We start from the raw sequence: 241,005 nt of genomic DNA, 5'->3' as shown, positions 1-241,005 counted from the left end.
CACAAGCCATCAGGCTTCTGAACTGCTGACATTCTGCCTCCCCATAACTACTGGACTCTTCGCAGTGTCACTTTAAGCAAAGCCACTTTAAATCCTCACTGCACAATTTCAAATATTGCAATGCATTTTATTATTGTAAATACTTGTACCTTTATTGCACACTTTTATTATATTTACTATTTGTATTTTTTTTTTTTTTCTATGTAAAGTTGGGAGGAACACGGGTCAAAAAAATTTCATTACAGTAATGATGCTTCATTGTTATTTGTATATGACAATAAACTTGAAACTTGAAACCCTTCAATGCTTTATCAAAAATTTATTGAAAATATATTGTTAAAAACAAGGATCCTTGAGAAAGGTCCTAATGAGGACCGAAACGTCGGTTTTTAACAATATATTTTCAATAAATTTTTGATAAAGCATTGAAGGGTGTGCTGGCCACAGATGATTATTTTCTATATATATATATAATTTTGGCTATGCACCCCGCAGAATATTGAGCCTTGGAGTGCGGACACCATTTGGATTGATTGAGAGAGAGAGAGAGAGAGAGAGAGAGAGAGATTTACCCACACCTATCATATACAGTGCTTTGGACTATCTGTGTACTTTATATATGTAATAATGCCCATACCATTCTAATACAGAGTCATAATCAGCAAATATATTGTATATTTATATACCCTGCTCACTTTCTTGTCAAACTTTTGTAGAATAAGATCACATAAAATGGGCATTTACCTGTTGGCATTGAGGCAAACCTGGGGACTATCTGCAAATGGGGGAGAATAAGAAACTGGAATTTTACAGTGCTGGGTCTCCATCTAGTGGGCACCACAGGATACACCTCAAGCTATCCCACTAGGAAATAAAACACTGGCATGCAGGCAGACAGCTCAGTACTGGGGCAAGAAGCCTCTGATCCCCTACATACTATATATTCAATTTGTGGAATCAGCAGTGCATAATTGGAAGGCATGTATTCAAATGCAAACAATGTTAGTTGGACACTATTTTGTATAACTCAAGGCAAACTCAGCCCAAATATATTCACTCAAATGCATTGCAAAAACCCTAGGTTCTACCTTTGGATTCATGTTCATTGTATTTGTGAGTAGTGATTAGCAAATTTTTTCACCAGGCATGGATTTGCAGGGAAAATCACCATCTGTGATTTTTTTTTTTGTGAAACTGTGGCGATGGTCATCGACAAAAAGTCGCATATGTAAAAATGTTGCACGGTAGGAGTGAGAATAAATGCCCATAGACTTTAATGCATTTGGAGTGAGAAAACATTTGATAAAACTGTCCATTGGCTTTAAAGGAGTTGTTCACCTTTGAGTTAACTTTTAGAATGATGTAGAGAGTAAAATTCTGAGACAATTTGCATTGGGTCTTCATTTTTTATTATTAGTAGTTTCTTTTAATTATTTCAGTTCTTATTCTTGGTTGCTAGGATCCAAATTACCTTAGCAACCAGGAGAGGACTTGAATAGAAAAAAAAGTACTTCAAAAGAAACACTTTTAAACACAATTAAACTGTAGCCTAACAGAGCAATCGTTTTTTGGTTGAGGGGGTCCGTGACCCCCATTTAAAAGCTGCGAAAACTTAGAAGAAAAAGGCAAATAATTCAAAAACTATAAAAGAGAAATAATTAAGACTTATTGATAAGTTGCTTAGAATTGTCCTTTCTATAGCATACTAAAAGTTGAAGAACCCCTGTAATGCATTTGGAATGAAAAAAAACTTGAGAAAAACGCCCATTGACTTTAATGTATTTGGAATGAGGAAAAAATTTGCGTCTGTAAAAAGAAGTAATTTGCGGGAAAAAAAAATAAACAAAAAAACTAATGTTTAGCTTTGACACGAATATTTCAGCAGTTTTGTGAATTTTTCAGTGAAGCCAAACTGTACAGATTCAAATATCGCTATTTCTGAGACCATCTCTGTGGTTTACTGGCTAAGGCATTCTCAGCAGGAAAGGATTGTTGGCGTAAATAGGATTGTTGCCTCTACTAGTAAAAGCAATATGGTGGCCCTTGTATGCAGCAACTCTGATAGGCACTGTTCTGTAACACAGTATGCTATAGCTCCATATATTCATGTGCAATAAAAAAAAAAACATATACCACACGTAAAACCTGTAACTATATTTAATCTGATATCTGTAATAAATGTACTTTGTCCAACCGTGCAATGCTCAATGAATCACAGTCAATACTGATCTGGATCTTGGTTTTTCTTTTTTTAATAGCTGAAGCTTTATTTACATGCACGGCCACACAAGGATTCGCGATGAATGTAATTCGGCCTGACAAAAGATCGCTGGTGCATTTCCTACCATAAATTAACGGCATGAAACTCTTCCAGAAAGAAGTCATACAGATCAATAGGAGATGGATGTAAGTTTTATTTTCAACACCAGTGGACTACATCCAGAGAGATGATCAAACACCATATTGTTTGCCAAGCTCAGAATTGTACTCGGGTGATTATAGCTAACTTTTAGAATCCTACCTTCTCTACTCACAAGATAGAAACTCATGTAGTCGTAGGATATGCTGCTGTCTTGTGCCACTGGGGTATTCTCTGGAAGCATTGTAAGGATCCTTGCAATAAATGTTACAATGAAATATACCCTTCACAAAGCCAGTACAAATATTGTTTAGAAAATTTTCATCTAGCAAAGTCCTCTGGAGAATTAAAAAAAAACCTGGTATGATCTATAAGTACAGCTATGGGACCTGTTATCCAGAATGCTCAGGACCTGGGGTTTTCTGGATAAGGGATCTGTCTGTAATTTGGATCTTCATAACTTAAGTCTGCTAAAAATCATTTAAATATTGAATAACCCCAATAGGCTTGTTTTGCCTCCAATAAGGATTCATTATATATTAGTTGGAATCAAGTACAAGGTACTGTTTTATAATTACAGAGAGGAAGGAATCATTTTTAAAACTTAGAATTATTTGCTTATAATGCAGTTTATGGGAGATGGCCTTTCCGTAATTCGGAACTTTCTGGATAATAGGATTAGATGGTTGGTGCGTCCTTAAAGAGATGCTGACACCAGAAATTAAACCTTTTTTTACATCTATCATAACATTGTCTTTGCATGACCTTCATTTTTGCCATAAAAGTATTTGCCCAATGCTTTTATATTACCTGTCTGATCCCCCATGTTCCTCTATGAGGGGGTGGCCATATTTGTCGAGCAGGAGGCCGTTAGCATTAGAAGCTATAACTGACAAGTTGAGAAGGGACAGTCAGGTTAGAAAAACAGTCAGGATTAGGAACTTCAAGTAACAATTATTTACAAAAGCAAATCTCTCAGTGAAAATCAATCAACATGACCTATAGGCAACTTTTTATGTACATTTATATTTTGAAGAGTCGTTTTTTTAGCGTCAGTATCATTTAAGGCAAAGACTAGCTATTTTGAGTCAAGAGCAGGACAGGATCAGAACTGGAACAGGAACAGGAGCAACAGCAAGGAGACCAAGTACTAGGGACAAGGTATTACTGCTGAAAAAGTTGGTCCTACAAAATATATATTATAAATGTAGGTATTGAATATTTATGTAACCAGCGTTTATCAGCTTTTTTTTTTTTATGTTTGTTTTCAACATTTCAATAATTTTGAGTACAAAACTGAGATGAAAAGGTCATTGTAAGAGTTGTTATTCAGTAAAATGAGAGAATATTTATTCAAATACATTTTTATAAACCTTCCTATATTATATCCAGCTTACTATAACTCAGACAAATTGTACCTTATATTGTAAAGTATTCTCCTCTTTCCTCTCACATCCATCGAAAGTACCCTGATATTAGCTCTTGCTTCCTCCACCTTCACCTTCCTCCTCTTCAATGTGTTCTTCATGTTGGTCATTTCACAAATATTCTCTTTTTATTCCTGATCCTTTTCAAGCCAGTTATTTTTTTTTTTTTTTGCTACTTTTTATATTTCTGCTCTTATTTTAATTCACTCCCTGGTGAAAACCGCCCCAAAAGATCTCACAGCAACAGTCAGTACTGGGGTTACCGAGCTCAGGTAGCTCTCTGTCAGGAGGAAGGGAACAGGGAAGGCCTTCACTGTGTAAAGCAAACACCTCACCCATTAAGGTGATGAACCAGGGCAGGCTTTTAATAAAGCAGCTCACACAGGGGATGGCAAAGTCCAAGCCAAGTACAGATGACCCTACTTTGGTGTCTTTTTAAGTTGAACATAAATAAAACAAGCGCTTTTCTGAGGATTTTTTCTCACAGCATTCCCTTAAGAAGCCTCCAGTACCCCCTGTCCCATGGAAAGGCACTAGCATGTCATGACTGTTTCCTGTTTGTCTCCTTTTCTTATCCAATAATCCCCCTTCTCTGTCATGTCCACATACAGTGTACAAGCATCTCCCGGCTGTTTCACTACAGCCTGTAGGTTCCCTACTGACCTACACCTGAATGTTCAGTCCCTATGTGGCGCACTATCGCTCAGGGTTCTAGCCCAATCACTACCTCCTCTTTGGGGACAAATTTTGCCCTTGCTACCCCACAGCTACCTGACCACCCCTAAAGTGGCCCTGGCTCTACACTTCTACTTCCTCCTGGTCTTAGTTAAGTACAGCCCTCCTTACGGTCTGTCTCTGCTGCTTGTCTTCCCATCATTTCATAGGCCAAAGAGGAAGTCCCCAACTCAGATACTTCCTATTACAGGTATCGGACCCCTTATCCGGAAACCCGTTATCCAGAAAGCTCTGAATTATGGAAAGCCCATCTCCCATAGACTCCATTTTAATCAAATAATTCAGAATTTTAAAACTGATTTCCTTTTTATCTGTAGTAATAAAACAGTACCTTGTATTTGATCCCAACTGCATCCCAATATATAAAGAATCCTTATTGGATGCAAAACAATCCTGTTGGGTTTAATTAATGTTTTATTGATTTTTTAGTAGACTTAAGGTATGGAGATCCAAATCCGGAATACCCTTGGTCCCAAGCATTCTGGATAACAGGTCCTATACCTGTATAATCTTCTCTAGGGGAATTCTGTAGAAGCCAAACTTAAGGGCTGGTGCCACCTGTTGGCTGAACTGAATACATTGCCAATCTATTTCACCTCCTTACAAGTCACATGCTCCCCTACAAGTCTTTTAGTTACTTCCTCCACATCTTTACAATCGCCTACTATAGATCATTAACCAAAACCCATTTCACAATCTTTAAAGTCCCCTTAAATCTTGTTTGTTCAGGGAAGTGAATCATTTAGGCCTATACATGCAAATGCCCTAATGCTGAATGAGGGGTCAAAATACCCTGTATGGCTATGCACTGCCCCAATGACACCTAAAGAATTCCTCATCCTGTAAAGTCTTCATTATTCTTTAGTAAAAAGTGAATATGCCAAAAGCATAGTGTGTGTGTTTTTTTTTTTTATTAAGTACTGAAATCTAGTTTCCCCATATGTGCACGGAAAACACTCTCTAAATTAGAGAAAACTATCCATCCTTGTGACAGCAAATGAGGTATGTACATTTGTTAGCTGCAGCCTTCCTAAGGATCAGCAATAATTCATATTATATTAATGTAATGGATTTAGTTTTAAAAGCTTTGTCTGCAGTTATTGCCAGAAATAATACACAGTCTGTGAACTTCTCAATAAGTTATTGGCAACTCCAACATTTGGAAATTATGTTATGAGGTTCTCATTGCCAAACATCTCTCTCTCTCTCTTTCTCACATCTCAGCAAGTTTGATGAAAGTCCATTTGAAAACAGGCACCTTAATATTGTTCAGTGGAAAGTCTTTACTGATGAAAAGCAGGCACGCACAAATATATCATTATCTATACAAACTCTCGCTTTATTCTCTGTATAGTGATTTTTAAAATATACACATATATACACACTACAAGAAAGGGCCCGCAGGATCTTCTCAGATAATGGTTGCTATGCAGAAGTCGTCAGCAAAAAAGGTAGTAACCTACAAGATATACTGTGCCCCTGACTAGGGGAACACAGTGGTTTTTAAGTAAGCCTAGAATGGGCACCTTTCCTTGTTTCAGCTGGAAATGCTGTGCTCCATTATTAAAGGGGAGACATTTAACCACCCCATACAAAGGACTACCATACGGCTTAAAGACTATGCCACTTGTGATACGTGTAATGGTGGGCATACATTGTCAGATCCTAAAACAGGTTAAGATATGGATTAAGGAACAGTGGGGTAATATTTTGTGAGCCAGTTTAAGTGTCTGGTAATAGAAGTTATCAATTCACCTCCAATCTAAAACAAAGGCTAGATCAGAGCGAAGTGTATTGGATCAAAAAACTTGATACAGTCACCCCAAAAGGCCTGAATGAATATGGGAGTATAAAGAGCTTTCTATAAAGAAATGCTCTTTAGGTTAATAACATAGTTTCATTACTTTTGCAGATTCTGAATACATTGCCCTAGCCTATTCTTGAATTACAGAACGCAACTAAAGGTAATGTATGGGCAAGTTTGTTGTACTTTCTTATTTCTGGTGCTTCTTTGTTTAGTAATATATTATCAACTATTTATGTTGGATTGAGCTGGTAGGAGAATATGATTAGGCAGTACCAGGGTGGTGCTCTCTCCTGCAATCTTCTTTTATTACATTACATGGACTAGAATATGGAAGCTGTTTATTCACTATTTTGGACTTAATATTGGACTTTGCTCACATGTGAAGCTTAATTAATTACATTTACTCTTATGCAAATTGTGGAATATGGTTGTACCTGGTTGGGCCTGATTTAATTATGCTACCTCCTGTGTTACACATTAATAGATGTGTTTGTACTTTACCTTGTAGGCAATCACAGCCCTGCATTCACACAACCAAAAACATGCTTCAGTTCCCCTTTATAGCCTTGTAAAGGAGACAGACGGAAGTGGAACAGATACGAGAGACTATTGGGTTTTGAGGGGCAATTTAATTAAATCAGTCCAAAACACAACTTTTCCCAGCTTGTTTATATAGAGGAGTATAATGCACTGGCATATTACATACACAATACATAAAAGAAGTACAGATCATTGTTTACATTTATGCTGGGTATTTGTACACACTTCTCAATTCATATTTCACTGTATAATGTAGCTTAAATCCAACCGACTCAGTTCTACTGGAGCCCAAATTATCTTCCTTTTAAACCTGGCGCTCATAAGGTGCTTTTGCTACCAAAGCTACCAGTACCTAGCTGTTATACAACCAGGGGACTAGATATTTCAGACTTATGCCTCCTCTAATAAAGTTAGCCATGCATATAACATAATAAAAGCGGAAGATAATATGTTTGCAGCACAGAGTACTGCTTACATAGAGAAAAGTAGACAACAAAAGGTGGTTATGATATAAAAAGGTGGCAGTAGAGAAGGGTAGATGTGAAAAACTGTGATGATTTCCTGATGCAAAGACAACTGACTAAAACAGTATATTTTAGATGAGCAAACTTTGGCAATAAATGGCTATTTCTGTTGCATATTATGTGGTACAGTCTTTCACAGGGTTAAACACAGAAGGCAAATTGAATGTCTTTAAAATGCTACTTAATATACTGTATATATTTCTCAAAGAAATAAGGAAAGACAAACACAGCAAAATCTTGGTATGGTTTATGAGAAAAGTTAGCATTGAGATTGGAATGTAAAAATATACATTTCAAAAATTCAAGTTAGCTAGGTCAGCTTAAACTTTAATTAGGTATTAGGCCAACTAAGCATGCATAAAAGCTATTCGGCAAAAATTGAAGATGAAAAGGACATTTCTGTAAAGACAAAAACAAATCCTAAATTAATTCTTAAGATGTAATTAACTCTGTATGCTAAGAAATTAAGGAGGAGTTTTGGGGTGCCTTGGTATCAGACAAAGGTAAATTGGTTGATGGGAGCCAGGAGAAAGCAGAGGTTTTAAACCAATTAAAAAAGGCTTCATTGCTAATAGCCAAGTCTATAAAAAATTTTTAGGCTACTGGTTGATTCAAGAGGAAGTTCAAAAGAGACTTGACCATGTAAAAATTAAACAACTGTCCAAGACCCGATAGTATTCACTGCAGGCTGCTAAAGGAACTTGGATCTCTGGTTGCAAAATCACCTTACTTATTCTTCCAGTAATGTGGTGCCATTGTTTAAAAAGGAATTCCTAGTCTCAGCCTGATAACTATAGGCCTGTTAGACATCTGTTGGAAAAAATGAACATTTTCTAGCAGGTCTAGTTGGTTCATTGTAGTCACTGAAGTATCTCAGGGGTCTGTCCTTTGCTGTTTTCATTTGTTTGTAAATGATTTTAAGGGTTGGTATCGTACACACTATTTCTATTTTGGCCACTCACACTAAATTGAGCATAGCTGTTGGTTCCATACATGATGTGTTTACACTGAACACTGATTAATACAAGGTTATGCACCTGGAAAAATATACATGCGTGTTAAATAAGAATTATAGTTTTTTTGGGGCCTCCATAAATGAGAATGCTTTTATGCTTATGGTTTGACTGCAACAATAGACACTGTCAGTCACTGTCAAGCATAATTTTGCCTTATTCTAGGTCTCTGGCATTATCACACCAGCGTACAGTTTTGAGCCCCTTCCTTAGGAAGAACATTAATCAGATAAAAGAAGTGCAGGCTAAACTGGTGATGGAACAAAGTACATGATAGACTATGAAAGTTGGATTTGCCTTCCATATAGAAAAAATGCTTGGACAAGAGGGTAGCCCTTTAGACTTAAGGAACAGAAATATCACCTAAAGCAATTCCCTGCTGGGAAATCAATTTTATTACTTCTTGAAAAGTTAGACATTTTACCTCTTTAGACATTTCTCAGAAAAATGTGTAGAAAAGAAGAACCAGCAAACCGGTCATAGAAGCACTTAGATATGGGGATACACTTTTGATGTTACAGTTTGTAAAAATGGACAGTAAGTAATTTCAATGCAATATGTATTTGGGTGGTGCCTTGGTAGAAGACTCGCTTCTTGTCTCTTCCTACCCGCATTTTGGTGCAAAATTGGGTACCCCTATAAAGAACATTTCCCATACAACTATAGTAAGCAGCCACCTTATGCAGTAAAGATAAGAAGTAATAAGAATTATAATATTCATAAGGCATTACATATTAGCACAAAAGCCTTTGCTAAAAAGAACAGATTGAGTTATGATATTATTGCATTAAAAATTATCTTGATCTAAATGAGATGAGAGTAATGTTTATATGAGAGTTATCGCACAAGGAGTGAATACTCTTTAATGTACATTGGAGATCCCTCCATGTCTTCACTCTTAGTCAATCCAGGCACTGCTATTCCTTGACTATCCTCATTTCGCAGAACTGTAAGTAGTAGCATATTCTGATCATTATTGGCTGGCTGTTGCATGTTAATATCAGGAGACCTAGACAGTGGAGATCTGTTTATCTTTTTAATACCTTGACTAAAGTTCACCTTTTATAATTGCGACCATGATTTGTAAACCATAATTATCTCTACTTTCAGCTCTGTATTTGTGGTTCCTGTCCTTACATTCTTCTTTTGTGTTCAGTAATCAAGCTGATAACTATTCTCATTAGTGAAATACAGTAAACCTTTCATTTTAAATTTACAGGGAGAATTACCTCTGTGTTACTTCATGCTGGGAACTTTTAGATGTGCAAATAAGAGAATGACTTGCAAAAGAAGAAAAGACCACTGGAAATGTATTCAGTGCTTTATTTTAAAGCTGCAATTAATACTTCTTGTGCAGAGAAGGGAAATGTCTATGGTGAATTATTCAGTTGCCACGTGGGCTCATTGAATACAAATTAGTAAAGAAAAGAATGCAGTGGCAGACCTTTTTTATAGCATCATTCCATCTCTAAAGGTATTATTCCTGTTCATAGACAATTTTCCTAAAAAAATACTTTTTTCCTTGGCTATATGCATGTCAGCAAAGAAGACCAGTTCTTCTGTTCTATTAGTCTAGGTAAGATAATCAGCCTTGGTTAAAGTAACAGTAACGCCAAAAAATGAAAGTGTATAAAAGTAACTAAAATATAATGTGCTGCTGCCCTGCACTGGTAAAAGTTGTGTGTTTACTTCAGAAAGTCTACTATAATTTATATAAATAAGCTGCTATGTAGCCATGGAGGCAGCCATTCAAAGGAGAAAAGGCACAGGCACATAGCAGATAACAGATAAAACACTATTGTATTCTACAGAGCTTATCTGTTATCTGCTATGTAACCTGTGCCTTTTCTCCTTTTTTCCAGCTTGAATGGCTGCCCCCATGGCTACACAGCAGCTTATTATATAAATTATAGTAGTGTTACTGTAGCAAACACACCAGTTTTACCAGTGCAGGGCAACAGTGCATTATATTTTTATTACTTTAAAGCTCTTTCATTTTTTGGTGTTACTGTTCCTTTAAAGCTTTAAAGCCTTATCACTGCTTGGATTATTGTTCCTTTAGGATCATCATTATGAAGGCAGTCTTTGGACTGAATCATGTTTTCCTGGCAACTACTTATTGGTCTTCTTCTGTTTTGGTTCTGTGGTTTCTTGGCTCTATATCCAAGGCAAACAAAATTAATGACACCTGGCACCTTTGCCTTAAACCCTTTGCTATGCTGACAGCTCTGCATTCACTAGTATTCAGTGCTAGAAGAGTAGTATAGGGCGTTACCCCAAGTTATATACCAGTCACCTAGTCCAGATGTGTCTATGGATAGGCCCACTCAGCTGTGTTAAAGGACAATGAAAGGTTAATATAAATTAAAAGCAAGTCTAAAGGCATTCTTTTTAAGTACTTACTGCATATCTAAATTCCCAGATCCCTGCTTGCTTCTCTGAGATATGGCGCTGGCAGCCTACAGCAGTGTGAAGCCTACAGTGACATCACTGAAATCTCTCTCCCCTTCCTGTAGGTGCCAGCGGCAGCCTTCCTATTCTCTGAGCATGTGTGTAACTTGATCCTGTCTCCTGTTCTAAGCTACACATGCCCACCAGCCAATCAGAAGCGGATCTGGCAGAGGGGAGGGGGGAGGGAGGGAATGAAACACATGTGCAGTATGAAGCAAGGAGGGAAAGGAAGGGAGAATACCTTTTTAGAGATGGCTGCCTGTTCTAGAAAATGTGAGTAAGTGTGACTGAGTAAATATTTGATTAGGTGAGCCAAAAGTGTGGTGTTTTTACTAAACAATAGGAGGAGTATTGGGCAGTATGCTTTTTAAATTTTGACTTGCATTCTCCTTTAAAGAAAGTTTTTCTCACTGACTAAAGGTTCCCATACTCGGGCCGATTATAGCTTCCGATATTGGCAGCTTATCGGCCCGTGTAGGGGCAGAATCGAGGGGCCTGGCTGACTGATATCTGGCCTGAAATTGGCCAGATATTGATCGGCCAGGTTAAAAAATCCAGTCGGATCGGGGAGCGCATCGGCTCGTTGATGCGGTCCCCAAACCGACTGCCCCATTTCCGCGTGTTGTGGAATTTGGGCCAAACGATCGAATTCGCCTACATGTCTCCCCGATATCGCCCACCCGTAGGTGGGGATATCGGGTGAAGATCTGTGTATGGCCAGCTTAAGAATAATGCCACTGTCTATCCAGTGACACAGTGTATGGTTCATATGTTAGTAAAATGGTGTCTAATGTAAATATCCATGGCCTTGTTGGGCATAAACCCAGTCTGATCTGGATGTATAAATTGCTCAATCACATCTATTTGTGAGAATGTCGGAAAATGTTTTTGGGCTTTGCTTCTATGGTTGCTCTAGCAATGTATTCACACATCTATAACCTTGTTATCGGCCCTGAACAAATGGTGTAACTCTAATGTGGTGTCAACCAATAACGTCCTAAAACCACTGTTTACAGGGGAGGATCTTTTGCCTGGCTTCTAAGGCAAGAGAAGCATATAAACTGATATGGAGCATGGCAATGGTACCAATGCTAAAATGTTGTGAATCCTCTTGGCAGTGTTAATTAAAATACAAATGTCAGTGATTCACTGTCTGAGAAATATTTTAAATATGGACTTTTACACTGTACTATGTTGTTATTAGAAATGGGTGCTTATCCAACAGGATATCAGGATAATAACCAATTTTATCTCAGGATGGTCTCTAGTAACTGCCCCCTCCCAAGGTGCAATACAGTACATGCCATTAACTGAAGTTGAATTAGTCCAGTTTGTCAAATAACTTGCAAGATGAAAACTGTCTGTTTGCAACGCTGCTGCTTGGCTATTTCATTTGAGTGACTCAGGATCAAAACCTAGCTTCTTACTGAGTGGAATGCCCAGTGGACTCAGTTATCTAGTGCGGTTAGAATAATGAAAGCAAAAGTATGATTAGAGACTAAGGTTGATATCAGCAAAGACCACCCATTGCTTTTCATACACAGTTGCTCAGTTACACCAGAACAGTACCCAATAGAATACATTCTGTAATTATCCTTGATTAGATTGTTGCAATATGGACTCTAATAGCAGATGTCTGATTGGTTGCTGTATGCTTTCATACTGAGAACACTGTGGGCTTTTCCACAAAGAGCATGGCTCATCTGCATTGATGCACGCAAAATGTACACAATTTATTGAACAAGTCTTATTTGCAATGGCCAAAGTCGGAAGAAAATATCTTTCCCCTATATGTAATAAAAGACACTAAGTTTGCCCAGGAGCAGTAACTTATAGCAACCAAAGATGTTTGCTTTTAAAAGTGTGACAATTAAATTCTACCTGCTGATTGGTAGCTATGGGTTACTGTATCTGGGCAAACTTAGTGCCTTTTATGACATTACACCATATGATTACTAGCTCTTCAGCCACAAAATGTAACTCCCAGAATCCTCTGACACCCCTCTTCATGTCTAAAGAGTGTTTTTATCACTATCAGTACTAAAAATATGTTCCAAATATCACAGTTGTTAATGACTATATAATGCAATATTTCCATTGGTATGTATCTGCTGTTCTTTTATAGGAATCATTTCTTATCATTCATATTTCTAAGATTGCCTTTTAAAAGTCCTTTCTAAAGAAAAAAACATCTCCCAAAGTGCAAAGCAATTAAATTTAAGCACAATAAATTTCAATATGCCAACCTGGTTTTAGGAGAAATTCCAGGGCTAGAATTTTCAAAATAACACTTCCAAACAAATGATTGGTTACTATTTTATAGCCTAGCCATTTGCACAAACCACTCATAATGTGTAGCGTGAAGTACAAAATGGATTTCTGCAGAGACATTTTTTATACACCGCAAATGATTAGAATAATAAAAATGGAATCATTTTTCAAATAACTTTATTTGAAACTTCTAGTTTTGAAACTATATTTTTTTTAAACCATTAAGACATTGGAGTAGGGGTTATTTGTATGGCCTCTTTAGAGTCTTCAAAATGGCTTACTTTAGGGCTAATGGAGTATTTCATGTTTTGACCCCTGTCAGTTCCTATAAGGGAATACTGCTTCATATAAAATATTCATCAAGAATGGCAAGACTACCGATGTGGCAGCATGTCATCCCAGCATGGGAAGTGGTAATAAAGGGGGAAGGGCACATTGCTATCTTTGGTTCTCCCAAAACATCACAGTGGTTAGAGCACCATTTTTGCCAAAATGCCCAGGTAACAAGGCTTTAAAACTTATGGCACAAGTAGTGTGTATCTATATCTATAACCTTTCTGAAATAGAGCCTTACAATGGTTTTTGGGGGGCACAGATGCATTATCTGTGTTTCTGAGCAGATGTCCAATAAGAGTCATTTTTTAAACCTGTGTCATTTGGCTGTCCTCGTCCCTATTGCTGACAAGGATTCCACGGGCACACCCAGACCCCTAAAACAAATACTAGTTGATAGTTGCGTAGCCTATTGTGTGCCATTTTTTGCTTGTCTAAAGGTCACCAAACGAGTGGATCTTCTCCCAATATAGGCACAATCGGACTGAGGACCACATCAACTAGCCAATGCCATCCCCGTTCTGATGGAAAATCAAACCTGCCCAATCGAGATCTGCCCAATTTTAGGCCAGATATCAGTCAGATAGGCCTGTTGGGGATGGCCATACACAGCAAGATGAGCTGCCGAATCGGTCTGAAGGACCCAAATCGGCAGCTGAAATCTTCCTGTGTAAGGCCACCTTAACACACCATTGTCATCAGACCATTGGGCTTCTAAACTTCCATTTAGCTAACACAATAGGAGGGTAATAAGAGGAAGGAAGTTAACAGGCAGCAAAAGCTAATGTTGCCAGTTGATCTTGTAATATCATAGATGGTTATGTGGTAAAATCCTGATGGACCCCAATCCTGTTGGACCCTGCTGTCTACCCCCAAGCCAGACACGTTTAGGAAGATTCAAAATAAATTAAAGATGACGTGCATTCCACTGTGAAACACACGGGCAACTTCAGTTTTTCCCAGGAGGTGTGCGGTGCAGAGTGGTGAGGCAGAAAGGGGGCGAAGGGGGCAAAGGTGGCAGATGGGTATGGTGGTGGCTTGGTGGAGGGCCCTTGCCTCGGGTACCCCTTGGACCCCGGGTACCCCAGTCTGACACTGTGTGCAACTATAGGACTAAATGCTTATAGTTTAGGTGACCAGGTTGGGGCCTTAATATGTAAGTGCAGTGCCCCAAGCCAATCACATTGTGCATGTTAGAGTGAGCAGATCTGCATTAGTTGCCCATAAGCTTCTAGTAATTAAAATGGTTGTTCACCTTTGAGTTAACCTTTAGTATGACGTAAAGCGTAATATTCTGAGACAATCTGCAATTGGTCTTTGTTTCTTATTATTTGCAGCTTTTTAATTATTTCAGTTTTTGTTCAGCAGCTCTCTAGCTTGGAGCTTCAGCAGATGTTTTGTTGCTAGGATCCAAATTACCTTAGCAACCAGCATGTGGTTTGAATGAAAGACTGATATATGAATTGGAGTGGACCTTTATGTAAAGCTAATATAAAGTAACAATAACAATTAAACTGTAGCCTCACAGAGCAATAATTATTTCGCTGCGGGGGTCAGTGACCCCTGTTTGAAAGCTGCAAGGAGTTAGAAAAAGGCAAATAATTAAAACAGTGTCTAATCAGGCGAACTAAGTCAATCTAAAGTAATAGCAAGCACTTTATGCCTTTGTAGTTGTAAAGAATAAACTGTTAATACATTTTTTCTGGCATTTCAACATATTATCTCTGATCGATTACCAGCCCTTCTAATTTCATCACAATTGTCTGCAAGCGTGTGACTTCTATCTGAGTAATGTGATTAAGTGATTTTCTTCTGAATTATTAATTTACACAGTTTTACGCATTTAAAAAAAAGAAAGAAAAATCCACCCGAATCAATATTATATAATACTCCAGCAGTGACTGTAATTGTTCTTGAAATATTTGTCAGTCAGTGGCAATGTGGATTAGAAAAATGCTATTTATCTGCATGCAGTATCATAATTAAATTGCTTTGGAAATTACTGCCATGGCAGCTTGGAGCTATTAAAATTACGGAAGGATGGGCAGAAAGTGGGCACATTCGTTCCTTCTTATCAGAAACTCTCTCAAGTACTCTTTGAAGTCTGCTGTGTATAATACACCAAGACGAAAACTTTTTTTAAACAGAAAGCAAAAAAAGGGAACTTTTATTGTACAGTTTCATTCAGTTGAAAAGGAGTTATATGTAGTGCCATATAATGAATAGAACCTGGGGTGTTTGGGGAGATAATAACTAAAAATATAAACTAACAACTTTAGTCAATACATTTTGCCCACAGCAGCCTTGCTTCAGTATGAGACATAAGGGCTCACTTGCAATTGCTTGGCTCAGTACTAGGTGCAAAAGTGTGCTTATTATATTAAGGTTACCAGATTTCCAAAGTGAAATCGGGGACAGGACCACTTTTTTTGGGGGGCCCTTCCCTATTGCTATACACTCGCTTAACATCACAGCCCCATATTTTAATTTTAATCTTAATATATTTCTCTAGAAAAGGGAGGAGGAAAGGTAGTCAGGTGACAGAAGATCACTCCTTCCTTCCTCCTGTCCTGGAATAGCAACGATTGGCTGGGGGGCAGCTCTGTTGCTATGGGGACAGCTGGAGACTGCAGGGATCAATTTTTCACGGGAACGGGAACTCGAAAACAAGGTCAGTCCCCCTGAAATGGGGAGTTACTGTATGTTAAAGAAAATAGAATGAGGGGTAGGATAACCACCACAAAACCATATACAGGTATGTGACCTATTATCCAAAATGCTCGGGACCTGGGGTTTTCCAGATAAGGGATCTTTCTGTAATTTGGATCTCCATAACTTAAGTCTGCTAAAAATCATTTAAGAATTGAATACACCCAATAGGCTTGTTTTGCCTCCAATAGGGATTAATTATATAAGTACAAGCTACTGTTTTATTATTACGGAGAAAAAGGAAATACTTTTTAAAAATTATAATTATTTGCTTATAATAGAGTCTATGGGAGATGGCCTTTTCATAATTCGGAACTTTCTGGATAACAGGTTTCCGGATAAGGCATAAATAAGGGATAAATCCCTATTCTTGCACCATTCTACCCAACAAAGCTGCTGCAATGTAGTTTTGTACAATGCGTTATTGAGCCTTGGTGCATTCATTCATTTTCAGCTTGCGTGGAAATTTCTGCTATAAATTGATTTGTATTAGGTGTTTGGGGATTTTCCTAGCTTCTAAGAATTGATATTATGCAAAAAAAATATTATATGCAAAAATCAGGTGGATTAGTGTAATCCATTTGTATGGTATCTTTTATAATCCTCAGTAAGGCCAAGGCCGGTGTAATCAAACAGTTATCCTTTCTAGTTTCTAATAGATTCTGTTCAATGTTTGTTTCCAAAAGTGAAATATATAAAGACATTCTTGCCAGACATGGAAGGCATTTCCTTCAACATTTGCCAGAGATATTAAGTTAAATCTAATACAGTGTATTTGGAGACAAATGCCACTCATATAGTATTTTTGTGCTGTTTCAGTGTGGTTTAAGCACTTACAAAGTCTCAAGAAGCTGTTATTTTGTTACCTTCCCATTGTTATGGTGATAAGCTGTTGGTTTCCCATGACAGAGTGCCTTTTAGATGGATGAATGAAAAATAATAATGATGGGCAATTAAAGGTGATGGCCCATGGGGCTCTTGGATCTCTTGGCCCTTTCAGCTACTGTGGGTGGGTTAATCTCCTCCAAATGCCTTTGCAATATGCCTGTGTGTATCCAAAGGAGATCATTTCCAGTCAAAATATGCTTGGTTGCATAAAGTCCAGGTGTACTAACAAACAGAGCTCCCTGCCAGTCCACATAGGGGCTACCAAGTAACCAATAACAGCCCCAAGAATTGTTTTTATGCTTCTGTTGCTCTCCAACTCTTTTTACATTTGAGCGTGGGTAAAAAAAGGTTGGGGATCCCTGCTCTAATAGATTCCAGTATTGTAACCCCCTGGGACAAATTTAAAGGGATGGACCATTACTACTATAGAGATGCTAAACCTTTAGACAAGTTCAGTAAGTTCAGCATATAACATATGGCATGTCTAATAAGGAGGCAGATTCTTTTATATTATATTTTACACTTTTAAAATATCTTATACTGTATATGACCTTCACTCCCAGATCAAGCTTTCCCCATGTGCTGCCTTTAACTGTGTGCAGGTTTTTTCATTATAGGCTGCTTGAATTGCAGAGAAACTTGTTCCATGGTTGAGTCCCAAGAGTGAGAGATCTCCAGGGGAACATTTAGTGGAATGAGAATACATCAGTGGCACTGAGAAAGAGACTGTTTCCCGGCACTTTCCTTGTACTTATAATTCAGAATTAGAGCTGATGTTCCTCTTTCAGTTGGATACAGACTTCTAAGCTTTAGTCTTCTCTTTATGTTTCTGATTTGGGCTGGTGCAGGCTTTAGCAAGCATCACAGAACACTGATTACTTCTTACAGCTCAGACATTAAGTGCAGATATTGCTTTAGGGATTTCTCTCGTTAATGGAATAATTATATCTTTTTATGTCCACATGCTTATGCCTCGGGACAAAAGAAGAACAATCCGAGAAAACAGAACCATCTTGTATTAAAAGTTATTTAAACATCCGCAATATGCTACTTGTTCTGATGCAGAGGTTTGGCTTTTATTTACATTTTCAATGATAATTCTAGGGGCATTTTACCTCTGAATTAAGTTTGAGAATGACGTTGACCATGGAATTTTTAAAGCATTTTTAGCAAGTTTTTAAATGTCAGACTGTAGGACTATAATTGAAAAAAAGGAATTTCAAATAATGGCACAAATATAGCCTCCAAATGTTTCTACTTTCTGGTTGGCAAGTGTCTATGGGCAATTGATTACAAGAGGCATTCAACTTCAACTCAGACTAATGTAGCATGAAGCCATTTTGTCTGAGCTCACTCTAGAAAATTAGCCATCTGTAGGGACATATTGTCACCTAACCTGAATATTAATGTTATGGTTACTGCTGAAGAATTAGCAGAAAATATGTGTATACTTTAGAAAGTATACACCATGAGCTGGGGATGCCCCATGAATTGGTTAAGGATTTGACTAAATCCTAGCACTTTTAGCAAGTGATCAGCTAAACTGAATCCAAACCATGTGACTTCAATCTCTGGAGAACTGAAGGCAATCATTTTTTTGTTTACAATTGGAAAAAAAATTCTTTAATTTGAACATGTAAGTTACATTTGGTTGGGTAATCTTTGGTGGAGGATTTGGTGCTTGGCAATCCCCCAAATTATGGATTCAGAAATCCCTTGTTGAAACCATACCCTCACCTGGTGACTTAATGCACTCAATAGACTCCAACGCATATGCTCAGTTTGGGGAAGAAAGTTTAGAAACAGAGAATTTGTAACAACTGCTTAAAGTTTGGTCAAGAACATCTTGCACCCAAGGCAATGGTGGCAAGCAGTGAAGATCCCATAAAATAACTGCACCATCACCTGCTGTTTGGCAGAGTAATAGACACAACCAATTTACACATGAAGGAAGAGGAGAGACAATGGACTGTTAAATAAAGGTCATAGAATTTAGACATTAAAACTGAACTAAAGTACTATAATAGTTTTCTGCAGTTTTTTCAAAATGGTTGAGCCCTAGTCAGGTGCCTCTTGCTACCTGAAATAGATATAGCTGTGTTACCCAAAAAGTGCAAAACAGTGGAACTCACTAACTGAAATGTTGGGTTTGGGTGCCTTGCTCCAAACCTACAGCTAGAGGGAGCAGATTAACCATATTGCGGAAAATTTGGACAGGCACTCTAAAAATACAAACATACATACATGGCAGTTACAATAAAATAAAGTAAAAACATATGTTTATTAAGTATTGCATGTCCATAAAAACCCCAACACATTTCGTGCTACAAGGCACTTAAGGTGGCCATACGCGGGCCAATTTTAGCTGCTGATATCAGTCCTTTAGCTCGATTATGGGCACAAACAATTGGCCTCCCTGACTGACATCTGGCCTGAAATCTGGCAGACCTCGATCAGGCAGGTTTGATTTTTCCATCGGATCAGGGAACCACATCAGCTCGTTGATGCGCCCCCCAAACTGATGGCGCCTATACCGGCTGTTTTAATTCAACCATATTAGCCCGATATTGACCACCCATAGGTGGGCATTTTGGGAGAAGATCCTCTTGCTTGGCAACCTCGCCAAGAAAGCGGATCTAACCATGTGTGGCCAGCTTAAGTCATAGGCTACCTACCACTAACTCTGTGCCCTGCTATATTTTTTTAGCGAGCGAGTGCCTCCTGTCTCCACACAGTATGGAACAACACTATCATATGGAGGAGTGAAAATAAAAACAGTTTCACCATTCAGCTAAAGATTTCAAAAGCAGTGAAATTTATCTGTGTTTAGTGACAAAGGAAAGTACAGAAACATTCCCCATGTATATAGAAGAGGATTTTAAATATTGTCTCTATTGGGAACAAGCTGAATGCAGGAAAATTGTATCTTTGCCAGCAGAACTCCGAAATGATCAAATAGCAGGTAATTGGGAAGCTGAAAGGCAGTGCATTCTCTTACTGAAAACCACTTGTAGAATGAAGTCAATCTGTATGTCTGCTCTGTTTTAGGGATGTAGCGAACATCGCCAAAAATGTTCGCGGACCCGTTCGCGGACTTTCGGCAAAACTCGCGAATATTCGCGAACTTTGCGAACCCCATAGACTTCAATGGGAAGGCGAACTTTAAAACCTAGAAAAGCCATTTCTGGCCAGAAAACTGATTTTAAAGTTGTTTAATGGGTGCCACGACCTGGACAGTGGCATGCAGGAGGGGGATCAAGCAAAAATTTCTCTGAAAAATACTTTGTAAAAAAACCGCCAAAAAAAAAAAAAAAAAACGCCAAAAAATAACGAAAGAAAAAAAAAAAAAAAAAACGCCAAAAAAAACCCGCCAAAGAATAACGAAAGAAAAAAAAAAAAACCGCCAAAAAATAACGCCAAAAAAAAGCCAAAAAAAACCGCGGCGACGAACAGTTCGCTACATCTCTACTCTGTTTATTGCAAAAAAAAATAGAAAAACATTAGTGACAAGTGAATCCGTCCCACTTTGCTTCACCATTTTGTAAAATGCATATGGTAATGGGTGTTTTTTTCCCCACAACTTTTTTCATACCGAACACCTTTTTTTTACCACACAACATTAAAATCTCTGGGCTTTTTTCACAGCGAAACCTTACGAAAAATTGCGCTCATCACTAAAAAGATATATAAACCTGAAAGAGGATTTACATTTCATAAAAAAAGTTTGGAGTTAAAAAAGTTTAGAATATGAAAGTAAAGGAATTAACAGCTGTTACTTAACCTTTACCTGTATAGTGGGGTTTTGGAAAAGTATACTCACAGGGGAGAAGTAAAATGTAAATAAACAAAAGCATGAAAAGTAGAAGACATGATGGGGAAGTATACCCCCACAAGTGCAGTGGTTTGTGCTAAACATACATTTAAAAAAAATGTCTTTTCCTACTTCCTGTGCAAAACAGGGCAAATATGACAATAGAAGAGACTCCTGCTAACAAAATGGTTACAACAAAGGATAAAGGTAGGTGGTTTATACTTGTTATCAAATTAACATAAAATAGCTCCAGGCTCCCTGTTTGCCTTGCTGAGCACAATAACAACAAAAAACAGATTTTGTTGTGATTAAAACAATAGGTACAAAGTAAATTTGGCACAGGCCCTATTCACTGCATACATTTTGAACAAGGGGATATACTGCTCCTGAGAACTAAACTCACATTTTTTTTAAACCATTCAGGCCTCTGTATGGCCTATCTTCCCTAACTAGAGTCCTAAAAAGTGCTTCCAAAGGCAGAACAGTGCAACGGGGTTGATGGATGCCATGTTTAAAGAAAGTCGCATTCGCCCAGATGGTGAGCTAAGCAAAAGCATGAAACAGGAATCCAACCTGGTCTTTGGCAGTAGTATGTTTGTACATGTTAGTTTTGCTCTAACCAAACATATACCTTTGTTATAGTTCCCATTTGTATTTCTGGAACATTACCTTCTAAGTAGTGATGGGCGAAAAGTTTCGCCAGGCATGGATTCGCGGCGAATTTCCGCGTTTCGCCATTGGCGGATTGTTTCGCGAAACGGATGAAAAACTAGGGGTAGGCAGAAGAGGCAGCTGCCTAGGGCGCAACGATTGGGGGCGCCAGGCAGGAGCCTCTCCTTTCTACCTCTCTAGTCTGCGCTCCGTTGTGCTTCGTATAGCATCCCCCTCCGCACGCGAAAACTGCACACGCGCGCCAAAACACACGGGGGGGGGGTGCATGATACGAAGTGATGCGCAGGTGAAGGGGTGAGGTGGCCGACCTGGTTGCCTAGGGTGCCCAGTCGGCTCGGCCCGCCCCTGATTTTAAATTGCATTTGGTAAAATGTAACGAAGGAACAGCCAACACTTTTTGTCTTCTGTAAGACTTAATTGTATTATTATGGCTAACTTTAACTTATCATCTCTCTTAACCTATTATGTGCAATCCAAGCTGATCTTGGTCGTGAATGGAATTTTCCCAAATCAAAGCAAACCCCTCTATTTGTCCTCAAACCATGTACAAAGAGATGCCATAAAGCTATGCCAGAATGTGTTCTTCCAGGTAGAATTCAGGAGGAACATTTAAGCATGCAGTGGTCCTTTAATAACACGATGCATTTCTTTGTCCCAGTCACATTGTCATTAAGACTAAAAAATAAGAAATACTCACATAAGAATGCAGTCTTTTCTTTACAGTTTTATTTACAAAATGTATTAAAACTTTGTACATGCCTCATTAAAATGAGGCTCAGTAATCTGTCCGCACATGCAGTTATTTTCTTTACAGCCATAAGTTTGCTTGGCAATTTTACTGCTCACCAATCTGCAGTAAAAATAAAAGGAAACCTAGGAAATTAAAATAAAATAGAATCATTTTTAAAGTAAGGGGGGAAAAAAAAAACCAAAGGGAAAAAACAAATACTTTACTGCTGACCTTTGGCAGTAATGGCAGAAACTTGTAAGCAATTAACATTTTTTTTTTTTAACATGCATTTTATTTTGTTAAAAAAATACCGAACATGATTGCTTCGGCTTGAGACACACTCTTAAAAAGTCATTTCATTCAATAATGTTTAACCCTTTTCTCGACAGACGCTGCCTAAAGTGAACTTTGTGTTGGCCTCTCTGTCATAGAAGGGGTTAAATAACATTTAGGTAAAACCTTTTTTTAGTGTTTTGTTTTTTTAAATATTCTGCACAGCTTTTGTTTCCCATATTGGGAGAATTAATAGCATTTAAACATTATAAAGAAAAAAAAGAAATCACAGTTCCGTTATAAGAAATTTGCCCATTTTTTGTAGCCAGCTTCCACTCCTAGGCTCCACAGGTAACTGCTTTCTAATGTGCTGCTGGCCTGAAGAAGATGGCATCTAAAGGCCGGTCCATGTTTTTATCAATAAAGTACATTACATATCCATGTTATCATGTAACAATAGCTATGGGTAACTATGTTTTCTGAGGCTCGCTAAATGTATCTCTCTATGAAGTTGGTATATGATATCCTACTTTTGAATTTATTCGGTTTTCATGATGATGACATTTTGAGGACTAAGTATTAAAGGTTACTGTACAACTCTTTTGTTTCATCATTGGCAAGTTGGACAGCTGATGCGACCAGTCCTTTAAAGCGAGTTAGCAAGGTTTATGTGTACACTCATTCTAGGATACGCGTATATGGATAAAGGCCAAGTAGTGAAGAAACAATATAGAAAGGTCTAAAAAGTAGAGGTATCAAAGCTCCAGAAGGCTGACCCTGGAAATGTGAACAAACCATGATTTTATAAATGAAAATAAGAATGTCATAAGGCAAGTATTTCAAGTGTTTGAAATGCCTAATGGCTGCACAGGAATTCATAGAGATGAACAACGGAAAACAACACTTACTGAAACACGGTTTAAAGGTAACTAAAGTAGCCAAACATGAAAAAGCACGTTCTCGTATTCAAACAAATAAAGCCATGTCACGTTATCTGGAACCAATATTTATATTGCTAATTTCTGTTCATTTTCAAGAAATAGTCAGATTGTTTATTTATATATATTATATATATGGTAAAAACTATACTTTCTGTTTGGGATATATAGGTTTAATTAATTAAAACCAGTTAAGAATGATAATGGGGAACCATTATCATTCTTAACTGGTTTTAATTAATATGATTACATTTCTATCCATCCCCTTAGATGCTAAGCTGGGAAAATATGTCTGAAAACTTATTAATAACTTCTGACATTTAACAGTTGCCTCTAGGTTTTTCATTTTTCTATTACATAATAGCTACAAGCTGGGTTATATATATATATATATATATATATATATATATAGAGCATCCTCATACCTAATGTATTTTCTATAATCAATATAATTATAGAAAGAATCTTAATTTTTAAACTGATTAACATATAATGTACGTAGGGTTGCCAACTTGCTGATATTTAAAAAAATATTTTTGATGCCGATGTTATAGAAATATAGAAGAAAAATAAAAATATAGGTGTTTTTTGTCCTGAAAAGGTGGCAGCTTTAACTGTATGCCTTCTGTGAAGCCAAATGCAATATCCACTAAGGATATCTTTGAGGAAAGCACATGTCCATCGATATCATTGAGGAAATACATGTCTATCACAATCTTATTCCTGTCCAAGTATCTTTTCTGTGGCCCCGGGCTGGGTGTGCATGCTCAGTAGAATGAAAAGTTAGCTTTTTCCTTCAAATTTTGGCTTTTCTCTCTACACTGAGAGAGAAGATGATCTCAGGAAAGAGAAGAAGACAGCGATATGCACCCCTAGTGTAGTGCACCAAGTCAGAGCAATTTTCAGCAGACAGGAGAACCAGCCCAGGGTCTCACTGATGGGTAATGACAAACTGGCACCCCAGAGTGATTATCTTTTTCCTTTTTTCTTTATGCAAAACATATGCCATGCTAAGAGAATGATATCATTAATGCGTTACGTAAAAATATTATTTTACTTATATTGTATGAAAACCTAGCACATGGCATAGTGATAATGGAGAGCATGTGGGCCCACCTCCATAGGAGACACAGTTCATTTACCAATAATCTAATTCGGGAAAATCTGGGAAATGCTTTTATTCTTTTTATGCAGTTTTAAAACAATATTTAGAGTTGCTACTTTATTAGAAAGACATTACACAGGTAGTGTCATATAGAAGGGGCATATTATGAGTGAACACAAACTTTTTGTACTAAAGACATATATGCAAACTTGTCTTTATTACATTTTAAAGTGTCCTTTATAAACCATTTTACCCTTGCAAGTTATGTGTTCAATGTGTTCAGACCCCCAATATTATATCAGTAAAATTCTAGTTATCTGGTAGACCTTTGCACGGAAAATGAAAATGATAGGTCACCTATTAAGCTTTCCAATCAGTATTCCTATACAAAAAATTAACATATATTAATTATGCCCTTAAATAATTGGTTCCAGTTAACAAATGGAAAAGAAAACTGAGATTTCCAAGGTATCATTGCATTTATACTTGAATCTAAAGCCTAAGAGTTCTATGACTTTATTATGGCCTCCTCTGCTAATAACCAGAGTACTTAAAGTTATTATATTATCTCCAATTTATCAGTAAGAAATAAATGTGCAGTGCTAGAGAACAAGCTGGTCCAGTCTGAACGATTACTTTGTATTACTCACAGCTATATAGGTATAAGCTCACTTTAAAGAACTCCTGATCTCCATATGGTTTGTGGCACAGGAGGCACTTTTGGGCATATTGAGAGCCATGTATTTAGTAGCCTCCATTGACTTGAATGGGAATCACCTGCAAACCATAGATGCAGCGAACATCAACTAACAAGCACGGATACAAGCAGTTGCAGGTGAATTTAATGCAAGTCAGTTGGGCGCTTTGGCGCTGTAGTTTTGGCCTGCTCAAAATGCCCAAAGTGCTCCATGCGCCACTACCCTAAAGGTGCTAAGAATAAAACTGCAAAGCTTTTTTCGCAGGCTTCTGCAATTTCAGTTCAATATATATATATAACCTCTATATGTAAACTTGTGAACATTATTATATTTTGCCTCATGCTGCAGGAACAACTTGTACTTTAGAAGAATGATTCAGTTATTTAAGGGTAGAAAAATGCAGACAGCTGTTGTCGCAGGGCTTATTTGTTGCCTTTGGGTGGTCAGTAAGATCAGTACTGCAAGATGGACTGTTATTACACAAGCTGACCACATGGATTCGAAAAACAAATGGAATTTTGAAAAATACAATACTACATTCATGGCATGGATGTTCTTTGAGAAGAATTAATTTCTGTAAAGTACTATTGAAAATGGCTGGTCAATCCCAGGGTAATGTTTTAGTAAAATAATGGTTGTTGTCTGTTCATTAGAATACTGCTTGTAAAAACAGCGCTGCTACCACTTTGCCTTCTATAATGTATTAGATCATTCAGTGTGAACTTAAAAGTGCATTCACTCCAAATGTATGGTAGATATTCTCCTCATTCAAAGGTTCTCTTTATTATAGGCATTTGTAATGTTCCACGCTTAGACTATTAGACTGTTTCTACATTACAGGTGATATTTTCTGTTACACCATCTTTAACTCTAATAATCCTTTCTTCCATGCTTTGATCCATAATATGGAAGTGTAAGTGCTTTGGATAGCAAGCCATTAACATCCTTCTTTAAGGTAATTTTCTGCGAGCAGTCTGAGTGCTTTGAGTTAGACATACAGCAATGCAGCTTCAATGGGAATGAGAATAAGACTGAGAAGTGAGAAATGTGGGATAGAGTGGAAGTACATTACATCAACATGAGAGTGAATGCACCTTTAAAATGCATATAGAGTACATGAGGCCCTGTAGAGTGTTATTTAAATAATGGCTTATAGAGAACTTGTTCTTTACAAGAGTACATTTCGTACACGAGGATCTTGTGGTGTGGCCAGTTTTCGATTTCATTTTCTTTTTAAGCAAAGCATTAGAATTTCAATGATGGTTTGCATTGTTGTGAATCATCAGAATGTTCCATTAAGGCACTGAAGGAAAACAAAAAAAGTTCTTTCCACTAAGAGTTCGTTGCACCATCAGCAGTTTGTGTCACCCTCGACACCAGGGAAAGAGTTTAACTGGCTCAGGCGGTTGGGATCGAGGGATGAGCCTCATTCTGTTCCTTTTTGTTCAGTCTATCGGCTCTTCTTTGCAATAACCTGAAGGAAAATATATTTATACAACGTTACCAGAGAAAGTATAAACTGTGTTGACAGGTAAATGCCCATTTTGGATCCTTTGAGTACTGAAATAAGGGGCATATTTTAAAGGCAATCAAGAAAACAAGCCTGGGAGACACCTGGGAGACACAAGCAATTTTAGAAAATTTTAGGAAATGCTTAAGAAAATCCTAATCAATTAAAAAGTTTGTAAAGAAACATGTTGACATATTTCCCAACACTCAACGAATTTACATTTCTTGTCCTTTTTCTGATTTTAGTAAACTGGTAAATTGCCTAGGGCTCTGGCAGTGATTTAGAAACTCATGGTTAAATAATCACATAAAGTATTCCTGCAAAAGATTTATTCAACATTCACTACAGCGCATTAGTTATTGTAATGACAGTTTTCCCCCCATAAATTGGATATAAAACAAACAAAAGCAATCCTCTCTCTTTTATGTGACCATTTCCATACCCTTAGATTTTAACGCTTTCTGTTCCGTAGACGTTGTAGCCTTCTCTGTATGTAGCATAATTCTGGGTGCTGGCTGCAGGAGGAGGCTTAAAATTTTGTGCATTCTTTGTGAGTTTCATTCTCTTGGACTCTGCTCGTGACTTGTAACAGAATTCTATCAAAGCTACCATCATGGCAAGTCCAAGCCCTCCAACCAGTATATAGAATACCCCTGCGACATTACTTAGACTCAGGGCACTTGTCTTGTCCTAAGGAAAATGAACACATTGGTTAGATTTACTAGGCTGAGCCAAGAATGAAGAAATATAAAAACTAATAGCCTAGGGGACTCTACACTCTAAACTATAAATAAAAAATGCCAAAATATTATGAGTTAAAAGTAACTTATCATATGCTGGAATTTCCTATTTATCAGTTTATTATATCTAAATTAAAAAGGCATGCATTCTGTTATCTGACTATCTCTAAGATTTAACTATACCACTTGCAGTGTTTATCTGTAATAGGAAGAACTATCATTATGCACTGTATAACAATCTGTATGTAGATAATATGTAGGTATATCTATATATTCCACTTGGAATTATGTTTATATTTCATCAAGTTTTCAACATTTGAAATGGATGAATACTGGACAAGCAAAATACCTTCAAAAAAATGTAGCCTTAGCTTAAATGCCATTGCATTTGAACAATATATGATCCTGACATTATATGTGTGATGCTCTGCTTTATTGGTTAATATTCTGCATATAAAGGCTAAGCATATTATGCATCGCCTCATGACATTCAGGCATATTTATTTTGACTGCATTACATTGCTTTGATGTCTAGTACTGGTTTCTAAAATGTCAGCAGTAAAGATTCATAACTAATCATTTTTTCCTCTGAAATAGTCTATAATATATTATACATATGCCTGCCAGGGTGGTCCGCCATGCCAAAGTGCTGTTGGACCCCCCCCCGATAGGGAATTTTACCATATGCCATTTATAAATAATGTTACATTTTAAAGTAGAAAATAGCAGACTAATTAACTAGACAGCAGCAAAACAAGTCAATGCATTATAAATATGAATATCAATATGAAAATTGGATGGAGTGAGCTATCAATATTCTACAAGAGCCTACAAAAATAGAAATCTTCAGTGTGAAAAAATGTTTTCATGCTTCAGATATATATTTCTGTTGTGTATCACAAGTATGTTTGCCCTTGCAAAGCCCCTACAACTCTTAAAAGAGAAAATGGTGTCGGATAAAAGAGTCAGGGACTAAATATATATAGAGAGAGAAATGGAAAGACAAAAGATGAAATTAGCCTAGGCTGTAATTCTCTCTCATGTGTGCAACTTTGTGCAACATGTTGGGGCTTTATGAATCATTTACAATTCAGGTGGCAGTGTGTATAGATTTACAACAAACAAAAATGTTCTTATTAGGTTGCCATTGACCACTCTAAAACACAAAAAGCTTTGGAATATTCCAGAATGAAGTGTGCAGGGTATCTGACATCTGCAGTGTGGCTTCTATTCTCTTGTAGGAACCCTCTAAATTCTATGTGTAGTCTTAATACTCTGAATGTAGATTCTATTTGAAAAAGAAAAATAACTTTGTGTGCATGAACGTGAGTCAAAATGGGACTTCTAATCAATTCAAAAGACCTTCTGCGACTGACCTTACTTCCGGAGTCCTTGGCTCCACATTCACCCTTATCGTACCACCATTTGTTTTTCAGCTTGTCTAAGATGCCTTGTTCACTGAGTTTCAATACTGCAAGGTTTACAGGAGTTCTTCACGTGGGAAATAACATAAATAACATTATATTATGTTATTTTATGTTATTCAAACTTAAAACTATTTTCAAACTATACAAAGCGATAAAGCAGGGATCCTGGACACAAAGATCTTGAACTGCAGGCAACCTGTGGTCATCACCTTAGTTTTAACACTACAAGTGACATTAGATTACCAGGTCCTGCCTATATCGCTTTGAGTAATCGGCACACACTGTTAAAAGAATAACAATAACAATATGAAAAAAATGCTCCGGGACTTAATGTAGCTTTTCTAGAATCAAATTAAGGTCCATAGCCCTGGAATACCTTTTCTACTGAGAAACCTTTTATGAGTTCCTTAGTATATGCGTTTATTTTTAGTACAGGCCTATAATTGCCTGCCACCCTTCTTTCAAAGTCATCAGTTATTGTGAAATCAAGAAGCTTTCTACTGTAGACTGACAAAAATCTACAAAATTGCTTGTCAAGGTGCCTGTCAATGCATTGTCCAGCAACACAGGGAGCAAAAAAAAAAAATCAGAAGTGCCTGCTGGGAAAGGGTAAAATGTGTTAAAATTTACTATTGTATCTAAAAGTGTCATACAAAAAGTTTAAACTCATTCGTGATTCAAACTGAATCAAAAAGATTAATTGTCCCCTACTGATTTTCTTACATGAGAACCCTCTTTTGAGACACAAAGGGTCTTTTTAGCCCGCTAACATACATACACACAAGTGCATTAACCATAGTTTCAAAAACATCTAGTAGAGTAAATGTTCTCACTCCATTTAATTGTCCTCAATTTGGGCTTCCAAGAGTATATCCGGGAGAAATAAACATTCTTCTCAAATCTCTCCTAAAAGCCCTATAGTTTGGGAACCACTGCCATAGAGCATCAAGGATTTATGTACCAACTCCACAGCCCTTTGTGCATGTATATAAATATTTGCAACTAGATGGCTTGCATATTAACCAGAAATAACTCCACTGTAATATTTAATCCTTTAAAATTCATAAAGGTTTACAGTTTAGACATTAAAATGAGGGATGACACCTTATATACAATCAAAATATTTCAAGTTATTGTGACTCTGTGGACACATTTTTTTTATAATAACAATGCTCAAACTCATTGCTTATTGGTGTCTGAAGGTGAATGGTAGCACTCTGTGCCTGTTTGACCCAATCAATTCTTAATTGTTATAGTGGATGTCTCCCCATGTCCATATTAAATGTGTTTTTCTTGCACACTCCACAAGCTATGGACTAAACACAAAGTCAATAAGTGACCCTTTATTGAAAGGAAAATCCTGTGTTAATATCTCCTACACGCTACAGTATAAAATACACTTCCCTAAGACCCAATTCTTTGGATTCTGTCAGCTACCAAAACTCAAGAATGAGGCTTAAGATAACACACGAGGATGAACCTTCACAGACCATTAACTGCCCCTTCTAATAAGGAGAAATCATGCACTTTAGATGGTATCCAATTTATTCTGAGAAACATCTAATATCTTAAAATGGTAATAGTTAAATGTACACATGCACAGGTTTTTGAGTTCCTTAAGCTCCTGATTGAGGGAAACAAAGTCAATTACACCAAATCATAAATAGACCTACTAATGGCTCGATTCAGTGAGTACAACCAGTCATAGGCTCGCTGCTTAGAAATGCACAGGATGCATCTTGTACAACTATCTCAGTAGACTGACAAATATCTACAAAACTTCCTGTCAGGGTCCTGGTCTATACTACGCCATGTATTGTCCAGCAACACAGGGAGCAAAAAAATCAGGTGCCCTGCTGGGAAGGGGTAAACTGTGTTAAAATGTACTATTGTATCTAAATGTCTTGGGTGAAGACAAATCGGATGATTAGTCGCTGCAACTAATTACTGTTGGCTACAAAAATGCCGACTTGTCCCACAGAGCAAACTTCACACACAGTAACAGCGTGTTTGCATATAGAATTGCTAGTCTGTCTGCATCCTTAAAGTGTCATACAAAAACTTAAAACCCATTCTTGATTCAAACTGAATTAAAAAGATTAATTGGCTCCTACTGATTTTCTTACAAGAAAAAAGGGTCTTCTTAACTCACGTACATACATTCTGTGCATTAACCATGGTTTCAATAACAGCTAGTGGGAGTAAAGGACTGTTCCAGTCCAATTATTTTGGAACTTTTTTAATACTATTTGATTGGCCCTCAAGTTGGGCTTCCAAAAGTATTTAAGGAAGAAATAGACATTCTTCCCAAATCTCCCCCAACTGGTTGCCAGCCCCATAGTTTTTAAGTGCAGGATTGGCCACACACATGCACATGTTTTTAAGTGCCTTAACCTCCTGATTGAGAGCAACAAAGACAACTATACCACCTGCCTCACAAGTATTCCCAGTCCCTTCGGCTAAGTCTGTCTGGTGCTCCTAGCGGGGGTTATTAAAAAATAATCTCAAAAATTGGAGAAATACCAACATCTACACACTAACATAGGCTGCTGGTCATGGTGGAGGTCAAATCACCAGCTACATGCATTGAGTCTTTTCCATTCAGAAGCACCCGTGGTCACCCGGATCTTGTAAACCATGGTGATTCATATTTATGATAATAGGAAAATAATAGCAGTGAACATTTTGACCTACTTTACTCAAGTAGTAATGATCAAAGTGCCTCATGTATCATGACCACATTTAAACTAAAAAGACTACAACAAAAAAAAGTAATCCAACTGAATATCAAACATCAAGTCGTATGCATCACATTTGCTTTTTTAGGTTTCCATTCATGTCCATTAGAAAATACTTTTTTTCTCTTTTATGTTTAAACAAACTATAAAATGTACTGCTCCCAAGCACAGTTGCTTATATTGGTGTGAAAATCCCTGTCCCTGTTTGCTGTCTCTGTCTCATTGTCCTTGATATTTTAATCTGAGTGGAATAGGTATTCAGTGCAAAGGACCAAACCAATCATTTAGGCATCGATTTCAAATTTCGAAAGCTACTTTGAACATAATGGACAAATTCATCCATTTCTTAGTTATTTAATGTTTAGATTTTCTGTCAGTTACCAGAATAACAGTCTTGCCGATTACTCTTGACTAAGGTACCCGATTGTGGTGACATTGAGGCTGACCTTGGAGTCACCTCCCCCGCTGCCGCATTCTCCTTTGTCGTACCACCATTTGTTTTTCAATTTGTCCAAGAGTCCTTGCTCATTCAGTTTTAATACTGCCAGGTTAACAGCATTTCTTGAAACGATAAAACATAACTTGTAAGAAAATGTACAAAAGGCTTAGGAATAGAGTTGTGCGAATGTCTTTAAATTGGGGCTTTTTCATACTTCTTTTTGCAGAAGGAATAATAATAATAACTGCAAACATGTAAATATTTTCCGCCATATTATTGCAAAACTGAGAGCTAGCCTTTGCAATAAGAACATCAGCAAGAGAAGGACTGTGTGTCCTGTTCCATTTAAAGTATATACACTTTTAAAATGAATGGTTATTTGCAAGATTTGCTGTTTTAAAATTTGGGGGGAAATAGATACAAAAGTCATACAAAAATCGCACATCTCTACGTATGAAATTATAGCGTATAAGAAAGGAGCACAAGAGGACAAATTGTCTGGCATTTTCAAGATATAGATCTATAACGTAGTTAACAGTAAAGAATATGTTAATTACTATAAGGTGGCCTTTGGGTGGGGGGTTATAACCGACACGTGCGGTATGGGGAAATTACAACATTTTTCAGAAGAAAACTAAACAGAAACACCACATCATGCAATTAACATTCAGCACATATGGCAATTAAACGTGGCTTTTACCATTTAGATTGAAAAAGCCATTGGACTGGAAAATTGAAACAGCAACAAACAGTCAGAGAGGACAACACACACAGAGAAAGATGTAAACGAAAACAAAAAGATGCATTAAGTAAATAAAAAAGAGAATTTACCATATTGTTATGAAAAAAGGGTGTAAATGATGGTACCTCAAACATCCACAAAACGTTCAAATAAAAAATAAGGATAAAGAAAAGCCAACACAATGCATCAGGGAAGGTGGAATACTATAACAACATATATTGTTATATTATTCCACCCACCTTAATGCTGAGCCTTTTGGTGTTGCCACGCCATAGCCTTTGGAATCGAGGTTTCCTCCAACTTTCATGGTATCGCAGGGCTTCCTCTGCTCAATGTATTCATTCATGGTGGATTCCAACAGGAAGGCAAACTTTCCTTTTGATTTCCGAACCCGCGCCACACCGTCGTCGGTGGTTTTGGTAAATACAGATGGCTCTGCTGATTTCATGTATGACCACATTTTTTCGTAGACTGCTATTTTTGATCTCTGCATATAAAATAAAAAAAGACAGCATTAATATGCAGAATTAGATATATATGTATACACACATGTAATAAAAGAATGAATAAAGCCCAGTTTGAAAAATATAAATTCTTCATATACATTCCCATTTCCAAAAAAGTTGGGACACTGTGTAAAATATAAATAAAAAGAGGAAGGGTTGATCTGCAACTCATTAAAACCCTACATTTAATTGCAAAGAGTACAAACATATTAAGGGGCTTAATTTATTGATGTTTTTATTTTTATAGCTACTGAAATTTTTTTGTCCTAAAAATAATAAATATGAATATTAATTAAGAAAAAGTAAAAAAACTGTAAAAAACACAAATATAAAACTTCACCCTCTAAAAGTTTGTGAAGTCCTGTAGAAGTCAAAAAGAACTGTCCTAGGCAAACTTTCTATATTTACTCAGTTTGAAAATGACGTAAAAATTACAAGTTTGAGGTACTTAAATTATTTCTAATTCTGATTTTTTTCTTTTTATTAAGATTTTTTTAAAAACTAAAGTAACATTAGTTGTCTATAAAAAAATACAAAAAATAACACAAATATGAATTTTAATAAATAAAGAGTGATGAGCAAAATTCTCCAACAGGCATGGCTTTCCACTTTTTGGCACTGGCAGATTGTTTTGTGAAACAAAAATTCACCACAGAAAAAATTGCCATTGAATTTGTATATTGAATGCTCGCTTATTTATTAATAAGGAAAACTCGTTGGAGTTTACAAGCTTGAAAAAGTCAAAAAAAAGTTTTAAAAATTTGAGTTTGAAAATGGCTTGACTATGCCTAGGACAACTTCCATTGACTTCTATAGAAACTCACAAACTTTTAGATGGCAAAGTTTCACATTCAGGTTTTTTTTAAACATAATAAATAGCAGAAATTTGAGTTTTTGAACCATAACTCGAATTTTAGTGCTTTTGGGGGAAAAATATCAAACTCGAACTAAAAATCAAAGTTAGAAATGTTATTGTTTTCTGAAAACATATATGATTGTTTTGAAAGTGATGCCAGCAATACATTTCATAAAAGTTGGGGCAAAAGGCATTGGTACAGAGTTGTGTAAATATCTTCAAGTTGATTTTATTGATAGCCACAAACCTAGAGATCAGGATTTCTTAAGCTTAACCTCTTGTATTTCAAGTTTTGGTTTAATTATGCATTGTTTTTATTGCAGTTTTATTAAGGACAATTACCCAGTTAAATCAGTTAAATGCCCTCTATACAGCATTTGTATAGGGTCCCAAGCCACAGTTTAAGAAACTCTGCTTTATATAATGCCATGAAGAATTTAACTTGGCCAAATGGCAACTCCGACGCATATACAGTATAATGTCAACTACAACATAAAAAAAATCTCTGCAAATGCTATATAATAGGTCAGATCTATATAAAGGATAATAATAACAACATGTATTTATATAAATATGTTTTTAGTGCAAATGTTCTTTGAGCACATTCATGTATGACCTTCTATGGAAGGAAAATATATTAAAGATAATCCTAATCAATAAATAGTATACATTTCTTTCTAAAGTCTTGCATGAAATTAACCTTTGTTCTTCAATGTTTTTAAAAAGATGAACACCAATTAAATGCAGTAGAGCTGAACCTAGCAACATGTCACAAGATGCAGATGCAAGAATTGCATTTCATTTCCATACTGCAGAGATGTAACTGCGCAAAATGCAAACTTTGAGCCTTGTGTCAATTGCTGTGTCAGACAATGAGCCCAGTAAAAAGCCCCTGCTTTATTTGGCACCAGCATTCACACACACAGCATGCACACACTCCGTACAGTCAATGTGAGGTCAATTACTTTCATTTTGATTCTGGGTCTAGTAAAATATCTCTGGTCTCCAAACCTGCTCTGTTTGTCATAGTAGAAAGAGAGGTTGCACTTTATCTTTCCCTTTATGGGAATTTGTACACATAAATCAACATTTTCAAAACCCTTTTGAATTTAAGCGTGTTTAATTAGCTACTTATTTCCTTGACATTATGAGTTATTCATATGACATTTATATTTTATGACTAGTTTAAGTTTAAATTTCTTTCCTCCCTCGGCAGGTATGAGCCAGGGTTATAAGATGATTGTGGCACAAGTGAGCAAGGGCTAACCCCTCTATTCAAGTATTCCTAGAATGTTCAAATAAGTACACGATGGTTAATTCTGATAGTGGAGCTGATGCAAAGGAGTCCTGTGTTATTCGTTTGGGACATAGCTGAATCGTCATGGTCCCATTGTGTTATAGCACCACCACCACACTTTGTTGTGTACTGGCAGAATAACCAGTGCTCCAAAAAGAGTCCAGGGAATTCTGCCTTCCCAGGGTAGGGTCCTTGTTTCACTTTTAAGATAAAAGAGAGATTGTAATAAATAGATAATAAACAGATAACAAGTCACAGTTACTGTGCAGGAGTTGTGGAAGTGAAATTCACTATGGATTTAAAAATAATGATAATTTGTGTGATTTTTTATGCTTTGTGCTTGTAAATGAGTCATGTTACGTATATATAGTGTATAATGTACCCCCTATAGTCAGGACTTAGGTGCCATATAAATGCACAAGACCAAAGACTAAGTGCCTTTATACAGGCTGTGTAACAGTGAGGCTGAGAACCACTCTTGCACTCTACTAGGCTGGACTTGTGATGCCAGTTACTGTCCCTCTCATTTACATCATGCACTCATACAAAGGCAGCACAGCTTTGGGAAGCCACTGGTATCAGTAGAGACTCATAGTTGGAAGGTGGCCCTGTAGTTGTGGGTAAAAGAAGGATCCTTGTAGCTTGGGTGTCCATGGGCACACCCCTACCTCTGTCTCCCTTTGTCTCCCTTGTCTCCTTGTCCTCACCAACCCTGATCCTTGATCTCTTCCAATGCTCAGTTATCCTTCCCCACTCTTCTCAGCTCCCTACCCCTTCTTCCCTCCACACAGCACTCTGCCGTTCTACTCACACTCTAGTTTCTGGCCTGTGGCAATGGTTGTGGTTGAGCCTGATACCAAGACAGCACTATTGTTACTGCTACAGGTGAGAGGTATAAGCAGCATATATATATATATGGTCATGGAACTCCTCTGTGACATATAATATCTATGTTTTATGACAGGGGGTATATTAATTACTATATAATTTACAATTTGGTCTACATGGAAATATAATGAATAATGTACCCCTATTGTAAAATATAAGGATATTATGTGCCAAATTGATTAGGACCTTCTTGCTGTGCCGTCTGATGCTTTAATAATAAAAATGACTGTAATACATAATAGAACTTATGTTTTAGTGGAAAAAATATTTTTTGGTCTAATTTAACTGAACAATGATTACTCTAATACTGTAGTATCCTAGGAGCATCAGTGGACTCAGCTTGTCTTATCATAACATTTATTAAGAACCTAATTTTGATATTTGGTACAATGTTAGACACACTAAACTCGTGCCTTCTGTGCAACCAGCAAAGCATTTAGCTCAGGGGGCTCAAACTCAATTTACCTGGGGGCCGCAGGAGGCAAAGTCAGGATGAGGCTGGGCCGCATAAGGGATTTCACAAAAAATTGGCTTTCAAGGGATGATGCAAGGCACGGCGGGCGGGAGCTGCTGATTGCGGAAATGACGTTATGCCATCATAACAGTTATTATGGGAAGATGTTCTGTGTGCACAATTAGCTCCTTAGCAGCTAATTGTGCACACAGAACATCTTCCCATAATAACTGTTATGATGGCATAACGTCATTTCCGCAATCAGCAGCTCCCGCCCGCCGTGCCTTGCATTATCCCTTGAATCGCAATAAAATCGCGATCCATTCATTGCTTTTGAGAAGGCGTTGGTGCGGGCCACAAAATATTGTACCGAGGGCCGCAAATGGCCCGCGGGCCGCGAGTTTGAGACCCCTGATTTAGCTAATTTTCCCTCCTCTGCTTTGCTGCACTCAGAAGTAAAATGTAAAGCTGAAAAGGAAAGTGGTGCATTGGACAGTATGGGAGTTGGAAGTAGCCAGCAGATTGCAGCACTATCTCTGTCCTTCTGCTTGAATAGAAGCACTTTCAGTTCATGCTAGCAGCGGATTTACTTCACTGGCAAACATTTAAAGAATTTCGCATTCCACTCCAGGTCCCCCAATTCCCAAGCTAAACTCGAAAATCATCTACAGACCTATATTCAGTGAGTCTGTAAAGATAATTGAGATGATGTTTGCTCCTAGAAACTGTCTATTGTTACAGAGATAGTGCAACTAAATCCATTACCTTGACTGACAGTTGGGGTCTGGAATAAAGCATTCCAAATAAATGGCCAGATACATAGATGGCTCCATCTGCTGTTTTATAATCAGGGTTACAGTAAACTACACAGGGGAGTTGACATTTGTTTTTCTACACATGTGCAATGCTCATGTAAGTTGCTAGGGAAAATGAAATTATATTAGGTGTATCTATATCCTGTTTATATATTCCTCATTTAAAGAAATGCCAAACAAAAATGGAAATGGAAAAAAAGAAAGGTTTATTACTTGACATTTTGGCCTCAGACAGAAACCTTTATCTACACTGAAAAACAAACAGAGCACTCCCTCCCCCCATATCTACACTCTAGAGGAGTTTTGGCGCCAAAATATGTTGCTAGGCAACCACAGACACACTCCCACATGTAAACAATACCTGCCTACATATAAAGTGACATCTAAAATCACCTGAAAAAATCCAGGTTAAGGTTAGGTAGTGCTGAGAAAGTACAGCTCAGAACATAAAATCAGTGCAACAGCAAAGTAAAAACAGGGGAAAAAAGTAGACTGAACAAGGTATAGAATAAAAAAAGGAACTGTTTACTTGTATTTTTGTATTTGTCCCCTTTGCATATAAATATATATTTATATATATATTTATATGTATTAACATTATTGTCTCCACATACAGTATGCCAAAGCGGTATGTATGCATGTATGTATAATGGATATCGATAAAGGGTCCTTCAGTTGTTGATGAATGATAACTCCCATCAGACAAGGCTGAATGATATCTCCTGTTGAGAAGGATTATGGGATTAAGTTCAGTAATGCCTGGGTGACATTTAGGGTGGTATGTGATAAAAAAATGTAAAAAAGAGATAGGAGTTCACAAAAATAGATATTAAAAAAGTAATATTTTGCAATTTACATTTGTTCCTTAAACAGCTCATTACACTGTAAAGGGTAAATGCCCATAGGAGGGGTTCTTTCTACATGGTAAATAGCTGAATGGGGCAGTGAGATTAAGATCAGATTTATTAAAAACTGAGGTCAGGTTTTACTGCAATTCAAATTCAAGCCTCTAGGTCCAGTGATATTTCAGTACATCTTGCACTCACCTACCTGCCGCAGCTCATCACATCATAGTACAGGTATGGGACCTATTATCCAAAATGCTTGGGACCTTGGGTTTTTCGTAGTTTGGATCTCCATAACTTAAGTCTGCTAAAAATCATTTAAATATCGAATAAACCCAATAGCACTGTTCTGCCTCCAATAAGGATTCATTATCTTAGTTGGGATAAAGTACAAGGTACTGTTTTATTATTATAGGGAAAAAGGAAATCATTTTTAAAAATGAGAATTATTTGCTTATAATGGAGTCTATGGGAGATGGCCTTCCCGTAATTTGGAACTTTCTAGATAATGGGATCCGGATAAGGGATCCGATACCTGTAATAGCAACAGAAACCTCACTTCCCCAATCCATCATTGACTGTTGCGGACCACTCCAACTCACCCATTTCTAAGACCAGGACTGATGGGAGAGGAGAGACTATGTTGCATTTTAGGCATCCTAGGCTGATGCCTACTTTGTATACCCCTAGTTCTGGCCCTGGTTAAAAAATGCCGAGTAGTGCCGCAGGATCAACCTGTGCCATCTCAAACCACTTCAGGTCCTCCTCTCTGAAACTGCAAGTTCGCTAGAAACCAGGCCCTAATCAGCTTCAAATGAACATGATCCGCATGGGTGTTAGCCCCTGTAATGTGGCTTGAGAAGGGGGAGTAAGGCCTTTGGAGGGTAACGAGAGCTACAAGCACACTTTCACTCTCCTTTAACCTTCCATATAATCAATAATATTTAATCAATAACATTTAGATTTTTTTTACATAACTTTAAAAAGAAAATTTTGAGGAACATATTGACCCTTCAATACAGAATCTTGTGGATGGATTAGAAAGACAAAAACCAAAGAAAGTGGAAAATATACAAGGAAGACAGAAGAAAGATTTGCAAAATATATAACAGAATAAGAATGGCAAAGAAGAAAAATAAAAGTGCAGACTCAAGGCAGTAATGCCGCTCAGAAATGTAATTTAGGGGTTTTGCCAGCTTCACATTTCCGCTTATTTTGTCAAGGGGCACAGTACATCTATTTCTAAAGTTGTTAAGCTCAATGGCAGGCATAACCAGGGACTGGAATAGGAGAACAATGGAAAACAAATCAATGAAGCAGTCAGGATTACAAATTACTCTGCAATTCTCAGGATACATCAGAATACCACTGAATATCCCCTGCCCATAAAACACAGGGTGCAACATAGCATTTTGCTGTGCATTACTGTGCTACGCAGATGGAGCCTCACCATCAAACAAACATTTCTAAAGTCTAACAAAGAAAAACTGAATTGGGTTGATGCAGGATGTCCTCAGCTTTTCATAGCTAATCTTTTTGCATTTCCAAGGTAGAGATGTTTAGGAGGTGGTGGGCCTGGCAATACATAAAGGTCGGAGGCCAAATTGGCAGAGGGGGGCAGGGCAGGACTGGAAATCTGCTGATTCTGGCAAAGTGGATCTGAAATAAAATGCCATAGATAGTCATTATTTATCGGGCCTGTTCTGTTGGGGCCTCTGTGTACTCAAATCAGGGATGAACAACTTGCAGCCCTGGTTGTTATGGAACTACAGCTGCCAGATTTCTTTGGACAGCCTTGGGCTTCCTGTATGATCATATGTGGGCATAATGTACTCCCCTATTGTATATAGGGATAAGGATATCAAGAGAGGTATTCCATGACACAAGACTAAAGACAGAATGCTTTTATAAAGGGAATTCTGAGGTGATGTCTAATATCCAGTATATTTTACAACACAGGTTATAATATTTTTTATGATTTATAAGTTATGAGTTATGAGAGTTATGTGACACAAGTGACATCACTAAACTCCAATAATAACAGATTATATGCCAAGCACCATTATAAATGTTCATAATTTGCAAGATATTTATGGCTTTTGCGCATTATAAGGCATTATAACATGCATGCAACTTTAATTTACACTGTTACATAGTTACATAGTTATATAGGGTTGAAAAAAGACCATTGTCCATCAAGTTCAACCCATCCGAGTAAACCCAGCACACAACCTATACTAACCAATCTATACACTCACATACATAAACTATATATATACAACCAGTAATACTAACTGTAGATATTAGTATCACAATAGCCCTGGATATTCTGCTTGTTCAAAAACTCATCCAGGCCCCTCTTAAAGGCATTAACAGAGTCTGCCATTACCACATCACTAGGAAGGGCATTCCATAACCTCACTGCCCTCACCGTGAAAAACCACCTACGCTGCTTCAAATGGAAGCTCCGTTCCTCTAATCTATAGGGGGGGCCTCTGGTGCGCTGATTGTTTTTATGGGAAAAAAGAACATCCCCCAACTGCCTATAATCCCCTCTAATGTACTTGTACAGAGTAATCATGTCCCCTCGCAAGCGCCTCTTTTCCAGAGAAAACAACCCCAACCTCGACAGTCTAACCTCATAGCTTAAATCTTCCATCCCCTTTACCAGTTTAGTTGCAGTCTCTGCACTCTCTCCAGCTCATTAATATCCTTCTTAAGGACTGGAGCCCAAAACTGCACTGCATACTCAAGGTGAGGCCTTACCAGGGACCTATAAAGGGGCAAAATTATGTTCTCATCCCTTGAGTCAATGCCCTTTTTTATACAAGACAGGACTTTATTTGCTGTAGTAGCCACAGAATGACACTGCCTGGAATTGGACAACTTGTGATCTACAAAAACCCCTAGATCCTTCTCCATTAAGGAAACCCCCAACACACTACCATTCAGTAGATAGTTTGCGTTTATATTATTCCTACCAAAGTGCATAACTTTGCACTTATCAACATTGAACCTCATTTTCCAGTTTGCTGCCCAGTTTTCCAATTTTGTCAAATCGCTCTGCAAAGCGGCAGCATCCTGCATGGAACTTATAGTTTTGCACAATTTAGTGTCATCAGCAAAAATAGAAACAGTACTGTCTATGCCCACCTCCAGGTCATTAATAAACAAGTTAAAAAGCAAAGGACCAAGGACTGACCCCTGCGGTACTCCACTAACCACACTGGCCCAATTAGAAAATGTTCCATTTACCACCACTCTTTGTACTCTATCCTTCAGCCAGTTTTCTATCCAATTACAAATATTATGTTCTAGGCCAATATTCCTCAATTTGATCATTAACCTTCTGTGAGGTACTGTATCAAACGCTTTAGCAAAATCTAAGTAGATGACATCAACTGCCATTCCAGCATCAAGGTTCCTGCTCACCTCCTTATAAAAGGCAACTAAATTAGTCTGGCAAGATCTGTTACGCATAAAACCATGCTGGCACAAACTAATAGTATTGTGAACTGCAATGTATTCAACTATCCTATCCCTTATTACCCCTTCCAGAAGCTTTCCTACTACTGATGTCAGACTAACAGGCCTATAGTTTTCAGGCTGAGAACGAGATCCCTTTTTAAATAATGGCACCACATTAGCAATCCGCCAGTCTCTCGGCACCATGCCAAACCTCAACGAATCCTGAAAAATTATGTGAAGAGGCTTGGCAATCACAGCGCTCAGCTCATTTAATACCCTGGGATGAATCCCATCCGGTCCTGGACCTTTGTTTACCTTTACATGTTCAAGTCTCTTTTGAATTTCCTCCTGAGTGACCCATGCGCCAGTAGCTAAATTACTAGCACTGGGTAAATTAAAAGGGAAGCCTTCATTATCTGGCTCCTCAGATGTATAGACAGATGAAAAATAAGAGTTCAAAATTTCTGCTTTTTCCCCGTTCTCATCAACCAACGTACCCCCCCGTGATAATAAAGTTCCCACCCAACTTTATTATCACGGTTGCTACAAAGCAGGAAAAAGTCAAGAAAGTCATGGTACACGATAGCATTAAGGTTAATAGAATGTAAGATTATTGGGGCAGGGACCTTATTCCAACGGTGCATATTTATTCTCACTATTCCTGTTTGTATTTAGGCCTCATGGTGCTATATAAATAAATACAACACAATAGGTTTGCTTATAGTAAGCCTGAGGTAGCGGAATATTATGATATAACATAACGCATTAGTCTGGCATATTTACAAAAAAAAAGAAGAACAAAAAATAATGTGTTAGATGTTGCTTATTCACGGGGAATAATAGAGCTTAAAAATTTGCCATTTGGTATATAAGATTTTACATTATTATGTTTTGCATCAGTGTGACCTGTAAAACTTCTTTTTGTTATTCTAATATGAGAATGAAAGGGTGTTTTAAAAAAAAAAAAAAAAAAATCCAAACACACAAACAACGCATGCAGGTCTGAACATTTACAATCATACTGAACTCAAGTCATTTACCCGAAAAAATTCTTTGGTTGATCCTGAGTCCAACGTGCCATAAGCTATTTCTGTTTGTTTGGCCAAGTCCTCTGCACTCTCAATAGGGGACACCATTCTCTCCACTGTAAGGAAAGCAGCCAAGTTGGCAGTGTAGGAAGAGATTATGATTAAAGTGAAGAACCACCACACTCCTCCGACTATCCTCCCTGACAGGGACCTGAAAGGAAAGGGAATATTATCATTTTATTAATCCCAGACATTCATGCATGTAACAGTAATCATCTCCTATATAAAATATAAAGCTGGAACAATAAATAACATAATCTGTTCTGGAATGAACAACCAGAGCTGACTTTCCAGGGGTGGGCACATAGGGGTAACTGCCCGGGGCTCTATACTTGCCAAAGAAAACTCAGCTATTTCATTCATAAGCCACAGTGTCCATTGTATTGTTTTCTGTTGAACAGCACGCTGTCTCAAATTTACAAACAAAGGGAAACTAAGCAGTCTTTTACTCGCTGCAGCTTTGTAAATATAATTAATATTTGCAAAATGTTGCTCTTTTTTGGCACCTTTGTATAAATGTGCCCTAACTTAGAACTATGCTTCACAATCACTGATACAAGATAATCACGTTCCTTGTGCAGTATCACTTGTTCTGCATTGCAGAGGCCATAAGCAACAGCTCCTTGCAAAATGCTACAAATGCATTCTGCATAACGGGGCAAGAAATTGATTGTGGGTTATGGCTTGTTCTAAAGGTTATTCGGTTTTTAGGGGACTCCCGGAAACCCACTATGGAGCAATAATCTGAACGCATTCAGTTTTCTTAATATTTACTGCAGTCTAGAAATATGTTTAACCCTTTGAAATTTTCGAGTCTTAAGTCCCATATTGCATTTTTAATGTGTTAATGCAAGATGGCTTCACTGCTATTTGTAATAAATAATGGTCCCACTGGTGGGAATAATGTTTCGTTAGTGGGGTTCAAAAAAAGTTTAATAAAAAGGGCAACTATAAATGCACAATAGGTCTGAAACTGTGGGGTTAGTCCCGATAGGTGTACACATGGCAGAAGAAGGTCTTGGTGGTAACTGAATGCCAGTTAGATTCAGAGTAAATCAGAATAAATGCTTACTTATGCTGGATAATCCTGGAACTACAGCATTCTGACAATGTTATTATGTATCTGTTGAGCTGTTGAGCTAAGGGGGTAACTTGGCAAATACTGGCCAATAAGGTGGGGGTTTCAAAATGATTGTTTATCATCCCCTTAACAAATACATAGGAGGAGAATAGTTACTTGTTGGCCCAAAACATTGTTCCTATACATATTTGCATTTGTCAGAGAAAGCTGCCATACTGTATATAGCTGTACTGAAAATGTAGGATACATACTTTAAAAAGCAATATTAAGAAAAAGAGAGAGTCATCTGATGTTTCTTAGGTGTTTTCTAAGCAGAGTGGCCTATCAACATCTATTCTTTTCTCTCAAGAAAATTAATTTTCAAATTACCAGCAGGTGGTGCTGTCGTCTTAAATTCAATATACAACAGAATAACAGGTTAAAAACCGCTAATATCTTGAAAACTAGAAAAATGGCAATGACAAACATACTTTTGGAATAGTGTTCTGGGCAATTATAATTGTTATATTGCATTTTCTAAGTCTACTAAAAAATCAATAAAACATTAATTGATTTATGGATTATTAATCTAATTAAGGATTAATTAAAACTTATTTATATCTTAGCTGGGATCAATTACAAGGTACTGTTTTATTACTACAGAGAAAAAGGAAATCATTTTTAAAATTCTAAATTATTTAATTAAAATGGAGTCTATGGGAGATGGGCTTTCTGTAATTCGGAGCTTTCTGGATAACGGGTTTCCGGATAAGGCATCCTGTACCTGTACAATAGATTAAGTCATTCTGTGCAGGGAGTCTTCCTTTATTCATGTAACTGGGAACTGCCATATTGTCTTCATCTCTTGAACCTATTATTGTTTTATTGTCTGTAATCTGTATTTTCAATGAGTACACCCATATAGTGTACAATGCTGCTGAACATGTTGGCGCTTTAAAGATAGGTAATAAAAATAATAATAGTGATAATCATCACAGCCAGCTACATTTCAGCTGAAGATTGTAAAGAAACAGTGGCCTTTTTGGACAAAGTGACATTAATAGTGGTAGAAGGCTTTTTAATGAGCAGATCCTTTTAAAGGGAGAACCTCACAGAGGTAGGAAAACCCTAGAGAGGTTCTAGGAAATTCATGGCTTTTCGGTGCACTGTGCCTTTGTAACTATATGATGTGTTTACATTGTTGTCAGGTATACAATTCATTACATGTCGAGTTTCTGGCGATGATGTCCCTTTAAGGATGCAAATTTGTGAAATGGAAAACACTGGAGCGATGAACCAAAATTAATTCTTATGCACATTTCAAGGTCAATGATGCTTGTTTTAGCTGCATGAATGAACCGTGCACTTCCTGAAAATAGAGAGGGAATTAACCCCTGCATTGTGCAGGCTGTAGCCGGCAGCCTCGTCAGACTGTATCAAGTAATAAATCGATAATGTCAATATTATTTTCACATGCATTGACTCTGAGGCACAGACGCATGGTTTTAACTGCCGTGAAACCTTTTAACCTTCCAGGGACCTTTGTAAAGCCCCCAAAATGACATTGTAATCTCTAAGTGTCATCAGGGGATCAGTGTTACGACTGTAATAAAGCAATCAATAAGGACAGCAAATTATATGTGCCCTTAGAAGCCAGTGACCCTATAAAGATGGCAAAGGCATTATCCTCCTTGAAAGATAGCCACAAATGTGTAGGGTAAATACACAATAGAAAGATAAAAGCATTTCTGTTCTGCTGTGAAATGATCGTGACATGCATAATGCAGAAAATGTTATAAATACTTGTATTATTATGTGTTAAATCTGCAACTATTAATGTCCTCTAGCCGCAAAGGAAAAAAATGGATATGAGATTCCTAACAAAAATGTATATTTAATGGTGATTTAATGTATTCTCCTACAGTTTTCCCCTACCATTCTGTCATTATTGTGTTTTTGCTATTGTACACTCTATATGTGACTGTCAATTTGGATAAGCCTTACTCTTGGTTTTATTTGTGAAGTGTATTTATATATTTTAAAATACAGGAGAAATACTCCATAAGGAATAATACTTATAGGGTCAGTGTACCACCTTGTTCATGACAAGTGCAATGAATAGGGATTGTGCTGAACATACATTTTGCCTATTGTTTTAATCATGAATCTATGGTATTTTAATTTTTGAGTTAAAAAAAACAAAGGAAAAAAGGGAGATAGAAGCTACTTCATGGTTGCTTGTTGGGAGGGTGTAGCACGGTGGATTTTCTATTGATTTTATAATGATTTACAATATATACATCTGCTTTGACATATGATTCAAATCTTAGCTTTGAGTCAAGTAAAATCAGCAGATTTTTTGGACAGCTATTGTCCAGTGTTCAAGGTACAATGTCTTTGTTCTATGTATATTACTGGGTAAACAGTAAACACAGGTATTGTTACCCAGCAAATATCCTTGGAATAAACAAACAGAGAGCTGATAGACAGTATAATCTATGTACAACTTATTTGAGAAACAGGCCTGCTACAAGGCTATAAATTGTATAGTTAGATCTTTTTGTTCATGACAAAGGTTTGTAGACAATATTGCACAAGTTATCACTTGGTGTTGGGGGTTTTGCTAAGAACTCTGGTATAAAAGGGAGCCTCCACCATGTGTCAGGAGCTTTGCCTAGGACTCCTGAACGAGTGCCGGGACATTTGGATCATCACTTGGTTATCGGGAACCTGAAGGTCTTGCACCAAAGGTTGTGGGGCTCCCCGATTGTGCTGAATTGATGCAGAACTGGCTATGTTTGTAACTATAATCATACAAAGATAAGTAAATCTATTTAATTCTATTATTACTTGTGTGTGTGTGTAAGTTATTGCTCAATAACAGTTTATCAGAAGGTTTAATCATTGATCCTGCATATTTATTAATATTTGTCATTAATTAAGGTTCACCTCCTTTATTACAGAGGGAGATTATTTGATTACCAAGGCACAGATAGTCTCTCTGCTAATAAAACAGTCACAACACAAGGAGAAGGTTTGTATAATGGTAATCTACCTCACAAGGAAACCAACATGGAGTAGCTTCTGTTTCCCTGTTTGACCTGTTCAGCTCAAGAAATAACATAAAACACAGATATTTTCTTTTTTTTCAACTATGAAAGAATATATATTGTGTGTAAGTCAAAAATCCTCATACCATAGAAAGGCCTTTCATTGGTAATTTGAGTGTTCCTAAATAACTTAAATAAAAGGACACTTTATTCTCAAATTCTGACTTAGCACCTTTAGACAAAGGTAAAATAAAATGAAGGTACCATTTCCCCCCACCCTGTTTTACCTGCTGCCCACAGTATAAAGCGCAGAGAGTTGCAGCTGGCAGGAAATTTGTTATACAAAGAGGAGCACTTGCAGGTACAATATGCATCCATAGCCCTTTAATGAATGTCTGTTAAAGGCAGGCGATGGTTTCTTCAACAACTGGGTGCTGGCCTTTACACCCACTATGCATTTGTCACTGTGCAAGGGCTAGGCGAAGCATATGGTCATCTAAGGGCTGCAATTTTACTTACTTGAGTCCCCTAGTAATTGTGACTAGCCCTATGTATACTGAACAGTTATAAATGTTTTTGCATCAAAGCAGGAAAACCTATATCGGAAAGATGTTAGCTAAAGAGTGATTGCTTTATGAGCCAAGCTGCCATTATACCATTTTTCAAGCGGAGGGCATGTTACAGTGTTTAGGTGCGCCTTCATCACCCCAGCACTGTCTGCTCCCAATGATATGAATATACCCCAACATGAAGATAAATAAGGCTCCTTAAGAGGAATAACCAACATGTTCTTCTGAACAGTTGGGAAAGAATGTATAAATGGTGATCATTTTTCTTTAATCTATCATGTACAGCGAATCAAATGGCTGCATGGTTGTTATGAAGCTATACAGTTATAGATTTACTTATGTGTAAGGAACGTAGACAAGACTAGAGAGGGCTCTATTCAAGGGAAATATATATCTTTGAATAAGAGATGACCAGCAGCACTTAACAGCACTATATGTGACTGCAAGCATTTCTTCTAATATTTATTTGCTTTATAGATATTCCATACCTCAGTATAATTAGCTAAATATTAAACTTATTAACAAGTCACCTGAAAGGAAACATTGCTTATTTAAGAGAATCATTTAATTTCTTCTGATTTTTTTCTAGTGATATTCAGTAAAACACAGCGGGGTCTTTTTCTGTTCATGTTGGGTATTTTCATTGCTTCGACAAGAAATTATACAGGTATGGGACCTGTTATTCAGAATGCTCAGGACCTGGGGTTTAAGGGATAAGGGATAATTCCATAATTGGATGTCCATACCTTACGCTTACTAAAAAATTATTTAAGCATTTACAGTATTTAACCCTGTAGGATTGTTTTGCTTCCAATAAGGATTCATTATATCTTTGTTGGAATAAAGTTCAAGGTAGTGTTTTATTATTACTGAGAAACAGGAAATCATCTTTACAAATTTGAAATATTTGATTAAATGGAGTCTATGGGAAATGGCCTTCACAAAAAATGGTTTCATTGTACCCACAAGGCTAAAATGCAAATTTAACTTTATATTTCTGTTTTCTAGACGAATAACCAGCAATATTACTATGTGAATTTACCTATGCCTATAACTTGCAAACCCCTGTGCTTAGTCCCAACTCCTACGTTGGAAACCACCATCAGTGATTCGCTTCAGAAACACCAATCTTCTTTCTTCCCCTACCCTTAATTTTATATATTACCATAAACATTACTGGATGTTAACTCTAAAATGCTGGCCATGCACAGATGCCCCACACTTTGAGATGGCTGATGGCATTTTTGGCAGGAGGTATAGGGTTGAAGGCTAATTATTTTAGGAGATTACAATACACAAAGTGAAACTGTGTATAAAAGTGCATTGTTTCTGACAGTAACAGTTTGGTCGGAGTATATTAGGCCCTTAAATTGTAGTTTCCTTATCTTATTAGTTTACATCCCACTTTATACAGCCAGCTGTATATTCATTCTGCTTTTTTTGCCCATTGTTTAATGAAGAAATACTGTTCTCTGTGACCATTATTGCTATAACTGCAAGACTTCATACAATCCCAGACAGGAGTCTCTAAAGAATTACCCTATCAAATGATTCATAAGCAAAATAATATATGTAAATGTAAGGCCAGTAAAACAATTGACATCTGATCTGTTCAAACATACCAGAGAGCATAGTTTCATTTTTTTAGATGTACTATAGGTAACATGTGCTGACACAGCTACAAACATTCTATTGTAATGGTTTATTGGCATGGCATTTGTCAGTGTTAAGGCATAATTAACAGACCCTGCTTTGTAGGACTAGATCTTGATAAAATAAGCTGGTCTCTTCTAGATGGTCTCTATATTATTAAAGAGCCAAGACAAGGGACACTTGAGTTAAGGGATAAAATCAATATGAACACTTGAATTGTGTTTAGCAAAGGACAAGTGTCGTGCTATCTAATGCTCAAAAAAAAATATTTTTATACAGAATAGGTTTGCTTGATCCCCTACTTCCTACAGTTCTGAGTAATACAAACCTTCTCACCAGGAGGTGGAAAACAATTTTTTAACAAAAATATACAAACACAATATAAAAACTGTACTTTTTAACAATCATCTCAATTCAACGAAAATAGCTGTGGTAATAACCCAAATAAATTATTACTGCCACTACAGGCCACAGCTGAAAAAAAATTGGGTCCCCCACATGAGGATCTAATAAATTCAGCCTAAGACTAATATGTGAAATACATGCAAATTTTATTCTAAGGTAATCATTTATTTCCATTGAATTTATAAATTAAATAAACCCAATATATTCCTCCGCCAAGATTTCTGTGCTATATTATTATTATTACTGGAGATATGGACAACAACAACAAAAAATCTTCAGAGATTGAAGAACTGATGTATGATTAAGGTGCTATTTAAATTGCAATATATAGATGAGTTGACTGGCCAGTCACATTTTGTTATGTATGGGAATAAATTATTGGCTGAGAAGGCCTGGTTGTTAACTTCAAGCATTGAAATAGCAAAATCATTGATAATTTTGCTGACAACCAGCAAGTAAGGAACGTAAAACATAATAAAAGCTTTCCATGTGATGTCCCAAAGCTTATTTGCCGGTCTTTCCAACTGGGCTAACACATGGTCAACAGCAGCTTTAATGCCCTCATACCTTGTTTCAGTAGCAAAGCAGACAAAACAGAGAACAAAGCAAACATTTGGAGAACTAGCCTATAGCTGCTTTTAGAGTTTTTTTTTCTACTACGAATAAAGCTGCATTAAAAAAAACTTGAAAGCTTGCTTATTTATTAAAAAAAAATCTGAATTTAAAAAAATCAATCGAATCAAAAATGTGAATACCCTGAATTTGTGAGTTTACAAACTGGGAAAAAGAATTAAAAAAATCTCAAATTGAATCTTGCCTAGGACAACTCCCATTGTCTTCAGCATGAACTTGGAAGCTTTTAGATGCTGAAGTTTTACATTCGAGTTCTCTTTGTATTTAAAAATAAACAGCAAACATTCAAGTTTGTGAACCCTATTTTGAATATTGGGAGTTTTAGCACAAAAATATTTGAATAGTGGAAAAATCGTATTAGATCGTTAAAAAATTCCCCCCATGGTGTTTGACTTGGCTTAAGGCAAAACTACTGACCCTTCTGCCATTAAATCAAAGTATATTCTTTCAACTTTGTCTAGAGCAAAATGCAAAAACACCATTATTAAAAAGGGTTTCTTTAAACTGATGTATTGATGTAAATATTTGGGTGTATTTTATCCAGAGTCTACTTTATCAGCATATTTATACTTTGCAATGAATAGAAGCTGCCACTCTCCATCAATTGCCTGAAAGTTCATCTAAAACAACTTTAATTACAGGCAAAAAGACTGATTTGTGCCAATTTAACAATGAAATACGCCTGGTCTGATGTCAGTTACAACTGATCAGATGAGAACTTTAATTCTCAAATTTATGTAATTATTTTATAAAAACTTGAATATTAGAATGGGTAGTTGTAATTAAAACCCACAATTAACATATTCCACAAATAGTACTGGTCACCTTTTTTCTGTAGTTACTGGACTTGTAGATTTATCGGTTATATACTATATCTCCCAAATGTGGGGGTTCAGTCTGGCATGGCACAATAATGTTTATGCAATGGACTCCTTTGCAATGTGCTCAAATTGGGATGTGGGTTTGCTGTGCCGGATGGTATAAAATTCACAGATTCACACCAACAGTTGGCTCATGATGTCCCATTTCTGCTGTCCATATTAGCTGTTCCTGACTTGTTCTTGTTTAAACCCCTGTCTGCCTGCCATGTTGCTTAAACTCTGCCAGCCCTGATCTCTCCTTTTTGCTGCTTTAACCATTGCTGTATCTTGTCTTATTGTGCATGTGCCTACCTTCAAGTAACCCTCCCTGTGCCTGCCTTTATGTTTGTTCTGCTGAATAAAAGCTACTTTTGTTATTTACTGTAATTCATGCCTGCCTGCCTACCTGTACCCTTCTTGGTCACTACAATAAACACTAAGGCCACTGGCCCTTGAAGCCCATGATGTGACCACCTGATTGCGACAGGGGGATATTAAATTAAAATTACGAGGTCTTATATAGATTTCAATGATGTGTTTAGGAGAAGTGGGGAAAATCTCAAGTAAGAACTTTCCAATTACAGTAGATGGCATTTCTGAATGCAGATATGTTGTTTGTCACCCATTCCATGACATGGCCACACTCTTAGGGGCTGATTTACTAAGACACGATTTTGAATCCGAATTGGAAAAATTCCGATTGGAAACGAACATTTTGCGACTTTTTCGTATTTTTTGCGACTTTTTCGTAGTTTTTGCGATTTTTTCGGCGTCTTTACGATTTTTGCGTAAAAATGCGAGTTTTTCGTAGCCATTCCGAAAGTTGCACAAAGTCGCGATTTTTTCGTAGCGTTAACAGTTGCGCGCAAAGTCGCGCCTTTTTCGTAGCGTTAAAACTTAAAAGGCGCGACGTTTCGCGCAAGTTTTAACGCTACGAAAAAAATCGCGACTTTGCGCAACTTTCTTAATGGCTACGAAAAACTCGCGTTTTTACGCAAAAATCGTAAAGACGCCGGAAAAATCGCAAAAAATACGAAAAAAAATCGCAAAATTACCGATCATTACGAAAAAAACGCAATCGGACGCATTCGGCCCGTTTGTGGGTTAGTAAATGTGCCCCTTAGCGTGCCATATATTTGTCTCTAGCCTCATACAATCTGAAGCTATGGGAATGCCAGTTCTGATATTGTTACAGAGGCCAGTATAAGGTATTCTAATGTATTAGATTGGGAATTTCTGAAAAAAAGTAGTTGAGGAATTTTCAAACACAACTGTACGGATTTAAAAAAAGAAAATAGATCTTCCTATGGTTGCCTTACAATTGATGGCAGTGCTGCCGGAGACCCAAAGAGGCAACAGAAGCAGCATTCACCCTAAAATGCACCGTCAGAACCAAATGAAAGGAGAATGTTGGTTTAACAGCTGTGAAGAGTGGCTAATGAACACCGTGCAAAATACATGAGGTTATGGCAAACAATGGAGGGATGAACAGAACAAAACAAAACATGAAGGCATGAAGAAAGTAGCATGAGCAGTCACAAGCCTAATGACTGAGGTAATTAAATTGCTGTTGCATGTATTTATTCAAGCAACCAGCTGTTATTTGGAATAGCAGCATTTGTTATATGCACCAAGCAGATGACCGTAAAATGAGATATGCAGCAAAAACACGGTAGACCTCCAAGCATTGCTAAAACAGAAAGACCCTATGCATTTTACAGTCTCAACATGGTGAATATAAGTTTGAGCAGGCATGTATAAATGGTATGGCAGGTCAAACCAATTATACATGGCGAATGGTGGCAGGCAATATGTGTTTGTGATGATGCTTAGCGATAAGTGGATATGCGATGAAGAAAACAAATTTTGGAATCAAGAAAGTAACATATATACACCATGACGTCAGTGTATGACCATAAAATGCAAGAAGGTAATGGAGTGATATGTAACAAACCTTGGAGAGATATCGCATCCTTGCTGCATAAAGGCACCCAGGGAAAACCACAGGCTGTTAAATATCCCAAACTCATTTGGAGGATCAGGAGGGTTCTGAGGGTCACGAGCTTCATCAGTGTCCTCCAAATGCCATTCATAAGGGCTGAATCTGCTAACTAGGAAGAGAACTACACTGACTCCAATGTATGCAAATACTATACACATCCATATTTCATAGGCCAAAGGATCCAGGAAGGAGAACACTCCTGGTTTAGATTTCTGAGGCTTCTTAATCATGATGGAGATTCCAAGGCTCATAAATGGTTTGGAAAAATCAATGACTTCTTCCCGTACCAGAGTAATTGTGAGTGGGGCCACAGCTATATCCGCCCTCTGAAAACAAAGGAAAACATGTGAATAGGCAACTTAGTTGAAGCATGGCAAAACACCACTAGAATCAACAACAATGCAGTTATGATTTTAGACTGAGTAAGACTTGGAAAAATAAAGAGAATTAAAGGGCCAGCAAAATCTTACATCTGAAACAAAAAAAGGGAGTATCATGTTAGTTACCCTTATGGATGCATTTGGAAGAGAAACATAAAAATCACATTCATTATAATTAAAGCCATTCTGTTTGACATTTGAATTAAATTCCATGCCTTTATTGTTGATCATAATGTCTGTTAATCTATCTATCTATCTATCTATCTATCTATCTATCTATCTATAATCATCTATCTATCTATCTATCTATCATCTATCTATCATCATCTATCTCTGTCTATATTTAAATGGCAACCAATCTAACTTGCAGATTTATATTTTTTAAATATAATTAGACTGTGAAGAGATTGCAGTTATATTAATTGCAGGCAAGTTGACAGTGCCTACCATGTAGCTTTCCTAAAATAAGGCATTTTTGAAAGACAGCTGTAGTGGTCAGAAATAGGTAGCTCATGCTCATATGGTATGTCAGGTACTTGATGCAATTGAACTCTGGGCTGTGTCTGCGTTAACCTACTGAGCAACTTGGAGCATATTTGAGTTTGTGCTGGCCATTTTCCTTAACAGGTCTCAATATCTTTCTTTTCCGCAAAATGTTGTTTGCTACATGTGGCCTCAGTTGATCAATTAAGTAACTATTTAAGCTTGCCTCACATCGCATTGGCTTGCTTGATCATTTATCTTCCTAGCCTGATCCTGCCAGTTTTGTTGATTATCTTAGCCTGATCTCTGCTCTGTTGCTGGTTCCTGAGTTCCCTAGTCCTTGTTCTGTTCCCTGCCTGCTTTGTGTTTTGATATCCTGGTATTGACCTTGGCCTGTTCTTCAGATTTCTTCTAGTCCTTAGCCTTGTCCTTGGCCTTTTATTGGGCTCTCCTTGTTTGCTTCTCATTTTGCCTGTATTATGGACTTGCTCATTATTTGCTGCCTGTTTCTGACCTCTGACCTGGTATTGCATCTTTTACCTTGCTCTGTATCTGCTAAGTTGTTCCTTATTATTCTTATTAAATCATTCTTGCTTCATACAACATGTCCTCTGTCTGCTATCAAGCCAACTTCATTTACTACCCAGGTTATACAGCACAGCTCCTACCCATAAGCCACTCACCTGTGGCCCAATCTGACATGGTATGCCCTATGTACATAATAAACTATACCATTGTGCTTCATAAATAGGCATTTCTGTTACTGTAGAGTTCTAGGTCAATATATTCAATATATTCTACAGTGACCGAAGCGCTTACTAATTTCCCATTAGCTGCCACTGCTTATTATATATTGATACTGCCAGCCATCCAAGCAAAAGGACCAAAGCACCTTCCTTCTTAATCTTTGGGTAAGAGTATGAATGGTTTTAGTTACAGAAGCAATAATGATTGGATATTACAAAGTGATTTGTTTTGTTTTGCGAGACACCTTTATAGGACCATGGCTATCCTTTAGGAAAAAAACAGATGAAAGATAAAAATAAAACATTTTTCTTCTAAAACAGAATATTAGTCTCTAAAAATCTGAAATATTGTTAAGTATTAATATATCAGAATACTTTTTTAAATGATGATTTGTTAATCTATTATGCAAATGAACAGACACCCCTCTTCTCCTGCCCCAACAATATTGTTTCGGTATCAGGTGATCTGACATTTCTCACAGCTTGAAGCCATAAATCAAGCATGAAGCCATTTAAATTGCACATGTAGTAGGCATTTTTACTAAAGTGCTGGTTTGTTTCTTTATAGTACAGGATTCATTATTATTTGATGACATTCACACAAGCTAACAATCCATAACTCAAAAAACATCTAGCATTAAGCTTTTAAAGCAAATGGCTTTGGATGATAAACGATGTTGAAAAAGAATGTAAGCAGTTTTTAAACAAGACTCTGGGTCATTATTTTATAAAATATTTCTCACATTGGACTGGGCACCATCAGCTAAACATCAAGCTATAAAGGAAAAGAAAAATGGCCCTGCAAAGAAATAAAATTCTTATTCCCAAACATTAAACTCTTCCTCGCCAGACAGTATTTACCAGAAATATTTCTGCAAATATGTACTTTTTTTGTAATGTGGGCAGTACAAGACATATGTGGCTTGGAAAGGACATGCACTATTCTAAACATAGATCATTTTGAAAATAAAAGGGTTCTTTGTGCAATTAAACGTAATGTACTTTTACCTTTCACTGGTACAAACTATGTGTTTGCTTCAAAGACTTGTGTATAGCTTAAATAAACTTAAACAAGCTGCTTGTGTGGCCATAGGGCAATCGCCCAAGTTAAAACAGGGAAATTGTTTACATTGCTAGTAAAAAACTAAGCTCTGTAGAATACAATGGTTTTTGTTCTTACACAGTAAGAAAACAGGGGTCAAATGCCATTCATGGCTCTCTACAGGCCTAGAGAAGGGAATCCAATGTCATATAAAATATGACATTTTGTTTTTTCTGTAGCTGCTGCCTGTAGCAAAACAACTGTAACTTTAAAACTTTAACTGTAAAAAAAAAAAAAAATATATATATATATATATATATTCACTTAATATTAATGGTCCTTTCATATAATAAAATATCCCTAATACAAATTGTAAGCTACTGACAAAGTACTTGTTCAAGGGGTACTTAACCTAACATAAAAGTTCATCCAGTATGAAAAATCATATCATATTAAATAGGATCTATACATATTTTCTAAACAAGCGGTATATTTACATAGAATGGCAAAGTAAGGAGAGCTCATTACAGAAAAAAAACAAGATTGCACATATGATTTCTATGATTCTATATCAAATAGGGTAGCTAGTAAGGGTGTATGCCTTTATCTTCTTATGTCCTAGGTTCAGAATGACCTACTGGAACTAAAATAGTGGATGGCACAGGGATAAGTGTAAAGGTTAAACAGGGTGACACACAGAGTGAAAGAACATTAATTGTCCTCGATATACCTATACTCCTATTCTCTAAATGAGGGGTTCCCAACCTTTTTTACTTGTGAGCCACAGTCATAGGTAAAAAGACTTGGGGAGCAACATAAGCACCATAAAAGTTCATGGAGGTGCCAAATAAGGGCTAAGATTGGCTATTAGGGGCCTCTATGCAGACTAGCAGCTTACAGGGGGCTTTATTTGGTAGTAAATCTTGTTTTTATTCAACCAAAACTTGCCACCAAGTCAGGAATTCAAAAATAATTACCTGGTTTGGGGGCACTGAGAGCAACATCCAAGGGGTTGGGGAGCAACATGTTGGGATCACTGTTCTAAACTTTTAGCCTAATTAGGCTAACATTCAGGATAAGGTTATATATTTTTTTAATTTCCTAGATTTTCTTAGAAATAAAAACAACAGGACACATTTTTATGGATCTGTATTCTTGTTATAAGGGAGCTAAGACAGAATTCTTGATAGCAAAATGTCTTTCATAAAAAACAAGCATTATTTGCCAAGATATATCCTTATAAAAGGTGGTCATTTGATAATAACCTTACCATTATGAAAGACATATCAACACTTTCTTAAATCGTTTTTACTTTTTCAATCAATAAAAGTCATGTTTTTGTTTAATAGTGCATTAGCACATGCTTTCTCTGTGCTTTATATCAACAGTGTCCCTTGCTTGACCACCGTAACTTCATATGTGCATGATCTGTACTTCAATGAAGGTGTAGTGTGTCATTTACTATTAAAGTGTTCAGTGCTTATGATAATATATATATATAGTACAAAACCACCACTGCTGGCTGTACTAAAACACCTTTTGTGACTACAACAAAAACTAAACTTATGTAGGTAGGTGGTTCAGTCCCCCACTCCCAGGTGATGAACAAATGAATAACACCAATATCATTGGCATTGTTCTGTCCATAGCCTTTAATAAAATATTATCTCATTCACTGTACTAAGAATGCTGTGGGTGGGGGTAGGGGGGACTCCCTCTTTGTTTGCAAGAGGCAGGAGAGTTTTAGGTGAAAGAATATCTGAACTTGCTTATGAATGAGGTTGCTCTAGCCATCAATGTTTATTATGAGTTATGTATAAGGCATAATGTCTATTTAAATAGATTGCTGATTAAATTTCCACTATTACTTATCACTTCTTCAATTTTTCATAGTTAGTTTTAGTCTTTATCTGATGTAAAAGCAAGCTATTGCAGCAAATCTGGTTAACAATGAAGCTACACAAAGAGCAATTTGTCTTTATCCTAGACATCCCCACCCAGTAAATTATGTAAAATTATTGAGTATGCAGAATTGCCGTCTTAAATGAGTCCCCAGGAGACAAATGGGACAGCAGGACAATTCAACTAGGAACGTAATGGGATAACATTACACTCATCCACAATAGTCATGTGGATTTTGTTTAGAAGTAGAAATCAATGCCTTTTTCTTTTGATATGACTGAATATGATGCCAGTTCTTTAAACACACCAGCCGAGTCGATGCATATTGACATTTGCAATGGATCAATCAAGCCCCATGACAAAAAAAATGACCTCTGAAGGGCTGAAAAGCAATTTCCAGCGAAAATTAATTTACTGTTTAACTAAAAGGTTGCGTTCCCTGCAAGTCAATTTCTTGTCAAGCTGTGATAATACCCCTGATCTTGTAATTTAAGAAAAAAAAGCATAAAGAAAAACGGATGATTGTAATGTAATATCTTTCTTCTGGGCCATCTTCTATAGCAGGCCCTTATTATAAGCACGTCTGCTCAGTAGGGCGTACGGAAAAGTCTTTGATAAAGATCTTATTTGAAAAATATAATTCTGTTACGAGCAAGCCCTGATTTAGAGGAACAAGTTGACTATTCAAAGTTTGGAGTCTTATTCTTTATATAATGGCACCCACAAGTAGTGCTGAGGCAGGAAAAGACTTGATTATATCAAACATAGTTCAGAATGCCTAGTAGTTATAGTTGCCCAAGTAAGTATACCGCACTGTAAACAACTGCTCAGCCTTCTGTCGATCCATGACTGGCAGGGGTGGGTGTCACTTAAACTCCTGTGGGGAAATGGAATGAAAATAGAAGTTTGTACCAGGTGTGGTTCCCATAGCAACATATCAGCAGGTGGGATTTAATGGTTACCTAATTGAACAAACATCTGGTTGCTATGAGTAACTTGCCCTGGTACAAGTGTTGCTACTTTATTACATTATCCCTGTGACTCCTTTTTACCACTACAAAGTCTTGTCTAGCAAGTGTACCACTCCAAAATAGCAAGAGCAAACTTTTGAAGTGTTATTATTTATAGCATTTTAAAGATCCTATTGGTGTAAAAAAAACCAAAAGGGGTTTAAAGGACACAAAAATGTAATCAGTGAACAGCCTCTTTGAAATCTTTTAATACCTGCCAAACTGGTTGTCCAGAGGTTAATAGTAAGGCTGCAGCATCCCCTTAATCACTTAGATTTCCTGCTCCTCCTGTAACCCACTCAGCCCCTCCCTCATTGGCTGTTGGCTTGTGGGCATGCTCAGTTGTTCTAAACTCAGATTACTAATTTTTTTCTCCTGAGCTCAGCTTTACCATTACAGTGCTCAAACAAAGCAGAACTTTTATTAAAGACAGCTGTGCCCGTGTGAGCCTGTATTCTTGATGAAATATATGCTGAATAAGGGTCTGTGTGTGTGTATGCTGTTTGCAGATTTAAATGTATCTGATAATGTATCAGAGGAAAAATGGCCACCAGGTGAAAGCTGCTATTTGCTTTAGGAAAATGTGATGGTGCTGGCAAACGGAGGGGATATATACAGTACAAATGATGCCATTTGGGTGGGGGAGATGTGCCCAACTGATGATATACATTGTAGGCAAATGTAGGCTTTACATGTCCTTTAATGTTGTCAATTACATAACAAGATTAAAAATAAGCTGAGTGGTACTTACATGAGCAAAACTCCAACATGGCAAAAGGATCCTCTGCAGTTGTGGCCATCATGCTGGGATGAGGGAAGAGTGATCCTTCCATAGGCTGGAGTACTGATTTTATTAGTAATTAGCCTATTGAAGTATCACGCCACCTTCAGCCCAGCGTGACACGGGAAAACAGCATGGCTCCCTTTGCTCTAATTCATTTTCATGACTAGCAGGTACCACTCAGCTGGTGGTGGCTTTAGGGGATATTTGCCTATACAGATATTTGTGCCGCAACTGTTTAGTAATACTCACACATTCTTGTGGATTTTCATAGGTTTTTTATAGCAGATCTCTACTGTCCGGAGTGCTTGATGTTCCTTTTCTAACATTGGCGTGTCTTCCCTTCAGCTGCGGGTTCGGGGCTTAAAGCACCCGGACCACCATTGGACCTCGGTGAGCATACTGTTTATCTTGAACTTAATGCCGCTTATGTGATTTATTCCTCGTGTTGAGAGCGATAGACTCAGGGTATTACTACACCCGGGTCTCAACTTTTCACATGGTATATAATTAATTTATTTTCGTGCTTCTGTGCACGAGCGGTTGTTCATTGATTTAACTACCTGATTTTGTGATTACTTAATCTTTTTACTAGTATTTGTCCCACGCGGATTTTATCCTTTTTGAGCGTTTTTGGCTGAGTATTTATGAACTATGAGCATACTGCAGATGGTACACTGCAATGATGCAGTTACTGATAATAACAAATCAGTGCTTTATTTTGGTATTTAAACTAATCCAAAAAAAAGCAAAGTTGTCTGTTCTGGATTCCTGCACTAGTGCAATTCAACACCTGTTAGTAAATCAGCCCCAGTGTCTCTTCAAGGGCAACCATAACCATTTACCAAAGGATGCAGTCAGCAATAAAGTCAGCACTAAAGGTAAACATACTTACCCCATATACAAGTTCGCCCACCATTCCATTCCATATTTTCGTTTCTGGATCCCGAGCACCATATTTACCATCTTCTACTATTGAAAGTTTGTATTTTATTCCAACATGCTTCGCAATTTCACTGGCTAAGTCCACACAATATCCTTCATACTTATCATTTCCATCCAACAGCTCGTGATTTTTCTTTTTCATGACATAGGGGTTTTCCTTTCATAAAAGATCAAGGAACAAATAGCTCACATCACTTTACTGACTGTAGAAAAAAGCCCAAAACTATTTTTTGTTTCTTGTGTTCACAATACATGGCATGTGTGAAAGGGCAAGGGTGCATTTTTGTCTGTGAATTAATATTGTATAAACTAAGATTTACTATCCCTCAGCAGTCGTGTTAAGTACTAGAAAAAAATAAGATTTCAAAGCTCATTGTTAAACCAACATTGACTTCCATTTCAATTATTTCTATGCAATGCTCATCAGTTTTAGTAGATAAATGATTTGGAGGGGTGTTAAAGCTCAGTGAGTTCTAACACCTCAGAATGGTGTTCGACTGCTCAAAGCAGTCTTGTTATGTGGCATAGCAATAGAGGAAGCAGACCCTGTGGTCACGGTGGGTGCCTTCATCTTTTTCTATTCTTATTCTATTGCTCTGTGAGTTTACAATGTCATTGTAACTTTTTAATATTTATATTCCTATTCGGTCCTTTGTTTATTGATATTCCAGTCTCTCATTAAAACCACTTCCTGATAAATAAGACCCCAGCAACCAGATAGCTGCTAAAACACCAAACTGGAAAGCTGCTGAGCAAAAAAGCTAAATCACTGAAATAGCACAAATAAGTGCTGCACTGCCTATCGACAATATTAGCTACAACTCGGATTTGCTACCTCACACATGCAACTGTGGTGCTTTTGATGCGCTGGGTGCAACTGCAGCGGGCTCAACTCCATATATGGCCAGATCTATGCTTGAATTGTGGGGAAAACACTGTATCATAGGTAGAAAAACATGGTGATTTGCTTCTGAAAATGCACTTTGCACACTGCACAGTTGTAAAGGACTTTTTAGATTTCCCATTAATTCTTCCTTTCTAGATTTAAAATAAAAAAAACATTAACAATATAACATACCTTTATTGTTATTATTCGCCATTTCATGAATTTTTTTGGCAAAGTGAAATGGGGCAGTTTTCTCATATGTTAGAGACAGCTATTCTTATTCTAAATATATAGCTGGATCCAAAGTCATAAAATAAAAAAGAGGGCTGCTAGTCTGCCAACACACACCACAGTGCTTCAGTGATTGGAAGTGCATGTACAGATTAATTGATAATATATTTTTAGTAAGAATAATTGAAAAAAGATCATTACCAATATTGTCGTAACTATAATTGTCTTGTTCTCAACAGAGGAAGACTCATTTGTAGGCTGCTGATCAGGAGCTGGTACAAAGCGTTCATATTCATTCCAGTGTCCCACCTACAAGACAATCAATGGTTAAAACCCAAGTCCATATAAAGCACATTTGAAATAAGTAAACCCAAATATCCCTATGTTCTGATACAGCAGAATCCTACCAGTGGATATGTGTTTCTACCCTTGCTTGACTCCTTTGCTAGGACATTCTTAGTCTCTATAAAGCAAAGGGCTGTGGTTGCCTTGGGCTGGTACAGAAAACAAAAACATAATGTGCAGCATTTCTTGCCTAACCCTTTATTAAGATTTAATTCAGATTAGAGATTAAAGGCAGATTAACCATAAAGAATTTCACATTGTATAAGCACTGATATATCATCTTGTTTGACATATTTTTAAGGCCACGTTTCTTCTAGGGACTTTATTAATGCCCATTCCAGTCAACAGAACATTCCTACAGCCACAGTCCCTTCCCAGAGGCTATTATCCCACTGCTACTATAGGCACCATCTCTCCCTACTATACCTGCAATCCCACAGCCACAGTCCCATCCCAGGGGCTATTATCCCACTGCTACTATAGGTACCATCTCTCCTTACTATACCTGCTACCCTACAGCCACAGTCCCTTCCCAGAGGCTATTATCCCACTGCTACTATAGGCACCATCTCTCCCTACTATACCTGCTATCCCACAGCCACAGTCCCTTCCCAGAGGCTATTATCCCCCCACTGCTACTATAGGCACCATCTCTCCCTAGTCCCTACTATACCTGCTATCCCACAGCCACAGTCCCTTCCCAGAGGCTATTATCCCACTGCTACTATAGCACCATCTCTCCCTACTATACCTGCTATCCCACAGCCACAGTCCCTTCCCAGAGGCTATTATCCCCGTTGCTACTCTATTTCTCTATGTGCCTGCTTGTAGGAGTAAGCCCAAACGTTACTAAAATAAACTGTATTTGTTCATTGAAAATAGAAAAACCCTTCAAAAATGGCATTAAAGGACACATCAACCATGTGTAAATAAGAAGACAATTTTAATTTATGGCCTTTATTTGCCTTTAAGAAGGACAGGCCAAAATGTTAACATATCCCCATCTGTATGCTGGAAACTGCACAATTATATGTAAATACCTCTTAACAACAGATGGCAATCCGAAATAACTGTCAACTGACTACGTTTTAGGAAACTCCATATCATGATCTTCCAGTGGAAGAGACAAGTTCCTGATACAGCTCAGTAACAGTTCCTAAAGTAATATTGTACAAAAGAGCGGCATACAACTATTTATTACAGGAACATGATTTAATAGTTCTTTTACTTTGCTTCCCAAGCTCCTTAAACACAAGAAAGCTCTTAGTAGGAAAAAATGCCTTGTGCTCCGGAGCTGCACTGAAGCATATTCTACTCTAATAAAAAGGTTTATTCCTTGCTGGCATTTATACCCACCTTTCGAGGTTTAGTGGCAGTCATTTCATACACATCAATTGTGTAGTTAGTTCTTCTCCCATATGTGTCAAACTGAATATTCCCGGTCATTCCTTGCACTTGTACCTTAATGTGACAGTAATATGTACTTTGGTAAATGTTGTAATTATAATTTTCTCAGAGCATTGCTAGAAAAACATAGCAGCAATGGAATTGTATACATCTTAGGCAGACCTACTGTTTGCGGATCATCCAGAGGAGCAATGAAGAAGATAATATCCCCATTGCTGTCATGGGGATGTCAACTTTTTCATATCCATGCAATAAAATAGTCTAGTAGTTAGGATCAGCATTCATACAAAGCAAATCTATACAATATACAATTTAAGCACTATTAAACATATAAGCCTTTCAAAAAAGGTTATGAAATAGGTTCAAAAGGTTCAAAAAAGGTTATAAAATATATACACCCTAATTTACTAAAATGAGTTATGGATGTCTAGTATAAATAAATTTAAAGCAACTGGACTTGTTTAGTAATCATTGAAGACGTTTCACTACTCATCCGAGCAGCTTCTTCAGTTCAACTGACTGGTATGGGAAGTCCTCAGCATATATACTCTTCCACTAATCCAATCACAATGGCACTTTGTAACTCTTCAGAAAGGTGACATCTGAAACTCACAGAGGTGTGAATGCTGTGGAGTTACTTTGAAAGGATTACCAAAGTATCATGCGACTCTTCAAACAGGTGTTACTTTTTGGAGTTGCATGAATGGATGTGTGAAGAGTTCTGAAACTGCCGGGGCACAGATGTTAGAACAGCATTGTATAAGCTGCTCGGATGAGTAGTGAAACGTCTTCAATGATTACTAAACAAGTCCAGTTGCTTTAAATTTATTTATACTAGATATACCATGACCTGGATGAATGAAAATCTTCATAGAGTTAGGGATGGCTTAAATCATCAAAACAGACTTTCCATTGAGTTTTTACTTGCTGTCTGTCATCAGTTCTTTATAACTGATGGTTAGTATGATTACAATGAATGGAATAAGAAGAAATACACATCTTTTGTAAATATGCTATTTATTTAAATCACTTTTAACACCTTTTTTTTCCCACAATACTTGAATTAGGGGTCCCAGAACTCATATGTTTGAAATTTATTAACCACGGAAAAAAACAAAGGGAGGTTTCCCAGAATCACACACTTCCCCCTTGTATTCAGATTTATTTCATTTCTCTATTACATCCAGTTGAACTACAACTCTTTTACTGACTTCCTTGTCTAGTGTGAACGGCCGTCCCTTTTGCTTTCTGAGCCCTTCTCCTTTCTCCAACTATGATGACCTACTGCACATGCCTGATTGAATGTAATTGGAGCAGAGGCAGTGAGCATGCCCAGTAGGCAACTGTTTGAGGTCTTCATAGTTCCCAAGGTTTCCAATTGATAAATACACTTCTAAAAATTACATAGGAATGAATAGAAAATGAGTGAATATTTCAGATTTTAATAAATCTGCCCCTAAGTTTTTATTTGAATCAGAAAAAAAATTACAAACATTCACAGATTCAAATTTTGATAAACAGGCCTCCCTGTATCATTGATTATTGCAGTTGCCAGTTGTGGTTTTAGGACTGTTAATGGGAAGAGTGGAAATAAAAATATACTGCTCCTAACCATAATGCATTCTCAGTGCAATCAGTTCCTAGTTCAAAGCTCTAAACAAAACTTGAATTTTTCACTTCAATTCCTTTTGCTTTCGAACCAAGTAGTTTGAGAATGGAAATATCACACTTCAGAAAGTATGATGTTACTAACATGATAGAGTAGATGCCTTGCTGTTATGTAACATGCATTAAGTGGCTTATCCTTACCATTTTTAAGGCTCTTTCTATGTCTATTCCTTGGCTCCAGGGCACAGCAGGATTTGCAAGGCAGTCTCCAGCACTTCCTCTCCTAGAGACATCGACTCTTTGTCTTCTCAGGTACCTGAAAGCTTCTGCTATAACTAAGACGGCATCATGGGTTAGTGCAGATGTATACTGTAGAAAAAAAACATAACCCATATAAGCATAAGAACATAAGACTTATCCTGTCTGTCAGAGAACATTGCAACTTTCTGTCTCACACTGGTATCAGTCAGTCAAAGCAGGTGAAACCTGTCAGACTCTCAGCAGTGTTTAGAACTCACAAATAAACTCACAAATAAACAATATTAAAAAATGATTATTTATGAAATAGATTTATTTCATTTACACTGTCATTTAGTGGGTTGTTTTATAATGGCAATTGCCTCCTTATAAGTGTTCAGAGTCAAATTATAACTTAATTGGTTGGTTGGGGAGGGATAAAGAAATATCCAGTAGTGCTGTTCTGTTAAGATCTATGGAGGATTGCTCATTCTGAAATTTGACAGTGAAAAACATAAAATATGAGAGATGCATGGGAACTGAAGCAATGGGCCTCACTTAAGTAAAGGTCCCCATACACTATAAGATCCGCTCGCTTGGCGATGTCGCCAAGCGAGCGGATCTTTACCCAATATCCCCACCTACGGGTGGGCGATATCGGGTAGGAAGTTGCTTTAAAAAAAAATAATCCGATCGTTTGGCCCCGATAATAATCCGATCGTTTGGCCCCGATCCGACCGGATTTTCTAACCTGGCCAATCGAGATCTGGCCAATTTCAGGCCAGATATCGGTCGGCCAGGCCGCTCGTTTCTGCCCATACACGGGCCGATTAGCTGCCGAATCGGTCCAAGGGACCGATATCGGCAGCTTCTATCGGCCCGTGTATGGGGGCCTTTAAAGAGATACGGACTGTCTCAGTTAATGTACATAAAAAGTTCCCTATAGGTCATGTTGATTGTTTTTCACTGATAGGGCTGCTTTTGTAAATAATTGTTACTTGAAGTTCTTAAATCAGACTGTTTTGCCAACCTGATTGTCCCTACTCAAACTGTCAGTTATAGCTTCTAATGCTAACCGACTCCTGCTGCACAAATATGGCCGCCCCCTCATAGAGAAACATGGGGGATCAGATAGGTAATATAAAAAGATCAGGAAGTACTTTATTTGAAAAACAATTTAATTTCAGGTGTTGGTATCTCTTTAAAAAAGAGGCTCCATCTATATTGCTAGGCTCTGCACACAGTAATCTGTGACACTGCTGTTTTAAATGGATCTTATTGTATATAAAACATATAATAATACTGGACAGATAATAGTTAATAGCTTTTTGTTAAAAAAAAATTACTAAGAAACACTAATAAATACGTCCTGTAAAATATGTTATTAACTTGGTAAAATATCACTGGAAAAATAAAATCTGACTGCAGTAGATTCTTAATATATTAAGTTCGTTCAGGCTAATAAATATCTTCGATATAATTATATTTGGATAAAACATAAATACATTGTTTATAAACACAATTACAAAAATAATTTTGTAGCTAAAAAAATTGGCTAGAAATATATGTATTTTCACTTGAGAAGTAGACATCCTACAAGGGAATGCTTTAGGCAATCTCACCCTGGCTTCTCATTGAGTCTTGGAGGACTTTGTTGGGTCCTGTGCTTGAACTAACAACTTTCTAAGCCCATTCCACCTTTTTCCCAGGCAAATGTTAATTTTGAAACCTGTCCCTTCAGTATAGCACCACCTCAAGCATACCGCTGGAGGCAGGGTTATTTTTCTCTGGAGCAATGAATATTCCACTGAGCTCCATCTATGCTTACTAGTGTAACTGTAATCCAAGGGGTATTGGAAATATAACTAAGGAATGGCTCGCTGAGTTCAACTCCGCCATGCAAAAAAAACTTTTTTCCTGATTTGAGGTCTATTATTCCCCTATTTTTGTAAGCTGGATAATTCCTTTGGGGTGGTTGTTTTCTCATTATTGCAGGGAAACTATCACGAAAAAAGGAAAAATCAATACAAGCTTCATCTCATTGAAATAAGAAACTTTTCTTTAAAATATAATCAATAAAAAAAAATCTGCACTGTTTCTTAAATAATCAAGTTACTCTTCACTTTCCCACTCAGCAATCTGTCTCTTTCATTCTGTATTCATGCAGGAATCAGAGTCAGAGTTTGATTGACAGTCAGGTCTAATTTATCAATGTGGAAAGGGGGGGGGGGGCTCTCTTTGCCAGAAGATGTATTAGATATCACGCTTCAAAATAGCCAACTCGAAAACATACTGTCTCTCTACATGTAGGATTTGCATAGGTTATATGGGCAAAGGCTGTTCTTAATGGAAACTTGATTCAAAGCTGTATGATATACCTTGACACCAGATATGCAATATTTCGGTACCCTGTGTTCATATAAGCATTTATGCATTATACCTTTAATGGCGTATTTCTTGCTTCAGGGAACTCCCTCTCATCCAGTCGGACCCATCTCTGTAAAAACTGCTGCACAATTGGGTTTTCATTGTTGACAATCTGAAAGCCAGTCACATTGGCCCCGCCATGCATCACTCTTTCCAGTGTAAAGCCTGTAAAGCCCTGGAATTTTAAAAAACATATTAACTAGATTTCCTTCAATTTTCCCTATTTGCATCTACCAAAGAAGCCATTAAATGCACAGGAAGCTTTACAATTCAGTTGATGCTGCAGCCAGATGGGATTGTAGAATGCTAGCCAAGTTGCTATGATTCTGAGAAATGTTACCTCTGATCAATTAAGAGAACTACAAAGCTGTCTGTTTTGGATGTCGATTCTCTAACATCTGCTGCATGGGAATGCCAAACCTTGAACTGGCTATCTGCAGGTCAATGGCGCAATAAGGACAGAGTCCAGATTCGCTTTAGACTGTATTCTACTGTATTAATTCTTATAACATGGCATAGAAAATCAAACTAAATTGGCAGAAGAAAGGTTAGGGAAATACTTTTCTAGTCAAATCTGCTTATGCTGAACATAAAAAGTTTGAGGCCAAACACAGCCTGATGTTCTATAGCTTTGGCTTGGTAATTGTATGCTGTGCTGTAAAGCTTTGTTACAGGATTACAACCTTCAAATGTTAGTTAGTTAGTTAGATACTTTGTTATCAGACTAGGCAATAGCCAGGTAAAGAAACACTATTTGCACATTTAATAAAGCTAACTCTGTAATGAGTTATTTTGAAGGAAGATGCCTATCAGTAAATCAGTACAGGTATAAGACCCGTTATCCAGAATGCTCAGGACCAAGGGTATTTTGGATAAGGGTTTTTTTCTGTAGTTTGGATCTCCACACCTTGTTTACTAAAAAATCAATAAAACATTAATTAAATCCAACAGGATTGTTTTGAATCCAATAAGTATTAATTATATTTTAGTTGGGATCAAATACAAGGAACTGTTTTATTATCAATTTCAAAAAATCTGAATTATTCAATTAAAATGGAGTCTAAGGTAGACGGGCTTTCAGTAATTCGGAGCTTTCTGGATAACGGGTTTCCGGATAATGTATCCCATACCTGTACTATAAATTAAGGACATTATGGCCTGTTTTTTTTGTAATTTAAGGAACATGCTAACAAATGTTTTACAAAAAGGTATCTAATTTTGCCCTTCTGTGACGTCCCTACAGTTGTTAAATCTGGTTATGTGGGGCAAGTGAATATATAGTATTTTAAGGAGAAACCCTTTGCTGGCTACTCTACTCTTATAGCTAAAATAAGAGGTAAAAGCACAGCAGCTATTTTAGGGCTTAACCTATAAGGGACTTTGCTTAGACTATTATTGAAGTATTTGACAGGTAGTAGACGTAGTCATAAGGGATAAGATGATTAACATAATAATTTAAATTCTTAACCCTTTTGATCTTCAGAAACTGTTATTTGAAGTGTGGCTATTGCCACTGGGGAACCCTGTAGCTACTAGCACCATAAATATGGCAATAACTCCAAGGAACCCACAGTGGGTTGTGTCAATATGCACAGTAGACTTCCACCAAAAGAATCACACCTAATGTCATTTTAATGCAGGTGCTAGAACCCGACTATAAAAAAAAATGTTAGCCACAATTGCGCAATCGCATTTGTTTTTTCATATCGGGCCCAATTATGGCAATCACAACTCCTTGTGCAGGCACAATTGTGCTAGAATTCTGGGGGGAACACATGGTGGTCTGCATCTACACTTTGCACACTGCACTGTGTTTGTAAATGACACCAGTTGTCCTTTAAGTGTTGAAACAGACAGGTATGGGATCTGTTATCCAGAATGCTTGGGATCTGGAGCTTTCCGGATTAGGATTTTTCTGTAATTTGGATCACCATACAAATCATTTAAACACTATATAAACCCTTATATAACACTGCATTCATAGGAAGAGAACTCACGATAAAGCAAAAAACTGCTGCCTGGGTACAGTCCACACCAATATGCATAGAGACTTGAACAGATGGGCCGCTCCACACAGGATTTACGAAGAACAAAACAATTTATTTTCAAATTATAACAAAGACTGATGTTTCAGCTGGACTCCCAGCATTTCTCAAAGTTGATAATATGTTATATATATATAACATATTATATAAATACTATTGTATTGTTTCCGCCAATATGGATTCTTGCAGCTTAGTTGGTTTTAAGTACAAGGTACTGTTGTATTATTACAGAAAAAATGAAAATTATTAAAGAAAATGAGAAGTATTTGCTTAAAGTGATACTGACACGAAAAAACTACTTTTTAAAATATGAATCTACATAAAAAGTTCCCTATAGGTCATGTTGATCATTTTTCACTGATAGGGCTGCTTTTGTAAGTAATTGTTACTTGAAGTTCCTAACCCTGACTGTTTTGCCAACCTGACTGTCCCTTCTCAGCTTGTCATTTACAGCTTCTAATGCTAACGGCCTCCTGCTGCACAAATATGGCCGCCCCCTCATAGAGAAACATGGGGGATCAGATAGGAAATGTAAAAGCTTTAGGAAATACGGTTATGGAAAAATGATAAACCTCATGCAAAGACAATGTTAAGAAAGATGTAAAAAAGGTTTAATTTCTGGTGTGAGTATCACTTTAAAATGGGCTCTATAGGAGATAGCCTTCCAGTAATTTGGGTTTCCAGATCCCATACCCTTATTAGTATGGGAATTAGTGCATTTTGGATGGACTAGGACCTACTTACAACCTATACTAAAATGACACTGAAATGAAAAATAAAGAATCAAAGCATTACATAATAGATGTTTCCTTAGGGATTAGTCTACTTTGCTACATATCACATCCTGTTTGCAGAAACTATAAACCTGCAAGTGAGATCTCAAAGAGGTGCAGGAAAGTAAAGGCCATTAGTGACACTAAGCAGGGTTGTTAGAGGAATTCAATATGACAAGAGGACACAATAGCAGGAATTATTTCAAGAATGCATCAGTCACCCAGAAAATAGTTGCTCTGAGTCACAAACCATTTAAAAACAAACAGGGAAAAAAAAAAGAAAATAAATGTTGGTACTGTCTGTCTTTTGTTCTTTTGGCCAAGTGATTACGTGGCTTGACTTAGATACACTGTATTACAGTTACATTTCTGTCTAAAGTAACACACCTTGCACCATAATATTAGCACTCTGTATTAAAGTGATCATTCATACAGACTGTAGTATTTTCTATCTGAGAGTGGTTTCCTATTCCAAAGTGTACACAGTTCTAGTACTTAAAGGAGAAGGAAAGGCAAAAACTAAGTAAGCTTTATCAGAAAGGTCTATGTAAATACAGCCATAAGCGCTTACAGTAACAAAACACAGGATTTCTAGTCTCTTTTTTTGTAAACATGATGTTCCAGTGTCTGATTTCCTCTCTCAGAAACATCCTTAATTCCCGTGGCCAGAGTCTGCACAGTTCTCTCCTCTCTCCTGCTCCCCCGTCCCACAGAATGCTAAGAACTCCCTCCCCCATCCCTTAGGAACGTGTGATCTCAGCATAACAGCTAGACTGCAGGCAGGAAACCACTTAAAATGGTTGCTATCTTAAGCAAATGGAGAAAGCTTCTAAAGCTGTTTAATCAGGTATGTTAATGCTTTCTGCAGAAAAAATATAGTGTTCTAGTTGGCACTAATGTGGCAAATCTATTGTCAGTACAATGTTAAAATAACTTCCCTTCTTTAACTGTACACATTAACCTAACTTTGTATTTAGACTTAAAAATGAACTGATACACAAATATTGCTTTGGCTTTCTGAAAATACTTTCTGGTAACCATTTCTCAAACCACGTGGCAGCAGCCTTGCTTGTCTATCCCCCACTCCCAGGAGATTTCAGCTATTGAGAAACCACTAGGATTGCAGCCAGAAATGGCCGACTGACCAGAAATGTCATTAGCCTAATTTTGTAGACAGGGTTTCCAATTCTGATATGGCTCAGCTAAACCTTCTTAGTACTTTTAATCAAAGTGTATAGGTCTTATATTTTAACAGCCCTTAAGCTTAGCTTCTCCACAGCCGCTCAGAGCACACCGAGCATGTGTATTGTCACACTCAAAGGGTAGGCACATCAAGATCAGAATATTAGAAGCTCCAGTGTACAACCTTGTAGGCATGGATTACCATTGTAAGGCTACTGAACATCTGGAATGGAATAGCAAGTTCAGTGTATAACATACAGCATTTCTAGCCTTATTCCTTTTTAGCATTCTGTTCTTTGAGCCTGGGTAGCTATAGGATGCAGTATATAAGGTGGGGGGCCCAATGATGATATTATGCCTTTCAGTTTATGTTCATGTGCACTACCTCATGTACCTATATAACTCCAAGACTTCTCCTAATCCTTACCACATTTCAGTCAATAATGATGGGCATCGTTACTGTGTATTACTAATCATGCCAGAACACACTGTATTTTGACAGAGCATCCTATTTAGCCATGGGGAGTATTTGATAAGCTTCTCCTACAAACTATAAATGATAGCTGACAGCTATCTGACAGTCTGTACAGGAACAATCCAGCTCCAGGTAATGTAGCACAGCATTAAATGTTTGCCAGGAAAACATGTTGGGCAGGTGTCTAAAATCTGCACATATTTTTTTTAAACAGAAAGTACAGACAAAATATTCAGTTTGTCCAAATGATGTCAGCCTGAGTTCATGGATGAAATAGCAACGGCGTCTCCCTGTTTTATCAGTGGATGTAATTTCTCTTAACAACAAATAGCAGAAGCCAACAGTTTTTTTATGTTTAAAACAAGTGAATAAATACAGTATAAAGCTGGAGAGAAGGGCAGTCACAGTGCCTCTTGTATTTGCCAAATGGTTCTGGGCTAGAAACCCACACAGTAGCCCCTCTGTGCCAATGGGAATGCATTACCCAGAAGCATCTGCACGTGTCTTTTTTTGGTTATAATAATAGAAGGTCTTACCAGATTAGCAAGCATATAATGGTAGCCTCTTGTGTGTTTCCCAAGGATTACAACCTAGAAGAAAAAGAAAAAATGAAGAACAGATAAGGTAATAGGTTATTCTAAGTTTATCAGAAAATGTCAGCTGAGTCCGTGCAGCTGCTTCCAAACAGCTAATGTCAGTTCTCCATTTCTGTAACCTTTTCCAGAAAGTGATAGAGTAAAATACTGGAGCTGCTTTGCAATTCAGCCACTATGCAATCTTTGCAGCAACGTGGAAATAGGTAAAGTGTAACTGTAAGGTTAATTGGGAGCTGTTGCTATTAAATACATGAAAATATAATGGATGTTTAATAAATCAGTGTTACATATAGTCATTTTAACTTTTTTTCTTACTGTCATTTATATATAATATATTTTTGGTTTCCTCAGCCTAACTTGATTTTTCAGGTCGCAACCAATACACTTGTGCTGTGAGTCACTGACAGATTTCCCTTGTTCTAAGTGGTTGATTCCAGCACGAGTCAGCACTACTGACACACAGCACAGTTTGCTATGGAAAAAAAAAATCATTAGGTTGTGGAGGCTCACTAATAAACCATGAATATCTCAAAAACTATAAGAAAAAAAAATATCTAAGCCTATTTGGGAAAAAGAATTACTATATCTTCTACGCTTGAGTATATTTTTTATAATAGTGACAGCTCCCCTTTAATAAATTTCACAGAGCATGTAGTTATAATTACAGCTATTATACATATTTCCAAAAGCAGCCACTGTTCATTAACCAGAGTAACTTTGCGGTTTCAAAGAAAATTAGGTGTGTGAGAGCACTTGCAAACCACCCTTATAGCCTATAATGCAGCCTAAGGGCAGACTGGCTGGATCAGAAACCCAACATGCCCATGAACACAACGTGCAGCTGGTGTGTGGCTCATTTTATCGCAGCTTTAGATATAACTGTTTGGTTTACTTTATGTTGACCTCTAGTATAGAATGACTGGAAATAAACGGGGCTGATTTATCATTTGCGTGTAAAATAAATATGACACTAGTGGGATTTTTTAGCACTAAAAGTTGCTGAAAAAAGTAATGACTTTTTCTAGATTTACTATGCAACAATTGGCTAAATCCAAATCTGACAATTTGCCCTCTAAAACTTGTCACGATCATGTAGAAGTCAATGGCAGATGTCCCTTCCCTTTCCTTGCAGATCTTTCTTCGCTTCAAATTGTTAGAAGTACTCGGATTTTGGATGCTATTTTTTTGTGCGACAATTCGGAAAAGTAGAAGTGCAATAATTAGAAAACGTCACCACAGTTTCATGACTTTTTCCTAGCAGTTATAATGATATCTATCTAGATAGATTATCTATCTATCATCTTTTTCTTTCTTTCTCTTTCTTTCTTTCTTTCTTTCTTTCATCTATCTATTATCTATATATCTATCTATCATCTATCTATCCATCTATCTATCATCTATCTATCTATCCATCATCTATCTATCCATCTATCTATCCATTATCTATCTATCTATCTATCTATCATCTATCTATCTATCTATCTATCATCTATCTATCTATCTATCTATCTATCTATCCATCTATCTATCTATATCTATCTATCTATATCTATCTATCCATTATCTATCTATCTATCTATCTATCTATCTATCTATCTATCTATCTATCTATCTATCTATCATCCATCTATCTATATCTATCTATCTATCTATCTATCCATCTATCATCTATCTATCATCTATCTATCTATATCTATCTATCTATCTATCCATTATCTATCTATCTATCTATCATCTATCTATCTATCTATATCTATCTATCTATCTATCTATATCTATATCTATCTATCTATCTATCTATCTATCTATCATCTATCTATCTATCTATCTATCTATCTATCTATCTATCTATCTATCTATCTATCTATCATCTATCTATCTATCTATATCTATCTATCCATTATCTATCTATCTATCTATCTATCTATCTATCTATCTATCTATCTATCTATCTATCTATCTATCTATCTATCATCTATCTATCTATATATATCTATCCATTATCTATCTATCTATCTATCTATCTATCTATCTATCTATCTATCATCTATCTCTCTCATATATCTTCTGTCATTTTAATGTCCTAAAACAGGGCTTCTTGTCCTCAGACTTATCTATTGCAATTCCTTTTATATAATATGTCAGATTTCCTTTATAACTCTTCATTGCAGGAACACTGTGATCTTTAAATGACCCTAAATGTCTTGAATGATTTGTAATTGTATGTTAATGCCTTTTCCTACACACCCAGAGGTTTCCACACCATAAATATTAATGTGCACGACAATTTTTTCAGCATACCAAGGTGGTGTTGCCTGACATGAGGTCTCAGAACTACACATATGTAAATGTTCTAAATGTCTCTAGGTTGTTACAGGCCATTTGGTTTATTTGCAACATCAGAAACATGCATTGACTGGCATAACCCCATGTGACAATGTTCACACATAATAAAAGAAAAAAATATCTTTAATGTATAGAATCCTAGAAGACAGAATGTCATAGTGTATAAGGCACATACTGTACACCAGTAATCCCCAACCAGTGCTTCGTGAGCAACATTTTGCTCCCAGTCCTCTTGGATGTTGCTTCCTGTGGCTTCAAATTAGGGGCTCATTTTTACATTTTGGCTTGGAGGCAAGTGTTGATGGCATAAAGTCAAGTCAAACAGAGCCTTCTATAGGCTACCAGTCCACATAGGAGCTACCAAATAGCCAATTATAGCTCATATTTGCCGCCCCAGGAACTTTTTTTATGCTTCTGTCGCTCCCCAACACTTGAATTTGAATGTGGCTAGCGGTTTGGGGATCCCTGCTGTACACTATGGGGCTGATTTACTAAGACACGATTTCGAATCCGAATTGGAAAAATTCCGATTGGAAACGAACATTTTGCGACTTTTTCGTATTTTTTGCGATTTTTTCGGCGTCTTTACGATTTTTGCGTAAAAACGCGAGTTTTTCGGCGTCTTTACGATTTTTGCATAAAAAGGTGAGTTTTTCGTAGCCATTACGAAAGTTGCGCAAAGTCGCGATTTTTTCGTAGCGTTAAAACTTGCGCGAAACGTCGCGCCTTTTAAGTTTTAACATTACGAAAAAGGCGCGACTTTGCGCGCAAGTGTTAACGCTATGAAAAAATCGCGACTTTGCGCAACTTTCGTAAAGACGCCGAAAAACTTGCGTTTTTACGCAAAAATCGTAAAGACGCCGAAAAACTCGCGTTTTTACACAAAAATCGTAAAGACGCCGAAAAACTCGCGTTTTTACGCAAAAATCATAAAGACGCCGAAAAAATCGAGTTTTTACACAAAAATCGTAAAGACGCCGATAAAATCGCAAAATTACCGATCATTACGAAAAAAACGCAATCGGACGCATTCGGCCCGTTCGTGGGTTAGTAAATGTGCCCCTAAGGGTAGAATGGGACAATTTGCTATAGGGCTCTAACTTAGATTACACTCATGTAACTGTCTTGCAATTATCATTAACAGCAATGTGGCAGCCAATCACAGAAATGCTTAGTAGGGCAGTACTTTGCTATATAAGCGGGCAAATTTAATAGGGGGTTTATAACTTTTGGTGGACTGCAAGTTCAAGCATATTAAACGGTGCTACCAAAAGTTAAAGCATGCTGGAAGCACAATCAGAAATGTACTCTAAGTAGCTGATTTATTAACGAGCTTCCACGCTTGAGCGTCCAGTTCCTAAAATCACAGCTAGTTTCTGTGTCTGAATACCTTGGCTTGCCACTGATAAAAAAAAATAAAAAGTAGGTCCTGAGCTTTTTATTTTTTGAAAAACTCACTTGGGGAAAAAAATAATCTGTAGCAAGCTCAGGTGTTCAGATGCTCAGGTGTTCAGATGCTCAGGTGTTCAGATGCAGAAGCCATATATGAGTTTAAGAACTCACGTGTGCTTTCAGGAACCAAGTGATTGAACCCAGGGGCTGAAGCATTAATAAACCAGACCCAGACGCGGCGGGGCAATTTCAGGGAATCGCCGAAAAAGACTCGCGAGTCTTTTTCGGCGATTTGCGCGAAATCGCGCCGCCGCGTCTGCCATCCCGCCGGCGACTTACATGTTCGCCGGTGGGATGGCAGGGGTAGGCAACTCGGGGAGATTAGTCGCCCGCGAACAGGGAGTTTTATCGCGGGCGACTAATCTCCCCCGTGTGCCAGAGCCCTAATGCAACATTGCCCAATAAAACTTTTTAACAGTTTTTTTACAATCAGTGACCCAATGAATACAAGAGAATCCTCCAATGAGTATTGCACCTAATCTGGAGGCTCAGTGGATCAGTGTTACAGAAGGTTTATATTGTCTTAATAGGGGTATATACTGATCATTAGATGACATTTTACAAGAGCATCAACACCACATGGATATATACTGTATATTTACATACAGTGCCAGTAGTGATCAGTAGTAGTATTAGTAGTAAAAATATCAAAGGCCGGTATTTTACCCAGTGACCCAGTTTTTGGGCGTATTTGCAAATTCTGACTTTTGTAAATGCTTTTTCATTTCTAAAGCTGCATGAAATGAGCTTTATATATTCTGAGAAATGAAAGTAATAAATATTTGCTAAATATGCAAGTATCCCTTAGCAAATATATTTATTTCTGCCCAACAATGATGCATCTCAATAAGGCATACCCGACGTCTGCAACTAGGTTCTACCTCAGCACGCTCCAGAGTGATGCTTTAAACACTTCTTGCTTTAGCCCTGACTTGGGATAGATATGAATAGAGAAGCTTTACAAACACGACAGCTCCGGCAATGGAAAACTGCATTTACATAAATGGCTGCTTGACTCTGTTAGGAGTATCTTACATACAATGAACAGGGATCCTGTCCTGTACTCGGAAATGTCAGTAAGAGGAAACATCTAGAGAAAGTCATTGCAATTTCTCTAGTTATTATTAACATGGATTTATACTTGTTAACAGAGTTATACTTTATAAAATGTATGAAAGCAATATGAAAATACAAAAAACAGAAAAAACATACAATACTTAAAAAAATATAAATGTAAAATGTAACAATTAGATAGGCGATTAGGATAGATATAAATTAATTATCTATGTGTTAATGTATATATATATATATATATATATATATATATATATATATATATATATATAAATATATACAAAAATCCAGCTCTATCCCATGAATCAATCAAAACTAATTGGGTGCACGTAGGTGAGTGGCTTGTATTATATATTATACACATTACCCCAGCACTCCATTATAAAGCTTCAAGAGAAAATTAAAAACAAATTTTGCACACACTGAAGGAAAAATGTCTGCATTTTAGTAAAAAGAGACACGTTTAGTTACACGGTTTGTACAAAGTATACATAAGCTGACGCACCCCGTCAAGGCAGTGTCCTTGCGTCAGTCCTAACCTAGCGAAAAAAGAGAATATATTTTCTTTGGGGGGAGAAAGACCATACCTGCTTTTCTCTTTATATGGCATGACCTATTCCTGAATGGTTTCTTTGGAATAGGTCATGCCATATAAAGAGAAAAGCAGGTATGGTCTTTATACTGTGTATATATATATATATATATATATATATATATATATATATATATATAAAGCAAGAAAGTGAGCTGCACACACCAGGACTTGGCAATATCTATATATATATATAGAAAGAGTGCCGCACACACAGGGGCTTTGTACAAGTCCCTATGTGTGCGGCACTCTTTCTATTATATTTTTGTTTTTGACCTGCACCAAGGGCGTTATATATGTGTTAATTGGTTAAAATGCTTTTTTATTTTTTGGAAAATGGTGTATTTTTGTTGTAAAATTAATTTTTACTAGAAATTGTGTTCTTTTACATGGATTATCACATGGACTTCTGTGGATATTTTTTTCCAGTAATGATTTCTGTTCCATTTGCCCCTAGGTTCACATCAAAAACTTGTCCGAATGAGAATATAAATAAATTAAAAAATAAAGTACCTGGACAAAATGTGGTATTTATACTTGTAAATATAAAATATAATTCCACTGAGCCAAATGAATGTTTTAAAGTACTCTGCAATATTAACCTGCCCAGACTCCCAGTATATCTAAATTACCACAAAATCCGGTAGGGTAGAGGTGATGGACAAGGCAATGATACCTGCATGCAAGGGAACCATCCACCATTTGATTAAAAATTTAGACCTCGGAGATGCAATGGGTCAGTGGGTGCAGAGGCGCTGATGTACTTAAGATATATTAAGGCTTTGAAATACAACTACATAGGAGGCTACTTGCATAAAATTGCATTTGAAAAGAAATTTGGTTGAAGGGCCAATTCCAGAGGGTTGCAAAAGTCCAATTCCAGAGGGTTGCAAAAGTCCATATCTACAGTAAGGTGGTGGTGCATGATATCTTTTCAATATAAGAAACAACGTATAGTGCAAAAAACAGGTAAAATACTGATAAAAAAAACACCTGAGAAACAAAGTGGCCGCGTCATTCTCAAAAGATAATACATTAGCCCCTCATTGATTTGAAACAGAAATTAATTTTCAAAGACGCTGTTTACCTATTTTATATAAAGCTTTAAATATTCAACAAATATATTCTTGTATTTGTCATGATTTTACATCATACCCAACTGGCATCCCTAACCTTCACTTAGATGCCCTAGGTAAAAAGCTTTTCCCTTCCCCAATACCGTGCAGGAGGAGACACTGTGCAACAACAATTTATTTATGGAAATATGGCTGTTAACATTGGGTTTCCGCTCTCGAGAAAAGAGATGCTTGCAAGGTGATATGGTAAATATGTTAGAGGTCGATACAAAGAAGTCCCTGGGAATTTATTTACTCATTGAAAGAACAAAAAGGATTCCTTTCAGATTAGAGAAGAGGTGATTTCACCTTCAGAGACCTAAGGGCTTCTGCAGTAAGAGAGAAGGAAATATGGAATCCTATGCCAGGAAGCACCTAATGACATTTTCCCTTAATCACTTCAAAAAAATTGCTGCCTCTGCATATCCCATTTATCGGTTAAGCCCCCAGTTGGTTTAAAGCTTTCACATTAGCTGAAAGGATGTATTCATGTACATGTGTATGTGGCATTTCCTTAATTGAAATATCTAATTTTTATAGGCATCAACAGAGAGGAGCTTCTTCATATTCAGTTCTTATTACTGACTTTAAGCCATTGAGTATTTCTAATTCTTTTGATAATATTAAGCATTTGGGCACTTAAAGAATCACATGTTTTTTAGTATTCTGAAAGCATGGCGCCAAACAACCTGAAATAGCCCCCATACACTTTGATGGTAATTGCCTGTCAAGCTCTTGTGTCATGCTGGAAATGTATCACTACCCTTTTCAGACTAATATTGCCTGACAGATACTGACATTATGGTTTGTCAAGTGAGCTCCATTCAAGTATATGGGGCCTGTTTTGAGCAGTTTGGCACTGAAGCTTCAACTTCAACTAAAAATGCACCTATTAAATGGCACAATGTACCTCATTTGCCATCACCCTATAGGGATCTCAACACTGTTGCTCCTCGGGGGTTGTATTCTTAAAGCAGCATTGATCTACATAACTTTTCTCTAGTTCTACATGGCCAGTACCCATGGAATGCAAGAGAATGTCTCAATGAGAATTGCACCTGATCTCTGTAAATCTGACTCCATGTTCTTTGTTCCTGGAGATAGAAGTATTAAAGGCAGAACATCTAAACATCTGTATGTCCTCCCTTCTCATGTTAAGATAACAACAAGATCACTGACTGCATGCTGGTCAGTAGAATTCTGATTGGTAAATATTCTTGCATCATTATCTAAGATTGGGACACCTTTAAAGAGCTTGGAGAAGAGTTGGACAGGTATACTAAGGATATGTATATGTATGTATATTTTTATTTATAAAGCGCTACTTATGTACACAGCGCTGTACAGTAGAATTCATTAATACAAACAGGGGGTTAATAAGATAATAGATAAATACAAAGTATAATAATAAATACAGATAAATACAGCAGCAATAAGTTAAGAGTCAAGGACACAAGAGGAAGGAGGTCCCTGCCCCTTAGAGCTTACAATCTATATGGGAGGGGTAACTAACAGACACAAATAGGCAAATATAAGTGCTGTAGGTCACAGTGGGTGACACTACAATATAAGGATATAGGTACCATTTAAGGAAAGTATAACCTGGGCAATAAGATAACACCAGGGATAAGAGTGGCACAAATAAAATATAATTTTAGAGCCTCCCACCCCTACATGCCTTAAAGGAGGGGACCTATAACAAGAGGAGCAAAAGCTGATGATTGGTTATTAAAGGTTATTAACCAGAGGTTAACGTTGCTCCTTTTAATACATCACCCCATTACATTGCTAATGGCAATTAATCATAATTCCCACTGGGCTCTCTTTACCCTGGACCACCCCAGTAGCCATTGGGTCTATTACGTCTCTTGTTATAGCCCTGAAAATGCATTATTGCAAACTGATATGTAATAAAGTCAAACAGCAGTGTGTTTTGCCTCTGACCCTCACAGGTTCTTGCAAATTTGAATGCACTACAGTGAGTTACAGACATATAAATTATCTTTTAACAGGTTTTGGGCATCAGTCTTCATATCTATACCCTACATTAAAAAAAACACCACTCCAGTCATTGTCTTTAGACCACCAGATCTGCTATTTGGGCAAGAAATTGCTGTCATCCTGTTATTTATGATACCTTCAAATGGATTATCACGTTTTTAACTGGCAAACTCTTGGCAGCAAAGGCTTGCCCATATTAATATTCAAGATTGGTATGCTAATAAATCTATACCATATGATTTAAATGCAATTATACAGTAAGTGCTACTTGAGAGGTAACAGTTTGATTAGATGTTATAGCATTCAGGGAATTCCATAATTTAAAAAATCTACAGTGTGTACATCTTATGTGCCCTGTGTATGGTTTATTCTGCCTTGTCTTATAAGAAAGGTTGGTACATCATATAGGTCAAATATCTATGGATTTATAAAGAAGCTGGTACATTCAATAAGCCTAAAGTTGATGGAGGTATATCATAGTCATTAAAGTCTCTTAGATATGGGTTTATACTTGTGATAAGAAATATATTATTTAACATTTACTTGATCAAACATTGGTTTAAAAATGCATGTGTTTAGGAACATATGTTAGCAGGTAGATATCATTCCTAGACAACTACATGTGGCACATTATAGACACCAGTATTTCTGGGACAGGAACTAGAGCAGTGATTTTCAGCCTTCCGTTTGCCTTTAATCTTCTTCTTATGGTCCCACATTGGGTCATACCCCCCTTAGGTCACAAAAAAGGATATATGAAACCATTAATATAACACATTGCTATAGCTCTAGGACTATCTAAAAGAGCAGATAAGCACCCATTCTATATATCACCTTAACTGGCCTTCTGCCTAGTTCTCCATATCCATGTAAGTTTAGCATCTTATGAGCTTGAGATGAAGTCATTACAAACATGAATTGAGCTTAGCAAGGTCGCTGCTAGTGTTTGAATTCCTAGTTTATCTCTGTTATTGGCTTGTACAATCAATAAGGTTTACTAGTTCTGGCCACCGAAACCTGACCTTCTGTCTGTCTGTGCTCCTCAAGAAGATTTAAGGGATTAAAAAAAGTACATAGTTACTATGTTTTGTATATATATATGTGGAGATCTTTGAGTGCCTGTATGCCCATAGCGATTGCTGACTTTTTCTCCATTCTCCATAGGTTTAGTTAGCCTTTGATGTTTGTATCTTAACTTGCCCATTTGGCACTGGGGAGATATGTAAGTGTGTTTATTTGCTGGAATGACCATAAATATTTCAGTATGTAGTTTAAAAAACCTTTTTTACACAATTCTTTCAAACCATGTAAATATTTCTGAGATGCCATCAGCACGAACGTGTTTAAGAAATAAAGCAGTTCTGGAAAACACAACAGGAAGCATGCCTTTAAGAGCTTTCAGAGCATCGGCAGCAAAGGAGAACATTGTTTAGGTTTGCAAATATCCGCAATTAATTACAATTTAAATGTGTACAGAAGTGGTTACTGCATCATGTTGCAATTGTGCCATGAGGGATTTTACAGGAGGGTAATTATGGAGTGGGAAATGTGTTGAAAGTGTTGTAATTTTCTGGCATAAAAATAAACAAATTCATAATGTTTATTTCAGCTGAACAATGATTAGAGCACAGAGCATTCTAAAAGCCTTTAGTTTAGCCAGGAAGATGGATCACCACAGGTGAAATTACAGCACTAATAGGTTAAATGATTTGTTTTTTGGAACCTATGCTTTATAGTGCAGTAGAATGAACCTGCAGCACTCAATGTTCTCAACAGCAAAACACCCCATAACCCCCCCTGGCTGGTGTAACCTGCATACACCAAAACTCCCTATCCAGGGACTGGGAATCTGCACCACCTCAGATGATAGTGACAGCTCCCATCATCTCGCTGACTGAGTTATAGGGAAGGTGTGGGATTAGAGCTCACAGAAAAACTCACCCACTTTTTATTAATATGGGATTCTTAGAAGCAAGTGTACCATTTGATAAATACACTTCTAAAACTTCCAGAAGAATGAATAGAGAGAGGGTAACTTTGTGGGTGAGCTCTAATCTCACACTTCTGCCCCATAGTGTCAGGTCAGTTGAAGGAAAAGTTCTCTTTGGTGTTTGACAGTAGTTCATTAGGACAATCACATCCTTACCCCGGCAGTTTCACAACAGTTCCCACTTCCAGTCATGTACTTTGAAGGATTAACACCTTCATCAATGAGAATCTTGGTACCATTGTGATTGGATCATACCTTCTCACACCTGTCAGTTTCAGCTAACACCTAACTGAACAAGTTCAATGGAACCATTGTGATTGGATGTCTGTGACTCTACTACCATCAAGAGTTTAAATACCGGGGAATTCCCTACCAGTCATTTGAACTGAAGAAGCCACTCGGATGAGTGGTGAAACGTTTTCAAGAAAAACTCAGAAAAGTCCAGTTGTTTTAGACTTAATTCTACTAGATACTGTAAATCACAAAAAAGTTTTGCTGTTTTTCCATTTTCTGCCAGTTCTGCCTTATCCTTATGTAATATGGATCAGCATCAGCACCTAATGATGTGTACCTCAGTGTTTTTAAACTTTTCTTTTAATAGTAAGGACTCCTTATTAATTTCCCATGCCTCATTAGAGTGGAAGACAGGAACTAGGCTTTCATTTGCCTACAGGGGCCTTACTAAGAAACTATATTTTTATTTAAGGTTTAAAGTTTGCTCCAGTGGGTGGCATTTACTGCTCTTTGACCACCCATGAGAATGTTACCTTTCACAATTTTGTGTGTTTTCATTTGCTATAATGTAATTTCCAGCATGTCTTATCAGGGCAGAGTCCTGTCTTGCTTTCTAGATTCCAGACTGCACTTAAGATATACTTACTTAGTTATGTATTGACTTGAAAAAGTATAAGTATATCTTAAGTGCAGTCTTGACATCCTTATTGTCAGACATTCACTGCCTTCCAGTCACATAACACTTCTAATCTCCCACCTTCCTTTCCTTGTCCCCATTTAATCCGTCTTTGAACCATACTAACCAACAAGAGATATGGCACCCAGTAAGTGGCAAAAGCTTACAGTGTATCATGAGGCATTGCTTAGATACAGTAGCTTGTCTAAAGAGTTTGTTTAATGTCTTAAAGATTGGGGAAAAGGTCAGACAGTAGATAGACTGGAATTCCAGAGCAGGGTTGCAGCTAGGTATTTTTAATGAGTGGAAATGACATGGAAATAAGGCCAATAAGTACAATGATAGATCATGATTTTTTATCATATCAATCAAAATGAGCCTATTGGTTTAGTTGAATCAATAGGTGAATTTGATTAATTCAATCAAAATCCCAGCAATGATCCAATGGACCATTTGATCTTTTAAGTGGTAGTTCAGCTTTAAGTTACCTTGTAGTATGCTGAGAGTGACAAATTCTAAGCAAGTTCCCAATTGGTCTTTATTGTTTTATATATATATATATATATATATATATATATATATATATATATATATATATATATATATATATGGTTTTGTAATTATTTGCCTTCTTTTTCTGAATATTTCCAGCTTTCAAAGGGGGTCAATGACCCCAGCAGCCAAAAATGACTGCCCCGTGATGCTACAATTGTATTGTTATTGTTCATTTTTATTACTTATTTTTCCATTCAAGTCCTTTCCCAATTATATACCAGTCTCTCATTCACACCACACCCTGGTTGCTAAATTAATTTAAACCTTAGCTTCAAAATTACTGCAGATACCAAACTGGAGAGCTGCTGATTAAAAAAGAAAAATCATTTTAAAACTACAATTAAAAAAAATAAGACTATTTGCAATTTAGAATTTTACTCTTTACATCAAATAATAATAGGTAAGTGAAAGGTGAACAACCTTTTTAATGAATCTGGCCCCTAAATGAGAAAGGGACCAAGCTGGCTTTACTCTGTGCAGGAAATAAGACCTATAAGATTATATTATAAATATATACAATAGTAAATAAAATCACTTGTACCTTTAGGTAAAGAAAACATTATTTATCGTGCCAGTAAAATAATAGAATTCTCTACCCCTGTACGCTGTACTGGCAGAAAGATCAAAAAGACTTGAATATATTATATGAAGTGCACATGGATCATGGGGCAATTTAGTAGCTGTTTAAATGTCATAAAAGTATTAGTTTTCCCCAAGGATAGTTGCAAAGATTTGTTGTGTTTTGCAGCTGTAATAAAGTTCCTTGTATGAGTTATGAACAAATGGGATGTCTGTCTTTCTGCTCCATTACTTTGCAGCCTAAATAATAAAAGCATTGGGTTCAACTGCATCTTCAGTAGAAAGGAGCCCCTGAACGGGTGCCACTGAGGCCTTAAAGCTGCAGCTTTCCACTCTCTTCCACTGGGTCTCATTAGAAGGGAGCAGTCAGGGGCATGTAAAAAAAAATCTCAAACGGCAGCTGATTTCAACCATCAACCACTGAACAAGAAGCAGATACATTCAAGGAAAACACAATAATTATGCTTTACTCCCATGTGTATGTACTGAAGTGAATGTCATTTAATATGTGTATCCTATAGAATATATTCCCAAATGGCATGCACACAAAAATGCAATGTGCTCTTGTGAATTGTTGGTGAGATCCCCAGTAAATGTTCTGGGGACAAGTCCATTCCTCGAGTGCTCAATAAAAATTTGCACATTGCATTTTTTATTAGTGAATATGATGTATATTATTGATCCTTTCCTACAAGTGGCAAAGGTACCATATAGAGCACTTCTTCAAGATGTGCAAAAGAAGGTATGCATTGCAATATTTGTACTCCCTCCACTACAATACATAATAGTTACATGCAAATAATATTAGCTAACAGTAGATAACAATGGTATTGAGGCATTGGCATAACTAAAAGTTACTGGGCCCCACAAAAACTTATTTTCCTTGACCCCTACATATTAGGAAGGAGATATTTCTTAATATATATTTAAACTGCTTTTCAGTCAGTGTCCCATATATTTGATGGGTTCCCTTAGCAGTTGCAATGTCTCAAAAATTGCACTGTGGGTTATATTGCATTTTCCATTTTTTGCCATTTCCAGTTCTTCATACTGGAGAACTTTCTTTAGTCTTTAATATTGTTATTACAGGTATCGGACCCCTTATTTGGAAACCCATTGTCCAGAAAGTTCCGAATTACAGAAAGGCCATCTCCCATAGACTTAATTTTAATCAAATAATTCACATTTTTAAAAATGATTTCCTTTTTCTCTGTAATAAGAAAAAAGTACCTTGTACTTGATCCCAACTAAGAGATAATTAATCCTTATTGGAGACATAACAATCCTGTTGGGTTTAATTACTGTTTAAGGGAAACCCTAGGTTCCAAGCATACTGAATAACGGGTCCCATACCTGTATTCATTTTTTTAGTAGTTTATTAGCCTTAAGGCGTGGTGCTCCAATTGAATAAAAACCCTGTATCCAGAAACTCCCAGGTCCCAAGCATTCCAGATAACAGATATTGTAGCTTTAAATGACTATTCTCACTTTTCTGTTGCTGCAAGAATTTTTCCTTTTACTGAATTCTAAACGTTTTGTCACATCATAAATAATTTATAATTTCTACAGAACTCTGCTGGATCTTACTTTCAAAACCCGGAGAGCTGTTTTCTTTCTGTGTAATAAGGAATTAGAGATGCAAGACAAAGGCAAACCCATGTTTGAGTGTTCAGCAGGTATTAGCATTCAGGGAGGCCCAGCTACAAGAACAGAGCTTTACATGCTGAACTCCTCATGCTGCACTGTTTTAGCAAACTTTGCATATTGAGTTATATAAATTGTAATTGTCTCATTAGTGACTAATAGTTCTTTTGAAATGCAGCCCATGTGCCTCCCAACTGCTTGAACTAATACCGGCCTGTTCATAGCAGCCTTCAGTAGGGAGCCTGGAACTCCTGGGTTATTAAAGCGTGGCAGAACCAATTGCCCACATGAATGCTCATCCTATGGGGATAAAAGAATAGCTGGGGCTTTGCAGGAGGGAAGGTGGTAGTAGTATAACAAGTACATCTATCAAATGTTCATATGCTGGAAGCTTATGAGGGACAAAGGAAATTGAATAGTGACATTGCCGTGCATGGAAGGATTACACGGGAAGGATTTAATGCAAACACGGAAATTCATTTTGGATGGTTTATCTGCTCATAGGGTGGCTTAACCCCTACATTATCAGAAGAAGGAATTCTCTACTGTATAGTTGCATTCTTATTCATAAGGTCAAAGTTCTTGGCACCCACTCTATAAAGACATACTCTAATGCCTGAGGTCAAAACACACTTTTTGCTGTGAGGTCAGTATTGCTAGTACATGACTATTATATACGGTGAAAAAAGTATCTCTGAAATGAAGATTATATCTAATGGGTTGTAGTCCAAACAGATGCAAGAAAAGACGAGTTTCTGTTGAGGACTTCTTACTCTTTATCTCTATTTAATTGTTTTATCTCTTGCCCCCTCTCTTTCCTTTATTATCTATCTAACTATCTTTATGTTAATCCAGCCCTTATGTGGAAACTGAAAGCTGCATTAGCCCAGACTCACATGAACAATCCACTAATCCTGAACTTCAAGACAATAGCAATGTCATTGCACATAATAAACCAGTGATCCCCAACCAGTGGCACAGGAGCAACATGTTGCTCCCCAACCCCTTGGATGTTGTGCTCAGTGGCCTCAAAGTAGGTGTTTATTATTGAATTTCTGGTTAGGAGACAAATTTTGGTTGTATAAAAACCCAGTGTAAAGCCAAACAGAGCCTTCTATAGGCTACCAGTCCACATAGGGGCTACCAAATAGCCAATTATAGCTTTTATTCATGCCCCCAGGAACATTTCCATGCTTGTGTTGCTCCCCAACACTTTTTCCATTTGAATGTAGCTCACAGGTATAAAAGGTTGGGGATCCCTGTAATAAACCAATCAACCAGCAAAAACCTGTGCATGTAAGTCTCAGCCAGGAACTGAGCCCAATCAGTAACACGCTTTCCTTTTCCATAAAACCTCCAACTGTTTGGTTTCTTATAATATCTGTTTTCTGTATATTCTCTGGCTCCTCCAGTTACTCCCCTAAATTAATGGGAGGGTGGAACCTGAATTAAACTCTTAACCAAAATGTAATAACAGCTTTAGCTTCTTTCTTTGACTTCACTTTCTGGTTGATAACCTCAGATGACCCCTAAGCTCAGCTTCTCAGCAGCATTCCAGAGCCCACTGGGCATGTGCAATGTCACTGACACACAAAAGATGGGCGAAGAAGATCTAAGATGGCTAACTCCAATGGACAACTTTGAAGGCCTAAATGATTACTGTTATAGGGCTGCTGTACCTTTGTGCAGGTGCTGTAAGTTCAGCATATAAAGTACAGACTTTCTAGCCAGACCTAATTTTAGGCTTTAATTCTCATTGAAGACCCAATAATTAAATTCTATTGCTTACAAACTGTATTTCTATAGAAGAAAATGTAAAAAAAAGTTTTGTAGTGCACACACAATGAATTAAGCATAATAGAATAAAGAGACATGCACGAGGCAAATGAGGGTACAGAGGGACATACTGGGATATAAATCAAGAAGCATCTGTTTCATTCATGAATAATGTTCATCAAATATGAATACATGATTTTCATACAGTTAAAAATACAAAGAATGCAGTCTAACTATGAATAGGTTAAAATAAATTTAATATCAACCGGTGTATAACAGAGGAGACAATACCACTCCCTGGAAATAGACTGTAGCAGTGATTTGGGGCCAGTTAAATACACTTCTTTATACACTGCTTTGAATGGATCTGACAGTTTATGAATAACATGGATCCTGAATTGTAGAGACTAACGCAACTCTTTTCAGTAGAAACAGCCGCTAGCAGCACCTCCCTTCAGCCAGTCACATTCACTCCACTCACTGGTGATATCTATTCAGCTGTATTGGTGGGTGCTTCTTATTTTGACAGGTGTTCATCCAATGGATTTTAAGCAGCTACTATCATATAATTGTCCTTTCTATTCCTGGCACACAGAAAAAGTCTCCTTTTTTGTTTCTTTATGTACTGCTCCAAAAAATGAATTGTTTTGAGAACATTCTAAACCTATAAAAACTGTCCTCTGCACCCCCAACCTGTATATAATAGTTGGCCCCCACAGAATTACAGGTTCACCAATGAAAATCCTGCTTACTAGCATTCTATCAGTCATCTTGCTATTATCCAACATACAGTATATAAGGCTTCCCAGTACAGGTATGGGACCTGTTATCCAGAATGCTCGGGACCTGGGGTTCTCTTGATAAGGGATCTTTCCGTAATTTGGATCTCCATAACTTAAGTCTGCTAAAAATCATTCAAATATTGAATAAACCCAATAGGCTTCTTTTGCCTCCAATAAGGATTACTTATATCTTAGTTGGGATCAAGTACAAGGAACTGTTTTATTATCACATAAAGGAAATCATTTTTAAAAATTAGAATTATTTGCTTATAATGGAGTCTATGGGAGATGGCCTTTCTGTAATTCAGAACTTTCTGGATAATGGGTTTCCGGATAAGGGATCCCAATACCTGTATTATCTAATCAAACATGAGAAGGAATGAGATACTGCTTTTTAGTTGTTTTGTAACAGAAAGACTGTGTTTAATGTTTCCAGTTGCAGGAATAAAGAATATGGAACCAAATCAGGCGGGATTCTTATTGGAGGATTCTCTTGCATTTATTGGTATAAGTATAAATTAGAATTACAACAATAAATTGCACTTTAGGTGGCATTTAGACCAATTGGCTGAGAATGGCATTTTATTGTGCAAGCCACAAATGAGATTTATTTAAAGATGAAAAAGCAATAGAACACCAACACCCTAGAAACCAGTCAGGAGACACCATTTAACTGCAGTTATAATGAAAGCAAACAGGCTTCTGAGAGTTAGAAATGTCTGAGTTACCTTCATAACCTGACCTATTATTCTATTATGAAAAAATCAATTTGCAAGCTGCATTACACGCCAGAATGACTTGACTGCCTTTAAGTGAGGCTGCATATACAAGCAGAACTACTGCATATAACTAAAAATATTCATACATACAAATGCAATGCCAATCCAAAGCTTTTATTCTAACAGCAGTATAATGGGGAAACTGTGAGACAGACATTACTCTAATGGACACAAAGCAGAAGATTCTAGACAAGAGGTGGCAGATTGCAGTTTATTCAAAGGGTTAAAATAAATCCGCATTCAGTCTGTGAGCCACTGGCAAATTCTGAAAGCATAACACCTTGTGTAATATTCCCTGTTCAGCTTATGGGTTCCGCCAAACATCTAAACATGAACACTGGAAGCAAAAGGATAAGCTAAACTGTGGAGTGCTTTAAAGTAAAAATAGCAGAGTACAAAAGATCACTGTTTTTTTTCCTACAGACAGAAGCTAGAGAAAAGCAAACTGGACCACAGAATTAAAGGTCAAGTAAAGGTTGTAACTTTTTTTTTCTGGTATTGCAGATTTGACATAAGCGAACTTACAGTCAAACCTTCAAATGAATGACATGTTTGTAAGGATGCCATTTTCTATAGGGGAACCATGATTCATATATCAAGATTTGCAGTTCAGAGCAATTGAAGCAAATGATACTGAAAAATTTGTATTATTTATTAATCAGGAAAACAAAGTTCTGTTGTTCTGTCTACCCCTTGGATGACTGTAGGGTCATTGGGCTTTTTTGGGTCACTGACAACGGAAAATTGGTGTAAAGCTTAGTTACATGAAAATTACAACGCTGATGTTGCTGGAATACAGATCCTACCATGCTTTATCCCCTGATAATGTGTTGAATCATGTAGTTCAGAACCATAAGAGTAAGGAATTGTGATGCAAGCAAGTGTTGAAATCTTTGTTAGGTAACTTAAAAATACTGAATGTTTCCTCTTCTTATTTACTATTTTACTTTAGTGCCTAGATTGCATAAACCCGAAAATGGGGGGCCAAACAACATTCTTAGAAGGCCTGATCAAATCTTAAAGAGGGCAACATATGACCACAGACACACAGTGTATCAAAGTGGATCACATAGGTCCCAAACTCTGAGGCAGCCTGGTCATTTGGACAAAAGAATTTAATGGTGGGGTCCAGCTTGCATAAAATATGAGGTGGATACTAATTTGTATGCTTGGATATTGGCAGAACTAATGTAGAGCAGTCCAGTTTTTGTATGTTTAATCCTGTTATGATCTATATGGCTTGACCTTGACCAAATGTTAGGGGCCACATAGTATGAGTGGAGTGTTTAAAAACTTCTGTAGCTGATACTCCCACCAAAGTGAAAATACAGAATTTCCTGCTTTTGAAAGAATATAAATAAAGCTTGAACAGAGCTTCCATTTGAAGCAGCGTTGGGGGTTCCTAGAGATGTGGTAATGGCAGATTCTGTTAATGCCTTTAAGAGGGGCTGGAAGAGTTCTTAAACAAGCATAGTATCCGAGGCTATTGTGATACTAAGATTAGTATTGATGTTGGTATATATAGTTTAAGTATGTGAGTGTATAGATAGGTCAGTATGGGTCGATGTTTGGGCATTTGGGTTTCCTTTGAAGGGATGAACTTGGAGTTTGGTCTTTTTTCAACCCAACTTAACTATGTAACTATATGTAAGCCTGCTGCTGCTTTCACCATTTTTATTCCTGTATTACATAAAGGTTTGGGTCTCTATTTGTTATTCTTAGTTTTATATATATGTGTGTGTGTCTCTTACAAATATACAAATAAATTATAAATACAAATATAGTAAAAATAAATGTGCTGACTCTCAGTCTGTTGTGGAGGAAGGCAGTGTGATTAAGCAGAACAGGGCGAGTGCCCTTTTTGAACTTCCCAACTATGCTCACAGGTCTCATGTGATCATTTTATTAGCGCTGCTTTCTTTCTGCTTAGAAATGATTTTTTTTCTGATTAGAGAGAGCCAACAGATAAATCACACAGGGGTTCTTAAGATACTGAGATTTACAGCCATTTGTACTGACAGAAGTAATCAGAGTTGTTTACTTTTCTAGCTAAACAATATTCAATAATTAAACTTCCCTTCAAACCGTGATTTTTATCAATACGGATGAGTCTTGGCAGTCTCTACAAGAGATGTACTATTGTATAAATCTTTGAGGTCAAAATCAATCTAGAACAAAATAACCGTTGGTACAGAAGGAAGGGTTCATTTATTAAGGAGATGCACAAAAAAAAGCACAAGTCCCCATGTTTTGTACCCAAAGTGCAACTTTCTTTTTTAAACATATATAGTGTGGTATGGGGGCAAGTCAGAGAAGAAGCCCTGTAATTAATAAGCATTAATCATGATTGCTTTTAAGTACATGATTCACTTGCAATAATTTGCGTGCAATTCTGCCCATTAATGCCCCTAGTGCTACACCTACGTATAATTGAACCGTGTTGAGTATTTTTATGCTAAACAATCCATAAAATAAGATGGTCTTATTGTGTTATGTATTTATAACTCCCACACAGCAATCTCTATTATTAGGTACCGTACCCTAATATCTTGAGTAAAGATAAAGAGTTCCTCATGAAAGTTCTGCTCTTGCACAGAAACACATTTTTTTATCATGTGATTGGCTAACATTTTTTTTCTTCTGGTCAGCCACAGAATGATGAATACTTGATAGAGGACTTAATGGAGAGATAAAATCCTCATTGAAGCCTCAAGTAGTAACAGCCTATAAAAGACTATGACCACACATAAGAATGGTAATTAGGAAAGCATAGGGACAGGTTCAGGGTTTTGGAGGGGGGGTGTCAACAGCATGACTATCCCAGAATACTAACCAACTACCAGTAGAGAAACAATAGTGGTAATTACTCTACTCAAATATGGATAAGGTCAATGTACTCTAGTTGTGTACACCACTGCACAGTCTCCAGTGTGGGTGTGTGGAGGGGGTCCATCCTCCTATCTATTACTGTTCAAAGTATGACTACAATAACATAATAATGTTATAAATCACCAAACAAAATTACAGGTTCAGATTTGCAAAGTTCTAACTGAGAAATCCAGAAAGATGCCCAGCAGTTTAATCACCAGCCTTGAGAATTCAAACATATTAATCTTCACTGGGATGTTAGCGCTCGGTGCAGCTCAGCAGGAGCACTGGGCACTAACATGCAGCCTAAATAATAAACTCTGATGCAATCATTTGTATATTGTTTTTGCAATTCAGTCCATATATTTTTAAACATAAAACCATATTTTAATGAGCACTAAACATGGTTAAAAAAATAGATTTTTAAAAAATCAGGTTCATAGCATGTTTAAAAGTGAACTAAAATATGAATCTGACAAAATAGTAGCCATTTTACACAAAATCTCTGATAACAAACAAGCAACTTTAAAGGAAAACTATTCTCCCAAGCAAAATAGTTCTCTATAAAAATATATTGCATAAACAAGATAAATAAAACCCTGCTTTCATAAAAATATACTTTTTTATTAGTATGTGCTATTGGGTACTCCTAAATAAAAAACTGCCATTTTAAAAATTAAGGGCCGCCTCCTGGGATCATAGGATTCCCAGTGCACACAAACAAGCCAATGCACACATACATGCTAGGCCCCATCAGCCAATGAATGGACAGAGTTCTGTATTTTGCTTCCACACTACTTCCGGTTACAGTCAGAGCTGCATTATTTCCTGTCACGTGATCTCTAAAGGAGCACACAGACCATCATTTAATGGTGGACCAAGGGAAAAGATGTAAAAGGGCAATATTTACTGATATATATATTCCAGTTTGGCGAGATTCTATAATAGGTCGCTAAACTATCTATTGGTTAAGTATTCATTCTGGGGGATTAGTTTTCCTTTAAAGGCATTCCTGATATATTTATGTGTTCTTATGAGTCAAAATCAGCTTTAGGTATGTGAAAGGTTGTAAAATGTAGAATTAATAAAATAAAAAATAAATAATGAATTATTCATTTGTGTAAAATTGGGGAATAAGACTAAATAAAGCGACACAAACCATGGCTAGAGTTTAATGCCACCAAACGGCACTAACATTCATAGTTTACATGTAATTTAGAAGATCTTGCATTAAACAATTTATATATTTATTTTTGCTTAGCCAGTAACTGCTGATATACAGTGAGGGGCACTTACCTATAAGCCTGGCACTGACATTAAGTACAAGTTTCAATAATATCACATAATAAGAGACAGGAGAAAGTTACATACTGGTAGCATGAGATCAGATAGTGGGTCCAGGACTGGACTGGCTAAAACAGTTAGGACTATCATGGGCCCTCCCCATTATAATCACTCCCCTGCCACACACCCAATAAAAAGCTGGCTCCTTGGTGAATGTTTTTATCGATGATTATATATAAATCATTTTTGCTCATCATTTCTTCCCAGACTACTGAGAGATGAGAGATGAGAGAAATGTAGCTAACATGTCTGTGGTTAGTTGTGTGTATAATGAGGATAAAATTGTTTCCAAGACATAGTTGAAGGCAAAACATTTAGAACTCCAGTACACAGAGTGCAATAAAAACAAAATAAAACTACCTGCTCCAGAATAGTGTTTATTCTCTCAACTTCACAGTCGATCACAAATCTCTTCTCCTGACGCCTATCCATTTCCTCTATGATGCGTTTAAACTCTTGAACATCCTTTATATTCCCCACTGATCTGGCTGTCACTTGCCAGTTGTTCTGTACGGCTGCTTCCATAATGGCCTGAAGAATAGAGAATCCTAGAGAAGAAAAACGACACAATCAGTCACTTTATTGTTAAGAATATGAAAAGAGCACTTTCAATTCAAAAACATTATTGCAAAATGGTTTTCAGGGAGCATCTATCATGCAGGCAGAACGATTGCTTGCTTTCATTGTGTGACCTGCAATCCAAGTTTTACAACAAAAAATAAGTTATGGCAAGAGAGATGATTCTTTATGGATAATCAGATGAAAATGATACAGTGCAGTGTACCTGGTCCTGTATAAACGACAAAGCATAAGGCAGATTCAATACAAAATGTTATGGGAGGCAAGGACAGGACCTTATTATTAGGTGGATAGACAGGCATTTGTGGAGATTTGTCACCAGTTTGCCTGAGACAATGATTGGAACTCATTGCAATTTGTCTTTCATTTTGCACATATTTATATAAAAAAAAAAATCATGAATGGGTTAATAATGACCACATCAATTGGTGGAATAAAATGTGGTAATTGTTGTGGTGTCCATGCATTTTCACTACACTTGAGCAATCACAATTGTGTTTTTGCAGGAAAAAGATTATCTGCTTTCCAAAATTCTGAAGATACACTTCCCACTGACTTTTTATGGCATCTCAAATTTCATTCTGATCACTGTATCATGCATAATCACATAATCTCAGTTGCGATTTATGACTTTCCATGATTTCAATGCTTATGGACAAATCAGCTCCTTGGCAACAAAGTATAAATTCTCTTCAATCAAAATCTATCAGAAGTATATTATTTTGAGGACAATCTCCCCATTTGTTGCACACTTCGTGAATGGGCAAAACCTTTATGTATCCTTGTAAAAAAAATTGTTGATTAGGAAACAAATATTGTGGGCAGGATCAGACAGACAGATCATTAGCACACAAAAGTCTACTTAATAATGATTAGTTCCAGGCTCTGTGACAATTCAGGTGCATAGACAAATAGTAAACAAAACCCTTACCACCTTTGTGCTTTAACTGAAACATAGAGCTGTCAATAGTACTGGTTCCCTACTAGGATTCACGGCTGAAAATAAGATATAACTCCACTGATTTAAGGTGCTTTTTTGGAGACTTTTTTTCTAGGGAACCACCAGCTCTCCAAGGTGCTACTTTCTTTCCACCCTCTTTCCCTGATCTCTGTTTCTGCTTCCTCTCTTGCATGCTAGATGATCTAGATCTGCTAATTATTTCCCAGGAGAATAGAGGCAAGTATGAGATGAACCTAGGCAATGAGCTCTCCCTTCAAACTCTTTTCCAGTTACCAGTTTGCAATATATTATATGGATTTTCTTTCAAGTAGGAACAGGCAACTTCACTGTTTATAGGATTCTTTGCTTGCAAACCACGGTGTGTAAGGGATATGTGCAACCCCTGATAATCAGCTTGAAAAAAGAACGAAAATGTTCTGAAAGCTTGCTATGGTTATCTTAGTTAGCCAATAAAGGTATCACCTTTATACCACTTTCGTTATTTTTTATTTCAAAAGGGTTACCCTGTCAACAGTGAAACCCCTGGCAAACTCCTAGCTTGCTCATTTATCAAGAGTAACGGGGGTGCAAACACTAGAATGCCATGTACTTACTGCTTCCTTGTGCCTGTCCCATTGAGGGACATGAAAGACCCATGGTAAGCACCTAGTTTGGTCCTAGCTTGCTCCTTTTGTAATCCAGGAGTGCTGAGGTATGCAAGGCACCAACATGCCCTGAATTTGTTGCTTGGTTTTGGAAGGTTCCATCTAGAATGTGCAGTGTAGTTTTGGTCTTCAGTCTGCACCAAGGGTACAAAAGTTATGAAGAGAGGCTGGACAGCATTGGGAACAGGCACTTAAGTGAGGATATTATGAATAATCTATATCTTATTCACATTTAATATTTACTGAGGGAACTTGGGACTGTGTAGGTTTCATTGCAACATGAGTTCTGAAATTACTCCCTGAAGTAGCTTTACTGACAGATGATACACATGGTTTCAAAAAAAGGACTGGACAAATGGAAATGAGTGCTCATAGTACAAACTTGGTTCAGAGACTGGTCCAATTGCCCTTTTTGAAAGGAATGTTTCCCCCCTTCCTAGACAAACTGAAACAGCATCAGATCAGCTAAAAGTTAGGCAGAAATTTTAACTAAACTTGTTTGTTTTTTGCAACCTCATTTACCAGCTAACACTGATATATAAATATGCAGATGGAAGTTTCTGACCTACAAGAATGTATTCTCAAGACTGACATGTTTATATATTCAGAATTGCAATGGCAACTATTTACATTTTAACAATTTTCTTCAAAGGAAATACAAAGGAAACAAAGGGCAAGAATAATTAACTGGAAATGGACATGTACCTTCCTTCAAAAATGATTGCAAAAATGGTCTTTTACTTATTAAAAAATGAAAATTATGTTTGGAATAGACTTATTTTTTTTTTTTGGCTATTTCAGAGAAAATGTTAAATAGTACACCCTAATCAAGGGTAAATATAATCAGCCCATGCTATCCGTGCACTCACATTGATTAGAGCTAGAACAATAACCTTCTCAGGATGAGGTCATTTTCTAAGAACAACCTCTCTTGTCTCAATAGGAACTAAGTATGTGTTGGCTTTCAACCAGCACGCTATATGTTACATTAAGATATTACTAGTGTAAAGCATATTTCTAGCCATTAACTCTAAACCGTGTCTCATATATAATCACTCATTTAAAGAATTACATCCATAAATTTGTTTATGTACTTTAGAAACATACTTCTTTTGTATGAAGGGCTGGAACTTCTTGGTGATGTCTGCCATTACAATTTACAGAGCCAACATATTTACCTAAAGCAAATTGGGCAATGTCTCAACCACTAATAAATATACTGAGGAAAAAGCCTATGGAGAACTGTTCCCTGGAGAGCAAGGCATTATTGTCTGAGACCGTTGCAAACACTGAAAACTGGATTTTATTTGTGATGCTTCTGTACCAGTTGAAAGACACAGTTTGTTAAATATGACACAGAGAAAAATAGTTGCTTAGTGAATGACCAATTGCAGTTAGAAGTCAAAGGGGGAATAAAAGGGGGCCTAACTGGAGGGTTTGCACCTTAACAAAGACATAAGTATCTATCATAATTAAGCAATCAAAACAATAGTTTATCTTTTGAACTTCTTGCCATTTGGGAGATTGGAAAGAATTTATTATATTTTTAACCACTTTAAGCTTGATGGATTCTGTTTTGGAGCCATATTGCCACTTATACATCACAACTATTTCTTCCTTCAAATGAGAATAGCATTCATGACTACCTTAGATAGCATCTTAAAATATTTTTGTAATGACAGACTTTTTATATTGTAAGAATGATATTAATGAGCTGGAAAGAGTTCAGAGAAATGTAACTCAACTGATAAAAGGAATGGACCAATTAAACTATGAGGGTTGACTAGGTTGGGGTTGTTTTCTCTGGAGAAAAGGGGCTTGTGAAAGGACATGATTACTGTATGCAAGAGGACATGATTACTATTTACATAACTGCATTAAAGACAGATTGGGGGGGGATCTTCTTTCACATAGAAAAGAATAAAGGGCAAGAGGCCTCCATCTAATGGCAGATTCTATTAATGTCTTCAAAAGTGACTTGGTTGACGTCTTGCACAAGCATAATATCCAAGGATATTGTGATCTTAATGTCTACAGCTAGTTTTGTATGTATGTATGTATTATGTATGTATATATGTATGTATGTATGTATGTACTGTATATATGTATGTGTGTATGTATGTATGTATGTATGTGTGTGTGTGTATGTGAATCTCCTTTTCCCAAATGGTGACTCACCAATCAAATCACCTAAACTGTCTACCCTAGCCTGATTGACCACAGCTATGGTCAATTTTTATGTTATATCTGCTGTCTCATACAGCATTCTGGGAGAGACATACCTTTCCTTTAGAGTTTTCCCAGTCAATGTGCCACAATAGTTGTATGAAGTAAAGGGTGAATCTGTCCCAGAAAAACTCGCAAAACAGTGAAAAAATGCATAACGCATCAAAGTCAATGGGCGTTTGTTTACAGCAACTTTTTTTAAAAAAAAACACTGGGGTCTATGGGCATATTTTTGCAGTGAAACCTGGCAAAATATTTCATGTTGGGCCATCAGAGATGTTGACATTTGTAGTGTATTTTTAATAAAACATATTTTTACTTTAATTTTGTGACCCTTGTGGAATTCTTCAGAGTACCTGGATGTTTTTCTAGCTGAAATATTTTGCTTGTCACTTTATATGTTACTGGTTGTATAGGTGTGTGGATAGATAGATAGATAACACTGGGGATTTTGTAGAGGTGTTAAAATTGATGTGCTTTTATTTTCAACTCAAGTGCATTATGTATCTATCTATCTATCTATCTATCTATCCATATCTCAAATTAAGAGAAGAGTGATATTAGAATTCAGCAGTAACTGTATACACGTCTAAATTTGTATCTAAAGATGTCAAACTTTGTGTGCTCTCTGCACATTAGGGCAGGACTCAGATGCTGAATTGTGCTGGGGAGGCAAACCCTACAACATGGCTGCACAACCATCGACCAACACAGGACATCAGAACTCAATGATTTGATGAACCAGCGGGGAAGCAACACCTGCAGCATTCTATTGCCAATGCACCAGCTAGACAGTTTCACCCATCTGTCCACTGAGCATCTTTGGCCATAGGGAACTCTACAGGGCTTTTCTGAAAAATGTCAGGCTACACATAAGCATCTTGTGCTTATGCGCATCATCTCCCATCTGGCAACGATCAAACGAGAATTGTGCTGTTGGGCATGCTGTTTTCCATCAGTTTCTTGGAACTTTAACTGGTTTCCTGAATGAAAGAGGGAACTACTTTATTCATTGACAAAATGGAATACATATTAACATGTACAGTGGTACTTCAATATGGGATGCTGTATATATAAAGGAGTCCAGGACATGATAGCCAATGATTACCAACTGCTGTTCTACCCCTTGGTTTCATAAAGATATTTATACCCCTGCTTAACATTATTCCTTGTACGTGAAAAACAATTATCTGACTTCTTTGTCCATAAATCTACCTATATACCATAATCATGTTAATTGTAGTTCCCTAATCAAATAATTTATTGGTAGAATGTATACAGTATCAATTAAACCTCTGCCTGAAGTGCATGAATGTATATATGTATACATGACTTTATTTATAAAGCTCTATTAGAATACACAGCAATTCTACAATATAAATACAATTTTGTTATGTAATAAAAGGCAGCAAGTTTGCCCAGGAGCAGTAATCCATACAGTTTACAAACTAAGGTGGCCATACCCTAGTACAGTGCTGTCCAACTTCTGTTGTACTGAGGGCCAGAATTTTTCCGACCTACGTGGTGGAGGGCCGATAATGGAAGCCAGTTTTGACCACTCCCCTTTTTGAAACCGCACCCACTTGAAACCACACCCATGTTATCACATGGCCATACACATATTAATGGTTGTAGTACAGCAAAAACCTGCCATACTCTGCCTGCCCTTCCCTGCCTGTGTGTGCCATACTCTGCCTGCCCTACCCTGCCTGTGTGTGCCATACTCTGCCTTCCCTACCCTGCCTGTGTGCCATACTTTCACTGTGTGTGCCATACTTGGCCTGTGTGTGCCATACTCTGCCTGTGTGTGCCATACTCTGCCTGCCCTGTGCTGCCTGTGTGTGCCATACTCTGCTTGCCCTACCTTGCCTGTGTGTGTATGGCACACACAGGCAGCCTACAGTGACACAATGCTGGCACTGCTCCTACAGTCTGCAAAATAACTATATATTAAAAAACGTTTTAATTGCAGTACCACCTCAGTATATGTTCTTTTTGTAGAGTGCAGGGATATTTGTGGGTTTCTACTGCTCCTGAGGTGTGAACAGGGGAACAGTGGAGGTGATTACAGCCTGAGCCTGAGGTGTGAACACTGCAGGGGGTGAACAATACAGAGATTAAAAGGTGTGAACAACACAGGGGATTACATATTTAAACAATACAGCCTGATTACAGCCTGAATCTGAGGTGAGAACCATGCAGGGGGGGCAGTTAATCACAGCACTGATACAATTTAAAGCTTACACAAGAGTAAGCCATCAAAGCAGCCAGACAGGTGGGGGGCCACACAGAGGGGGGTCGCGGGCCGCATGCGGCCCGCGGGCCGCCAGTTGGACAGCACTGCCCTAGTACAACTGCTCCTTTTGCAGACAAGTACAGTTTGACTAGAGAAACCATATTAGGGTTATCTAATCTATTGGGTCACATGAGGAGAAAATGACATGCATAACAATCAGACCTGACCATCATCAGACCCTCAAACTTATCATCATAAGCATATTTTAGCTTCATATGTGGTATGACATGTATGACCACCCGAAGGATAACATGGATGTGAATATAACAGCAACTAATTGATTTGCTTAGTTTCACTTTAAAAAAATCCCCTGTGTGAAGTCAAAAATATTATTGCCGGAGGCTATACCATAATGCGATGTTTACAATTTGACATCCAGACTTTATTTACCATTCTTTATATATGTTTGTGCACAATTCCCCTGGTGTAGGAGCAGCATAAGTAGCATAATATTATAATAAACATGAAAAAGACAATATGCCCTTAAGTAACAATATAGGAATTACATCCTGAAGCAAAAAAATACAAAAAATAACATAGAATATAAATAAATAGAAGAGAATTGTCTGCTTCTAGTCAGATTTCTTTCTTACTTTGAATAACACATATGTTGGAAATTTATGTTCAGGCCAGACAACTCTATTCCCATCAAGTGGCCTTTTATGACTAATATATTGGCACTAAATGCACAGCAATTCTGAAATGCACTATTGTGCCACTTCAGATCCATCAGGGATATACTCTCAGAACCAACGCTCTAAGAACCTTCAAAACCTACAAAATAATCCACCACAAAGATGTTGATTTTGATCTAATAAAACTAAGCTAAATTCTAAAATGCATAAAGCTACCGATAAATTAGAAGGATGTTAAAGAGTACGAAGAGATGCGAGAGATATATCCCTGCCATGAGTGCTTCAAGAATGAGCACTTAGGGGTGCTGACTCCCTAGTACTCCTTCACCTTCAGCAGGTGTATAATAAATGGCTCCACAGATCTATGGGTAATTTTTTCCCCAGCACCCTCTGCATTTGCACATATGCAGAGCAAAATTAAATTAAATATTTCTGTATCATGCTTGCGCTCACCAAAAATGGAGCAGGGATCCCCAACCTTTTTCACTCATGAGTCACACTCAGATGTAAAACTGTTGGTTGAGCCACATAAGAATGAAAAAAGGTTCTTTGGGGATACCAAATAAGGGCTGTGATTGGCTATTTGCTAGCCCAGGGGTCCCCAACCTTTCTTACTTGTGAGCCACAGTCAGATGTAAAGAGTCTTGGAGAGCAACACAAGCATCATAAAAGTTCATGGAGGTGCCAAATAAGGGCAAAGATTGGCTATTAGGTAGCCTCTATGTACAATATCAGTTTACAGGAGGCTTTATTGGTAGTAAATCTTGTTTTTATTCAACTAAAACTTGGAATTCAAAATATAACCTCCAAGGGGTTGGTGAGCATGTTGCTCATGAGCCACTGGTTGGGGTTCGCTGTGTTAGCCCCATGTGGACTGCTAGCCTTCAGGAGGCTCTGCTTGGAGTAAGACTGCATTTCTATGCTTCCAAAACTTGTCCCCAAGTCAGAAATATAAAAATGGGCACTTACTTTGAGGCCACTGGGAGCAACACCATAGGGGGAGGGGAGCATGAGTCACTGGCTGGGGGGATCACTGGCATAGAGGATGCTGGGATGCCAAAAGAGTATGGTAGTATGGAACTGAGATGAAAAGTATCCCCATCAGGGGAACTTTTGGAAAAAACAGAATGGCAGCACTGTATTCACGAGGGGTGGGCTGGGTGAGCCAAGTAGGCCATATAGGCCTTGTAGGAACCAGACACAAGTGCTCTAAATTTGTGCCTGGGGCTAATAAATGATCCCAGATAATATTATAAAACCACAATCTCTTTTTTATGGATGATTTCAGGGATCATTATGTAAAATATTGTGTAGGGAGAAATACATAGCTTTACACATTTTGGTCTTATAACAAAAGGGGGTAATTTTGCAATTCCAATAGCCCTTTAAAACCTGATTAGCAAACCATTTTGATCAGTAAAAGGAAAATCTATCTATAAAACAGCAGAAAATTGTTGGTTTCAGCAGTGGGACGTGTGCTGCAATACAGTAAATGCCAGTTTTGTTTATGCATCAAACACATTTTAAAGAAACAATTTTTTTTTTGTCAATTTTCCCAAAAATGTAATAAAACATATGAACATAGAAACTGTAAAAACAATGAATCTTTTAAAACGACCTGTGCACGTTAGACCTAATGATCTAAACCATTCCTATCTGCCGTCATATGACTTAAAGACAAGTGACAAGCTGGCCAATCTCAGATATAATTTGCCATTAAAATGATTTGTTGGTGCTGCTTGACGTGATGCCAGAAAAAGAAATAATATACAAAAAGAATATATTTTTGCAGTAGAATAAAAGAAGCAATTGTTTATATGAGTTCTTCCATTCCATACAATTTAAGGATTTATTTCTGTCTAGAAAACTCTTTTGCAATTCATTTTATAATCCTTCTATTTCAGGACCAATTTAATAAAGCCATAAATCTGAAGGAGCTACATTATTGGTTATCTTGCACGAGCCACACATCTTTCATAATCGATGTTCCATGTGTTTGTGATTGCAGCTCCTGGAGAACAGAGTGGGTGGCTATGATGTCAAGGTGAAAAAAAGAATTGCGGAGAAGAAGTTATCATGTGTTCCCTTTGTTCTTCTCCCTTTACTTCACCTGCATTTTCTCTTTTCTGCTGGGACTTCAGTGATATAGCCTCATGGCTTATCATAAGCGTGGAGATAAAAATAAGATGACAACTTAAAAAGAGATACTGCCATATCGCTGAAATGGCTTACAGCAGTTGTAGCTGCTGCTCGAACGGAACTCTTCTAGGTGAGGTCCTTTGAGGTTGTGTGTCTGGGTTTCACTGCCCTGCTTTAGGGGACAGCGGAAGCCCAAGCTTGCAGATTCACACTCAAGCTTCCAAATCAGCAGTCTCCAGGATACGACTATACAGTATACACTAGATCTAATGATCAGTTTATTGTACCTCATTGTCTATACTATTTTTCTAATTAACATATGACATAGTAACATAGTAAGTAAGGTTGAAAAAAGACATACGTCCATCAAGTTCAACCATTATACCTACTGTATATATAACCTGCCTAACTTCTAGTTGATCCAGAGGAAGGCAAAAAAACTCATCTGAAGCCTCTCTAATTTGTCGCAGAGGGGAAAAAATTCCTTCCTGACTCCAGGATGGCAATCAGACCAGTCCCTGGATCAGCTTGTACTAAGAGCTATCTCCCATACCCTGTATTCCCTCACTTGTACTGAGAGCTATCTCCCATAACCCTGTATTCCCTCACTTGTACTGAGAGCTATCTCCCCTACCCCTGTATTCCCTCACTTGTACTGAGAGCTATCCCCCCTACCCCTGTATTCCCTCACTTGTACTGAGAGCTATCTCCCCTACCCCTGTATTCCCTCACTTGTACTGAGAGCTATCTCCCCTACCCCTGTATTCCCTCACTTGTACTGAGAGCTATCTCCCCTACCCCTGTATTCCCTCACTTGTACTGAGAGCTATCTCCCATAACCCTGTATTCCCTCACTTGTACTGAGAGCTATCTCCCATACCCCTGTATTCCCTCACTTGTACTGAGAGCTATCTGCCATAACCCTGTATTCCCTCACTTGTACTAAGAGCTATCTCCCATACCCCTGTATTCCCTCACTTGTACTGAGAGCTATCTCCCATACCCCTGTATTCCCTCACTTGTACTGAGAGCTATCTCCCCTACCCCTGTATTCCCTCACTTGTACTGAGAGCTATCTCCCCTACCCCTGTATTCCCTCACTTGTACTGAGAGCTATCTCCCATACCCCTGTATTCCCTCACTTGTACTGAGAGCTATCTCCCATAATCCTGTATTCCCTCACTTGTACTGAGAGCTATCTCCCATAACCCTGTATTCCCTCACTTGTACTGAGAGCTATCTCCCATAACCCTGTATTCCCTCACTTGTACTGAGAGCTATCTCCTATAACCCTGTATTTCCTCACTTGTACTAAGAGCTATCTCCCATAACCCTGTATTCCCTCACTTTCTAAAAAGCCATCTAACCTAATAACATATTAACTGCTACTTTCTTTGAAATACACAGAAAAGTAGCAGCCAATTCTCATTATCCCTATACCTCATCTAAATCTGATTCTGTATTCTCAGCAACATCGCACATTTAGAAGATCCTTATAAAGTTGTATGGGATGCCCTAAATAAATAATTTCTACACAGCTGTCCTGGGGCCCTAACAACCCATAACACAGTGCAAGGAAACTGGACATGACAGGGTAAAAAGAGGGAGGAACTAAGTTTTACATTCTGGCTCAGGGTCAATCCTCTGGGAGGTGAGTTGGTTTTAATTGCCGCTGTTAAATGTTAATTATTCAAATGTTTATGTTACAGTGATACGTATCTTATATTACACGTTATCTGATGTTAATTGTTCTCTTCCCAACCATGGTGTCATTAGGTATTATTGGGGTAAAGGGTACGGTGGGTCCATGGGATCAGCATAGTAAAGGGAGGGGTTATATCTGTCATGGAAACGTTTTGATCTCTTTTAGAAGGCAAAGCACTAGAAGTATAAATACCTGTGTTTTAAGTAAGTTTCTGCTGGATACCGGATAACAGCAAATTTCTTAAAATGAAGGGGGGGCAGTTTTCATTAAAATTTGAAATTTCGTGGTTTTATGTTTTTTTAAATAACAAACATCATTTATTTAAAAATCCGAAGTGAAAAACAGAAATGAAAAAAAGGTAGATACAGAAAGGAAACCCCTATAGGAGAGAATCTTAATGTTTAAAAAAAAAAACCCACATTATCTCACGTGCCATAAGTGACTCTCCATTTAAAAGCTATTGTTCCCGAGGCCGCTCTAAAGCAGAGTCATTGAGATAATGGCATTTTTCAAATTATGCTTAAGGAAAGTGTCCAGGTTTATTGTCAAACTCTTGGGGCAATGACATGTGGGAATTGCGCTGCGTATAACAGAAGTAAGGCACTTCATGATTGCCAAAAACAGGTCTTTCCTTTTAGCTCTAATTGAAAGTGATATGTGGCAGTCCCTAGTATTCCCATGTCCTTACTCTTAAAGAAATACTGTCATGGGAAAACATGTTTTTTTTTCCAAAACACATCACTTAATAAAGCTTCTCCAGCAGATTTTTTTTATAGTTTGAAATTTCACATGGGGCTAGTCAGATTCTTCATTTCCCATGGTGCTACAGTGACCATTTCTGATAAACTTCAGTCACACTTTACTGCTTAAATGTATTAAGGTAAATGGGCATTTTTTTCTCACTCCTACAGTGTGACTTTTTTTAAGTCGAGTTAATTTTTTTACGTGAGCAATTTTTTCCACGCTCCAAATACATAAAAGTCATTTTCTTGGTGATTTATTTTGTTGCAGTGAATTTTCTCAACAGTTTTGAAAAATATTTTTTTGCCAATGGTGAAATTTGGCGGTTAGGTGTAAAAAAATTTGCTCATCGCTACAGTTTGCCCATTTAACCTCTACACTTTTATTTGTATGTAAGCATCCCTGGTTAAAAAGGTGACCTTGGAGTCTTATTAGTGATGTGTTATGGCTTAATCAGCAACCAAGCTAAAACACAGAGAGTTAAAATCCTTCAAAACCATGGTTTATATAGAATATAAAGTGCACTGTATAGTGCAGAATGGAACAGGTGAGGATGGTAGATGAAGATGAATTTGGGCAGGGCACTGGAGGGTCTGGTTGCAGGTGGCCTAATTTGCACACAAAGGACAAAAGACAAAGGATGTTAGTCTGAAGGGACCCATGGCACCCTACTGGAGGGTGACTTTTTCAGCACATTTTGGGTGCTGAAAAACTAGGCTTATACTCGAGTATATACAGTACATATAAGTGCTCCTAATGGGAGTGTATCCTTATTAATGAGATATAAGATTGATAATGACAATATTCTGAATATTATCTTATTCAGTACTTATCCCAGACATACCCTGCAATTTTTGCATTTAAAGCAATATATTTGCCTTGGATTATTATGATTACAAACACATTTCTTTTAGGGTATTTAGTTATTTACAATTGTCTTAATATTATTGTGACAGGCTGAGATACATGCATTATTTACTGTATTCTGCTAGAAATATTTCTTACTAGGTGACCAGCTGTAACATACTGTATATGTGGAGAGGTACCATAATCTACATTATTAGTTTACTGTTCTATTACTGTCTGATTCAGTTGGCTAGACAGGAACAAGATGGCCCAATGTACCAGTCTTTACCCCTTATTTGAATGTACATATTCTACCATACTAATACATATATTAGTATATAATACATATACGTGTATATGATAGTTACTCCAAATGTATATTGCATTAGAAAAATCAAATGGTTATGTACTGTTTCCGTGTCTTTTTATCATGAGATTCTTGCAGAACCTTGTATTGCTGCAGGTGTGTGCAAAGGTCCTTTAAAAATATAATGTCTTTTTTTATGTTTGTTTCTATAAACCTCTGTTCTCTAGGGGGCTGACACAGCAAGAGCAACATCAAAGTGCTTTTCTACTGAGAGGGAACTGTTGCAGAGGAGCCATCTCCCGAGAATAATGTCAGACGCCATCACAGATCAATGCTTTTCCAAGATTAACTATTTATGCGTGATGATTTCTCTGACAACAGCAGGCTTCCTATGAAAACATCCCATAAAAAACCACAGTAAATAAATAAATATACATATATGTGTGTGTGCAGTGCAGCAGTGAGAGGCTTTACAGAAAATCATTATCAAAGACACTGCCAGGCACACACAGCCGTTACATTCATTACTCCAAGCCAGTGGTGCATCATTAGCTGAATTTCAGTACAGGACATTGCAGCACAGTGCACCTATAGGATTGAATTCCTTACAAGCAACACTCCCTACGCATTTCGCCAAAGTAAGAATCCTCTTTCATCATCTAATTGTTTTCATACTAATGTATGTTTTCTTAGTTATAGTTCTGGATTTAAGAAGAAAACTGGAAATTTTTTAAATAAATACCATCAACACATTATTATTTAAAATCTCGTATACTGTATGTATTTCTACACAGCTTTAATTAGTAATGGGCATAATTGACTCCAGTCCTTTCTCTCACTTTTATACAGACACTTTCATAATAGGAACTACCTGCTACTATCTTTACCTATCTTTTCACTGACTTCACAAAGGCCTTGGTTAGCTCAATCTTCATATTGAGGCCTACTTCCTCTGGCTCTGGACTCCTCCTGGAGTGGGTCCAAAGAGACAGACCCATGCTCTCCCTCCCCTTACATGGACTGGAACACAGGAACTATTGTTCTGAGGGTTAGCTGCAAAAAAGCAGGTAGCCTGCAGTTCGTGGGTAGAATTTTCAGATGCAGGCATAGATGCAGGTATATGGGTAGTAGGTCTTATCTATATTTCTTATCTTATATCATATTACCAATATTATCTAAATTTAACTTCTTTAAACATTTTTAAATACGTTTTCCACCCAACCCAATTCTGTTGATGTCAGTGGGTTGCAGATTGGGCAGATGGGAGTCAGTTTGGTTAGTGGGTCCAAACATGCAAGAATATGAGTTGCGGGCCACGGGTTTCTAACAAGAACTACAATCATTACCCCTATGCAAACACAACCCCCCAGCCCAAGGCATACATTCCTCACAGCAGTGATGGTTAATTGCTTCACATTTCCCAACAAGACCATCATTTACCCACACAAACAAGTGATCCTAATGATCACCAATCTAAAGTATATTAATCACTCCATCCCCCAAATGTATACTATACTACACAATATAACACTGTACCATTGGTGAATCTGGAGCAGAAGCCTCAATTCTTCCTAAATATGCAAATACCAGAGTAGCTTTGCCTTTTCTTTTATAAAACAGAAGTGAATCCAGCACTTTTAAAGGGTGCATTTTCTCTTTAAATCTTCTGCTGCCTATATATATTGGCAAGGAAACGGAAACAAAAATCAGTCGTGTGTCTGAGCAACGTGGGCTCAATTCCTTTCTCATCTTCCTACTAAACAAATTCTCCAATGCAATCTTTGCAAATGACTGCAGTTTCATAGGAATAATGAGTTTGCGTAGGAGAGTTGTCTCTGGACTCATACAAATGAAGTAAAGGTGGTGAGCATTCATTCACACATACAGAACTAACAAAATTATTCTTTCATTTTAGCACTGGGATTTGTATAAAGAGCTAAAAACATAGATGTGTGTGAGCTTTGAAGGCTGCCTTTTTGTCTTGTATGCTTGTGCTCTAATGGCACTCCCCATGCCAAAAAGTGATACAAAAATGAAATGCATTAAACTACATCTAATTTAGAACAGTCCTGTACAACAGATTTTCAGTGGGCCCAATTACACTAAAATTCTTTAAAAAAAAAACAAAAAAACTTGAACTGAGGGAAAAACTATGGAAGGTGTGTCCAATTCTTGAAATTCTTCCACTCATTTAGTAACTGGGGCCCACAGTAGGATTCTTGGATGGTATCCAATAGCTTCTGCTATAAAGAAAAATGTCATAAGGATGGTTGATGTTTGATTTCTTGCTGCCTTAAACAATGATTTATGAGCAGAAGGAAGAAACATGGGAATTGTAGTTCAAAAGCAGCCTCAGGGTTGCCAGTTACTCTTCCGTGGTCTAGAAGGATTTTCAGTAATGAATGTTCCCACTTCACAGGAGCCGGCCAAGAATGAACCGAGCAGTGTCTATTGGTCAGAGGTCAGCCCAGAGATAGATAGAATTATGTCATAATGAGCATTGACTGCAGCGATTCACATTTAATATACTTAGCTTGATGTATCTCTGATGAAAACTAGACCTGACACCGGTGATTTAAGGTAGCTCCTAAGGATAACTGCAATTCAGCAGAAAAGAGTTGTACAATTGAGGTCTGGTAGAGGCTAGCGGCAAAAATAATACATTTGTGTGTGTGAGAATTGAGATAAATTCTTTTTCATTATTTAATTGTTTAAGGCAGTGCTGTCCAACTGGCGGCCCCCTCTGTGTGGCCCCCCACCTGTCTGGCTGCTTTGATGGCTTACTCTTGTGTAAGCTTTAAATGGTATCAGTACTGTGATTAACTGCCCCCCCTGCATGGTTCTCACCTCAGATTCAGGCTGTAATCAGGCTGTATTGTTTAAATATGTAATCCCCTGTGTTGTTCACACCTTTTAATCTCTGCATTGTTCACCCCCTGCAGTGTTCACACCTCAGGCTCAGGCTGTAATCACCCCCATTGTTCCCCTGTTCACACCTCAGGAGCAGTAGAAACCCACAAATAATCCCTGCATACTACAAAAAGAACATATACTGAGGTGGTACTGCAATTAAAAAGTTTTTTAATATATAGTTATTGTGCAGACTGTAGGAGCAGTGCCAGCATTGTGTCACTGTAGGCTGCCTGTGTGTGCCATACACACAGGCAGCATAGGGCAAGCAGAGTATGGCACACACAGGCAGGGTAGGGAAGGCAGAGTATGGCACACACAGGCCAAGTTTGGCACAAACCAGCCAAGAATGGCACACACAGTGAAAGTATGGCACACACAGGCAGGGTAGGGAAGGCAGAGTATGGCACACACGGGCAGGGTAGGGAAGGCAGAGTATGGCACACACAGGCAGGGTAGGGAAGGCAGAGTATGGCACACACAAAGGCAGGGTAGGGCAGGCAGAGTATGGCACACAGGCAGGGTAGGGCAGGCAGAGTATGGCAGGTTTTTGCTGTACTACAACCATTAATATGGGTATGGTCATGTGATAACATGGGTGTGGTTTCAAGTGGGTGCGGTTTCAAAAAGGGGAGTGGTCAAAACTGGCTTCCATTATCGGCCCTCCACCACATAGGTCGGAAAAATTCCGGCCCTCGGTACAACAGAAGTTGGACAGCACTGGTTTAAGGGGTTGATCTTAAAAGAGGAAAAAGGAAAATATAATTTGTTACGATAACGTTTAGGCAGGATGGTCCCAAACTGCAGTCTTTAAAAGGGTTTACCAGCAGTCTTTAAAAGGGTTTACCAGCAAGTAGGCTGGGTTTTGGGGGGCAGATAGTTACATAGTTAAATTGGGTTGAAAAAAGTCCAAAGTTTATCAAGTTCAACTCATTCCAAGCAAACACCAACGCACACACTTAGACCTTGCCCATTCTTCTTTGCAAAACAGCTCCAGCTCAGTCAGATTAGATGGACAGCGTTTGTGAACAGCAGTTTTCAGATCTTGCCACAGATTCTCCATTGGATTTAGATCTGGACTTTGACTGGGCCATTCTAACACATGGATATGTTTTGTTTTAAACCATTCAATTGTTGCCCTGGCTTTATGTTTAGGGTCGTTGTCCTGCTGGAAGGTGAACCTTCGCCCCAGTCTCAAGTCTTTTGCAGACTCCAAGAGGTTTTCTTCCAAGATTGCCCTGTATTTGGCTCCATTCATCTTCCCATCAACTCTGACCAGCTTCCCTGTCCCTGCTGAAGAGAAGCACCCCCAGAGCATGATGCTGCCACCACCATATTTGACAGTGGGGATGGTGTGTTCAGAGTGATGTGCAGTGTTAGTTTTCTGCCACACATAGCATTTTGCATTTTGGCCAAAAAGTTCCATTTTGGTCTCATCTGACCAGAGCACCTTCTTCCACATGTTTGCTGTGTCCCCCACATGGCTTGTGGCAAACTGCAAACGGGACTTCTTATGGTTTTCTGTTAACAATGGCTTTCTTCTTGCCACTCTTCTATAAAGGCCAACTTTGTGTAGTGCACGACTAATAGTTGTCCTATGGACAGATTCCCCCACCTGAGCTGTAGATCTCTGCAGCTCGTCCAGAGTCACCATGGGCCTCATGGCTGCATTTCTGATCAGCGCTCTCCTTGTTCGGCCTGTGAGTTTAGGTGGACGGCCTTGTCTTGGTAGGTTTACAGTTGTGCCATACTCCTTCCATTTCTGAATGATCGCTTGAACAGTGCTCAGTGGGATGTTCAAGGCTTTGGAAATCTTTTTGTAGCCTAAGCCTGCTTTAAATTTCTCAATAACTTTATCCCTGACCTGTCTGGTGTGTTCTTTGGACTTCATGGTGTTGTTGCTCCCAATATTCTCTTAGACAACCTCTCACAGAGCAGCTGTATTTGTACTGACATTAGATTACACACAGGTGCACTCTATTTAGTCATTAGCACTCATCAGGCAATGTCTATGGGCAACTGACTGCACTCAGACCAAAGGGGGCTGAATAATTACGCACACCCAACTTTGCAGTTATTTATTTGTAAAAAATGTTTGGAATCATGTATGATTTTCGTTCCACTTCTCACATGTACACCACTTTGTATTGGTCTTTCACGTGGAATTCCAATAAAACTGATTCATGTTTGTGGCTGTAATGTGACAAAATGTGGAAAAGTTCAAGGGGGCCGAATACTTTTGCAAGCCACTGTATATACTCACTTACCTAAACTATATATACCAACATCAATACTAACTAGTGATGAGCGAATCTGTCCCATTTCGCCATAAAATTTGCAAAACCTCTATGAAAACGAAACGGCAAAATATTCGCGAAACGCATTAGTCGCACAATTTGTTTTGCCGCCCGCATCTTCTTTGACGTGTCAGCGACTTTTCTTGATGCGCAACAAATTTTTCTGCTGCAAATTTTCATGGAAGTTTCGCAAAACAATTCACCAATGGCAAAATGCGTAAATTCCCTGCGAATCCACGCCTGCTGAAAAAATTTGCTCATCACTAATACTAAGGGGCTGATTTACTTACCCACGAACGGGTCGAAATGAGTCCGATTGCGTTTTTTTCGTAATGATCGGTATTTTGCGATTTTTTCGTATTTTTTGCGATTTTTTCGGATTCTTTACGAATTTTTCGTTACCAATACGATTTTTGCGTAAAAAACGCGAGTTTTTCGTAGCCATTACGAAAGTTGCGTAAAATCTGGCGATTTTTCGTAGCGTTAAAACTTGCGCAAAAAGTTGCGCTTTTTTCGTAGCGTTAAAACTTACGCGAAACTTTGCACCTTTTAAGTTTTAACGCTACGAAAAATGCACAACTTTTCGCATAAGTTTTAACGCTACGAAAAAAGCGAAACTTTTTACGCAACTTTCGTAATGGATACGAAAAACTCGCGTTTTTACGCAAAAATCGTATTGGTAACGAAAAATTCGTAAAGAATCCGAAAAAATCGCAAAACGTTCGTTTTCAAGTCGGAACTTTTCCAATTCGGGTCGGATTCGTGGGTTAGTAAATCAGCCCCTAACTGTAGATATTAGTATCACAATAGCCTTGGATATTCTGATTGTTCAAGAACTCATCCAGGCCCCTCTTACAGGCATTAACAGAATCTGCCATCACAACAACAACAGTCGGATTGGGAGTCACCGAGGCTGGTAGGCCTAAAATATCACCATTGTAGCATGTAAATTATTGTGCCCAGTATACTTTGATTTATATAAAGGCAACACTGCACAATGAGCAAAATCTTAGATTAAATCTGATGGATAAGTCAGTGAGGACTCTGCTTACATTATGATCCATTAAACCAATATAGAACTCATGAATAGTAAGATACTTTGCCAGGAGCTCAGTCAACTAAATATATTGATGTAGCTCTATCTGATATAGCTGGATTTACTTGAAGCAGCATTTAGGTTGCTGGACAGCAAAGAATTCCCACATAAGGTTATTGTTGAATGCATTAATAGACTGTATTATGGTGCCATCTATCACTACTTAGCTAATGCGCAGGGCTGTCCTATGGCAAAAATGTCAATTTAGCATTTCCACAGTCTCGGAAACCATCAGCATTTATAAGAAATGGCCTTGGTTGAGCACAAGGTTGCCGATATAAGACACCAGGCCAAACATTTGAGAATTTTATAGATATTAACCCCCATATGTAATAAAAGGCACTCCTTTTCCCAGGAGCAGTATCCCATAGCAACCAATAGGGATTATGTACTGTTTTAGCTTGAAAAAATACAAATACTGAGTTTCCCCTCACGAGTACCTCATCCTCTGTTTAGGAACTGGGATACAAGCAGATCCTCTTCCCTCCTCACCAAATAGTACCTACCTACCAAAGGTGCCAAGGGTAAGATCCAGCTGCTATGGCTGCTCTTGTACCAATCACTTTAAAAGAAGGGTGTTCCCTGCTGTCAGAACTACACTTATGTTTGTCCTCTTTATAATCAGAGTGTGAGATATGTATCTCAACTGAGGCCTGACTTAGGGAGACTTAAGGGTCAGATATCTAAAGTCTCCAGCGTAATGCATATATAAATTGCAGAGTTGTTAAGGGGTTAAAAAAAATCAGCTGTTACAAAAAAAATTCTCTGATGTATTTATTCTGACTTCTATTTCTTCTGATTCGCCAGTCTTTTTAGACTGCTGCAAACTCAGAAAGAATATATGTATCCTGTCTATATTCCCTGATGCACAGAGAGCTACAGAATATGTTTCTGCTTTTATAGATATGTGATAATAGGAATTCTGGGGTTTGTTTGGGTCACAGCACCAGTCAGAGTTCTGTCAGGAAGAATATGAACACCACAAGATTCACTTATTAAATGGATACAGATACATATACTAAAAAAAGAACAAAATAGCAGATTATATCTCTTTTATATACTGTACACATATATGCTTGGTTATAGAAGCACTCTGCACTGATTGCCCAGCCAGGCAACCTTGGCACATCAGGCACAGAGCACAACATGCTCAGTTGTTCAGTCATTTAGGAGGAAATTCAAAAGACACTTGAACATGTCAAGGTGAACAAAGGTCCAGGCCTGGATGGTATTCAGTCCTTAAAGGAACAGTAACATCAAAAAAATTTAAAAAGTGTTTTAAAGTAATTAAAATATAATGTACTGTTGCTCTGCAAAAAAACTGGTGTTTTTGCTACAGAAAAGCTACTATATAAATAAGCTGCTGTGTAGCCATGGGGGCAGCCATTCAAGCTGGAAAAAAGGAGAAAAGGCACAGGTTACATAGCAGATAACTAGTAGATAAGCCCCATATAATGGGGGTTTATCTGTTATCTGCTAAGTAACCTGTGCCTTTTCTCCTTTGAATGGCTGCCCCCATGGCTACACAGCAGCTTACTTATATAAACTATAGTAGTCTTTCTGAGGCAAACACACCAGCTGTAGCAATGCAGGGCGATAGTACAGTATATTGTAATTACTTTTATACACTTTCATTTTTTGGTGTTACTGTTCCTTTCCTTAAGAAGGATATTAATGAGCTGGAGAGAGTGCAGAGACGTGCAACTAAACTGGTAAAGGGGATGGAAGATTTAAGCTATGAGGTTAGACTGTCAGGGTTGGGGTTGTTTTCTCTGGAAAAGAGGCGCTTGCGAGGGGACATGATTACTCTGTACAAGTACATTAGAGGGGATTATAGGCAGATGGGGGATGTTCTTTTTTCCCATAAAAACTATCCGTGCACCAGAGGTCACCCCTTTAGATTAGAGGAACGGAGTTTCCATTTGAAGCAGCGTAGGTGGTTTTTCACGGCGAGGGCAGTGAGGTTGGGGAATGCCCTTCCTAGAGATGTGGTAATGGCAGATTCTGTTAATGCCTTTAAGAGGGGCCTGGATGAGTTCTTGAACAAGCAGAATATCCAAGGCTATTGTGATACTAATATCTACAGTTAGTATTAATATTGGTATATATAGTTTATATTTGTGAGTATATAGATAGGTAAGTATAGGTTGTGTGTGCTGGGTTTACTTGGAAAGGTTGAACTTAATGGGGTGTTTTTTCAGCCCTATGTAACTATGTAACTTATTGTCTTGCGTAAGAGTTAAATACAATGGTTACTTTTTCATGCAAAGCCTATAGGCAATCACTATTGTATCTAGTAAAAAGCAAGTGAGGGCCATGCAGCTGAATGCCCATGTCCTACTCCCATATAAATATGTGCAGTTTCCTACATAGAGCAAATCTTTAACCCTCTGGCAATGAGCACCGCACTCTCTGTAGGCACGATTAATTGACATTATGGTAAATAATATTAAAGTATGGATAAAAAACATGGAAATATGCTTGATGTTTTGCACTCCCTTACTAAATGTGCCATTTAATCTGTTACTTTACTTAATGGTGTTTGAAAACCCTGAAAAGCAGTCTAATATTGTGTCAGAGGGCCCCCACTATTCAGTATACTGTTCTGTGCAGAGATAGAAAAAGACCTCTGAGATACACAGTCCAAGGCAATGGTCTGGGTCCTCCTTCTTCCTTAGCTCAAAAAACACCCCATGCAGGGCACAAAGGCTCCTATAGCCTTATAAAGCTCTGGACCGCAATGGCTTTGCACTGACCCCAGTGTGAATAGGTGTGCCCTTGGCCTTTTGCAGCATATTATTGAATCTGCTAAATTGTTGGACATTTAAATGAATACTGTATCATCAGAAGGAATAGATTTCAGGCAAAATGAAAAAATTCAAGTAATGTAGTTTAGGGGAAAATTCTACTTCACTTGTAAAAAAAAAATCTCCTTAACTTTCATGCCTGTGTAGCGAAATCCAAAACCTGGTACTCACATGGCTATATTGAGGATTATGGATAAACTGTCAGTTTCAGAGCCCATGTTCCACAAGACAAAGGAACATCAATCAACCTTTTATCTGAAAGGCTCATTAATATTTACTGTACTGCTGCTTTATCACTGGGTTATTTAATAGTAAAAGTAGGAGAGAAAAGAAAATTTAACTGGGCAGAGGAAAAAAAAGCTCAGATTTTTAAAGGTCTGGGTGCAGATTTCAGCGTGAGTGGATTTCAGCACGATTGGATTTCAGCGTGAAGCTGATTGCATATACAGTTCCGCACTGAAATTCACACTGGGTGCGGACACATGAATAAGCTTGCTGGAGCATAGGGGTGGATTGGCCACGTGTGGGAGTATCTTAAATCTATACAAATGTGTAGTGATGGGCGAAAAAATTTGCCAGGCATGGATTCAAGTCAAATTTCCACGTTTCGCCACTGGCGGAATTTTTTTGTAAAAATTCGCAGTGGAAAAATATGCCACATGCTGAAAAGTTTTTTTGATGTGCAACATTTTCCCTGTTTCGCAAATTTTTTGCCGTTTCGTCAATCTTTGAAAGATTTTTCGGCGAAACAGACAGATTCACCTACTTCTAGGGGCACATTTACTAATCCACGAATCCAAAAAATTCGGATTGGAAACGAACATTTTGCGACTTTTTCATATTTTTTGCGATTTTTTTCATTGCTGTTACGACTTTTTTGTAGCCGTTACAACTTGCGCGAATTGTCGCGACTTATTTTCGTAGCCGTTACGATTTGCTCGTATATTGTCAAGACTTTTTCGTATTGAGTGCTCGTAAACGGCGGGCAAAACTTTCAGACTTTGCATGATTTTGGAAGCCTCCCATAGGACTCAATGGCACTCTGCAGCTCCAACCTGGCCCAAGGAAAGTCTCCCATAGGGCTCAATGGCACTCTGCAGCTCCAACCTGGCCCAAGGAAAGTCTCCCATAGGGCTCAATGGCACTCTGCAGCTCCAACCTGGCCCAAGGAAAGTCACGATAGTGAAGCTTAAATGAATCCAAAACTTTCGTACTCGGCGCGACGGCTACGAAAAAGTCACGACAATTCGCACAAGTCGTAACGCTACGAAAAAGTCATGACAGTTTACGAAAAAGTCGTAACGGCTACGAAAAAGTCATGACAATTTACGAAAAAAAATCGCAAAATACCGATCATTATGAAAAAAACACATTCGGACGTTCGTGGATTAGTAAATGTGCCCCCTAGTGTCATAAGAAATAACACAATAATATAACAAACTTGGGTATTTTGTCTGCCCTGGATGCAGTAGTGCACCCAGTGTACTTTATAATGTTCAATCTGCCTGCCCAGGTGTTTATAAGGTGGTTCTTACAGAAAACATGACAGTGCACTGGGTGAGAGCTGAGTGATAAGTGCCTGCACTGGCATTTCCATGTAATTAGCAGGCAATCAGTGTTTTGATGCCAGAAAATTGGAAGGCCAGGGTCTCTTTTAAATTCCAGTCCAGTTCTTTATATACTCCTTTTAAATAGTATGTATATATATTTAATATACTGTATATGTTTTGTTTTTTCTAAAACACTTGAAACATCGAGAACCATTCAGGTCAATTCTTATAGCTAAGTCAGTTTCATATTAAAATAACTTTAACTGTGTATTGCCTAAAGCACAAACATAGCTAATATAAATTCAGAGTCTGCTAAAGGCAGAATTAGTGAGCTAAATCTAAGACTTACCCATACAAGCATAGATATCATAGCACTTGAATAACTCAGAAGCTATAGATGGGAAACCAGGAGTGTAACCAAGAATCTATAGAGTATGCACTATAGAGTTTATAACCACAGATGCAGTTGGTTATTTTTTATTTTTTGTTTTATTTTATTTTTATCAGGCAGTCACGTCCCTCCTAGCATTAAGCATCACCAAAATCCCCTATCAGATCATATGCTGGATCTGCAAATTTAATGAGTGCAGTGACCTTTTCTTGATTTTGTGGCCTAATTTAAATGTAATATCATTACTTGAAAGAGTAGCCTTTAGCAAATCTCCCCCAGAGCAGTCATAGCCAACACAGAAGTAAAGGGAAATGAACTGAACATAACAAGGCTCAACAGTTTTCTTTCTGGGAATGCCGGGGTTGGATCAACACCCTTAATAAAAAGGAAAATCTTTGTGTGAAGACACTGGCTATTTGGCATCGGAAACTGAGATTATTCATGTGCCTGTGCATAGTATAACCCTAGTCAGATATATTGCTTATTTACAAGAGAATGAGACATATATATTTATACATATAACTTACTTCATTGGAAACAAATTATTCCTATTGCTTAGCCGCCTTCCCTTCCCTCTCCACATGGTATTGAATGCTTGAGCAACAGAATGTGCACTTTATGCATTATATATAAAATATCTGTAGCAAAGCCAGAGGCAAGAAACAGCTGAGATACGTGTTATGGCAATCAGCTGTCAATCATGTGATAGAAAATGAGGGAAGTCTTGCTAAGAAACAAGTCAATAATTACTACAGACTAGTTGCACCTCATTTTGACATTATTTTTAAATTTGCCCCAACAGAAAACATAGGCAGAAAGAATTAAATGTTCTACATTGCTACACTGCGGTTACTACCTTGAACAACTATTTGTCTTCCTGCTCATTTTGTATGAGGTTAGCAATGCCACAACCTGGTTGTTGGCTATTTCATTTATGTCATACAGGTGGATAAGACCAGAAAATTAATCCAATTACAAAACAAGCAAGGTAAGAGATGGATTCACTTTTAGCTATACTAATACTTATTAACTAATACTTACTAAATGTAAAATAATTCCATTAACTGCAAAGATGTCATCCTCCCAGGGCAGAAATCAGGGATATTCTTTACAATGCTCTATTACACCTCAGCCATGAGCAGTTATGCCCAGATACCCCTTGTACCAGCGAGCTATAGTTTTAAATACACACACCCCCTGATAAATCCTGGAGGCTTATTATATCTGCTTTCTTCAAGGCTTCACATATCCATAGTCAATCAATGGATCCATCCATTTTAAACATGATTTCATTGTGTTTTGCCCTAACAGAAAAAGCCATAGGAATAAATTATTGAAACAGCTAGTAGCATGCATACGGGCAAAAGTGTTCAGCCTTGGAAGAACACCTTATTGTCTGAGAAGCACTGCACTAGAATGTCAAACTCTACATGACGGATAGAAAGTAGCAGACCAGATAGATACTCAGACCAGGTGGATGTGTAGAATTTCCTAAAAGTAGGGTTCACTGGTTTGTCTAACTTCTACATAGGGATGGGGGAAATTTGGAAATAAAACACTTTTGGAAGGGTTCCAAAGATCAAAGTGTGTTCCTTTTATAGCAAACTGAGACAGAGTCCTTTCCTGGACTCTGAAGAAACTGACACTTAAGTGAAGGTTGGCCAGTGGTCAAGCAAGTTGCATTTATTTGGTTGCAGACTAAGGGGCCAATTCACTAAAGGTCGTTAACCCTTAACACATAGTTTTATGCCGCTGGCAGCCTACAGGAAGGACAGAGAGATTTCAGTGATGTCACTGTAGGCTTCACACTGCTGTAGGCTGCCAGCACCATATCTCAGAGAAGCAAGCAGGGATCTGGGAATTTAGATATGCAGTAAGTACTTAAAAAGAATGCCTTTAGACTTACTTTTAATTTATATTAACCTTTCATTGTCCTTTAACGCATGCTAGAAATAACACTCATTTTATTCAAAAGTTTCTCCTTGCCAATAGTGATAAGCAAAATTCCACATTTCACCATTGCCAATTTTTTACGGTGGTGTAAAAAAGGCACAGTCAAATAAAAATAGGCACGGCCACTCAAAAAAGAATTGCAGTTGCGTAAAAAAAAAACCATCGTCGCATCTAAACAAAATTTCCCCAAGTTTTCTGCAGCTTTGAGAATTGTTATGGCAAAGTGAAACAGGACAGATTCGCTTATAACTATCAATAAATCTTTTAATCTATTCAGACAGTTGTGCTTCAAAGAAGTTCCTAAGTAAATCCATCTTTGAAAGGTATATAGCATTGTCTATTCCAAATAGATGAATGTATGCCAGTCTTTTGATATACCTACTTTCTCTTATAGCAGGCACACAAGACTCCTGGAGTCAGTGCAGTAAGAATCTTGCTGTGATATAATGTATTATAGATATAAAAAAATGTACAAAATATCTCCAAATTGTAAATGTGACATATTTCTAATTTACCCTACATATCTCTCTTAAGTGTAAGAACCATGGTTTAAAGTTTGTGGATACTATTGTAGCTAAACCAATATAATTTTTTTTTAAAGTCAAGGATAATTACCATGCTGTTATACTAGTACCCGGAGCAGTAATGGCTAACCTGTGGTGTGTTTTATAAGCAATAAGAAAACCAACATCAGGAAGAAAAATATACACAATAATTATTACTTTCAGTATCTATAATTTGTATATTCCATTAATATGCACTCTTAGCTATTTCCTTGGAAAAAAGGTTGTGAAAAATATTGTATAGTGATCCCTAAAATAAGCACTCAAAGACTTGGCTTGAAGTTTTAATTAAAATCTGAATGTGAACTGGCAGGGGGCACAGAGCTGCCCGTCTTGGGTCCATATCACCTCGCTTCTTGATTTATTTTTCTAATTAATGGAAAAAGGCTATACACTGTAAGGAGAAAATACCCATTATTTTATTCTACTTGGCAGTTTGTTGCTTTAATGGGAATACTTGTGTTCTTCCAAACAACCCCCTTCCTTACTTTCCAAGTCTATTTTCTGTTTTCAATGTGATCATAACAGCCAAAACATCTGTTGACTGTAATACAGTATTGTCTATAGGTTTTACTATTTAGTTTTCTGCAAGTTATATCTATTCTTCTCTGCTCACTGCATGCAAAGGGTCAGGCATGACTGGGCAGACTGGAGCATCTGTTGGCCTGGGTTAGTGTAGTTCTCCTACTAAGTAATTAGAAGATTGGATATTGGTCATTCCATACATGGTGGCTTCAAGTACAGGCTAAATAATCCCAGGGAACATATTCTGATAAATCAGTGCATCTTCAATGCATATCATGTATTCAGTTTTTAGCTGGCCCCAATATATTGGAATAAAGGTGGAATCAGTCCTTAATAGCAGCTATACAATCTGTTAGTGTAAGAAACGAGTGGTGCTTCTGCCCGAGATGGCTCCAGCAGCTGCTTAGAAAATCTTAGAAAATCATTACCGATCACCAATAATTCAGCAGTCAGCCATAGAAAAATAAAACAAGACACAGTCATCATTACTTTTTCACGAATTGTCGCAAATTTTTCGAGCGCTCAATACGAAAAAGTCGCGACAATTCGCGAAAGTCGTAATGGCTATGAAAAAGTCGCGACAATTCACGAAAGTCATAATGGCTATGAAAAAGTCGCAACAATTCCCGAAAGTCATAATGGCTATGAAAAAGTTGCGATAATTCACAAAATTTGCAATGGCTATGAAAAAGCTGCGACAATTCGCACAAGTCGTAACGGTTACGAAAAAGTTGCGACAATTTACGAAAAAGTCGTAACGGCAACGAAAAAATCGCAAAAAATACGAAAAAGTCGCAAAATGTTCGTTTTCCAATCCGAATTTTTCTCATTTGGATTCGGATTCGTGGATTAGTAAATCAGCCCCTAAGAGTGCCATTCAGTTGTTACTTGTCAACATTATGCTGTAATCAAAATACAGGACACACAGACAGACAGAACTCTCGCTAGAGAATCCTGCCACATCAGTTGGGCTACTGACCCTTGACAACTTGATAAGTTTTATTGTGTAATGTTACTTTAACTTCTGTCTGTCTGTGGTTGCTAGACTTTGGCTCCCATTATGCTTTCATTTGTGATAATAACATTGAAAATTCCACTAATGTAGTCCACCAACATTTGAGTTATGGAAGGTTTACATGCCCTTTAAGCATAAAAATTGGACTTTGGGTTTGAGTGGGGAAGGTTGTAGTTTGTGGTCAAGTGAACAAATTCTATTTTGATCCAGAATATGACCTTGTTGGTTAAGCTCTCATCTGAAGTTGTCTCTAAAGGTTTCAGAATGAGTGAGAATGATTCATGAATTCTGTAGAAGTACTCTCCAAAGAAAACATAGGGATGGAATTCAGTGCTTTACAACTTCATGTTCAAGCTGACAGGACATAACATCCTTTACAGGTAATTGTGACATATTGTACATGCTTCAGAAATCATCTCATGACAAGTTGCTTCTTTCTTGAGCAAATGCACAATGGGATTGATGTGGTGCAAGACAAGAGATGAGATGGAATTTCGCAGTTCTCTGGGAAATTGAACTCTTGGTGAATTCATTTGTCAGACACCACAAACCCTGTGGAGTATTCTGGATCATAAGCAGAATTTTCATGCCAAGGTTCCATCCAGAGTATCTTTCAATCCAAGATAGTCCCAAATTCTCCATGAACAAGGTATAATCTGGTTTTCACCATTTTATATTTCTTTTTATTTCCTGGTAGGTCATTATCTTTTCTAAATTTCTTCTAACTTTTTACTTTTCTTCATCTTAAGTCAACAGTCAACGCGATTTGCCTAAAAGTTTTATCCTTTTTTACTGGATCCCAGTGTTAGCAAATGTTTTGACTAGTACATTTAAATGATACTCATTAATATCTGATCTTTATTTACTGACCTATCACAAAGGAAAATGATGTCACTAGCAAGAAGTTTGTCATTACACTTTCATGACCTACAACCACTGGTAGGTTTGGAAACAACTGACATCACTCTTCTTTTGAAGTGGGCTGTTAGCTACCAAATCACCATGTATGCAACATCTGCACACAATACCAATAGTTATGAACAAGCTGACTTGTTGGCTTTATGATTTTAGGTTAGAGATTATTGCAATTTATACTGTAACCACTATAAATTCTAAATGCATATGTGGTCACATACAGTATTCATGCAAAAATAAACCCTGAAATGAAAGCCTGGATATGGTCACATTATGAAGTTGCTTGATTTAGGCAAAAAATGAAAAAAAAAACAAAAAAAAAAACCACTCTGAGACCCTCATGGGAAATTCAAAATTACTATATCTTGGAAATTTCCAGGAAAATTAACTGGACGTTTGTGAATGAAAAACAAAGCAAATCAAATCAGATCGGCAAAATAAATAAAAAAAAAAAGTGAGAACCTTGAGAACATAGACGGACCATGTTCTTCTCTTAAATAAATTAAAATTTTATTAGACTCAAAGCCAAAGAAGAATCTTGCCTTCGGAATAGCAACTTACTATTCGTTATGGCTTTCCCACTATACTTTGTGCACCATTTACAGAATCATTATAAATCATTTAGTGGCAGTACTCGGAAGGCTTAAGGTAGGGGAGATGTGGAGGCACCAACACTTCTCTTATTTATTATTTAATAGTGATGAGCGAATCTGTCCCGTTTCATTTCGCCAAAAAATTAGCGAATCCTTCAAAAGATTCCCGAAAAGGCGAAAAATCCACAAAAAGATGAAAATGTTGTGCGTCAAAAAAAAAAATTGTTGCGTACATCACTAAAGATATGATGCGCGCGACAAATGTTTTTCTTGCGCATTATTTGTTTACACGCACAACAGTTTTTTCTGACACAGGAGACAATTTTTTGTCGCACAGCGAATTTTTAAGCATCCGAAACACAGAAATTTGACGCAAATCCATGCTTGCTGAATTATTTCACCCATCACTATTATTTAATATTTTAAGATTTACTTGCATAAATCTAAGGAAGACTGGGTTCACACAAACAGTATGCAACTGGATTTCTTAACCTATCATCTTTTCCCTTACCCCATCACTCTCCTTCTCTTTCCCTCCAAAAAACAGAGAAAGACACAAGTCTACAGCATAATTATAATAGACATGATTTACAACATACTACATGGAGTGTGCAAAAGTGTGTTTTTTGCACATTTTTGCAAGAATTGTTATAGAAGTGTCATAGAATAGAAGGTCTTTCTGAAACAAAATGCAGAGACATGTGTTCAAACCATGGATACAGTGCTGTGTTCAGTAGCACTGTATTCATGAAGGATGGATAGGGGGAAGCAAAGTCACCCTCCAGTGACCCTTCCCCCCCATACCGTCACTTGTGTATCAGTCATTTTTTCTGGTGTAGACTGTGCCTCAGGTCTCAGTAAATGACCCCCATATTTGCGTTTTAAAACATATCAATACAATTACAATTACACTTTTAAACAAACCTCAAAATATTGTAGTAATTTGCTTGTACAGTCATGCTTATACAGTGCTGATAATATATTTCATTATATATTCTGGAGAGTCTCATATGTTAGAAAAAAGTCACCACTGTTCCTTTACTTCTAATATTCAATGGGCAAAATATTTGTAATGTTATTTTATTTTTAATCCAAATTTTAATAAATATGATTACAAGCATTTTTGTTGTTGATCGAGTTCCAGCTCTGATGCTTTTTTATTCTAATTGTGTTGATTTTCCCATTGTGCAGCTGATTAAAAATGAACATTTCAGCAATTAATAAGCCAACTAAAAACCTGGAGCCCATGGCTCATAATGCCTGGGTTATTCAACAAAAATGATTTCTCACTTCCATTTGCAATGATTAACAAATCATTTATACTTCACTATAAGAAATTAGGCCTTCTTGAGAAATAAAAGAGTAGGCACCTAATTAAATCTTCGGTGCTGTTAGGGGAAGAAATATGTTTTCTTTGCTCTAACAATTGCCTTTTTGAAGTTTTGACGTAAGATATACAGAATAATAAGTATCATTTCATTCTTGAAAAGGTTTATCCTATCTCAAAACCAGTGTTCTGTTCCACTACTAATGGCTCATTGATTTTATTTTACCAAAGCCTGTAAAAGAGGGTCATGGTACGTGCAATGCATAAATTATATGCAGAAGAACAAAAAATCAGTGTCTTAAAGCAAAATAGCCTAAAGCAGAGCACACATGCATGTAATCATGGAGATGTTTATATATTTTATCTTAATGACGGTGCATCATTAACTTCACAATGATAACAATAAAAACAATTCCAAAATAAAATAACTAAAGAGTTGCTATTCCTTAAATCTGTTGTATAGTATAAGAATAAGGCCATAGGTATAGTTGCCTTAGTTTTGTGTATAGGCCATAGGCCAATATTGAAGTTAATGCTATGCCTGAAATGTTTGCCTGTTGGACATGGCAGACTGGCCTCTGATTGTATCAGACCATGCACCCCATTGTGTTATTTTCCCTTCTGGCTTGTTAAACAGGAATTATAAAACTTTATCTTTATATATAACATTGTACAGTATATATTTTCAAAAATGTCTGGTTCTTCTTACTTGCAGTAGTTCCTTAAACCATGAAGGTCCATAAAATCGCACTGATTATCTCTGATCCCATTACATGGATAATCAATCAATAATAAAGCAAAAATCAAAGTTGTGAGTTTAGGAAGATGTTGGCTGCGTACTTCTGAGAACATATACAAAAGGACAAATCCCATATGTTTTAAAAATAATTTGCTCTAATGGATCCCAACCCCAAATTTACATTTATGCTTCAGTGAAGTGCTGATAAATTGCTTATTGATGCCAATGATTAATTGCAATGACTGTGTTACTGTCATGGGGGAAGTGCAGGACAATATTTTGCCTTATAAATTTGGATTTTGTTTTTATCTTTGGAAAACCATTAAGTAAAACTTTCTGGCAGTACCTATACCATAGTACAGGATCAGCCACAACGCTATATCATTTGATTGATTGTTGTTAACAACAAACATATTTAATATATGGAAGCCTGATCTTTTTTGCTATTTGACCAATGGCATTTATGCAGTTTTTTTTGTTCCTGCTCCTGGAACCTGAAATATTAAACACACATTTTCTATTACAGAACAACCTAATAGCAGTATGCCCCCCCCCCCCCCCACAGAATAATTGCTTACAGTGTAGTATTGTGAAGCTAAAGTTTGCCCAGCTATTCCTGTTTGTTAGGTTACAGGAGATGACTAAAGGCCCAGTGCCAAGCTATATTTTGATTGGTGAATGTTTTTCAATTAGAAAACTTGAGAATCCACTGGGACTGTTTTTAAGATGATATATAAGGATCAGGGAAATTGGAACTACAACTCTCACACCTTTCTCAAAAACATTTTTTTTTCTCCCTACAAAATCTGCAACCAGAGGGGGTATAAGTTTCAACTATTTATGAAGAAGAGAGGAAAGACAACCCTTTCTCTGGCTGCTATGTCTTTTAATGCACCCAAAATTGTGAACTACAACTCACTACTAAGTCTTACTTGTGCTTTAAAGTGCTATTTATGTGTGCCTGTGCAGCTTGAAAAATCTGTGATCACAATATTCAATAAAATACTCAAAAAATCTGCTGTGAATATCCTATTTCATTCACTCTTATGACATTTTAAAGCACAGTTAACACTTTGTAGTGAGTTGTAGTTCATAATTTTGGGTGTGTGAACACTGTAGTTAATGAACAATTAGGTGTAAATTGGATATGTATAACATCTTCTGTATCTGCTTTTATCATGGATGTAGCACCCATGCACTTCAACCTCCTCCCCTGCACCAAATATCAATGTAAATATGGGGTGTAAGGGATTATGGAAGGTGGGGTTAAGGGATACAGGTTTATATTAGGCCCCTCTCTCTGCACCCCCTATAGTTTTGCTGCTAGTTTTCATGTTTCTAGTTACAAGCAATAAAATAACATTACCACCATAAATAACTGAATGACAATAACATGCCACTGCAATCATTTTCTTACTTTGTTTTGCTATTTGACCAATAACATTTGTATGCAATTTCAGCACAAGATGTCAAATTTCTGATACAAAGCACAACCCCAGGTTTCAGTAACCATTAACTTGACTGCTGCTTATTCAATAAGCAATTATGGTCATCTTTTCCCTTGCAAAAACACCTACATTGACTGGCTCTGCCTGTTTCACGGAACAATTAATAACTTATGAAAGACTTCATAGAGGCGAACATAACATATATTGGTAATGCCAGCAGGCTTATACATTTTGATGCATTGGTGCATAAACTACAGTGGAGAAAATGTACTTGAAGTCATAAAATCCATTGTACATATTTTTTGTCTTGTGTGCAATAAGAAATGATTTTTTTTTTTTTTACAAAACTTTCACAATCCATTGTTTTGTAACTGGCATATTTACATTATGGGTAGTTGGAGAGGACGACATAAAATCAATGCTTCCTATGAAGGAGACAATCGCCCTCATTGCATTGGGGTCATGTACCAGTGATTGATCTCAGGGAAAAAAGTGAATATTGATTTCATCCTCAATCAATCCATGAAGTGATTTCACCAGAGAGAGATTTCTGTTAGCACACATTCTGCTTAAAATAGGCAGTTTTTCATAAAGCAGAAAAGATAAAATCATAGAAAGCAAAAGGCACAAAGCTTTGTGACTACATGTATATGTGTTCTCTATACTGAGGAAATATTGTTTTGATTTAATTCAGCACCGTCTATTAGAATACATGGGTATCTTTCCATTCATATCAGTGGATGGGTTGGAAGCATCTCTTCAAGACCCACATATAGGCCAGGAAAAATGAACTCTTTACACTCACTGAGGGGCTCATTTATTAACGTCTGAATTTGAATTTTGTTGAGCAAAAACTCCCAAATTTGAATTATGGTTTGTAAAACTGGAATGTTTAATATTAAGTGCAAGTAATTTGAAAAACTTTGATGTAAACCTTTGGCATCTAAAAGCTTGCGAGTTCATGTAAACGTCAATGGGAATTGTCCTAGGCAAAAATGTATGCATTTTGTTTTCAATTTGAGTTTTTCAGATTTTTCAAAAATTTTTGAGAGTTTGTAGACCCATTGGAAAGATGAGAAGAATAGGAATTGATGCATATAAGAATTTTTTCATTTAAGTTTAGTGAAATTTCGAGTTTATTGGAATTGAAACAAACAACTCTGAAATTTACAAATTTGAACATGGACAAATAAGCCTCCCCATGTTTTGGACAACAAGATGAGGTACAGGGGCAATTTTCTATGCTTTCCAATAATGCAATAATGTTATTTGGCCTGTGGCAATTATTGGGTACAGTAGCAAACAAAACACCCTATATGCAAATACTTTATTTATTAATTTTATTAAGGCATTTAGGGGGGTGTTTACTATCAGTGGAGATAAATATCACCACTTATATTGCCCATAGCAACCAATCAGATCTCTGCTTTTGTTTTCTAATTTGTAGGTGACTTCCCAAATCTAATTGCTGATTGGTTGCTATGGGCAACATCACCAGTGATTTTTATCTTCAATGTTAGTAAACAGGTGCCTAATACACAGTTTTCTCTAGCACTCTCAGAAGCTGCTTCTGTGCTTTTCCATAGTAAAATGAGTTGCCGGTGCCTGTAATATTCATATGGGGCATTATATATGAATGATATATTGCCAATAAACTGCATGGTGTTTTGGGGGGACACTTTTAATAGTTGTGCAACTGGTATTTGATTTTTGGGGGCTGTTTTTTTTCCAGCTACAGACAGTAAGTCAATATATTTACATCTACCTCCTTCCAGTCATCGAGGAAGAATTGTGTTTTGTAGGAGGTTCTAGTTCATGTATGCCACTGTCTGTAGCCTGAACAGACGACCTCTCAGTTTTATAAAATATATAATATGGTATAAATAAATTATTTTCACTGTTATAATACATTTATTACTATAGCTATGATTACATTCTTCTATTAATGTTCCTACATTCTCTGTACTTCCTTGTCTCCATGGCATCCTCCCTCACAAATGCATCTTTCAAACAGGTCTGCTAGCTCTTACAGAGCATTACAGCATGAATGTGTGCATAATGTAGCCTTCTAAGCTCTGCCACACATTGATATGTTTATATATAAGCATGTAAAAGGAGAAAACATGCGAGCATTGACCCAAATAGATACCCTTAATAATAGTGCCTTTGTTCTTGCATGTTCTAAGCTTTCATTATGACAACCTGGCAGATTGCAGAAAGAGGTGAAGAAGTCTTTCAAATGCAAATGTCTCTGATTCAAGCTTTATAAATCAACAAACATAAAGTGGTTTCTCAATGTAGAATTGCAAAAAAAGGATTTTTTTTCAACTTTTTAATATTCTCTATAATCCAGTCACACAGGCACAGAGCATTCCTAATAGGAAGTATGCAACATACTGTACATTTTCCCTATAGAGCTGAGTAAAAAAAAACGCAGATTGGGAGTTTGCTCAAAGGTCCTATTTGCAAGCTTTAGCATATGTGTTTCATCCAAGGAACCATGAATTCCACATCACATATTCATGTCAACACAATTATTCATAAGCTAGTTCCATATGGCTAAAAAGACTGCTTATAAAGTTTAATATGCACCAGTGCGAGTTATTACATCAATAAATATACATATTACTTGCTTTGCATTGCCTGGTATCCATATAAAACAAATTGAAAAATATATCATGCCCCAAACTCACCACACCCCAACAAATGTTCCAAATTCCTCAAAATAACTAGAAGACTTCATGTCTTTATTTTTCTCAAAGTATCCTGTATAAGGCAATCTTACTGAAATAATACTGAACTAATTCTGTTGAGCTACTGCAGGGTCACAACCCCCATCATCCACTGCCACAGAGCTAATACTCCACAGCACAACCTAATCTAAGGGGCATATTTAATAACATTGGAGACAAACATCACTGGGGATGTTGGCCATAGCAACCAATCAGAAATTAGAATTGAACTGTCACCTACAAGTTAAGAAAACAAAAGCAAAGATCTGATTAGTTGCTATGGACAACATAAGTGATGGTGTCTCCAAGCCCATGTATCTTGTGGACTTTACAAAGCTGCAACGTTGGGGTGTAGGCCAATATACAACAGAGACAAGAATTTCTGAGCAGTGGCAAAAGTAATATGGGATAAATAAACCATTTCTACCCTACATCTCTGTGGGTTTATGTTTGAATGTTGGATGGTATGTTGACTGCGGCCTTGTGGGCCCTTAAATCACTCTGCATGGCATAACTAAAAATACAAAGCCATTTTGGCTTCTCAAGATGTTAGCATCTTTATATTTTCAAGAAGATGTAACATGCCTATATTGGATACAGACAGGACTAAATGAGTGTTACATCTGTGTAGGCATACGGTGGTTGTGTGACTACAAGAGATGTTTATATTGACGTGTGAAAGTAAATGGCATGTTTCCAGCTACCAGGAAGGACAGCGGCCGTCTGCCAACAGCTGCTGAGCAGCAAACATAAAATGAATGTTACTATGGAACCTCCTGAAGTTTCTGTTAGTAAATCTAATCTGTACAATAGGATATTAGGTGGTTAGTGTTGCTAAGGCATGGTGGATAGGATATAAACTGATTGTTAGCTTTAATGCCAGAACTTGCAACTTGTAACCAATCCAACAACCAGCAAACCAGTACCAGTAATGAACCCTTTTGACTGATGATGACTTAAGTTTTAGCAGCTGATTTATGTTATGTCTTACATTATCTGTTTATTGCACAAAGATACACCACTTCAGTAACCTACAATTTACTTCAGATATCATGATTTTGCACCAAAATGTCATCTCCTCTTTTACCCATCTCTCTCTTTGTTGCTTAAAAAATTGTCCAATATGAAGCTACAAACTATTCAAGCTCTTGGGACAAAATGGGAATGTTTATTCCAAATATACAGCATTTGCTTGGCCCCAGGATTAAGCCAGTTGTAGTGATGAGCAAATCCCATTTCTCGTTTTCGCTTCAACGAAAATTTGTGAAACTGCTGAAAAATTTGCGAAACGCATTGAATCCAATACACAACTTTTTTTATACATTTATGTCAATGGGCATTATTTTGCAGCGACTATTTTGTCTCTGCAACATTTTTGTCTCTGCAACATTTTTTATCTTGGTAAAAAATTCACCAATGGAAAAATGCAGACAAACATGGAACTTTTCCTTATATTTTGCATCTTCCTTCCTTTTAGTAAACAAGCTCTATATTGTTCGCTTCTATCTTAATTAACCTGCTGTCTATGTAAGTGGCACTATATAATTAGGTAGTCAAACTGTACAAACATAATGTACTAAACTAAGCAGCTATTATATACTGTTGCTTTATCATGACTAGTAACAAAACAACATCTGTATATGAATGTTTGAGGAGTAGAATGGATTTCATTTATGTAAATGATTAAATTAATGCAATAATAAACTAGTTTGAATTAGTTGGCTTTGCACTTTATCCCCACTGAGTTGGCTGTACAGCTGGTAATTGGAATGAGATGTAGATGTGTGGATAAACATATCAATATGGCCTGGAGCATCCTGGAAGCAATAACATGGCAATATTTGAGCCAGGGTGCTTGAGCAACAGTAACAAAATTGTCTAATTCTGCACCTTTCATGTGTTTTTTTTTTAATCAAAAATTGGCAAATACAGTGCAAAATGTGACATCAATCAGTCAGTCATTGTACATTCCTCCTACTGTACAATACACCTATCTTAATGGTTAAATTGCACTTTTCATAGTAAATGTTTCCCCCCCCCCCCACCAGAGGTGAAGGTCAATAGAGCCGGTTAAGCCGGTTAAAAGAAACAATGCTATTTTTGCCAGAAAATGCTCCTAGTGGGTGATATGCTGCATGCATGTGGCCATGTTTAGTCAGACTTATGGGTATAATAAGAAAGTATCCCGACTGGTTTGTTATGCACATATATATGCATGCATTCAATCATTCAACCAGTGAGCTGGAATACTCCTCATTATTAATGTACATAGAATCCCAACATGGTCTTCCAAATCGGAAGTTCCTTTCAGGTTATGTTGGCATAGTTAAGGAATGTAGATAAAGACAGAGCACTCCAGGAGCTCTTTTCAATAAAAAATAATCTTTATTCGCGTGTCCATAAAAACATTCTTGTTGAACTACAACTCTAGCCTAACGCGTTTCATGGCGTCTCGCCACTTCTTCAGAAGCTACCCGTGGCGAGACGCCATGAAACGCGTTAGGCTAGAGTTGTAGTTCAACAAGAATGTTTTTATGGACACGCGAATAAAGATTATTTTTTATTGAAAAGAGCTCCTAGAGTGCTCCGTCTTTATCTACATTCCTTAGCTCTGACTCACGCCTGGACCGGGGGCGTATCCAGACGTGACAGCACGGAACTCTTTGATCGTGGAACTGCTCCGGTGAGTGCTTCCCAGATATTACTATGGTGGCATAGTGCCTGCTGGAAGCATATAGTAGCACAAATAGTATTGTTTCCCCAGCCAGAGTGCTCTTTTAGCTGCACCTCAGATGAAGGAAACCATTATAATTTAAAGACCTATATTTCATGCTACTACTCACTACTAAAGGTTTACTCTTCCTGTTTGTATAGGTACACTACTGGATTCTGTATAATGTGGGAAGAGGAGACCAAAAACAAAGACAAGAATAATACTCATTATAATACTCATTAGAGTCACCCAGTTTGTTCTAGGCTGCACACAGGTTACAGCAGTGATCCATTGGACTAGGGCAGGGCTGTAGTTTTCATCAATGGTTTTAGCATTCTGGGATTTAGAATCCAGCAACATCAAGGCTATATACATAAAGCAATTGCATAATAAAACTTTTTCCCCAGCTGTCCATGGCCAGCAGACCAATTGAAATACAAATTCTGTTTGAATTCACCAATTAGAATTGTACCTGATCTGTGTAAATCTGCCTCTGTGTTCTTTGCTCCTGCAATGGGAGCTGGAAGCTCAGTCACAAAACAGTGTAATACCAAAAAGTCAAAACAACACAACATACAGAAGATAAAACAACATGACTTGCTTGGTGCTTGTAAACAATATTCTAAGAATACTTTTTGATTAGTTTTTCCTGCATATATTATTACACTTTTAGTAACATGCATTATAAGACAAGGGGGGGGTGTGGTGGAACAGTTTTTACAACCCCTTTAGGCTAATGCCACACCTAGCGTATGGCACATATTTTTGGCAAGCTGAAAAATGCTTGCCGAGAATACATTCCGTTCCCCTACCTGTGCTGCACCCGGATGAATTGAATGTTACATAGTTACATAGTTACATAGGGTTGAAAAAAGACCATTGTCCATCAAGTTCAACCCATCCGAGTAAACCCAGCACACAACCTATACTAACCAATCTATACACTCACATACATAAACTATATATATACAACCAGTAATACTAACTGTAGATATTAGTATCACAATAGCCTTGGATATTCTGCTTGTTCAAAAACTCATCCAGGCCCCTCTTAAAGGCATTAACAGAGTCTGCCATTACCACATCACTAGGAAGGGCATTCCACAGCCTCACTGCCCTCACCGTGAAAAACCACCTACGCTGCTTCAAATGGAAGCTCTGTTCCTCTAATCTATAGGGGTGACCTCTGGTGCGCTGATTGTTTTTATGGGAAAAAAGAACATCCCCCAACTGCCTATAATCCCCTCTAATGTACTTGTACAGAGTAATCATGTCCCCTCGCAAGCGCCTCTTTTCCAGAGAAAACAACCCCAACCTCGACAGTCTAACCTCATAGCTTAAATCTTCCATCCCCTTTACCAGTTTAGTTGCACGTCTCTGCACTCTCTCCAGCTCATTAATATCCTTCTTAAGGACTGGAGCCCAAAACTGCACTGCATACTCAAGGTGAGGCCTTACCAGGGACCTATAAAGCGGCAAAAATATGTTCTCATCCCTTGAGTCAATGCCCTTTTTTATACAAGACAGCACTTTATTTGCTGTAGTAGCCACAGAATGACACTGCCTGGAATTAGACAACTTGTGATCTACAAAAACCCCTAGATCCTTCTCCATTAAGGATGCCCCCAACACACTACCATTCAGTAGATAGTTTGCGTTTATATTATTCCTACCAAAGTGCATAACTTTGCACTTGTCAACATTGAACCTCATTTTCCAGTTTGCTGCCCAGTTTTCCAATTTTGTCAAATCGCTCTGCAAAGCGGCAGCATCCTGCATGGAACTTATAGTTTTGCACAATTTAGTGTCATCAGCAAAAATAGAAACAGTACTCTCTATGCCCACCTCCAGGTCATTAATAAACAAGTTAAAAAGCAAAGGACCAAGGACTGACCCCTGCGGTACTCCACTAACCACACTGGCCCAATTAGAAAATGTTCCATTTACCACCACTCTTTGTACTCTATCCTTCAGCCAGTTTTCTATCCAATTACAAATATTATGTTCTAGGCCAATATTCCTCAATTTGATCATTAACCTTCTGTGCGGTACTGTATCAAACGCTTTAGCAAAATCTAAGTAGATGACATCAACTGCCATTCCAGCATCAAGGTTCCTGCTCACCTCCTCATAAAAGGCAACTAAATTAGTCTGGCAAGATCTGTTACGCATAAAACCATGCTGGCACAAACTAATAGTATTGTGAACTGCAATGTATTCAACTATCCTATCCCTTATTACCCCTTCCAGAAGCTTTCCTACTACTGATGTCAGACTAACAGGCCTATAGTTTTCAGGCTGAGAACGAGATCCCTTTTTAAATAACGGCACCACATTAGCAATCCGCCAGTCTCTCGGCACCATGCCAAACCTCAACGAATCCTGAAAAATTATGTGAAGAGGCTTGGCAATCACAGCGCTCAGCTCATTTAATACCCTGGGATGAATCCCATCCGGTCCTGGACCTTTGTTTACCTTTACATGTTCAAGTCTCTTTTGAATTTCCTCCTGAGTGACCCATGCGCCAGTAGCTAAATTACTAGCACTGGGTATATTAAAAGGGAAGCCTTCATTATCTGGCTCCTCAGATGTATAGACAGATGAAAAATAAGAGTTCAAAATTTCAGCTTTTTCCCCGTTCTCATCAACCAACGTACCTCCCCGTGATAATAAAGTTCCCACCCCTTCTTGCTTCATTTTTTTACTATTCACATAATTAAAAAATAATTTTGGATTCTTTTTACTCCTAGCTGCAATATCCCTTTCCATCTCTATTTTAGCTTGCCTGATAGCTTTTTTGCATGCTTTATTTGCTTCCTTGTACCTGATGAAAGTTTCCGCTGTCCCAGCTAACTTGAATGCTTTAAAAGCACGTTTTTTATTACCAACCTCGACCTTAACTCTTTTATTCAGCCATAAGGGTTTTGCTTTGCGATGCCTCTCCTTGCTTACAAGGGGAATATACTGTTGTGTATACCTGCAAAGCAATGTTTTAAAGATGTTCCATTTTCCTTCTGTGTCTAACCCCATGAAAAGCCTTTCCCAGTTGACACATTGCAGAGATGCCCTTAAACTGGCAAAGTCTGCACGTCTAAAATTGAGCGTTTTAGTTACTCCCTTATAGAGCTGTCTCTGTAGCATTATCTCAAAGGAGATGTATTTGGGTGCTGGCACATGTAGCTGATATCCACAGAAAAACGCGAGACTTTTCTTGGGTTCTTATGCGTATATCAGCTACATGTGCCAGCACCCAAACATATTCACAGGTAGGGGCATTTTTATGCGTATGGAGTGTATTTGCAGCAATGGTTTTTCGGCTTGCCAAGAATACGCTCCATACGCTCCATGTGGCATTAGCTAGGACAGTGTTCCACAGATAAAAGTGATATATCCAGGCACTCATTTTTGGCCATAGATCTTCTAAATTTACACGTCAGGTTCCTTTTCCTGTTACTACCTAAAGGCAAAAATAAAGTAAAAAATAAAATTTGCGAGTTTGTTCCAGATTTAAATAGAATTTCTTATACTTTTTTCACCCAAACATATCCGATAAATCTGTTTAGCTTTTCCTAGTGATTTGTTCTACACACTTCATATTTCACAGCTTTCCTCTGAAAGGCTTTTGTGTGATTTATGTGTATCTGTATGACTCCAAAACTGGATATTAGATTTTAAGTCAAGTATGACTAATGTTCAATAAAGTGGCCTTTCCACGATCTCTGCCAGTCTTCTGCTTTTCCCAATGCCCTTAACCCCGTAATACCCAATAGAGACTGAAATGCCTGCTGCAATCATCTAATCCCCCAGCCGCCAGATTAAATTAACATGGCTTATCTTTATGTTTTTCATTACAAAAATATATGCTTTACTTGCTTGGTTTTTTAATTTAGTAGTATAGGCAATGATTTTCCACTTGACTTTGCAGAGGCTAGTCAAATCTCTAAGTGATCTATTTAACCATGAGGCATTATTAATAATATAATATAATAATAATAAGGCTTAAAAAAAAACCTTTACCCTCCGAACAATGTAAGTCTCTATAAAAATCTATTACATAAAACAGCTCATATGTAATTCCATTTTTATAAAAATACATTTTTTGCAGTATGTGACATTGGGTAATCCTAAATACAAAATTGCAATTTTAAGTACTAAGGGCCGCCCCCTGGGATCATATGATTCGCACACAAACAAACCAAAGACACAAATATATGTTAGGTCACATCAGCCAGTTATTGGACAGAGCTGTGTTTTTTACACCCACACTGTTAATACAGATTATTTCTGGTCATGTGATCTCTGAGGGAGCACACAGCCCATTACAAAATGGTGGATCAAGGGAAAAGATGTAATAAAAGTAAAAGTAAAAAGTTTAAAGTACAGGTATAGGATCCATTATTTGGAAACCCGTTATCCAGAAAGTTCCAAATTACAGAAGGGCCATCTCCCATAGACTCCATTTTAAACCAATGATTCTAATTTTTAGAAATGATTTCCTTTTTCTCTGTAATAATAAAACAGTACCTTGTACATGATTCAAGCTAAGATATAATGAATCCTTATTGGATGCAAAACAATTCTATTGGGTTCATTTAATGTTCAAAGTATTTTTTAGTAAACATAAAGCATGGAGATCCAAGCTACAGAAAGACCCCTTATCCAGAAGACCCCAGGTCCCGAGCATTCTGGATAACAGATCCCATACCTGTAATGTCCTGCCCTGGTTGCCATGCTCTTTCGCTGCACTTCTGTCTAAATACATTGTTGCTCCTATGAATGAATGTGGAAGGAACACATACTGGGCATTGTTTTGGTCCCATAACCGTGCTCCCTTACTCACTGGGGGACATTTGAGCATTATCTGCCTTGTCTTGACTCCAGCCTGCCCCTTGCCCAGATCCTTGCATTTACTAGAAGACTTTGAGGCTCAGTAAAAGCAACGGTGGCTCTGCGGTGCTGAGTGCTTCATTCATGTGTGATGCTTATACTGCATTATGCTAAACTTTTTAATATGCATGTCAGATTGGGCATAACAGTAAACCAAAAGCTTTATGTATTAGATAACCACGGAAGAACAATTACGCTTCAGAACATTACAAATGTAGTGATGCATTAATAGCTCTGCACATTATTTTAAGGTGTATTACATTTTGTTGAATCTTTATGGCTGTGGTACAGCTCTCCCTTGGCCACGTGCCCAGAATTTTGTGGATGGCATATGGATGCTAGAATTCTTCAATTCTCCAACCCTGTTACTAAATCTTCACATTTTTTGTCTGATATAAATTATCTGGGGGTTTATGAACAGACACAGTTAGAGGCTATTTTTTTTTTAACTCCTACTCATTTAAAACAGGCACTAGTTAAGCTGAAGTAGTGCAGCCATTTACTGTAGTTTGGCTTTACAGGAGTAGTTTCCCTTTAAACGTTTATTATCTTATAGAATAGACTATTTTCAGTAACTTTTCATTTGGTCTTCATTTTTTTTTCTACTCCTCTTTCCAGCTTTTAAATGGGGATCACAGACCCCAGCAACCAAGAAACTATTGCTCTGTGACGCCACATTTTATTGTTGTTGTTTCTTTTTATTATTGTCTTTATTCAGGCCCTCTCCTTTTCATAATCCAGGCTCTCATTTAAGCCATTGTCTGATTGCTAGGTTAAATTGGGCCCTAGCAACCAGAGGGCTGATAAAAATTACAAACTGGAGAGCTGCTGAACAAAAAGTGAAATAAAAAAAAATAAATAACACAAATAATAAAAAATGAAGACCAATTGCAAATTGTCACAGAATAGTACTTTCTACATGAAACTAAAAGTCAACTCAAAGGTGAACAACATCTTTAAGTGAAAAGTCATGTATGCCCAATGCCATGCCCAATGCCATGCCCAATGCCATTCCCATATGTCTAATTGTCATGAGAAGTGAATGCTTTGACTGGTACATTGGCATTTGAATCTGCTGAATTCTATTGGTCAGTAAAGATCCAGGTGTGTGATTTGACTCCATCCGATTTGCTGTGCAGCATGATGTGTGATCAAACATTCTGACCTGGCATCTGACTTTATTTGAAATCAATGAAGGGAGCATCATTGTATTGACCAGGAAAAATGCAAATGCCAAAATCTTTAGTGGTGGGATGATTCCACTTACACAGGGATACAGTTGGCACTGTGTTGATGTAAAGCAGTTGATTGGTGGCAAGTTTTGGTTGAATAAAAACAAGATTTGCTACCAAATAAAGTCCTGTAAGCTGATAGTGTGCATAGAGGCTGCCTAATAGCCAATCTTAGCCCTTATTTGGCACCTCTATGAACTTTTATGATGCTTGTGTTGCTCTCCAAGTCTTTTTACATTTGACTGTGGCTCACGAGTAAGAAAGGTTGGGGACCCCTGATGCAGAGAGTGAACATGTGTAACTTTTATCATTCCAGGAGCTAAAGCACTGTTGCTTTCAAAATCAAGCACCTGTCACTACTTTTTTAAAATGATCAGGCAAACAACAAGGCTACAACTGCAGCTCCCAGAAGATGTCAATGGCAATGAAATATGGATCAGTGAGTTAGCAGGCATACCATTGTGGGTTATCAAACACGCCAGCTGACAGGTGCTCTGGAACAAATGCAGACTTAATGCAAAACAATACAATGAAAGCTTTTTTTAGTACCTAACACAGGATACTGTAAGGGAAATACCTTTAATATAGCAACATCACCCTATGTGACTTTCCCATGTTTCCATAGGATTTTGACACCTATCCCTGCAATATTTTCACATATTACATAAATATATCAACTAGGGATGCAATGAATGAATGAATGTTTGGGATTCAGCCACGATTTAGCCTTTTTTGGCAGGATTCGGCCGAATCCATGTACCTGGCTAAACCAAGTCTGAATTCTTAAAATCACGTGACTTTTTGACACATAAACATGGAAGTTGAAAAATGTTCTCCACACAGAAAGTGGTCAGTTCTCTTCCATCCTTCCACAACCTTATCTGCATATCCAAAATCGGATTTGGTTTGGTATTTGGCTGAATCGTTCATTAAGCCTTTGGGGTTTGGCCAAATACAAATATAGTGGATTTGGTGTATCTCTAATATCGATGCAACTTGTTGCATATTGTCTGCAACTTGATAACTACAATATTGGCAAACAGCAGAATACAATTCATTTTATTTCGATGCCATTGTTTTTATATTGCTGACATCATCTCAACCTGTAAGGAAGCAGCCCCTACTAGCAGCCAGCCAGTTTATATTCTTATTAGGAAATGGCAGACTTTTACTCAAATGGCATGTCAGGACCTGTGTTTAATATGTCTAGCCCATAACTATGTTCCTTACAACCTGAGGTCCATATTAAATCCTGAATGACAATTTCAGAGAAAGAGTTGTCTAGTTGGACTGTTGGCTGTAAGAATGGAGGATGGCTAAGTATTAATCATCTTTCAGATCTGCTTAACCTCATAATGGAAATTATAGAAATCAAGGATAAACCCAGGGCCTAGATTTTTTAAAACTCCAGACAGCTACAATCCACTCGCTCACATACTGATCTATAGCTTTCAAATTAATTTGATGAAACAGTAACAACAAATGAGACATCTGACACTGTTAAATTACTTAAATTGTGATAAATTACTTAAACCCTCTTGTTAACAGTTGCCTTAATCTCACATAAGTGCCCTAAAAAAATCTCTCTTTTTAATATATAGAATTTTAACCCTGTGCCTGCCTGTCTAAAGGTGGCCATACACGGGCCGACTATAGCTGCCGATATCGGTCCCTTGGACCGATTCGGCAGCTAATCGGCCCGTGTATGGGGAGAGCAGAGCGGCCTGGCTGACCGATATCTGGCCTGAAATTGGCCAGATCTCGATCGGCCAGGTTAGAAAATCTGGTCGGATCGGGGACCGCATCGGCTCGTTGATGCGGTCCCCGATCCGACTGCCCCATTGCTGCCCACATAATCCGATCGTTTGGCCCCTTATTATTTTTTCTACCTAAATGGTCCCCGATATCGCCCACCCGTAGGGGATATCGGGGGAAGATCCGCTCGCTTGGCGACATCGCCAAGCGAGCGGATCTGCTCGTGTATGGCCACCTTAAGGCCTCATAATTTTTCCTGTTTATTAGTTGTTAATACCTGTATGCAATTGTATTGTGTATGTATAACTTGATATGTATAGCACTAATAGTATATACAGTGATGTGCATTTTTACATTACAGAAAACTGCATGGATTGGGCACTGGCCTGCACTGTCAAGTCTGTACTAGATATTGTTCTAGTGCTCCAAAAGTGAGGGTCTGAGTTTCTTTACGAAGACTTTGAGAAAGAGTTCCCTACTGTGGAATAAATACTAGAGGTAAGGAGCAGCAAGCTAGAAAGGTGTGAAAAGACAGAGGCTCTGAGAGGAATTGAGGAATAGGCCATCAACATGCAGGGGCATGTAAGCAAATGTAGCGAGAAGCAGAGGACTGAAGGGCTTTGAATGTTAGCCGAAGGAATTTTTATGTTATTCAGAGAGCAGATTTCCTCCCAATAGTGTTTAAAATTGATTGCAGGGAAAAGAGAGGTGGTAATCCAGTGGAACATTTAGAAGTAGGTTTAGTAGTAGGATTCAATAGCTTGAGCAGAATAGGATAAGGGCATGAATTAATTGCATATATTCGCCAATTTCATTGTCAAAAGTAGCAGCTTTTGCCAGTGCCATAAATATAATTTATGAATAATTTGGATAGGGACTGGCCAAATGAAAAAAACATAGGTCTGTCAGCACTCAAAAGAGCAGCAGTAAAGGGCAGATCAGAGGATATGGGGACACAAAAGGAGAAAAAGTAAAAATAAATTGTACTGTAAGTCCCAGTTGTGCAGATGGTGAGGCAAATATAAATCAAAGATTAATGGGGATGGAAGCAGAGCAATGGATATTAGGCTTGGGCATTCTGGGTCTTTGAGAGGGATAGCAAGAAAGATATAGTTGTTTTTTTTTTTACATTGCCTTTCCAAAGATTTTTTTTCCAAGAACTTTTATAGTAGTGGAACCAATTTAAATTTTACAATATATAGATACAAGCAGACTGATGTGTAACCTGAGTTGCTGTGTCTGTTGAGAACTACTCTCAGCACAAGACTGCAGGCTGAGACTACTGGCTTTCCCAATTCTGAATTGAGAGCATGTTCTTTGGCAGGTTTTATTTAGGGCCAGCTCAGTCCAATTTGTTGACTCTAAAATGGATGTATATGGTTATCAAGTCTAAAAAAAATTAGGACAGAGCTGGTGGTTTTCATTTTGCATTACAAGGGTTGATCTACTCTAGTTAATCCATGGCAACAAATAAAAGGTTGGAAGGAAGTGAAAGTTAAGTGAATCTAACCCTGCATGCTGAAAAACATTTTTCCTAGTAGAACTTTAATGATTGCATATGTTTGCGTCATATAATGATTGCTTAGGGATAACACCATCATCCTCCCAACGTATCCTTTTCACCAAACAGATGATTTTTATATTCTGTAGGTACCTCCATTACAAACAAGAGATCATTACAACTGATGGACTCCATTCTACCTTCTAACTTAGTCTAGTCAAGGTGCATTCAGCTCTCTCACGTGGCAACAAAATATGCACTTTCAATAAAAACAAACTGAATTAAATTGCTGTCAATTCACTGGGAAACACTTAATATAACAGCATTCATTATGCTTCCATTCTTTTTCTAAAAAGGGAAGAAAATATACTATATTACTGGTTTGATTGCAGAATGATGTTTATGTAAATTGTATCCTGCAGGAACACTAGAGAAGATGAACATATGAATGCTGGGGTAGAATTACAGTGAACTAGGAAAATCTAAGCTTCTAAGTCTATTTGTGAAGAAGCTAAATTACACCTTTTAAAGAAATAACAAAAAGCCTGAAAAAAAGTTCACTTATATATTCTATAAAGGTGCCTTTGGAGATGAAAAATACTGTAACTAATCAGACTGGGTAAGTAGAAGAATGACTTTGAAGACCGACAGAGTTTGACCCAAGGCTAACAATGGCTATCTGTTTCCATGTATGTGAAATTAGTTTGGAGTCATTATTGGATTGAATTAAGTAACCATGGCAAGGTGGGTGAATGTGCACTTCTGGTGTTGGCATAATAAATAGTCTCATGCAGTTTATTCTAATTTTGCATCAATTTCGGTTTCCAAAAATAACAAAACATATGCAAATTAGGTACAAAGTACATGAATTTTTATTGCCCTAAAAACAGTATTGTAAGTGCTTACGACGTTTCTGGAGTAAGACATAAAAGCAACGACCCAATGTTTAGATACTGCGTAAAGCATCACAAGCACCAAAGCAAAAGCAATCTCTTTTTATAAACATTACCAAATCAGTCATAAAAAGAGCATCTGCTTTTGTGTTATTAGTCTAAGGATGTTAAAAAAAAAAAATGCTAAATGCTATACACCAATACATTAGAATTAGTGATGAGCGAATCTGTCCCGTTTCGCTTCACCATAAAATTCGCGAAACGGCAAGCAAATTCTCGAAACAGCAGAAAATTTCGCGAAACAAATTTGTCACGCAATTTTTTTGGTTGTTTTTTTTATTTATTACGTGACCACGCCCAATTTGACGGGGCTGCACCCTTTTTTACGCGATTGCGCTACAAATTTTTCCACTGCAAATTTTCGCTGAAGTTTCACGAAACAATTGCCAATGGGGAAATGCGGAAATTCACTGCAAATCCATCCCTGCCGAAAAAATTCGCTCATCACTAATTAGAACTCCAGTTGAATATGAACCCCACCTCCCTTTATAGCTGAGAGACCAGGCACCTCACCCAACATCCAGAAGGCTGTACAGGATGTTTAGGAAAGTCTGCGGATAGTAAGTAAGAAGATTTCCCCTCACCATGCAGCTTGGTGGAACAAGAATTCAGGTTTACAGTAGGCGGGCACAGTCATAAGATGATGGGTAAAAAAAGACCCATGAAACCCTCTACTGACCCCTTTTAACATGTGGGGCTCTATGAACTCTATGAACAACAAAAGTTGCAAAAGCCATTTTTTTAATCTTTTATACGTTTACTGTACTCACCTCTTTCTGTATCATAGAGATAAACAAACTTTTGCCAGTCATATTCATTGAGAAGGGTTAGAATGGCTCCTTTAAGCGGTGGCCTCATCTGAATAACAAACTGGACATCTGCATCCGTTGGGAAGCTTGGGGTGATAAAGGATGTATGTAGGGCTCCACAGAAAGATGTCAAAGTGTTCATGGACATTTGGTCGTAGAATCCAAAGATAGCATAGACTCCTCTGGAAAACTGTGAACAAACTATAGACAAAAAAACAGAGAATAAGGATACAGTATTGCAGTCAAATTATAAATGTTTTTTTCGTGTTTCTATAAAATAGTCATTATCAGGGCAATATCAATCTCTGATCTGCAAGTGAAACATGAACCTAAAGCATAATGACAATAGAAACAATCCACTTTATCTCATTATCTTTTGAACTGATAGATTTAACTCCAAAATAGATCCTACTGTCAATGGATTCCATTAATGTGCATCTGTCATATGACTTTAATTTACTACATCTGGCCACAGAAGGGTTCCCTTGCATGGTGAGATCTACTGATTCCGCGCCCAAGTTGTAGGCTAGGATATACTAGTCTGATTGTGTAGCACCTTGCTTAACAGCTGGATAACATTAGGGTTCAACCCAAACATAATGGAGGAGGACAACTTTAACTGCCTGAAACTTTTCAAATAAGCTATTTACACTTATTTGCCTGCAAATCCTTAACCCTCAAATTTTTTGAGGGGTGATGGATGCGGAATGGGGCCTTGGCTGATTTACTTTGTAGTAGAGGGCCTCCATATATATCCCCTCCAACAACCTTACTCTATATCAGGGATCCCCAACCTTTTTTTACCCAAATGTAAAAAAAAATTGGGGAGTAACACAAGGATGAAAAATCTACCATGGGGTGCGAAATCAGGGATGTGATTGGCTATTTGGTAGCCCCTATGTGGACTGGCAGCCCACAGAAGGCTCTGTTTGGTGGTTCACATGGTTTTTATGCAGCACAACTTGCCTCCAAGATAGATATTAAAAAATAAGCACCTGCTTTGAGGTCACAGGGAGCAACATCCTAGTGGTTGGGGAGCAACATGTTGCCCCCGAACCACTGGTTGGGGATCACTGGTCTACATGGTTATTGTCCCAGTTGTTGTGGCCCTGTTATATGTAACAATATTTTCAAGGGCCATGGAAACAATGTTTTTACTAAACAAACACCAACTCACTACAAAACTACTTTGAGTTTGGTTTTCATTTTTCTGTGACAATGGAAGGACAATAAAAGATGAACATGCTTCATAACATCTGAAAATACTTTGAAAAACGGAAAAGGATAACGTGCAGCTTTTGACGTTCGATCAATTGTGCCATGACCGACCTGTTGATAGGGTCTTTAATAAGTTTCCCTCATTTTTTTCCTTGTGCACTAGACACATTTACTTTTCAGATTAAAGGGATTAAGTCGGATTCTTGACATCTTCACCAGAAAAGCAAGGACAAATTGTACGCAGACGCCAAATGCACACGTGCAGTAACTGGTTTCGGCTTGGGAAGTAATTGAACCGCTAAACCTTGTCTCTGTGTTTGGCCCCAAGGTCGTTGAAGGCTACCAAAGCAATTTGAAGCAAACACTTTCTCGTCTATGACTTATCTGATCAGTTCTCTCAAAGCTTTGTCCCAAAAGCAATAAATGTTAAACATTTTGTTCCAGCGATTAAGGAGAGGAAAAGCAAAATGCAATCTTATTAACGCAGTCTAATCATATGGGCAATATGGAGTTGAGAGAACATAATGCAATTTAGGTGGTTAACTAGAGGGCAAGAGATGAAAGAATTTGTTTAATTTCCCAAACAAACAAAAAGTATTATTTGCAGAAAATGTATTAAAGCATTAGTCAACTCCTTGCTATTTGATATAAAAAATATATTAGTGCTATTTTGGTCAGAATTTTTTTAATATGTATTTTTTTACTGATGTAAAATGCTTTGCATTACGCCTCTGCTCCAAAGCCTCAGCTGTAGCTTCCCAGAGCCCAGAAGAAGACATTCTGTATACAATTGTATAACCATACAGTATAAAATATTATATGTATATTTATATAAATATGAAATATTTTCCTGTATTGGTGAACATTGGCAATTTAAAGACATTACACAACTGTGACAGTTGGAAATCGCACTCATGTCTAGTGTTTAGTGTCTATTAATATAGTGAATAATGTACCTCCTATGGTCAAATATAAGGATATTATAAGTCACTGAGGATTTCCACAACCACATGAAAGCACAAGGCCAAAGGCCAAGTGCTTTTATAAAGGTCATAGAACTCTGAGGTGACTTCTAATATCCCAATATTTTACAACAGGGTGCTACATTATTTATTATAATTCACAAGTTTTAGTTAGTCATGTGATAGAAATTATATCACTAAGAACCAATTATAACTGGTGATATCACCAAGCACCGTTTAGAAAAAAAAAAATATATATATACACTTTACAGGATATTCATGGTATTTGTTGGCATTTACATTGTTGGCACAGTACCCAAAGGCCACATTTTGGGCTTCTGAATTGCCACCTCCCAACGTTGAACATTGTGCTGCTGTTTAGCAGTGATATAGCCACAGGGCAGCCAATCACAGCTACAGCACTCTGGGTAATTATACATATTTTCAATATATGATTTGTTGTCTTTGTGAGGTGCAAAGAAACAAAATACTAGCAAGGCAATCAGAAGTTAAAAAAAAATCTTTATTTCATATTACCAACATGTTCCAACCCCCCCAAAATATCAGGGGGTCTTCATCAGGGGAATTGAGAAAAAACAGGCCATAAGCTATAGGAGTGCATAACACAATACTTGGAGGTGTAAAGAAGGCAGAGGTATCACATTTCTAAAGGTATTAAAAAGCATTAGATTGTCTGGCATTGTTTCTTGCTCTAAAAAAATTCTCTTTAATCCTTGTTCTGCCATATGATTTGCATGTGTTTTACCCTGTTATCTGTTCCACTATGACGAATAGCTCAGTTCATTTTCTCATCTTGTAGCACTTACAGCAGGACTAGTACCTCTGTGGGAGATGCTCTCTTATAAACGACTGCTATTTTTTATCAGTGGGTTCCTGCATAATGAAACTTACGGTCTCGTGTAGTTCAGAAGCAAAATGGTTAAACAACTGTATATTAGAACCTGCTGTTTCCCTACGGACAAAATAGAAATGAAAAGGGGATTTCTTTTTATTACAGACCTTGAAGGTTAATAAGAATAGAATAACCAAAATGAAATCCAGTAGAGGCAGTAATACTTAGATGCAGGTTTACATGAAACACTTTCTGTTCTTTAAACCTTTCTTCTTGGCAAAGTTTCCAATTCGTTAGTATAATAAGAATTAGTTTGTACTCCTTTAATATACTGTATATTGTCTGATGGTGCTCACTAAGGGGGTAACTTGAAAACCACCAAATTAACCAGCATTTATAACCTGCATTTTTTGGTGCCCCCAATGAAGACCCACGGTTTTTTAGGGTGGTTGAAAGCAGTTTTTCCATTTTTATAAACAAAATCCCAGAAACAGAGCTGGCACTCTATTAAATACTTACAAGTAAAGTAGATGCTACATCTGTGCTTTTATTGTGCCATGTTGGCAGCTTTTATAACTTTGTAGTTTACTCTGTGTACTCACCATAAAGTCCTGAAGAAGGGCACTGAAAGCTACTGTTCAGGATTTTCCAGGTTTTCCTAGGTTTCTTTTACTAGGGTGAGTATGATCCCCAATACATTTACATTGTGCTCCCACTCAGCATTTGCCCCCTATATATTCTTCTTAATATGTTCTGCCCCAGGCTACCATTTATTCATTTACACTGATTCCTCTTCATTGACCTTCCTGCAATAACATTGTCTCCATTCTATTGTTCTATCTACTTTCTTTTTCCTTACTCCTCTACTCCTCTAACTTCTACCTTATCCAACCTTCTCCTTGTTCACTTACCAATCACTCAGCACACTACAGCAATGATCATGTTCTACTCTTTATCACCAACATAGAACTACATCTCCACAAAAGAGATGCTTATATACAAATAATATCGTGGTAAACACTGAGTCTGGAACTGGAAAATGCTCAGTCTTTGTTTGAGTATCGCATAAGTCCTTCCATCTTAATGCTATTTTGCACCCAACTAGAATATATTGGACACTGTAACATACAGAAATGAGATATTACAGATGTGATTTATGAGTAAATGTTTGGAAATATTTACATGCAGCCCTACGACAATATATACTTTATGCTAGCTACTCGCGGGATTTTTAAACACAGCACTTTGACAACTTTTTGCATATAAATTACATTATTTGTGTAGCTTGCAAGCTTATATTTACATAATTACTTACGGGCAGCTGAATCATCTGCAGTGTTCCTTAAATTAGAGCTAAAAAATGTATTTATTTCTTTTCCTCTAAGGGAGCTACAGTATATTTTTATCTGCTTAAGCTATCTTTACAAATTATTTCCATTGAATTTGTTTTGAATCAGCAAAATTTACGGGCAGATAAATCTGCAAAATTGCAAGGCACGGCTCGCGAATATCAGAGTAGCAGAAAATAAGGTGGAATTGTGAGACTTCTGGGGTTATCTAAATAGCTAAATTTATAAGGGATCTAACAAGATTTGGTAAATTTAATTTGCAGCCTGACATCAACACTATTTCAAGCTTGTGCAATAGTTTTCAGAAATGGGGAAAGAAATCACGGGTTTAACATACATTGTAGGTTTTTATAAATGATCGTAGACAAATTGCCATTGATGGCTTGCATTTACCTTCAAAATGACTCCATATTCTGCGCTGCTAAAACAAAATAGGGAAAGAGGCTATGGAAATAAAATACCTAGCATTGTTTTCAATTTTGTTCATTCCTTTTGACGTTATTTCTAAGTATTTCTTGATTTGTGTGTATGGTTTTTTAGTTGAAGAATGTGCTCACATCCATTATTGTGGAATCAGAACACTGTTGCCACAGAATACAAGCTAAACATTTTTGGGGGGGCACATTTTTGAAAACTTGCTGATCTCTCAAGCTAGCTTGCTGTTCCTACAGCCCTCTTATTGCGTTATCTCCTAAATTGTAGCCAAAAGGAGGCATGGACTAATGACATTGGTTCCATGGTTCCAGGATTTCATGTCCGGCACAGCACAGATATTTGTACTGTACAATTCTCCTAAGAATGGCTAACCTTTTCCAAGGATAACTGTGCCTGTTTATTTCATGGGATTGAGAAACAAACAAAAATGTTCCCATGTTTAAGATATCCCTAAAATGTCCAGAGATTGTGCAGCCATTCTGTATGCATTGCCATTGATATGCTTACATTTATAATGACATATTATATGTAATGCCACAGATATTTCCAAATTTGTTTTGGTATCCTGCATGTAATACCTTATGAAATACCTATGATTAAGTGCACAAAATGCGTTAGGCGCTTTGGTTTTAAATGGAACAATAAAGACTGACTTTTAGCAAACTTCCCTGTCCGGTGGGCTTGGAGTTCCTTTGTCTGTTTATGGTTTTCCCCCCTCAGCTACGGGTTTGGGGCCTCAAGCACCCGAACCACTTCTGGACTCTGGTGAGCTATTTAACTTTAGCTTGATCTCTCTTAAGTGCTTTGGGATTTGAGACTTATTTGCAACAGGCTCGGGGTTTATACACCCGAGTCTCCACTGTTTACTGGGTATGATCTGACATTATTATCCCAGTACAAGCCATTTTTGTTTATTCATCGTTAATTTCTTTATTTAAATTTAGGGTTTTGGGCATGCTCTTTATGCAGGTGTAATACCTCAGATATACCCACAATACTGTATGTTGGTAATGTCTAAAATATGTTATAATGTCTTTATATATGTCACAAATGTATAAACTTTGGAAATTCCACTCATGCCAAGCAGGAAGTTTTAGATTAACAACAGCTAGAGACTCATTCTGGTTTTATCAAATAGCTAGGCATACTGCCCGATGTTCCAAATATTCTAAAAAATAGTGTGGAACCTAATATGTTTGGGGCAGAAAATGTCACTATTTCACTATAAGTGAGGAGTTGTATGATAATAGTGATGATACTTATTGTAACAATATTTAGTGTTCTCCTTGCTAAAATCAGGCACTATTTATTAATTTCTTTAACTGTAACATTGAAATAGACAGTGAGACATGATGAGATTGACCAGGAAAAGTATGTAGGATTGGGCAGGGCACCCAATGGAATACAACAGTCAGCTGATATTAAGAAACAAAAAAAACAAACAAAAAAAAACTCTGTGATGATATCAGACCTGTGTCAAACAAAAGCACTTTAAACATATATTTTACTTCCATTCTCCCAGTATCTACCAACAGTATATGGTTAGTGGTGATAAGATAACCCATTATTTACTATATGTTTAGAAGCACTTACAGCAAATAGTACTGGCTGACATTTAGGGGCTTGACATCCTGTTAGGGCAGCTAATATTGAATGGTATTAAATACACAAACATTTGGGAAGGGAATTATTGATTTTTTTGGGGAAAGACAGATGCACTAACTTCAGATTGAGCAAGAAATGTACTCAGCCAAAGAATACAGTCAATACAATTTCTTGGATGGTGGGGGTGGATTACCACAGAGTCAAATGAAGCGGATAAAAGTTGGTGATTGAAGGCTATTGCAGCCTGTGTTATAGCACACTGAAATATAGTAAGCTGAATATGTTTTTGTGCTGTTTATATGCAAATGCAGTTACAAATGTAAACATTCAATTAGTGTTAAACTATGCATACCCCCCAACCTTCAGAAATCAGGGCAATTTAGCCCACTTTATCTGGAAAGTCCCTGCCAAGTTTCACTCAATTACACACCTATCTGCCTGAAACCTACTAACGTCTTCCCTTTAGGAGTCTGAGATTTGGTATTTTCCAGCCTAAATTTAATGATACAGTGTAGTATTATAATGTTTCTCTGTCATGTCTGGGTATTACTGTAAGGTACTTGACTGACACTGTAAAGATGCATTGTGCATGTGTTACCCACGGTTTAATATACATTCAATATACATATTTATGGAGATCACTAATGTTCAAACTACCTAGGGTATGCAATGTTTCCTGTCTTTGTTATACCCATAAAAGTTGGGACTACGGAAGGTTATTTGGAGAAAAGTCCTACTAGCCAGTTGAGGCTGGTTACAGTGTCTTATAACCTTAAAATAAAAGACAAAATCAATAGCAATGTCAGTACTTTTTATGAATTATTATTATATTATTTTTGAGTATTTATATCTTTCCCTGTTCAAAGTCCATCTTAAGTTTTTTATACTTTAATTATCTTTGTCTTCTCACAGACTTGTTAAACCGGAAGTCTCAATTTGTATAGCACATATTCTTTATGAATAAAAAAGGGAGAGCCTGCAAATCCAGCAGAATTGTACATCTTTTAGCTCTGCATGTTGTAAAATGAACTTTTCCTGTACATAACTAAGGCGCATGGATCAGCTAATGTATACAAGCTCACATTATATCCATAGATAATGGTTTATTAATACTATTTGTGTTCAGCCAGACAACAAACTCCCAATAACTATCTTATGACTTTCACCTTACATCTTCATTTAGAGGATAATGGAAGTACTTGACTTTCTAATAGAGCACTTACTGTCAGTTAAGTGTAGGATTATCACACATGAATATAACTATGGATACGCTATTATATGGCATTACAGTTGCTATAGCATGTGTGTTTTTTTAATGAAGATAAGCATGAGGGTATATTGAGATATCTTTCCACAGTATATTAATAATCTTTAGAGAGTTATGCCATATTTGGAACAAAGTATGGTCTAATTCTATTAACCCATAGCATCTAAGCAGCAGGGGCATTTAGCCAAACAACTGATGCTGCTATAGTTACCAGGCCTGAAGCAAATATTAAGAGAGCAGGTGCAAAGTCTGCTTCAGGTTCAGGTTCATCTAGAGTTGCTAGAACTGGTGCAATCTATGCCCTTTTTGTCTATACGTACTACAAGGGCTTTTTATGGTGATACATAATTTTTAGAGTGGAATTCTACAGTTCCACTGTTCTACAGCATAGGATTTCTGGTTGCTGTTATTCAATGCCACCTAACTGCTCTTGGTGTCACCCAGGGTGCATAGTTTCTCTGTCCCCTCCTTTATTTCTCTTGTAAACCAAAGAAAAAGCCAGGGTAGAAGGGAAATCTGAGCCCAATGATGCCCCTGGCGCCATCTTGTTCCCCAGCATAATGTGACTGTTATTTTTTGTATTGCTGTATATTACAAGCACGGTGTCGAAAGGTGCTCTTAAAAGAGCAGGCACTAGCAGCTAGCTTTACTCCTATTGGTCCCTATCTGTGACTAAATTGTTATCTCCCAGATCAATAAATAAATGACCAAATATGGCACAGATCTGATATGACCAGTTTAACGTATTCTCCAGTACTATTGCACCAAATCACCAACAAATTATGGTTGGGACTTCAGGAACTGGAAATTGCACAGTAATTCCCTGATTAAGAATCACCTATACAAATGAATTCCCATAGCTCAGCACATATAATTATACATTGATATTACATAATGATATATATGAAAAATAAGCCTTTCTTTTTATATTAGCGGTGTATGATATCTAAAAAGTCTACTGGGTTGAGAAAGCCACTAATGTCAGAGCAGTTAATTCTTTCCAGTAGAGACTGATAGGTGTTTAAAGCACTTAAGGAAAGCAAAGTGGATGTTTTAAGTCTCAGTGGGTTGTCTACCATTAATCTACTGATTTCCCTATCACTTCAGTCCCCTGCTTTTTATTTTTGCAGCATATTCTCAATTGCATTTCCAGCAGTCACTGTTCTTGCTGCTGTGAAAAATCTGAAATTACCCTGCTATTTCTAAGATCACTTCTTCTATAGTCTCCTTGTATAGTCAAGACAACAATATTACATGTGGGCAACAGTAAAAGCACACTGCAGCTATTTACAGCTTATTGGGTGATTATCATCATAGAGAGCTGTCCAGCACTTTGACAAATAACCTAAGGGGCCCAAATTAATAGGAAAAACAGCTCTCGCTGCAAGCATGTGAAATATGAACACACACTGTCTTTCTGTCAGCCTGGGTTTACAATCAGCAATCCAAACACAATAAAGAGATTCTAATCTACATAGCCATAGTTTTCTCGTTTTATTTATTGAGATCCATAGATGATGGCAGTTCTGCTTACAACCACATAACCTTGGATAAAATGAAAACTTCAGTCTTCTCAAAAGAGGATTAACCCACATCATTTATTTCTGCCCCACAATCCCAAGTGTGATTGCTTGTGTATTCTTGTACTTGGCCTTTGCCATAGTCTATATGATTGTCTATCTATATAATTACAAAATCCTCTTGTTTACTCTTTAACTCTCTTGCAGCTCCTCTATTTTTCCCTAATTTCCATATCCAATATTATTGGTAAGCCTTTAATGGAGCAGCCAGCACATACCTCCAAGTTATTAAGTCCCCTCATCTAAGGGGATTCCAGCACTTTTATGCATGCTGCGAGAATATTGACAGCTACCCAGAAAGCAACAGGAGTCAGAAGTCAATAATATGAGAAAGCAATTGTATGCCTAAAACTGGAAATCTTAGGCTTAGAAGGTTTACATTCCCCAATATCTGTGCAATTATGTAGTGCCCTTGTATCATCTATCTATCTATCTATCTATCTATCTATCTATCTATCTATCATCTATCTATCTATCTATCTATCTATCTTACTTCAAACAGATTTGCACCAGGCATAAATGCATTCTCATTGCCAAATCAACCCCAGGTTCCAATTTCCTAGGAATTACAGGTTTGTTTACCCAAAATTCTCAATTTTTGGCACTTTGGCTGCACTAAATTGATGGACCAATTCACCGTTTAGGGAAATGGGTTGCTGCGTGCATGTATAGGAAAGGTGGGCAACAACCCAGTTTCTAGATCACTTTTATAATTTGGATCTAGAAAGGTAGGTAAAAAAAAAAATCACATCTGGCAGAAGACACAGCAAGGTTTTTGTACAATGCCAGGATCCTATTAAAGAAACAACAGGACTCATTTTATGTCCATAGACGCAGCAGACAACGTTTTCTTGCAATAAGCTGCACGTAAAACCACTTTCATTAAAGGTACTTGTGTCAAAATGTGCTCCATGCACTCCCATGTAGTTGTGCTTAGCGCCTCTCAGTCCTTCCTGCCTTCTAATCCAAACCATGCGCTGCTGTGTCTATTGATGCAGTGGAACCCTGGGATACTGCCACCTCCTGACCAGGCAGCAGCTCCAAGGTTCCCTTCGTACCCTGCCTTGATAGATGCTGTGCACTTGGAGCTAAAGAATCGGGCACAGATGTCACTCATATGCCCATATTTCTTCCAAAAAATCATTAGTATGCTTCAATGGATACAGGCCTGCTACTTGGCCCCGATAGGTTACAATTTTATAGCATCTAGGTACATCCACATAGGCAATTTCTGGCAGAGAAAATGATGGGAGCTTCTATAAACACAATACCCCAAAAATATGTCAGCGTTCTCTCAAGCTTAAAGCCTTCATTGTCATGACCTAAGAGGATCAAGAAGAATTCATTACTGTTATTGGGCTACCACAGGTTCCAGACATACAGTATAACAGACAGTGAGGGTAATGCTACATTATTCTTGTTATTCAATCTCCTAAATCTCTTGCAAGTGATGCTGCTGTTATATCTGTCCATTTGTGCGAGAATGGTGTCACCTCTGCTGCACAGTTGTGCCCACCTCCAGAAATGACATTCGTGATTCATGAGTCCGTTGTATGTGTGGGCACAACACACAAATGAAATTCTGGAAGCAACATCTGCTCCAGGCAGATGTTAATAATTGCGGGGCTCCCTTGTGCCCATGCACCTGGTGCCTTGCATTTTGAGGAATATTCATCAAAGCACGCTGGTGCAAGGAGTGTGTATCAATGCCAGTACTTTTGTGCAAAATGTTTTAATACATTCAATTTTGCACTTGTGGTTGTGTACATGAGTCTTATCATCTGCAGTCTGATATCAGCAACAACTACAGCAATTCCTTCTCTTTTGAAAAGAATGGGTTGTTTTTATTCAGGCATCCTATGATGGCTTATATTATATTTATATATCTCTAAATTCAAATAAATTGGTTCTGTTTACGGCAGATACAAGAAGCAGAGCAGATAAAAAGTTATCCTCACTTTTCTACTCAATGCTTCCCATACTCTCGGTGCTACCAGCCGAGCTTGGGAATATCTGAAATATGCAATATATATTGGCAAGGTCACTTTGCTGGTTATATATTTGTCTAGTAATGTAAAATATAAAACAAAATTGAGATTAGATGATTTGTTTTATCAAACATGGTGTCTTAGTTGAAGACTGGATTATTTACCGAACAGAAATGGACTCAATATAAAGAGATGTACAGATCGATGAGAATTAAGGTAACAGACAGCAAATGACGGGAAATGTTTGGTGGCCCTGCCCAAATAACTATTCCTCAGTCTTTTTCTGCAGTTAACAGTTAATCAATTAACCTTTACATTTATTGCCTAGGTATTTATTATCTGCTACAGTACAAGAAAAACAAGTAAAATGGATTGTTACTTCCTACAGAAAAGTTTCAGGGAAATTATAAGCCTTTTTATTTATACTAAGGAGGATAAAATATACCAACAGGGGTTGTAAATGAACTCATCCTCAATTGTAATGCAAGTTTGCAAGTGAGAAATTATAAAAATCATCCAACATTTTCCTTTTCAAGATGGCCTGTGACCCTATAGGGTAAGAGCAACCCAACGTAGCACGATCCTGATGAAAGGGATGTGCAGATGTAGGAGATGTGGAGCTGGCCTCATATTCTGAATGCAACCAACCTAATAACAAATACAATAACAAAATATCTGATATGTGATTGCAGAATTAGTACATATAATGTAATTCATGAAAAAGATGATCTGGGACCCTATGAAAAACTATAACAAAATGTATAACAAAAATCCTACCTAGGTCTGACACACAGTAGCTACAGTTGCTAAAATATACTATTAAAATGTATATGAGGTTGAATAACTTCTGTTATACCAAGGGGTTATGCAATAATGGGCAAAGTTTGATGCAGTTCTAATAAGACATGGAAATAAATTTGTAGGTAGCAATTACTGTTCACCTGTTTATAAGTAAACATTTGATTGGTTGCTATATGTTATTAGACCTAGTAGACTGAAGGCTACTTCAGTATTCTATTTGCACAAAAAACAGTTAACAAAAGCAAAGAAGGTCATATCGGTATTGCAATACTATGACAAATAGGAATAGTATACTTATAGCATAGTATACTTCTCTCTGTAGAAAAGCACAATGAACCAAAGCCCCCTTGTTTCCTGGCATTCTGGTTATTTGTGGTCTCAACTGGGATCACCATGGGGCCATAGTTCAGGTAACAATATGTTTCTCCCAGGTTTTCTAGGAGTTTTAACATTGTTATTAGAGTGTGTTCTTACATGGGACTTGGAGCTTTCTGGACCTGCCAAGCTCGCTATTTTGGATTTTGCCCCTTCAGACCACCGGGAGCAAAAAATTCCTATGGATGTAAATAGTTTTGATTTTCCACCGTCCTCTTCCGGAAATCCACAGCAAAGGCATAGACTCTTCATTAGACTGAGACTGCTTTTGTCCATTAGTCAGGTTCTTCATCAGGACATTTGGCCAGTGGACTGGGGGGGTGAATTTTGTTTGTAAGTTGAAACTATTGGCCGGCATGTCGGTTTGAGTTATGTTAATTCTTTCTTGTGAAGTTTTTAATAAAAACCCTTTAGACTAGAGGATTTGAAGCAGTGTAGGTGGTTCTTCACATTAAGGACAGTGAGATTTGGGAATGCCCTGCTGGGTGCCGGCGGATTCTATTAATGCCTTTAAGGGCCGTGACACAGGGGGAGATTAGTTGCGCCGCGACAAATCTCCATTGTCGCGGGTGACTAATCTCTCCGCAATGCCATCCCACCAGCTAGAATGTAAATTGCCGGTGGGATGGCATACGTGGCATACGGGGCCTAAGTAGCCCAAAGTTTATTCTTGAGGCAACTTCACCAAATCATGGCGCCACTTATGCCACTGGTGATTTACATTCTAGCTGGTGGGATGGCATTGCAGGGAGGTTTGTCACGGCGCGACTAATCTCCCCATGTACCCCTTCCCTTAGATCTACAGTTAGTATAGGTGTTGTTATATATCGTTTATATATATGTATGTATATAGATAGGTCAGTATGATTATTTGCACTGGGGTTTGGTTGAAAGGGGTTGAACTTGATGGACATTGGCAGGTTTTTTTTCATCCCAATTTAACTATGTAATTATATGCTGTAAGATATATGGTAAGCCACTCTAAGCAAAGACAGTGACAGAAATATAATAACATAAACTATTATACTTTTATGGTATTACTTAGTTTGACCTACAGTCTGTGAGGGGGTTTGGGATTAAATTATCTAAACAAACAGAAGGATTGAGTAGACTGAAATTAAGGTCATTTGAACAGCTGTTCGCATTTATGCGTAAGGCTTATGGTTGGGTTAACAGCAGTGTGGTTTCTGTTTACTGTAAAGGTATATGTTAGAGAATTATACTTTCTTTATATATACAGTATGCATGTTAGAACATGGTTTTAAGCAGTTATAATTATAAATATTTTTTGGGCCACAATTTCACCAATTTACAGCTTGGGTTTAGTAGTGGCTTCTTTAACTGTTAAGGGTTATTTAACAAGTCTGGAGGACATTCACTACCTCTGAAGAATAGACCTATATCTAGTAAAAATGCTTTCCCACTTCAAACAACAGTCTGTCGCTTCAGTTAAAAGAATAATAATGGGGGTGCTTGGGGGTTAAGCAGATGGATCACAGAGAATCCGCAAGAGTAAACCGGAACTGCCCAAATGAAAAGATTGTCCTGCAATGTCAGCCATTGTAAATCAATGGGCAATGCCACTTCAGAAAGTTGGTCAGATCGAACCATATCTATAAAACAAACCAGAAAGAAGGGTACACTCCCCTAGTGTAATATGAGTAAAGGATCATTATAAATTTTGTCCCTGAAGAAGTTATTTTTGATGATGAAACGCTTTACTGACTGATGATTGAATTAACCATTTCCATTCTGCAAGTGCCATTTTATTTATGGAACAAAATCCCTTTTAAGGGAAGTGCACCCTTTTTTCTGGTTTGCTTGCTTGAGTTAGCCTGTAGGACTAGTTCAGCCTATAAGGCTACAGTTTAGTCCCTAATTTCTAATAGACAGTTCTCCTTTTAGAAACCACCTAAACATACCCAGCATGCATGTAGTCAAGCATCTTGCAAGACTTGTCAAATAGTCAGTGCAATAAAATATACATAGGTTTTATATATATATATATCTTAGGCTCTTTCACATCAACGGCACTTGGTTGAGCCTCTATATCAATGAATATTTTAATTATTCTCTCTGCATAATTGTATAATTTCTCCACTTTTGTATTTACTGCTTCTTTAAGTCAAGCATAAACTATTTTAGTTTTAATCACTTCTGTTACTTCCCTTCGTTCTTATTTTGCTCACCATGTTCCATTTTATTGCTATGTCTCCTCTGTCTCCAGCCCACAACAAAAACTAACAAGATATAGCATTTAGGTGCATTGTGGGAGCAAATATTTGCTGCTCCCTAGACAAACATTACATAATATACAAAAAAAATCATATATATTTTTAATAATGTAATAAGGGAATAGCAGTAATTTCCCAGCTCCTAAAATTATAGCAAGCTTTTTTTCCAATCAATACCCCATACCATGTAAACAAATTAAATCAGATTATCGTTCTTTTACTCCTTGCTGATAGAAAATACATAAAAATAAAATACAGCTTTTAATATCAATGCAGTGGAGTGTACACACTCTCTGTGGATCAATTTGAGAACATCTGCAGTTTCTATGAGGTGCACCAAAGAGCTATCATCTTCCTCTGCTGATGGAGAAAATGAGCCGCATTATCAAGAGGATAATTTTTCGTACGATCTGTCCTTATTCCAACGGACCATCTTACCTCTTGCACAAAATGTACTCATTTTAAGACTAGCGGAAGCAAATTGTATTCTCAGGGAGGCTTTTTTGTATGCAGAATATACAAGAGCTGGGAAAGACATCATTCACTCACCACAGCAGCTATGTCCTACAGATGTCACTATATTGATTTCTATGCCTTCAGACAAACAGTAGTTGAGCGGAAGCGTAATGACCGTAAAAAAACAGACTTAAGAAGCTTAAGTTATTACACTGCAATCTCTTATGCTATTCTTTCGGATCCCATAGAAATCCATAGAATTCAATTTTCCACCATCTGCAAATTTTTTTGCAAAACTATAATTTTGCTGCAAAAAACAGTGCATGAAAATGCAGCAAAAAAAAAAAAAAGGGAAAAAACATTTGCTGACTTTAATGTCGAAAAAAAAAATGTATTGACTTAAAAATCGGCCAGGTGTTGATTGGCAGGTTGGATTTTCTAAGGGACTGCGTTGGTTCATTTATGCAATTCCCGATCTAGCAGCTCCTATATCCATTCTTGTAATTCGACCATTTGGGACTAGGGCCAAACATCTAAATTAGCAAAATATCGCTCACCTTAGGTAGGCATATCGGGAACAGATCCGCTCGTTTAAAGAGACCTCGTCAACCGAGAGGATCTTAACATGTATGCCCACCTTTACTCATGAAAAAGACCCAAAAAGTTTATTGCAGACCTAAACTGCACTGCATATTTTAAAACTGAGGCCTCAAACAATTAAGTGTAAAAGACCAGAAAGTCTTGTTGAAGAAGAGAAAACAGGGATTTAAAATAATACAAATGTCAGCAGTGCTTCTATTAATCAAGGAGCTAACAATTGTTGTTGAGATATTGCCTTTGTTATGAAGGGACAGTGCTGTCAAATTATTGCTTATAATAAGACATTCCCCCTGGGTCTCTATTCACCAGTTTGGAGCAAGTAGAGCACCTTCATAAGGACACTTTAGCTAATAACTTTGGAGGCACCGGAATGTTTATGAAATAAATCTAATTCATTAAAAATAGCAGAGCTGCCTTTGAATGTTGCATTCATAGCACTTCATTAAAAACATGATTTACTCTGATATCAAGAAATGTCTAAGAATGATTCATTTGTGAAGTGGCTCTTAAGGAGCCCTGATGATGGCAAGCCTAATGTGAAATGGGAACAGTGACTTGGCGTATTGTTCAAACTACCTGTCAGACTTAGGCTGATTTTATTCATTATTCCATCAAATAAGTCCTTTTTAAACCCTGTAGCTCTTGAAGCTGAATTGCATTTCAGGCTGTGAAAATTCTAAAAAGTATTACGTTTTTATTGCTGGCAAAACAGCACGATTACGGGACACAATTCAAAAATTGTAAAAAATCTGATAATTTTTACCAGCAGAAAGGGAACATTGCCACAGAAATAACCTCTTTTCTAATCTTATACCAGCTTTTTTTCTTGGGTTTGTATTTGCAAACGTGTCTGCCCTTTCAAATATAACTTGCATTAGTGATTTCATTTGAAGAAAAAATGAATACACGGGTATCAACAGATTGTAAGGAGCAAGATGAATGGACCAACTGGGTGGCTACAGCGCATGAAATCATCTTTGCTTTAACTTGGATATGATGCGCCACTCTGTGCCAGTAAATGCAAAATATCAGGGGCATAAAATATCATTCATACAAACAGTATAAATGACCTAGTTGCACAATTTTTGCTTCTGACACTGATTTGAAATGTAATGTCAGTTTGCCCATAGAAATGCAGGGATTAACACAAGTTTCAGTAAGACACTTGACAGGATTTACATTACCGATTCACCACTGAAGCACCAATTACAACTGATGACATCACTAAGCACCATTTATAAGAATATAACCTGCAGGATAATTATGGCTCTTGTACTATAACAATATAAAGTCATTTTGTTAGAATTCATACAGTGCTACTAACTGTAAGGTTTGATATAATATCCTATATTCTCATATTCATATAATCATATATTCATATATGCATGTATTTTGATACTTTGATACACTTTGATGCTTAGCATATCATACTCCATTTTATAAATGTATCTACATTCTGTAACAGCAAACAGCAAGGTTTGAACATCCCATAATAGTGGTTTTTCCAAATAGTACCCTTGCACAGCTTGCACCTTATGAATATAAGCCTTGAGAAACAACTTAATCTTATCTGTGCACTAACGCCTCTTCTACTCCTTGTGTCCTCCTTAAAATTCCTGTCCCGCATTAGCCATCCTTGAAGGCCATCCTTGAAGATAATGAGGTTCTACTCCATCTTTATTTTATAATGATCCCTTCCATTCTGCACATACACAAGGGGTATAAATTCTATGATCACGTAAGAATAAACTGGACAAGTTTGAACTTCCATTGGAGTTGTATCCTTCTTGTCCCCGTATACGTCTTGGTCCTGCCAGGAGGTCTCCCTTTGGATTACTAAATGTACAGTCGGTGGTCAGGAACCTTACACTAAAAACTAACGGTAAATGTATAAGTATAACCTTGAATGAATGTGAAGTGACAAGTGGCATTTGGGGAAGACTGATGATTTTGGTATCCTTGCAGGACAGAGTTTAAAATAAACCTTTTCATACATTTATATATGAATATTTATATTTATGTCCAGTTTTAGTTTCATGTTTATGATTGGGTCTTTAAAGTTCAGAACATTTGCCTGTGATAGGAATTTGTCTTCTTTAACAGAAATAGACAAGGGTATCAGCTACCTTGTAGGCTATTGGTAGACTTTGCTGTTCTTCAAGTAGTCTATGTGGGCAGTAATCCCTAACTATAATATACCTATTACTACCAAATGGGTGGGTTTAAGTGGAATATGGAGAAGAGAAGGCCTGAAGGAACACCAAGGTCTCAGAACACTTCAACATCAGACTCATACAACTTAGAAACATAGAAAATCTAATATATGTGCCAAGTTAAGAACTGTGTTTTATTGGTTGTATTCCATTGTTGCATAAAGGATTTTAGACTCCGTCTTGAGGAAACTCATGTTTATTTGAGGATTTTGACTTTTCCCAGAGTTTACCCTCCCCTCACCTAGCAATCCTCCGGATAAGTATAAAATATAAAAAAAAATATTATTACAAGTTTCATAGGAAGAAGGTGGGGTGGCTAAATAAAGACATTTTCTACACAGATTCCTTAATAGTTATCCTAGGGCCATTTCAATGTGTAATATTCCAGAACAAGTCAGGATAAATGCAGTATAGGAATAGTAGGGAACCTGCTCGAGACTCTGCATTTTCCAACCAGGGTTGTATTTCTCACCACTGTATCTCTCACATATTAACACAGCCTTTCATGCAAGCAGCTGTCATCCTAAACATACTATTAATGCTGTCCCTTGTGGGCAATTTGTGAGATACAGGAGACAAAGTTCTACATAGGCATTTTTGACAAGCAAGCTAAAGCTCCTAGGAGTAAGTTGCATAACAGAGGTCATTGGGGAAATACAGTGAGATGTGCATACAATAAACCTCATGTTAGAAACTATACAACCTTGTTTCAAGTTTGATGTCATCAGTGACAATATCTATAATTGGCTGTCTACTGTAGGTACAGATAAATGTGGAGCCAATCCTTGCAAACGTTGGAGAGGTAGAGCTGTAGGGGTATTAGGGTTAGTATGGATTTTAAATCCAATGTTATGGGTATATCTTATGGCATCTCCAATACCCAAAGTGTTGTGTAAGCACTGCAGTACTCAATGCATAGGACGCACTGTCAGCACTTTAAAAGACAAAAATAGAAACTGCTATGAAATCGAGACATTAGCTCTCCATAAGGGATACACTGAAACTATGCACAGGGACATTAATGATTTGGGCATGAAAATAATAGAACATATAAAGATACCTCTAAGAAAAGGAATATTTTATACTCTTTAATTTTAAGAGAAGCCTTTTGGATTTTCACCCCACAGACCAATGTCCCTAGTGGTTTAAATATCAGATATGACTTCCTTATAGCACATTCTGAATAATGCATGAAATAATGAACCGTTAGTGTCTTAGTTCAGAAAGGGTGGCTAACTATAGAGCATTGGATCTTTATTTTTATAGTGTTTTTATAAAGTTGTTTTACAATCTTGATTTAAACCCAATATGATGTCCCTTATGTAAGCCTATGATTTGGATTGGATTGGAATACTATGAGCGGGATAACCCAAAACACATATTGATGCCACTGGAAGCTGCATGCTTTTTTATGGATAAACATTATTTTCAAAATGCCCTTTAGATGTAAGTAGCACTGCATGAAAGATGTGAGTTGTACCACTGCTACTTTGACTTTAAATTGATAAACTCTTTGCACGGGACCCAAGAATGACTTCTCCCACTCTACCCCACTTTCAGGTGTAAATCCAGTGCCAGCATTAGCACAAACACAGTAACCATCTTGCTAGATCTCTCTAGCTCCATGCTTATTGATAATTTCATCCAATATTACTGTATTGTCCTAAAAAATAGTTGTCACACATGGAAGTAACTACAGAGGGTGCCTTCTAAATTGCTCCCATGTGTGAATCAGAATTTCATACATAACCCATAATATATTGTTTATTCCTTGTTTAAACTCTACCCAGTGACTTAGTATTGCTATCTGAAGATGCACATATTTATACTGTAGTAGTCATTTTATATAGTAAATGTTGCCTTTTGTATGAATTTGCATGTATCATGAAAGTTATACATGATGTTTCTAGTTCTAATGGAAATGCAATGAATGCTGTAGGTCTGGTTATTAGACTTCAACTGTGAAAGTGGATTCATTTCAAGCTTAATACTAGCTTATCCCTATCTATTGAACACGCAGGAGATTGCTAATAAGATTGATTGGTAGCTTGATTGCAAGCGTTCTGATGGATTACAAGGTCAAAACCACACCAAGCCCTGTTTTGTTGGGCATTACTGGACAATGATAAATGAGGTCTGTGCACTTGTTCTTTCTCATTTTCAACATGACCTTGTTGAATATTTAAAAGGATGCAAAAAAAACCTATGGACTTGTTTAGAAGGTTGTGGGTTTCTGGCTTATTTATCAGCATTGTTGCTAAATATAATCAGACAATAGGGAGATGTATTCCCCATAGCACAAGACAGATCTACAATAATAACCATGTCACATAGGGCTTCTTTTTAGGAACGATACACCCAGCTTATAAATTGCAGTTGCTCCTTGATTTATGTTTTCCACTCACAAAATATAAGTGCACAGAAAACAATATATTTCTATATTTATCAAAGAGAGAAAGCACTAATATGGCATACTTTGGAGTACTAAGGGGTGCTAAAGAGTAAGGGGCAGATTTGTTAAAGGAGAAGGAAAGGCTAATAAAGTGTTAATCTCAAGCTACAGGCATACTTTCAGTTCTCTCCCCATATTTTGCCTGTTCAGATGATCAGAAGTCTCATATGAAAAAAAAACACTGAGCTCTGTAAACAAAACTCCCATAATGCCATGTTCCTGCACCAATACCAAGACCCCTGTACATTTGCAGTTTGTAAGACTATGAGGAAGCTTCCTGCTGATTGGCTCAGATCCACATTCCTAAAGGAGGGGGAGGGAGTTCTTAGCATTCTAATGGGAGGGGGGAGTAGGAGAGGATAGAGCTGCGCAGACTCTGGCACAAGAAAAAAGGAGACAAAAATCCTGTATTTCTTTTGAAAGAGGACTGTGGTGAGCTATATTCTCACAATTTGATTAATCTGCCCCCTAAGGCTCACCACAGAAAAATTCACCCACTCGCTATTCATTCCTGTGGGCCTTTTAGAGGCAGATGTATGAATGGGTGTGCTCTAACGTTCACCGATGATAAGTATGCCTCTAAAAATCTCATAGGAATGAATAGAGAGTGGTGGAACTTTACTATGGTGAGCTCTAATTTCACACTTTGATAAATCTGTCCCTGCGCTTTATTTCTGACGAGATTAAAAGCACCAGCAGATGTAACTGCATCAACATTGCTGTATGCTAGTACTGTCTGACACTATGGGCAACTTCAACATGTAAATGTAAGTGTAGGGAAAGAATGTTTTGTGCTCACACGAAAATAATCCCTTTAAATTGTTACGTCCCAACTGAAAGGCAATTTATGAATTATGAGTTTTGCATGAATACCTCAATATATATTCATATCATTGTGTGTGCATGGCTGGCTTTTGGGATTGAGGTTTTAGAAATGAAGATGGTAACTGTTGTATTGATGGTGAACCAAGGGGCAGATTTATCAAAGTGTGAAATTAGAGCTCTCCACAGTAACATTTCATTGCTCTCTATTCATGTGATATGGGATATTGGAGGACTATTTATCAAAGGATCAACCGTAAAGTTCAACATAAATATGCTTCTAAAAAAACCATAGATAACTGCCCCCAAGAATGTAGATGGCCAAGGGGGGTTGGTAATGTCTATTTATGCACCTGCATTTTTAGTATATGACCTTTTGGGGTTTGTAGCAAAAAGTGTTAAATATCTTCCCTTATTAAGTGAATTATTAGTACATAACATTCATTGTAAAATGAACTTTTATTATTATTATTATTATTATTATATCTACAAGCAGAAATCTGTCGGTAGAATCAACTTAAAATACAGGGAATCTACAATTAGTAGAATTTGAAAATATTATATAAATGTACATGTATCTAGATATATAGGAATCAGTTCTGCTCGTATCTGCACACTGGCAGAAGGTACTGAAACTGAACATATTATATAACATATCATCTGTTTTCTATTGGCCTAATTGCCAAGTTCGTTATTTTCACATGGCAGTCATTAGCCTAGGGCTGGCCATGAGTGCATGAGAAGCACAATGTGGAGGTCATGACATTATTCCCATATAAATATGCATTCATGGGTATGCTAAAGGAAGAGTAACAGATATGACAGATGCCTTTGTGGCAGCCTATCAGCCCATGATAAGGGATGGATTAGTTAGTAATTTTACCAGATGTATAGATATCTTCTATAGGCTCTAAGTATTGCCATGATTTTACATAGGTTAGTGCTGTAATAGCCATAGCATGTTTCACTATACTTTTATGCTGAGGTTTTCTGAATTTCAGTGCATTTTTCGCATAGAGCAAGGGTAGCAGCGCACACACAAGTGAATCCTTCCAAAGTGAATCCTTCCAAAGTGAATCCTTCCAAAGTGAATCCTTCCAAAGTGAATCATTCACAAGTGAACTGAAAAAGGAGTTTAACAAGGAGTTAGGAAATGACACCCTCTCTTTTCTGCTTATTCTACAGGTAATTGCTGCACTATTTCCATCTCCACTGTGGCCCTGAATACTGCATTTTGCTAGTTTATTGGGTAATTGCTGAACTATTTCCATCTCCACTGTGGCTCCGTAGGGAAAACTCACCCACTCTCTTTAAGAAAAAACTCAGCTGTTACCTTCTGGAGCACTAAAACATTATTTTGCCCAGTCCTGCACTTAAGGGCAAATGCCCATACCTGGTGCACTCTTACCTTCCAATTTGTGCCTGTATGTTACCCAACCACTCAGATTGTAAGCTCTACGGGGCAGGGACCTCCTTCCTACTGTGTCTCATACCACATGGCACTTATATACATATATATTTATTTATTGGATTTATTATATCACTTGTCCTCTGTGTAATTTTGTATTCTGTGAGATTGTACAGCGCTGCGTACTCTTGTGGCGCTTTATAAATAAAGTTATACATACATACATATTATGAGAAATCTTAATGTGTGATAACTTGTATTCTCTGCATATTTGTACAAGTGTGGAAGCTTCCATATTCCTTGAACAGAGTTACTGTAAATCAAAATTACCAAGAATGGAAGCCGCAAGTCAGATTAAGCAACTGTGATGATGGAAATTCTGTCTATACCCTCATGGCCATAATGCTTACAACTTGTTATTATTGGGTAAGTAGGCTGTAGCTGTGTATATTGGATATATCAGTTAAGAGTGTTTCATCTACAGGATTTGTCTCCTAGAGAAACATTACTTATTTGTTAAATTGATATGGTGGGTTGGACCAAATAATTTCCCAGAATACATTTGTTATGCTGCCTTCACAACTCATTGGTCTTTATCCATGACATGGGCTGTGCTGATCATTAGTCCTTACTTACTATTAAACCACCATCCCCATACAACTGTTCTCACCCACTACCTTAAAACAACACACCTCTTTTGGGTTAAAAAAGCTGCAGTCAGTTTCATCCATAACATGTTCATGTCACTAGAATAATATATCACTGTACAAATCAGCTGAAGGCTGCACCTGTGCAGACCATTGCTGTTTTGTCACCTATCAAATGCCCCAAGGCTAGCTTTCCCTATTTGCTGAACCACAACCAGCACCCCACTTGTTGTGGGCCCGATTGTTGGTCCTCCCCCATACCAGCCTAGCTACCAAAACAATACCTCCCACAATCCCTAAAGTCCCACATCTGGTAAGGCCTACTGCTAACCCTGACATGGTCCTGTTCCACCACCTGTTATGAGTTAAGTTCCTATGGGCAAGGAATCTGAAGCTTAAGCAGACACTGGCAGACCCTAGAAATCAAGCTGGAGTCCAATTTATGTATGTCTTTTCTTGAATTCCACTAGCAGACATGTACTAGATGCCTTATTGGAGGGTAGGCTGGAAATTAACTAATATTGATAGCTACAACCCATCTTCCCGTACTTGGCGGAAGATGTGACTTACTATCCTATCTCTACGTGTTGTTAAAGCACCAAAAGTCAAAGTCTAAAATAAGGGCACAACTGTAAAGAGACAACAGCTAAGGGGTGATTGAACTGTTTATTTTATTGTACATGTATGTATTCATATATTTAAAAATTGTGTTTTAAACTTTGACAATAATATGAAAGGGATAGACACACGGATTTCCTTTGTGTGGGCAATTGCTTAACATCAGTGTTGTCAAATTTATTATATGTAGTGGGTCAATATATGGCATATAGCATGTTCAAAGGCATATTAAACTTACATGATGATGTGATACAGTGAAGTCTATGGAGCCACTGAGCAGAGTGGGGGCCATAACATTCCTGTAGAGGGCCACATCCAGTTGGACAGCCCTGCTCTACAGCACAATGGCAGAAACCAATCAAACAAACTTTTAGGGGCAACTCCTCAAGTGAAATTTTTAACTGAGGAAGGGGGTTGCAACCAAAATTTGAGCTTTGGACTGTTGTTAAGCAGTCTTGTAAAATTGTATACCAGTATACAGTATAAAGAAGTGGTTTATTTTCTTCTTCATGGTATGAAGAAGATGGTATGAAGGTAATGTTAATGTCTCTTTAAAAGCACTTTTTCTTTATATACTGCACTGAAAAACTTACATGATGTTATACGGTTTATTTTTAAGGTACACATAGAGAGTCCATACAATGTGAATACTTACTACCAGGGCAATATATTTATAGTGCTGTATATACAGTAAGAAATGCTCTGATCAGGCTCATCTTGCTTTGTTCATCTGCATTCGGTTTTTGCTGCCAAGCTGTATTGGTGATTAAAATCAAAAGATCTGAAAAATGTACTGCAAGGAATCTAGCCAGTCGTGGGTTTGTTGCAGAACAGCAATTTTTAACAAGGTCTGATTTATTTATGTGCAGCATTGGGTTTCTGAACAGAGGAAGTTCAGCCATCACCATTACTCTTTTGAGTTGCACGGCTGCATTGTTTCAGATGGGAAACATAAGGAAAAGAAGATTTAAGGACTCTAAAAATACTCTACACCAGTTTCTGCAGGAATCACAGTACTTTATTTTTCCACTTTTGTTTTTTTTACATGTATTCCAACATGGAAAATGTATTGTAGCTCAAAAATACTACTTAAATTGTACTGCTTATTTATCATGGATAGACACTAGCGCTAAGCAAGCTAAGGGGAACATAACTGCACCCTTCGGCACACTATATGCTAAACATTGAAATATTCACCTGGTACAGTGCAGGGCTGCTCTGTGCCCACGGGTGGATTTCTATCCTCGGTGCTCCTAGGTCTGCTGTCCTCTTACCTCGTCCCCCACTGCCAAACATTGTACCCCCCTATATACACTGGGGACTGGAATGGCAGAACGTTTGACAACAGGTAAATATCCTGCCCAGTGGGACTACTAACGATGAAGCCTGGGCAGTATGCCACCCTAGGCCCATGCCTTTGTGGCCTGTCTGTTCTGTTCCCTTGTGCTAGTTGACCCTCTGATCCAATGCATCCCGTGCAAGGCACAGAGTGCAGAACTCTGCAGTGTAAGGGAATCTAGTAATTTTCTATGTCTCTGCCCTCAGCCCACAGGTTCTCCTTCACCAGTGGGATGGTGCCCTTGGAATACTACTTACATAGCAGACAAAACCTGTACCCATGTGTAAATGAGCCCATATATATATATATATAATTTACATTTAACTTCACACTCTCAAACTTCCTACCCAACTTTTTTCATTTTCTGCTCTCTTTTCATCACTCCCTCCTCCCGTTTTCTCTGCCACTTTACTACCGACTCTTTTGTACCCCAAGAATGTTGTCAATGCTTTGCTTAACGTACTGCATGTACCCGAGACCCAGGCTAGATGGGAAGAGCTTTTTGAGTCAATAGATTGATTGATACCTATAAATGTGGAACAGCTAAATCACTATTATGTGGCTTTTATGTCCAATGACAATGAACCTTTATCCTGCAAGGCCTATAATTTCAGAGAAAAGGATATCTGTGTAAGTAATTGTGTACTATGAACCAGTATGAAATATTGTACAAAATGGGTAGCTATTGAAAATTGATAGCCAGAAAAAAGGGAGATAAATAGGCTAGAAGATACATCAAAATGCTTTGTTTAAAAATGATGTTTAAAACCTCTCTAGCATTTCCAGCTAATCTGGGACAATAGGAGCAGCTAATGGGGAAATTTAATATGCTAATGGTCTGCACTCATTTCCAGATAAGTCATTACTTTCTATTATTCCCGCACACAGCAGAGCCAGGAGTTTACTTTGAATATTTTGGCCAACGTTTTAACCCTTCTTTAGTTTGTGTGCTCAGTAACTCTTCCCACTGAAATAGGATTGAGATGGATACATTCAGTTAATAGGATATCAGAAGGAATGGACTGACTTCTTTTATATGGGGACCATCCCCCCAAGAGATGTATTTTTACACACAACACTCTGTGGCCTCTATGATACATTAAAGGGGATGCCAACATACTGCCCCCAGTCTGCCCCTCATGCTCTCTTCTGAGGGCTAACGGAGTAACCCATGGGATAAGATGTAAAGAGCTAAAACAAACAAAAACACTTTGTAACTTTATTTAAAATGTCATAAACACAAAAGTTGAAAAAGAATCCCTTATAGCCCAGATACAGTTCTGCGTATAGCTTTTGCTGTCTATGTGCATAGCATGACCCTGCTGAACAGGCCACCCCCATAAGCTGAATTTATCAGAGGCATCCCTGATTATGAGATCTGGTAACCTTACTCCATGGTAAACTGCACCTGATCTGTGTAAATGACTTTAGAGCACTAAGGGCACACTGGGGCAGTTATATAGAAGGTTTAGATTCCCTTTCCTATCTACGACTGTTACTAGGTTTGCCAACTGTTCTATCAGTGTTACCTTTCCCTTTTACTTGACATGAAGAATCATTTTTGCTCAGTAGACCAGTAAATACTGTATATGTTAGGTGGAGACCCTAGCTATGGCTGAGTTTGGCAAAAGTCACACTTGTGACATTTTGTTTAATTTAAACAATTTAAGTCAGCACTAAAGATATCCATTTTTAAACTGAATCTTAGGTCATAGGGTTCTCATGCCACCTACCACACTAGATAAATGTATGCCTAAATCAGAGCCCCCCACCATCTGGGGTTTCATCATGGACCACATGGTCTTATTCTTCCAGGATAAAGCATGGTACTGGTGTATTTGCATTTACTACCCATCACCTGGGACCACACACACACTATATGCCCGTGAATTGTAGGAGGAAAGCAAGGGAAATGGTAACTAACTAGCTAGCTAACTGCTGGCTGCATGATAAGAGAGTAAGGGTGAAGGCAGATGGGGGTCATTAGTCACCATGATGTTTAAAAATGCGATTGTGGTGAGTAATCGCTGCGGCAAGAAAAATCAGTTTTTCCCGCACTGCATATTTCCTTATGGAATCCACTTCTGATTGCAAATTTTTTTTTACATATAATTACAATTATTAAGTTGATTTCTATGGATGATAATAATTTGCTTTATGCCCCCATAGCAAATCACTGTGCACTCCAGCATACTCTTCCTTTGTTAGTATGGGATGTTATCATTGCAGGTAGCTACAATTCCAATAAAGGCAACTGCACTTGTATGTGAGAGCACTCTGTAAAAGTCATAAATACACAATGACACCACCTACCAGACAAACAGCAGGATGGCTACAAGTTAGAACCCCCCCCCCCTTCATTCATAATGTAGGTCAGTTGCTTTGTCACACACTTAGATATCCAGCAGTCCCAGAAGAGCACTGAAAAAAATGAGGTCAATAGCCTATTAGTTAATTCTATTTATGTCTATGCCATAAATCCATTAAAAAGAATCGAGCTGTCAGTGTTTACATCGAGCTTTTCAAATATAACCCAACTGATAAACTCCAAAGAGCTTAATCAGCTTTATTTCCAGCCATATTTAAAGTGCTTTTTGCTGCATGAAATGGGAAATTATTCTGGAACTGCAAAAGGGGCTCATTTATCAAATGATATCCGATTTATCAGTCAAAAAGCTTTAAAAGGAGAGGATTCTCAAATAAACTATGTAATTTATCTGTCCCCTATCTTTCTGCTAGGAAACATGGTGGGGGGCTGTCTATAGCCAGGATTTAACAAGGCCTCCTGCTGCAAAAACTCTGCTTTTTTATTGTCTGGGAAAGGGTTTAGCATTTAAGTGGGTGCAATGGGTTTAGATATATATATATATATCAAAATAAAACAGCCAGCACCAAGGGTCTTTGTGTTTCAAAAAATCTCTCGTGTATTAAAATTGCATGTACAACCGACGTTTCGGTCCCTTTTGGGACCTTTTTCAAGAAGAGATTTCCACATCTCTTTCTAGCACATCTCTTACAAACCTTACCTTCGGATATGGATACCTTAAAAAAATGTTTTTCATGTACCTCATTATACTGGAGCAAGTTGCTCATTTACAGGAAGATATGTCATCAGAGCCTTCCCGTGGCAAAGAGAGTTTTACAAACAGTTTTTTTCCCAGGGAAATATGAACAAACTGGGATTTAAGTGATTTGGGTTTTTCACCTACACATAACTGACACACACACATATACACTGTATGGCTACATACAATGGCAACCCATTTCTAGGTCCAGACCTACAAGTAAAGAATTAATAAATCCTAAATGCCATTTATCTATATATATATTTAACAGCATCTAAATACACGGGTTCCACAAGGGGCATTGATCAGCACTCGCTATGAACTATTAGTAGAATATACTTTACTATTTAACATAATATTTACAGATTCTATAAGGCTCTGTTATTCATTCATTCCAATCTCACTTTCAGTGAGTGATACCTCCCCCTTCCTTCCCAGTGGCTTAAGGACAGGGCAGAGAGAGGCATTGTTAAAATAAAAGAATATTAACCATATGTCCCATATGATTTTGGAGATTTACAAGTGCCAGCATCCACATAGGAGCTTTACCTGGTCAAACAAAGAGACGGCTGAAGCTTTTACATTGTTTTTTCTCTTGTACTGAGGGTTTCAGCCTCCATGAATTTCCCTTTTCTACCTCAGCTGCTGCAGATATACCAGGAAATTGCTATACACCATTCTATTTATTTATGTTATGTCATTGTTTTAGCCCCTTTTTTTCTTGTTCTTTTGTCAAGAATAATAAATAGGCAACACAGAAGCACACAGAAACAATCCCATGTAAGACAGAGAAAAATATTTGATGAATAGTGCATTGGATTCCTTCAATCACCAGTTCAGCAGAGAGCTAGCACAATTAATCCTTTCTTCACACAGCAATGCAGTTCCCTCTGGCAATTAAATTATCATTTGCTAGTGCTTTTCAGCAGTTCTTCCATGCAGAACGCAACCTATGCCTTCTCTAAACTAGAGAATCTCATTTGAAAATCCTGGAACAAGCCTTCATGCCACTCTGTAGTCTTCTAACATTCATGTGTCAGTTGTTAAAGCCCCCTAATCACTACTGGGGGTACTGGGATACACCAATTATCTCCAAATGGGGAGAGCCTGGGCTTGATTTCCATGTTACCTACTTGTGAGCTTGGCTTGACTGCCTGTCTCTTGGGCATCAAAATTAAGATTATCAGCTTCACAATCACAGACACAGGCTCATTTTCTGTGCTAAATAGCTCTATCCAAGACCAGTCTGATGTAGCTTTTCCCTCTCTGCTGCAGGTAGAATACAGAAATATATCTGATTGGCTGTTATGGGTTAATGCATTGAAGCACATTTGCCCACAATTTGTGTGTGCAATTATCATCTACATTATAACCTACATTAGAAAAGTGCAACAATATTTATCTTCTTCAGCTTCTCCTTATTCTTTGTCTCCTTACAATTTTACTGTACAACTGACATTTGTAGCCTATGTTCCTGTAAAACTGTAATTAGTTTCTTTTTGTTTAAAGGAGAAGGAAAGTCATTTTGGCATTTTACTGCCAATAGATTCACCACATTAGTGCCACCTATAACACTATATTTATTCTGCAGAAAACTTTATCATACCTGAGTAAAGATCCCTAGAAGATTTCTCTATTTGTATAAGATAGCAGCTGCCATTTTAGCTTGGTATTCATAGCTTCCTGCTGATGGCAGCATAGATCCCACATTCTGATGGGAGGGGAGTAGATTCTTATGAATTCTCATGGGGGGGGGAGCAGGAGAAGGGAGAGAGGAGAGAGCTGCCCAGACTCTGGGCCCGGGAATGAAGGATTTTTCTGAGAGAGGAAGTCTGATACTGAAGAACATGTTTACACAAGTAGAGAACTCAGTGCAGCGTTTCTGTGAGTGATTATGGCTGTATTTACATAGACCTTTCTGATAAAGCTTACTTAGTTTTTACCTTTCCTTCTCCTTTAACTTTTTTTTAACTGTCCCATACTTGTACATACTTGCTACACAGGCCCGCAGCACTAGTTTCACAGCTCTCAGTGTCATCATGTATTTAATTATAGAAAGGAATCATTCCACTTTCTGGATCTATCTGCATCAACTGCACAAGGTTTAGAGCCCACACATGCAGAAGACTTATAATTTATAGTGTATAGTACTGAGTACTGATTGGATTCATTAGGCTGAACATAAATTGTATCTGCTACTAGGATCTTATAATAGTCATTTATGTTGTCTGCTTTGGACCCACGTTACCTTTTAAACTCAACATGAGGTCCATCTACCTTTTCCATGCAAAGAATAACAGCCACAAGGGCGAGTTGCCCAGACAGAGGACAATGCACAAACTGATAGTAATAAATGGTTCAAGAAGGACAACATACTATGTTGCTGAGTACAGGAATACTGAACGCAGTTGTCCCCTCATGCCAGTTTGATGACTGTTCTGCACATTTTTCAGATGGAAGGGTAACAGGAGAGATGATAAAATAAACTTTAATCCACATACCAATGTGTATGCTAAACATCCTAATGCCCGATATCATACTATAATATATTCATCATAATAATTCCATGACCAACAACAAACTGCTGCATCTACATTACACAATTATCTAAATTTTCTCCACCCACTCAGTAATGATTTATACCCTCAGTACAGACTAAGCCAACATAAGCCCCAATGGATTGAGCTAATGCACTTAAGGCTTGAGTGTTCCAACAAAAAGCTACTGGGGATATTATTGCTGCATCCATAGATGTTTTACAGTGACCCGCATTTGCTTTTAATAAAGTTATTGAACAGGCAATGCAAGCATCTCATTTAGGAAAACAATAATGTGCCTCAACGAGCAAGCTAAGATGTAGAATATTTGGCAGCTCAGCCAGGGGATGCATTTTTTTTATTAAATATTTCGTCCATGTGTAACTTGAAATTCACTGACTGCAAAACCATCTGTGAGCTGTTTTATGGCTGCAGATTTGTAGTCACTTAAAAATAAAAGTCATAAGAGCATATAAAGAATGTCTGTCTTAGTGGGACTGAAAGAAAACTGCCACAGCAGATGTGGTGGGTGTTGGATAAAGGACAAGAAGGAATTAGTTGATGGACACTTGACTATTGTTCCTGTTTTTAATCAGACCTATTGATTCTGGAGAGAGCGCTGGGAGAACGATGTTATTGGAATCACTGTCTCATTTGTCCAATTGGTGTGTGGGTTCTATTGCCTGAGGACTAGTTCTTATTACTTATTATGTTAAAGAGATAGTATAGAATAGACCAATAGACCAAAATGAGCTAAATAAACAGGGCTTGTTGGAAAAAATGTATCTTATGTTTTTGAATTAGAAATATAATGGGCCAGGTTTAATTCAGTGAGAAAAAACTTGGACAAGATTCAATTCAATTTAATTTAAAAAACATATATCATGGTTTATTACGTGAAAACTGAATTGAAGTCTATCAGAAAAAATGGAACTGAATTAGGACAAAAGTGTTTTCTCCTCAAACTGGACGTCGTCCATAAGTTTTCACAGGATAAACCATGAGACTCTGAATTGTATCTGGCCCTATATGTCTTCATTTTTTGATGCTCAAAAAGCTAATGAATATGGTTTTATTTTTAATAATTAATTATTGTTTAATAAGATATGATGAATTCTATGAGCCCAGCACTTTCTTTAAGAGAACTTGCAGTATCCTTTTTAAAAAGCCTTTTGGCACTAATTTATTGTGTTAAAAAGTTTACAATGTCTTTCTCCATCCCCTTGTTACTAATCAGTGTTGGCCAGATACCTTACAGACTTGTATACTAGACACAAACCAAATGGCAGTGTTGCCATTGCTGAAGAGGTACTACTGGCCGGGGCAAGTAATAGGGGGGCTGGGGAGAGGCAAGGTGTTTTTACTTTTAACACATTGAATTAGACCCACCAAGGTTCTTAAATTTATTAGACATGATACTTAAAAAAAAAACCTGGAATATGGTCTTCATGTTTTTTAGAGGTTCTAGAAGCAGAAAACATCATTACTACTTTTTGTGGTCACTATGAATATGGGCTAAGGAAAATGAATTCCTCTTCTAAGAACCTTACTTCTGGTTTTTGCCATAGTGTATTCACAATTGTGTGTTCATGGAGCTTGCATAGTTTTTTTTCATAACAGTTTTAAAGTGTTGTCATACAGCATGGAAGGCTCAAGAGCAGCCTACAGAAACTGACCATTGAAGATGTATAAATAATGTTGGAATCATTTATCAAACACATTTAGGTCAGCAAATCTAGCCATCATGCTGTGTCACCAACAAGGTCTGAGATTAGTAAAAATGACATTAACCATAAGGATTTTCAAAAGCACATCACAATCCTACATTAGAGTAGAAAAGTTTCCAATTAATGGTGACATTTAAGTGCCACATCACTTACACAAAAATGGATGTCCTCCAAAGGTATCTGTCAGTAATCTTAGTTCTTCACGATGCATTTAAGTTAGTGGCTGCATACCACTGGTCCATTACTGCAGTCTGGTTAGTGAACTGTATTCCTCAATATACCACAATAAAACCTTATTTAAGCTTCATGGCACAAACCATGGATCATACAGCTTTGTAGTCTGTTTCATAAAGCTTTAATAAAGGCGTTGCTACAAGCACCTCCTATAGGCACCTAGAAGAAGAGTTTCAGCTACCTGAAAAGTGTTTGATCATCATAGCAATCTGGCCAAGCCAGGACTTGCAGGAATAATGTGGGATGGGGAAGACAGTGTGTATAAAAGTGGCAGAAATATTCCAAGCATATACTGTACATACCAATCTGATTTTGGGTGGCAAGGCTTCTGGTCTACATGGGGCAAAAAAATAAAATATTCTCTTATGCCATCCATTTTATTTGTAGCTGCTGAGTTACTTACTCATATTTTAGGAGATAAATGAAAATGGAAGTGATGATAAGAGTTGAACTCTGGGCAGTCAAAACCCAAGGGGGATACAAATTTGGAGGCATTCAGTCATGTGTGAGATTAAGAATCATGGTCTTGGCCTCCTCCTCACCAGAAAGATGAAATGATATAGTCAATTCCAACTAGACAGAGCTCTAAGACATCCAGCCTGCCTATTTATATCATAAGGGAATAAGAGAAGTAGGAATAGAAGTGAGTGGCATCTATAAAAAATGCAATATCCCTAATCATTGCTCAGCTAATATGTGCCTTACTGTAACTGGTCACTTCTGTTTACTGTACATTATTTCAGGTGATAGGATTGCTCTTGAGTTCTTTATTGAGTAATCAGATATCCTTATATCAAGCCTCAGATAACCTGAATGTTGATAATGGAGGGATCAGTATATCAGTAAAGAGATCTTCAGGATCATCTTACAAACTCCAAAAGAACATGTGGAATAAAAATTGCTGATTTCCAGTTCACAGGTTCTCTACCAAGCAGATCCTTCCTCAGTTTTCAAACATATGTAAAATGCAGTGGATACTGACTCCTTTTCCTACTACCACAGTTGATTACACCTTTTTAGAGTTTCTGGGTTTCATCCCAGGAATTAGCCAGGGTGCCCCTTAAACTTATAAGAAAGGTCTAGATACATGAACATGTTGTTACATTAGTCTTCCTTCCACAGTTGCAGAAATAAGAAAAACAGCAAAGAATTCCCCATAAATGTAACACATTCAAGTAGGTCTTTGGTTGAGTGGTCACTGGCCTTAAAAAGCTGAAAGAAATTGTGTATTTCAGCATTTGAAGGATTATCTGTTTGTTTAAGGGCCTTTATATCCTAATTTTTATTATATGATATACATATGTTGTCACAGATTCAACCTTTTGCTCTGTAGAAATATACTGTATATATACAGAACCAGAAGGAGCATTCAAATCACAAAAAAACCCACTTGGGTGCTGATAATTTATATTAAATATAAAGAAACAGTATCGCACTTGTGAAAAAATAAAAAAAAAGGTTTATTTATATTCCCAATGTTTCGGTCACATTGCATGACCTTTCTCAAAGTAGAACAAGCAAACAGTGATATATATGTATATATTTCTTTTTTGTACTTCTCCGTGTATCACTTAGAAAAAAAAGAGGCATTTTTAAAGCAATAAGGAAAGTGATAGTTCAGCGGGCTGTTAATGAAGGAAGAAAGGGCACTCCCTGTGCAACGGTTCAGATCCAGTAACTCAAGCTAGCTGAGACTGTCACTTGCAAAGCTGAATGTGATGCTAATAATTCTTTTCCCTTACTGACCTGCCTAACATAATAAGCACAAGATTTTAAAGAATAACTATACAATAGAGCAAGCAGGAATCTATCAGCTGTAGAATTTTCTGGGGAAGCAAGACTGGAAACATGTCAGCTTGGCAGACTGTAACCCACAGGAGCAGCAGTCAGAAGGTGACCCGTGGTTTTAGAATTAGCATTTTCTGCTAGGCGTGCATGCTCTGGGAAGGAACAAAGTAGTCCCCAATCAGCTGGGGCTGTTCTAAAGTTCATGAGGTTTACCAAATTAAAAGATATCCGTTAAGCATCTTAGCTTTATAATATTTATGGCCCCAATGCAAGTAAAATCCATGGGTGAAAGCTGTTGTGTCAGTTATGAAGCTCACAATACTCTATTAATATATATAAACACACTACATGAAAAAGAAACAGATATGGACATTGCCTATCTAGTTTAATAAGGGCTGACATGGGTTATGGGCAGCCACTGGATGGTTGGTCAGTATAAGCCATGAGTGTTTGTATAGTGCACCATTTTGTTTCCGAATATGAAAACACAAACATATTAAAATGTGGAACAAAAAGAACGTGAAAACCTTAAATTTTCCAAGGTTTTTACATTTTCATAAGATTTTTTTGCGATTTTTTTATTGTCTTTAAATAAACTAGTGTTTGAGTAAAAGAAAATGCGTTTGCGGAAAAATTTAAGCACATGTTGTCACATTTTTTTTCCACGCAATTTTTTTTCCACACAATTTTTTTCCACACAATCTCTGTTTTGAAATGAAATAAATCATATTTGTATATGTTTTTCATTTTAGAAAATTAATTTCAAGTCTCTTCCAAGGTAGCTTTTCCCCCTGTATCCATAGTTTCAAAATACTCCAACAAGAGTCTAGTTCAGTAAACCCATGCCCAAACTCCCAAGCAGAGATCCAGTCAGGACCCGCTTACCCTTTAATCTGCCTCTTCACAATCAGCCTAAATTGGCCCGAATACATATGCAAAATCTTCTGATCCACCTCCCACCAAGAGCCAAGGGATTCCAGAAGTGACGGCCTACCCCTATTGGGTACTCACAGGTACCTGACACAAGACTCTAGCTCCAACTATGGCACGGTCGAAAACATAAAGACCAGACTTATTGTTGATTCAGTTCTTTCCTACCGTGATCTTAACGTCCGCCCAGTGAATAAGGAATTAGGCAGGGGTTGTTAAATATACATATGATACAAAACCCAACCCTATAGCTCACTTGTAAAGATGCAGTAACCAGAATCCAAATGAATGAAATATTCTTAATAAATGAATGAAAAGGGATTTCTCAAAGAAACAAAAGCATTCAACTCTATCAGCCCTTTTCTCTTCACACATATAAATGGCTGCTGCTGTAATCTGAAATATGAACATGCAGTGCTATATATTACGAACCCTTCTGGCACAAACTGTGTTAATGCAAATGAGAAACAACTTGTCCGCAGGATACAACGCCAAAATGGTAAAAGAGGAGAATGAAATTGGCCGAGTGAAAAATGCCTCCTCACCTAAAGACAGATCAGACTATAGAATATGCCTCCAGTGGGACTCAGTGCTGCAAATTTAGTAATGAAACGGAAGATGAAATTGGATGTGTTCCTTGAGCAAAGTCACATATGCGGCACTGGGAATGGATTTTTTTATGTTATGGGTTTTCTTAAAACAAGCAAATAATTCACAGCTAGGGTACAAATATAGTGTTATAGAAATCATTCATGGATAGCATAATAGCCTAAATGTCAGGTTTAGTTCTGGTCTGAAAACCATGTTTAGTTCTTTTTCCAGTGATTACCGTGCAGGCTTTCATCTTTGATAAATAATGTACGGCATAAAGCAGTTCTAGGGAATCTGCAGTATATAGCAGGAATTGCATAAGGTTAATTATTTTTTGTGAAATGGAGTCTTTCACACAAACGCTTGTACGGCGTGAATAGCCCTTTATTACAGCACAGAGAGGCAACACGTCGAGCTGGTGTTGCCTTTGAAACGTGAATCAGAACCCCCTTTGCTTACAAAGTTTGTGAATGATGCCACATGTTTACCTATGAATGATTTAAAAAGGTGACTTCAAAAAAGGTATTACCTTAAAAAACATTACAGTACATTGCCACTCACATCTATTGGAGGCACTCCCATCTACTGCAGCTGGATGTCACTCCTAAGTTTCACATATCCAGACAGACTAAAGACAAATATCGCTGGTTTGAGTGAAAAAAAAATAAGAACTTAAAAAAGATGGACCCTTGACTTGAATCCAGCAAAAGGCAAAGGTAGAAGTAGCACTAAGCCATGTCAACAAAAACGACAACGGGATAGCAAATGTTATGAAAACTGCAGGCCTGAACATCCCAATTACCCTTTAACCACTATACAATATACACATTTCTGTTCAGCTAGGGAAATTCTACAGCTGAGTTCCACAGGATGCTGAGGGAGATCGCTCTCACTACAATCATTTAACTCTGTACTCTATCCTATTTTTTTGTATACTAGAAGCCATTACATCCCTGTTTTTACTTACTACTCGCCAAGGTTTACTTTACCAATCAACCAATAAGCTTATCTATATAAAGTGTATGTGGATTCCTAGTTTGTAATGATAATAAGTATTGGTTTATAAAGAAATCATACAACATAGTTCAGGGCTGTCTAACTGGAGGCTCACAGATCAGCTGTGCAGTATCAGACTGAGATGCCAGGGGCCCACCAGAAAACCTTGGACCATGGCCCATTTTCTAAACTATTATTCCTCCTCTCCTCCCTCAACTTCTTTATTATCCAAGTCTCTTTCCTCTATCCATCCATCTTTTTTCCCATACAGAAATAGGGAATGACCATGCAATTGGCCAAATAGTTAGAAGCAAGAGGGCCCACTGACACCTGGGCTCACCGGGAGTTTTCCTAGTATCCTGATGGACCAGTCCGACACTGCCTCTGTGTAACTGTGGACTCTACTGCTATGTACAACATTAGCATTTTAATATTAGATACATATATCCCATACTATTGAGCCCATTACATGACAAAGATTGTTCAGGTATGGGACCTGTCATGCAAAATTCTCAGGACCTAGGGTTTTCCAGATAAGGGATCTTTCCATAATTTGGATCTCCATACCTAAAAAATCATTTAGACATTTACTAAATCCAACAGGATTGTTTTGCCTCCAATAAGGATTAATCATATCTTCGTTGGGATCAAGTACAAGGTATTGTTTTATTACTACAGAAAAAAGGGAAATATAAACAAATGTAATTTGATTAAAATAGAATGTATGGAAGCTGACCTTCCTGTAATTGGGAGCTTTCTAGATAATGGGTTTCCGGATAACAGATCCCATACCTGTACAGCCCTGACATAGATGCATCTGTTTTAGGTAAAAAACATGGCTCTGTCTGAATTGGACGCCAAAATCTATGCCTGGCTCTCTATATGACTACTATATATACTTGTAACTGTAGTTGGCTATATCTATAATATCAGATATTTATCTTAGAGCCTACATCAATGTAAAAAGCGTAGGGGACACTATTAAGGTAAAGTAATTGCAAACACAAAGTTTGATATAGGTATTGTAATTTATATCTTTTGAACAGAAGAAACGATACTGTAGCTGCCAGAACACTACCGAACAGTTGCTACAGGTTATGAAATGTGGAGCAAATTTTGAATGTGTTATTATTTTTCCCTATGTCACCATACAATATTTTCTACATGCCTATTTGTCTACAACATTCTCCATCTTCCAGCTACAGCATGCCTGCCTAGTTCTCCACATCGTCCAGATATTGCTTGTTTGGATGACAGCCTAACCATCACAGCACTCAGTGTAGAGCTGGCAAGGGGATGCAAGGAATATTTTCACAACATTTGGAGTTAAGTCTAGATGACACCTGGAAGCAAATCTGTGTGTTTTTTTTATTGTTTATCTGAACCCCCTGCAAATCTGTCCCATTGTGCACCTCTCTAAAGTAAGTAGTCCAAAGTTAATTACAGATGCAAGAGAATTCACCAATGAAAATCCTGCTTACCCTCCCTACATCATTCATCTTGCTGTTAACTACCATACAGAGATAACTGTGCAAAGTTAGGATTCTCACTATTACATGCAATAAATCAGAAGGAGGGAGGACATACTGCTGTTTAACTGTTCTGTGCTAGTATTTAATGCTTAAAGCTTCAGGTAACACTTCAGGGCAAAGAACATTCAGCCAGACTTAAGGTGGCCTTACATGGGCAGATTTTAGCTGCCGCTTTGGCTCCTTTAGACTGACTCGTCAGCTTATCTGCCCATGTATGGGGCCCTTCGACTGGCCTCCCTGACCAATATCTGGCCAAAAAGTGGGCAGATGTTGATTGGACTGGCTTGAATTTTCAATGCATTAGGAGCCATATCAGTTCATTGATGCAGACCTCACTCTGACTTTTCCTGTGCCCTTCATTACAATGCGATCGTAGAGCCAATGGATCCCATTAGATATGCTGTGGGCATATCTGGGGAAAGATTTGCTCGTTTGACGACCTCGCCAAATGAGCAAATCTTAGTGCATAGCCACCTTTGCACAGGTTCAGTTCTCATTGTTCGATCCCCTTTCATTCTTTGGCCCTTAAGAATTGGAGAAATGTTTATTTGTATTATCTAGCTTTAAGACTTAAATCCCACTTATGTTAAATTCCACTAAAGGATGGTTGAGCTCCAGTGCTCAGATGCCGTATAAGAGCGCAACTTTGAGGAGGCATTTCCATCACACGCAAAGCGTTCTTTATTTACTAAAGAACTAATTGCAAAAGCTTTCAATTTCCATTTCCAATTAACAACATCTAAAGAAGCTAAACAAACCAGCAGCAGCACATAATGCATATTTTTATAGTGAACGTTATCAGCAGATTAAAGGAATGCTCTTTTCATACACATCAGACCAAGGCTGAAAAAAAACATAATTTTTGTACTTTGCTTAAAATCTTATCATAGCTGATGAAGCTGTGTTTTTAAATTAGAAAAGAAAACGTATGTAATCAAAAGTACTCCTATAAAGTCTGCCGGTGACACACTGGAAATGACTATAAATACACCCGTGACAGCAGAAAATCACACATACTTCATTAGCTACTAGGTGTTCTAAGTAACAAGTCACATCTTGGCATATTTGAGTGTTGTTAAAATTATTTACATAAATATGAAAATTTAAGCCAAATCCTGTATATAAAACATTTCTGTGCCATAAACTTTAAGATTTTATGTAAACTACAGACTCGTGGGGGAGGGCAGAGTTGGCTTAATGGCTGAGCGAATGGCTATATGACAGACAGAAGTTGGTGCGCCCTAAAGACCCTACACCAAAGCACATGAAAAGTAAGGTGGTCTATACCTTATACCTCTATAGAGTGCTCTAAATTATACATTGGGGAGACAAAACAACCTCTCTGTAAGAGAATGGCCCAACATAGGAGGGCTAACTCCTCTGGGCAAGACTCAGCAGTCTATCTACACCTCAAGCAAAAGGACACTCTTTTGAGGACAGAAATGTGCCTATTTTGGACCTAGGCAACCTAGGGTTGAAAGTGGCCATTAATGCCAGACTGGAAAAACCATTCCTGAAGAGAGGAGGGGGCCTGCGACACCGCTTGTCATCAACATACAATGCCACTTTGACATCCTTATCCTGGTGGTTTCACAACAATTCACACTTCCAGTCATGTACTTTGAAAGATTAACACCTGCATCAATGAGAATCATGCTACCATTGTGACTGGATCATACTTTCTTACACCCGTCAGTTTCAGCCAACACCTAATTGAATAAGTTCAATGGAACCATTATGATTGGATGTCTGTGACTGTACTACCATCAAGGGTTTAATGCCGGGGAATTCCCTACCAGTCATATGAACTGGATGAGTGGTGATAAAATCTCAGAAATGTCCGGTTGTTTTAGTCTTAATTCTACAAGATACTCTATATAACAGATCTATATATAATAAGCCAGGCAGTGTTTAATAAATTATGTAAAAATTAAGACCTTATGTAAGCTACAGAGTTTGAGCCAGTTTGGTTGTGCTGAATCACTTTTTCTGTTTCATTAGATAGATCACTGCATTGTTCTTGCTGTGTGGTCAGATCTAATGCAGTTCTCATGAACTAAAAAAAAAAAAAAGCTTCCACAAATGAAAACGTGGTCCCTAGTCAACCAGTCGACTGAAAAATTATAAATCTAGAGAATAGGCAAAGCAAGCTGATTCAGTGCTTGAAGAAACTGTGACTTCCAGCTTATATGGCAGATTATTGGCCCCCTATTTTGAGGCAATAGTATGGCCTCCCTGACAGATATATGACTGGGAAGGTTGAAAAATTTTGTTGGTGAGACTGAATAAGGTCATGATCTGGTCCTCTACTGAGAGATCTGTACAAAGCCTCTATGTGAACAGATCATTGAGTGAGCACAAAAGATTGTATCAATCAACACCATGTGTGGCCAGGTTTAGTATTTGTAATTAGATTATAAGATCCAGATGAAGGGGGTTTCACAATGTATGTGCAATTTACAAGTATATCCCATTTTAAATTAAGGTTTAAACATAGGGTACTGGATGAGCATTCTTAAATATAGAGACATTATCAAGCATTCATCCAAACATTTAGCTCTTGCACTTATACCAAACATCTGTACATAGATTGATAGTGGTAGAAAGACAGATACATAGATGGGTAGTGGTTAGGTGGGTTTGTATGCTTAGTATCATGACGCAGATTACATTTGCACTTACCCTACTATGCCTTTTAAATTAGACAGCCCATGCATAGTAAATCAATAAGTTAGGTTGAAAAAATACACATGAACATCAAGTTCAACCTTTTATACCTATATATAACCTGACTAACTGCTAACTGATCCAGAGGAAGGCAAAACAAAGCCTCCTGAAGCCTCTCTAATTTGCCTCAGAAGAAGAAAAATTCCTTCCTGACTCCAAAATGACAATCGGACCAATCCCTTAATCAGCTTGTACTAAGAGCTATCTCCCCTACCCCTGTATTCCCTCACTTGTACTGAGCGCTATCTCCCATAACACTGTATTCCCTCACTTGTACTGAGAGCTATCTCCCATAACCCTGTATTCCCTCACTTGTACTAAGAGCTATCTCCCCTACCCCTGTATTCCCTCACTTGTACTGAGAGCTATCTCCCATAACCCTGTATTCCCTCACTTGTACTGAGAGCTATCTCCCATAACCCTGTATTCCCTCACTTGTACTGAGAGCTATCTCCCATACCCTGTATTCCCTCACTTGTACTGAGAGCTATCTCCCCTACCCCTGTATTCCCTCACTTGTACTGAGAGCTATCTCCCCTACCCCTGTATTCCCTCACTTGTACTGAGAGCTATCTCCCATAACCCTGTATTCCCTCACTTGTACTGAGAGCTATCTCCCATAACCCTGTATTCCCTCACTTGTACTGAGAGCTATCTCCCCTACCCCTGTATTCCCTCACTTGTACTGAGCTATCTCCCCTACCCCTGTATTCCCTCACTTGTACTGAGAGCTATCTCCCATACCCCTGTATTCCCTCACTTGTACTGAGAGCTATCTCCCATACCCCTGTATTCCCTCACTTATACTGAGCTATCTCCCCTACCCCTGTATTCCCTCACTTGTACTGAGAGCTATCTCCCCTACCCCTGTATTCCCTCACTTGTACTGAGAGCTATCTCCCATACCCCTGTATTCCCTCACTTGTACTGAGAGCTATCTCCCCTACCCCTGTATTCCCTCACTTGTACTGAGAGCTATCTCCCCTACCCCTGTATTCCCTCACTTGTACTGAGAGCTATCTCCCATACCCCTGTATTCCCTCACTTGTACTGAGAGCTATGTCCCCTACCCCTGTATTCCCTCACTTGTACCGAGAGCTATCTCCCATAACCCTGTATTCCCTCACTTGTACCAAGAGCTATCTCCCATACCCCTGTATTCCTTCACTTTACTGAGAGCTATCTCCCATAACCCTGTATTCCCTCACTTGTACTGAGAGCTATCTCTCATACCCCTGTATTCCCTCACTTGTACTGAGAGCTATCTCCCATAACCCTGTATTCCCTCACTTGTACTGAGAGCTATCTCCCATACCCCTGTATTCCCTCACTTGTACTGAGAGCTATCTCCCATACCCCTGTATTCCCTCACTTGTACTGAGAGCTATCTCCCATAACCCTGTATTCCCTCACTTGTACTGAGAGCTATCTCCCATACCCCTGTATTCCCTCACTTGTACTGAGAGCTATCTCCCATAACCCTGTATTCCCTCACTTGTACTGAGAGCTATCTCCCATAACCCTGTATTCCCTCACTTGTACTGAGAGCTATCTCCCATACCCCTGTATTCCCTCACTTGTACTGAGAGCTATCTCCCATACCCCTGTATTCCCTCACTTGTACTGAGAGCTATCTCCCCTACCCCTGTATTCCCTCACTTGTACTGAGAGCTATCTCCCATACCCCTGTATTCCCTCACTTGTACTGAGAGCTATGTCCCCTACCCCTGTATTCCCTCACTTGTACTGAGAGCTATCTCCCATACCCCTGTATTCCCTCACTTGTACTGAGAGCTATCTCCCATAACCCTGTATTCCCTCACTTGTACTGAGAGCTATCCCCCATACCCCTGTATTCCTTCACTTTACTGAGAGCTATCTCCCATAACCCTGTATTCCCTCACTTGTACTGAGAGCTATCTCCCATACCCCTGTATTCCCTCACTTGTACTGAGAGCTATCTCCCATAACCCTGTATTCCCTCACTTGTACTGAGAGCTATCTCCCATACCCCTGTATTCCCTCACTTGTACTGAGAGCTATCTCCCATAACCCTGTATTCCCTCACTTGCTAAAAAGCCATCCAACCCCTTCTTAAAGCTATATAATGTATCAGGCAGAATAACTGAGTCAGTGAGGGAATTCCACAGCTCTCACTGTAAAAAAAACAAAACACCTTGCCTATATTTAGACGGAACCTCTTTTCCTCTAATGGGAGCGAAATCCCTCATTATCTACCCAGTCCCATATTTGTATATCTGGGGAAGAAGGGCTATGTCTGAAAATCTAAAGAGTAAGATGGGATCAAATGGGAATGGGGTGCCTCTAACTTGAACTGGGGGCCAGGGGAAGCAGCCCCATACCATGATATTAATCAAATAAGCCAGTCTTTTCCATAGACAGTGATCCAGCTATACTGTAGTGCCAGAATTGTACATTTCAGTATGTGGCTTGGAAGTACTAACTCTTAAAGTGATGAATAATTTAAATGGCAAGCATAGGCAAAGCCAAGTGTTCATGAGCAATGTGTTTTCTTATAATGTCCAACAGAACCCTGAAATGTGAGATCTATGGTAATGGTATGCTGATATATGTGGTGTAGCTTTGTAGATTCATTGATCTGCAGTGTCTTATGGGTTTAAAGTAAGAGAGACTTGCACCTTTATTCACTTATATAGTTTATTATAGACTTTCTTTCAAAAACCATAATAATTTCACAGAAATGTTGCCCTGGATATTAATTGCTGTATACAGTAGGTCTGCCATCCATCTGAAGAACTAAATGAGTTTGGCTTAGGCTTTACTATCTATCCCACCAGCCTAGCACTAAATTCCCAATTAAGACAAAGGTGACTAAGGCAGCACTGTCTAAACCTGCCCTGAAGTGTTTGGATCCGTTGCCAGCTCTTTTTTGGATGAAAGCAGCCGTTCTTGTAGCTACAGTTTTTATCCGCTCGCTAATCTGTCTATCTCCTCTGCGTTAATGAACAAAATAGGATTTGTGCTGCTTCTTTCTCAGCCGTATTCCAGAGAAAATAACCCCAAGGTTACATTTGTTTTTTCTTTTTTTTTCCCCCTTAATGTAACTTGCAAACAGAGTGTAATTTGAGAGCACAGAAGACTGTATAGGTGTACAACAGCAATTTTTGCAATGACAGTGCAGAGCGGGGATATGAGATCTGTGTGCTAATGAGCTGACACTGCAGAGGCTGTGAAGATCTAGTGGAATGCACTGCAATAGCACCGCACAAAAACACAGCTCCTTTCAAGTAAATTTCATCTGGAGAGCCAAAGCAGTATTAATTCTGTGTAAAGAGGCAAGCTACCAAAGAGGCCGTATTCTCCATTCTGCAATCATTTGCAAAAGGCATCAAGCCTATATTTATATCAGACTTCTGATCTGCACTGCAAACATCTGCTCTAAAGCTCTAGCAACGGAAAATGTTCTTCCAATTTGATCAAATATCAGATAAAATAAATAGGCAAAGAATGCTGTATTTGTAGTTCATGAATGTGTTAGAGATCTCTGAAGTAAAGCAGTCTGCAGCATATGTTTAAAACTTTGCTGTGAAATCACATTGCTAACATGGGGATGCACCATGACACCGCAATTAAGGGGGGAAGGTGTAATAATGATCAGAGTAAATTAAGTAATCTAATGGTGCAGGGTGATCCATTAAAGAAACTCCACCCAAATACAACTTCAACCTTTTGAAAAGTAAAAATAATTTCAAGCAACTTTGCAGTATACATCAATTACAAAACATGTAGCCTTTTCATGATTTTTAATGTAATAATATGATTTGGAACAGTTACCTAACCACAGCCCCCTGTTCTCATGCTGAATACTTTGATACTTAAATTAAAAAAAGTAATAGTTATTGACTGTCCTCAGCCTGCCTTCTGCCTACATCTGCCAAATCCCAGAATTTCAGGCAAACATGATACCAATAAGGAAAGGAACTTCACAGTGCAATGCATTGAGGGTTATGTAGTTCCTGCATGCTGCCTATAAGCTGTGGAAAAGTTGTTACAATTTGCAACATCAATGTTTTAGTCCCTCCTCCCCTGCCAGGATTTCAAATGAAGCAAAAAGAGAAGAACCGTTTTGCTGTTGGATTTAAGCATATAAAAATGGCATTGGATAATTCGTACTATTCATACAAAGATTACACTGACAGGTATATTAGGAGAGGCCGAAATTCCCCTTTAATGATAAATGATAAAAGTTTATGAGAAAGTTTATGTTATGAGATTCTAAAACTATTATTCTTATTAGTTATTGTCATAAATTCAAGTGACATAATGGACCACAGAAATGTCCACATATGCCGCACATCATAATCATTAGGGCCACCAATCCTCAGGGATAACTTTTTGTTTTATAAGATGAATTGTGGCCAGTCAGGGAATTAATGGCAAGATAAACCAGCAAGTATAATAAAAGGCACACAGTTTTTCTATGTATATGAACCCATGGCTAGTGATGAGCAAAATGTTTTTTTGGCAGACATGGATTCGCTGTGAAATTCCACATTTTGCTATTGGCAAATGTTTTGGTAAAACTGCAGCAAAAATTTGTCGAGTGAGGAAAAAGTTGAGGGCGCGTCAAACAGTCCATACCTGATATCAGCAGGCTTGTTATAACAGCTATGGGTTAATACTAGGTGGGGGTGGATCTAAGGTGCAACAGAGCCAGTAGTATGACAAATCATATCATTAGGCAATCATAAAAAGCTTGAAATATTTTGTTCCCCATGTGCAGGTGTCAGTATATCCTGGAAGCAATGTTTTCCCAACTTTAGAATGCAGTCTGACACTGCAGGAGTATTCAGTCTCTTGTTAATGACATTAGGGCCGGTGGAATATAGCATGCACTCGAGGCCCCTTCAGAAGCAAAGTGTTAATCCATGTGGTGCACGTTACCCTAGTACCAAGTCAAGTCACTGTGTGCTTCAAGGGCACTGCTTTGTAGTGGCAGCATTAAATACTCAGACACTCAGAAAGATTATTTATCATGGAGTCAGGCATTTCTAAAGCACTACAATGGCATACACTGCATCATTGTGCTCTCTATAGCAAGGCTCAGAACAGTTTGCTTCCTTCCCATCAGTTTTGAAACAGAAATCCTAAAAATCTCAAGATCAATGTTTTTTCAGCACAAACTGAACAAAATGCATCATTTTAGCATCCCTGTCCATCCGACCTGTTTTAAATTCCTTCCCTGTAGCCCAGACCATCTATTTCTTTCTGTCATTCCTAACACACAAAAGCACAACTGGTAGGGACAGAAAAGGTTTTCTGGAAGCCCACACAGTGCAATGGATTAGCCCGCAGTGTACATTGTGCAAAGTGTATGCAAAACCCCCCACCTTTATTTTTCTCACCCACACCAGCAAGGAAAAGTATTCTGACATTTGAAAATGATTACTGGCTTTAACGCCAGCTCAGCTTTAGATTTCTACAGCAATGGGTCTAACATCAAAGTTGAATGCCACAGGTTTCCATCATTATTGCTAAGGAACAATGTATTAACTGACAATTAGCAGCCACTTTGCTTTGCTTCTTAATCTCTATACTGTATTTGGCTTTTCAGGAAAGAAAGTCGCTTGGCAGTGATGTAGCAAAAGGTGGAACAAACATTTGGGAAATGCATTGCTTTTACAACAGGTCACCAATTTGGCGAAAGCCTTAGTTCCTAACCTAACCAAAGTCATATCGAATCAAGACTTTAACACCCTGTGCAACTAAAGGGAACATTTTTTTTAAAACCCCACTGTTTTTGGAAGCGGTGGGGTGGGTTGATTCTCAAATTTGAAGGCTTTGGGTTCAGTTTGGGGTTTGTCTGCATCTTTATTGGAGGATCTGTATTCTGCAAAATAGTAAAATTATTTTTCATTGCATTTCTTGTATTATAACATTGATTTCATGACCACAAAATCTAAGGCCCATTATGTTGTTCTCAACTGATCTGATATTCCGATGTTTTTAATCTTATAAAAAACCCAAACTCTGACCATAATTTCCGAGAAGAAACTTCCATTTTATTTTACATTTTTCCCCTTCACAATAATCCCATAGGCGTATGCTCATCTCCTGAGTTAGAACATCACAGAGAAGATGTGGACTAAACACTGTTCTGTCTGTTCTTTCTGGAATGTAGTAGTTTCTGACATTATAAATATACATTATACATAAATATATAGAGAAGACAATATGAGTCTGCCACTATTAAATGGAGCAGCAATTACCCAGAGTGACATTTGGCTCAGAAGGGTCACTATGTCCTAACCTATCTCTTTATCTAAATCGATCATTATCACTCTATTTTCCTTTGCAACTAATGCTATGATACTGTATATTGAGCAATGGTGCAACACGTGATGCCCATCTGGATAAGTACTTTAGTATTCTTTCTTTCTTGCTAACAGCAACTGATATCCCTCATCACACCATTTTCCGTAGGCTTAAAACCCTCAAAATCATTGGAATAGTTATCCATATATAGTAAAAGTGGTTGACTGACATCCTGTTAAAGTCCAGATCCAACTTCTTGCATATCTTAGCAACCTGTATACATACTGTAGGTACCAATTTGATACAGTGCAGTAACCTATTAGAACCAATCAGTAATCAGCTCTGATCTGTCTTAGCCAGCTAAGTTAATAAAAACGAATGCCTTACTGGCTGATGAAGGGCACATTTGAATACATAGTGAACCCATAAAACCATACGCTATTCTGAAACAACCACGTGATACACCCTTACCTAATAATTTATGCTTGCCAGTATTCAAAAATCAGAAATATTCTGATTAAAATCAGAGTTGGTGACAACTAGGTTATTTTATTTTAAAAGCTTAAATTGTACTTTGAAGCCAATAAAATTTAGATCTACATGACAGTGAGGATGGTGTTGAGAGTCCAGGATTTAATAAAGGATTGGAAATATAATGATACAATATGGAAGAACTGTAGATTATTTAAAAAAATGCTACTACTTGTAGATAGACTTACTATAGTCTAAAAACTCTTAAGAGATATTGCTGGAAACCCTCTATCCTAGACACTTTGAAGATCCTTGGTATAACTTATCCAATCCACGGAATAAAATTAGAATAACCTGACCCACAAGGCATTTCAAACCAAACTCCCATCAGTGTTGCACACTACTAACCCGCCAACTTGCCAACTTGGTGGAAGATTTTCACCTACTCACAGTATGGAACATCAATAAGCATTCCACCTATAGCAATGATTACAAGATAGTCGATACATATAGATATAGATACATATAGAGGTATGAGATCTGTTATATAGAATACTTGCAACCTGGGGTCTTGGATCACCATACTTTGTCTACAAAACATAATTTAAATCTTAAATAAACCCCATAGGATTGTTTTGTCCCCAATAAGGATTTGTTACATCATTGTTGACAAGAGACTACTATTATTATGGAAATCAAAATGAAATTATTTTCTAAAATTTTAATTACTTGATTGAAATGGAGCCTATGGGAGATGACCTTCCCATAATTGCTTTCTGGATAATGGGTTTCCGGATAAGGGATCCCATTCCTGTATCAGAATGCAAACTACATTAAAATAGCATGCTAGTGACATGTATTTAATATAAGCCATTTGTTTCAATCATTTCGATACAAATAGACAAATGTTATCAAACTTTTGGTGAAAAAAATGTATTTTTAAATAAACTGGGATAATCTAAAAAAAAAAAAATCTTCCCAAAACAGCCAGTTGTCCAATTCCTTAAATAAATCCCTACATCACCATATGAGATCCTAGGAAATGTAGTTTTCAACTAAAACCTGGCATCCCTGCAGTGCCCACATACACCATCTACCTGCCTTGTGCATAGGAAAGCAACAAATTCAGATATTTCTTTTCTGCACTAGAGCTTTTGTCATTGTGCTTCTTAAACCTTGAAGCAGAATCCTTTCAGTCTCCCAAGTCTCTGTATTTTATCTACAAAGATCTGTTGTGTTGGTTTACAAAGCAGCATTAGCAGCTGCAGACATCTGACTGCGGGCAGTAAACTTAGCCCTGGACTACAGACATTGATTAGTCATTCCAGCAATGAAGAGGACTGTGAAAGTAGGAAGATCTTAAATAGTTATGCGATATAAACCCTAATATAAAGCTGCACCTCGGGGACTGCGTTCAGCAACACTTCACACATCAATTTCCCAAGCATACTTATTATTTCATGCGGCCCATAGAAATGAATCAGGTACTGCAGAGCAGAACTCATTAAATATCACCATAAAATGATGATGTCTTGGAATTCCTCAGATTTAGTAGTGCTCATCAACATATTCTATTGGATTGTGACCAGCAATGAGAATAAAACATTAATGGGGCAAATGTGTATACATATCTTCCAATGTGAAAAAATGCAGAACATCCCCCCCCCAAAAAAAAATGTTAGACATTTCAAATCTGTATCTTCCAGGTCCTGAGAAACCCCTTGAGGCCTTCAAAGGACAGTGGATGTTGGAAATTGCAGGGGTACTAGGGAATGCTTCAACAGGCCCAGACCCTAAAGGGTTCTCCTATAGAACTATGCCTATTAACTCTTTATTATTTCTCCTATAGAGCCATAAAACCCTATTTACATTTTACCATGTTTTACATTTAATGGTTGTCAGCCCCAGACGTCTGGTTCTTTGGTGGGCCCTAGAATGTCCAGTCTGGCATTGTGGCAGCTGAAATATAGCTTAAGGGCTGTGGGCTGAACATGCCCCGATATACCAGCAGACTTAATTCAGACATCTGGCACACAAAGCCACATTTTCTTTCAATTAAATAAATAGTGTACTGTGTGAATACATGTGCCAGATGCATCTATATAAGTCTGTTCTATCTTAAAATATTCAGCTATCCCACAGTGCAGTAATATGCATGTTCTTTTTGTGGGTTGGTTCATACAGATTGAAATGGCCAAGTTTGGAACAAACTTTATTTTAACTAAATACATCTTGTAAAAAATGTTCTTCTTCATCATTTACACACCCCTCCTCACTCATGTCACAGACTATGACCACACAGGCCCACCCATTTAGGCATTGGGGTGCACATAGTGATGCATCTGGGACTACATGAGTATCACAGAGCAACATGAAAGGGGCTGAGGTTTATAATTGTGGGTACAAGGTGGGAAAGTCAACTTTAACAATACTACATTGATTTAGGCCTAGTATTATCCTCTGAAGTATTTTTTGTACTTTTTATTACATTACATCTTTTATATCTCTCAGAATAAAGTTTATTTCCACCACTCTATATTGAAGACCAAAATTGTATTGTTAAGCATACCCTACTACACAATTGTAATCAAATATTTAGCACACAGATATGAAGCATGCAAACTACTACTACAGGTATCCTCTGCCATGGCCCTTCCTAGGAATGCTGGGAGCTGGAATTCTAATTTGCTGGCTGACAGCAGATCCTTGAATTGAAAATTGCAATTTTATAGCATCTAGATTGCTGCAGGTTTGAAGGACCAGAAATTCCAGGCAATGAAAATGTAGATTTACACTTACACTTCTGCAAAGTTCTGTATCATTTCTGCAAATTACATTTCTATTTACCAATACATTTACTTTCATCTTTTAGGGCTTTCTGTCCCAAGTCACCTATGTGGAGGCTGTATGGTAAACAGACTTATAGATGCCTGCAGACACCACAGCAAATGTCATATAAATCAGGACTTCTGCTTCAATAAAAACACTTTGCAGGTATTCAACAGCGAAATATGGCTTGTAAATGACAACAGATCATTTTACATTTCTTCGGTGTTCCTTTACTCACATGCATTGGTCACAGAGAAACTGTTGGACGAATCCAAGTGGTCTACATGGTGAAACAGCTGGAACGGCCTCTCTGTGTTGTTTTGGTTGGTGTTGTGCAACTGCACGGCAAATAAAAAAGCACTGTGCTCTTGTATTGTGTTTCTCATGAAAAGTCCACCTGAAAATCATAAATATGATTATGTACAAACTGCAGTAGAATGCCAGGCCTGTTCAGTGTTGCTGCATGTGAGACTGCAAAGGCAAATTAAATACATGGGATTTATAGCTAGCCAAGATGCATTCTGTCATGGTAAAAAAGGGGTGCATGTAAACTGACCAAAATGCATTGCATTTGCTTTCCTTACAGCAATGAAATAGGTTAGGGAAAGGCTAAGCCCAAGCACTGCACAGCCCTGTGATATCTGCCGTGTTCCTTTTTAATGCAGTTTGCTGACTTCAGTTCTTCTCCAGCTCCCAGAAGGAATAACAAGGGCAAAGATAGTCAGCAATGCTCAAGATGTGGCGGAATGGAAATTGTGCACGGTTACCTACAGAGGCATATGGGGCACTCATTTTCCCTTTCAGTCAGATCTGGCCTGCTGGCTTTCCCATAGCAAATACCATCCCCATTCCCCATATTCATCTACAAAAAAATGTATCTCTCTACTACCCACTATGGCATGCAGCTTATTGGATGTCGATTAACTGTGTGAATTCTCAGTGGAGTTAGTGGATGAAATTAGAACTTAAAATGATAATGAGAGTCATGGAATGATAGAATTTACTCTGTAACTTCCCAAAATACATTCAAAAATAGGTCAGGTGGGGGGGATCACAAACTTATTCCCTATACAATAATTTCATCCCCAAGTCCTCAAGACCTCTTGCATCTGCTGAGCCTTTAAACAAATAGATAAAGAACATACATTTGTCCATTTTATTTCAGTATCCTAGTAACCACAACAGCTTCTGTACTTAACCAACAGCAACAAATTGCCCAAAAAAATGGGGATCCCAACACATGAATGGTGGGTAAACAGCTATCAAATGATATTCTGAATCAAAGCTATAGAACTGGGATGGAGCCAGGGGTGCAGTATGAATGAATTATTGCACTTGTACCGGGTGCAAACTTCACCCAAAAGTTATACAGTAAGAGCAAGCAGTTTGTGATTGGCTGTAGGTGCAGCCATGGAACTCATTCTGTGAATGAGAATTTGCCAGAGAGATGATTGCTGTGACTGCAATATTTGCAGGAGTTAATGAGATAATGTCAGTGATAAATATAATTGTGATTCAATGCACGAAAATGTTTAATATCACCAAGAATGTGCCATTTCACTACAATACAAGCCCTTTGAGGTGCCATTGTTTTATAAAGGGATACATTTATCACTGCTGCTGGTTATAATGCAGGGGAGCTGCAGCATCCTCCAGCCCCATCTTCACACTGCAGCTGACACTAGTCTAGGCATAGACATTGTGGTTACTAGAGAACTATGACTCCCATTCTCCCAGCATTCTTGTGCCAGCTCTGCTGGAAGTGGGAGACTGGGAGTTGCTGTACCATAACAGCTAAAGGCTGATTGATCCTGAGTTAATGTGAACAGCTCCAGAGACTCCAGCAGTTCCTGATTTGTGATTAGCTGGGATCATTGAATTGTGCCAAAGGGGCTGAAGAGAATAAGGCCATAAAGTTTTTATTTCAGAAGTAACAAACTTCTCTCAGGCAGGGGCTTAAAGTAATGAATCCTGTATCTTATGCACTTCCATGATATACTGTAATGCTGCAGGATTTCTTTTCTCACTTGCCAAAGTAGAGGCAATCTGCAATAGTATGTATATAGGAGCTGGAAGGGTTGCTTGGTTTTATCCCTTACTACTGAATCAATGTATTATCCATTCTTAAAGGCGGACAGAGGACATTGCAGATCGGGTATGAGACCCCCATCCACCAAACAAGAACATGCAGTGTGTTAAATCATTTATTCGGAACTGTCAAGATAAATGTGTGTAAAGAGTTGTGGGGAGATTTATTTTCAATGAATGCATTTAACTTGGGTAACCTAAAGCCTGGGGCCGGGAGGGGGTTAGAGGCTATCACCCCAGTGACATTGGTCAGTAGTAGTAGAGCATAGGGTTCCATGGAAGCAAATACACCACAGCGGCTACTGGGAATCCCCGACAGCAGCGGTATAGTTATACTGCGGAGAAACACAATGAGAGTATATTATTGTGTATGGGGTTGCGGGGCCAGAACCCAGAGGCCGCAGAAAGGTTGGCAGCCACTTTGGGGAGCGCTTAACCCATGCAGCACTGAGCGCAGACACCGCTCCCTCCTGGGTCGCCCGACTCCAAGACGCGCACAATGCGGATCGCAGCATCGGCGTTTTCCTGCCCAGCCATCCAAACCAATGTGCCGGAAATGTCTCCGCTAAAGTCTAGCAACTTTCCTGCAGTGAGCGCTGCGCTTAGCGCTGGCCCCTAGAGAGGGGGGTACAGACAGGAGCCGACCCCTCCTGCACTCTCTCCCGACCAGCATCTGCCCCTTTCATTAGCATGCAGCCTGGCTTTATAGCCAAATGCACCGGCACGTAAGGGGATCAGGCAATGGGAAATGATTGGCATTTTTGCTGCCTAGATATCCCCTCTTTAAAATAAAAGTAAAAGTTGAAAGCCGGTATAATGAAAGCAAATGGCAAACCTATAAGAGGCATATGAAGAGGTCTATCCATAGGCAGCTGTGCTGCACCCATAGGACTATAAGAAGTGCTGCGCTGCACAAACACACAATGCAGGACTATGCAGGACTAGGTAGGACTATGCAGGACTAGGGAGGCTTGTGCTGTAGTGGGGGGGGTCTCTTGTGCACTTACCGATATTGATAGTGTTGGGGAACCCTCCACAGCTCTCCCCCACAAGGCTGAGCAGCAGCAGGAAGACAGTCTGCACCTCGTTTTGCCCCATTTCCAGCTTTGCCAATTCAATTTCTAAAACGAAACTGAGCCCGCCGGGGCCGGAGTGGCGGCTCTGCCTGTCCTGCTCCCTATTTACAGCACCCTGGACAGTTCCATTGGCAGCTGCGCTGCGGATCCCGGCAAAGCGCTCCTTCTCCTTAGGATAGGAAACCGGGGACTTTCCCTTGATGGTGCTGGAGGAGAAAGAGGAAGGAAGGGAGAGGAGGAAGAAAAAAAAAAATCTGATGAAAAAGAGTCTTCCAATTGGTCCGGTAGGGGGGTTATTGATGAAAGTTGGTGTGACGCTGAATTAAAGCAGCATCCTTCAGCTCGGCTACACTGCAGCCCCGAGAAGACTGCAAAGCACAAGCTCTGCATTTGTCTACAGCGAGATACAATCGATAGGAGCACATCAGCCTCACATGGAACAGCCCATTCATTGCTCAGCGCAGCCGGGTCCCCGCCACACACTGGCGCTCAGGGGGCTGCACAGCCATTACCGGGGGCATTACCGGGGCGGCAAAAGGGCAACATAAGCAGTTTTATCCACAAGCAGGGAGCCCGCATATAGACACACACACACACATATACACACAAATACAAACAGAAATACACACACACACAGAAACACAGAAACACACACATATACACAGCAACACACACACAGAAACACACACACACATATACACAGAAACATACACACACACATATACACAGAAACACACACATACACAGAAACACACACTCACACACATACACAGAAACACACACTCACATACATACACACACACATATATACACAGAAACACACACACACAGAAACACACACATACACAGAAACACACACTCACATACATACACACACATATATACACAGAAAAACACACACACACAGAAACACACATACACAAACACACACACACATACACACATACACAGAAACACACACATACACACACAAACACACACACATATACACAGAAACACACACACAGAAACACACACACACACTCACATACACACATACACAGAAACACACACATACACAGAAACACACACACACAGAAACACACACACATACACAGAAACACACACTCACATACACACATACACAAAACACACACTCACATACACAAAACACACACACACAGACTCACACATACACAGAAACACACTCACACACACATACACATATACACACATACACAGAAACACACACTCACATTCACATATACACACATACACAGAAACACACACACACAGACTCACACATACACAGAAACACACACACATACACATATACACACATACACAGAAACACACACACAGAAACACACACTCACACACACATATACACACAAATATACACACACATACACAGAAACACACAACACACATACACAGAAATACACACACACATACACATACACACACAAACACACACATACATATACAAAACACTTTCACACACACACACACACACACATATATACAGAAACACACACACTCATACATATACAGAAACACACACACGCACACACTTACACACACTCATATATATACAGAAACACACACACACACTTACACACACATATACAGAAACGCACACACTTACAAACACTCATACATATACAGAAACCCACACACATATACAGAAACACGCACACACTTACACACACTCATACATATACAGAAACACACACACACTCTTACAATACACGAACACAATCACACACACTTACATACATATACAGAAACACACACACACTCTTACAATACACGAACACAATCACACACACTTACATACATATACAGAAACATACACACACATACAACACACACTTACTTACATACACACAACACACACACACACATACATACATACATACATACAAACACAGAACTTGAAAGAGGTAACACCAAGTGCACCGGACGGCAGGATAATCTTTTAAAACTTGGTCTTTATTTATCCATTTAAAAACATACAACACCTAACGCGTTTCGTGCACATTTGCACTTAATCATAGGCAGGAAGCATACAAACACACACATATACAAAAACACACACACATACATAGACGTACATACACACACTCACACACATACATAGATGCACACACACACCCATATACAGAAAAACACCTATACACACACACTTACAAACATTCATACATATACAGAAACACACACACACTTTCATTCACACATTGGCTACATACACACAGAAGATTTTCAGCTATTCAAAAATGTCACTGTAACACTGTGTGTACCAATGTGGTCAATCTGTCCTTTCTTATACACACTTACACACAAACAGTATCCACACAACTCATATTTTCCTTGCACACATAAACTGCTCTCAATAACATACATACCCGACTGTTACAAATGCACAATTCATTGTTAGACACACAGCCATATGCACAAACCTTGCACCTATTCACACTCATTCTGCCACATCTCTTGTCCCTTCCCTGACACCTCACACACACACACACAGACAACAATAGCAAGCACACACACTTACCCTAACACATAGAAATACATACCTCACACATATAAACACATATATTCTAACCATATCTCATTCATATTCTCATGTCAGTATGTCAGCAGTTTACAAATAAGCTGCCTTTGGAATTGTTAGTTCAGCTAGACATTAAGCACTCAGTCACAGGGCACTGGTGCATTTAACCATAGAAATGTTTCATTGGAACAGTTGCTTTGGGTTAGTCATGCTGCTAAAATGTAGGAGGTAAAAGGTGCAATAGCGAGGTCTGGCTTATGTATTAAAATGAGGGGGCCTGTTTATCGTTTTTAACTTTATAAATCAATTAAAACACATATTTGCCATGGGCTATTTCAAAGGGACCTGCAAAATGTGCATTATGTGCGATTTTTGACCATAGAATGATAGAAAGCTCATGTACCAATTAATTTACTTCTGTGCAAGCAGTGAATGTATGTGATTTTCACTTGGCTCCACACGTAAAGACCAAAATGAACCACAAAGACTGCTCATAGTATTACACACCTGTACTGTACATCAATAACAGTCTTAAAAACATAGGGCCCTATAAATGAGATATTAATTAACAAAATTCATTTCAGATCATTTGAAAATAAATTAAAAAAAACAAAACTCAGCTTTTGAACTTTCTACTTTAACCCAGAGCTTGTGCAAACCATTATTTCTAATGGAACATTATTTCCAATATTTTCTTTTTGCAAATTTTACATTCTTTTTTAAGTGAAAACTTAACATGTACCACTTTGTTTACCTTATATAACTAAGCCATATAAATGTAGTAATGTGACCTTTTCCTATATTATTTTTCTAGTGTCCATTCTGGAAGAAATAACTGTTTTACTTTCTATTGAAAGCAAAAGAACACCTTTTGGTATTTTATAAATAAATTACAGGTATAGAATTCCTTATCCAGAAACCCGTTATCCAGAAAGTTCCAAATTACGGAAAGGCCATCTCCCATAGACTCCATTATAAGGAAAAGCATTTTTCTCTGTAATAATAAAATACCTTGTATTTGATCCCAGTTAAGATATAATGAATCCTTATTGGAGGCAAAACACTTAGGGGTGTATTAATTAATATTGGAGGAAAACATCAATAGTGATGTTGCCCATAGCGACCAATCAGATCTTGCTTTGTTTTCCAACTTTCTAATTTTATTGCTGATTAGATGGTGATGTTTTTTACCATTGTTAGTAAATACACCCCTTAAACTATCTGAAAACTCAGAAGAAGACTTTTGTCTTACGGTATGTCAATGTCCTCAAGCCAAGGATCACTTGTGCAATCAGTTCTCAACTGACTGGATTTTCAAATTTGCCTGATAGATATCTGGCCAATTGTCAGACAGTCAGGTAGATACCATACTTGGACCAATAAGATGCCAACTGGATCTAGAGGGTCTCAATTGCCAGCTTCACACAGTTTCTTGCATTTTTTGCAAAATGTAGAAATAAATCAATATATATTGGAACTTTTATCTAATGTCAAGCCTAAATGATGTCAAACAAAAAAATATATACAAATATTGGTGCACATTCTCTAATATTAGTGCACATTAATGGGGCATCACTTGAACTTCAGCTGGTGAAGTTTTTCTAGAATCCTGCCATTGCTGTCTTTCATAAGTGAAGGAACCAGTAAGGTAAGGGTGATGTAGCTTAAAGAAAAGCTCTTTTAATGTACATTCAATATGGCAAATGCCTTATTAAACCATAATCATTATTCTGTTACAAAGCATTTACTATATTTAATGCCTTGTGCTTTAAACACAATATTGTCTCAAAGCCACAAAACTAGAGATACATGTAATTCCATGGGGTAATAGCTCAGAATACCCATATAATCAGGGGCGTATTATTGTCAGAAAATGTGTATAAGAGCTCCAATCCAACGTGAAGTGCTAAACCTTCAGACACAGGGACCATAGGACAACAGTGTTACGTGCATTGAGAATATTTAGGAGTGTAGGGAGAAAGCACATTAATAATCAGGGACAAACCAAGGTCAGTATAGGCAGCACACATTCTGAGATGAAGATTGAGATGAGGTCAGTGAGAGTCAAAGGACAAGTCAAAGTTCAAGCAAAGTTACTTACCTTGTCATTTGGGCAAGGTAAGTAACAGAAAATCACAACAGAGAGCCGAGTATTTCCAGAGACTGAACAACACACCTACACCTAGCTTTAAGTACCAAAGTACCAAGAGCCATGATGGGTGAGCATGCAGTTGTGTGTGCATTAAGACAAAAGTCTGTGCATGGCAATACACTGTCAAGGAAGTGCAGATTTCTGAGCAATAACAACCAACATTTCCAGGCAGCCTGTTTATCAGTACAAGATATTAAAACAAAAGAGCCTTCTTGCCAATGTATTAAATGCCCTGGAGGCCACAATGCACTGTAAAAAGTAATGGATCAGGAAACACTAAAAAAAAAAAAAAACAAAGCCAACACTGTGAGGCTGGAATGTTACAAACTAAAAAAAATTAAACCAGAAATGTAACACAAAGAAAAACATTTGGGAAAGTGTGTGATTGTTTCTCAATAATTCCAGCAATGAATAAGTGAATAATTTGATGCATTAGATTTGGACTTTAAATTAGTAGAGAGGAATATATATATATATATATATAATATATATAACAGTCAGAACACAAGATAGAATATCTTGCTGAATATGAGAGACACAAAGGGGCTGATTTACTAAGACACGATTTCGAATCCGAATTGGAAAAATTCCGATTGGAAACAAACATTTTGCGACTTTTTCGTATTTTTTGCGATTTTTTCGGCGTCTTTACGATTTTCGCGTAAAAACGCAAGTTTTCCGTAGCCATTACGAAAGTTGCGCAAAGTCGCGATTTTTTCGTAGCGTTAACACTTGCGCGCAAAGTCGAGCCTTTTTCGTAGCGTTAAAACCTAAAAGGGGCGACGTTTCGCGCAAGTTTTAACGCTACAAAAATTGTGACTTTGCGCAACTTTCGTAATGGCTACGAAAAACTCGCGTTTTTACGCAAAAATTGTAAAGACGCCGAAAAAAATCGCAAAAAATACGAAAAAATCGCTAAATTACCGATCATTACGAAAAAAACGCAATAGGACGCATTCGGCCCGTTCGTGGGTTAGTAAATGTGCCCCAAAATGTTACTAGAATGTTTATTATGTTGTCAATTCCTTCAGTAAAACAGTTTATCACTGCAAAAAAAACAATGGATTCTGCAATGTCCTGATATGTTTTTTCAATAGTTTTTTTGTTTAAGAAACCTTGGGTTAACCTGATTTATTGCCATTGTGTCTTCTATTTATAACACCAATAATATGGCCATTTGTACTAATGACAATTGGAATGGGGGGGATGGGAGTTAAGACAGATGGTACAAGAGAAGATATTACAACTATGCAGTTGATCCTTTTCATTGTTGGAAATTAAAAATGCAGAGAGATGAATCCAGCCATAATACAGAGTTGGTCCCATTAGGATTATGGAAAAAAAGATAAGTAACAAGGAGGAGAAGAGGTTTTTAAAAGAAGGTTAATATACGGTCCATCAGTGGCTTTATGGGACAGACATTCTGTATGGTGCAGGCATGCTCGTATGGTGTGGTGATGTAGACTTATCTGTAAAACCATTTGTAAGGAAATACTTGCAGCCCAAAAGAATGAGTAGGTACTATAAGAAGGATGTTTAAAAGAACAACATTTTGTTTAGATTGTATGTTTTAAATCTGGTTTAAATGTTGTTTGTTTTTTAATTAAATGTGCTTAGTCCTAATCCCACCTAAAGTAGAAAAGTGAACAGCCCCCACTATCATCAATTGACAAATTGACAAATGGCAAAACCTTCAGTTTTGTCTCACTGAATGATAATGGCTAGTGATGAGCGAATCTGTGCCGTTTCGTTTCACCGAAAAATGTGTGGATCTTTTAAAGACAGCAAAAAATTTGCAAAACACCAAAAATGTCTCCCACGTAAAAGAAAATATTTTTGATCAAGAAACATAATTGGAGGAATTCAGATAATTTCTTGCCAGCTCCTTCATTCTCTCAAACATATAATAATTATGTTGTACATGGATCACTAAGGGGAGGTAGCAGAAAATAAATAGCCTTCAAGGGGAAGTAGCACAAGAGTCAGCACTCAAGTTATGCACACGAGTTATAAAATACACAGCATACACAGAGCATGTAATTACATACATAATTCAGTGGGCATGCAATTTTTATAAACCAAAACATGTAATATAGAATATATATATATATATATATATATATATATATAATGGGAAGGAGCTCATGGCTCTTGCTCTATTCCTTGACTCCATCCTTGCAGGAGGTGGACCTATCAGAGAGTCTGAGGTAGAGATTGGCCTCAGTTAAGCCTTACATAAGTTGGAAACCAGGGAGCTTATGAATGAAGTATAAATAGTGGATAGTAGAATTTAATACACTTAAAGATTAATACACTGCATAGCGCAACTCCCAAGAGCAGCATCAGCTCCACCGAGAAGAAGCAGTTGGAAGTATCTCTTATCTGAAAAGGGACTACTGTAGTTCTGCTCCCTGGGAGGTTTCGATGGGAGGGGATCTGGACCACTGAAGAATAAACATAAGCCTTTCAAAATGTTATCTCCTAAGGCTTATAGTAAATGATTCTCTGCACTTTTGTTTCTATACCACCTGTTGAATATTTCCTTACCATTTGTTGTACTCAAGGCAATAGCTGCTGCTTCTGTTATTAATAAAACCTGTTATTGGTTAAGAATGACCAGTGCTTATTCATTTTTTCAGCATTTTCAAGTTGAAAATTACAGTTCAGCTTCAATGACCCTTTATCCAGCACCATCATGAGAGAAGGTTGCAGTGTAATCTGCTCTACTTGTCAGCAGCTGATGTAAAAGAAGATATTTTTTCCAACCCCCCCCCCTTCCACCTACTCTATCTTACACTACTCTACCCCTTCATAGCAATCCAGTATAAATACACCATGATGGAGAATCTCAAATATACCAGCATATTAGATGTTGCTAAACTACAGCTCCTAGCTTGTCCACAGAAGCTTTTGTTACTAGGGCCCAACAGTGGTGCTTCACATTTCCTCATTTGTATACAACATTAATCTATGGCATATCAGCGATGAGCAAGGCAGACACACTTTGCAACTCAAATCAGGCCAGATCGAAAAATGCATATAGATTCAGTCAAATCAATTAAAATGAGTCATAGAAATGTGTGACGTGATTTGCACGTTGCTGAATTCCATTATATTTGCTTAGAAATGGATTGTGCAAATCGATTTGCTAATTTCTAATAGGAAAATTTTCACATTCTTCTAATGAATAAGAACATATCATCCTACATAGACAGAAATCATCTGAAAGCACAGAAATAGTACTAGCTGTCACCAGAATTTAGCACTTTATGTAACAAAAGTGCAATGTTTGATACATGTCTAGTTACCCAAAACAACCTATAAACAGGCATTTATTTGTCAGCTATTTGAAAGCAAATATTTGATTAATTGCTATGGGTTACTAGACTTGGGCAAAAATGTTGCCATTTAAATAAAAGTAACGAGCAAAGATGTTAGCAGCTGGATCCAAATACAGGATAAAGTGCCGGCTGAGAAGTCTCAGGACCTGAAACTAAAACTCAACAAACAACTAGGCTAGAAATGCTATATCTTATATATTGGATTTCTGTATTGGCCCAAGCTGTTCCCTTTAGCAGTCAAGATCTAGGTGTCTGATGCTTCCCCTGGTACCCCCCCATCTTTTTTCTACTGATTCACTGCACATGCTCTGTCCTGCTCTCACTTACTACTCTCACTTTTGTGATGACAATACTGTATATATAGAATATACAATATATGATACAAAACTGATTAGGAATGAATTGAAATTCACTTGCATAACAGAAACCAGAACCTTCTGCATCCAAATAGATTAAAAATGAGCCCTGTAGCTTCTACGGCAGATGTAACCTAGCTTCTTGCTATTGTTTGGATTATGTCCAATGATCCCCAAACTAAGCTTCTTACCAGGAGCACACTGAGCATGTGCAGTGTCACAGACACTCAGATATAGCTTTACAACATTAGAAGATGGGGACAGCTTTAAATGGTATAATGATTACTGTTAAGGACCACTGAGCTGGTACAATAAGTATGTAGAATAAGGCATTTCTTGATATATTAATTTTTTAGGCTTCAGTTTGGCCATGCCCTTTTTTGCCCTTGAATGTAGTATTCACCCAAAATGCACCCCTATTGTCAGCCATACAATACAGACACACAGATTGATGAAACAAACTGGTCCTCCTTTTAAATGAGCACAGTGTGTTAAACCCTTTTATTTTAACCGATTATATAGAAAGCATTCATTTGATTTCAAAAGACAATTAAGATACATCAACCTTATTATTTCTTATTATATATATTTCTACTTTTTGACTAACACCTTTTTAAACTTGTGCCTTGCATGTGTTCTGTATTGCTTTAGTAATATAACAATATTATACAACAGTCTATGACAAAACACTGTCAGGCAGAAAGCAATGATGCAAGTTGTGATACATTACAATGTCATTTACTAATACATCAGAAGGCTACAAAGCAAATGGGGGAAGGGAGCCTGACAATACAAAATGAGGTTCTACAGCAATACAGCTGATCACCCAAGGTGACAACAAGGGAAAATTCACCATGATAAATATAGCCAAGATACTAAGTTGGTCCCACAGGACAGGTGGAAAATGGAAGATCATAAGAGTTGAGAGTGGTAGTTGATGAGAAAAGAGTGATAATGTAATTGCTCCAAGTTGCAGTCCATGTTCCTATTAACTGGGTGAGATATGGATGTTAAAGGAAGCATTGGAAAATAGAGCCAAGCTATAGACAAGTGGGTAGCTGCCATGTTCTCACCTCTGTCATGGTGAGTCTCGTTCTGTACAGTAGATAATACTAGTTTGATACTTGACTAGGAGAGATTACAATAGCTGTCCCTTTAAAAACAAACCCTCCCCTGTTTTACACCAAACAGACACAGATTGAGAATTCATGGTTGGAAAGGCTTAATTTATTAACACTACACAAAACAGTTTTAGCCAACTCTGATGTCCACACACTTCATACTGTGTATATATGTACATGGTTACTTAAAGACATAGAATAAACAAACAAAAAAAAAAAACTCTAATCTTAGAAGCAATTATGAATAATATATGGTGCTGGGTTCACTTTGGTCTAAAAATAAACATGATTTGTAAAAATGGTCCCTTTATTGGAGATCCCAACAGATTCTCTCTTCAAATAAGGGGTAGGCATGTCCTAACGGTCCTGCCAGAAGCACAGTAGGAGGGGAGTAGCCAATAACAGCCCTGCAGTCACACAAGCAAAGACAGACTTCAGTTCCCTATCAGGTCAGCCTAGCTGCTGATTGGTTCCTATCCTACAGTGCAGTATGCCACTGGCTCCCCTGGGAAAGGAGGCAGCAGGAAATGGAACAGATGGGTGGGACTAGTGGGGTTTCTGAAGAAATTTTCAATAAATCAGCCCAATACTTTTTAGAACATTCCTTCTATATTTAGATAAGTACAATTCATTGGCACAATATTGTTTTTCATAAACTATATCCCCTTTAACATTTAGCTGCATTACAGTTACAATCAAAACTTACAATAACTTAACCATAAATTATCATTAACCATTTGAACAACCCAGCATCCAAATTTCCCCACCTCCAGTGGCTCTACTGTGGCCAGTAGCTCCCAATACCTAGCCCCAAACCTGAACCTCCAAGAAAAATACTGCATTTAAACCTATTTACCCACATTTTTGGCTTCCCACTAGAACAGCCCTACCACACCCATCCCTTTACCCCAGGGGTGGGACAGAGGGAGGGGCACTGTCTTTAGCTGTTCACGAGGAAATGCTCTATCACTTCCTGCCTCCCCTATATAACCTGCTCTTCCTCCCCCAATTTACTACTTTCTTAAAACTTCAAATCCCATCAGTCTAACACCATATTTTCTTATGTCCATATTTATTCCCCTGTCATGGTCCCTGCCGCTCCACCTGTCCCAGGCTTGCTCTTCTGGGCTACTAAAAAGGATGGTTTGATTGAGTGAGTAGAAATATACATAAGGTTTACACACCTATGTGTTTGGTTTAATAAAGATTTGCTTTATATTAGCAAGTGAAAAATATTTTTTTCTTCTGGGAAAATAGAGTTGTTTCTGCACTGGAGCCTGCAGGCTATTGGAAGGAATTGAACAGAGGAAGGATGGCCTGTAGAATGCCCTAATTGCATTTGGAAGCTATGTTACCTAATATGCTGGGTTTAGGTTACAAGCCAATATTCTACAGAAACAAATGATATGGTACCGTTTTCCAAATTAAAATACCAAGCACTTTAAACTGATGCTCCTTAAAGATTTGTTAAATAAAATATTGAAGTAACCGATACTGTTGGATGGAGATTTTTATCCACCCGTGTCACTATTTACAGTTATAATGCGCAGTCCTCATTTTATGAAACTTTATTAAAGTTATGTTTTGTCAGTCTACGTATCAGTCATCTGCCTGTGTGGGGGTGTAATTATAATCAGTGCTGCTTCAGTAGAAGTCGGTCCTGTTTGTAGATTTCTGATGCTTTTGATACTGCATCTGTATCTCGCTCCCCACAGCTATAACGAATAGTGCTGGATTTACTTGGAATTCTCCTTTATGTTAAATCAGGTGGGGGACTAAAACATGAATCCAACATATAAAAAAACAGGTAATATAAACTCCGTAACAAAGCATATTATTCCCCTATGAGTTTGCTACTGGGGGAATGTTAAAATTATATAAGGCATTTGACAAATTATATTAACAGACACAGGGATAGTAGCCCATTTCAACCTATCAGATTATTGTTTCTAAACAGCAAACCAGGAAATGCCACCCGTTGGTTGGTTACAGTGAGCTGCAAGAGCTGATTTAAACTCTGTACATGATATCATGTTACTGTATGTTAGTACCAACAGCCTGGAACTATGGGAGGCATCTCCAGTCTGCAGGACCAGGGCCGGCCTGGGGGTTGCAGGGCCCACCGGGGCTCCCACCGCAGGGGCCCTGCAGGTGCCCCCGCCAGCCGCGTCCCCTAAACCCCCCCCCCGCAGGGTCCCCCATCCGACTTCCTTCCCTGAGCATGCGTAAATTTAATGCGTCAGGGGAGGAACTGTCGGGTCTGAGCCAGGATTTTTCCCGGTGTCCCGGCAGCCCAGTCCGACCCTGTGCAGGACCTTGGAGGACAACAATTGCTACTGAATACAATCTCTTAAAAACTGGGCAATTTATCACCTAGGCAGTAATGCATAGCAACCAGTCAGTGATTAGCTGCAGGTAGAATAATGAAAGCAAACCTTTGATTCTCTACCATGAATTAATGCCCAGGTACACATATCCATTATTGATAAATAAGCCCCAGTTATCTATTAAAGGGGAACACAGAAACCCCTAATATACCTATCACTGTAATATATTCCTTCAAAATGTATGAATAAATACTATTTTTATATGCTGAAATTCAGCTGCAAAGCAGTTCTCTTTCTGCATCATTTAAAAAAACTGACAAGGGAGAAGGGACTAAAACATTGATGTTACAAACTGTAACAACTTCTCCACAGCTTACGACAACATGCAGGAACTAACCACAATGCATTGCACTGTGATGTATCCTTTCTTTATTGACATCACGTGTGTAGGGATTTGTGGTATTTGGAGGATGCAGACTGAAGGGAGGCTGAGGACAGTCGATAACTGTTTCATTCTTAAAGTTCTTAAAGTCAGCCATATCAGCAGGAGAACAGGGGGCTGGGGCTTTGGGAACTGTTCCATACCATATTAATACATTAAAAATCATAAAAATGGTACATATCTTTATTTTATGTATATTTGCACTTGGGTGGAGTTCCCCTTTAAAAAAGGACAGAAGAGAAAAATAAGCTATAATGTAGCTACTTTTACTGTTATGACCTAAGCCCTATCTATTTACAGATTAAATTTACCACATTTAGAATTTGAGATGCAAAACTAGGAAACGAGAAACCACTCAGTGCCAGGCAGCAGTTACAAAGGTTAATAAAACCTGGGTTTATATAAAAACAGACAAAGAAACACGAGATGCAAGTAGTTTTACTATTGGATAAGATCAAGACAGTTGCTTGGCTGTGCTGGGCAGGTGACAGGGGAACAGATAACTCTGGGAAGCTGTGTGTGATACAGGGGGCCTGTGCGCTGCAGTAAAGGATGTGTTGGAAGTTGCCAGAACCTTTAACAACATTCATTAATTATAATATGCAGTGTGGACTAACAAAATAGCTTTATAGGCAATAAAAACATGAAAGCATGGGAGTAAATATATGTAACTTTATATATTATTCATCAGATATTCACTTGAATGAATTTTTAAACACCTACTTTCTTTAAAGTTACATATGAATATTGAATCAGGAGAAATTCCATATGTTCCATATAGGCAATCATATATAGAATATATATTTATATATCTCACCATACAGATTAAAACATATTAATTTCACACAGTGTCTTCACTTTTGGAATGTAGAAAAGGTCTTAATCTAAAGTTTACTACATAAAATGATATCTGCAAATGAATTACAACCAATGTGAGTATTTTACATAGCATGCAACGTGTATTCTACACTGCACATAATCCCAGTATTAGATCTTGTGATCCAGGCCTCATGTCTTTCTATAAATACAAATGGAAATGATATAAAATAGGTTATTCTACATGAAATCAAATCAAGTAGACGACAAAACTAAAGAAAGCATTGCAGACATTGTAGACATTAATATAGACATTAATATGGAACAATGTACAGGAAGATTTTCTCATTAGCTGATGGAAAAAATCCACAAAATCTCTCTTTGGAGGAGGAGGAGTAAGAGAAGATAGACACTCTGTTTCCTTTAAAGTACTGGATACCAGGACATCTATTGACCTGCATGGTTTGTTTAGCTTAAGGTCTCGCTTCATTATAAGTTTCTACTGGAAGTAGCAACTATCTCTGAGGTCAGTACACAAGTGCACCAGGTTCCTTCAACAATTTTTCTGGCTACATTCATCAATTACTCCATCAATTACCCTGTTTAGCATACCTCTTTATTGGAGCTCAAGAAATTATTGTAAAAGTAGTATTTTAGACTATGGGGTATATATATCATGCTGTGTAAAAAGTGGAGTAAGACATTACCGGTGATTTTGCTTATAGCAGCCAATCAGAAGCTTTGCTTTGCTTTTCTAATTGTTGAAATCTAATTGCTGATTCAGAGAGCCATGCCGCATTTTCTTCAATACTGACTAAATATTTAGGACATAATGTCATAAAGCGGTGACCTCCATTGCACTGCAGGATTGACCTGATCAGGGTCTATATGACAGGGGTCCCCAACCTTTCTTACTTGTGAGCCACAGTCAAATGTAAAAAGACTTGAAGAGCAACACAAGCATCATAAAAGTTCATGGAGGTGCTGAATAAGGGCTAAGATTGGCTATTAGGTAGCCTCTATGCACAAGGACCCCCCTGCCGTCTTTCATCTGGGCTATGGACTAGAATTTTGGAAGAATTCTAATGAGTAATGCCATGCCCAAAGACAGAAAACACTATCAAATGACTTGCAAATGATCATAGTTAATCAAAAGTTCATAGTTGCAAAAAAACGGGAATAAGGTATATTGATATATATAGTGATATATAATTATTGATACAAGTAATTATTGAGTATGTATTTAATGTATTTATAGTGAAAAAACAATCACAATTACCTTAGTTTTTAGGGGGGGGGGGTCCCCTGCTCATTCACATTCCCTATGCCCTTGTCAAACCTGCTATAGTGACAAAAAGAAAACAGCTACAAACTTGAACAACCTACTGATAACAATGATACACTGACTGCAAGTCCAGCAATAGGAAAATAATGGCATAAAAGAGGTGCTGTTGCGCAGGACACATCATTTTTCAAGAGTATGAAAGGTTCTTGCAGATGCCAAATTCATTCCTATATCTACTGAAGGCAGAAAAGCCTAGAACTTCAATTATCTACATTTTGTATAGCAGCTCTCAATATATTTGATTTTATTCATTTCTCCTCTCCCTGCCTGCTGCAACAATTCTGCAGAGAAATCTCAATCCACAAGCTTTGCCTTTACATATTCCACTTATTGTAGCTTTTTTCGCTGGTCTTTCATTTTAGTTATTGCCAACAGTTCTTACATGGGTTCATGAGTTTTTTCTCATTTTATTTTTAGAATTAAAAATACAATTGATGGCATTGCTTTTTCTCTGGCATGATTTCCACTCTATATCAGGCTTTTATGATTATTTAGTAAAATGTATCATATCAGTTATAACCATCAGCATTGGCATGCAGTGAGCTTTATTTATATACCCAAGTAACAAATTTGGAACGATAATAAGTTGTGTATTTATAGATTTGTACAGACTTGTAAAACACATCTAGAATATGCATTATACATGTAGTTTTGGTCTCCAGTACTCAAACAGGATATTATTGAATGAGAGACAGTCCAAAGAAGGGCAGGGACTGATCCGATTGCCATCTTAGATTCCGGAAGGAATTTTTCCCCCTCTGCAGCACATTAGAGAGGCTTCAGATGGCTTTTTTTGCCTTCCCGTGGATCAACTAGCAGTTAGGCAAGTTATGTATAGACATAAAAGGTTCATCTTGATGGACATTTGTCTTTTTTCTAATTTACTATGTTACATGCTGCACTAAACCAGTCCCACTGATCTTAGCAGACTATTTTTTAATACATTCATTTTTGCTTATATTACTGAGCTATTAGCAAAACAGTAGTGTATCATCTGTTAAACCTTTCTCTGTAAAAACCTTTATAATCTATTAACACCCCTACAACTATAATTATTGGTGCATTCTTGAGATGGCCATACCAAACGAATCAGAAGCCCATAGGACTATTTATGAACCAAGATAATGCCCTCTCTGATCAATATTGATGATGTACAGACAGCTGAAGTGCCAGTTGCCAATGAAGAAACCCTTGTAGTTGTTGAAGCGTGTTTGCTATTAGTTTATGCTGCTTATGCCTTTTCAATCTACTGTGTTCATTAGAAGTTTACATAATGCGTATCAATGTTTGAAATAAAAATCAGATCAGATATTCCAGAAGTGCCAAATATTTGGCACTTTCTTTTTTACATCATAAAAGAATTTTTTTTTTTATGATGTAACTGGGCTTACTTAACAAAAAAAAAAACATTATTTTTGCTCAAGGAGCTGAAATGCGCGGCACAGAGAGACCAGTGTGGCCTCATAGAATGCCAATTTCTTCATCAAAACTGTACAGGAAAAAAGAGGGCATTAGGGTCATGTAACTGTTAGAAGCTTAGGAAAGGATGCCTTCTACAAATGGTGAGTCTTAGCAGGGTGCCTGCCTTGTAGGACTATTTTTCTGAGCATCTTTTTAGTTTGTGGGGATTAAAAACGTGGGTCATTGAGATACTGCTTAATATACAGGCTTATGTAACAGTGTTTGTGGGTATATTGTTTGTCTTTCTATTTCTCTTTCCTATACATTCAGTAGCCTAATTAACAAAAGGTTTACCAAGTTGTGTACATGGTAATAAGGCACTCACATAGTGTAACATTTGGAAAATAAAGTGTAAAATAGGACACTCCCTAATTTGTTTGCCCAAATACTGCACAAGTTAGGGGATAAGCTGGACCTTCACTATAACAAATTATTATATTACACACAGCATATAAGCTTTTAGTTTAGAGAGGAACTCCGGTTTCCAAACCAAAATGTATTAAAAAGCCCCACACAATACAGAAACCCCTACTATACCTACTACTATAATCTGTTCCTTTAAAAAAGTATGAACAAATACCTTTCTAAATGCTAAAATCCAGCTGCAAAACAGTTCTTCTCTTTCTGCATTATTTGAAATCCTGGCGGGGAGTAGGGACTAAAACATTGATGCTATGTGCAAGAACTACATAACCTACAATGCATTGCAGTAATATTCCTTTCCTTATTAACATCACGTGAGAAGGAAATTGTGGGATCTGGAGGATGCAGGCTGAAGGCAGGCTGACTACTGTTACATTTTATTTACTGCAAGTCTAAAAAGTAGTGAGCCAGATCAGCAGGAGAACAGGGGGCCAGGGTTAGGGGACTGCTCCAAACCATATTATTACATTACATCATGAAAAAGCTGCATTTTTTCATTTTATGTATATTGCAAAGTTGCTTGAAATTATGTTAACATTTCAAAAAGCTTAGGGTGTGTTTGGGTGCAGTTCCCCTTTCATTTTCATCTGTTTCCATTACCAGTGTAGTTGGTATAGGTATGGGATCCCTTATTCGGAAACCCATTATCTAGAAAGCTTCGAATTATGAGAAGGCCATCTTCTCTAGACTTCATAATAAGCAAATAATTCTCATTTTTAAAAATGATTTCACTTTCTCTGGAATAATAAAGCAGGACCTTGTACTTGATCCCAACTAAGCTGCATGGCAAAACAATCCTGTCATATTTTTTAACATTTATTTTTTTTAGCAGACTATTGAAAGATCTCTTATCTGGAAAGCGCCAGGTCCCAAGCATTCCAGATAATAGATCCTATACCTGTATAAGCTTGTATTTTGATTACAGTTATCCAGTCTAGGCTAAGTTTGTACAAAAATGTGATGGGCTTCCATCAGCCAATCTATTTTACAGATACATTGCTGTTGCTCCTAATGCTGATGATGGTTTATTTAATATGCTGCATCTGATTGTACTGATGCACTAGACAAAATGCTCTTACTAATCTCCTTAGAGTTGTCACATCTCATTAAATGGTCAGACCACCGATCTGGAATAGCAGTCAAAGGTTGTTTATGTCTGACCCAGACTAATGAAAGGCCTTACTTTACTGTACGTAGCCTGGGGGCAAACTGGGTGTTTGACTAGAGCTACAGCCAGCTATAGAAGAGTCAATGAAATTGGATGTTTGGACATAGCACTAAGCACATATTCCCCCCAAAAATAACTCAAGTGTGTCATTCCATCTATAGCAGTATTAGGGTGAAGCAAGGTAATGAGCTGTCACTAGGCTATGTTACAGTAAATGTTTAGCACTAATGACACCGTGCCTTTGTTTCTACACTGGTGGGTAAATGTGCTACAGCCTCCATCCTTCTTTATTACGCCAATAAGACAATCTCATTATCGCAGGACTACATACACTTCACTGCTAGTGCATCTGGATTTATTCTGGGCTATATTTATTGCAAGTTCTTTGGTAGGCTTCAGCATCCATACCAAACATTTGAGTATTTACTCTGTGTTCTCGGCATAGCTGGACATGTTTCATTATTTTATAGTCCCAAAAGTTTTGCACACCAGTGCACACAGAAATTTCTATAAAAGCAAGGGGCTTGGCTAATATCGCAGGAGCCCAACATGGGAATAGAACACATGAAAAATTAAAAGTGAAACAAAGGGATTTATGTCAATGCACATGGGCTGCTTTCATATTTGTTCTTTGTAGTGTTCTGCTGCAACTTTTGAAATGCGATATATTTGATAAATGTGTTGGTCTTTTTACCTTTAATATAAATCAAATGGGTGATTTACAATCCCCCCCAGGCATAAGTACACAGCTATGCATCAGGGGGCACCCGGTCTTTACGACCTGCTGTAAGCACAGGGCTCTTATGTGGTATATGTACTCTGCTGCTCTCTAACTTGCACGTCTGGAAGGGTTCAGTAGGGGGTGGTAGTAGGGTTGCCTACATACCCCCTGCCCCATATTATTAGGAATGGCCACGGGACTGTGTACTCCATAAAAGATTTCTATGATGATGATTAGGATTTAGAATTCTATGATAGCAGTGTGGTGTTGCAAATTAACCTCCACCTGTCCATTGCGCCCAAGTTTCAGTGTGAACAGTGTCACTTCTGGTGCATTGTCATACCTCCCAACATTTGAAAAATTAAAAGAGGGACAAAAAGTTTTGGCGCGCGCAGCGCAGCAATTTTTTTTACCACACCCACTTCTGTGGCCACGCCCCAATTACCACACCCCATTTTTAAAAAAAAATACTCCTTTTATATAGATGAAATGGCGGGATCAGATGCAAATGTGCTATACCCTCATACTGTACTACTTAAGGAAAACAATATAGCAACTCCTACATTAAAATACAAATATAGAGAGAAGGCAGTCAGTTATAAGGGAATTATAACTATATACCAGTTTTGCCCCCCATACACAGTACCCCCATACACAGGTGACCCCCATACACAGGAGCCCCGCCACACACAGTGTCCCCTATACACAGTAGCCCCCCATACACAGTGCCCCCCATACACAGTGCCCCCTATACACAGTGCCCCCTATACACAGTAGCCCCCCATACACAGTAGCCCCCCATATACAGTAGCCCCCCATACACATTACCCCCCATACACATTACCCCCCACAGTAGCTCCTCCTTCATCTGCAGCTCCTCTCCTAATGCGGCTCCTTGTGTGGCAGCGACAGGCCCTTTTATATGGTTGTGCATAATGACATCACACGTACCCACAGGCGCAACCTTATTAAAGGGCCTGTCGCGCTGTAAAAGGAGCCACATAACGATTAAAGCCGCTGTCCCGGATGGAACTATCCGGGACAGCGGGATGCGCCATGAAAAGCGGGACTGTCCCGCGAAAAGCGGTGTATGTGTCTGCTATATTTTATGAATGAGCGATACTTCCCATTCATGCTGTGCTCTGCCAGAGATTCCCAGGAGTGAGAGATATATGTTTGGGGTGGAAAGGTGAAACTGCCCAGCACACAAATAAAAGCAGCAGCCTCTTCTGCCTGATAAAAGACAGAGGCACCCTCAGCCCCTGACCCACTGAGCAGGAGAGGGATGCAGCCAATGCCAATAATTAACCCTTGCCTCTCACAAATGCTCCTCCCAGGACAATTAAACATCAAGGAAAGGCTGTGAGCTTGAGTGTAGCAGGGGAGATTGAAGAGTTTAGGGGGGCGGGGCTTTATTTCCCAGAGCAGAGCAGGCACAGCAATCAATAAAATGGCAAAGCTGAAAAGCGGGACATCTAACAGTGAATCCGGGACAGCGGGAAGTGCCATAAATATCGGGACTGTCCCGCTAAAAGCGGGACGGTTGGGAGGTATGCATTGTTGCGTGTAGCATCAATATTGCCATTAGTGTGGGATTTAATAGTTTATTCAGTTCTTTGTGTGGGGAAACCTGAAAGTAATGCCTTGCACTAGTGTTGAGTGAACTTGCTGCATGTCACCATGCAACCTCATAGAGTCACGGCTAGTAATTCCTCACCTCCATGACTTCAAACGGAATAAAAAAAATCATATTATAACAAACATGCATTGCTGCCCGCCTGCAGTCACAGGTGTCTACTGTTGTTATACCACTGGCTTATTTATTGATTTGAAACTTTACTTCTTGTAAATAAGCAATGTTATCCCCACCAGGTGGAAGGCTATCCTTACTAAAAATTATAGCAAATAATAAGAATCAATAAAAAGACACATAAATTGATTTGTTCACCAGCGCGCCATGTATAAGCTAAGGGAACCTGTAACTCTGCGTGAGTTATATTTGTAGCAAATCATATGTGACTTGTTATACAGGTTGACATATTTTTATTCTAAATACTGACTTCAGTATGGATTGATTGTCAGACTAATAAATTGTAATTATCTACCATATAAAAATGTTGGTAGGAAATGTGAACTTTGTAGCCAACATTTTAATTTCAATAGGAAAAACATGAATCCATTAGCTTGAGCTTGTCATGTGTTCTGCCTGTGATTATAATTAAAAGTAACTATAGCTTTTGTTGTACAAAACAATACAGGAAAACATCATTAACTGACAGTGTAATTTCCATTCTGTATACTGATACTTCCTTGGTTCTGGGAGAGGGGGGAGAAGATACAGTATATGGTCTCCAACCCAGTTAAAACCACTGTATAATAGCGATGAGTGAATCTCGTGAAGTTTTGCGAAATGGTAGCAATTTTTTTTGAAGCTACCGCGACTTTTTGAAGTGACTGACTTTTTTAGATAGGACTGTTAACGTGTTAACATTTTGTTAACGTGACCATGACTTTTTCCTTACTCTGCAAATTTTGTTGAGCCAAATGGCAAAATGCAGAGTTTTGCATATATGACCTCTGTTCGCCAGCACCATCAAACTTTCCTAAAACAAATAACAGCTTTCACACGGTGGCCATGTTCCCTCTGACACATCATCAGTGACATTTACATCTGTAAACAGCACATGTGCGCAAAGACCCTCATTCAGTATAAAGTTCATCAAGAATGCAGGCTTACACAGGCTGAACTTACTTTCAGCCTGTGTAAGCCTGCTTTAACCCTTTTAGTGCCATGGGACGTAGATTCTACGTCCTGGGTAGCAAAGGACCAAAGTGCCACAGGACGTAGAATCTACGTCCTACAGCACTATCAGGTTTACAAGCGCTGCGCTCGCTTTTAAAGCAGCGCAGCGCTTGTAAACCCTTCACAACCCCCTAGGCAACGAGCATAAGCGGTCATACTCACCGTTCCGGTCCCACGATCGCGTCGCCAGCCAATGACAGCAGTGGACACGCGATGATGACGTGTCCACTGCTGTCCCTTTAAATAGCGCCGCCTACTGTCGGCTCCTCATTCCTGCTGCGCACTTCGGACCTGATGGAGCTCCCCTGCTGCCTTCCTGCCAGATTGGTCGCCCCTGATCGCCTGCCTGCCTTGGGTAAGCTGAACTACAACTCTCTACCACTGTTTATTTTGCTTATTTCTATCTCAACTGTCTAAAATTTTTTTTTTTTTTTTTTAATTTTTTCTTCTATCTTTGTCATTATTACACTTTTGTACACATACACACTTATTTACAACTTTCCCAAGCACACACAGACACTTACACACACACTTACACTTACACTTTTTTTTTTTTTTCTATCTTTCTTTTCTTTTCTTTCTTTCTTTGCTTTCTTTGGCAGTCTTTTTTTTACTAAAACTTTATTTCTGATCTTGCTCTATAATTATCTGATTTATTTGGTTGCATTTTAGTGTTTTTTTGGCATTTTCATAATTGATTTCTGTTTTTTTATTATTGTATTGTATTGTAACTTTTTTTATTGCTATTGGGTGCTGAATTTGCAGTGACGTTGGTGGATCCAGGGCTCTGACCACCAATTTCATTGCAATTATTGTTCTTCTGTTGGTTTAGGTGGTTTTATTGGATTTTACTGATTTTATGGTGTTTTATCTTTGCATTGTTCTTTATTGTGTGTTTAGTGCCCCCAAAAAGGTTGCTTTTGCAGTGACATTGGTGGATCCAGGGCTCTGACCACCGATTTCATTGCAATTATTGTTCTTTGATTGCTTTTAGTGGTTTTATTCCATTTTAACTTCATTTGATTTCAGTTGTTCTAGAAAGGCTAAGATTGTTCTGGTAGTTTCTATTGCCAAGGGTTAGGCTGATGCCACACATGGCGTAGGGCTGATTTTTTCAGCAAGTGGAAAAACGCTTGCCGAAAATTCAGCCCTACGCCTGCTACTTGTGCCTGCACCCGAATGAATGGAATACGCTCGGGTGCAGGCACATGTAGCCGATATACGCATGAAAACGCGAGACTTTGCATTCTCACGCGTTTTCATGCGTATATCGGCTACATGTGCCTGCACCCGAGCGTATTCCATTCATTCGGGTGCAGGCAAAAAAAAAGGGGTGCATAGAGTGCAGCCCCAATATTATGCATTTTCAGGTTTGGCGGCCATGTACTTATGTGCAACCAGACATAGGTATCGTTTTATTCAGGGGAACTTGCAGATTGATGTTTAGTAAGTTTTTGGTAGTTGCCATGGAAATTTTGGAGAGAAATCTAGGTTTGTATCTGGTTTTTCCTTGATTTCTGACCAAAGCGCTGACTTCTGCAAGGGACTGCGGCCACAATTTTCCATGTAGAAAGAGAAGAGTGGTGTCTCTGAATAGCTGAAGGTGTGCACTTTTCGTAAATATATTGATTGTGGGGGTTATTTCACAGGTATGGGGGTGTTTAGACTAAATAACTGCAGGTAGAGCACATAGAGCACAGACCCCCCTTATGCATTGCCCCTGTTATAAATATAAATATATAGATTGTGGGGGTTATTCCACAGGTAGGGGGGGTTAACACTGAAAAACTGCAAGTAGTGCACATAGAGCGCAGCCCCCAAAATTTCAACTGAAATTGCCCTTATGCATTGCCCCTGTTTTGGGGCATTTGGTGGCCACGTCTTTATGTGCTCCCATACATATGGGGTATCGTTTTATTCAGGGGAACTTGCAGATTGATGGTTAGTAAGTTTTTGGTAGTTGCCATGGAGATTTTGGGGAGAAATCTAGGTTTTTTATATGGTTTTTCCTTGATTTCTGACCAAAATCTAGGTTTGTATCTGGTTTTTCCTTGATTTCTGACCAAAGCGCTGACTTCTGCAAGGGACTGCAGCCACAATTTTCCATGTAGAAAGAGAAGAGTGGCGTCTCTGAATAGCTGAAGGTGTGCACTTTTCGTAAATATATAGATTGTGGGGGTTATTCCACAGGTAGGGGGGGTTAACACTGAAAAACTGCAGGTAGTGCACATAGAGCGCAGCCCCCAAAATTTCAACTGAAATTGCCCTTATGCATTGCCCCTGTTTGGGGGCATTTGGTGGCCACGTCTTTATGTGCTCCCATACATATGGGGTATCGTTTTATTCAGGGGAACTTGCAGATTGATGGTTAGTAAGTTTTTGGTAGTTGCCATGGAGATTTTGGGGAGAAATCTAGGTTTTTTATCTGGTTTTTCCTTGATTTCTGACCAAAATCTAGGTTTGTATCTGGTTTTTCCTTGATTTCTGACCAAAGCGCTGACTTCTGCAAGGGACTGCGGCCACAATTTTCCATGTAGAAAGAGAAGAGTGGTGTCTCTGAATAGCTGAAGGTGTGCACTTTTCGTAAATATATTGATTGTGGGGGTTATCTCAGAGGTAGGGGGGGTTAACACTGAAAAGCTGCAGGTAGTGCACATAGAGCGCAGCCCCCAAAATTTCAACTGAAATTGCCCTTATACATTGCCCCTGTTTTGGGGCATTTGGTGGCCACGTCTTTATGTGCACCCATACATATGGGGTATCGTTTTATTCAGGGGAACTTGCAGATTGATGGTTAGTAAGATTTCGGTAGTTGCCATGGGGATTTTGGGGAGAAATCTAGGTTTGTATCTGGTTTTTCCTTGATTTCTGACCAAAGCGCTGACTTCTGCAAGGGACTGCGGCCACAATTTTCCATGTAGAAAGAGAAGAGTGGTGTCTCTGAATAGCTGAAGGTGTGCACTTTTCGTAAATATATAGATTATGGGGGTTATCTCACAGGTAGGGGGGGTTAACACTGAAAAACTGCAGGTAGTGCACATAGAGCGCAGCCCCCAAAATTTCAACTGAAATTGCCCTTATGCATTGCCCCTGTTTGGGGGCATTTGGTGGCCACGTCTTTATGTGCACCCATACATATGGGGTATCGTTTTATTCAGGGGAACTTGCAGATTGATGTTTAGTAAGTTTTTGGTAGTTGCCATGGAGATTTTGGGGAGAAATCTAGGTTTGTATCTGTTTTTTTCCTTGATTTCTGACCAAAGCGCTGACTTCTGCAAGGGACTGCAGCCACAATTTTCCATGTAGAAAGAGAAGAGTGGTGTCTCTAAATAGCTGAAGGTGTGCACTTTTCAGAAATATATAGTTTATGGGGGTTATTTCACAGGTAGGGGGGGTTAACACTGAAAAACTGCAGGTAGTGCACATAGAGCGCAGCCCCCAAATTTTTAGCTGTAATTGCCTTTATGCATTGCCCCTGCTTTGGAGTGTTTGGTGCCCATGTCTTTATGTGCACCCATACATATGGGGCATCATTTTATTCAGGAGAAGTTTGTCTTTCAAATTTGCCTTTGTTAGAAAATTTTTATGAGATTTTTTTTTGTCAAATCCACATTTGATCATGCGTCCAAGTTTACGTTTTAGAAAAAAAAAAAATGTCAAAAAAAGCTCCAAATTGCACAATGCACTGACAAAAAGTATTTGGCTTTTGAGAGAAAACTACATTGCACCTAGAAACCTGAAGGTCTGTAGTTTCTAAAGATACCGAACATGAGGGGATATTTTAGATTTACATATAAGTTATGCTGCATCAACTGTTACAAGCGCTTTTCCTCTTTGTTCTGGTGTGATATTGTACTAAGTATTGCTTTAGTTTGGGGGTTACTTCTGGACAGGAACTGTGGGGTACCACCACATATTTGGTATCGTTGGACTTGGGAGTATCAGGGCTTTTACAAACGACAAAAAAAAGTGTGTAAAATTAACTTTTCTATGGAAAAAAACCTCAAAATATACAGAAATTTTTCATAATTTTTTTTTTTTTTACATATTTCACCCAAAATACACATCATATCTCCAGAAAAGTTATAAAATTTGATATGTATGTCGAAGCCCAATTAGTGACGAAAAAAACGATATATAATTTCCCTAGTTTCATGGAGGTTTTCCTACCAAAAAACATTGTTAAAGTGAATGAGTACAAAATGCTTAAAAAACGTCTGGCACTGGGGGGAACCGAAATGACGAATTCGGCTGGCACTTAAAGGGTTAATTGAGCACTGTAAATGTTAAGCTGAGCTCAGAAAATAAGGTTTGGAGAAAAAATAGGAGTAAAGATGGGGATGCTAAAGTCTTACTATTAACCTTTAACCAACTGGAGTGGAAGGTATTTAAAGATTTCAAAGAGGCTGTTTACTGGTTAATATTTTTTGTGGGGGGGCTTCACAAGAAAAGCACAGGTAAGAGACAGAAAGCAGTAAGAAACTGGTAATATATTTTTAAACAGTTAGCAAAATATTATTAAAATAAATTGCAAAATGGATCACTTTGGGAAAGTACAGGTATTTATTGTTATATCAGTGATACAGATCAGTAATGCAGGCAGGTTGTTAACAGTTGACCATCTTTAATTTCTTACACACAGAGACTAGCTTCCTAGTCTCCTCACACTATTTCCCAAGGCTGCAACATTCTAATATCCTTCAAAAGTATATAACTTTATAAAACATAACACAGCTTATGCACATACTGTACATAACACTTATTAATTCTCTTTTTGGTTAACTATTATGGATTAAGTGAACCGGCATATTTTCCATTCATCTATTTATGCCACATAGTTCTAAAACATTGGTTTTGCTGCTTTAGTGGAGTTACAACACCTATATTAATTGCAAGACGTTGGATGGACACCTACAGAAAAGTTCTATGTTTATAGATTTTGAAAACCAATATACTTTTTAAAAAATGAATTTCATTCTTGTGCCATCATCGAGGCCATCTGTTTCAGATGTAATATGTCATGTTGTAACCAAGGCAAAAGTGTCCCTTCATCAACAACCTTGAAATTTTGCAGACATTTGGATGCCATTTGGAAACCTTTGATAAATTCCCCCCAGTAATCACTGGGTCACATTTTATTGCGAGAGATACAGCATTCATCTTAACTGCTGAAACTGTGCGCATTTACTGGAACGTTAAACAGTTCCGTCTCATAAATGTGCCGGTCACTCATGCAGATAACAGTGCCACAGGGGTTACATTGATGTATCTACGATCTGCTCATCATTCCTGTAGTATGAGTCAAAGGAAGGGATATGAAACATTTTACACTGCGGTTGTTGCTAAACTACAATTACCAGAATTACTCCTATAAAATTCGGGATGATGCAAGCTTTAGTATGGCAGCAAAAACAATTTTTGTTAACAATTTTGTTAACTATTTAAAAGTGAGTTTTTTGTGTTGATGAAGGTATTTGGATTAATTTATTAAACACTGAAACACTGGAGACAAACTTTACCGGTGATGGTGCCCATGGCGACCAATCAGCAATTCGATTTGAACAGTCAGAAAAGAAATGCAGAGATCTAATTAGTTGCTATGGGCAACATCACTGGTGATGTTTGTCTCCAGTGTTAATAAACACACCCCCAAAAGCCACTGTCTCATTTGCAATCTCTGGTTTCAATTAATCCTTCTTGACTTCACTCTATTCCTTATATCCTATATAAGGAAGAACTTAAAAATAAATTTGGATTAATAATGTTGATATAGAAGCCCTCAGCAACTACACCAAGCTAACAGATAGTAATTGATTTTGTAAAAAAAAAAAAAAATAAATAAAACATCACAAGTCATTATAATTTAATTTTTAGATTTATTCAACATGTGAAGCCCTAAGTTTCTTTGTGAACCAGTTTTTATCAGTTACTCCCTAAAGCAAAGTAATATGGAGGAGCCTTAGCTTCAACACAAACATTTCTGCCTTCTGCATTTTGATGATTTCTGATTACATTTAAAAAAGACCCGATATGGTTTTCCTTGTAAATTGATTGGCTCAGAAGGGTTTCCATAACTGAAGCACTTTTATCTACATATTATACGCATTCTTTAAGTAGTAAATATTATGTTTAAGATGAGTTTAAAATGTTGCAGAATGGCAAAAAAATCCATAGAACACATTTGTCGCACAAATGTGGAGTCTTTTTTTTCTGTGCCTGTATTTTTTTTTGACGCACAACAAATTTTCCTGCAGCTTATTTTGAAGTTTTGCAAGACAATTCACCAATGGCGAAATGTGGAAATTCGTTGTCAATCCATGCCTGGCGAAAAAACTCGCTCATCACTACTGATATATCAATTTTATTTTTTAAATTTGATCACAAAGAAATTAGGAATAAACTATAGTATATATATATACAAGCCACTCACCTACGTGCACCCAATTAGTTTTGATTGATTCATGGGATAGAGCTGTATTTTTGTATATATTTGTATGGTAAGGGGAAGTGGCTTTTCCCTAATTGAATACTTGCTCTCCCAACCCCGCCCCTTTAAGGATAGCCTTGCAGCTAAGAAGGTATTTATTCGCTTAATCACTGAATGGTTTCTTTGGAATAGGTCATGCCATATAGAGAGAAAAGCAGGTATGGTCTTTCTCCCCCCAAAGAAAATATATTCTCTTTTTTCGCTAGGTTAGGACTGACGCAAGGACACTGCCTTGACGGGCGAGTCAGCTTATGCATACTTTGTACAAACCGTGTAACTAAACGTGTCTCTTTTTACTAAAATGCAGACATTTTTCCTTCAGTGTGTGCGAAATTGGTTTTTAATTTTCTCTTGAAGCTTTATAATGGAGTGCTGGGGTAATGTGTATAGTATATAATACAAGCCACTCACCTACGTGCACCCAATTAGTTTTGATTGATTCATGGGATAGAGCTGTATTTTTGTATATATTTGTATAGTATATATATATATATATATATATATATATATATATATATATATATTTGGCTGTCCCCCTCTTCACTCTTTTTCAAGAAAACTGCACCTTCAGTGTAGTTTACCAACAGGTTTATATTATAATACGTGACCTATAAAAGAATCTTCTAAACTGCCTTATATGCCTTACAGCTACCATTTTGTAATATTCTTTAAGCTTCCTCAAAGGTCACCTGACAGGAAGTAATGCAGCTGCTAACTGTAACAGGAAGTTACGCTCTGTTTATTTATGGACTGATGTAACCTAGCAGGTGTGCCCTTGGTTTGTATGGGAGCACAGTGAAGGCTCAGACTGGAAATCAGTAGAGGGGGCTGCTGTAAAAAGCAGCTAAGAAGAAGCACTATTTCTATTACCTGTTTGGGCATCTGAATTGCCAGATCCTAATTTGAATCTGGACCTGGCATGACACCTTATACAAGTCAGAAGGTGGAGCTTAGTGCCCACAATGGCAGTTTTTTAAATTTAGGATTATCCAATGGTACATTCTACTAACAAAAGTACATTTTTTATTTATATGAAACAGTGTCATGGGCTGTTTATTTCATTTATTTTTTGACCTGCTATGTTTAGGGGTTTAGTTTCCCTTTTACAATATAACAAACTCATAAAAAGCCCTCTCTTAGCAGACACTGCATTAGTTCTAACTTGGGCTTCCTACTGATCTTTTTTTCATTTCGCCAAGCCCCATAGGGAGGCAACAACAGTTTGGGAACCTATCATATAACCAAATAGCCACTTATTGTAGAAACCATAGTTTCATGAAATACATAAGAAGTGGAGATACAAACACAAGGGTCACAAGGAGTTTACAATTGTTTAGAACCATATTTAACAGGTGATTCAAGTTACATACAATTCAGTTCATTCACCTCAAATCCTCAGCTTTTCAGAATTTTTTCCATGCATCTTTAACTTCTGTCTTATAATATCGAACATATATAATAAAGGGTTATATGTCAATGGTTTATACATTCAGAATAATAATAAAAAGTTGGCCTTCAGATATAATTTCCCTTTCATTTTTATGTTTGCAGAGGTCCAAATTAAAAGAACTGCTACTTAACACAAGTCGCTTGTTTGTCAAATTGTCTTCAAGCCCGTGTACATAAAATATGCTTTCGTTTAACGTGGAATTGGTAATTCATTATTTATGAAACACTACATGCAAAAACTAGATGGTGAATGCAGCTTAACAAGCTTTGTAAAACAAGCTAGGCTTGAGAAAAAAACCCTTAATATATGCAAATTCCAGGGAGATATGAGATATTCAGAGTAATTGCTTTATAAAATCCGTGCTTTCTTAGCATTCGTGTAGTATAAAAAAAGAATTCTGCTCCGTAACAGAAGAAAATAAGCTTTCCGCTCTTTTAGAACAATTTCTGCATTTTTACAAAAACAGATTTTATGCCACTTTGATGCATTAGTATCTATACAAAGTGTATTGTTTATTCAGAGGGAGAATTCAGCTCTTGTAGCTCAAAGGTGAGGCACAGTTAATGAAAATAAAAAGCAATTTTCTCCTCCAAAGGCAACTGATAAATATGTAGATGGTTTGTGTACCTATTCAAAAGAAAATGTATATGATTAATCATTTTGCTCTGTTAAAATATACAGCTAAAATCATTTAAAATTGTACTATGGAAACATACATGCTATAATACATTACCTCCTACATTAACTACATTACTATTATCCAGCGACAATCATATTTTGTGTCCGTTATGTTTGGAAATGTAATAGGTTTAATAGCTGACCAACTCTACAGAGGTTTGCCAAATGGCCAATCTGCCCTGGCGGTACTTACATGAACATGCCAAAATGGAAACTTTTCTTAGTCAAATGCGCTTTGTCCTTTGTAGAAATAATAATGTGTTTTATATACTGAACTTTTCATTTTTATATAGAGTTTTAGCATTGCTGTAATAGTAATGATCCAGTTCTTACAGCATACAGCAGCACCATATCTTGGATCTTGCTAGGCCATCTTTAAAGTGTCAGTGACACTGCACATGCTCAGTGTTCCCTAGGCTAATGTTAGAAGTTAAGCTTAGGATGTTACATCTGTAATAGAAGGTGATACTACATGGCTGATTATGAATGAATTTATAGCAAGAAAATATTGCTTTTTATGCAGCCATGTAATGTGAATCTGAATGGGTTACTATAGTATCTATGGAGGCACAGATCTTTACTGTTAAAGGAGCAGTTCAGTGTAAAAATAGAACTGGGTAAAATAGATAGACCGTGCAAAAGAAAAAAATGTTTGTTATGCAAAAATGTAATCTATAACGGCTGGATTGGGCAGATGTCTAACAAAATAGCCAGAACACTACTTCTTTTACAGCTCTTTAAGCTGTTAGCAGTCAGTAACCAATGAGTGACTTTGGGAAGGCCACATGTGACATTACTGTTCAGCTAGCAGTTGAATCTGACCTACCTGGTCACAAACTAACTGAACAGTTATATCCCATGTGGCCCTCCCTAAAGTCACTGACTAACTAAAGGTTTGAGAGCTGAAAGCAGGAAGTAGTGTTTTGGCTATTATGTTAGACATCTGGTCACTCCTGCCTTTATAGATTACTTTTTTACCTAACTAACTATATTGCAAATATTTTTTCTTTTGCGCAGTCTATTTTATTCAGTTTCATTTTTACACTGAACTGTGTGCTGACCGTAGGCTGGTACAGAACCTCAAAACATAAGGTGTAGTATTATATATCCTTTGTTAAGTTTTAGTTCTCCTTCAAATTATTTTCACGGTGGTCAAGCAATTATAAAATTAGGCCATGACCTTGGGATAATTACAGCAATGTCATCCATCTAAATATAAATCCCACCTTACTGTTGTTCTTTGTTGGTGGTTTATTAATCACACTGTATCAGTTTATTGACATAGTGAGTGTCTTGTAAATGTTATAGACTGCATGGATAGTTTCACAGGAGTAGTCAATTCTCATTCTCACAGCAGCAGTTAAATGGCCAGTCAGTTCTGGTCTTTAGCCAGTTAGGTTAATTCTTCTTCTTGTGATTAAAGGAATCATATCCCTAATTTCTTTAAGTGTTATAAAGGAAGAAATCAAGAGGAATGGGCAACATTTAAATATAAAGCCATATATTTCTACATTCCTTATGGAGGAAAAGTGTAAAAGATACAGTGTGGCTAAATAACCTTCTGTAAAAAGCAAGGGTAGTAATCAAATGAAAGAAAAGAACAATTCACGTTTACTCACAAGAGACAGAACTGCCATTCAGAAATAACATGGTATTAAAATTAAGCCAGGAACAGCCCAGTTTACCAAAGACAGGCAATTCTATAAAAGGGTTTAGATAGGGACTATACAAAGCATGTAGCACATATTATCAGGACTTGCTAGGCTTGTGCAGAGGAACTGTATACTGTACTTTGTGTGCAAATGAAAAGATATAGGACTAGAATGAAATGTAGTTAGATAGGAAGTGGCTTCAAAGGCAGGCTTCAGAGAGTGGCTGAATATTGTACAGCATGGACTTAATTGTGTAGCTGGAATGAGGAGAGGATTAATTATCCTGCTACTCTCAGTGGCCCTAATCCCTACGTCCTTTCCAGTCTGTAGGAAAGCTGTATGTACCTACCACCACATTCCATGAATCTCATAAAACATTAACTGTCAAACTTCCAAGTTAAACTGTAAATTCATCTGTAGATTATTGAGTTTTCTTCCTCAGGCATCAGAGTCACGGGGACTTCCCCTGAGACTGGATCTGAAAGTAATAGATCTATATTTGTTTCTTAAATGTGAGTGCTAATAAAGTAAGGTATTGTTTATCTACAATTAAAGGGGATTTAAACCCACTGTAAATCTGCAATACAGGTAGGTGGTGTAAACTTATTTTTGTTAATGAAAAAAATATACTTTTATGTACAAAATACATAAAAAACAAACTTTACACAGAAGAAAAACACAAAATGTCCTTAACCAACTCATAAGGTGCTAGGCTTCCAGAACTACGCCTTCACGATGGATGCCCTGAATAAGCCAATTGGTACATAAGAAAATAACTGGGGACACAATCTTGGAGTTCATGTTCCAGGGCATCTGTCAGGGCCTGTGCAAATGGACAATCCCAAAAAGGTTCTTCATGATGCACCATGGGAAATGTAGGTACCGTCACAGGTTACGGCATGCATAAAGGATCTAAGGGGAAGTCTACCTTGGATAGCCATTCATGTGATGTTGATCAGTCTGTCTGAAGAAATATTTTCCCCAGACAGACTTTGCTGTGTCAGATGGGAGCCCTGGAATAGACCGCAACACATCCTTTGCTCTAATCAACTTGTGGTCTGCATATATTTGCTTAATTAGACATGCAAGGAGATTTACCAATGAGACTTTTGCTTTCTGGCATGCAGTCAATCATCCTGGTGTTCATACAGAAACAACTGTGCAGTTTTGTCTTCCTGATATTACATTATAATCAGACATGAGGACAGAGGACATACTGCTGTAATATAACTGTTCTCTGACAGAAAAACTGGGTTTAATGTTTTAGCTCCAGTTGCAGAAACAAAGAATGTGGAGCCAAATTTATACAAATCATTGGAGGATTCTCCTGCATCCATTGAAATGTCTTTTTTAAGCAATGTTGCTTTAAGAAAGCAACATGTTGCTTATCAACCACTTGGATATTGCTCCCAGTGGTCTCAAAGTAGCTTCTTATTTTTGAAGTTGCATCAAAACCACAAGCCTCCTGCAGGCTGTCAGTCTATGTCGGAGCTATGAGTAGCCAATCACAGCTCATATTTGGCTTCCCAGACTCTTTTTGAATGCTTGTGTTGCTCTAAAAACTTTTTTTTTTCTTATATTTGATTGACGCTCAAGGGTAAAAAAAGGTTGGGGACCCCTGTTTTAAGAAGAAAACCCTAATTTTTGGGAATATGGCTCCGAGCATGCAAGTATGGTCAAGCAGTAATGTTTGTCAAGCCTTTAATTAGAGATGCGAGAGACTTCTGTCTTGTTATCTAACACACTGGGATTGTCACACAATTTTTGCTTGCAATATTATACTGTTATTGCACTTCAGAAGGGCAGACACAATGTAATGTGTGATTTCTGAGCTAGAAAAAAAAGTTTATTTTATGCCTTTGGCAAAGATAGTATTAAAGAGTAAACAGAGCAAGCAGGGGTTGCATTGTATCAGCTGGGCCACTTGCCCTGGGGGGCTTGTAAAAATGTTGTTTTGTGTAACATTTGTCATTTTAGCACATTTAATACTAATTTCAGTGTACTCTAAAGAGTATGAACAAACTCACAGAACAGATGATAAAACAAAGCAATAATGAAATGTGTGGTTTAATGCCTTCAAACAGTTTAATATGTTTCTATGAATGTGGTATTTTATCTTGAAAATCACTCTAGCATGCCACAAACGTTCTCCTGGTATGAATGTACTCTATAGATATATTAAGATGTAGCTATCCCGAGGAGACGATGTATTGTCATATTTTTCATAAAATCATATTCAGCCTGAAAAGGCTTCCAAACAAGATCTCTGCAATCTATAGCACTGAAGAAGACAAAAGCGTTGGCCTGAAACCTATATTATTCTTGATTTTGCACTGAGGAACTGTATTTCAACACAAAAATCCTTTCAGCAAAGCACTGGAAAGAATAAAGCATACTGTGAAGACAAATACAGGGATCTGGTTTACAGTATGCACACTATTATAAGCTTCATTTCAGGAGATATTTTGATGAAAACTAACAAATAAATTTTTTATAACTCTGGTATGTCAGTCTTATTTAAACACAGTATACAAGTGATATATATATATATATATATATATATATATATATATATATATATATATATCGGATTAATAAAGATTTTTTTGTTCTTTTTGTGTGTGCGGCACTCTGTTCTATATATATATGTGCATTTGGTTTCCTTAATTAACATCTATCTGTCATATCTCTTCTCTTAAGAATACATCCTAGTTATCACACAGAACTGTAGACTACCTTGTCTACATCATTAATACCCTATTTGAACAAGGGGCCCCTGACCTTGATGGAGGTTTTAGCTAACAACTTTATGAAAGGGGACACAGCACTTCCTTTATACTTTGATCCTCTGCAAGTAAGACTGCACTGTTCACAGTTTCTTCAGCTTCTTGGCAAACCACAGTGACAAAGCCCAAAGTATTGCTTAAAAAGCAAAATATTCAGGATATCAAGCTGTACTATCAATCTGTATATTGATAATATGAATAGGTGGTCAGGTTGCTTCTGAGCCACTGATTGGGGACCAGTGGTATGCATTTTTTTTTTGTGAGGGGATATTTATATATAACAACAATAGGTTAGAAAGAAGTGTGAATGCGAGGAGAATGGATAGCCTAGTGGTTAGAGTGTCAGTCTTCAGCGGGTAACTTCTGCTGGGACTTGGGCTCATTTCCCATCCCCCCAGGTGGTGCCTTGTAACCCTGGACAAAAGTTTCCTGTGTCCCTTGCCGCTTGGGTGCTGTGTCACCTTTTTCAGTGACAAGTTTATATTTCCCCACAAATCGTTTTTTTTTTTTTTGCAGGACAGGGGTTTATGATACCAGCTATCAAATTGCCCACCATAATTATGGCTGGTTGTCCCTGTCACGCTTAGTGAAATGTGCTGTGGAAATGGCAGTTTAGGAAAGCTTTGTAGTTTGGTGTAGAAAGACATCTTTAGCTATTTTAGATTTATCAGAATGTGTCTTTCGCAAAAATATGTAGTTTTCTGGGGGTTCTGCACAGTTCTTGGTCTTATGACCAGAGGATTCAAAATAGGGCCTGACATTTCATGTACAAAGAAGCCCAAACAACATCCCACCATCCCGCTAAATAGTAACTGTCTAGGGCTGTAAATAGATAGCCCCTATGTTGATTGGAAGCCTACAGGAGGCCCTGTTTAGCAGAACATCTGGTTTTAATGCAACCAAAATTTGCTTTTATGCCAGAAATTAGCACCTTTCTTGAGGCCACCAGGAGCAAAATCCAAGGAGTTGGTGAGCAACAGGCAGTGCCGGACTGGCCTACCAGGATACCAGGAAAAGTCCCAGTGGGCCCTCTTGCTTCTATCTATTTACCCTTTTTCATGGTCATTCCCTATTTCTGTATGGGAACATGGAAGCTCGATAGATGGGAGTATAGTATGTAGAGAAAAGGATAATAAAGAGTTTGAGGGAGGAGAGGAGGAATTAAAGTTGTGAGTGTGGGCCCACTGTCCAGGGTTTTCTGGCGGGCCCCTGCCATCTCAGTCCGACACTGGTCATGCATAGGTCCAATATTTAAACAGTAAATACAATATTAGGCAAAAATACACAAAAAAAGTATTAAGTTTTTTTCAGGTGGGTTCAGTAAATAGCTCAAAATATAAAGATGCGATTAAAGCACTCCTCCAAAGATAAAACTATATGGGCATATACCTGCCTATCCAACATCTCATGCCTAAATGAAGGGCATTAATATAAAGTTGATCCTCCTTTTGTTGCTGTACCCGACTCTACTCTAACGGAACATTTCCAGTAAGAGCATTAGTAAAGTTGGGCACTGATGTTGGGAATCAGGCTTGGCTTGGAGGTGCCATTCCTTTTGGACGAATCTGTGACTCTGTTAAGCTCAGTCCATTTTTTCCATTCCCATATCAGCAAACCTCTTCTGTTCAGACCTTTCTTTGTGCATGGGGGCATCATTGTGCTAAAATAGCCAACAGCTTCCCAAGAACCATTGGCACAAAACAGGAAGCACAGAATTGTGTCATTGTCATTGTACACTGTGGTGTTTGCTTTGACAGAACCAGGGACTCTAGTGCAAACCATGAAGAAGCGTTCCAGACAAAAATTGTACCTCGGTGCTCCCAAATTTTACAACCAATATGAAGACAGATAGAGTTCTTCTAGCATCTACCAAACTCAGGATCAGCTGTCCAGTATGTGAAGCGCCGTTTATCACTCCAGAGAACATTTCCTCATGTATACCTCTTAAGCTGATGGCTACTAACCTGAAACCCAATGATTCGAATGAATAGTTTTTGTATTGACATTCCTTAAAGAGACCAGAAATTTACAATTTTAGAGGAGGATGCGTAAAAAAATGTAATCATCACCTTATGCTATCACTAGTTACGTAAGGTTTTTGGCTAAAGGGGTCATTTATTTTTTTTATTGCACTAAAATGCTATTTTTTTGTGCAAAAAAAAAAAACCCCAGACATTTTTTGCCAACTTTTATAGGGTTGATTTATCAATGTTCAAATTCAAAAATTTTTTTTTTTTTTAAACATTTTTGCACGAACTCACAATATTCAAATTATGATCCAAAAACTGTTTAATCTTTACAGTGCAAAAAAAAATCCATAAACTCGAATGTAAAACTTCAGTATCCAAAAACTTGCAAGTTCATGGAAAAGTCAATGGGAGTTGTCCTAGGCAAAGTCAAGCCATATTTTCAATTCTATATTTTTTGTTATTCAAACTAGAAAACTGATAAAAACAAATGTAAAAATATAAAAATACACCATCTAAAAGCCGTTGAGGTCATGTAGAAGTCAATGGGAGCTGTCCAAGGTGATATTTTTTCTACTTTTTGGGGGGAGCTATTTGTGTTATATAAAGATTCACGATTCAAGTTTTTTCAACTCATATTGGGGTCTGTGGTGTTTTTCTTTCTGGAAACATTTGTGTGTTTAGCCTCGGTAGAAATAATAGACAAATTTGAATTTTGCTAAATCTGCTTCCATGTTGGTTGTATGTAGTGTAAAATAGTAAGATCCAGGACAGACACTTTCTTAGCTTTACAGCAGTTTATTCAATACAGGGGTGCCAATTTCAGCATACAAAAAATCAATCCTGCCCTCTGGGCGCTACCTTCACCCTTGAGGACTGCCAGTGAGAAAACACTGTTAGTACTCATGATACTTCTAAGGGAATTGCTCCGCCTCCTGGCTTTCCTCTCAGTTCCTAAGACACTCTCAGTCACTTTCTGAAGTCTCCCCTCTGCTCCTGGCAGTGGCAGGCAGCACCCCCAGCCCCTCTGGGAGATCTTTACACAGACAGGCATCCTTCCTGTTCTGTGCCCTGTTCAGAGAGACCTTTTCCATACAATAAAATACCATTCCACAGGGCAGCCTTCCTGTGAAATTTAAGCTCCAATAGGTGAGTGTTACGGACTGTAAAGTATTGGAGCCCGTAACTGCCAGGGATAACCTCTTAGGTGAGACAGGAGAGCCCTGCCAACCCCAGTGTTCACCAACGCCCTTTTGGGGCCAGGACTTTATTTGGCGGGACTGAAGGGGATCCTACTCATGGCCAAGGTTATTTCCGGAAACGCGGTACAGAAGGGATCAGGCAGAAGCAAAGTCGAAGTCAGGCAAGATCAGTGGCAGGCAGTGAAGAATCGTAGTCAAAATCACGCAAGGGGTAAAAAACCAGGAAATCAATCAATAGTTACACTTAGCAAGGATCTAGAAAACACAGAACCAGCTTGGCCAACTTGAAATGAACAGAGTAGCACCTTTTAAGTTTGAATTTGGCTCCACTGGTGACATCAGCGCGTCCGCAGACATTATGACGCAGCACCCGCGTTACTGTGCACGCGCACCTGTGTGCTGGACTGCACCCCACTGCAGGAGCCCGTGAACCAGCAAACATACAGGTAGGGACTCACGCCAGACTCCTGGGGCTCTTTACAGTGAGCTGGACTACTGGAATGGATCACCTGGTCTGCCTGTTCCTTCCAGAACATTATAGCTTCCAGGGCCAGATAGCAAAACCCTTTAAACAGAGAAAACCTTATATACTGTATTTATCAACAACTCCCAAAGGCCTACATCTCCCACTACGGAGAACTTAAAGGGAAAACTCATATTTTTACTTATGTGTTGGGTCAGGTAATAACGGCAAGTCATGGAGCAGCCTGCAGTGGCCAATAATATGCAGATCATACACACTATAAGATAGATTCAATAAATGATAGCATCTGGCATGGGAAAACATCTGCATTGTGTACTCAAGCAAATCCTATGGGTTGTGTTTTCCAAATGCTAATGTATCAAAAACCATCCGCCCATGGAAAGAACCATATCAATCTTTCAACCCTGAGATGTTTATAAGAACAAAGCCACATTATTTTTTTTTCCAGAGGGATATGAAAGATCATTGTAAGTGACAATACCCTGAAATGAGATTGTCTTTCAATCTCACCTCCTACAGCTCTGTCCCCATTTGCCTGACTTGTAAGCATAATCTAGTACCCTTAAAGTATTATGAAAATGATTGTCAGTAGGGACTTGTACATATTTTACTGAATCCATATATCACTCAGCTTGGGGAAGAATAAGTCATAAAACCAAGATTTCATCACGTTGAGCAGCAGAGTATAATTTCTCTATAAGAAAAAAAAAACATTTCATGGCTGGTGCTGTCAGTTGTATTTCAGGGAGATATTTATTCTCAGCCCTATAAATATGTATTGTACGTTCTGTGCCTTAAAGAAAACACAAGCTGCTATTTAATTGAAGTAAAACACAAAATGTATAAACAACAATAACAATCGGTTTAACCTTTTTACTGACGACACAATGCCTTGTTTCACAATATGTTTTATGACTCAGCATCTGTTTGGTAAAGAAGAAGAAGCACAATTTATGTTTTTTTTCCCCCCAACTTTCATATTTAGATTTGCTTTTATGGTGTGATAAAACGCCCCGCGAGTTGACAATTTTAGCAAGATGATATATCGTCCTTTTTGAGTTACGGCAATCACTGCAGAGCTCTTGTTTGCGCCACATTGTCAAGTCATTCTGTCTTCTAAAAAACACCAGAGTGATTTATTAAAATATGATTATTATACAATAGACAGCTTATTTGCACTTCAGCCACAAGAGAATACTTAGAGGTCTATTGATATTTTTCTATGTTAGATTCTGTAGTCAAGGGTGTCCTCCATGTGAAAGGAGAGAAACATGTTGCAATTATGCATCAGACAAAAATATACATTTGCCATATTCTTCGATGGTCACAGCATCATGTCTATATGGGCTAGATGTACGAAAGGGTAAGTTTGAAGATTATATATATATATATATATACACACATATATATATATATATATATATACACATACCCATATATACATACACACTGTATATTTTATAAAAGATGTGCAAATCATAAAATCACAACATTTCCCAAACCAGGTCTTCTTTAAAATGCTGGTGGGCCCATGGGAAAAAAGTTCCAGGAGAAGGCCTCCTCTAGCAAATAGCACCTCTATCTATGGTAGTACAAGCTTCACCATAAGTGTTATTTACGGATATTTGTACAGGTATGGGACCTGTTATCCAGAAGGCTCTGGACCTGGGGTTTTCCGGATAAGGGATCTTTCCGTAGTTTGGATCTCCATAACTTAAAGCTGCTAAAATCATTTAAATATTGAATAAACCCGATAGGCTTGTTTTGCCTCCAATAAGGATTAATTAAATCTTGGGATCAAGTGCAAGGTACCGTTTAATTATTAAAGAGAAAAAGGAAATTATTTTTAAAAATTAGAATTATTTGATTATAACTGAGCTATAATTGGAAATAGCCTTCCCGTAATTTGGAACTTTCTGGATAACGGGTTTCCGCATAAGGGATCCCATACCTGTATATACTAATGCTGTCTGCTAGAAAAAGAGCCTTTGATCAAGAAAGTATTATTCCTTAGAATGTATCCCAAATAAAAATTAAAGTAAATTATGTAGAAAAGCTGATTAAAGTAAGAGGACTGCTGATTCTGGGGGCTTCATATAAAATGTGATCTAATGGGCCGGAGGCTAATTGTAGTTTTGCACATTAAAGTGTCCAAAGGATTATGGATTGATCTCAGTTTACAAAACCTGTGTGAACACAAAGCCCCTGGATTAAATTAATCTGATTGGCACAGAACATATGATCCCCAAACTACACCCTGGAGCTGACATCTTGTAAATATTGTGGGGTTTGCTAGTTCTGAAGTCACACAATAAGCCGTGAGCGCTTTGTCTGTCTGTAGGTAACTTGCTATTTCTATTGAACCAGTGTTGACTGCACAGCGCTCTAAAGGAGAGCACAATAGAAGGGAAAGGATAAAAGGTGTATTATGGCAGTGGAGGTTACAGTTTCAATTGAATACATGAAGGCTTGTAGACCCAGTCTAACAATGACGAATACAATTGTCAACAATAGTGCTGATGTATTTACCAGTTCTCATGCTACAGATGTACTATATGGCAGCGAGGGAAAGGGCATTCAGCAACTTGCCCTTGTGATACATTAATAACCTCATGCATTTAAAATCCCTCATCGCTTCTCCTATACATACATACACATATTTATATCAAACACCTGTGTATACTGTAGAGAAGTCAGCCAATTAAAGGTACCACTTGATATTAAAATATATCTGGCTTATCTGTACATTTTTCCTTTTTTGCTTTGCTAAGGATGGGGAAATGTAATAAAGGCAGATAGTGGAAAATTCTACCCAATGCATATATTTGTTTCCTTTGTGCAAATATTATACACAATATTTAATACTGTATCACTTTTGTAAAACCACAAACGTATTTTGCAGAAAATAGTTGGCATAACTTTAGGGGCAGGAGCACCCACTTCTGCAGAAAGGTCCAGGGGAAAGGCTGCACAGGAAGGCCCCATGTTTCCTCCCCTACTCCCTCCCGCCTGCCTCCACAATTCCTAATTTATGTTTTGGGGTGGAAAAAATATTGCAGGATGCAGAGGTGGGCACAGATCATTTTCACTTCCCCTCCCTGCATTTGCTACTAAAATAATAAAACACTGAATGAATAAAACTTTACTGGAAAATGTTTTCTTTTCAGAGAAAAAAATAAATGCCAGATTGAAGTAGGTCATATAACAGTAACATGCCCAATATACCGTTGCATGATAGTAACTGACTAAAGAATAAGATTACATTGCAAAATGCTAATTTTTGTTAAACATAGTGCAAGAATGTTATTCCATTTACGATTTTGTTTTACATCTCGCATAATCGTTTCAAACCAATCACACAGAGAAGCTTTAAGTTCTTGCCAAAAGATCATTTCTAATTTTTTTTCATCAATAAAATGTCTTTTTAAAAGCTTTACAATTAATGTGACTATTTGTCAATTTCCTTGTTAACACTGCTTTGTCATGTCCTGGTCTAGATGGACCCCTATGAGGAGGAGTGACAATGAAGAAGAGATAAAGAGTGAATTCACATTTGATTTTTTGGATACCTGCACTATATTAGTGCATAATGGTCATAATCTTAGCACTTGATTTTTAATGTTTTCAAACAGGTGACCATTAAATATTTCATGCTGTTTGGCTGTTATGGATTCAATGATCAAACAGAAATATTAAGCTGGACATATTCAGATTTTTCTCTCCCTAAAGACCAATTTCATTGCAATCCGACAACTCCATCAAATTATCATAAGGTTAGTGGGCACCAAACAATCGCACATCTAGCGATTTTTCATGCGACACTTTTTTTTGTTGTTGTTAGCAATTAAATTTGCCCATTATCCAATTGTTTGCAGGACCAAGCAGGCAGTTTTCCTACCATCACCTAGACAATATCGCTTGAAATGGTCAAAATGTACTTTTAAACAATTGTTTCAAGATAATCTTGGTCCTACAATAGCTAAAAGATCTTTTAAAAAGCTTAACATGTATGGCTGGCTTTACAGAGATTTAACAAACAATAGTTAAAGAATAAAACTAGGATCTGTTTTTTTATCTATGGTCTTACCCTCAGACTTAGAAGCCAACATTCCTGTAGCCATGACTCCTTATGTCAGCAACTATAACAAAAAAAAAAGCTGAACAAATGTTAAACCTACCTTAGAGTCTCAAACCTTTTAGACATTAGGGCTACTTTCGCAGTAGTGAGCAAATTGTGATTTTGAGCTCCTTCACCATGGATTTTTATACAATACAGCGGGTTTTCCCAAAATGCAAGCATCATTGTGGTTGCAAAGAGGTTTTGCACCTGATGTCCAACTTGGCAAAATTAACACAAATGAGTGCGCATTTCATCACAATTCAGATGCGTGGAAGTCTGTTCGGCATCATTTTATAGCAGCCCCCCTGGCATTTGCCAAAACTCACAGATTGCCAGTCTGGGCCTAATACTAACTACTGCTCTACTGACTCTACAGTGTGACTGTACATAGTGAGAAACTGATAGCAGCTTGAGAAGCGTCCCTCATTTGTTCTTACTTCAATAAAGTAACCTAATGTGACATTAGTGCTACTACATTCCTTTGAACATAGAAGAAAGCCCTCCTGATGTAATGTGACTTAGTTTGCTGTGTTTCTGCTTGATATTAGCAATATTTTTACTTTGCTGCCATGTCTGGCAGATTGTGTCAGTATATCATCATCTGTAACTACACGGCCTTTTATCATT

The 241,005-nt window shown here is 37.8% G+C and overlaps 1 protein-coding gene across 5 annotated transcripts; it reads right to left on the bottom strand.

Annotated features, from left to right (window-relative positions):
• Positions 1-22,244: 22,244 nt before the first annotated feature.
• gria3 (glutamate receptor, ionotropic, AMPA 3) lies at positions 22,245-199,071 on the bottom strand. 5 transcript variants are annotated; one of them, XM_012967925.3, is made up of 16 exons: positions 198,469-199,025; positions 195,612-195,770; positions 144,389-144,628; positions 94,998-95,185; positions 72,771-72,824; positions 67,773-67,934; positions 65,297-65,464; positions 63,437-63,541; positions 61,937-62,044; positions 60,569-60,775; positions 53,282-53,655; positions 43,050-43,248; positions 33,120-33,367; positions 32,146-32,260; positions 27,237-27,484; positions 22,245-26,758 (listed from the first exon to the last, which is right to left on the bottom strand). In XM_012967925.3, the coding sequence occupies exons 1-15, from the start codon at positions 198,557-198,559 to the stop codon at positions 27,239-27,241; spliced, it is 2,664 nt and encodes an 887-aa protein (XP_012823379.1). In that variant the 5' UTR covers positions 198,560-199,025; the 3' UTR covers positions 22,245-26,758; positions 27,237-27,238.
• Between the last annotated feature and the right edge of the window lie 41,934 nt (positions 199,072-241,005).

This window comes from Xenopus tropicalis, chromosome 8 (genome assembly GCF_000004195.4).
Source record: "Xenopus tropicalis strain Nigerian chromosome 8, UCB_Xtro_10.0, whole genome shotgun sequence".
In the NCBI taxonomy this organism is placed as follows: Eukaryota; Metazoa; Chordata; class Amphibia; order Anura; family Pipidae; genus Xenopus; species Xenopus tropicalis.
The sequence above is the reverse complement of the archived record's forward strand: the minus strand, read 5'-3'. Positions and strand labels throughout refer to the sequence as shown.

Excerpts from the sequence above, each read along its gene's own strand:
- gria3 (XM_012967925.3), bottom strand. The coding sequence starts at position 198,559 with ATGGGGCAAAACGAGGTGCAGACTGTCTTCCTGCTGCTGCTCAGCCTT. Across the intron at positions 195,771-198,468 it reads CCCCAACACTATCAATATCG|GTGGACTTTTCATGAGAAAC; the intron begins GTAAGTGCACAA and ends TATGATTTTCAG. Across the intron at positions 32,261-33,119 it reads CCAAAAGGCTCAGCATTAAG|AAATGCTGTTAACCTGGCAG; the intron begins GTGGGTGGAATA and ends TATCGTTTCAAG.